The following is a 232,613-nucleotide window of genomic DNA, read 5'->3' on the forward strand; positions in this document are numbered from 1 at the left end:
GAACCCTCTCCCCATCCCCCTCTCTGAAGGAGGGTCTAGACCCGAATCGTCAGCTTTTGTGCTCCTGAGACGCTGCTTGGCCTGCTGTGTTCATCCAGCCTCACACTTAGGATAGATAAGTCCCATGGGATATACCTACGATTTCTACAGGAAGTAAGGGAAGAGATTGCTGAGCCTTTGGCAATGATCTTTGCGTCCACACTGACCACTGGATTAGTACCAGGTGTTTGGAGGGTAGCAAATATCATTCCCTTGTTCAAGAAAGGGAATAGGGATAATCCTGGGAATTACAGACCAGTCAGTCTTACTTCTGCAGTGGGAAAATTGTTGGAGAGGATTCCGAGATATTTTTTGAAAAGCACAGTTTGGTTAGAAATAGTCAGCGTGGCTTTGAGGGGGGCAGGTCATGCCTCACAAGCCTTACTGAATTCTTTGAGGATGTGACAAAACACATTGAAGGTCGAGCATTGGATGTGGTCTATATGGATTTTAGCATGGCTTTTGATAAGATTCCACTTGGTAGACTCATTCAGAAAGTGAGGCGGCCTGGGATTCAGGGAAATTTGGATGTCTGGATACTGAATTGGCTGTCCAATAGAAGACAGAGGGCGTTCATAGATGGAAAATATTCAGATTGGACTCAGTGACCAGTGGTATGTTGCAGGGATCTGTCTGGTACCTCTGCTCTTTGTGATCTTTATAAATGATTTAGATGAGGAAGTGGAGGGTGGGTTAGTAAGTTTGCCAATGACACAAAGGTTGGTGGATTGTTGATAGTGTGGAGGGCTGTTGTAGGGTGCAATGGGGCATTGACAGGATGCAGAGCTAGGCAATGAAGTGGCAGATGGAATTCAACCTGGAAGTGTGAAATGATTCATTTTGTAAAGTCAAATTTGAATGTAGAATACAGGGTTAATGGCAAGACGCTTGGCAGTGTGGCAGAACTGAGGGATCTTGGGGCCACGTCCTTAGATCCTTCAAAGTTGCCACCCAAGTTGAGAAGCTTGTTAAGTCGTATGGTGTGATGACTTTCGTGGGCAGAGGAATTGAGGTTAAGAGTTGTGAGGTTATGCTACAGCTCTATAAAACCCTGGTTCGACCACACTTGGAATATTGTGTTCAGTTCTGGTCACCTCATTATAGGAAGGATGTGGAAGCTTTATGGAGGATGCAGAGAAGATTTACCTGGATGCCGCCTGGACTCAAGGGCAGATGTTATGAGCAAAGGTTGAGGGAGCTAGGGCTTTTCTCATCGGAGTGAAGGAATAGGTGACTTGATAGAGGTGTACAGGATGATGAGAGGCATAGATAGAGTGGATAGTCAGAGGCTTTTCCTAGGGCAGAAACGAGCATTACGAGGGCGCATAATTTTCAGGTGATTGGAGGAAGGTATAGGGGAGATGTCAGAGGTAGGTTCTTTACACAGAGTGGTGGGTGCATGGAATGCACTGCTAGTGGTGGTAGTGGAGTCAGATACATTTGGGACATTTAAACAACTTTTGGATAGGGACATGGATGATAGTAAAATATAGGGTAGTTTGATCTTAGAGTAGGATAATAGGTCAGCACAACATTTGTGAGCCAAAGGGCCTGTACTGTGCTGTACTGTTCTATGTTCTATGTAACATGCTATATTTTTACCTCTTGAAATACAGGCCTAAAACATCCGGTCTCCATGTCATCAGGAACTGATATAAACACCCAAACCCCAGGGGAGGTCTAAATTGCCTAAGCTGCTCTGGTTGCAGACAGGGTACCCAGATTGTTAAGATCCTGGGTGAGGACAGGTGAACAAACTTCCTATCTTTATTCACCTACCTGCTCAGCTGATGGCAGCCGATTTGATTTGAAAATAGATCCCCTCTCTTTTCCCCAGACCCAAATTAATTTATGTTTTAAAAGGACCCAAGGAAATCTTTTGGAATTACAAGGACGAAACCAATCTTTCTAGAACTAACAAAAGAATGAGCTAATTAATCACCAGACATAAGGAGAATTAGTAACATAACACATACAAACACAATTTATAACTAAGAGGAGTCCAAAGGATAAAAGCTACAAAGAACAGGTATGCCATCAGCCTCTGAATTGTTCACAAAGAGTGGATAATTGACGAGCAGACTGTGGTGGAAGTAACTGGCAAAATTGTTCAACAATCAATGTTAATCAGTTTCATAATCCTTAATGTTGCAGATTAGTTGAGATTCTGTAGTTTTGATTCCTTTCAACGGTGATTGAATTCCAGCGTTCAGGATGAGAGCAAGACCTCATGTTATCCTGTTTCGTTTGGTCCAGCTGCAAGCGAGCTGATTTCTAGAGTGAGAGAGACCATTTAACCTGCAACACCTAGGTATAGGGGATAGGTTTTTGCTTCTGACATTCACAGCATGCTAACACTCAAACTCAGGCTGGTACATAAGAACATTCTGTCCAATCAGCACGCTCCCAGCGAGTTGCAACAGGCTTTTAAACCCCTATTCCTGTGTATTCTAAAAACAGATAAATATAAAATATGAATGCAGTTTGGGATGTGATCCAGAGGGGGTAGTTTGCTATTGAATAGGGTGTTTTTCAGCCCCTCTTCATCTGTGTAGTCACAGCAGATCACAGGCCAATCTGTTTTAACTAGCCTTTTCTCCTCTTTGAAGGGTTGTTGCTTGAAGTCCTTTTCACATCCGTTGATGTGACATTCCATAAGTCTCTTTCTCGCTCTCTCCAGACAGCACCTGAAACAAATTCAGAACATCCACAGTACTTCAGCATTCTGAACCCATGATCAGGACACCAGACCTATGACTTGAGATGTACTCCAGGTTCATGTAGAATATCTCACTCTGTCTATGCAGGAATTGCCCAGGAAATTTCCACTTCTGATTGGAAACATTCCTACTTCCAACTGTGCGATAGTGGCATGGAGTAGTTTCAATGCACTTATCAGAATAGCTAGACAGGAAATGTGAGACATTTTAAACCTCCACGGCAATTGATGGAATTGACTCCCTTATCTCTCAGACCAATCTTCTCTATCTACCTCCTCGACAACCGCCTCGTTCAACAACGCATTCATTCACTTAATACTATTCAGATTGAACCTTTATACTTACCATATAGCAGCTGGAGCCGTGTACTCTCTTCCCTAACTCTATCCCATAGCGAAAGGAGTTTTCCAAGGGACATTTCACTCTATTTCAGGGAAAGTTGGACTTAGATGAAGTGAGGAGCAGTTTGCGTACTGTTTAAAAAAAAATCTATTTTTTGATAGCAAGGATCCTATTTTATCTCTATTGCTGTGTGATAATTTTATTTGTAGATCATTACTTTAGATTTGTGCTTGAATTTCTGTGACTGTTACTGAAATGACTATCTCTACTTTCTCGTAGGTCGATTCAGTTGCATTTTTATTTAATGATCTATATTTTAGTTAAGGAATATTTCTATACATTTAGTTGAAGTTGCAACAATAAAATAACATCAATTGCAGTTGCTCTAGTCATGAAATGTCATTTATTGCGTATTTTTAAGATTTTAAAAGTTTATACCATTTCCTATTAATTTGTTTTTGTCCCAGCCTCTCGTGTCCATGCTTGACATTTCACTATTATTCATGGAATCCTCTTATCATCTCTCATACATCCAATTCCATCACCTTTCTGAATGGTTTACTCCTCTTGCTCTTAACCTATATTGAAGTACTCCATGTTCAAATTTACAATATAATCTGAACAATATCCAGGCTTGGGCTGACAAATGTCAAGTAACATTGAAGCCACATAAATGCCAGGCAACAACCATCTCTAAAATGAGACAATCTAACCACTGTCCCTTGGCATTCAATAGTGTTACCATCACTGAATCCGGCACTAACAACATTTGAGGGTTAGAACTGACCAGAAAATTAACTGGATTCACCACACAGACACAGTGGTCTCAAGAGCAGTCAGAGGCTAGCAATATTGTGAGTAACTCACCTCCTGACTCCCCAGAACATATTCACTGTTTACAAGGCTCAAGTCAGGAGTGTGATGGGTCCAGCTCCAACAAAATTCAAGAAGCTTGGCACCTTTTAGGACAAAGTAGCCTTGGTAACACATCCACAAACATCCACTCCCTCCACCACCTACACTCAGTAGCAGCAGTGTGTACTATCTACAAGATGCACTGCAGAAATTCAAAGACCCTCAGATATCTCTTTCCATAACCATGATCCTTTCCATCTGGAAGGACAAGGCCAGGAGATACATAGGAACATCACCATTTGCAAATTCTCCTTGAAGCCACTCACCATCCTGACTTGGAAATACATCACCATTCCTTCATTGTTGCTGGGACAAAATATTGGAAATCCCCCCCCTAAGGGTATCATGGATCAACCTACAGAATATGGACTGCAGCAGTTCAAGAAGACAAGTGATCTTCTCAAGGGCAATAAGTTATGGTTGTATAGGTGTGGCACCAACCAGCTTTCCCCAATTCCCACTGACTTAATTTTTACTACAGTTCCTTAATACCAAATCAGATCAAATTATGCTTCATTTGTTTCAGGAAAGGACATGACGCAGAAAGGCAAGTTGGCTCCACACTTCAGCCAAAGGCACCTGGAGGTGCTAGTGGATGGGTGGGGAAGAAGGGCCATCATCTTCCCTCTGGACCATCAAAGGGAAGCCACAGCACCAGATGCAGCCAGCATGGACTCAGATAGCCACAGGCATTAGTGCTATTTCACACGGCAAAAGAAATAGTCAGCAGTACCAGAAGGTGGTTAGTGATCTTCTTTACCCTACAACGATTGGACCACCAACTTCTCCTTACTTCCTCACATTCATTGTAACTCTGCAACTGCATAGTAACATCACCAAGGCCAATGGTCAGCAACTCTCATCATTACTTGTGATGCCTTCACTCAACAGCTCTCACCCATCTCGTCCTCACAAACTACCAACACTGCCTGCCCATGTACTCACTTGGGTCACCTCACCACCTTTCTTGCTCCTGCTCAACATTAACGGTCCTTCCAGGCACCTTCATTGAGCTCAAACCTTGTTTTCATCTCACAAACAAAAACAAAGTTGCTGGAAAAGCTCAACAGGTCTGGCAGTATCTGTGAAGGAGAAAACAGAGTTAATGTTTTGGGTCTGGTGACCATTCCTCAGTCTGTTTTTGTCTCAATGCTGGAGAAAAAAATTCTTATAAGCAGCAGTGTTCCAAGATGGTGGAGTGGCCAACATTTGGCTCCTCATCCCTCACAAAGGAAGATTCCAGAGATGGATGGGAAAAAGGGAGACAACTCACATGAGGATGCTGAAGCAACTAGTAAGCTTCAATGTGCAGTACCCCTCTGCACTCCCATTACATGTGTCACCATAAGTTGTTCAAGCTTCTATTAATTAAAAGAAATGTTATTTGTGTAAACTTACAAAGGCAACTGTCAGCAACCACACAACCTCTAGCCCTTCAGCTTCTCTTTCATTTCTGAGGAAGAAGCTACAGATCCTCTACCATGCCAGAGACTTTCAACCTCTGTGTGTTTCCTATCTAGACTAAACCTGTAACACAATGTGGTGAGCACATCACTGACGTGTCCACAGCTGCTCGTGGAAGAAATGCCACAGGTTGCTGGGGCATGGAGAGGGCCAGACACCAGGTAGATGATGATCCCACCCTTTTGTCCATTAATGACTTTATCTGAAGGAATAGGCATGTGAAAAGCAGACAGGTTTGTCAGAGACATTCAGTAAATTGGATTGAAAGTTGGTGGAATCCATCAATATTGTCAGTGCTGTGCTGGCTCCAGGAGGCATGCCTCCATAGATAAGTTCATAGCTCTCATATAAATCAAGGTCCAGCCGCAAACTCTCAAGTAGCTACTGAATATGCACACAAACTTGTATTCCATTAATTATCAGTGCTCGTCAATGGAAAAACAGAGGTTAAGGGACTTCAACATTTTTCGAGGAGCCTTTTCTTCTCAAAGGGACAGCGTGATACAAGCAGGCATCCAGACAGAGAAGGAACCCGAGCAATTTCCTCTCAGAGCACCAGCAATGCCATCACACACACCCCTCACTCCTTCAACACCACTACTACTGCAGTGCCTGTGATTCTCAGTTCTGTAAAAGCCACAGCCAAGAAGGGAGGGGCCAAACCTGGCAGGATACCCACAGTACCTACTGGCCAGAAATGTCCCTGGAACCATCGAGGCCAAGATGTTCCCCTACAAAGTAGTTACTCCAGACAAAAGTACATGAACAAGGATGTCTTGATGCAATCATACAGGACATTAGTGAGGCCAAACCTGGAATATTGTGTGCAGCTTTAGACTCCCTAACTAAGAAAAGACGTTCTTGCTATACAGAGGGTGTGGTGAAGGTTTACCAGGTTGATCAAGATGATCAATCAAGATTGAGTCTATTAAGTATTCACTGAGTTTAGAAGAATGAGGGTTGGGGGGCAATGTGGAATCTCATTGAAACCTATACAATTCTAATAGAACTGGACAGGTTAAGGGCAGGAAGGATATTTTAGATGGTTGGGGAGGGAGGTACAGAAGGTTGGTGGTGGGGTGTGGTTTCCATAACCAGGGTTCATAGTTTAAGGATAAGGAGTAAATCTTTTAGGGCTGAGATGAGGAGAAACTTCTTCACCCAGAGCTAGTAGAATTCAGAACCACAGAAATTGGTTGAGGCCAAAACACAGGTCTCTGCATTGTTTGTTTTCAAGGACACGGTTGATATTGCTCGTGGCTAAAGGAATTCAAGGGATTATGGGGAGAGAACAGAATTAGGGTATTGAGCTCAATGATCAGCCAGAGTCATAATAAAGGGGGGGGGAGCAGTTGCAAATGGTCTACTCCTACCTGCCATATTTGTGACTACAACTAGAGAGAGAGAGGACAAAGAACAAAATGCTGAGGACACATGGGTGACATACTTGTAAATACATGTTTACAGATATGAATATTATCCCCTTTCAATTATTTGTCTAGTCAACTGTCATTTTAACTGTAGGACCTGGTTACATGGCTACCATGTAAACTCATCCCTGAAGAGTACCCTGGATAGCAGCAGATTTTAGTGATCCTTCAACTCTTACAGTCAAGAATGTAGCCAAGAGTGTAGCATTTTCCCCTTAGCCACAATGAGCTCATTAATGTGAATGCTTTGCCTCGAAGGCCGTTTCAGACTTACACATGGCAAGTTGATCACAGTGCACTCTTCTCTGGAGGCAAAAGGTTCATTTTGTTAGTGTTTAATGAGCACAAATATATTCAAGAATGATAATCAATGCTTAATTGACATTCAAACCAGATCTCAATGAAACATGTCCATCTTGCCCTGCCACCCTGAAAACAAGAGCCTATCCTGCCTACTGGGAATGGCAGTTTCCCTCCTTGTGTGCAATTAGCTGTCCATAATCTAGGTCCTGCAAGATTCATACTTTGCCTGACAGTCAAGGTTTACTCCCACATCACTAATGCACGTATCCTTTTTGTTACTATCTTGGTCAACCTCAACAGCTTTTGATCTCCCCAGATTTCCAACCTACGCTTTTCATTTAACAGGCAATAATCGACATTCCCCTTTGACTTACCAGATTGTTGAGCTTATTATCCAATCCATTTGACTGCAGGCTGAAGCCAGGGCGAATGAGGAATTTAGACCTACACCCCTCCTCCCAACAGCATAACAGAACCCTGTGTCCACTCATGATTCAGGGAAGAGTTTGCCAATTGGGTACAAAATTGGCTTGACACAGTAGTGGTGGACAGTTGTTTTTCAAACTGGAGGGCTGTGACCAGCAGTGTTTCACAGAGATCAGTGTTGGGTCCACAATTGTTTGTCACTTATATAAATGATTTGGATGAGAATTTAGGAGGCATGGTTAGTAAGTTTGCAAATGACACCAAATTCGTGGCATGGTTAACAGCGAAGAAGGTTATCTCAGATTATAAAGGGACCTTGAACAGTCAGGTCAATGGGTCAAGGAGTGGCAGCTAGAATTTAATTTGGATTAATGCAGGGCATTGTATTTTGATAATACAAACAAGGGCTGGACTTATACGGTTAAAGATAAGGCCCTGGGTAGTGTTGTCAAACAGAGTGACCTATGGGTTCAGATACATGGATCTTTGCAAGTTGCATCGCAGGCAGATGGCGTCACAGTGGTGTTTGGCTCGCTTGCTTTTCATCTCTCAAACCATTGAGTACAGGAATTAGGACATTATGTTCAGGTTGTACAGGACATTGAAGCCACTTTTGGAGTGCTGTGTACAATTCTGGTTACTCTGCTATAGGAAGGGTATTATTAAATTGGACAAGATTCAGAAAATATTACCAGGATGTTGTCAGGCCTGAAGGGTTTGAGTTAGAAAGATAGGCTAGGATTCTTATTGTAGCACAGGTTGAGAGTTATAGAGGTTTATAAAATTGTGAGGGGCATAGGTAAGTATCAAAGGTCTTTCACCTAGAATTGGGGAGGCGGGGTTCAAAAACAGGGCATAGTTTTTAAGATGGGAGGAAAGAAGTTAAAATGTTCCTGAGGGGCAACTTTTTACACACAGAGTGGTCTGTGTTGGGATGAACTGCCACAGTAAGTGGTATGTACAGCTTTTGTGCTCCTGAGATGCTGCTGGGCCTGCTGTGTTCATCCAGCCTCACATTTTATTATCTTGTACAGCTGTAATGTTTGGATCGACGTATGAATACAGAAGATTGAGAAGGATATGGGCCAAACGGAACTAAGTGGGACTAAGTTACTTTGGAAAACTCAGTCAGCATGGACAAATTGGACCAATAGGTCTGTTTCCATGCTGTATGACTATCAGATCCTACTTTTGTATTTGGAGTTGACTCTTTTCACTGTCATTCGGCTCTCTGCATCTCAGTATAATGTCCCTTACCCAGACTTGAGTTTCCCACTACATGTATTTCCCCAGTAAGCCCCCTTGATGTTTACTGCCCAAATCCCTAGACCGGCTGCAGCCCACCACCTGGATTGACTTGTGACAACTCCACACCTGACATAGCTGTAATCCCTGGACTGGTCTGACCTGATCTACAGCAATGGCCACACCCCAATCCCTGAACAGTATGGGCACAGATCTTGAACCCTAGTAACAACAATTATGGCCAACCTGATCAGATGGCCTTGACTAAATGCTGCAACAAACCCTGACTGCTTGTACTCCCTTCTCAGTCCACTAAGACAGGTACCCTTTAACTTTCAGTTGTGGTTATTTGGTTGAACATGCAGTATGTTTGCAACGTAGGCAGCTACCACATTCTATTATCAATGTTTCTTCCAAACTGCACAGTTGCAGAGGTTCCACTGATGCCATTTGGCAAGGGAGCAGGCTATCCATTGGAAATAGGGCGTATGAGGGGACCTAGAAGATGGGTAGTTATAGATTCTTTATTTCACTTTGCAGACACAGCTTTGGAGCCCTGAGGCAGGCCTTTGCATGGCCCACCTTGGCAGCTGGCAGACTCACCAGCTTTTCTCAAGTCATGCCACACTTTCAATCCAGCCCACATTGGACCAACACAGTGGAGGGGGTAATGCTGGTGGCCCTTTTAAAAGACCCAAGAATTCTCCAGCCTCTGTACATCCAAGCTGAGAATGAAAATCAGGGCCATTAAACTCTGTTCATTTCTACAGAAATGCTCCCTGACCTGCTGGGTACTTGCAGCACTTTTTACTTTCATCTGAGATCATGTTCCTTGTTGAACAAAGAACATATTAGGTAATTTTTTTTAAAAATCATTAACAGCAAATAAAATGATGCACAATGTGATACAACTGTATGCTTTTAACATTCACATTCACACACTTTAATATCATGAGAATTTATTCAGACATGGCTTGTATTTAATGTACAACTTTTACAGAATGCTTTCTTACAACATGTCTCCAAACAGTTGAATAGCAAGATACAGTAACAAATTGCCAAAGACATTTTAAATAGAAATCTTTATTTACAACATTAACATCGAGGCAAATAAATCAGTAAAAGCAATATCTGCTAACAACCTTAATCTTTTTTAGTTATTTTGTGTTTTTTTTAAAACAAATTGTCTATCATATCTTGCTTTGCATGAAATGTAACATTGGGATACAAATAGCAATTAGATATCTTTAGATGGAGCTAAATTAAATCTGCACTACTCATCAATACTGTAGGTCTCCTCAAGTTGGCCTTTCAAATATTGCTTTTACAGCATGATAAATTTATCAATTTCATAAGTTTTGTTTTAAACAGGTGTCTACCGCCAACTTGATAAGGAAAATTAAACACAAAAATTAGGTTGAGGTTGAAAGAAAAAAAACAAAAAGTGACTCATCATAATACCTGCATTGAATTTCCTTATTTAAATAATAAATAGTTTTCTCCAATGGGTAAACCTATACATTAACTATATTAAAGGACAATTTGGTGTTGAGAAAGTAAAGCGTTTGAGTATGCATGATCTGATTTCTATAGTAATCTGTAATCTCAACAAAAACAACCAAAAATCAATTTTCTACTCACATTTGAACTAAAATCCCAAACTTCCAAAAGCACCTAGTTCAGATCGCACATATAGTTATTATACAGGAATTCAAAACATTCATTTCCTAGGTTAAAAATATAATTCCAATTCATTCATAGTGCTCTGAATGTTTTGTGTTGTGAAGCATTATTAGGTAAAATGGTCATTTACGGCCAGGAAAATGGGGGCAGAAGCTAATATGTAAATATCTGGAGATTGGAGACAGAAATGCAGCCCAGCCCTTTGAACTTCCAATATCAGTTACAGACCTGAGTAAGGTCAGTGTTCAGAATCAGAGAATTATGTCAATTTGCAGGCAATGATACTCTGTTTCGGAATAAAGTTCGAATTGTATAAAATTTTCATCAAGACAATATAGTGCTAGGCCCATGAGGTACATTTTCTCCCCTTATCTTGAATGTACTGATTTCACAATGGAGCACTGTTCCACAGGCACTGGATGTTTCAGGTACCTGATCCAAACAGCCATTACCCATTCAGAATCCTGGAGCAAATGCATCATGAGGCTATTTTATTACAGTCGGCTTCTAGCCGACCTAGCCCTGTATTCCACATATCACAATTTTTACACAAACTCCAGCAAGTTCAGCTGCAAGATTCCTTGGTGGGTTACTCCTCCCCAACCCATGGTCATAGAGGACAACTGTAGTGTCTATCATTGCTGTCCTATCACTATAAAATACAGATTAAAGCTGGAGACATTCTGGTTTGCATGATTCAGTTTCTCCAGATATCTTGAAATATCAGGATGTGAATCCCCGAGGTATCAGAGGCTCAAAATACTGCTAACTTGTGTAGTGAGGTGAACTGTACATCACACAACCAAGTCAGAACACCCTTTTACTAGACCGAAAACAGGCATTTTCCACTCTTTGAAGCTCTTATAGGAGTTGTTACACTGATGGTTTGTAAATATTATTCACCTTAAGAAAAGGGGGATTGAATTGAGGCATTCAACAGTTAAGTCAAATTTGCATCCTTTATAAGTACCTCTACACAAAAACTATCATAACTTGTTATTACTTTATTTTTAAAAGTTAGCTTGTAGTAAATTCTGTAAAAACTTAAAAAAAATCAAACACCAGTATATCATACTGCTTCTGAAAAAAGCCTGTTTTTTTTCTTTAAAACATGTAAAAACAAACTCATTTTCATAACTTGGGAACTCTAAGCAACGTCCTTCATTTTGGAACGATGCAAGTGATTTATCGCTCACCATGCACCGTGATCCAGCACAATAAAACAAAATCTGGAGTCAACAGGTAGCTTAGCAAGTTACCTTTTGGTTGAAAATTTAATATTCATATCGCTCACAGTACCAAGTCAATTGCTGTAACTGGGCATTTTTTTTTCCAGTGAGGAATGTATGTCCATCAATCTGCAGTTTTAGATCTGAACATTTTTATCCAAGGAATAATTCCTGCTAAATAGTCATAATATTCAGACTTTTGGTATATGTGGTCTGGAGATCAGCCAAATCATCATGCTTAAATTTAACAGGGGAAAGCAAAGCCAAGTATAAAATAATAATGAATAATAAAATATGCATTTTAATAGGCTGTTTTCTTAAGGTCACTGTCAAATACAAGTAAGGTATTTTTAACATCCACTTTCTCCTCAGGATGCAGAAAAGTGCAACTGAATACAAATGAAACATAAAATGAAGACCAACATGGAAAACTAAGCATCAGTTACTGAAATGCAGCCAACATCAGATTACTGGGTTAATGCCATAATCCCTCATGTTACCAAACCAATTTTGTCAATAGTTTCTGTTTTTGATTTGATTTGACCTCAGTCCAGATGTGCAGCAAACCTGAGTGTTTTTAACAGCAAAAGGTTGTCATCATCAATGTAAATGTACCATGATTAATCTCTCAATTCTGAAAACACTCTCTGTGACCTACCCATCTACAAATAAGGCAAGCGTGTACTGTATTCCCACTCCCAAAGCACAACTTTATTACTACAGGCTGAAACTCTATTGCCAAATTGGTAGAAATGGCAGTTACACAGACATTTTTGCTTACGACTTGGCCAGGCAACAGCTGAACTTCAATACCCCCATCACATGGATTGCTCAGCTCTAAGAAGCGTGGTTAGCTTCAGACAGTCAAATTTTATTCTGGGTCATTTTCACACCAGAGAGCACTAGTCAATGGCTGCTAAATGCCTGTCCCACATTCAAAATGTAGCAATAATGGCTCAAAGAAGCCTGAAGCAATACTTCTGGAAAGCATTCAGATTATTTCATAAAAATTCCCTAAATAAATTCAGAGTCGTAAAGGGAATCTTCTAAAATTTAAAAAAAAAAGGTGCTGCTAGTTAAACCTTATCTAATAAAGAAATAATTCTGTTTCTGAACAGTGGACACACAGTAACACATCTTAAGAACACAAATTAAATCAAATATTCGCTTTGTTTCACGCAAGATTGAGAAGATGCCATTAAAAAGGTCAGTATATGTGGAATATATAAGTTGCCGTTGAGAGCAACTATTTTTCTTTTCAACACAGTTAAGTGATCAATATGATCAGGCAGGACTTCAGGACAGTAGTTGCACAAAATGTACCCATTGCTTCAACTAAAATAGATTTCACTTAAGATGATATTCACATAAGTTGCCAAGACAGCACTTTTTCCCCACTCCACTCGTCTAGCACTTGCTTCTTTTTGCCCCCATAGAATCCCTGTAGTGTGGAAACAGGCCCCTCAGCCCAACAAGTCCACAAAGACTCTCAGAGCATCCCCACCTAGAACTATCCCCCAAATCTCTCACATCCGTGAACACAATGGGCAATTTAGTATGGCCAATAACACCTAGTCTGCACATCTTTGGACTGTGGGAGGAAACCAAACCACCTAGAGGGAACCCATGCAAACATGGGGAGAATGAGCAAACTCCACACAGACAATCGCCAATGGGTGGAATCAAACCAGGCCCCTGGCAATGTGTGGTGGCAGTGCTAACACTGAGCTACCGTGTCGCTTCTCTACAAATTCAAACTGCAATAACCAAGTTAACCAAACTTGATGCAATCTTTACCTACCATAGTTCCAGTATAACCATAAATATTGATTTTGTTTAAAAAAAATGAACAAATCAATAATGGCGTGGAAACCTTACAGTCTACTGAATTGTTGCATAGATTTCTGTACCATCTGAACATTTGACTTCAATCATTAGGGGGATAGAAGTCTCCATTTAAAATGCTGCATCCTTTTGTGGAAAAATATGCTTTCAGTGCACTCATTCTGAACTCAAATTTGAGTCACGATTTTGTGTAGTAAGTACATTGAGTAAACTTTTCCTTCAAATACATTAGCAGACAAATCCAAACTTGCAGATAGCTCCAAATCAATAAACATTGGAGTAGGAAGAAATGAAAGAAACAAACAGAAGTGGTAGTATGAAAAGAAAAATAATTTACATTAGCTATGAGAAGCATTTAGGAATACAAACTACAAACTGGCTTAGATGTGCAAAAATTACTCCACTCCCTTGTGGTGAGCATATTACCTTTATGCTGCTTTGTCAACCTAACATCTATAGTTTAATCTGTTTCTTTCAACTACAGTATAACTTCCATATTTCTTACAAACTTCAGAAAAAAAATCACTGCAATCTAGAAAGTTTGTTTTTGTTTAAACAAATCTGAACACACCTTGACATTAGTGGCTCTAACTGGTAACAGAGTTACTTCCAGATTAATTTGAGAAGAATTTTTAAACAGAAAATTGAAAGATATGCCGAAACAAAATGTCTAGAGCAGTCAAAATTTAGTTTCACAGTTAAACAGAAAAATGTCCACAGAATTAATTGTTATCGCTATGACTTGCATTATGCTCAGACCTGTTAAATTATTCACCAAGTCATCATAAAGCTTGCTTATTTAGAATCATACAGAATCATTAGCTTACACTCAAAATAATCAGGCAGAATATTGTTCCTTTGGAGTACAATTATATATAGTAAGCTGACATTTGAGGCAAGACCACTTAAAACCTGTTATAAAAATTGAATCTTACTTCAATGATACAAATTCGATTCCATCCTGTTATATTTGTAGAAGTAATGGAATGCCAAAGTGCCCCTTCACAAGGATCAATAAATCAATCACCATAGCATAGACACTGAATTAATACTTAGCAAATTTACAGGCAACCCCTCTCTTTGTCTGTCACACAGAGGTGAGGGGGTGGCCAAGCAGCATTTGATGGGCAATTCTATTTCAGTACAAACAAAACTAAAATTAGTGGGGGGGAAAAAGTCATTTTACAAACTTTTGATCAGTTACTGTTTGGTCAAGTTAAGCATTGATTTTCATGTAAGAGTTATGCAGTTGCACTTTTCAGAAGCACCTCTTTTTATAGATATATCGATAGGAAAAGGAGGAGAGAAGAAAGAAATACTTTAGAAAGTTAAAAGCTGATTGGCAGCATAAGATAAAATCCAGGTGATCAACATGGAAAAAATCTAAAGTCTTTGCATGTTTTTACCGATTGGCTCAATTGTCAAGGCCTGCTGCAAACAGGACAGACAACTTGAACTGGTGCTAAAAGGCAAGTGTACAGAAATAAGAATCTGTTGAATATTTAGCCTCACCAATGCTGTGCAAAACAAAAAAAATCAGAAAGTGTGACCTATAAAAGTGTATATATAATATAATATTGTATTATTATTTACAAGATATATTCACAGGAGCCAGCTTTTCAGGAGTCTTATGCTGCAGTACCTTGCTTTGAGTCAACAGCACGCACCTTGTATTTACCCCATTTGAAATTTTATCTGCAATATTTTAAAAGTAAAGAAGATTATTGCTTGGCATTGCATATGCAGATTTAAAAAGTTGGACATTGGTTGTACAGTTGTGTTCCACTGCAAAATATCAATGGGATATTTAAAGCAGAGATGATTTGGAAAACAAAAACAAGAATTTACTAAATGTGTAAATATACATTGAGTGATTGGAAACACTGCAGCAATCCTTGGCTACTTCAACCCTCTCTAAAGTGCATCAATGAGCACACTGTCCTATGCTGACACTCAGCAGACACATTTTTCCCTCAAATGTTTGTAAAAATAATGGCCATACTACAAATGACATTTTACAATACTGCCAAAATAAAAATTGAAACAAGTCTAGGTACTGTGTTAAAGTAAATGCAAGATTTGGCAAGCAAAAGGTAGCAAAACCAGATGACACTAAAAGGACAATTAAAAACCAAAGCAAATCCAAAACGATTTGAGTTTTCGACCCAGTGGTGTACTGCTGCCAAGAGTCTTCTTTTTGATAAAACAAACACATCTAATAAAAACAGAGAAACAATTCTCTTTTGTTAAGAAATGTACACCTTAGCAGGCTGGCACAGTGGTTCTAGTTGGGCTGCACCAATCCCCAGCAGCACACAAGGTGGCGCAATTTCCATCTCTGTGCAAGTGTCTTTGCCATATGTTCTCACAGTGCATTGCTCTCAAAAGCTGTGTGGACCCAAAATAACCTTTTTTGGATTGATGATCAGCCATCCTGAGTTGTCAGCAATATTTCTGTTTTAGAGAAGGGGGGGGGGGGGAAAAGAAAAAGGTAATTAAGACACTTGGAGAGTCTGCTTTTTAGAATGGACTAGTTAAAAATAAAAACTACACCACTGAGTCAAATGACTCTCACAATCAATACTGGTGCACAGAATGGAGGTGTGAAGAGCTGGAGACACCATGCACTTTTGTTTTCATGAAAAGAAATTAGACCCTACCAAATCAAAGTTAGATTAAATGCAGACCCCAACTTCCTCCATTTTGCCCCAACGAAATGTCTCTTTCATCCTCTAGCCCAAAACTTCTCCCCATTAGTTATAACACTAAGTTGTCAAATACAAGTGGAATAATTAACCGACAATCTCAGAGATTGTTATGCCTATGTAGTATTTCTATTTTCCATATCAGCTACTCTTACAGCAAACACAGTTAAGTTACGGAAGTTGTAGCTGTTATCCTTGAATCAAATACTGATGGGGGGTGTACACGATGACAGTTTGGATAAGGTGGACAAAAAAAAACTGCTCCCATTGGTTCACAGGACAAGGATTAGGAGTCACAAAGTTGAGTTTTTGGGGAAGAAACGCAAGGTGGGGAGTGTGAGGAAAATTTTTTGATTGCCCATGTGTCAAAGTTGGCTGCTGTACTATCCTACATAGGATAGTCCCAAAACCTGCAGGGAAGCCATGCATACCGTATATTCATCTGTCACACAAGGGATTATTACACAAGATTCGGGCTGACAGAAGTCTGCATTATATATTAATATAGACAGAGGATTGGTCAGCTAGCAGCATACAGACAGTAGAAATAAACAGATCATTTTCAGGATGACATTACAAGGATCAGCATTTGATCCTGAACTCTTTACAATACATATCAATATCTAGGTGTGGAGAATGGGCGCAATACAGCCAAATCTGACTATACTACAATGCTGGATGGGAATGGAAGTTGTATAAAAGACACCGAGGCTGTGTGGGATATAAAATGGTTACAAATTGGCAAGATAACACTGTATAAAGGGGGGAAATCTGAAAATTTTGACTCTGCTATTAAACTGAAGAGATTTTTTAAAGAAAGAAAACCATCAGATACTGGCATTCAGAGTGTTGCGTGTCCATGAGTTAAAGGTTACTGAAGGTAGCTGCTGTGGAGGTAGAGCCACAATCAGAACAGCAACAGTCTTAGTGAACCTGCACACTTGCCGGGCCAAATAACTTATTCCTGGTCATAACTTGTATGTCAGCAAAATGTTAATATTGAAGTACCGCCAGCAAGACAAAGCAAGGTGGCAGTAAGGTGGCTCAGTGGTTAGCAATGCTGCCGCACAGCACCAGGGTCCTGGGTTCGATTCCACCCTCAGGTGACAGTGGGCGTGGAGTTTGCACATTCTCTCCGTGTCTGCATGGGTTTCCTTCAGGTGTTCCAATTTCCTCCGACAGTCCAAACGTGTGCGTGGCCATGCTAAATTGCTCACAGTGTTCACGGATGATTGGATTAGATGTGTTATAGGGGCATGGGTTAGGGTGTGATGCTATGAGGGCCTGAGTGTGGACTTATTGGGCCAAAGGGCCTGTTTCCACACTGCAGGGGTTCTGCAATCTAAATTAGGAAGGCAACGGATATATTAGTGATTTTGAAAGTGGCGTGTAGGAATCAAGAAATTTTACTGGAATTATTGGCATTGGCTTTTGTTGAGTTCACACTTACAACACAATGTGTAGTTTATATTTCCTTACTGAAGAAAGGCTATACTTGCCCTAGAGGCTTACAAAGTTTCATTAGATGGTTTCCTGGAATGAAATATGTGCTCTTCAAGGAGAGGTCGATTGGGAATGTCTATGATCTTTGGCGTTCAGAAGATCAAGAAGTTACTATTTAGAAATGGGATGCAGAGGAACCTTTTCAATCAGAGGGTCGAGAATCTTTCGAAATTTCTATTGCAAAGGATTATGGATGTTCAGATATTACAAATATCTCATGACGACTGAAGACTGAAGACACCATGTGACCTTTGTCGGCTCCTATTGCCTATGTTCTTATGTTTTCACATTACAACAATGACCACACTACTGCATTGCATATGAAGCTCTTGGGACAGAGCAACATTGTGAAATATTTGATTTATATAGTGCAAGTTCATTCTTTCTTGTTTTAATGAGGAGCCCTACCTGTTCTGGACCCAGAGTTGACATCCCTGACACAGACATTGGAGTCATGCCTATTTGCCCTGGCATCTGACCCATAGTGCTACCAGTAGCATTTACTGGCATATTGGCATTCATATTCATCAGACTGTTGTATGTGCTGGCATTTGTCTGTTGCCCAAATTGTTGTGCAGACTGTTGCGGAAATGTACTGCAGAAAGACAAACATGAAGTCAATTAAGTAAACTGACATACACTTCAATAAACTTGAATCCAGACAGGGTAGACTAATTTATGAACTGACCTCAACATAACACAAAGTAGGTTCAGATGAAAAAGTCCCAAAATACCACTCCTCTCTCTTCCCATTACAAGAACTAGGAATTTCTGAGGTAGTTCAATATGTCAGTATTAGCTACTGTTCCAGCTTTTGTGCATCTATGTGAAGAAATAATTACTGATATCTGTCCTTCATAGCTTATTATTTGAGCATTTCTCAAATATATTGATCTAATTTTACTATCTCTACTCTATCACTGTCAGGATGTGTTCAAATTACATGTGGAAACAGTACAACATGGTTTGTGCTTCACAGTGACTCTTAAGTTGCAGAGTACATTTCAAGTCAGGGCTCAACCCAACTCTGCGGGGAAGAAGAGTGAAACAAAAGAAAAACAGCAGTATGAAACTTAAACTAATCGTAATGCATGGTTAAAGAATTCTTTGAGGCATGAGCATTTATTGCTGCCAAAAATTTAAACAAAGTAGAATAAAGACACTGCCACTCTCACATATAAAATACCTGAACATTTAAAATATAGTTGCTGAGAGAAAAGTCTTACAACACATATAAAGAAAACCAAGCACATTCCAGGCAGGCAATGAAGATATAGTGTATTAAATATTATAAATACGCTCCAAGAAAGAATCATATTGGACTTGAAGTGTTAACTCTCTTTTTCATTCTGCAGATGCTGCCAGAGCTGCTGTTTGTTTTTACTATAAACAAGATACTAAATGGTGGAACCAACACAGCAGCTACAAGGTTGTCAATGATACCTCTTTACAAGGCGGTGAAGATTTATGGCTCCTCACAGCTCACATGTATGAATTAATAACAGCTTCATTGTAGCATACCTATTTCCACCCATGCTTCCTGTGGACCATCCCTTCATGTCAGTGGTTGCTTGGTAGACAGAAGCTGCCTGAGGGTGCTGCATCATTGCATTCTGTGAAGGCCCCATTCTTGAAATGAGTGCATTATGGGGGCTAGGAGCCCTGCCAAAAGTTGGGTCAGGTTGCTGATTCATCGCTGAAAAAAAAACAATGAGTTAATTCTCAACTAAAGAAGGATCAGCCACCAAAACCAAATAATGTAAAATTTTCAGTATTTACATAATTTTATCCAACCAATATGTAACAGTACCTCCATGACAAAGATATTCCATTGTAATTATAGAATGAAACTGGCAGTTTTCCCTTTTTTTCCTGAAGCCTTTCCCAATCTTGAAATAAAGATCTCAGGCAATGGTAGCCCTCCTATAACTTGTTCACAGGAAAATTCTTCTTGTGCTTGCCTTGGCAATAAAAGTTAACACACTAATCGAATGTGCCCAGGTTGAGATGGAGATCACCTGAGATGCTTCAGTCTTTCCCATATGTCCACACAAGCACTTTGTGCAGGGAAAGATTAATGGATTTTGATCACTAATGAGGAGCCAGGTGGATACTTACCCCCACCTCACACTGCTCCCGCGCACCCCTCCCCCCCACCACACCCACCGCCTTGAAAATGTCAAAGCTAGCTGCAGTCTCATCTCTTCGTTTGGTCATCTGTATGGCTGAAGGTCATTGCTAGATTTCAGGTCATGTGAAAATAAAAGTTACACTGCCCACAATTTACCAAGTAGCATATTGGCATATTTCAAAAAATCTGACTCCAGGTATGTCTGTAACATTTAATCTCCAACTAAGAGCTTCAGAGTTCTTATTTACTGAAACATGGTCAAAAAGGCCCAGACATAATAATAGCAGCAGAGAATATGTATTGAGAAAGCTGAGAAAAATGATGTTAAACTAATCAAACAATGAAGCAACTGAAGAGAAGGAGAAACAAAACATTGTCCAACTCAACAGATTTTCAGCCAAAGAAGGTAAAACTACTTGAGAAAGTAAAATTATACCCGAAAGTGAAAGACCAGTGGAATACTTAAAAATTAGCAGAGAATGTTTAGATAAGAATTAAGATAATGAATTTTTGGATGCAGATTAAAACATATGCAATGAAATTAAGCAGAGAAGACATGATACCAACAAAACTTAAATTGCTCAAGAATAAGGCATACTTCAACAACCTACACCTTTACTGTGCAAAATATTTAATGTAGCAAAGTATTTCAAGGCACTTCACAGTGCTGTCAGACAAAATTTGGAACTGAGTTACAGAGATGTTAAGACAAATGACCAAAACCCTGGTCAACGAAGCAGGTTTCAAGGAGCAACTTAAAAAGGTATAATGGGACGGTAACGAGGCATTTAATGAATTCTAAAGTTATGATCTTGACAGCAATAAACACAGCCTCTAACAGAGTTAACAGGTATGCCAGGGGATAGGTTTAGAGGAGTATCACAGAAATCACAGAAGATTAAAGTGATGGGAGGAGGTTGCAGAGACAGAGGGCAGGGCTATGAAGGGATGTGAGCATGAGGCTTGGAATTTAAAATTCCTAGTGTTGATGAGCAGGAGCCAACGTAGGTCAACAGAGATGGGATGTCAGGGAAATGATACACATTCTAAGTAATGATGTTGCAGAACTGTAGATGAGTTCACTTGGAGGATTACGCTACAAGCCAAGCCATAGAACATTGGAATTATTGGGTATAGAGGTAACAAAGGCATGGGTTTCAGTGGCAGATAACCTCCAGAAGAATCACTTTCAGAATTTGGTGTAACTCAACCACCAGAGTCTAAATTATTTTGTTTTCCCCAAATTTTCATCATTCTGTAGATACTTTGATACAGGAACATCCAACAGCGAGGTATCAAATCTAGTTGTCAGATACATTTGGAGGGAGGAGGATGACGACAAAGAGGAGGACAGATGACAAACATTTTTGAGATAAAGTACTTTTGAAAGGCAAAATAAAATTAGAAGACTTTGCAATCTTGAATTTTATACCATAATTTGGAGGGTACGTGAATTGTTGTGGTGATGCAGGGGTTATCTGAGGAACTCCCATAGAACCTTCCATGCCTGTGGGAGCCGTTACATTAGGTGGAGGACTGAAGCCCTGTTGTTGTTGCTGTCGCATAAGCATGGCTCGGTGCATTATCTGCTTTTGGCGAAGTTGTTGGCTCCGGTACTCTCGCTGCCGCTGGGCCACCATCTGTGCATTGAGAAAACCCTACAAATGAGTACAGAAGACAAACAGCCCACAATCATCTACAGACAATTAATTAGGATTGGAACATGATCGATTGATTTATGTTTCAACTTAAATTATGCCAAGTATTGAACGATTTCAACAGTAATCACTACTAAAGACAAATTCCAAGAAAAAAAGCATTTTAACACTGATCCTAATAAAGCCAGATTAGATGACTCTGGGACTGTCTGGGTTGGCTTTTGCATGGTACAAAAATAATATTAATATTGTGGGCTAATGAAGCTGCCCAGAGATATTTGCTTAAAACGAAGTAACTGCATTCACTAAAATACACTCCAATAACAAAATAAGTTCTTTCAGCCTTTGATGAAGAGAAATAACTGCTTCATTTTCTGTATACACTTGTGTCATTATACTTTAGTAATTGCTGTAATTTTCACCATATTCCCAAGATTCTCATGCCTCCTGTTCAGCAATGATATTAAGTGACTGGAAATTATACTTTGTGGATCCAAAACTAATCTTGTTCTTCATGAAGACGAAGCGACAGAAATGTGTAATAAGGTTGCAGTAATTACTTAATGTAGGCTAGAAGCAATGTTCTCTTTTGCTTTGAGATTGCTAAGCAACCCAGAAGTCTATATCTAGCATGTGCTTTGATCAGCCCTGTTAAATGACTGCACATATTCAGCAATGTAAAAACATGAAAAGGATTCACATATGTCAACAAGTGCAGACCAAAAAGATAAAGCTTCGGTTAGCAGTCATTAGAAATTTATTCAGCAAATTCATTATATCCCAACCTCAGACAGAATACATATTATGCATTCTCAACTCAAGGAAACTGCATCCATACTTCATGAGGACTTAGGAGTTACACAACACTACAGCTTTAAAAATGGCCTAGAGAGGAAAATCATTTTAATGCATTTAACACAGAAATTGTTTAAGTTAAGTGGTCTCATCTAACTAGTAAAAATGCTGAGGCTTCTGTATTTTAAACATTAATTATTTTGTCATCAACTATAAAATGCAAGGTTCTTGAGATGTATCTCCTTCCATCAAAGACTCATAATGGATGATGTCACTCACATTCTAACCCTTCAAAACCTTCTTATACCAAATAAATATATCAAAAGTACAAGTTAAGCAGTGGTCACTTACCTGGGCTAGCATTTGCTGTGGTATGCCTGGTCGGAGAGCTGGATTGACTGTACTTGGATTTTCTAGTTTGACTCCAAGAGACTGACGGTTTGGATTCATAAGCTTCAAAACACAAATTTAAATGCCTTTTTAATTCTGTTTCAAACACAATGCCGATATATCTGGCATGCAAACATCCAGCCTATTCCTTCCACTTATACATTCATAACTTTATTTTGGAAAAATTCAAATAAAAACTGTATATTTTCATATTAATAAAATAGCTCACCATGCAAGTTACACTTACCTGCTGTTGTCCTTGTAACCTTTGTTGAAGTTGAATTCTAAGTTGCATGGGAGCAGAAGCATTCATCATGCGATGCCGGGCAAAGTTTGCTCTAGCATGAATGCTGGGAAGAGGGAAGCTGCCTTGCTGACCCATTTGATTCATCATGGGGTTAAAGCCTGGTTGCTGGCCCTGCATGGGTGGATAGCATCCCTGCACTGGGCCAGGCTGGGATGGAAATGATTGACCATAAATAGCTTTTTGTTCTAACATCATGGTTGAGTCCTGGCCTGAAAACAGTTCAGAGTGCGTCTCAAGAGGTTGAGCCTAGGCAGCAAAAATAATTAGGGTTAATCCAAATCATTCTATAAAGCTTTAACAAAATATTAAAAATGCTCATCTCTACTTTCTTTAACAAATTCACTTTCTTTATTTCACTATCCCAGGTCTGTAGACCCAGTTCCTCCTAATCTTTGGCAAAAAAAACCTCTCAATTTCACTGGAGTTTATATAGCATTAGACGCATTTACCTTTCCCCTGAACACGAGACACGGTATGACAATTTGGCTATATCTGGCTCCCATTTTCTGAGTATAGGAACTGGTAAAATGGAGTGCGACCTCTTCCCACAATCTCTAACTGAATGCAGTTGCAAATCTACCAATTTCTCCATTGCTAACAATTTTTTGGGCAGCATTTAAATAGAGTAAATGTCATTGACAGAATACTTTTGTGCATTCTGATACAATAAAGAAAGAAGCACAGCACTTTTCACAGACAGGACAAGGTCCGCCACATTATAGCAAGTTTGGTCAGCCAGATTTTCAAAATATACTTCTCCATGACATTGATAACTTCGATAAAACTAGGACATTTTGAAGGAGTAAATACATTCATATTTTGTCCCGCGTCACTTGCCAAAACAGCATCTCTATAGTTAAGAAAGCTTTTTTCTTCATAAAAAATGAAGACAATCTACTCCACTGATCACTTGAGAGAGATTGGGAAGCTCCAACAACTTGCTAATTTATTTTTACAATTTACTGCTTTGCATAACAACACATGCTACCGAAAAGAGAGAAATTCTGGCGAATCTAAGTTTGCAATGTCAGTGAATTGCGCCACTGAGTTGCTTTTCTGGGACTAGGTTATTAAATTGATGGGTGCAATATGCATCTAGTCATGAAGTACCCAATAATAAGACTGTTCAATGGCAGCAGGGTGTAGAAATTAGTATTTACCGTTCCCCAGTTCTCATATCTCTTACCAAAACAGTATCAAGGCAATAAGAGAAAAAAACAAAACAAGAGTTTGATTCTGATACCTGGCTGATAAGATCTGGAATTCCTAATGCCCTGTCAATTTCTTCTAGGCCTATTTCATCTGCATTACTCAGCAGTGTATCTAATTGATCCAGGAGAGCTTTCTCATCATTCTGAGCCTCTGCAGTAGTGGGAGGGCAAAGAAGATCATCCAGGGAGTTGCCAAATGGCTGCCTGTAACAGATCATATTACCAGCCAAATGCATTATTGCATGTACAAACAGAAGAGTTTGATAACAACCATTAAGTTGGAGAAGTAAGGAATAGCATACATGGTTAATTTAATACGAACGAATCCAGAGACTTTGAACAGCATCTTAAATCCCTTTGGCCATTAATGAATCAGAGGTCAGTTTTGCTAGTTTTATCACATCAGCAGCTCAGACACTTAAGAGTAGGGAAACTTTTGCAACAGAACAGACAATAAACATTGGCCAGGCAGAGACTCCCATATGCCATGAGTGATTAAAAATAAAAAGCCACTTTGACCTACGACTTACCAGGGGAAAGCAGTGGGGCACAGGTCTCTGCTGCTCAGAAGGGAAGGGGGAAGAGGAGCAGAGCAGTAGTCATTGGGGACTCCATAGTTAGGGGGACAGATATGAGGTTCTGTGGGGACGAGAGAGACTCACGGTTGGTGTGTTGCCGCCCAGGTGCCAGGGTGCATGATGTCTCTGATTGTGTTTTTGGGATCCTTAAGGGGGAGGGGGAGCAGCCCCAAGTCATGGTCTACATTGGCACCAACGACATAGGTAGGAAGAGAGATGGGGATTTAAGGCAGAAATTCAGGGAGCTAGGATGGAAGCTGACAGCTAGGATGAACAGAGTTGTTGTCTCTGGTTTGTTGCCCATGCCACGTGCTAGTGAGGCGAGGAATAGGGAGAGAGGGGAGTTGAACACGTGGCTAGCGGGATGGTGCAGGAGGGTGGGTTTTGGATTCTTGGATAATTGGGGCTCTTTCTGGGGTAGGTGGGACCTCTACAAGCAAGATGGTCTTCACCTGAACCAGAGGGGTACCGATATCCTGGGGGGGAAATTTGCGAAGGCTATTCAGGTGGGTTTAAACTAATTCAGCAGGGGGATGGGAACCAAAATTGTAGTTCGACTACAGAAAAGGTTGAGAGTAGGGTGGTCCGAAATAAAGTTTCAGGGACGCAAGATGGCACCGGCAAGCAAGAAGTTGGTTTGAAGTGTGTCGACCTCAATGCCAGGAGCGTCTGGAACAAGGTGGGTGAACTTGCAGCATGGGTTAGTACCTGGGACTTCGATGTTGTGACCATTTTGGGGATATGGATAGAGCAGGGACCGGAATGGTTGTTGCAGGTTCCGGGATTTACATGTTTCAGTAAGAACAGAGAAGATGGTAAAAGGGCCGGGGGTGGGGGGGGAGATGGCACTGGCATTGTTGGTCAAGGACAGCATTACAGTTGCAGAAAGGATGGTTGGGGACTTGTCAACTGAGGTAGTATGGGCTGAGGTTAGAAACAGAAAAGGAGAGGTCACCCTATTAGGAGTTTTCTATAGGCTTCCGAATAGTTCCAGAGATGTAGAGGAAAGGACAGCAAAGATAATTCTTGATAGGAGTGAAAGAGACAGGGTAGCTGTCATGGGAGACTTCAACTTTCCAAACATTGACTGGGAACACTATAGTTTGAGTACTATAGATGGGTCAGTTTTTATCCAGTGTGTGGAGGGCTTCCTGACACTGTATGTAGATAGGCCAACAAGGGGCAAAGCCACATTAGATTTGGTACTGGGTAATGAGCCTGGCCAGGTGTTAGATTTGGAAGTAGGTGAGCACTTTGGTGATAGCAATCACAATTCTGTTATGTTTAATTTAGTGATGGAAAGGGCTGGGTGTATACCACTGGGCAAGAGTTACAGCTGGGGGAAAGGCAATTACGATGAGATTAGGCAAGATTTAGGGAGCATAGGATGGGGAAGGAAACTGCAGGAGATGGGCACAATAGAAATGTGGAGCTTATTCAAGGAAAAGCTCCTGTGTGTCCTACATTAGTATGTACCTGTCAGGCAGGGAGGAAGCTGTAGAGCGCGGGAGACGTGGTTTACGAAGGAGGTGGAATCTCTGGTCAAGAGGAAGGCGGCGGCTTATGTTAGGATGAGATGTGAAGGCTCAGTTAGGGCGCATGAGGGCTACGAGGTAGCCAGGAAAGACCTAAAGAGAGAGCTCAGAGGATCCAGGAGGAGACATGAGAAGTTGTTGGCGGATAGGATCAAGGTAAACCCTAAGGCTTTCTATAGGTATTTAAGGAATAAAAGAATGATGAAAGTAAGATTAGGCCCAATCAAGGATAGTAGTGGGAAGTTGTGTGTGGAGTCAGAGGACATAGGGGAAGCACTAAATCAATACTTTTCAACAGTATTCACTCTAGAAAACGACAACATTGTTGAGGAGAATACTGAGATACAGGCTACTAGACTAGGTGGGATTGAGGTTCACAAGGAAGAGGTATTAGAAATCCTACAGAGGGTGAAGATAGATAAGTCCCCTGGACCGGATGGGATTTATCCTAGGATCCTCTGGGAAGCCAGGGAGGAGATTGCCGAGCCTTTGGCATTGATCTTAAACTTGTCACTGTCTACAAGAATAGTGCCAGACGACTGGAGAATAGCAAATGTGGTTCCCCTGTCCCAGCTTCTCAACCTCACGCCTCGTTTAAGTGTGGTGACCCTCAAGGTTAAATTCACCTCCAGGCCTCCCTTTCTCATGAGGCAGCAGCTTGATGGTTCTCGGAGACATTTTACACCTATCGATGACTTTGGGATACAACTTTAGGTAGTAGTATTTTCTTTCATTTCCTCTTTGCTTCTTCAGTATGTTTTTTCACCGTAACTCTGAACTTTCTGTACTCCTCTTGGCTTTTTCTGTATTTTCTATCTAACACCAGCCAAAACCACACTTGTTCTTTACCTTAATATCTACTCAAATTGGGTAAAATTTGGGGTGGTAGGTGTAGTGTGTTGGGATGGACCCAAGTTGTGGCATCACACTTTGTCAACCATGAATTAAATTTGGACAGTTCAAGACAGTACCCCCAAATCCCATATCTGACCCGGGAATGCTTGAAGTGAAGAAGCCATTAAAAAAAGCCAGCTTATTCCAATGTAAATATGAATCAGCATTATAAAAACTTAAATAAGACAATCATTTTTTCACTATAACTGACAAGCTAACCTGCTCTGGTTGCCTGAAGAACCTTGGTCCATCTGAAGAACACTCTCTGACCATGATGTGGCTGGATTGGTTGGACCTTGCTGTTGTGCAAACTGTGGACCTCCAAGACCCATATCCATTTCTGAAGGTCCTAGGTAACAAGAGAACGCTTATGATAAAGCAAAATATGCTGCAAACTTTTAATCAGAATTTTGCCTAAAAATCTCCAGCCAAGACGGTGCATTGTGATCTGCTTTTCTGCCTCTACCAATACGGCTCAAACTCACAGAAGGAGGTTAAAAAACAGTTCAGGTAGTGCTGCAATTTTTCTTCTCTGCTTTTCTTTGTGTCTTGCATTCACACTGTGTCATTTCTAATAGCATGACCCATGTCATCAAGGCAGACGAAGACCATACTAGACCTGGTCCCCATTTTAAAATTCTGTCAATGTTCGCTTTCTTTGATTTATGCTTCAGTCATGCATAAATACCTTTCAGAACCCCAGAAGGAGTCATTCTTTCTGTCTAAGACCACACCGTAAGCATTGGCAGACTAATGGAGTACAGTTGAACCCAAACTATTCCTCAGACCAGTTAATGATAAATTCAAAAAATGGTTTTACAGATTTGCTTTGTATAGAAAAATTACATTGTAACAACACCATCCAATAATTCTTCAGAATGAAAACAGGAGTGAACCAGTTACTCATATCATAGAACTGTTATGAGAGTGCACAGTTATTAAAGTATATAGGAGTGAGTGATGGAGCAATCAAACTGACTTTACAGGTCAGTCTTAAACTCAATAAGCTTTACCCTATTCTTCAATCAAAGCAGAGAATTGTGATATTTTGATTTCTGACAGACTTTAAATTGAAAGGTAGGAAGAAAGGGAGAGTAGAAGAACTTACTCAATCCCATCATCTGTTGCTGAAGCAATGCTCTCGCACCAGTTTGGCCACTGGACCGTAACTGCATTCCAAGTGAGGAGTTACCCACCATAGTTCTTTGGATAGATGAACTATAGTCTGTGCCTGGTCTGATCATAGCATTGGGCCCTGTGTTCCCACTAGAGTTTGGCAATCCCCACTCTCCTGTTCCGATGGCAGTTTGTTGAGCAATGTTCAAACCTCCATGTGAACCTAACAAAAAGCAGTGTACATTAGAACAACGATAAAGCTCAAATCATACCACATTCTGAGCAGAACAGCAAGAGGTTTTAATGGATCAATATTCTTTCCATAACTGCAACTACCAAGTTGAAATATGTCTAGTTTAGAATGTGAACCAGTTCACATTGCTCATCATCTGTATAAATATTTTGCCTATTCTACAGATCACCTGCATATAACTGATATTACATTCTCATCATGTTAGTAAAGTAAAATATTTCCCAAACAAAAGTAAAGGAATGACCAAATTCTCAGTTTCTTAGGGCATCACTTGTAAAGTACATATTGTCCTCACAATGAAAGATGAGCTTGCTTGCTTTCTTATACATTTGTTGCAGATGATGGTTTTGTCAATTCACTCATAATCCAGAAGCCTAGGCTATTGCACTGGGAACAAGGATCAAATACCTGATGAAAAGATCGTGAAATAGGACTTCAATGAATAAATCTGGAATTAAAAGCGCATCTGATGATGTCTTTGTGTCGATTAGTGGACTCAGATAGGTTTTTTATCTGAATGTTCCCTTTAGAGAAGGGGAAAAAAAAAGTGCTATCCTACACATGGGCTACATCTATGGCAGAAGAAAATAACATCAGTCAGGAGACTGTAATTGGAAACACTAACCAAATTGAAGGTTGACAGACCCCCTGGGATAAAAGTGGCAGTTAGATAGACAGTAAATACAATGGCATACAGATTTTGGAAAGCTTCTGGAAACTACCTAAGAATGAAGGCAGCGTGGGGAAGTGCAGATATCCATCGTAGGGAAAAGGTGTAAATCTATTATAAAGGACGTGATAGCTGGACATTCAGAAAAGAATGGTAAAATTGAGCAGATGGATTTATGAAAAGGAAATTCTGTTTGACAAATCTGTTGAAGTGTTTTGAATTTATACAAGTGTTAACAGAGAACCAGTCGACTGATGCATTTGGATTTTCAGAAGGTTTTTGATACAGTCCTACACAGGAGGTTAGTAAAAACAGACCGCATGGAATTGGGAGAAATAAACTAGTGCAGAGTGAGAACTGGTTAAAAGACAGAAAGCAGAGAATGGGAATAAATGAAATCATTCTCAGGATGGGAGGCAGTTACTACTGGGATGCTACAGCGATCAGTTTCAAGTCCACAGTTGTTCACAACTTATACAAAGTGATTTTGACGTCGGTACCAATTGTAGTATTTCCAAAATTGCTGATCACACCAAATTACACTAACCACCATTTAACCCATTCGTTAATCCTGTCCAAATCTCACGAAGTCTCCTTGCTCTGTGATCACAATTTGTGTTTCCCCCCCCCCCCCCTCAAAAAACATGACACCATCCAGGACAAAGCAGCATGTTTGATTGGCACCCCATCTCACACCATCATCATTCAGTCCTTGCCACTGATGCACAGTGGCAGCTGTGCAAATTGTCTCAAAAAATGTGCTACAACAATTCAAGGCTCCTCAGACAGTGCCTTCCAACCCTGTAACCTCCGTCATATAGAAGAACACGGGCAGCAGATACATAGGACAATCACCTGCAAGTCCCCTCCAAGACACAAGCCATCCTAACTTGCTGTGGATCAAATTCCTGGAACTCCCTCCCTATACTAAGGGTGCACTTACACCACATAGGCTTCAGTGATTCAAGACCACTCATCACAATTTTCTCAAGGATAACTGGGATTTAGGCAGCAATTCCCATATCTAACAAATGAATTTAAAAAGGCAAAGGTCAGAGGTCAATGCCAAATTCAAAAGGCAACATTTCTAAATACAGAAAAATCTTATTACAATAGCACGTACACAAAGGGAATTGTGGTTGCATTGGTAGAGGTGGGTGAAGGACAGAGTCAAGGGTAAATGGTTAGTAATTCTTCCCTGTGTTGTTTCAATACAAGTTTTGTGGGGCTGTTCACGTTTCGATGTTTATAAGTAACCTGAACTAAGAAACTGAAGGAATGATATTAAAATTTGTCGCTAATACCACCATAAACTACAACAGTGTTAAAAAGGCCAAAAGGAGGCCATTCTACGGCAGTGGCTTTTTATATATTGAACTTTATGCTCAGCCCAAAGTATTACCTTGTAGAAGAATAAGAGGAGGAAGGACAAATTAAATTGCAGAGTTTTAAGTAGACAAAGTGTCACAGAGTGGTTCTATAATAAGTTACATTTGCATTAAACATGGCAACTCAAGTACATAGAGGCACAAATCAAAGCAAGCCCCAGGCATTATTTCTATACGCTTTATAATAATTTTAGTCAGTGGCGAACAATCACACATTTCCTGTTGTCATGAGAAACTCTCAAGAGCTGTTTAATTATTCAAGAAACACTGGCATAAATTATCAAAATATCTATTATTTTTAAAAAAGACCCAAAAGGATCATGAATTTAGTTAGTTCTTCTTTGATCAGTTTGTGCATCAAAAGTTTCAACAAAACTGTTGCGGAAAGTGTAGTGTAATTTTTTTTTTAAAATTGGCAAGAACAGAAAGTACAGAACGGACAAAGGTCACTCCTTTTATCATATCAAATTCACTACCTCAACAAATCAGTTACAACTTCCTCTAGAATGCATTCTGCATAACATGCTACATTCTTTGAAAATAAAGCTCATATGATTTTCTCCATGCATTCTCAAACAATTCAACTAAGAATTGAGGAATAATGATCTGTCCTTCACATGAAACTCAGAACTGTGTCCCTCTCTAGTCGATATAGAGAATCCAGCAGCAGTTTTGAACATGATCAAATGAATAATCCCCAGTATCCTGGCTAGTATTTTTTTTCACTCAACTAGTATTATTTTTCACTCAATATTATTAAAAACAGACCATCTAGTTGTTGTTACGTTGCTATTTGTGGGAGCTGTGTGACCAAAGTGGCTGCTATTCTTCAACTACAGCAGTGATACACTTCAAAAATATTTCACTGACTCCAAAGCACTTGAGATGCTTCAAAGGAAGACATTGAACGCAAGTTCTTTCTTATTTCCTTTTAGCAGGTGGACAGTGGCAACAAATTGATGAATCAATGACTGAACAATAATTACAGAAATATTTTTCTACTGTGGTCCTCTGAAAACTTTTCATCTCTTTCCTGAAAACCTTCGATCCCATTCATATGCAGACAGCTACTTAGTCATTCACTTGCATTTGTGATAATAAATACAGAAATAACTGCTTTTGAACACAATATGGTCCATATCAACACTGAATAAATAGGGTTTCATTTTTATATCAGTGATAACAAGGTGTAGAGCTGGATGAATACAGCAGACCAATCAGCAGAGGAGCAGGAAAGCTGACGTTTCGGGTCTGGACCCTTCTTCAGGAGGGTCTTTTTTCTGAATAAGGGTCCAGATCCAAAGCCCCAGTTTTCCTGCTCCTCTGATGCTGCTTGGCCTGCTGTGTTCATCCAGCTCTACACCTTGTTATCTCAGATTCTCCAGCATTGGCAATTCCCACCCTCTTTCTTTTTACATTGTCTAGATTGTAAACATCCTTCAACAATTTTATAATTTTGCTACACAAATTTTCATATACTTCAAACACTGGAAACATACCTGCACTCCCCACAAAACTTTCTTGGCTGCCTCCCATCCGGTTTGCCAACATTGCTTGCTTTGCCATCATTGCGTATGGGCTGCTGGTTCTCAGCGGAGGACCAAGTCCTGCACTGGGCTGGCCCTGACTGTTAATATCCAATGACATGGCCCGGTTAAACCGTGGTCTGGAGGGCTGCATTGGTGGTGGGCTGCCTAAAGCTAACATATAGACATAAAAAGTTACTGTTAGTAGGCCTTCAATATATTCCAGTAAAGATATTGAACAAAATGTGAGTACATACTGAATAAATCTCTATAATACACACAGAATATTACAACTAGAGAGACAATTCTGAGCATCAAGTCTGGACAATGCTCTCAAAGATTTACTTAGTTCCATTTAAATAGCCTTCTCTAAACTTCCCCTTAATGTTTGTCCACATCTGTAAACAGCTCTGAAATAAAATTATCCCGATTAAACAGGTTTCCACTTTCTGTATTAGTATTTAAAGCAAGTGAAGGCAGGGAAACTAAAATTTAATTTTTGAAAAGTAAGTGAAAGTTTCTGTTCAGCATGTGGGTTGGAGAGATAGGAAATGGATCTGAGATTTGATACAATATTCTGTCAACTATCACAAAAATAGTAAACACAAAATACTTAAATATTTAAAAAATTTTAGTAAAAAAAGAGTGATATTAAGGCACAAATGATTAGGGGAAGCTTGTGAGTAAATTAATCAGGGAGTTTAACTTTAACCATGCAGCAGTTCAACTTTCTTATATTAGTTTACTCAAATTGTGTTTCAAAACTATTTCCTGAGCAAAGCCATCAACATCCCCTTTTTAAATGCAAGCTGATATTAATGGGAGTAAACTACTGAATCAGAAAAAGATTGTATGATTAAGATTGAAGTTGGACCTCACTTGCGCAATTACAACTTCTGAACTATGAGAAAATATGGTGCGGAAAACATTCTCCCAGACCCCTTGCCCTACTCCAAGTTAGTTGTAAAACTCCTTTAGGTTCATTCAACTTCTTCTCTGTACTTTATGATAAATTTATATCCTTGCCAATTACCAAAACAAAGTAACTAGTTTATCTCTGATGCTTGCACTCAAACTGGCTGCTGCGTTTATCAAAAAAAAGTGACTGCACTTGAAAGTAATGAATTGGATGGGAAATACATTGGGATGTTCTGAAGACATAAAAGACACTGCTGAAAGCAAATGTTCACATTTTGAAACTTTTTTATAAAAATGGATCACTATGTAAAGTTGCTGTTTTAAAAATTCAGAGAATAAGAAATTAATAATTGATAACCTGCTGAATAAGTAATCAATGTTTGATTTCATGAAAGAATATGCAATATCAAATAAATTCAGCAGCACAAAAAAAGGCAAGCTCATTGACTGTTAGTTTCGGAAATAAACTCAACGATGCAGTATAAATTCAAAATTCTATTTCTCAGTATGGGTAATTTGTATTTGAAAATATGCAAGGATAACCCAGTCACTTTCTAAGAAATTTTCTATCCCCTATGAAGTTCAGAGTGTCGGTTTCAAACATATTGAAAAGTAAGATTTTAAACAAAGAGTATTGCTGATACTAGCTGATTTTTACCATCTCCTTCCCATCACTTCTCTAAGTGCTAGGAAGGCAGATATACCCAAAGCATACTTGAACATCCAATAAGATGGCTTGCCTCTCCTCCAGGTTCTAGTAACTATCCTAGATAACAAGGTGTGGAGCTGGATGAACACAGCAGGCCAAGCAGCATCTTAGGAGCAGGAAAGCTGAAGTTTTGGACCTAGACCCAACATCAGCTTTCCTGCTCCTAAGATGCTGCTTGGCCTGCTATGCTCATCCAGCTCCACACTCTGTTATCCAGTAACTATTCTGCCTCTGACATATCCTTGATGCAAGAATGCCCCCTGTCAGTGTCTGGTGCATGAAAAAGAAGTACTTCAGCAACAGATGGGATAGTTGCTAAACACTAACATTTTGGATGGTGTATAAAAACAGCAATTTGAAGATCTGCAGTATCAATTCCTGTCCAGGGTACAGAAAGAAGGGACTCTGCTCAGGTCCTTCAGTGTTTGTTGTTTAACATTCACATATTGTGAGATGGGATACTTTCAGGCCTATGGCCATTTGTCAAAATCTGCTTCTTTCCAGCACCAAAGAAGAAATTGGGTTGAGAGCGCCAAGGAAGTTCTCTGCCATTGAAAAACCATCTTTAACTTGTCCCCTCCATTCAAGGGAAGTCTCAAATACAAGGGCAAATACAAATACAAATACATCAAAATCATACCACGAAGTTCCTCTTAAAACCACTTCAAATCAGAAATATTGTGTCCTGTTTTGGGATCAAGATCTGTACAATAAATAAGAATCTCATAGATACTATATGAAAATAACGAAACACATCATGCTAATTCTCCAGTAAATGATATCACATGGGCTCTATGTGGCAGCACTTTTCCCCACCCAACTGTCTGATATGTAGCCCATTCCACCCAATTTTCCCAGAGCAAAGGCACCTTCAAAAACCCACAACCAAATTTGAGCAACACATGGGTGTCTTCCTGACAAAGCTGTAAAGGCAGAGTCATTGAATTTTTTAAGGCAGAAGTAGATAGATACTTGCTTGATCAAGGAAGTCAGATTAAATTGGTGGTTGCTAGAAATATTGATCTTATTGAGTGACAGAGCAAAATCAAAAGGGAAAAATGCATACGCCTGCTCCTAATTTGCATGCTCATGTCTTGCTCCCTTTTTAACTAAAATATTTCAGTGTAGCATACAATGCCTTTTCTGTAACTAATGAGCCTACTCTTCCCCAGCAAATTATCTATCATTACAACCCTCAGTTTCTCAGGCAGTTTGGGTTTGCGGTCCAATCCTGTTAGGATGCACTTTGTTTAAATGTCAAGTTTAAAGACAAAAGTTTCCTGCATGGCAAAAGCAATATATATTATCAGCCTTAGACAACAGGTGGTGCAACTTGTCTTCCCTTAATACAGAAAATTAATCCACAATCAACTTACTGCCACGGATTTGCTTCGATGTTCCTGGGGAAGGTGAATGACCTCTTTCAAATGTCATGACATCCTGAAACATTGCTTGTTTGCTTATCATAGTACTGCCGTTCCCAGACTCTGGGTAATACTGTGGCAAATCACCCAGAATATCATCTAAAGTATCCAATTCATTGCTCATCTGAAATATAAAATGTAGGAACAACATCAATATTAGGAGCTGAAGGCCCATCTTGACTGTGTGACTGATAGCTCATTATATGGGTGAGACAAAAGGCGGCCAGAGAGAGGGGGGCGCGAGGGCAACAGAATCACACTATTTCATGTCCAAACTTTACATGAGACTAGCTTTATTTAATGGGAAATAGGTCATTGGTCACCAAGTATTGTGGGCATGGTTGGATAGTCAAATCCAATTCTCCAAAGAATATACAACTTTAAAAAAAAACTTACAAATAGAGTATGAGAATAGTGACAAGAGGAAAATGATCCAAAGTGAGAGATTCACAGTACAATTAGACAATGAATATGTCAATTAAGCCCAAGTGCAAAGCAAAGGAACACAATTGAGCAGAATGAAACTTATTATCTACCAGCTGCTCCTGCCTCATCTCATTTGAAATTTCAGGCTCATCAAATATTATTTTGGCATCAGCTTGAACTATATGCTGAAATACAGGTGAGTGTGGTTATGGTCCACCTCAGATACCCAAAAAGTTCTCTTGCACTCTTCAGACTCAGGGCCACTCACTAGTCTGCACAGAATAAAACTAATCTCATCAACGGCAAGTGCTTTGAAACACAAATGACCTCTGTACCCTTGAATCAGAGATAATGGAAACTGCAGATGCTGGAGAATCCGAGACAACAAACTGTGGAGCTGGTTGAACACAGCAGGCCAAGCAGCATCTTAGGAGCACTAAAGCTAACATTTCAGGCCTAGACCCGAAACATCAGCTTTTGTGCTCCTAAGATGCTGCTTGGCCTGCTGTGTTCATCCAGCTCCACAGTTTGTGGTCTCTGTACCCTTGAATAGTAGGTAATCAACTAGGTTTTGCTTCTGCCTGTACCCAGTAATTCTATTGAAAAGAGTCTGTTGGTGTGACGTCACAAGAATGTAATTGATTAGGCACTGTTATTTTCTGAGCATCGAACACCCACTCTGGTCAAAGTTCGGGATGGCAGCAATATCCAAAAACATTCTCCATCACAAAGTCGTGTATGACTATTAGGTGCCTTGATTAGTGAGCAAACATGCTCAATTAATGAAATTACTGTTGCCAATTAACAGGCAACAATCAGAAGCTGGAATATATGCGACAACACGCACCATATTCCCAAGTATGTTCATAATACAAAAATATCAGATTGTGTCATATCACATGGTAAAACATAATCAAGAGCCACTATCAGAGGGTTTAGGATTATCTTCTTTAATCGCCTGAAACCAGCCTAATTTCCTTCTGTAAGGATAGATCTGTTTCACATTACACAATGTTAAATTAAGTTCAGTTTCCAAAGCTGATTGTTGAATGTGTGGGGTAAAAGGAAGTAGTAACATGAGTGTGCAATTAAAAAAAGGGGGAGAAGGGGAGACAGAATTCTACTATTAAATTCTTGCACCATGCTATGACTGGTGTTCTCAGAGTATTGTATATCTAATGGCAAGCCCTACTTATCGCCCAATAAGTAATCTACTTCTATTAATAGAACAGTATAGGCAATAAACACAAAACTCTACATTCCAACAATCAAGCAGTAAAACTTTACTCTTTTTCACCTGGTCAGTTGGTTCAGTCTTGATGCGCACTTCATCCTTCACCTGCATTGGGCCTGAAACTTTTGCTGCATTACAAGGATCCATTTTGTCCATTCTTTCAATTTTAGGCTTAATATCCTTTAAAGTGAGTTCTTTCGGGTCATCTTTATCCAACAGGTATCGTAGTAGTGCATTACTTTCTTTCTTCTTTGGGCTCATCTGTTCCTGCTTGATCGCAGCATCTCCAACTGGTGTCATACTGCCCGAATCCTGACAAGACTCTTTGCCTGTAGCCTCTGCAGTAAGCTTGGCTACTTCTGCAGGTGAGTTTCCATTCTTCAGCAACTTGTGTAAAATTTTGTGTTTCTCTTGTAAAGAAGAACCATGCAATGTGGCTGCAGCAGCAGTGCCACCAGCTGAAGCAGAAGTTGAAGAGACTCCCGTTGGACTTGTAATGCCTGAAGAGGACTCCTTAACATTAGAATCCAAATTAGGGTTTGTTAAAGATGTTAGCCCCATGTCATCCGAGGGAGAGGTCAGTAATTGCAACAGCTTGGTGTGATTTTTGTTCTCGTGGAATTTTCTCTGGCCCTCCATGTTATCGTTATTAGCAAAAAGGTTTAGATTTCCTTCCTTGATACTCTTCTGTTCACTATGAGCATCTCTGCTTTCTGGTCGACCCACTGTGCTCTCAACTTGGTTGTGTTCCCCAAAAAGGCCAGGCGAATCTTTTAGATCTATGCTACTCATCTTTGATTGCTGGAGTAAGTTCACACTTGGGGACGCTTCCAGCTTTTGACCAGGTGATGATAGTGATGACAGGAGTGAAACTCCCAATCCTTCACTTATGGCTTGAAGTGCATTAAGGGAACTACTAGAGAAGGTGCTACTGCCTGTGCTGTTTATATGCCCCACTGGCGACTGCATTCCACCAGCTGAAGAAAACTGGTTGGGTCCCATTCGTGGGCTCACCCGATGCCTTGGTGAAAGCATCAGATTTTGTTGGCTTGTGTTCACCCCAGGGCTACTATGTGGGGGACTATTCATTGTGAGTGCACAGCTGTTTCCCTGTACATTAGGTGTCTGCATACCAGACCCATGGTTCATTGCACCAGCTGTCCCACCTGCTGCACCAAACCGTCCCATTTGCCCCATAGAACTGGGGTCATTCAAGCTATTTGCACCATAGTTCATATTATTTTGCACCGACATTCCCTGTCCTGTTGCCCCTGAAGACATGCTGATATTGCTTGAAGGGTTTGTGCTTGCTGTAGCAAGCGTTTTCATCATTTCTTGCCCCATGTTGGTTTGATTCAGTCTGCAACCATTCTGTTCCCTGCAAGTAAAAACAAATTAGGAATTAGATTTAATATTAGAAATTAGACTTTCACTGCAAAGAACTGAAATGGTATTGATGATAATTATAGTAGCTTATTCAGTTTTAAAAAAATTACATGGCAGCCTTCCATTAAAAATGCAGGTAACCCTATTCTCTGACTCAAGGTGTCCACTTCTCCCTTCAGCTCTATTAACACCTTTTTTAGACACCTCTAAAGCTACAACAGACCAAAAGATATAATGATTCTTACAATTCACAAGTTAGTTATTAGGCTGTAATCTATTACAGCAATTATCAGTTTAGTTAAAGCTTTCACAGTGGGACAGTGATAAACAAAAATCATTAGGTGTTGACCTTCCTCAAAGGAAAATGTCATACAACTAAGAATGTGCAGACTAAAATAAGCCACATTAGTGCAACTTGAATGCGCCGAATACAAAAGCAAAATCAGTTCTTTTGGAACTTTTGCAACCAATGCCAAGTTTCCAGAGGATGCAATTTTTGTTTTAAGATGGAGTCTGATTTACAAATTAGTTTAAAGAAAACTGACCAAAAGCATGAGATGGCATTACAACTAGTTGTCTTGCACTACTTTGATCCCTGACTAACAAAATCTGCATATCCTTTCAGATCTAACTGGTCCATGTAAAATCTGCCTTGACAGCGATGAAACACATTTCATAACAAAATATCACATAAAACAAAGTCTGAATTTTAGTCTTACATAAAATTACTAAATGAAAATTGATTCAGGCATAAACTCAAGTGGCATAGGTACAATACCCATGTTAAAAGGGGGCATCATGTCCTACACTGAAGACTTTGGACATAGGGCAGGCCTTTGTTGGAGGCAAGGAATTCATCTGAGAAGTGAGGCATTGCTAAATACAAGTTAACCTGCTGAAATATGAAGACCATCTACTGATCTAGTAAAAGTTAGAATTCACAGACATGGTGATTCTTGTATCTTTGCAGTAATTCAATGGTGTGCCACAGAAAAACAAAAATTCAAGAGAAATCATTGATTGCACAGTGTGTCTTTATGAAGCTACCTCTTCAAATACAAGGAAGCACTGATGGGCTGTTACAACACAAGTATTATATAAAAGCTACACTTCTAAAATAACTAACAAAAAATATTTATTTTCTATCACACAGCTGCAAATTTCAGTATACTTCTGTACCTTTGCAGCAAGTGTGTAGAGCCAAAGCCAACAGACTCATTAGATGCTGAGCTGCGTATAAGCTTGGTCTTGGTTTGTGCAGTGACTATTGTACCATCCGACAAGGAAAAACGATAAAGGGGACTCTCAGCTTGACCTTGCGTAAAGGCTAAGTAGGAAAGGAAAAAAATTATTATACAAACAAGCATGCACAAAGTTAAGAACATAATCTACTAAATCAACCTGCCAATTACACTTAAGCAATAGCAGAGTCAGTTAAGGAACAATGGGCTTTCCAAAATCATCACGTGTTTCCTACTAGACAGTTTGTCTTGCATCGAGACAACAAAGAAAAACAGGGCTGAAGCAAAAGGACTTGAAACATTAACTCTGCGTTCTCTACACCAAAGTTGTCAGACCTGCTGCGTTTTCACAGCACGTTCTGCTTCTGCTTCACATTTCCAGCATTCACAGTTCTTTGTTTTATACTGGGGGGGGTGTGGTGGGTGCAGCAGCAGCAGCCACCTGCTTGCTCGAATAGTATAAATGCTGTTTATGAGTTTTTTTTCTCTACAAACAAGAGCAAAGCAGAACACTGAAATATCTGGACGTGGTATTCTACAATGTATTTTGAGAACAACTGAAGATGAATGAGTAATTACTCTAAACTAGATCCAAATTTAGCAAACCAGTTCAGAAAAAGGTAGGGCCAGAGCAGAGCAGTCATGTTTAAAGTTTTTGAGAAGATCTGTAGCTCAAGTAGTGGATGAGGTTGTTGACTTGCTAACTGAGCCAGCATGTTTAGTAGCAGATGTTTTGCCACCCTGCTAAGTAACATTGTCAATGCGCCTTTGGCGAAGCGTTGGTGTTCTGTCTTGCTTGTTATTTATGTGCCTCTGTTTGCTGGGATCTTCTGGTTGTTTTTCAGAAGTTTGTATATCAGGTCCAGCTCGATGTGTTTGTTGATGGAGTTCTGATTGAAATGCCAGGACTCCAGGAATTCCCTGGCATGTCCCCATTTGGCTCATGCTTTTATGGATGCGTTGTCCCAGTCTAATTTGGTGTCCTTTGTCAGTTTGTGTTGAGACCAGTGAGAACTCATCAAGTCTCTTGGTGACTAGTTGTCGTTCATGTATCCTTATTGCCAGTTTTCTCCCAGTTTGTCCTATGTAATGTTTTTCACAATCCTTGCATGGTATTTTGTATATTACTTTAGTTTTACTGGCTGCAGGTATGAGATTCTTTTTGTTTGTCTGTCGCTGTGACAGGGTGGCTGTTGGTTTGTGGGCTACCCTGATACCTAGGGGTAGGAGTAATCTTGTGATCATCTCTGATATACAGAAGATGCACTAGAGATGACCACAAGACTGCTCAGGCCCCTAGGTATCAGTTTAGCCCACAAAACACTCTGCAACAGCTACTGACGAATGTAAAGGATCCCTTATCCATAACCAATAAAACTAACATAACAGTCAAAATTTCCTTGTGTCATGTTGGCTCTGGCTGAAGCAGAGGAAGGGAATTGATTCTTATTAATTAGGTACCATATTGTTAGATCGATAAGCCTGATAAGGAGAAAGACTTTGAAACAAAAACAGAAACAGCTGACGAGAAACAACAGGTCTCGCAGCATCTGTGGAGAGAAAGCACAGTTAACACTTCCAGTCAGGTGACTCTTCACCAGAAACTTTGCATGCCTGTGAAAGCAGGAAAGGAGTTATCAAAGAGCATTTTATTCCAATAAATCATTCAGGATTTTGTTTTAATTAAAAGAATGCAAATAGTTTGCAAAAGTAAATTACCTTTAAGCCATAATAATGCATTTAATTTTAATCAAATTGTTTTTGAGGTCTGGTCCTGTCTTTCATCAAACTCTCATCCCACACCAATCTCAGTTCTTCTTAGAAATATCAATTATGAGAGCACCTATTCCTCAATGTCATAACTGTCAATGGCCAATACCATTTTGTAGCACTTCACCTTCATGGTAATGTCTTTTCAGAGACCATGGCTGTCCATCATTATGGTGAGAGAACCTCTGAATGCATCTTCGCACAAGATCTTCCCAGCCTGGTTTTTTGGAGGCACGCAGGGAACTTGGATCTATTGAGGTAATCTTGCCTGAAAACATGGAAGAATGAATGTTAAGTTCCTTTTCTATCAGTTCATTTGTTCAACTAGAAAAAAAATGAAGGAAATGAGGGATCATGACAAAGAACAACATGCATTTGTACAGCACATTTAACCTCAAGATAGCGTTACAGAGTTGGGTAGAGCAATTGTGAAGTGGAAGGCAGGAAGCTAAAATGTGTGGTTCCTCTAAGAGATTTGTGCTTTGTCTGCATGTAGAAATTTAAAAAGAAAATGCATGTCTGTGAGCAGAAGTTGTCAGTACAGAGCCTCAAAAAGTGAAACAAGTTTATCAAAAAAAGGCCTTACAGGTGACAGGCAAAACAGCAGTCTTGTTTTGATGTTGTGACGTGTTTGAATTCAGCCAATTAATTTAAACAAGGAACCTAGATACAGAAAGCCAACTGAATTTAAATATGATGGTGTTGATAACCTGAAACCAATCATATAAGAATCTGATTAATTCATCATGGTATTTAAGATGAAGGCATTTGGAAAATTGGGGACAGCCAACTGCAATCTGAAAGAGAGAGTGATCCGCAACCTGCCAGAGTTAGCACCATTCAGTTCTCAGAGAAATCCCACCTAATTAATCAAAGCTGTATTTTAGCTCAAAGTCCTCAATGAAGAAACTGTAGATATAAAACAATCCTGGTAGCAGAACTAACAGAAGAAAGGTATTTGTAAAGAGGGCGGAGGCAATAGAATATTTCAGAAGACAGTCTGTGCAAACTTGGAGAGATTAAGTTATAAATTATTGCTTATTATTAATTGGGTTTATATTATTGGGACTTGTCTTTATTTAAGCAGCATTCTATAGAATTTAGACCAGTTAGGAAGCAGTTGGTAGTCTGGGGAGAATTATTCAGTTTGTTAGTAATTTTTAAATTTGTTCGTAATTTGTTTAATTTGTTCACTGTTATGGTTAAACAAATAAATTGTTTCTTATTACTTGCAAAGTAGAGATCAGGGATTTTCTTCTTTTAACCATTCTTTCAATAGATTACAAGGAGAAAAGCAAGCTCTCCTAGGTGTTTCAGGTGTAATTATTAGAAGGGAACCTCTAACCCCATTGTAACAGATTGGGCTTGCATTTTGGTAATTATCAGAGCAATTCAGCTATTCCCCCTCTGTAGCAATACGTAAAGTCCAGAGCTAACCATAATCCACTAATGTCCGAGGGTGCAAGAGGCCAAGAAGCTCGGTGAAAGATCGATTGACAGGAGGGAGTGATTAGAATGGGTCAGGATACTGGTGTAACAAGTCTGCACAAGTCAAAGAGCGCAGCAAGTTGCCTACTGCAGTGAGGAGACCACTCAGTTGGCACCAAGCCTAAAAATGCCAAAGCACAGATGAGGATCTCAGCAAAAGTGAGTAAAATTTTAGGATGCAACTTAGAAATACTATGGAAGTGAAAGTAAGCAGCAGTAGGCTTGGAAATTAACAGCAACAGAGGTTCAGACTGACTAGTAAGCTGCAAAAAGGGATGCAATTAATGCCTCAAATGCACAGTCTTAAATCTTGAGCTTCAAACATCAGCAAGCTAACAGCAAGGACTTGTTTTCATCCAACTGTTCAAACCCTCATTGATGTTCCGTTATTTTCTTTATATTCTTTTTTCAATTTTGAATTATGAACTAGAAATAATCAGTGGACTTTGGGATAGTTTGCATTAAAAGGTTAAAAAAAAACAGACCGACACATCTAGTTTGTTTGCAAAGCCAGGCCTGCAGGCTGAACCTTTATTAAAAAGATTCTAACAGACACAGTAACTCCTGAAAGAGCATTGTGTTTAAACAGACAACAGGGATAGACTATTAACAAGGTTAATACATGGGAACTGGTTCTGCTAAGTCTGAAAGAGACCCTATGATTGAGCAAATGGCAGTTCCTGAATGATAACTGATGCCTTAGGAGGAGACTGTTGAAGAGGGCTGAACCAAAATTAAAGTTTTAAACTTTGCTTTCTGACAGATGATTTTGGGATGCTACTGAGACAGTAAGAAGATTCAAAGTTCCCTGCCCAATATGATACATCAGTTTCCAGAAGCCCAAAAAGTACAAAAACCGAGTTCCAAGCATTACTGCCTGGGTGTAATGAAAAGTGATCCTGATCAATGTTTCAAAATAAAACACAGCCACAGAGTCCATATTTATACCTGTGAAACAATGTGTCATGAAAGACATTCAAGTAGTCTAGCAACTGTGTGATTTTTTATTTTATCTATTCCTTAACTATGTTTGTTCGTCAGTCTTTTGTGTGACTGGGGTCTGAAAATAAATGTTTTGGGTTTAAAGCACAGGCATTAATCAGCTTACTGTGTTGTTTAATTTTCTCTTTGCTGAAGTTATCATGTAATTTATAAATTGTTAAGTCTCTTGTTTACAACATAAATCTGGTGTCTTTGATTACTTGCAAAGTAAGTTCTGGTAATTCAGAAGTCTGGTTAGGAACCATTGGAGAGGCTACTTGAGGATCTTCAGTTTAATTTTACAGTCTTGCAAACAGAGTTAGGAAGGCTGATTTGGTTTGGCTATCTGTCTTTGTGTCCTAACATAATCAATAGCCAGCTAGTGTCAGATGGTCTGCTCAGATGGATATGGTGGTATGGTGGCACTGGCGCAGTAATCTAGAGCCCCAGGCTGATGATTGGGGGACATGGGTTCAAATTCCACAAAAGTACCCACAAGAATAAAAGGAAAACCTCAGAATCAAACTGTGGAAATGAGTAAAATGTAAAAGAACAAAGTGCTTAAAACATGCTCACAATTTTGTTCTAAGTATTTTTTGTGCAGGATTACTGGATTGCATAAGATTAAAAGTTAAGGTCTATAAAACTAGCAGGAATAAACAGTAGATCCAAGGACTGGGAACCTTTTCAGAATGCAACAGATCATTGAGCAACTGATCAGGAAAGAAGAATATAAGTTCAATGCAACCTAGCAATAACCATAAACTTGGGCTGTTAAAGCTTCTATAAATAAGTAAAAAGGAAATGTTTGGTTAAACCAAATATGAGTCTAATACAGGTAGAGGAAGGAGAACTTTTAATTTGGGGGGGTGGGGGGAAATATATGAATGCAGAGGAGCTAAATGATTACGTAGTGTCTGTTTTCATTGAGGATAATACAAGAAATGGATGTCCACGTCGCTCAGAAGAATAAGGAGTTGCAGGAAATTAGGATAAGTAGATCATACTAGATAAATTAATTGAGCTGATAATTGATAAATCCCTGGACTCAATAGTTTATATCCCCCTGAGTGTTGAAGAGGTGGCTTTAGAGAGAGTTGATGCACTGGTGGTCATTTTCCAAAATTCTATAGATTATGGAATTATTCCTGCAGGTTGGCAATTAGGAAATTTAAGAGTGGAACTAGGCAGAAAACAGAGGTCTACAGAAAATGCTAGAATCTACCGTAAAACATATCAAGTAGACGCTTGGATAATAATGTTTTCATTGGCCATTGTCAGTGTAAATCTGCAAATGGAAACTCACTTGATGAGTTTCACGCTAACACAATTGAGAAAACCGTGCTGATGGATATGCACACGTAGATTTTCAGAAGGCTAACCCTAAAGTCCCCTACAGGAGGCTTGCTTGAAAAATTAAAGCAGAGTACAAGTGACATATTGGCATGGATTAAAGATCGGCTAACAGACAAAAACAGCAGAAAAGGAGGGGCCATTCTCACATTAGCAGTCTGTCAATTTTCAGGTACCAAGAGGTTCAGTATGTGCGCCCCAGCTGTTCACAATATATACCAACGATTTGGGGGTGGGGGCCAAATGTAACATTTTCACATTTTCTGATAATACAAAAGCTAACTAGGAATGAGAGTTGTATCAGAGATAACGGGAACTGCAGATGCTGGAGAATCCAAGATAATAAAGTGTGAAGCTGGATGAACACAGCAGGCAAAGCAGCATCTCAGGAGCACAAACGCTGATGTTTCAGGCCTAGACCCTTCATGAGGGAGTGGGATGGGGTGAGGGTTCTGGAATAAATACGGAGAGAGGGGGAGGAGGACCGAAGATGGAGAGAAAGGATGATAGGTGGAGAGGAGAGTATGTGTGGGGAGGTAGGGAGGGGATAGGTCAGTCCAGCGAAGATGGACAGGTCCAGGAGGTGGGATGAGGTTAGTAGGTAGGAAATGGAGGTGTGGCTTGGGGTGGGAGGAAGGGATGGGTGAGAGGAGAACAGGTTAGGGAGGCAGAGACAGGCTGGGCTGGTTTTGGGATGCAGTGGGGGGAGAGGATGAGCTGGGCTGGTTGTCTGTCCCACTTCCTACAGACAAAGGCGGTGGCCATGGGCACCTGCATGGGCCCAAGCTATGCCTGCCTCTTTGTAGGTTACGTGGAACAGTCCCTCTTCCGCACCTACATAGGCCCCAAACCCCACCTCTTCCTCCGGTACATGGATGACTGTATCGGCGCCGCCTCTTGCTCCCCAGAGGAGCTCGAACAGTTCATCCACTTTACCAACACCTTCCACCCCAACCTCAAGTTCACGTGGGCCATCTCCAACACATCCCTCACCTTCCTGGACCTCTCAGTCTCCATCTCAGGCAACCAGCTTGTAACTGATGTCCATTTCAAGCCCACCAACTCCCACAGCTACCTAGAATACACCTCCTCCCACCCACCCTCCTGCAAAAATTCCACCCCCTATATCCAATTCCTCCGCCGCATCTGCTCCCAGGATGAGGCATTCCACTCCCGCACATCACAGATGTCCAAGTTCTTCACGGATCGTAACGTCCCCCCCCCCACAGTGGTCAACAACGCCCTTGATCGCATCTCCCGCATTTCCCGCAACACATCCCTCACACCCCGCCCCCCCCACAACCGCCCAAAGAGGTACCCCCTAGTCCTCACACACAACACCAATCTCCGGATACAATGCATCATCCTCCGACACTTCCGCCATCTACAACCCGACCCAACCACCCAAGACATTTTTCCATCTCCACCCTTGTCTGCTTTCCAGAGAGACCACTCTCTCCGTGACTCCCTTGTTCGCTCCACACTGTCCTCCAACACCACCACACCCGGCACCTTCCCCTGCAACCGCACTAAGTGCTACACTTGCCCCCACACCACCTCCCTCACCCCCATCCCAGGCCCCAAGATGACTTTCCATATTAAGCAGAGGTTCACCTGCAAATCTGCCAATGTGGTATACTGTATCCATTGTGGCTTCCTCTACATTGGGGAAAGCAAGCAGAGACTTGGGGGCCGCTTTGCAGAACACCTCCGCTCGGTTTGCAATAAACAACTGTACCTCCCAGTCGCAAACCATTTCAACTGCCCCTCGCATTCTTTAGATGACATGTCCATCATGGGCCTCCTGCAGTGCCACAATGATGCCGCCCGAAGGTTGCTGGAACAGCAACTCATATTCCGCTTGGGAACCCTGCAGCCCAATGGTATCAATGTGGACATCACCAGCTTCAAAATCTCCCCTTCCCCCACCGCATCCCAAAAACAGCCCAGTTCGTCCCCTCCCCCCACTGCATCCCAAAACCAGCCCAGCCTGTCTCTGCCTCCCTAACCTGTTCTTCCTCTCACCCATCCCTTCCTCCCACCCCAAGCCGCACCTCCATTTCCTACCTACTAACCTCATCCCACCTCCTTGACCTGTCCGTCTTCCCTGGACTGACCTATCCCCTCCATACCTCCCCACCTACACTCTCCTCTCCACCTATCTTGTTTTCTCTCCATCTTCGGTCTGCCTCCCCCTCTCTCCCTATTTATTCCAGAACCCTCACCCCATCCCCCTCTTGAAGGGTGGGGTCTAGGTCTGAAACGTCAGCTTTTGTGCTCCTGACATGCTGCTTGGCCTGCTGTGTTCATCCAGCTTCACACTTTATTAGCTAGGAATGAGAGTTGTCAGGAAGGTGTAAAATGGCTTCAGAAACATTTAGACAGACTTAGTTAATAGGTAGCTACATGGCAGATAAAATATATTGTCACAAATGAGGGGTTATCTACTTTGGCAGGAAGAACAGATGTGCAGGTAAGAGGTCAAAAAGTACAGACGTACGCAAGTCCCTAGATGTCCTTATCAACAACTGAATACTGCAGGCAAACATGCAGCTTAGGCATACTAATAGTAAAGCTAATGGAATGTTAACCTTTGAAGTCGCGCGTGCAGTTCTGGTCATCCTGCTGGAGAAAGGATGTTATTAAATTGGAGAGGGTGCAGAGAAGATTTACAAGAAGTTACCAGGACTAGAGGAGAGGTCAGGTAAGATGTGACTTATTTTCAGTGGGAGCATAGGAGGATGAAGGGCGACCTAATAGAGGTTTATACAATCATGGGGATCATACATAAGGTGAATAGCAAAGGTCTTTTCCCTCGGGTTGGGGAGTTCAAAACTACAGGGCATAATTTTAAGATGAGGGGAGAAAGATTTAAAAGGGACCTGAGGGGTAACTTTTTCCACACAGAGGGTGGTTCATAGATGAAATAAACTGCCAGAGGAAATCGTAGATGCAGGTGCAGTTACAATATTTAAAAAGACATTTGGACAAGTACATGAATAGGAAAGATTTTGGAGGGTCTAGGCCAAATGCATGCAACTGGGGCTAGTTTAGTTTAAAAAACTTGGCCAACATGGATCCGGCAGATCAAAGGGTCTGTTTCTGTGCTATGTGACTCTAATGACTCCATTGAGCAGAATTAGAATTAGAATTAGGTTTAGGTTTAATTATCACATGTACTCAAGTACAAAGATGTGAAAAGTTTACAATGTCACCACTAGGTACAAGGTACTCAGGTAAAATCATCCTCGGTATGGAGTAGAAAAATAAAGTTAAAAGTTAAACATTACAATTCTTGTCAGTATAAAGTTGTAATTAAGAAATAAAGTTAAATATTCCAAATTACAGTCCTTCCTTCGCAATAGGCCTGCAGTCATTCCATACTGGGCTTTCCCCAAAACAGCTCAATTGCTCTTCCAAACTGGGCTTGATCTCTTGATTCCTATGCCTCCATGCTGCCATCTTCTCTTCCCCCGAGCTGGGTTTGATCTCTGGATCCCTGCACTGCCATCAACTGCCAACATCTCTTTCCCATGCTGGGTTCGATCCCTGTGCCAATTGCCATCCCCCCTCTCACCCATGCCTCCATCTCGCTGACCACCACAGTCTTGCTCTGGCGCCACTCCATATCCCCAGCCAAGTCCACAAATCTACCAACCACTAGAGTTTTGCCTGGGCACACCAACCTCCTCGCAGATGCCCTGCTCTGGGCCCTCAGCCGATGATGCCTCCATGACTGAGCTCCCTCCAGGAAGGTGAGTAGAGGGGAGGAAAAGCTTAAAAAAAATTTTAAGAAAGAAAGAAAACGGTAAGAAAAGAAAGAAAAGTAGTCGGAGCTGATCAGTTCTGTCTTAGGAGCTCTATGCTGCTGCCACCTTAGATTTGTGTGCAGGAGTAGTGAAGTCTTGCTTTAATTTTACAGGAGTCCTTTGTGCAGTTTTGGTGTCCTTACCTCAGCAAAAATATTATTGTCATAGAGACAGTGCAACAAAGCTTCAGCAGACTTGTTCATGGGATGGCACGACTGTCCCCAGTGGAAAGAGATTGGCAAACGGAGATTGTATTCATTAGCAATTCAAAGGATAAGAGCTGACCCCACAGAAATGCACAAAAGGATAGAATGGCTAGATGCAGGTAAGATGCTCTCCCTGGTTGGGAAGTCTAGAATGGTGGACACAATTTAACAGCAAATAAATTTTTTTCTGCACTGCCTCCACCCCTGCTCCCCATCCCAAGGGTTGTGAGCCTTTGCAATTCCAACACAGAGTTGTCGAAGCTCAGTCTTGAGTACATTCAAGGTATAAATGGTTAGATTTCTGATTACCAATGGCATACGGATCTATTGCATTAGGGTAGGTAAAAATGGACTGAAGTGTTCAAACTGCCATGACTAGTAAATGGTAGGGCAGGCTCAACAGGCTGAATGGTCCACTTCTGGTCCTCTGTTTCTAATGGTGGTTGCAAAATTATGATCAACAAGCAGAGAATAATTTTAGTAACAAATTAGGCTTTGCTACATGGTGATGTTTCTAAATGGCTATTACGGTGAATATAGAGTTCCCACTCAGGGTCCAGCTGTTGAAGCTTCAAAAGAATAACAAAGATAAATAAGACTTTCTAATCTAACTAATTTGAAATGATACATTCATTAACCTAGAAGCTCAACAGTTTGAAAGGATCTTTTCATTAATTAGTGGGGTTTTTTTTTGAGTCCTCACCTGTCATATCATGCTTTGTAACAAAACTTTCAGGACTGGAGGGAAATGGCGATCTCTCCACTGGTGTAATTCGTCTTGCTACACAAATCATGCAGGACTGTAGATCTAAAACAATGAACAAGATTTTTTATACCCAATTTCCAGGTTGGAATGGTTAACTCATTTTATAGAAACAACTCAATACTACTTTTTGTCACAGACAATACTTCATATTATTTATTTGCCTGACCCAACAGCTACTGCTGCATAAATCAAGCATCCATCGTAGTTCTGGGTTTCACGAATCTAAGTTATGAGGAAAAGGAAGGAAGGTTAGGCGTTTCCTTTGGAAAAGAAAAAAATGACATCTTATCCTGAAAACATCAACTTCATAAATTTAAAGTAGTTCCATTTTAACTGTTCAATGGGTGGTTCAGAAGATACTCCATTTTCTGACCACAGGAAATATTGACTGATTTTAAAAAGCTTGCTCAAAGAGCTATGCAATAACTTAATCTCTATTCCCTTCGTGCTGCAACACCAGTGTTTAATTCTAACCACCACTCCAAAGAAACCTAGGCAGACTGTACCCACATGCAGAAATCCCTGGATAACTTTCAGGTTTGGCCTGGTAAAGTATATGTGGTGCATATGTTAGAAGTGCCATGCAATCACTAAGTCCAACATGTGAGTCTAATGAATTTCCCTTTGACATTCAACAGCATTACTTATGTCAATCCATCTTTATTGGCATCCTTGAGGTTCACTACTGACTAGAAAGAAAACTGGATCAGCCACATTAATACAAGAGAAGGTTACAGGTTGGGGATTCCTCTCAAACAGGCACACTTCTTAATGGCTCAAAGTTCCTCTAACACAAAGTCAAGTCAGAAGTATGACGAAATACTCTCTGCTTAAGTAGGGAAGCACAGCCTCAACATTTAAGACACTCAACATCCAAATCAAAGCAGTCTGTTTGATCAATGAAAAAGAAACAAAGTTGCATAGTCTCAGACGATCATAGGACTGCTTTCTCATTGGAGAGAGGTGACTGGTGGTGAATTTACCTTCGGGGTCACCATACTGCAGGCAGAAGAGGTTGAGAATATGGGACCTTCATAATGACCTCAGCTAGTGTAGGGGTTGAAACAGCGCTGTTGTCATCACTCCGCATTGCAAACCATCTGTCCAGCCAAGTGAATTAACTGGCTACCAAATTTGATCAGCACCCTATCCCCCACCACTGCCCTAAGGATACAAGATGCAATGCAAAAATATGCCATGGTTTCTTCAACAACACCTTCCAACCCACAACTTCCAATACTAAAAAGACAAGAGAAGCAGCAGCACGGGAGTAAAAATAAAAATCAGGAATTTTCCTCCCTATTTTGTAAATACTGTTCTTTCATCTTTTGGATCTCTTTAACTAATAGCACCACAGATGTACTTTCAACACTGGCACTGTAGCAGTTTAGTTAGATGCTCAATGTAACATTGGTAAAAGCAGTTTGGCAGAGTATTAATTTTGGCCTAGTCAATGACACCTACATCCCATGGACAAATAGAACAACCTCACAAAACTTGACAGAATTCAGGTAATTCATCTCATGACCATCTTTAGTAAAAGTAAATTGTCACCGTTTTTAAATACAAGTCAAATTGGTTTAATATATTAGAAACATACCTTCACCTTCTTCAGTCATAGCCTTTGGCTGAGAAAGTGCAAAGCACTGCATAGTTTCATACTTCTGACGAGCTTCATGGTTTCCATTTGATTCCTCTAAAGAATCATATGGCATCTTAACTAACATACGACAGTTGAACGTATGGCTCTTCTGCCTCTGTGTTTCATTTGTCCAAGAAACCCCATTCACTGAAAAAGAGACACAGGTCATAAGAAATATTACACCAATCTTAATGGTTTACAAATCAGGCATGCAGTTTTTAAATTCTGCATATATTGGCAATACTCAGATGTGCAAATCTATTAGTCGGCCAATGCTTAATGGAGGTTATTGTTTCATTGACAAGTCTTTAAACTGTTCAAGCAAATCCCAATTCCAATAGGTAGCTGTGGCAAGTCATCCCAGTAAGTTTACACAGCAGTCACTTCATACACTAGAAGTTATTTCTGAATTTCTTCGCAGGTTTGTCTGAAATGTTCAAAACTGAGTTTACAAGAGAAGGAGAGAAGCAAGCAAATCTTAGAACATTTTGCTTCAAAATTGCTTTGGCAACTAAATCTTCCAAGTGTTGTAAAAAAACTGAAAAAGGCAAAAGAACACAAAACTTTTTGTTGTGCTGTGTTTTTAACATTATTTTGCTGTCTTTTCTCTAAAGTATCTCTATTGCGCCAACAATTATTTTAAAAAAACCCTTTCATCCAGTCTAATTTCTTCAAATGCCTTTCACATGAAGCACTAGCATTGTCAACCCCCTAGTATTCTACTACACAGCCGAGAGAATGTAGAGGCAAATAATACACAACTTCAGAAGATGACAAATTTAAAATTAGAATGACCTGATAGAGCAGCTTTTTGATAATTCATAATTTAGTGCCTTTCTTCCAACCCTCATCTCACCCAGTCCACAAACTTTGGCATTCGAATATCTCTCCCAGTCCATGAACTTTTGCTTTCAAAATATGTTTCCTTATTTCAAAATATTATAGACTAATAACTCCCAGGTTTGATGTTCAATGTTATGCATTGTTTTTGGAATGGAGGAAAGATTTACCCAAGTAGCTTTTGTGCTCTCCTCTGCCCACTGCAGCCACTCATCACCACTAGTCGTTGACCACTCTCCACCCACTAAGTTCCAATAACAACATCGTATTGGGTTCTGTCAGCTCCTTGTTAAACCAAACCCAGTTGCCAAGCTCTATAATGCTGGAAAGGAGTAGTTCTTTTAAACATGAAGCCATGAGAAAAGGTGGGAAAAAATGGAAGAGCTACAGTTTTTTCAGTTGAAAATTTAAATTCAAGGTGGGTATTAACAGACATATAAAATGCATTTTTGAGTCTTTTACAAATCTGGATACTGCGAGCTGTTCAGCAGAACAACTTTGCGCCAAGGGAAGACACAAAGTCTCAGTGAGAGGGTAAGCTTGAAAGCCTCAGCAAGCAGCAACTGCATATTAAAACAGCTGAAATACCATGGGCCAATGGACTATAGTCATGCTATTCAGCACATGACCTTTTACTGACAGCTACTTTTTATAAATCAGTCAATTGAAAGTGTCATGATGCTAGCAAGGTATCTAACACTGAAGCTTGGGTTAACTTTCACCTAGTTGTCAAACAGGATCTCAAAATTAGGATCGGCAATGACCTAGTGGTATTCATGCTAGACTATTAATCAAGAAACTTGGCTACTGTTCTGGGGACCTGGGTTCAAATGCCGTCACAGCAGATGGTGGAATTACAATTCAATAAAAATCTGGAATTAATAGTCTAATGATGACCATAAACCCATTGTTAATTTTCAGAAAACCCATCTAGTTCACCAATCGGTCTACATGTCACTCCAGACCTGCAGCAATGTGATTGACTCTTAAGTGCCTTCTGGGAATAGGCAAGAAACGCTCGCCGACACACAGATGCCCACATCCCATGAGTGAATTTAAAAAACCCACTGTATTGTCCTCCCTCAAATCTTGTTCATAAGGAATACAAAGGGAGTCAAATTATGCTAATTGTTTAAAATTCCAAGAGTCAACATCTCATTATTTGCAGTAATGCTTGCTATTGCAGTCTGCTTCTACCTGGATCTTGTAGAAAGTGCAGAGAATTGAAAATAGATTGAGTACGAACCACCTACTGCCCTTCTCTAACCATCAAAACTCAATTAAATTCCAGCCACCTTTTGTTCTGAAATGCTGTAGTTTCCAGCTCTAGTCAAAGATCTGAGATGATTCATGCAGCTTGCCTGTATACCTTTCCATGGTAGTATTGATTATCCTGACTCCCAACTGGCTTGGTCTGGCCCATCTTCCTAAAGAACGAATGAAGTACTCACAAGGCTGATTTACTGATCTGTCACATGGCTTACTTGGTGCAATAACGTTTCTAACTGTGTGCCATGAAGTTGAGAGACCCACCTGCTGGCAAATACTTTAATTACTAAAACAAGATGCAAGTAGACCAGGAGTAGGGGGATGGCAGCCTGATCTGCCCATTATTATAAAGACACTGGATGGTGCATTTTAAAAAAAATGGAGGCGAACAAAGGAAGGTCTCTCAAAAATCGTAGGCAGTGTCACTGTAATAGTCCCAAAGTTTGCACCATGCGACCATCATCTACAGATGCACAATTAACATAATTGGAATTCCACCTTCTCCAGAAATGTGAATGTTCAGCTAGTTGTTGGATTAGACAGAATATTGAGATTCATCTGGAACCAAGCATCTATTTCAAATACTCCATGGTGGGGGGGGGGGGGGGGGGGGGGGGGGCGGCGGCGCAACTATGAAGTATTTATTTATTCACCTTAATGCACAAATGCACCAGAACATAGAAGAATTAAAATATTTGTCCTACCTGTAGATTTTGGCAAATTTCTAAGAAATTCATCACGGTCCTCTTGGTGAAGGATGTTATACACACTTGTGTTCATAAGCTCCTCCTGCTTGTACTGAAGGTACTGGGTAACATTTTCAGACACGAAAACAATGTTTCCATCTCGATTGACCACAAACAGAAAGCCATCCAAGGCCTATAAACCACAAAGAAAGCCTTGCAATGTAACTATGAAATATTAATCCAAATTTATTTCAGAGCAGTAAAGAAAAGATTCATATTAAATAATTATGTGCAGTTGCATTCAGAGGAAAGTCTACTTAGATGATTGAACCACCCACTGGAAGTTCCTTTCATTCAAAATTGAAATCTGTATCGAAGTAAACATGAAAATAAAATCTATTGTGGATTTGAAGCTTACTTTCAGCAAGAGAGGTCCCAATGAATCTTTGTCAATGACTCCTTGTCCAGTTGAAGATACGTCTGCTTTCTGCACATCATCTTCATTTGAAGACGCTTTTCCTATGAAGAAAAACAAACCATCTCTACCTGTACAGAAATTTTAAAAAGCACAAATAGAAAGGTTGCATTCTCTGCCATGTGTCCATTGTTTGTTAGAAATACCATGGGGTATATATTTAAAATTGTAAATAGAGCTGCTATATCTAGATTTGAAAAGCATTTAAAGCACAAGTTAATTTCTTGCAATTTACAATTGCAATTCCATTACACTAGTACCAGAGCTTAATAATCTTAAAATTTACCTAGAGCAATGGCAACTTTTGAGGGCTAGGTAATAGTCCGTGCAAATAATACATTTGGGGAAATCAGAGGTTGACTGAATAAACATGGCTTGAATTTATTATTCAAAAACCTGCACCATCTTGAGTTTCAGCTTTTTTTGGTAGAAGTTCTGAGCATGCTCGATAGAATACGTATTGAGATGACATTTGCTCTCATGGAGAAATCTAGAACTTGAGTCACCGACAAAAATTAGGTGCCTCCTATTTAAGACAGAGGGGAGGAGAAATTTCTTCCCTGAGTGCTTGGCATCATTTTCCCCAAAAAACAGTAAAATATTATCTTTGATATATTATGCCTTCAAAAGTTAAACGTTAACATTGAATTCCAGAAAAAAAATTGGTGTCTTCTGATACTAACATATCTGGAAAATATTTTACTGTTCCTAGCAATGTTCTTTCCTTAGCTTAAGATCTCTTGCTGTTACACTAGTCTTTATGGTCTGTCTCTAAGTATCATTGGTGATCTCTTAGCTGTAATTGCTTGGAAGGTCCATTATTGCAGCAGCTGAGGTACCTGCTTTTACAGTGTTGATACAACTATTACAGTGACACTTCCTATGGTTTTTGAGAGCTTCCTTTGTTCCCCTCTACATTTTTTTTTAAAGAAAGTGCACATGCAGTGCCTTTATAATACTGGGCGGATCAGGCTGCAATCCCCCACCCCTAGTCTACTTGCATCTTGTTTGAGTAATCAAATCTTTGCCCACAGGTGGGTCGCACGACTTCATGGCACACAGTTAGAAACAACGGAAGCTGTACCACTGAATATATTCAGGGTGGAGTTAGAGTTTTGATTGATGGTCAGCTGAAAATCGCTTGCAGGATCCATCTTTGCAGCACCTGAGATACCTTGTTTTTATAGTTTTGATAGAAGTACCCACTGCCTGCAACGACTTCCACTCACTCAATGTTAGGCTGATTACGACTAGACAGGAATGACCACTTTTGTTGAGAGAAAAATAACATAACAGCTCATATAGTGGGAAGAGAACTTCTGAACCTAATAAAAGAAAACAGAGGGTCGAGGAAGTTGAATAAAGGCAACAATCAGATCAGCCATGGTCTTATGGAATTATGAATCAGACTCTAAAGCTTGCTGTTTCTTAGGGTTCTAAGTTAGTTTTGTACACCGCTCAACATCCCAGAGGGGTGCAGTTACATAATGGCCAAGCTACATTACTTTTGATCTTGCTGCTGATTTTTAAAGCAAAACCTTGTGCATTCCTGCAATTGGCTAAAAAGAATTAATCTCAATCTTGCACAATTAGCTGTAAATGCTTGAAAGGTCCATTACTGCAGAGCTGAGGCACCTGTTTTTACAGTGTTGATACAACTAATGACTACACTTACTCAAGGTCAAGGTGACTGTTATTAGGCAGAGATCACCAATAATATTTAGTGACATACCATAAAGACTAGCGTAATGGTGAGAGATCATCTGAAGCTAAGAAAGAAGCTAAGTAGGAACAGTAAAACATTTTACAGATACATTAGCATCAGAAGACACCAATTTTTTTTTCCTGGAATTCAATACTAACTCTTAACTTTGAAACCATAATATATCAAAAGTAATTCAAGTAACATTTATAATTGTGCTTCCCAAAGTGGAGGCTTGTGGGACAGCAAGCTCCATAGCAGCAATGGCTGCTGTAAAGGTCCCGAATCCCTTGCTGTCGTAAGTGATCTCTCCCACCTCAGAGGTTCACAGCTTTCATCAAAAAATCTCAACAATGTTCAAGTCTCACAATAGGGGCAAGAGTTTTGGGAAACTTTGGCTTATTACCACAATGTTCACATTTGTAAGGTATCTTGAATGTAGTAAACCCAAGGTATACCTCAAATAAAATATGAAAGTGGCTCAGTTCACTGAATATTTCTCTCAGTAGCACCCTATAGAAGGTTACAACGTACTAAATTACCTTGCTCCTTTATCTGACGAATCTGCCTCACAGTTTCTTTCAAAATTGCACATTTATCGGGTTTGACATTGAAGTTGTCAATGTCACTTAGGTTGGCAGAGATTAGTTCCGCCAGCTCCTCGATGTATTTGCTCTCTTGCTCACGACGACGCTTTTCAATGCTGCAGTTCACACTGTTAAACACAAGTTATACAGGGTATTGAATATTCTAAATGATGATTACCAACATACAACTTCACAAGAGTCTAGTTTTGATCAGAATAAAGGACTATCAGTTTGCTTTCATCACAATCTGTATAATCTGTCATTCATTTTTGCCACAAAAATCAATGACTTCTGCATGATAGAACTGTATGGTTATTATCATAGCAAAGTTCCGTAAGTGTTGTACTCTGAATTAGTCTTCACCAAGAAAAGATAACTTGGTATGCCAAAATATCTTCTAGAATGTGACTTTTAAATAAAGTGGTTCATGGAACGGGTTTGTCAGCATGAGATTCCACAGTACACTCATGTAAATTTAATACTGTAATACTAATTTGTTCTTGAATCAACAGCAGAACAGAATTGGCAACTGGTAAAGTAAGCTTATTGCAAAATCAGGTTCTGTCAATGAAGAATTGACAGGAATGAAGAATTGGTACATTTATCTCTATCTTTCATGGAGAGGAGAACAATTAAGTATTTTCAATCTACTAAGTAAACAACAATACCTAAATTACTATGATATGGTGATGAAAGTTTAAAAGAAAGTGTTCCTATTTTGGGAACTCGGATCCTGAAAAAGGGGCAAATCAGATTTTGAGTTTCAGTGCTCTGAAGGTCTAATTTTTTTAAAAAGAAATGTCATAAAGTAGTTTGGAACAGTGAGCTAAAGCTTTTGAAGTAAGTAATTAACTTCTGAAAGTAAGTGACTGAAATAAAATGATTAGCAAGTTACCCGGGAAGATAATGACAAGGGTGTTTACCAAGTGGAATTATTACAACCCACCGAACAGATAGATGAGTCAGAGCAACAAAGAGGTTGAGGGAAAAAAAAGATCTATTCCAGAAGATGGGCAGTTGCAGGAATCTTTAGGCCATCAGGACTGGAATGATGTCATAAACTATTTCAAGAGCTTCAAAGCAGTCAAATTCACATAAAAGTCTCTGGAATGGCTTGAGATACTCAGGGAAAATCATATGCGGTGAATATGCATGATGTTGCCATTCAGCAAGAAATTTTATATTTCACTGGCATTGTGCATCTGTAGAGCATAATGCCGGGGCAATAAAAGATGAGGTGAACCTTTCTTTTTACTATTTTTGATAAGATCTGTCTAAATTGTTTTATATAGATGGCTTTTTTTCTCATTATATAATGAACATTTGCTTTTTTGTTAGAAGCATATTAACAGCCTCACGTGAACATATTCAGTGACTGACCACTGCAGCAACCAAATACAAAAACAAAACTGATGATCTATCAAGCCAGCTTTCACTCAGCAATACTGGAAAAATCATATTCTTATTTGCTGGAATCATAACCGTATGACTTTGGTATTGTAGTTTAACATCCCCTTACCTCACTTATTTATCACAGTGAGTAAACAGGAACTCCAATGGTGAAGCATGTTGGCGCAGGAACATTCTGGATTGACATTTGTTTGATAAGCCCAAGTGAATAGTTGGAGGAGATGGTGCCAAACATAAAAGATATAGAAACAAGGCAAACCAAAATGTACATGACAGATGGTTCTCAGATGCCTCAACAGTTTACAACCAAATTAGCAAGAGAATAGTATAGGCTTGTCTCAGATATCTTTGATCCAATATGTCCTTCAATTAAGGCTAAAAATGCTTGGTAATCTGTCAGATCATACAAATGGTATTGAAAGAATGGAGATGATGCAAACTAATTAGAGGCATTAACTTCCGAGGCTATTCCGGGTGAAGCTGCTGCTATGCAGAGTGACACAGATAAGTGATTGCTCTAGAGAATGACAGACAGGTTCCGTGCTGATCCAATGAAGAATAAGCAGAAACTATCAGCTGGGATCACAAGCTCGAGAAGCGAGAGAGTTTCAAGCTTTTAGATTTAGAAGCCAAATCTAACAGATTTAGATTTTAGATCATCAAAAGCCCACTAACAAATTTTAGCATTCTATTTTAGATTTAAATGTCTCAACGTGTTGTTGATACAGTGAAGCTTTGTTTAATCTGAGACTTTACAAGTAGCTTACAATTATTGCCAACTTCTAATTAAGTGGTACATGTTAAACTTGAATTTTATGATGTTACCAAAAACCGAATGTCATATTTGAGTGGGTCCACAATTCAAGCCATTTTCTCCAAGTCATCAAGTCCAGTATAGCAAAAAGACTTGAAGTTTAAAATTCAGAGCAGGCCTATATTGATCTGCTTAATCCAATTGTGGATGAACAAAGTAATTTGCATGCTATTTTGGAGATTCTGATTTCACTTTATGCTCAATGTGGTGCATTCAAATGTCTTTCCCAGAAAACTTCACTGTACGTTCGCAATGGAAAGATTGACATGTGAAATTGTTGCCATTTACAGTGTACGTCAACAATCAAATTTTCCAGGAAATCCTGACCAATGTTTTTAATTTAGAGATATGGTATATAGCATAGGGAAATAATTCTGCACTACTGCGAAATTTCCCATAGGTGGCACCAAGTCAGTATTTTACATTCAGAAGCCTCCATTGAATTGAAGTAAATAGTAATCAGTTCCAGAGGACCCAGGCTGCTACCTCATAGGAGAAAAATGACTGGGTCTTGAGTTTAACCGGAGGGCCCCACACCTCAGGAAAGGAGGAAGGCTGAGCAAGTTGGACCTCCATGGTAACCTCAGCTGGTGCGACAAGTGAATTTGCAATGTTGTCATCACTGCATTGTGAACAAGCCATTTAGCCATCTGAGTCAAAGTACATTTACAAGAAGAAAATTTACACTGATAGCTGATGTGTAAAACTGTATTTTGGCAGAGATGAAATTGTGTTTTAAGTTAGAAGATCTCTCACTCCTCACGAACATTTCATGTACCTCAAAATAATACATGGTTCGCACATAGACTTAATGTTGAACAAATTAGCAAAGTTTATGGCAGATTCCACTTTATACTATTAGACAAGTTCAAAAGATATGATTAAGATGGTGTTTTTTGCAATGCATTTGTGAAAATTTACATGGCAGTTGAGTCAAGCAATATTTTGGGCAGTGTGGAAATTCAGATCAAGAGTCCACAAGTATTTTTACTGCTCCCAAAATGGCGATGGAACTTAGTCCAAAGATACATTGTTTGTGTGACTGACAAATCCAGGAGGAAGCCATTTGGGTGACTGTGTCTACACCAGCTCTCCAAATGATTATTTTACTTCATACCATTCTTCTCCCCAGAACTCAATAAATACATAGTTCCTTTTCAAATAACCAATCCTTTTGAATGCCAAAATTGAACCTGCCTCCATGACACTTTCAGGCAGTGTGCTTCAAGTGCTAACCATTCGCTGTGTGAAAAATAATTTCTCATGCCATGTTCAATTCTTTTCCTATGTACTTGAAATCAATGCTTTCTTGTTCACATTCCTTTCAACTAATGGGAATAGTTTCTCCCTATCTGCTCAAGATAGCAGCATATACTATCAGACATCCTCTCTTTTAAAACAAAATCTCCACAACTGAAGTTCCTCATCCCTTGAATAACTTCAATTTTTTCCTGTACTTGCTCTAATGCCTCACATCCCAGCTGAGGCCAAACTAGCATCTCATACAGATACGACATATCATTCTTGTACTCCATGTCTTTGTTAATAAAACATATGATACTGTAAGCTTTCGTAGTAAGCCTGTCAAATTGTTTTGTGGTGAATTATGTACACATTCTAAATAGTTTTGACATTTATTTGCCACGACAAACAGGGTTTGTAATAAGAATCTGAAGAGAATACTAATCACTGTACATTAATAGAACCAGTAAATTATTTTGTGCACTTTAAAAATATTTTTCTAATACTTAAAATTAGGATGCTCAGAGGTAGTGGCATTCTGTAGCCAATTAAAAATCTTCGTTGCTTATCATAAGCCTGGAGTAACCTGACAGCAATTTCTGCAAGGGAAAATATTTAAAAAAAGAGAAAAATTAAATTCCTTCTCCCAATCTATCCATTCACAATACGATTACAACTGGACCTCAAACTTGGACACCTGATGCAAATAAGCACTACCTTTCTTTTGAGCCTCACTGCAAATGGCCACAAATAGAGAAACTATTATTTTCAAACAGTAGGTTGCCATGTGGCTGGGGCGACAGAAGCAGAGAAACAAGAAAGTAAAATTGACATCTTACTCTCGTAATTATGATGCCGTCACAGACAGTTAAATCAGATCTGCTTCAAATGGAATCTTAATTCTGGCTATTTACCTACCTTGATCCCTGAGCATCAAAGGATGAAAGTTTTCGTTTCCTTGAATCAGAATTTACCAGATCCAATGAGTTTTCTCTGGGTCCACTCATCTTATTCACATATCAGCAACTGTGAAACAAAATCAAAGAAATAAAGGCTCAACTCAAATACAAGTTCTCTCTAGAAGAGGTCGCTACTTAGAAGGATCTTTCTTATCCAGTGGAAAAATTAACAAGTTTCTTTTAAAAATTCAAAAATACACAAATAGCTTTATGTCAGATTATGCAAGTCCAAAGAAAATGGGAAATTCAACTGTACCAATACAACCAATTATAACCTAAAACTAAGCATGCCAACCTTAATCATAGGCATAAAGTAACTAGGGCTTGTGCTTTCATTTTGTGCCACCTCTGTAGAGGCATTAAAGTACGTCATTTTCCATTTGTCCCGCACGTGACCCTAATTTCCTTTCAGTTTTGAGAGAGATACTTAGTTGACATTAAAAAAATGACACAGTTACTTCATTACGGTTCTTAATCAATTTGCATAAACAAGGCTGACAGATGAGATAAGTTGTGTATTTCAGGCAATCTGATTTAACACTGGAACTAATCACACCTCACTGTCTGAATACGGATGCAAAACATGCAAAAATGCTTACAGATTTCAGTCTATATGGTTACATTGAGATTCTGGCTATTTATATGCCCCGAATTCATGGTCAGAGTCCAAACTAACACCAAGGGCTACAATGAAACTCTCTTGGGATTAGCGAAAAGACCTCATCAGGTTCTTTCAGGAATCAACTTTGACTGACAGCCAATTTAAACTATATAAGCTCACCACTGAAAGTTTTTGGGATTACACCAAATAACACTAAAAACTTACAATTCTGACAAATCCTTAGGAAATACTCAGTAAGCAGCCAGTGAATATAACCAATTCAAAACAGAATCAGAACAGATTGTGTTGTAATGATTTTCATTCTTCAAGGCTACCAGAACTCAAAATTCACAGAATGTTTTAACACTTACACTTCAAATGGGAAAGGTAAACATAATTTTCCATGTTTAAGTTGCTTGCACAAATCATAAAATTTACAAATCAAACTTTGAAAAATGCACAATGAACTTGAAATTTAAAAAAGTTGATGAGCCATAGGGCAAGGGCTTGATGTGGTACTCAAGTTGCTCTTGCTGAGAGCCAGCATGGACAGAAGGATCCAATTAGCTCCCTTCTGTGCTGTAACCATTCCATGATTCCACAAAAACAAATTCCTAAAGGATTAGGTGTGAATCACAAGGAACGCAACAACTGCAATGAGCCAGAGCCATGCCGACCAATGAATCAGATGTAGGCAGACTCTAATCTTAAGGTAATAACCTGCCCAAAAATAAACAAGTATCTTGACAGACCTTGAAGATTCTGGCTGGAGTTACACAGGCAAACTTGGACTTATGGCCCTGCAAGAACACAAGCGTTTCCTCCCTATATTTCACATCTGCTCTCAAAGTGTGTAAAACTTTATAAAGACTTATCCTTTTTTAGCCATTTTTCTCCAAATTGAACATACTGCCACCTCGTTCTTACACGCAGATGATCACAGAAATAAGTATCTATATAATGGTCCTGCAACAGGACTCGTGAAGCAGCATTTCGCTTTAAGAAATCTATGCTTGTACGAAGTCTACCTTACTTTCCAGAAACCAAGATCAATAAATCAATGTTAGCTCATTTGATACAGTCTCCAGCCGCAATAAAAAATACATCTGAAAAGTCTTTAAACATGTCTATTAAAATACATTTCAAAAAAGTTTGAAAAGCACCTGCACTTCCTACAAACAGTAAGTACAGGATCAAGCAATTTTTTTAAAAATCATATCTAACTACTGTTGACTAGTTAAGAGTAATTATTCCAAGTTGCTGGAAACAGTTGTTTTTTCCTCCCATTTTGCTGCTTGGTTGTTCGTTTAAGCACAACTTCCGCTCCTTGTTAACAGGAAGTAGAAGTTTCTTTTTCCCCTGTAAAACTGGTAAATCGACTCAAAACAAAAAATAAACTTGAAACCACACATTTAGACAGTTTAAATGTCCACTTTGTTTTTAGTGCTATACCCAAATTTGATTTTCTAGTTCATGCTTAACGTATGAATATAAATTTTTAAAATGGTGTTTCTACTAAGGAAAATATTTAGTGCCGTAATTAGCTTGATGACAAACTGGATTCATCTTATGCATATGTGACAATTAGATATTCACTATTATATCATTTCAATGTGGCCCAACTATGTATATAACAACTGGTTAAAATAATGGCAAGTGTATGATGGTGTACATTGGAGATCTATTGGTGGTGCAATGGTTTAATAAGTAACCAGTGTACTTGCATAATAACTAACAGCATGAAGTTAGGACAAGTTCTCGTTCATCTTAATTTCTTTGAAAATATTACAGGTAGTACATACTGGAACAGGCTATGAGATAGTTATAGACGGGTTTCCCAGAAGCTGAAGTAAAGTATATCAAAGGCTACATGGTCATTTCAACGTGACCTAGTAGGAACTCTGGTTAAATAAAAAGCAAACAGTGAAAGGCATACAGTCAGGCCAGGTGAATTGTAATAATGTGGAGTATTACAGAGGTCAGAGCTTGGACCTTTGATTTGTCTTATTTACATAAATTTCCAGGATGAAGCAACTGACTTTAAAGCAGTTACTTTCGTAAACATTAGTAAAAATAATTGTTCCATTGGACAAAAGTTGCAACTTTTTTTTACATTAAATCAGAGGGAGTAACATCATTGACCAGATGCAGAGTATAGTCACACTTCAGTCAGACAACACTTGTTGTGTACTTTTGGCCAAATTGTAACTTTTCATGTACTGTTTCTAAATCAACTGCCAAAGATTCTTGTACTCAGTTAGTTAGGGCATAGGAAAGTACAGCCCAGCTAAAAAATGTCTAATTATCCACACCTGTTAACAGTTGTACAGTCCCAGGTTTTGTCACAAATATTCCTCCAATTTCTTACTCTTCCTCCATGGCCACCTGGAAAAAGATGGCAAGTTTGTTCCATTTTTTCCGCCCCACATTTTTTGAAGAGAGATGCAAATTGAGAGAAGCAAATGGTGCACTCCTTTCCCAACTTCCTGCACTTCAATAATTTTGCAATTTTTTTTATTCCATGTGCAGTACAGCAATCTAATGCAGTGCTAAGAAACTGACGCAAAGAAAATTCTCTTTAATGGGGGATTATGGTAGTTAAATTTTCATTGGTTTAGCCAATATAAAACTCAAGTCGATCACACTCTACATTGGAAAGCCACAGTAAAGCCCTGTAGAAAAATGGTTTTTGCTGTTCCTTTATTCGGAGGATTACGGTAGTTGAATTTTAAATTAGCCTAATCAACCCAGGAGGTCATGACAATCATGTTGGCGTATCACACTCCACATCAGAAACATTCCACAAAAACATCTCTCTCTCTCTCGCGCTCACACACACACACACACACACACACACACACACACACCCCACTATGCCTAGTACCCAGGGAGTGCAACCAGAATAGTGAATTTAAGCTTTTGTAGCAGGATTTTTAATTTTGTGTTTTATGGCTACACCAAGGAAGAGGAAATTAAATATTTGTTAGGTATGAAATGTTACAGGTTGGAAAGTAACAGTTGGCTACAGCAACACACAAGAAAGTGAGACTTTGGAACAGACCTAGACATAAGAACAGATTTTACACATGCAATGTTAAGAAATGAAGTTCAACCAGCAGAGTGGCAGCACAGTGATATTACAGTCGAGGGAATTACCATGGGAGCCCTAAACATGGACTTGGATCCCAAGGAATCAGGTCGAACACTGACAAGGAAATTTTATGCTGATTAACATCCACTGCTCTCCCTCGGCTAATGAATCAGTACTCCTACATGTCAAACGTCATTTGGGTGGCAGGAGAATAAAACATATTCTGATAGGGGATTCCCTGCTCATCACCAAAAATGGCTTAGTAGCACCAGTACTGATAAAAATGGTGGGTTTCTAAAGACATCAGCTGCTAAACTGGATCTCTGGTAGGAAGTCAGGCAACTACTTGACTATGTCCTCACCAACCTACCTATCACAGACAACAATATTAGTATCAAGAAATGGCCTAGAACTGAAGCCTGCGAAGATTATGGGCCCTGATAACATATTGGCAATAGCACTCAAGGCTTCTGTGCCAGAGTTGTGCCCTAGTCAAGTTGTTCCAATACAGCTACAATACTGGCATCTACTGGGCAATGTGCAAAATTTACCAGGTATGTGCCACCCCAGAAATCCAACCCAGCAAACTACTGACCCCATCAGTCTTCGCTCAACCAAAGTGAGGGAAAGGTCATCAACCATCCTATCAAGTAGCACTGCTCAACAACAGTGGCACTCAGTTGGGGTTCTGCCAAAGCAACTCGACTCTTGATCTCAAACCTGCTCGTTCTCTCCACTGATTCTGCCTAGCCAGCTTAGTGTATCCTCTCTTTTGTAGCCAACCTTCAACTTTCCAGTACCTGCATTATTTTGCATTTACTTTATGAAAATTGTGATTTTAGTGTCCTTTTCATGTGACCTGTTGTACATCCCATCTATCACAAATGTAACATTTTGTTCTTTGGTGCCCTCCAACACAGAAACTGAAATACACATTCTTTCAGCTCTATCCCAACTACAGTCAACCTCAAAACGCTTACGTACACATCCTATTTTGTCCCAAATCTCATTTACCTAACATCTCTCCGCTCACTGACCTATGATTACACACAGTTTTCAATTTTACTTTTAAAATAGTCTCTTTATTCAAAAAAGACTATTTGTCTAGCCCTACCTTTTTTTAATTTTGACAATCTGAGTACACACTATTCCAGACAGGCTGTTTGGCCTGCATTATAAAATATGAACCTTTGCAAACCATAGATCTGCAGGATACCTGCTCACAAAATCAAAATTGAAAGAATATATGAACAACTAATGTACTGTGAAATCAAAAATCAAATGATCCCTTTCATAAAACCTTGCACAAAATAGTTATGTTCATTGCATATAATGATATTTGTTCTGAGGGAAATAGTTTAAAAACTGTCGTAACAACGCAATAATAAAATGATGCAAACTACATACAATTACTACTTATTCAATAGCTAAGAGTTAACATGGTTTAAATCACAGGCTCTCTTCTAAACATGCCTCCCTCCCTCCTCCTGGTTTAGTAAGCATTCTAGGAAACGTAGCTGTTATGCAGACTCCGTCTATTTTTGCTCTTCAGTTGATCATGCTGCCTACTCCACTGATGCTGTCATGAGATCAACTCCCTTGTGAATCTAACACTAATTTTTTAAAATGTTCCAAGGCAGCTTGTTGGTGCTTAAAATCACTATGCAATGTAATGCTAGGATACTGGTTCCCCATAAATGCCCATGTGGCAAGCTCCAACCTCCCAAGTACCAAAGATTTTACTGAGAGAAGGCCAAATAGGTTGCTCTAACAGGAAATAATTTAACAGGATACCATGTTTCTGTCTTGTTCAATTTCCTGTTGCTAGCTCAAAACAGACGTGATCAGAGGTTTGTATCCATGATGGCTGAAAATCAGAAGACAAACTAAAAATTATTTACACTTGATTGTGGAAACAAAAACATCGAGTGAAAGTAATTTTGGCAATAAGCTGATATCATCTTCTCAAAACATGCAGTTTCACAAATGCCATGCATAGATTTTGAGTTAATTAGTCCCATTATGGTTAATTCCACATTAGACTCTCTCATGTTTCGTGCAGCATTACTAATATACCAAGTTCAGAAAACACTAGTGTAAACTAATGTCTTGATGATAAGACATCCTTTCCCATGAGGTCATATGAGGCATGCAACGGCTAGGATAAGGTGGACAAGGGTACTTAGGGATTTGATGGTGGATAGACAATGGCAGACATTTAAAGAATACATATATGAAGTTCAATAATTGCATGCCCCTATTTGGAGTAGCAGTAAAACAGAAGTGGTTCATCCCTGGCTAACAAGGGAAATCAGGGATCGTGCTAAAGCAAAAGAGGAGGCATATAAATTGGCCAACAAAAGTAGCAAACCTGAGAACTGGGAGAAATTTAAAATTCAGCACAGGAGGACAAAAGGGTTCAATTCAGAGAGCAAAAATAGAACGTGAAAGTAAGCTTGCAGAAAACATAAAAATGTGAAAGAAAGACTGGTGAAGACAAACGTAGGTCCCTTGAAGTTAGAATCGGGTTGATTCATAGTGGACAAAAAGAAGGCAGCCCAGTTAAACAAATACTTTGGATATGTCTTCACTAAGCTGGACACAAACAACCTTCAGAAAATGCTAGGTGACAGAAGCTCAAGCATGAAGGACGAACTGAAGGAACTCGTTATTAGTCAAGTAGTAGTATTGGGGAAATTGATGGGATTAAAACCCAATAAGTCCTCAGGGACTGATGCTCTGCATCCCAGATTACCTAACTAAGTGGCCCCAGAAATAGTGAATTCATTGGAGATCATTTTCCAGCATTCTGTAGACTCTAGAAGAGTTCCAATGGACTAGATGGTAGCTAATGTAACCCCAGTCTTCAAAAAAAATGAGGGAGAGAGAAAATGGGCTACTACAGGCTGGGTAGAGTGACATTAGTAGTGTGGGAAATGCTGGAGTCAATTCAAAATGTAATAAGTGAACATTTGCAAAGTGGCAACAGAATCAGTCGTAGTCAGCGTGGATTTACTCAAGAGAAATCATGCTTGACAAATTTTCTGGAATTTTTCAAGGATGTGACCAATAGAGTGGACAAGGTTAATACAGCAGATGTTGTGTATCAGGACTTTCAATAGGCTTTTGACAAGGTTTCACATGAGAGATAAGCAAGGAAAATTAAAACCCATGGTATCGGAGGTACCATACTGACACAGATAGAGAACTGATTGGCTGACAGGAAGCAGAGTGAGAGAATAGATCCTTTTCAGAGTTACAGAGACGAATGCAGTGCCGCAGGGTTCGGTGTTGGAGCCCCAGCTGTTCACAATAGACATTAATGATCTAGATGAAGGAACCGAGTGCCATACCTCCAATTTGCAGACGACACAAAGCTCAGTGTGGCAGTGTGCAATCTAAGAAGGATGCTGAGAAGCAGGGTGACTTGGACAGACTGGCTCAGTAAGGTTGAGGTTGGAGACATGCTCACTGAGCTGGTGGATTTGGTTGCAAACGTTTCATCACCCAGCTAGGTAGCATTGTCAGTGTGCCTCTGGTGAAGCACTGGTGTTCTGTCATGCTTGTTATTTGTATGCCTCAGTTTACTGGGGCGACAGGAATTATTTCTGGTTTTGTTTCTCAATGGTTTGTGCACAGGGTCTAATTCAATGTGTTTGTTGATGGAGCTCCCATTGAAATACCAGGCCTCCAGGAATTCCCTGGCATGTTTCTGCTTGGCTTGTGTGATTATAGATTCATTGTCCCAGTTGAATTCGTGTCCCTTGTTGTCCATGTATAGTGAGAACTGGTCGTGTCTCTTGGTGGCTAGTTGGCGTTTATGCATCTGTATAGTCAATTTTCTTCCAGTTTCGTCTCTGTATAGTGTTTCTCACAGTCTTTCCACGGCTGACTGGGCAAACACTTGGCAAATGCAATATAAAGTGGATAAACATGAGGATATCCACTTTGGTCGCAAAACCAGGAAGGCAGATTATTATCTGAACGGTTACTGCTTAGGAAAAGATGAAATGCAATGAGACCTGGGTGTCATGTTGGAATAATCGCTGAAGGTTGACATGCAGGTGCAGAAGGCAGTGAGAAAAGCTAATGGCATGCTGGCCTTCATAACAAGAGAATTTGAATATCAGAGTAAGGATGTCTTGATGCAGTCATACAGGGCCTTGGTGAAGCTACGCCATGAGTATCGTGAAATAACAAAGTGTGGAGCTGGATGAACACAGCAGGCCAAGCAGCATCTTAGGAGCACAAAGGCTTTTCTGATGAAGGGTCGAGGCCCGAAACGTCAGCTTTTGTGCTCCTAAGATGCTGTTTGGCCTGCTGTGTTCATCCAGCTCCACACTTTGTTATCTCAGATTCTCCAGAATCTGCAGTTCCCATTATCTCTGATACAATTCTATCCCATGAGTATTGAGTGCAGTTTTGGTCTCCTAATCTGTGGAAGGACATTCTTGCTCTTGGCAGAGTCCAGTGAAGGTTCAACAGACTAATTCCCAGGATGGTGGGTCTGACCAATGACAAAAGATTGGATCAACTGGGCTTGTATTCGCTAGAACTAAAGAAGAATGAGGGGGAGAATCTCATAGAAACATTTAAAATCCTGACAGGGCTAGCCAGGCTAGATGCACGAAGAATGTTCCCGATGTTGGGAAGTCCAGAACGAGGGGTCACGATCTAAGAATAAGGGGCAAGCCCTTCAGAACTGAGATGAGGAAGAATTTCTTCACTCCAAGTAGTGAACCTGTGGAATTCACTCACATAGAAAGCTATTGGGATCAGTTCATTAGTTATATTCAAGAGGAAGCTGGAGGAGGCCCTTGTGGTTGTGGGGAGAGGGCAGGAATAGGATACTGAGATTGCATGATCAGCTGTCATTGTATTGAATGGTGGTGCAGGCTCAAAAGACCAAATGGCTTACTCCTACATTTTCTACATTTCTAACTCCCAAACATAATAGTCAACTGATGGCAAGATGTGAAGACCAGTCTTCCAATGTTTGGTATTGACCCTGCATCAAATAGCTACAAAATGCAATTTAAAAAAAACTTTCAATGAATCAATCTCCCTCTTCATAAATTGAGTCTTTATAGGTGAAACAAGACTTCAGACAGGTATTCAATCCCAGGAGAATTTCAACTTATAATATCTTAGACAAAAACCATAATGTTTTAATTTGACCATTAGGATATTATTTTGTGCTTATTAGACAGTTAATTAACTGAAAACTAATAACTGTAATTCAGATTTAATGTTTTAATTCCAAAAACATTTGTCAAAAATAAGAACATGGATCGTCAATTATTCATCCTTACATTAGAAACCCCAACAACAAATATGGCAGATTTAAGTTAGCTGCATGGCTACGCCCAGGTTCCTCATTCAATCCACTAATAATACTGCATTAACAAACTGTATCAAAATCAATTACTGTGGCACTAATTTTTCACAACCCAGCTAAAAATTCTTTAAATACTAATATGTTGTAAACGGGGGTTACTTGGAGCTTGTATTAAACCATATTAGAAGGAATGTCAATAACTTAATTCCAAACTTAAAATTATTCACTTAATTGTGGGTAAAATAATACACATTGACAAAGATGATACCTGTCTAAACAATAACAACACAGATATGTATAGCATCTTTAAAAGACTGAACATCTCAAAGTGTTTTACAGTAGCATTATCAAGCAGAAATTGACAGCAAAAGTGACCAAAAGTTAACTGAAGAGACACATCTTGAAATGTAAAGAGGAGTGATGAGGTAAAAAGAGATTAGGGAGGAAATGTTAAAAATTAAGATTCAAAGTAATAAAGGCATGGCTACCAAAGGACAACCTAAATAAGCAGGACACACAAGAGATCAGAGTTAGAGAAATTCAGTTCTTGAGAAGTTTGCAGTAGCAATGGGAGGGTATTACAGAGGTACAGCAGATTAACAGGGTGAAAGGTTTTGAACACAAAGATGACAATGTTAAAATCTAGGCACTGATGGACTCAAAGCCAATGAAGATTAGTAAAGACAGAAGTTATGGGTGAATTAAATCTAGTATCAGGACACATGCAGTGTAGTGTTGGATGAGTTTAACTATCAAAATGGCAGGCCAATCAGCAAAGGAATAGTCGAGTGTGCGGGTAATAACTACACAGTTAAAACAAATTTAATTGATTTTGTAATTAAAAAGGAAGAGCAGCTCATCTTCAAATAGAAGACACAGTCTGGCTCAGTACATCAAAGTGACCAGAGAATCAGTAGCTAAGCCACAGGGATCATGGCAGTGGCCTTAGCACCAAAATTTTTGACTTTGGCACACTTTAGTGACAATGTTTTTTTTAAGCCATAGTTTTTACCTTCCTGGCTTGCTGTGCCCCAAAGCCACGTGCTACTCATCTGTAAAGTGCACGCATGAGCAACCAGCTCCTGTACCTCTTCACTGCTGCTCTCAATTCATACAATGAGAACGGGTACAAGATAGTCATTTGAAAATTTTAGTGACTCCCTGGCTGCAATATACAAACTGCAGTGTACAGTATATATGGGCTGTCCTCTTCACATCATTTATCAAGGGTTCCCCAAGTAATTATAGCTATGAATTGTAACTAATATTAAATGAGAAATTAGTTTTATATGTCAGGCAACAAGTATCAGGCATTTTAAAATCAGTTTGCACAGACTACTAAGTGTAACACCCAGAAACTGACAGACATATGCCATTTTTGTATGTATCTTTGGCAGATTGGAAATGGTGTGTTGTCTCACCCTAAACCAGGAGTCAGTGTCAATGTACAGTATAGTGGCAAAATGAAAAACAAACAGTGCAGTACCACACATAACTTTATGTAACAGCTGAAACATCTCTAATATATCACACACATTAATCGTAGAATATCATCAGTAACTACAGAATGAAAGATCAAAGATGATAGCAATGATAAACACATAACTGAGCACAATATATTAATCTTAAATTGAAATCTAAAATCATTTCATTTCAAGAAACAATCACAAATGATTAAAGGAATTAAATTCATCACATACTGATAATGGTACAAAGCAAGAAATCAATAATACTTGTGTTCTTTATTATTCACTTGTGTGATATGGGTGTTGCTGACCGGCCAGCATTTCATTATCCATCCATAGCCACCTTTGATGTGAGCAGCTTGCCAGGCCATTTCAGAAAGTACTTCAGAGTCAATCACACTGCTGTGGGTTTAGATTCACATGTAAGCCAGAGCAGGTAAGGATGGGAGATTTCCTTCCCTAAATGACATTAGTGAGCCAGATGGTATTTTTTTCTGACAACATCAGCAATGGATTCATGGTCATCATTTGACTCAACTCCAGATTTTTATCGACTGTGTTTAATCATATGCAAGTAGAAGGCATTAATTCGGGTTTTACTTGAGAAAACAAGAAGGAGATACTACCAGGGTGCCAGCTATGGACCAGAAGATCTAGCTTCAAATCCTATCTACAATGCAAGTGTCATAACATGTTCAGAAAGCTTGATTAAAACTAACTTGAGTATCTTGTGACACAAGAGCAAGTTCACTACACCTCTAGCCAGAAAGTCTGGACCAAACATCCACCTGCCCCAAAAGGTGAGCCACAGCATGTCTGAACAGGTTGATTAAAAATAATTTTTGATTCTTGTGCAGTGAGCGACCTGAGCTCTCCACCAGAAAGTCTGCTTTTGAGTATCACTTTCCACACTGGTGTATCATGAAATACCCAAATCGGTTAATTAAATATTTTTTTTAATCAACAGATACTTACAGATACTTCTTGCAACAGTGATACTTGTTGCATCAGTGATGCAGTTGAGTTGGGAGCCGTATGTTAAGTTTCACTTTGTAAATAAATACAAGACTGAGTAAAAATCGGCTCCAGAGCTACCTTTCACCAACCGGCTATCCAGAATAAAACAATCAAGCAAAGCCGCCAATAATGTATTGAATGCCACCAGTTAAAATCCATCAAATGTCCAGTTAGGCTTAAAAGCTAATGGAACCTGATAACTACTCTAACTAAAGATGCGTAAATAAATTGTAATGTCAAAGGCATGTAAATAGTTGAATGGAACATGATAATATGCTAATGAGAGGCAGAGCCACTCTAATTACACACTTTGACACAGGTTCGGTGATATAAAAAGTACAGCCCCATAAATTCAATTACCACCAATCACAACATATAATAAATGCCCCATTACACTCCAGAAAATGGAGAGACAGAATGTTACAAATTCTTGAAAAAAGAATCGCTAAAAGATACAGTCCAAACAGTCTGAAGACACAATAGAAGTTAGTGAACCTGAATAAAATGATTGGTGGCATAACATATCTATTGGTGGGAGTTAAGTTTTTTTCCCCAACTGATTAGACAAATGGAATCCTTCCAATCATAACCAGCATCAAGTTGTTAATGATTCATTCCATCAATACACAAATATTTATTTATTCACAATTCAGCTGTCTTTTTACTTCCAGCCCCATCTCCTTCCAACTACTTGCACTTCCTGTTCTAATCTACAGTTTTGTCAGCGATGCTCTTCTCCACTAACTCCATTCTGACTCAATACCCTCCCATATGATAGTTTACAGTCTACATTCTGAAGTGAGTTTACAAAGTCCAACACAACAGCTTAAAGTATAAGACAATTATCTAGATAGCTTCTCCATCCCTCTGACTAGCAAATGTACATACACAACAATTAGAAATAGATTATCTAAATGTCTTCATCAAATATTCAAAGGGAAACCTAAATAGTAACTCTACACATTGGTTTGACAGAAATAAATGAATGATGTTTTTTTGAGAAAAGACATGATGTCATGCAAACAGGTATAATCTATAAGATATTAGTGCATCTTCCCACCAATACCCACCCAACATCCATGAATAAATTTTAAAAAAGACGCACGTGAGATCAACTATGGAGAGATAATCTCAATTCCAATCCTTCCTTGCACAGAGCTCACTTCAAGAAGGGCCACCAAATCTAACATCAACATTCCATTTCATGTCGTAAACAGATATCAACAAATCCACAATTCCATTTCAGCTCACAGTAAGAAATACACTGACTCTGTCCTCCAATGCCGTGGCAATATCACAAACACATCCCAACATCAACAACTCTACCCCAAACTGATGACAGGCAATGCAATCAGAGATAATGGGAACTGCAGATGCTGGAGAATGCAAGGTAACAAAATGTGGAGCTGGATAAACACAGCAGGCCAAGCAGCATCTCAGGAGCACAAAAGCTGACGTTTCGGGCCTAGACCCTTCTTCGGACATCCCTGAAGGGTCTAGCCTGAAACGTCAGCTTTTGTGCTCCTGAGATGCTGCTCGGCCTGGTGTGTTTATCCAGCTCCACACTTGGTTAACAGGCAATGCAATGTCTATTTCACCTCCCACGAATAAACCGCCACCATGATCTTTCACAAATACAAAGATGATGCTCTGAAGAGGAAGATTAGAATTTTACATCTGAATTTGGTCCTGTGGCTTTCAAAGGTTTAAAAAATCAACAGCAGTAGACAAGCAAAGGCAGGGCACATTTATACATGGGAAATAATTGCAAATTTGATGCAATTGGGTCATTGAGGCCATTTTTTTCCTTTTTGAGTGGCAGTGAAATAATTAGAAGATTATGCAGTTTGGATTTGTGTTGCAATTTTTTTTTCCCCAAAGGAAATACACATAGCCGAATTTAGGGGTTTGGTAACCAAGGTGACTATATCGAAATGAGGTGGAAGGGTGATGATGCAGAGATCCCAGTAAACAGTCTTTGCAATTGAGATAGAATATAGAGTTGAAAATTGAATAGGATACCAAAAAGGTGCGAGCAGTCCAAGTCAGCCAAAGATAGCAGCTTTGAAGAGGTTGGAGTCAATACTAAATTAACAGATTTTGTGGCAGAAAGTGCAAATGAAAACCAATTTTCTGCTCAATGCTAAGCCAGAAAAAAATTACAGCTTATTTCAGATGAGATGTCAAATAATAGTCTAACAGAGAGAAAATATTGAGGTTGAAAGAGGCGATAAAAAGATGTCACAGTATGATAATTGACACCTGGAATCAGGCTCAATAACTGACTAAAAGGCAGGAGCCAAATATGAGATTACAGTGTGAAACTGGCCAAGCAGCATCAGAGGAGCAGGAAGGCTGACGTTTCGGGCCTAGACCCTTCTTCAGAAATGGGGGATGGGAAGGGGGTTCTGAAATAAATAGGGAGAGAGGCAGAGGCAGATAGAAGATGGGTGGAGGAGGAGATAGGGTAAGAGGAGACAGACAGGTCAAAGAGGCGGGGTTAGAGCCAGTGAAGGCGAATGTAGGTGGGGAGTTAGGGAGGGGATAGGTCAGTCTTGGGAGGACAGACAGGTCAAGGAGGCAGGATGAGGTTAGTGGGTAGGAAATGGGGGTGGGGCTTGAGGTGGGAGGAATGGTTAGGGAGGTAGGGATGAGCTGGGCTGGTTTTGGAATGTGGTCAGGGGAGGGGAGATTTTGAAGCTTGTGAAGTCCACATTGATACCCTTGGCTGCAGGGCTCCCAAGCAAAATATGAGGCGCTGTTCCTGCATCTTTCAGGTGGCGTCATCATGGCAATGCAGGAGGCAAAGGATGGACATGTCAGCTGAGGAGTGGTGGCAGTGGTGGTTGGGGGGGGGGGTGCAGGGGAAGAAGAGTTAAAATGGTTTGTGACTGGGATGCGTAGTTGTTTGTTGCGAACAGAGCTTAGGTGTTCTGCAAAGCGGTCCCCTAGCCTTCAGTTGGATTCCCCAATGTAGAGGAGACCATAATGGAAACAGGAGATACAGTATATCACATTAACAGAAATGCAGGTGAACATCTGTGTGATGTGGAAAGTCTTCTTGGGGCCTGGGGTGGGAGTGAGGGGGGAGGTATAGGGGAGGTGTAGCACTTCCTGTGGTTGCAGGGGAAAGTGCCGGGGGTGGTGGGACTGGGGGGAATTGTGTAGAGCAGACAAGGAAGTCATGGAGAGAGTGGTCCCTCCGGAAAGCACGTAAGGGTGGGGAGGGAAAAATGTCTTTGGTAATGGGGTCAGATTGCAGATGGCAGAAATGTCAGAGGATGATGCATTGGATTTAGAGGATGGTGGGGTGGTACGTAAGGATGAGGGGGATTCTGTTTTGGTTATTATTGCGGATAGGGGGTGTGAGGGATGAGTGCCGGAAATGCAGGAGACACGGTCGAGGGCATTTTCAATCACTGTGGAGGGCAAGTTGTGGTTCTTGAAAAAAGAGAGGACATCTGGGATGTTCGGGAGTGGAATGTCTCATCTTGGGAGCTGACGCGGCAGAGGCGCAGGTATTGGGATTAGGGGTCGGCCTTTTTACAGGAAGGTGGTTAACAGGAAGAATATTCTAGGTAGTTGTAGGAGTCAGTAGGCTTAAAATAGAGCCAAATATGGTTTGTTGGGGAACAAGAAAGTGGTACTGTAGTGATAGTAGTAAAACCATTGGTCCAATAATGCTCTATTTGTTTCAAAACATTGAGAAAGGTGGAGGAGAGATTACGTGCACAAGTCACTGGGAATATTTTCATTTAGTTGCATTAAGGGAGTTTCCAGAATCCGATTAGATATTCACACTGGGAGCTATAGGAACAAGAACTTGAAGTCACAGAACTTTCAAAGAAACAGGACGGCAATAAACGAGGATACAAGTGAATATTTTTAAAGGGGATGATGATGTTTCGAGAGGTAGAAGAGAAGTGCCCACGAAGAGAGAACCACTCAAGCCAAAATATGGACAAGCTAAGAAGGTAGACAAACATTTCTGTGAGTAGAGTTGAAGGAAGAATGTATAGTTTTTCCAGAATGAGATTGGCTTCAGTAAGGTGAGGAGAAGGAATAGAAAAGGGTGACAGGTAAAGCAGGAAAACTGTGAAGAAGCTAGCTTGGTGAGCAGTGCAAAACTTAGGAGAGGTAGCTGAATCTATGGTCTCTATTTTGCTATAAGAAATTCTGGGCTCCTTCCAATTGCAAAATGAAGGAAACAAGGGAAAAGTATCAGATCAGACAAATGGTAGTACGGAAAATCAAAAGTGCAGGCTTTGGTTTTCTAAGGAGTTGTAGCAGAAAAAGTGTGAGAGTTAAAAAAGTAAAAACTAACTAAATTAATTGCAAGCTGTTTATTCTCGATCTGTTTATCCTTAGGCTTGAGTAGTTAAATGAGAGGATCATAACAGAATAACAGTGAACGAACGAAGTCTGATTAGAGACAAGCTCATTTAAATGAAAGATGAGGGAATGCTTGTATAAATCAACACCTGTAGGGAACATCACAGTGGATAGTAAGTGAGGAATATCAAGAGTCCATCAGTAAACTACTGGTGTTTTTCTAAATTAATTGTGAAAAGAGGTGGATAGAAAGATGGCATCTACGTGCTAGTAAGTAAAATAAGTAAGTGGCCAGATAGTTCAGTCAGTATTGAGAAACACAGGACTAAGTAGGCCTCAGGCAACGGCAAAATTGAGAAATGGCCTAGACAGAACAGACTTTTAGAAAATGCAAGAAAGTATTGTACTCCAAGGAGAAACTGAAATCAGTAGTTCCTCAATACAGAAAGAAGACGGGAAAAAAAAGATCGGACAAAGAGAAATTTATAGTGGGTTTTCAGAAAATAGGGGAATGAGAACAAGATGACCTACTGTCTCATAAGGTCTTATCGACAGTGTTGCATTTTGGGTGGAGTGAAATATAGCTAGGCATGGGGACTTTCGTCAGAGGGCATAGGAGACAAAGTTGACATGACTATCATTAACAACCCTCCTCAATACCGTTTTCTTAATCATTATTATTGGTCACATACTTATTTTCAATCTAATTTTAAAAAATGCAGAAGAGAAATTCACGAGTTAAAAAATTAAATCGATCACACTCAGTTTCAGCTTGCATACAAAAGCACATGGCATTCTAGTACTCAATACATTCCAATTTAACAAATTTCCCACAATATCAAGCAACACATAGATAAATTTAATTTATCCTTTACTATTAAACAGTCTGTCTCACGCATGAGACGCCATCTCCAAAAGAGCAGAAAAGTGGGAAAGGACCAGAATTTTCAATCTTCTGCTGTATGGATGAGTGGTCTCTGTATAAGATTTCAACCGCAGAAGTGAATACTCAGTGAATAGTTATATAATATTCCATTCAAGAAACTTCAGGGCTTCTGTATAATACTGCTTCATTTTCTTCAGGAAATAGAATGAATGAATTGCTTGCTTCAGCACATACAACCCTTAAACATTTATACAAGCACTCTTCAGATTACGAGAAAAACCACCATTTCTCCAAGGAGGTGAATTTACTCTCAAATAGAGCTTCTACTACGACCTTTGCTTTTTTTTTTAAAAAAAGCATTGCAAATGGAAACAAGCTGCGAACTGCACATACAGCCTGCAATTCAGCTTTTCAAGCCATTGGAAACTCACTTTCCTGTAGTTTTTGGAAGCATGACAGGTTCTCGGCATACTTTCTTTTAATACTGGAAATCTAGAATGTTTACAGGCTTTGGATACCATTGAATGTTTTATCTATATTCTGCACAGTAAATTAAAGACTATTACCCTGTTCAGTACATAAATGAAAACAGCCAAGGGACGTTGGGAATTATCTGCATAATAAAGCTGCTGAATAGCAATTTGGTCAGCAAATATGCATATCTACAAAGATTTGACACTAAGTATAAAACTGTATTATTTTAGGCACATACCAAGTCAGATTATGCAATTAAAATGAATGTTTTGCCAATGTGTAGCTCTGTGTTTCAATTTTGCTATTAAAAACATACATATACTGAAAGAAATATTCAAATTGGATGACAATAGTTTTGTATTTTTAGTACTCCATTGGCATTGTTGCTAGACTATACACTGCCCATACAGACTACCATACATAATCAAAACATTTTCTTTGCAAGTCACATTTATATTATCCCTTTAACTCAGAAAACTGTATCGTGGCACTTTAAAGAAGCATAAAATCAGACAAGAATTTACTTTGAGCAGAATAATGAAATTAATACAGAGGGTAACTAAAAGCTCGATTTGTGAGATATATTTTAAACAGTCTTTAAGCATAAAAGAGAGGTAAAGAAATTTATTCCATATGGTTACTCCACAGCACAAAGGATGAAACAGTGAATGGGATGGTGCACAAGAAACTGGAATGCCCAAGATGACCGAGCCAGTTTCTGTAGGACTTGTGGAAATACATCAAGGGAAAACAAAAGAATTGGTAGTCAAGCACACAATAAAAGTTATATGCAGAGGGTTTAACAGGATTTGACATACAGCAGATTAGCAAACTTTTGAACAAAGTTTAATTTAATCAACTTTGAAGGTCCCTTACAAAGTTTGGACTGCAGGTCACAACAGCGTGAATGAAGAACTTCAGCAGCTGAAAAATCAACAATTAGTGTATTTTTTAAGGGAGAAAATCTGACATCCTTTTCCAGTTTAGTCTACATATGACTCCAGACGCTAAGCAACTTGTATGACTCTGAACTCCCATGAAGTAGCCTAGCAATTTTGCCAAATCCCTCAAATGCAGATGATTATGCTGGACACGTCATGCAATGTCAACTTTGGATTTGAAAAAAAACACATTGGTCACTTGACCTTGTGAAATCTTCCTTGTGAATACTAGAAGATGTGCAAACACTGGAAGAAAACAGACTGCCCAAGCATGATCATTGTAATCACCAAATTCTAGGTCTGTCAACATTTCAAAACTCATCCATCACCATCTATTGATATATCATGATTAGTAGGGAGGCGTCATATACCAGAGGTGGTGGCACAGTGACAGAGTCAGAAGAGTGTGTTCCTGGGAACACCCCCATGAAGCATCATGATATCAAATCCAAAAAAGAACAAGGAAATCTTTGTGCTTCTAACTACCTAGCAAATTAGCCCTTCCTCAACTTTGAAGAAGCATTGACAGTAAAGGCACAGAATATAGGGTGGATGGAGAATTTCAGTACCTACCACCAAAAACTGATCAACAGTAGCAATATCAATTGTGCCAGTCAAGTCCTGATGGAGACATCTGCTACATTTGGACTGCAGTAGGTGGGGAGGTAACCAAAAAGATGGGAAAAACCTGCTTGATCTCATCCTCACTGATTAGCCTACTGCAGAAGCAACTTTCCACAACAGAACTGATAGGAGCGGCCATTGCACAGCCCTTGTGGAGACAAGGTTCCACTTTCTCAATGAGGATACAGCCTGTTTTGTTGACTACAAATACAACTATTGTAAATAGAATAGATTCAAACAAATAAAGCAGTTCAAAACCAGCCGTAAATGAGGTGCTGCAGGCTGTCAGCAGCAGTATGGCATTCAACTACATTAAAAAAAACCTTGCGATTTAGCATTACTGCCATTCTATCATTACCACCAACATTCAATAGGTGCAGAACAGCATCAGGCAGACCTAAAAATGAGCCATCAACATGTAAACTATTTTACAAGACTACACGCATTGAAAACAACAGGAGCTGCATGATATGGGCAGATACAAAACAAGCATCAAATGGATCAAATTTAAGCTCTGTACTCCTGCCACGTGCAGTCATGAATGGTGGTGGACAATTAAACAACTAACTGGAGGGAGGATTCCACAAATATTCCCATCCTAAGTAATGCAGGGAGTCCAGCACATCATTACAAAAGCAAAGGCTAAAGCATCTGCACCATTTTTATCCAGATGTATGGAATAGATGATGCATTTCGGTCTCCTCCTGACATCCTCAATATCACAGATGAGTTCTCAGACAATTCGAACCACTCCATGTCATTTTAAGCCGCATCTGAAGGCACAAATACAACAAAAGCTACGGACCTTTAGAATATACCAGTGGTAGTACTGAAAAATGGGCACTAGAACTTTAAGCATCCCTAGCCAAGTTGTTCCAGTACAACTATAACACTGACATCTGATCGGTAATGCAGAAATTTGTGCAGATATGTCTAGAACCTTAAAAAAAAAAGGACAAACTGAATGTGCCAGAGATGATAAAAACGGCAGATGCTCGAGAATCCGAGATAACAAGGTGTGGAGCTGGATGAACACAGTAGGCCAAGCAGCACTTAAGATGCTGCTTGGCCTAGTGTGTTCATCCAGCTCCACATCTTGTTACCTCTTAAACTGAATGTGCCATTTTATTACTCATCACCAATCCTTGATCATCAGCAGAGTAATGAAAGTTGACAACAACTGTGCTATCAAACAATAGCTACAAAGCAATAACTTGCTCACCAAGAATCAGTTGGAGTTCGGCAAAACCACTCACATCCAGACTTCATTGCATTCTAGGTCAAAATAAAAAAAATAAATAATTCCAGAGGTGAGGTGAGAGTGACTGAACTGGCACCAATGCAGCAGTTGACCAAGTACAGCATTAAGAAGCCTAAAGAAAACTGAAGGGAAATGCTCCACTGGTTGGTGACACACCTAGTACAAGAGCAAGTTGATCGTGACTGCTGGATGTCATTAATGTCAGGTGAGGTAATCGCTGCATTTGTTTTTTGGGGTCATGTCCTAAGGTCGAGCTAATGTCAGCCAGTTGATCAATGACTTGCCCTCAGCATAACGGCAGAAGCGGGAACATTTATGGATGACTGCAATCCTCAGCATCTTCCGAAACTCATCAGATACAGAAGCAGTCTGGTTCAATCCTGGGCTGAAAAACGGCAAATAACAGTCATGCCTCACATATGGTATGCAATGATCACGACCAGGAAGAGAATCTAACCAATGCTTGATAGGGTACTTCCATCATCAAATTCTCCAACTTGAGCATTTGAGGTACCACTGACCAGAAACTTGACTGAACTGCATCCTACAATTTTTAAAAGGAAGTAGCGACTATAAGGAAGTGGATGTGCTAGCAACAATCTTCCAAGAATGCTTAGGTTCTGGAAAAGCCTCAAAGGACTGGAAAATTTCTAATGTAACATCCTTAGCCAAAAGGGGAGAGACATCAAAAAAATTGGGAACTACAGGCCAATTATCTCAATATTTGTTATTGAGAAAATGTTAAAATCTATTCTAAAGGATCGAATACCAATTTATTTTGAATTATAGAACCTAATCAAGCAAAGTCAACATGGCTTGAAGAGAAGTAAATCACGCCTGAAAAACTTCCCAGAATTATTTGAGGTGATAACAGGCAGGATAGATGAAGGGGAACAAATAAAAGTAATTGATTCAGATTACGAAAAGGCTTTTGAAAAGGCCCCACCACTCATGAGTACCTAATAAGAGGAGCCCTTGGTGTTGGGGTAGTAAATTAACATGGATAGAGGATGAGCTAACTATGAGATGATAGAGTCATGATGAAAGAGGACATTTGCCCTGTGCAGAACTTTAGTTAGGCCGTATTTGGAATATCGCATACAGTTGTGGTTGCCACACAACCAGAAGGACATGGAAGCTTTGGAGACACTACAGAAAAGGTCTGTCAGGATGGTTGCCTGATGTGGAGAGGATTGGCTTTGAGGAGATTAGACAAATTTGGTCTGTGTTCAGTTGAACATTGGGAAATTGAACAGTGGCCTGACAGAAATTTACAAAATTATGAGAGGCATGGACAGAGCAAATAGTCAGAATCTTCTTTCCAGGGTAGAAATGTCAATTACAAGTAGACATTGGTTTAAGGTAAAAGGGGGTAAGTTTAAAGGAGACCAGGGAGGCATAATGGCTCAGTGATTAGCACTGATGTCTTACAGTGCCGAGGACCCAGGATTGATTCTAGCCTTGGCTGACTGTCTGTGTGGAGTTTGCACATTCTTCCTGTATCAGCATGGGTTTCCATGGGTTGCTCCGGTTTCCTCCCACAGTCTAAGATTTGGTAGCATGGCCATGTTAAATTGCCCATAGCATCCAGGGATGTGGAATAGCCATGGGAAATGTAGGGTGGGGCGGGGGGGATCTGGGTGGGATGCTGTTTGGATGGTTTGTGTGGACTCAATGGACCAAATGGCCTGCTTCCACACTGTAGGGATTCCATTATTATACACTGTGATGTGACAGCACTTTTTTTTATACACGGGGGTGGTCAGTGCCTGAAAAATAAGCTGTCAGAGGATGTAGTAGAAGCAGATATGGAAGCAACATCTGCGAGGTTTCTTAATGGATACATGAATAGGCAGGGAAGAAAGGGATATGGACCACGTAGAGGCAAAAAGGTTTTTGGTTTATCAAGGTGTCATATGTTGGCACAGGCTTGGTGAGACAAAGGGCCTGTTCCTGTGCTGTACTAACTAATAGAATGCAAAAACAGCCCTCTGCACGGGCCACAATTAGTTGCAATAATGGCTTAGATGGGAGAGGTGAATGGACTATCACCAAGTTTGCAGTGACACAAAAATAAGTGGGAAGGCAAATGGTGAGAATGAAACAAAGAATCTACAGAAGGATACAGACATATTAAGTGAATAGGCACAAACGTAGCAGTTAGAATATAAAGTGAGAAAATAAGAGGAAATGCATTGTGGCAAGAATAGGAGGGCCTAAATATTACTTAAATGGAGCAAAACTTCAGAAAGCTGCAGCACAGATGGATTTGCAAGTCATCCTGAATGAATGTCAAAAAGCTAGCATCTAAGGTATGCATGGTAAAGAGAAGGCAAGTGTAACACTGCTACGCCAAGGATTTTATATGAACTGTTTTTGTCCCTTAATCTAACAGGCTATATTCTGACACTAGAGGCAGTTAAGAAAGGGTTCACTAAGTCAATTCAAGGTATGGAGGGACTGTTTTATGAGGAGAGGTTGAATAGCTAGGTCCTTTACTCAATGCAGTCTAAAACAAAATGAGAAGACGGTACTGAAGCATACAAGATTCTTATAGGGTCTGACAGGGTATATGCGTAATGTTTGTTCCCTCTTGTGGCAGGATCTAGGACCGAAAGGTATAATCTAAGAGTACTAGAATTAGAATCCCTACAACGTGGAAACAGGCCTTTCAGCCCAACAAGTCCACACCAAACCTCAGTGCATCACACCCAGACCCATTCCCCCTATAACCGACTTAAGCTCCACATCCTGAACACTACGGGCAATTGAGCATGGCCAATCTGCCTAGCCTGCACATCTTTGGGCTATGGGAGGAAACCGGAGTACCCAGACGAAACCCATGCAGACATGGGGAGAATGTGCAAACTCCGCACAGACTGACACCCAAAGCCAGAATTGAACCTGAGATAATAAAGTGTGAAGCTGGATGAACACAGCAGGCCAAGCAGCATCTCAGGAGCACAAAAGCTGACGTTTCGGGCCTAGACCCTTCAGAGAGCGGGATGGGGTGAGGGTTCTGGAATAAATAGGCAGAGAGGGGGACGCGGTCCGAAGATGGAGAGAAAAGAAGATAGCTGGAGAGGAGAGTATAGGTGGGGAGGGAGGGAGGGGATAGGTCAGTCCAGGGAGGACAGGCAGCTCAAGGAGGTGGGATGAGGTTAGTAGGTAGATGGGGGTGCGGCTTGGGGTGGGAGGAAGGGATGGGTGAGAGGAGGAACAACAACTCATATTCCACTTGGGAACCCTGCAGCCCAATGTTATCAAAGTGGAATATGAGTTGTTGTTCTTCCTCTCACCCATCCCTTCCTCCCACCCCAAGCCGCACCCCCATCTACCTACTAACCTCATCCCACCTCCTTGACCTGTCCGTCTTCCCTGGACTGACCTATCCCCTCCCTACCTCCCCACCTATACTCTCTCCACCTATCTTCTTTTCTCTCCATCTTCAGTCCGCCTCCCCCTCTCTCCCTATTTATTCCAGAACCCTCACCCCATCCCCCTCTCTGATGAAGGGTCCAGGCCCGAAACGTCAGCTTTTGTGCTCCTGAGATGCTGCTTAGCCTGCTGTGTTCATCCAGCTCCACACTTCGTTATCTTGGATTCTCCAGCATCTGCAGTTCCCACTATCCCTCCCAGAATTGAACCTGGGTCGCTGGTGCTGTGAGGCAGCAGTGCTAACCACTGTGCCGCCAAATATTACACTTATTACAGATGAGGAGAATTTCTTCAGTCGGTTGTGAGTTTGTGGAATTCTTTACTGCAGAGTGTTATTGATCCAACATTTGATATGTATATACAAGGGTGAGATAATCAAGAAGGGAACTAAGGGTTGGGAGGTGAGCATTATCAGATCAACCATGGTCTCACTGCATGGTGATGTCACTGAACGGTCTGGCTATAATCGTCAGTCTATGCCTCTATTGTCTTCTCACGCCCGGCTCAGGTGCTCAGTTCAGAGTCAAAGTGAATGCTAAATTTGCGAACAGTTTGTTTCAGCCTTGGCCAGTCAACAAAGAGGGAAGTAGCTAGCAAACAGAGTTGTAATGGAAACCAAAGAAAGATAGGTGAATTACATATTGCAAAGGCCAAAATTATCTTAGACCAACAAAACTCCTAATTTGAGCCATTTTCCCAGGCAAAACTGTACATCAGTTCCAACCAAAATTACAAAAATAGCATGAGTGAATGATGCAAACAAACCGAATTATTATTTGAAAAAATATTTAGGCTAAATGTGATAAACTTCACAAGTGCAATAGTACGAACTGAATTCTAGTTATATGGATAAATTGCTCTAAGGAAACCCAATAAAAATTGAAATTGCTGGCCAAATTCAGCAAGTCAGTTCCAAAGAAGGGTCACTGGACTTGAAACATTAACTCTGCTTTATCCCCGCCGATGCTGAGTTTGACTAGCAGTTTGTTTCAGATCTGTCGTCTACAATTCTCCATTTTGTTCTCAGGAAACACCAACTATCTCTCTAAAATGTTTGAAGGAGAGCCTCTAATTGTTCAGAAAACCCTCATTTTTAGTTGCTCACCAGTAAGGAGTATGGCCCCAAATTGTCAGAAGTATTAATCACAAATTACCTCAGCTTCAATCTGTAAACTCCTGGATGATGCTGCAATTTCTTCTAATAGTGCAGTCAATCATCATGTGTCATATCTGTAAAGCAAGAAGAGACATTGAACATTTTGTTGCAAAATTGAGCAAAAATGGCCAACAAGCTTGTTATCCGTACATGTGATGCAACATTTGTGTTTTTCGAAAGACTGAAGGAAACATCATTTCAACGGAAGTATCTGAATGAAAAACTGAAAGAGTTCAACCCACCATCTTTATGCCTACTCTTCTTAACAATTTGTGAATCATAACTTCATACCATGGCTGTCCATGCTTGCTCCTTCTCACTGAACAATCTACGTTTAGCATAAAAAGGTGGTGTACTTCTAATTACATTGCTGCTGAGGAATTATTTTATGCTGTTGGATATTATCCCCATAAATCACCGTCAAATCTTGCAAATATTGAAAAGAGAACAAAATGAAGATAAAGATGTTCATTCCAGTTTTAATTCAGGAATGGAAGACTGCACTTGAAATTCAACATACTTAATCCCTTATAAATTGAGCTATTGAAACTAGTTTCTTATTTAACTTTGCTCCAATTTACACAGAGTAAATAGAGTAACAAGAGTGCTACATGTGACAGCTTCGCGATTTCAATGGGATCACTAAGACATGCTTTCAAAGTTAGGAGAAAATTTGAAGATTTTACTAATGCACGTTTTCATAAAAGACCTTCAATCTTAACTTTTGCAACAATTATTTCTCCATCAGTGCAAGAGACCAGTTAAAAGCATGAAATATTCCTGCTGTAAATTTTCAGCCAAGTAAACATAAAGCATTGTGAACTAATACACCATTTTGTTTGGCAGATCTACAGGAAATGAGTAAACAGCTTCAATTTGATGGGAGGAGCCACAGTTTCAAGCAAATCAATACAATACACCATAGACAAAAGGTGAAGGAGTAGGCCATTCGGCCCTTCGAGCCAACACCACCATTCATTATGATCATGGCTGATCATCCACAATCAGTATCCTGTTCCTGCCTTATCCCCATAACCCTTGATTCCACTATCTTTAGGAGCTCTATTCACCTCTTTCTTGAAAGTATCCAGAGAGTTGGCCTCCACTGCCTTCCGGGGCAGCGCATTCCATATATCCACCACTCTCTGTGAAGAAGTTTTCCTTCAACTGTTCTAAATGGCCTACCTCTTATTTTTAAACTGTGTCCTGTGGTTCTGGACTCACCCAAGATTGGAAATATGCTTCCTGCCTCCAGTGTCCAATCTGTTAATAATCTTATACATCTCAATCAGATCCCCTCTCATCCTTCTAAATTCAAGTGTATACAAGTCCAGTCCCTCCAATCTTTCAACATATGATAGTCCTGGCATTCCAGGAATTGACCTCGTGAACCTACGCTGCACTCCCTCAATAGCAAGAATGTCCTTCCTCAAATTTGGAGACCAAAACTGCACACAATACTCCAGGTGCAGTCTCACCAGGGCCCTGTACAGCTGCAGAAGGACCTCTTAGCTCCTATACTCAATCCCTCTTGTTATGAAGGCCAGCAAACCATTAGCTTTCTTCACTGCCTGCTGTACCTGCATGCTTGCTTTCATTGACTGATATACAAGAACACCTGGATCTCGTTGTACTTCCCCTTTACCTAACTTGACTCCATTTAGATAGTACACTCAAAGGAACACCTATTAATGTTTTTAAACAGTAATTTAGTTGGAATGAATGACAGATAGTTGAACAATAAATGCATATCATAGGTTTTGTAACAAACACCATCTTAATTTGTTGGCTGTAAACTAAACACAAATGGGAAAAGATACTGCTTTAAACTAAGGAAACCGTGGATTAGCTTGTCAGTTTTAAAATTGAACTACCACTTCTCAGTGTCAGTTTTATTTGCAATGCTGCCTTATTCAAGCAGAAGGGGAGAATGTTGGGTACTGCAATTTTGTGTGCACAAAAATTACAGTCTTTTGGTTTTTCTACTGACCATTGTTCTTTGCTCAGAAGTTCTGACCACTGTACTCAACACCAGGCTGGCTCCTGGGAAAATGGCTACAGCCCTGCAATGTGCATGACAGAGAAGAAACAGCTAGCCTGCAAAGATAAGGCACCCGAATCCTTCTCTTGCCCTCCCGTGTGGAGTAGTAACAAAATCTTCCAATAGCTGTTCTCATTCACCATTTCTTGGTTTTTAAACAAACTGCGAAGTTTCTTGGTGAAAAGGGGAGAAAAAGACACATTGAGAGACAAAAAGGCAAATCTTCAACCTCTGAACGCAATATAAGAATCGGTATATCCATAATTTCATGTCCTCTTGAAAAAGTAAAAAAAAACCAAGAAAAACAACTCTGACACCTGGAATTTGAACTAGTGGCTGTGCTGTGTTTCAATGACAATGTTTCCTTGTTATCGCATCTCAGTGCGCAAGTCTTCGAGGTTGTGAATAGGAATTTTAAAAGGGGTAGTGATTAAGTTACAGAATTACAATTTAGCAATTCATGTTTCTTTCTTGCCGTGTGAGAAAAACTGCTTGCCTTGTCAATAGCAAAAAATAGTGTGCACATTCTTTTAACCGGAGTCTTTCAGGTTAAAACTAGGCAATTCGGCGGTTTAATCAATTTGCAGATTGGTGATGATTCTGGGAAGAGGGGGCTTAATTTGTAGCACATTAGCCAATGAGTAATGAGACTTGCTTCAAAACACAAGACGATGAGCAAGTAGGAATACTGAATTTGTTACAAGCAACAGGCCTCGAGGTGACACCCAGCAAGGGACTCCTCCCACGCCCCCTCCCAACCACCCAGGCTCAAGGAGACACCCAGCCAGGGTACCACCCCATGCCCCGGCCTCAAGACAACACCCAGTGAGGGTTCCCCGCCACCTGCCTTGAGGCGTCACCCACCATGGACTCACCTGCTCCATCTGTTTCTTTCTCCCCCAATCTCAATCTGCTTTAGAAGAAGTGTAACGTCAAAGTTTTAACGTTATTTCTTCATTTTTCTAATTTATGTCAAAGGTTTTGTACCTAGGCACCTTTCTACTTAGGATGTCACCAGAAATGGCAACTTTCTACAGTTTTTAACTGTCCTCATGCCTCCCTTTACTTCAGTATACGTGACAGCAAAACCTAATTCTAACTTTAAAGAAAATTCTAGTTAAAATCTCTGTAGCGTTTTCACTGTTCAGAAATAACACTGTTGCCTTAAATTTTCCAAAAACATCTAACACAGAAATATGATAACAAAAGGAGTATATCATTCAGCCCTTTGAGCCCACTCCACTAATAAGTACAATTATGCTGATCATCTAACTTAGTACCCTGTTCCCACTTCCTCCCCATACCAAATGATCATTTTAGCACCAAGGACTTTACCTAACTCCTTGAAAATAGTCAACATTTTGGCCTCATTTGTTTTCTAGGGCAGAAAATTCCACAGGATCACCACTCAGTGAAAAACTTACTCATGTCAGTTCAAAGCGTCCTACCTACACCTTTAGACTGTGACTTCTGGCTATGGATTTCCAAGTCATCGGGAACATCTTTCCAGTATTTACCCCTGTCTTGTCCTGTTACAATTCCATTCCAAACAGGATTTATCTGTTTTGCTTTCCATTCACCAACAGCCCAAATATTCACAGGGCACGGTGGCAAATTAGGATTAATTTGCTGAGTTGGCATTTCTGGATGGGGTAATGTCAACTGAATGAAATAGACAATGCCTTTGTAACAGCACAGAACATCTTCAATACCTGTTAAATTCACAGCAAAACATGACGGAACATGTTAAGACAATGTGTTGCAGCAATCAGCAAAATTCGACTCCTTCACGCAAGAACTACCTCATTCGGCACACTCCCATCCTCCATTCAAAGGTAGGACAAATCAGAATAAATTCATAATGGCAAGAGTCTATGAGGTATGAAGCGATTAAATATTTACACAAAAAAAAAATCAGTAAAAAAGCTAGTGCACAGGTACAGAAAGTAATCAGAAAGGTGAGTGGAATGTTGGCCTTTATCCTAAGACAATAAGAATTCACAAGTGAGGAAGTGATACTTCATACAGTCTTGGCCAAAACAAGTGTGAAAAATGAAAACCACAAAACAAAATGTTATTGGAAGGCACAGAATGCAGATTCAGTCTGACATCGAGTCTTAAATGGCAGATTGCGTACATAAAGCTTCCATATTTGAGTGTTCAGAAACTTCAGGGATAATCTAATTGAGGCATTTCAGGCTGCTAGATTTGATAAGATAAATAGAAAGTATTTCCTCTGATAGGCGAGGAAGAGTCCTGTAAAAGAGGACATGTTGTTATTATAGAGATATTAGGAACTGCAAATGCTGGAGTCAGAGATAACAGTGTGGAGGTGGAGGAACACAACAGGCCAGGCAACAGAGGAGCTAGGAAGTTAACGTTTTGGTCAAGACCTTCTTTAGAAATGGGTATAGGGGAAGGGAGCTCAGAAATAAACAGAGACGAGGAGGGGTGGGGCTGGGGAAGGTTAGAGGAATGGTGATAGGTGAGTGTATGTAGGCAGTGAAGTGGGAATAGCGAATAGGTGGGAGATGATGATGGGCAGGAGGAGGAGGAGGATTGGAGTTCAATCTGGGCAAATGCGAGGTGATGCATTTTGAAAGATCAAATTCAAGGGCGACCTACACAGTAAATGGAAAAGTCCTAGGGAAAATTGATGAACAGAGAGATCTGGGTGTTCAGCTCCACTGTTCCCTGAAGGTGACAACGCAGGTCAATAGGGTGGTCAAGAAGGCATGTGGCATGCTTTCCTTCATTGGGCAGGGTATTGAGTACAAGAGTTGGCAGGTCATGTTGCAGTTGTATAGGGCTTTGGCTCAGCCACATTTGGAGTACTGTGTACAGTTCTAGTCGCCACATGACCAAAAGGATGTGGATGCGTTGGAGAAGGTGCAGAGGAGGTTCACCAGGATGTTGCCTGGTATGGAGGGTGCTAGCTATGAAGAGAGGTTGAGTAGATTAGGATTATTTTCATTAGGAAGACAGATTGAGGGGGGACCTGATTGAGGTCTACAAAATCATGAGGGGTATAGACAGGGTGGATAGCAAAAAGCTTTTTCCCCCAGATTGAGGGACTCAATTACTAGGGGTCATGAGTTCAAAGTGAGAGGAGGAGAGTTTAAGGGAGATACGCGTGGAAAGTTCTTTACACAGAGGGTGGGGGGTGCCTGGAACGCGTTGCCAGCGGAGGTGATAGACGCAGGCACATTAGCGTCTTTTAAGATATATTTGGACAGGTACATGGATGGGCAGGGAGCAAATGGACACAGACCATTAGAAAATAGATGACAGGTTAGACAGAGGATCTTGATCGGCGCAGGGTTGGAGGGCCGAAGGGCCTGTTCCTGCGCTGTAATTTTCTTTGTTCTTTGATTGGTCATGGGATGAGGCCAGGGGGTGGGGAGATTTAAAAACTGGTGAAATCCATGTTTAGGCCATTGGGCTGTTGCAGGTGGCCTAAACATGGATTTCACTAGTTTTAAAATCTCCCCACCCCTGGCCTCATACCATGTCCAACCCTCCCTCTCATCCCTACCTTGGTGACCTGTAACAACCTGTCCATCTTCTCTCCCACATATCCGCCCCACCGAACACACTGCCCAATCCCCACCACTCTATACCTGCACTCATCTATTACCATCCCACCTACCTGCCCCAGCCCCACCCATCTCTATTTAGATCTGAGCTCCCTTCCCCATTCCCATTTTTGAAGAAAGGTCCTAACCCGAAACGTTAATTTTCCTACTCCTCTGATGCTGCTTGGCCCGCTGTGTTCCTTCAACTCCACACTGTGTTATCTCATTATCTTATTACAGCTGAGCCATTTAGGAGTTAAACTAAATGCAGGAAGCAGGTCTTCAAAAGGGTAGAGAAAATACTTGAATGCTTCCATTAATGGTTATAGATGTATGTCAAACATTTTAACAACTGAAATGGATAGATACTTCTTTGGTAAGGATGCAGAAAATTAGTCAACAGCAGGTTAACTGACTTTGAGCAAATAAATAGCAAAACAAGCATAGGGGCTTATGTTTGTTTTGATTATTTAATTCAAACATGTAATGCTGCACTCAAATTACACTGTACAATGAAATTGGCAATGATTGGAGTCCACCTTTTTCCTTATTCTTGCTATCTTCTCAAACTCACTTGTCCAAGTACCAGGTGTGAAAATCTAGTAGTGCGTTCAATCGTTTTGTCAAACACAAACAAAACATTGACATTTACCCACATTACTGCTTAATGGCTTGATGTTCTCACAGTGATTCTTTTAATTCATTAAAAGAACTTGAATCATTACTACCTCATGCTGCAGGTCCAGGAAAATGATGGCCATCGTGTGTTGAGTATTATTGTGAATTTACAGTCAGAATGCAAAGAAGAAATGAGAATTCAGCAAAAAAAACATAACAAGCATGTCCCAATTCTTTACCCTCAAGGGGAGATAATGATCCAGATAATATTCTGGGGACCTGGGTTTGAATCCTGCCATGGCAAATAGTAGAATCGGAAATCAATAAATATCTGGAATTAAGAATCCAGTGATGACCATGAATCCCTTGTTGATTGTTGAGAAAAACCATCAGGCTCACTAATGTCCTTTAGGGAAGGCAATTGCCATCCTTACCTGGTCTGGCCTACATGCAACTCCAGGCCCACAGCAATGTGGTTGACTGAACTGCTCTCTGGGCAATTAGGGATGAGCAGTAAACGCTGGCCTAGCCAGCACCACCCTCAACCTGTGAGTGAATAAAGACAAAAGAAAGTACCACAAAAACGTATCAAATAATTTCTTCACATTTTTAGCCAAATCTCCATTCTTCACTCAAGACTGTAGAACATTGTTATTAATAATTATAATGTGTACAGATTCACCAATTCTTGACTACTTAATACTTTGTATCAGTTTTCTCTTCCATTGATCAATCAAGCTCCCAAAGCTTGGGCATTTACTTCGAGAAGTTGTTTTTAAAAATTTGGACATGTTCTAGGATTTTCTGCTAGTAATATACCACAGATATTTTTCAGCCAGCACATATATTCATGGCATCCTTACAATCCGATATATCGCGGATGAACTTGACTCAAAATAACAAAAAGAAGCATGCTGCCATAGCCAAAGACGGCTATGGATGTAGGTTACATGGCTGCTTAAGAGACAGAACAACACAATGTCACACCGGTCTTCCCTCCTTTATTTATCTATCCCGCTCTGGTGTTTTATAAATTATTCTTCCCGTTATGGATACCTTTTCCCATACCCAAGTAACTTTGTGTTTCAAATGATGTCAGGAACTTCAAACAACCGCCCTCCAAATGAGAAGATGCAAATCGAAACACAGGACTATCATTTTAGGACTATAAAAACAACATCGTGCTGATGACCCTCTGCTCAACAACAAACCACCCCTGCGGGCTCTGTCCCATACCACAGCCACATTGTGTGTTAATTGCTTTGAAGAATATACAAGGACAGCAGTTTCAAATCCTCTGGAGCACATGCGTGGGCATGAATGGTTTCATGTGTACTAGCCTGGGTTCAAGTGTTAGAGTATTATGAAGATCAGTTGAAGATCTGTCCTCTTCATAACCACTGTGTTGCAGGTAAAGACACTCATTTACTCAAGTATAAGAACCTATCCAGCTCTCAGCCAAAAGAAAACAGACAAACAAAATGTACTTGGTCATCCTGAATGCTGAAATTCAAATCATGGCCGAAAAAGAATGTCAACTACAGAATCTGCATAAACAAGGATTATGAAAGCTCTTGCTCAACTAGCAATGCCAAAGCTACAGAAAACCTCGATTGGTGAGCTGCAATTATCTGATTTTCATGAACAATTTAGAGACTGATCCATATATCTGTTTCTAATTTTCTTTAAATGCTTTTGTACTCACCTCTTTTCTTCTAATCTGGCTCTAATGTTAATTATTCTCGCAAGTAGTATTTTATAGACTCATTTCCCCACCCTACCCCCCAAAAAATAAGCCCACTTAAAATTACTTCATTTGAAACACCAGTTTAGTTAGATCTGGGAAAAGGTGTTCACAACAAAAGGGATCCTTTATAAAACATCAGAGCAGTGTGGGCGAATAAAGAAGGAGACACCAACCTGATGGCTTACTTAGCCTTCAAACTGTCAAAAAGCAGACAGACACATTCTTTAATCTATTCAACCATTTGACTTTCCTTAATAAACTTGCTAGAAAAGCTACTACTGCACTGAAACTCAGAATGACCTTCCAATAAAATCCACTCAAGCCAACAGATTGCAAAATTCAATGTTTTTGTCTTAGGCATGGTAAGTTCCACGATAGCCTTGATTTTTCCTTTTCTAGATCAAAGTAATGAGGCATAAGTCACTTTTACTTTGGCAAGATAATAAAGTGTGAAGCTGGATGAACACAGCAGGCCAAGCAGCATCTCAGGAGCACAAAAGTGCTCCTGAGATGCTTCTTGGCCTGCTGTGTTCATCCAGCTTCACACTTTATTATCTTGGATTCTCCAGCATCTGCAGTTCCCATTACCTCTGATACAATTTTACTTTGGCAAATTCACTTTTAAGTATAACTGTAACCAAGCATTTTCCTCCAATCCCTGCTGATTCTAGTTTTAGATCTTTACAATGTTTAATATTGTGAATGCTACCTGAAGATGTAAATTGTTTTACACCCACGGCATTTATGTCTTTTAACATTTGTGACATAAAAACTTAACCTCCATCTGATCGTATTGCTTTAGGTCATCTGTAACTTGTAAACAATTGAACTAGCTTCTCAAATATCATTTTTGCTATATTTTCCCCCAAAAGCACATCGTTGGGCAACCTCGACAAAGCATTCACTATTGTTAGCAAAGAAATGAAGCAATTCTCACTCGGGTTTCACATAGAGGGTCCAAGAAAATTTATTATGACCTTGCTAATCTGTTCTTCAAAATATGACATCAGAATCAAAGGTGAAATTTTAATGAAGGATTGTGGATTGCAAAGAACTTGTTGGGTACAGCACAAAATTTCCCAACTTTCTGTAATCTTGGCCAGAAAATATTTTTTCTTATATTAACTAGTGGATTCCTTATATTCAATTGACCTGCCATTGAAACATTATGAGCCACTTGAAATGGATTACTGCCTATCTCCCACTAACTGCATCTGAGGTGGCCTCCATTTCCACATTCATGTGTTGCGCCTTTCAAATATTAATATTGAGGTATTGGCTCAGATTCAATTTCTGAGTAACTTGTTTAATATTGCTCTCTCAATTCAGGATCCCTCTGCTGCATTTCCATCTAAAAAAAGGTCTAAACATGGAGATACTAAGAACTGTCGATGCTAGAGATTTTTCTGAAGAAAGGTCCTGACCCAAAACGTCAGCTTTCCTGCTCCTCTGATGCTGCCTGGCCTGCTGTGTTCGTCTAGCTCTACACTGTATGGTCTAAACATGTCAACCTCAGTCTCTCTAATTTTGTCCTTTCTACTTTGTTTTCGAAAACCACACAGTGTCAAGTTAATGAATTTCCATGCTATCGCCCTTATTCATTGAATTAGACAAGAGGGGTCACCAACATTCACAACAGTATCAGGAAACAATTAAGGATGTTACTCTTACAGCTTGTCATTTTCTTTTAATGACCCTCCAAAAGCCACAGTGAGACAAATATTTTTGAACCAGTCTGGTCATTCCCCAGTGTGGCATCCATTCCACCTACAAGGATTTTGCTTTAATACTGCAAATGCAACTTCTCCACTTGCTAAGTGACTCTTTAATCCTACTTGACATAATGGTACCTGTTGTAACCTGGGTATACCTCCAATTAATATTTATTCCATTTACTAATTCAGCTGGAAGACAAATTACATCAGCAGCCAGCACGTGCAGCTAACTTGTTCCAGCTTCTTTCAGTACCTTTATTGGTTTGCCTCCTTGATGAGAAGTCAAACGAAACTATTCCCTTTCAAGTAAAATATTCTGATTATCCAGTGGTTCTGATTCTCCTCGTCAATAATTGAGGAAGGGCTTTCTTTTCCCCAATGGCTCAGCAATTTCCGTTTCTATTAGGTTCTGAGGCAACATATTCTATTTGTCCTATGGCCATTCCCTTTCCTAATACAATGTTTTCGGAGGATTCTTTAGCATTTTTGTCGTTAGGATAATTCCCCCAAAGCCGCCGAGAAAAATTGCAGCACAGAAAGAGGCAATTCAGCTCTTCATCCTTGCAGCCGATGAATTAAAGGAGCTGCCTACAACGTAATTACACTTTACACCATCTAGTCCACAGTCCTGCAGGTCACAACACTTCACAGGCAGATCCATATTCCTTTTCAATGAGTTAACGGTTTCTGCCTCAGCCAAATAGGGCAGTGAATTCCAGACACCTACCACCCCTTGGTTTGGTGCCCCTTCTAATTCTTTTACTGATCACCTTATGTTTGTGCTCCCTGGTAACTGGTCTCCACCAGGAGAAATGTCCAAGTCCAATCTATCCAAACTCCTCATCATTTTATAGTCACCTGTCAGCCTCCTCTATTCTAAGCAAAACAATTTCAGTCAATGGTATCTTCATGACATCATTTTTAGGTTTGAGCATTTCTCTTCATTATGTGGGCATCCTTTCATTTATTTCCTATAACAAAGAGCATTTCCAATCCCAGATATTCTATTCCTTCAATTTCTGTGTGATTATCACATAACCATTTCTCGAAGTTACTATTTTGAGAAATCATAGCGAAATACAATGTTGAAATTCTTCCATAATCACGAATGTTCTTGCACTGTCAATTTCTTTTGTATGTTCAGGAATTGTAAACCCTGAAACTGCAGCGTTTCTTCTTTTCTTTCAACTTGTACAAACGTCTGATCAGGGTTCTTTCTTATGGTTCTATATTTTAAGTGGTAAGCCTCAGAAACACTGAGTATTGCTCTTTTAATAGCTTAATTATCTGCAGAATGTTCTTCTGATTAAATGGTCAGCACCACATAACAAAGATCAAATCATATTTTGGCCAAATTTACAGCTATTCTTTCAAATGAAGATAGATATCTTTCAACTCCACTGTCTGTAAATTAAGGTGCTGAACAAAGCTTTCCTGTCAAGAAAGAATTAAACGGTGGGCCATTTAGGACTGAGTTGAAACAAAATTTCTTCACCTGTAAAAGGTAATGAACCTATGGAATTCACAAAGTGGTTCAGGTCAAAACACAATGTTTTCAAGAAAGAGTTAGATATAGTTATCAGGGATCAAGGGGAGAAATTGGGAACAGGGTACTGACTTGGATGATCAGCCATAATGATACTGAATGCCAGAGAAGATTCAAAGGGCCAATTGGCCTACTCCTGCTTCTACTTTCCAGGCTTCCAAACCAAATCCTTCATCACATTCAGAATTATTTGCTACACTACTTTCTCCGCTTTTTCCTTTATTCTTAGATTTCTCTCAAGCCAAGTCATTTGTTTGTTTGACTTTCTTCCATCTTTGAGTTCGGCCTTCTAAATTCCATTACCTTTTTCTTCTATCTTCTTTTGACATTTTAAGCTTTTTAAATTCCATCTCAATTTCCATTTAGTTCTCATCTCTTCCCATTGCTCTTTAATTCTCCATCCTTTCTATTATGCTTTACTGTTTTAGTTTCTCAAGTTTTTCTTCCATTTTTAACTACATCTTATTGAATTTCTGACTTTTGAAAAATTAAGGAGTTAGCATGCATTTGTTTCAAAAAGTGTCTGACTAACTTACTGTCGACTTTTTAAGAAGCAACCAAGAGATTTGATGACAGCAAGTCTGTTGTATAGTGTATGTGGACTTGTAAAGGGATTTGACACAGTACTACACACGGACTTGCAGGTCATGGAATAAAAAGGGACAGTAACAACTTGAATTCAAAAATCAGCTGAGGGATAGAAAATAGTCATAATTAATGGGTATTTGCCGACAGTCACATGGTTTCTGGAGGAGTTCCCCGGGGGTCAGAATTGAGATACATTCTTCCTGATTTCAAAAAATGATTTTGATCTCTATGCACCAAGATCTATTTCAAAGATTATGAATGACACAAAACTTGAGATCATGGTAAAGCGTGGAAAGGACACAGCAGAACTTCAAAGATGCATGTAGAGATAGCAAGAACTGCAGATGCTAGAGTCAGAGACAACACACTAGACAGTATTAGTGGATCAGAAAAGTTGGTGTTCCGGGTTGGGGACCCTTCGTCAGAAATAGTGAGGCGGAAGGGAGCTCAGAAATAAATAGACAGAAGGGGTGGGGCTGGGCAAAGTAGGTGGGATGGTGATAGGTGAGTGCAGGTAGGGAGTGGAGGGGATTGGTTAGTGGGATGGGTGGGGCAGAAAGGCAGGAGAGAACATGGGCAGGTCATGTCAGATCAAGGTGAAGATGAGAAGGGGGGTTGGACATGGGATGAGGAGATTTTAAAACTGGTGAATTCCAGTTTAGGCCATCAAGCTGTAGGCTCCCAAGGCAGAACGAGGTGCTGCTCTTCTTGTTTGCTGGTGGTGTCATTTGACACTGGAGGAAATACAGTGACAAGTTCTTGGATGGGCAAATTTATGGCAGATAAGTTCAACATAGAGAAGTATGTGGCGATCCATTTTGTTACAAAGAACATGGGGAGCCAGTGCAAAATAAGAAAAGGTACTGTTCTGAAGTGTGCATTAATAGTTGTATATGTGCTTAACTAATTAAAGCTTGCAGGACAATTGGACAGAACTGTTTAAAAAGCATACAGAATTCTAGGTTTAGGAGGAAAAGCACAGGCCCAGGAAGATTAGGGTACCTTGCACAGGACGCTCATTAGCCCTAAGCTGCAACACAGTGCACATAATTCTAGATGTTACACTTTAAGAAGGGTATGAATATACTAAGGAGAGTGCAGTAGAAGTTTTCAAGGTATCCATCAATTGACCCCTTATGCCTGCATCATCTTTAAAAGGCCTCTGTATACCTCTACAACTGCTGGCATTCAGTCATTACACTTCACTGGCAACATCACAGCACAGCAGCCAGAAGGACACACCACAAAGCTGGTGTGGCAAATACTGCCTCACACTTACCACATTTACTTCTTACAACCCCATTCTCTTAGCGGACTCTCGGCTTGGCTACCACACCATACACTTGATCTATTTGTCACTACATTCCACATGAACATCCCCTCTAAGTGAGTGTTATCTTGTCCTCAACACTCTCTGGCCATGGGTACCCACATGGGCCAAAAGGTATGTCTGCCTCATCATCGGAGATGTGGAATACTCTCCTTAATTTATCCGCTGTTACACTGGCACTATCCCGCACTTCTTCCTCCACATCAAGACTGTTTCGGCACTGCCTCGCATTCAACTTTACTGACACCTTTCACCCCAACCTCAAATTCACCTGGACCGTCTGATACCTCCCTCTCCTTCCCGGACCTCTCCATCTCCAGCGACCATCTCAAAACCAATGTCTATTTCAAGCCTACCGAATCCCTCAGCTACCTGGGCTACACCTCCTCTCACCCACCCTCCTGCAAAAACGTAACGCCATACTCCCAATTCCTCTGCCTCTGCTCCCAAGATGGGGTGTTTTACTCCCAATAATCCCAAATGTCCTCCAGTTTCAATGACTGTAACATTCCCTCACTCCAGGTGATGGAAAATGCCCTCAACCACATCTCTTGCATTTCCCGCACTTCTGCTTTCACACCGTCTTACCCAACAAAAATAAAGACAGAATCCCCCAGTGTCCTCACATATCATCCCACCAACTTCCACATTCAACTTATCATTCTCCATCATTTTCGCCACCTACAATCCGACCTCACAACCAAAGAGATATTTCCCTCCCCACTCCTATTTGACTTTTGTAGGGGCCACTCTTTCCGTGACTCCCTTATCCACTCCACATTTCCCGCTAATCCCACCACACCCAGCACCTTTCCCTGCAACTGCAGGAAGAGCTACACCTGCCCCTCTCACCTGCATTCAAGGCACAAAACATACCTTTCATATCAGACAAGGGTTCACTTGCACATGTGTCAATTTGATCTACTGTTTTTGAATCGCAGTTAATCTTTTACTATACCCAGCTCTCAATCATCTAAAGTAGATGTCAATGAGTGTAGGTCTAGCTTGTAGCGCCTGATGCAGTTCGGCTCCATCATGTACAACAACAGCTTCCTCCCCCTCTGGTGTTCTGGTCTTCCTCCTCAAAAGAGCACAAGTACTGGTTCACAGGAATGACTGCTGAAAAGTCCCCAGACTGTACCGGGTCAGACTTGAGCAGCTCAAATGGACGACTGATCGTGGGGAAGTCCCTAGGCTATGTGGGAGCTGGAGCCGCCCAAGTGACAGCGACTGTCCACTTCACTGGGCTGAGGACGAGCCCCTGCATGTTTCTGAAATGGAAAACTGATTGACAAGAGGTGTTTGCTGCGCAGGTAGCTGGCACATGCTCTAAGTAGTACTGATATAGCTGCTCTGTGGGCTGTTCATCCAAAATTCTGGCTCCACTTCCCCAGGCAGCTCTATATTGAGAACCTGTCTGGTGTGTGCAAATGATCACTTCAAGATGGCAGTTATATCATTTGGCTCTGACTGAGGCAGCAATAAACGAACAGGCATGGCATGGCATGGTAAGGCAAGGTACAGTTGCTGCCAGCATACAAATAAGTGTGAAGTAAGTGAGCACTAAGACATTAAGCAAGTTGAGATGCAGCAGGCACAATCCTTGAGCTGGGGTTTTGCTCCCGCTTGCAAAGTGTCCCTGATGTAGCCTTCCAATGCCAATTGATATGCCAATTGGCATGCACATGCCATTCCCAGCAGTGACTTTGGGTTTCAGAGGTTGTTGCCACAGAGACCGTGGGGGTCCAAACAGAAGACCAATTAATTCAAGGGAAGATTATCTGCAGCATGTTTGTTTAAGCTGACTGTCAGTCAGTCAGAGAGATGCTAAGGTGCTTGTGATGTGTTGACAGATGCCAATGTCTATGGACAAAGGCTGCATGCAGCTGGAGCCCCTGGATCATGCTTCGAGCTGTTAGATTGAATGTGATTTGGACATCATTTGGAGTAAGCAAAAGTATCACAATTTCCATGTCACATTTCCCCTACCCTTAAGATAACCAGTTTGGCAAGATAGAAGGCTGATTATTAGTGAGGTGAGAGAACAGTGTGGAGTTGGAGGAACACAACAGGCCAGTTGATATTTCAGGTCAGAACACTTCTTCAGATTCTTCTGAAGGGTCCCGACCCGAAATATCAACTTTCCTGCTCCTCTGATGCTGCCTGGCCTGCTGTGTTCCTCCTGCTCCACACTTATCTGACTCCAGTATCTGCAGTTCTTACGATCGATTAACAAAGTGAGTTGGGCCATCAACAAGGTGTTTAACAAACACTAACCCTCCCAACTGCCAATCTGTCACTGCCTAGCAAGAAACACTCCGCATCTTTTATGCTTTTCATAAATAATGGTTCAAGATGTCACTGCACTGCAACCAGCCTCACCAGACCTCTTAGCCAATTGTGCCACAAATCCTACCATTGCCCCGGTTGTACAGACCCGTAAGATTCAGCCCATTGTCTCCATTTGTCTATTTCATAGGGTACTCTATTGTTTTGCAATAGCATAATTTTTCTAAAGCAATGAGTTATTCATGTCAAAATATTTTAAAGCTTAAGTGCACAAACATTTTTCTAGGCACACAGATACCAATGTCATAACTCAAAACTGAAACCAATCCTTTCCCTTCTTGACCCACACAATAAAGAAAAATAAAATCAAAATTAAAGTTATAATGTTAAAAATGTTGCCAAATAATAACATAACATGAACCATGACCACATCTTCGTAAACCTTTCTGCCTCTCCATCTTTTTTTAAAAAACGCAAACACATTGTTGCAACCAGGCATTTACTCATCTGTGATAACAAAGTGTGGAGCTGGATGAACACAGCAGGCCGAGCAGCATCTTAGGAGCACAAAAGCTGACGTTTTGGGACTAGGCCCTTCATCAGAAAAGGGGGAGGGAGAACAGGATTCTGAAATAAGTCGGGAGAGGAGGAGGAGGCAAATCGAAGATGGATAGAGGAGAAGATAGGTGGAGGGGAGACAAACTTGTCTGTCTCTCCCTCTTCCACCCACCCCCACGCTTTCTGAAGAAGGGTCTAGGCCCGAACCGTCAGCTTTTGTGCTCCTAAGATGCTGCTTGGCCTGCTGTGTTCATCCAGCTTCACACTTTGTTATCTCAGATTCTCGAGCATCTGCAGTTCCCATTACCTGATACAATTTACTCACTTGTCCCAATTTCTCACACCCCAGCTACAAGTTTCATTGTTTCAATGCTTGGGGAACATCTTTATCTTTACTTGAATTAAAGTTGTGTGATAATTTAAATAAGCAACAAGGTGGGAATCAGTAAGTTCTCTCAAGTAAAGGCTGTAAATCCAGTCAGAAAACAAGCAAACAAGTCATCTTATAATGTAATAAACTGTAAAAGGTTCTAAACAGAACAGAATAGTTGCATGCTGCCTGCACAGTACCAAGAAAATAGGATTATTAAAATGACTTTAGACAAGTGTAACTTTCAACTTCTATCTATTGTGTGATTTGTTTATAATTGGTACTATATAACACGTGTTAAAACCATCCAATCTTTCATAAAACCAGCATATTAGAAAACCCAGAGGGGAAAAAATAGAGTGGCGAAGTGTTTTTCTACTTGAACACAAACCCTAGAGCACTTAAAATGTCCTCTTTTTTGGGAAATAATTTTCATGGAAATCATGTGAAACGATGTGGTGATAAACAATCAGGAGGCCTGAAACAAGTCACAATAAAAGGCATGCCCTTTGATCAAAAATTACTACTAACACAAAAGGAAGAGTTTTATACTCCCAAATCTACAACATCAATGAAGATGAAAATCACTAATTTTAAGACGATAGGAGGACAATGTACAACTCCTCTACATTATACAATGACACTACATCTTTGCCACAGAAATCATTCATTCCTATGTCTGGAAGACAAAACAACTCAAAGATCTAAAATGATCAATAATCAGTAAGCCAGACAAAACCTTTAAAACAAATGATCATATACTTAAACATCCAAGTGAGACTTAAAAGTTCAGTTACCATTTTCATGTGATTGGTGTAGTGAAACATCCAACATATTAGACAATAAAAATCCAGATTAATCCTGTAACATTGAAAACAAAATTCAAGTCACATGCAAGTTAATGACAATGTACCAACTACAGGTTTACCAATGATACACCAGACATTAACCTAATATAACTGTAATAATGAAGGTGGAATTGTAATTCTGAATAACTATAACCATGTTATGCAGCTTCAATACAGCTTAGTAGTCGTTTTCTTATGGATAGGTGCCAATCAACCTATCAAGCACAGTCTGGAGTATTCTTAGCTTCATTAACTAGCAGAAACTGGAAAAACCATCAGTAACGGCTCCACAGAAATAGGCTGCCAGAAAATTTCACCATCCACACAGTTATCTTCTATTATTTTTACAGAAACAGATAGAAAATTTGGACTTCAGAGCTAACTAAATCTCCAAAACAATTAGCAGAACTAAATACACACGGACCAGTGGGGTATGAATGACAGTATTATCTGAGCAGCTTGGCTGCTTCACTGAACTTCCAACACAATCAGTGGCACGCTCCAATTTCAGCAGTGCTTCTTCTGGACACCTACCACCTGTCACTAGGAAAGAGCACCATCTTTTCACCACTGACTTCCTCCATAACTACGACATTGCATCATTCAAACATGCAGGGAGTCCTGACTGCAGTTCCTTTCTTTTCTCAGCATAAGAAACAAATCCAAAATTTGTTTGCAAAAAAAAGTGCTGCAATACTGCTATTAATTTGATTAACTGCATACTGTGCCAACAGCTTTCCATGAATGCAGAGGTATTTAATTAAGATCCAACACCAAATAGTTCAGGCCTCCCAAGTCAGTATAGCAAATTACTTGCCCAAAACAGCTCCAGATACCCTAGATATGTAAAATAGACACTGTACATTCGTAAAACTTCAAATGAGAGGACTCAAATCAAAGCTAAAAATATTGGTTCAAAATGGCTTTTACCGATATGCCTGACAGACATTATATTAAGCAGATATTTAGTGAAATCATACAAATTAAGTTTCATGTATACACTACAAGTCCTTGCCAGACTCTTGAAACTATCCCTACACCTGCTACCACAGTACTTTAGCCCTTCCAACAAACTGTGTGCACTATGCTCTAACTACTTTGCCCAGAAGGTTATCTTGTTGAAATTCCATTGCTGGACCCTGGTGGTTATTAGCTGTTTGTGAAAGATTCCTGGGATTTCATCAGCTTGGTCCTATGTTAGCCTCAACATCAGAAATTAAAGAGGACTAACCCCACTGCAAATTAGTTTGGAGATTAAAACGAGATTTTAAATGTGTGATATCTCAGGTATTACACGGTTTGATATCCACTATGGCACTCGCAAGGAATCTAGTAACAATTTATTTGCAATGGTACAATTTGCATTCAAAGATATCTATGATTCACTTAGATTTTAAATGCCCTTATACAACAAATGCACCTGCATATGCAGGCTGCATGCTTTCTCCACCAACCTGAGGAAGCATCTGCTCTAACTGATAAAGAAATGACCAGTGAATGGTAAAACTAACAGGGCTGTAAGAAGTGATGTTGCAGTGTAGTTGCTTTTCTTCCTCATTACAGCAACGTGTTCTGACACAAGTGGAAAGGGCAATGAAGTAACTTCAGACACTTCTGAACATGTGATACAATAGTCTAACATCAGATTTCTTCTTAAAATTCTCAAAATCTTGTCTTTTGAACTGATCTACTGCAAAAGCCAAGAATGTCCAGCCCAGGGAAGATCATAAACTGCAATAGAGTATACAAATCATGGAAGACCAATATGATTGCATTACATTCCATCCGGCCAAAGATAAGCTACATAGCTCATTGTACATTTGTTCAATCCAGTAGTTTTTGTTATCATATGAAGACTATAGTTATTTTAAAAAAGTTTAAAATAGCTCACAATTTTAAAACTTTAGAAATTGAGGCAATATGCATAACAGAAGGAGGTGGATTTTTCTCAATTCTTCACTCAATATGAGTAATTTTAATCCTTGGTAGTGGTATGAAGCAGGTAGTTTGAACTTGTCAAGTCAAAACGTATTCCTATGTCTTAAAACTACCCTCATTGTCCTCACTTTTTGTTGCTACACAAAGTTGTTGGCCGGAAGTCAAGGAAGAACATTAACTAAGTGTTGTGTATCATTCGTAGGTCCAGTGCAGAGTGACCTGCAGAGGATTGTCACTGAAGTTCAGCAGATTTTCACTTTATGCTCATAAACATTAGCAATACTACAAAGCTGCTCCATGTGTTAACCTTCCAAAAGTAGTGGCAGCTTGCTAGTTAAATGGAGCAGGAAGTATAATAGATTTTATTCAGAATACATCCAGATAGAATCAGGTCATGAGCAGGAAGGGCAAGAGAGGGCAAATATTTTCATTGCTGTGATACCACAATAATCCATAGTTACTGCCTCCTTACAACGTAGATAATCACGAGCAAACTGCAATTTATACCAGCTCCAATTCGGGTGATTTGAAAAATGGAGTAGCAATTTATGAAAAGCAAAGTTGTTTCTTGAAGATCACTGCAATTCTTTGTCATTTTATCCAAGTTTTTTCCTTTATAAAATAAAGTGCTTTTCTGTCCTTATACTGAGGTTAGACTTGCAGCTATACACTCTTCTTTAAGAGGTGGCAGTTGACTGTGGGGAAACCTCCCATCTCCATTTAGTACCATCTCCCATATACTGAGTTCTGTTGAAAACCAGACTTGAATTTACTAAGATACTGTCAAATCACAAATATATTGTAGTCAAAATCCAAACATTATGTTGATAAGGAGATTGGGATGAGAAAGCATCTTTCAGACACCACATTATTCAGGGTTATACAAGCATCTGTTCAGTCTCATGCATCTACTTTCCATATTTCAGAAGTTTTGACACTATTTTCTAGCCTGTTCAAACTTCGCTCATCAATTAAATAAATACATTGATTTAACAGATACCATTATCAACAGATGCAAGAATATGCTGGACATGACATTAACAAGTAAAATTAACTTAAGACAACTGTATATGCAATAAAATGTCAACAGATGGATCTGTGTCACCAGTCACATGGAGAAATAGTTCTCGAATATGCATTACAGTACCACTGCTGAAACTTATAGGTTTTTCTCTTTATGATCAGATGTACCCTTGTAACAAACGCACACATTTATTTCAGAATGAGTACAGATACTAACGCTGCTTCAAGCAAAAAAAAACTTTTAATCTTGAGAATGTCTAAAAATAATCTCTGGCAAGCAAAACTGAAATAATTGCACCCACACACCCGAGAAGCATAGTCACTAACACAGCACTTCCAGTAATATGCTTTTTATGTAGAGGAAGTCAGCATAAACAGCGAACAAATATTACACAAAAAAAACTGATGCTTACCTTCAACCAATGAGAACGCTGAAAGTGGGCAAATTGCCAAGACGTTGCTGGCATTCTGATAAAAAAACCTAACTACAACCTAGTTAGATAAAAGTAATATTCCTTCTTTTAAAAAAATCTTCTTTCTACCTTGATCTTCTTGAAGCTTAGACAAAGTACTACGTACTAAAGCTGAGCCAAACAGCTTTCAAAATTTAGAGTACTCAGCTTGCTACTGGGGAAAAACAGAAAACAGGAAATATATCAACAAAACTCATCAGCTTGTTTCACTTAGTTCACGTGATCTTTGCCCAGTCAGCAGCCAATGCATTTGCCTTCCTGTATTGCCAGAATTATTGCACTGATCGTAATGACTGCTGAAAAATTCCCAACACCCTCCTTGAAAAGAATGTATCAAGCAGATCTCTAGCATGCACAGTGCTCCCAAAAAATGCTCTGATTGTATCATTTTTAATGCTCCTATTTAGTTAGAACCTGAACGATCTAAGCATAATTCTGTTTCTAAAAAAAAAACTAAATTTAAAATATGCACACTAAAAAGATAATTAAACACAAGTCTGGAAATCTGGTCTTTTAAAGAATCTGGAGTAACTGCAGACTGCACCATCTCCTACTATTTATAAAAATCACTGCTTGCAAATAGAATTGATCAGAAGTCACACCCGGTATTCTCCCTCCCCATCCCACCTTTTAAGGAAAAAATCTAGACGAATTTCCACTTCTACTATTCTGCATCTATTATATTTACTGGACTAGGTAACTATTCTTTTTCTGTGGGAGACAGTAATGTGATAGTTCAGAGCTTTTGGTTTAAAGTACATGTAAATTAAACAGATGCTACATTTCTAAAAGACAAGACTTCTGAATCTAAATAAAAAGCTGAATGTGTCATTCTTTCTTTTGCATTTCTTACCAGTAAATAGCAAATCTCTTTAGATGCAAATGACAGTTGCAGTACAACATATTCAAAAGGCTCCTCAAGGGTTGTTATGAATAACAATGCACTCATGTCCTTCCCCTTCCTCCCACCATTACAACCACCTCCTTCTCCCCTCCTCCACCCCACCATAACCTATAATTAATATTAGTTACAGCTTGGGTTTTTTTTTGTAAAATGCACATTAATAGACTGGACTTTTGAAAGATCTACACAATGCTGCAGTCTGGTTTTCAATCTTTACAATATTACTGGTTCACCGTCACTGCAAATATTTGACTTAAGAATCATAGAATCCCTACAATTCAGAGAGAGACTACTCAACCCATCAAGTCTGCAACGACCCTCCAAAAGGCATCCCACCCAGATGAAAGCCCCACAGTCTCTGTCATCACACATTTTCAATGGCTAAGCTGCCCTTCCTGCACACCACTGGACACGACAGGGCAACTTAACATGAACATGGGCCCCTGGTGCTGTGTGGCAGCAGTGCTAACCACTTAGCCACTGTACTGTGATTTTACAAAAAGTCAAACTTAGCAGTGGGTGAATTTAGTATTCTGTTCCCTTTTAGAACCATTGACGTAGGCTCTTGTCAATCATAACATGACCAATATTTGCACTCATCGGATGTGGGCATTGCTGGTAATGCCTGCATTTACGGTGCATATCCAATTGCATGAGAAGGTAGTGAGCCATCTTCTGGAAAATGACTGACTTACTGGGCCAGCTTATAAGTCAGCTGAGAATACATATTGCTTTGGTTTGGAATCATAAGTGGAGTCATTGGGTGGTGATAGCAGATTTCTTACCTTAAAAGATGCCAAAGAACAGGGTGGAATTTTATGACAATCCCACAGCTTAATAGTCACCATTAATATTTATCTATTCCAGATTAATTTAATTGAATTTAAAATTCCATAAGTGCTAAAATCAAGAACACAAGCCTCTCGATTACTAGCCCAGGAACAGAACACTGAGTCAGAAACATAGAAGCTGTTTCTCACCCTGTTTCCCAGTGTCTCTTTTTGCCCCCTCTCCCAACTCAGCTGGTACAGGAATTGAACCCACTGTTCCTGTCAGTCTGCACCATAAATCAGCCTTCCTGCCATGTTAGCTAATTCCCATATGTATGAACGATGTCACAAAATGTAACAGAGTGTATTGTGAGTAAAAGCTGTATTTTAAAAGAGTTCCAACTTCAGCAGTGAGTGTTAGGGCCAAACTGATGGACTAGACAATAATGCCGAGCAGAAACAGACATCTTATCTCAAGGCAAATCTTCTGGGATCATCCTGTTTATGACTGTATTAATCTAATCTGCTTCCCACCCCATTCCCAACATATTTTCCATTAAATAAAGGTGCACAGAAAGTGAACAATGTGTGAACATGCTGTTTGATCTTTATCCAACTATTAATTTTTTTCCTCCACATCCTGAGATTGTCTCACAATTCCTTATCAATTTATGTTCGGGTGTCAACAATATGGCAAAGCTACCTTATATGCTATATAAAATAACAAGGTGTAGAGCTGGATGAACATAGCAGGCCAAGCAGCATCGGAGGAGCAGGAAGGCTGACGTTTCGGGCCTAGACCCGTCTTCAGAAAAATTGCTATTGTGCACAATATTGTTACAACCCTAGTTTCTTTAACTATTACAGTCCTGGAGGTCATATTGTTGTTACTGAACCAGCGATGAGGAATGAGCAACTTGGAGGGTACACTGAAGGTAATGTGGCCCAATGACATTTTATTAAGTGACAAAAAAGTTGCTAAAAGACCACTGAGGAAGGAGATATTGTTAGAAGTAACCTTGATCAGTATTTGTAGTGCATCTTACAGCCTATGCACGCTGCAACTACAATGTCCTAAGGAATGAGATTAACAGAGTTGTGTAAACCTGGCAATCATCCCGGTGATCAGTCCCAGATGATGTCTAGCTTGGAGTATGGTTATGACTGTACTCATACATGCAACTCCTAGGTGTTTAATCATATTGTCCACTTGACTCTCAGTAGACATATTCATAATATTGAAGAGCCTCCGATCAGACAATGCATTGAGTGATAATGGGAACTGCAGATGCTGGAGAATCCAAGATAATAAAGTGTGAGGCTGGATGAACACAGCAGGCCAAGCAGCATCTCAGGAGCACAAAAGCTGATGTTTCGGGCCTAGACCCTTCATCAGAGAGGGGGATGGGGTGAGGGTTCTGGAATAAATAGGGAGAGAGGGGGAGGTGGACCGAAGATGGAGAGAAAAGAAGATAGGTGGAGAAGAGAGTATAGGTGGGGAGGTAGGGAGGGGATAGGTCAGTCCAGGGAAGACGGACAGGTCAAGGAGATGGGATGAGGTTAGTAGGTAGGAGATGGAGGTGCGGCTTGGGGTGGGAGGAAGGGATGGGTGAGAGTAAGAACAGGTTAGGGAGGCAGAGACAGGCTGGGCTGGTTTTGGGATGCAGTGGGGGGAGGGGATGAACTGGGCTGGTTTTGGGATGCGGTGTGGGAAGGGGAGATTTTGAAGCTGGTGAAGTCCACATTGATACCATTGGGCTGTAGGGTTCCCAAGCGGAATAGGAGTTGCTGTTCCTGCAACCTTCGGATGGCATCATTGTGGCACTGCAAGAGGCCCATGATGGACATGTCATTTAAAGAATGGGAGGGGGAGTGGAAATGGTTTGCGACTGGGAGGTGCAGTTGTTTATTGCGAACCCTGGTATTGCAAATCAGATAGTCGACGATGGCAAGTCCAATCACATTTCTGTTAAGTGGCAAACTCAAGAATATTAATACAGGAGGTCAGGTCAGATGACTGGGCCTTCTCTGGTTGGACAGATATTTCCTTGCACTAAGTCTAAGGTTCTTAATCAGCCAATTTCTCCATGAAGTTAGAAGACAAGGCATAGAACATAGAACAACACAGTGCAGAACAGGCCCTTCGGCCCCCGATGTTGCGCCAGCCTGTGAACTAACCTAAGCCCATACCCCTACACTATCCCATAATCATCTATATGCTTATCCAAGGACTGTTTAAATGCCCCTAATGTGGCTGAGTTCACTACACTGGCAGGCACGGTGTTCCACGCTCTTACCACTCTCTGAGTAAAGACCCTGCACATGATTAATAAACAACTCTACTCAAATGTGTCAGGTAGAGGTCAATGGATAAAGCAAGTGAAGTTATTCTTGCTCAGCAAAGCATCAAGTCTACAATAGTTAACTTGCTTAATGTCAATTTTAACTCCATGCAACAAATTTTCACCACTCTCCTTGAAATGCCTATGGCCATTTACACAAGCACATTCCTCTTTAAACTCTGATTTGCTAACAAAAGGTCTTCAGACCAGATGAGAGCTGCTTTGATGTCAAAGTCAGCTACTGTAAACTCCCTCTACTGAACACCACTTTTTTCCACATCTACATCAAGGCTATCATGAGATCTGGCACTGAAACTGTTCTGGTTGAAATTAAATTGAAAAATTAATCAACAAAAGGAATACAAAACACTGGAATTTCTCGACGGATCAAACTACATTTACGACAAGGGAATGGTTCTGAATGGAACTTAACAGGTGCCAGCCTCATATACATTCTCTCTAACCTCTGGAAGCAGCTCACAGCTTCTCATCAGATGGCATGATGAAATTACCAGGTAATCAGATACTTGTCTCGACAATGTCTAGCGTCTTATTCAATTAGAACAGCAGCATAGTACAAATCCATCCATAAGAGCACCATCAAGAGCACTGGCCATTACTCGTCTTACAAATCAGGTATGTAGGGATAATTGGCTATACACCCTTAAACTGGAGGGAGTCTGGGCAGGAAGGGTGTAATAGGGATGGTTTTGCCAATAGGTGGGCAATGGGGCAAGATGATCAGAACAAGGGTAGAGGCACAACTTTTGATAAGCTGCGCTCCCCAACTCTGGGTGCATTCACTTGAAGGCCCTCAGTTGTCCTCTGGGATGGAAACCTGCCATCCACCCTTTCCATCCTGAATTTAAAATGGTTTATGGGGAGGGGAAGGGAAGGAAAGGAATAGTTGATAAGACAACAGTTATCTACAATGTGCGCCCTTCTGCCAGCAAGTTTTCTTTGGGAGCAGAGAAAGCATTAAACTTGCTCATTGAAAGGTCAATCCGAAACATCAAAAAAGTGAAGGGTTTTACTGATTTGAAACATTAACTCGGTTTCTGTCCTCATACATGCTATCTGACCTGCTCAGTATTTCCAATCTCCAGCATTTAGAACATTTTGCCTTTATTATACAGATATTTGCTAGTTGCTGTTACTCCATGGTATTGGCAATCATTTCATCTGTTAATTTGTCAATGATTTGAGGGAAACTGATGATATATTTGCTTTGCAGTAGCTCAACTAATAACTGCACTAATTCAGGTGCACAGGTCTTCAGCACTGCAGCTTAAAAATATTGCTATGTTGCAGAAATGAGACAAATGGGTTTGACTTTTTTTTAAATCTGTTGAGGAGCTAAAATGTTATTGACCATTTGTGAAGTTACAAACATTTCAATATAATGGCATCACCATCATCATGCAGAGAGCAACGAAAGATCAAATTATAATCCAAATATTTGAGTAAATTCAGAGAAAAAAAACTTGAATTAGCAAACTTTGTGAACAAATAAGAGCCCAACAAGGCACAAAAAGCAAGATGACAACACTACACTCAGACAAAATTTATGTCCTACATCTCTGGCAATTTCAGAAGTATTGCAAGTTTCCAGGATCACAAAATACTAACAAACTATTATTCAGTAATTATTTATTTAACTACAGGCAACAAATGTTAATTGTTAAAATAAATAAAAGTGACACTTCAAGATGCACATCACCACTGTAGAACAAGTGTTTTTCCAAGTCAGACAGAAACGTGCAATAGTTGATGCTCAAATGCAATGTTGCATTAAAGTAGATTAACTGTACAGATTGTCTGCAATATTATCATATTAAGAACATCTGAATTTAACAAGGTTACTCAACCTTAGTCCTGACATCAATGAAACTGTGTGCATGAATGTATGCTTTCAATATTCAGTGTGTCTGGAGTTTCTTCGCCTCAGTTTCAAAATGAAATCCGCTTTCATCCTTTCAACAACCAACAAAAACAAATCACAGCTTTATCATGTTACTTTTGGAAAAACAGGTTTTAAAACAAAATCTCGAGCTCCAATTACTGCAATGGCATGATTTTAGCACATTTCCTATCTTCAGTGAGAAATGGTGCCAAGTTTGAGATAAAACTATAATGACAATCATGGAAAATATGAAGAAATTACCAAATAAATGTGGGATCTTTTCAAATTGGTCCTGATATTGTTGAGATAGTCACGACTCACCTAAAATATGTCCCATCATTCAAAAATCACAAGAAATAAAGCACCTCAAGTTTGATCAAAATTTATGTTTTGTATTTCTTCGAATTTACTCTTCAGAATTATCTACTCTTCTGCATTATTAGTAGGGAGATCAGAATTTCAATTGCATGTCTTTGTATTTCCCTCAAAGGTTAAACATTATTGCTGTGAAAGAATTATCAAGTGTTCTAATCAGTTCAGGCAAAAATACTAAGTGAGAAGAAGCATCAATAGGAAGCAAAAATACAGAAAATGACAGACTCACAACTCTTATTAGAACCACAACTTCCTTTGGACATCTGGGAAGTTGCCTTCATTACTGATATGCAGTTCCACTACACTGCTATATGGCTTACATGTGATCTAATTTATTTCTTAATGCATTTCTCATTATTCCCAAAGTTCTCCCATTACATACTAATGCATTCTTACATTTTAACAAGTGAGTGAATAGCAATGTACTTATGAATTAAAATAATTTGCACAGGAATTGATTTCAAATGCGGCCACCTAAAAACGTAGTAGTCCCATTCTAAGATATTTGTGCACACTCAGTAATAAGTTATGTTATAAGAATGCCACGTTCATGCCTGTCCAAGTCATCACTGGAATAAAGTGGACTACATGCAATTGAACTGTCCCAGAGATGACAGACAGATAAAGACTGGAACAGAATTGAAAAATTACTGCAGTTTTGGTAATACGATGGTTGATCCAGGCTGTTGTACACTTCTCTGTAGGCTTTTGATGATCTTTAAGTGCTACAATCCCCATAAAGGTTACTAATGTTTACAAGAGAAATCAAACCATCCAGTGATCGCCTGAAAGAAAAAGTGCCACAAGATTTCACGTTTTCAAACCAGAAATGAACTTTCTATTGAAATAGACAAACCAAGCACTATAAAAATGTACAACAGTGCAGATAACTACTTTTATCTTAACATCAAAAAGCATAATAACACAGTCACAAATCCTTTAGACTTGAACTCTTAATGAGCCTTCCACATTCTGTTATGTCTTGTCCCCTGGAATTCTTTGTTTCTTTAACAGGTTCTTGAAAGTTGGCTTCTTCCTTGCAGCCAATTCTAAAAACTTTGCCTTGAAAGGTCTGGGACATTTTAGCTCAAGGCAATTTGGTGGCGAAAGAGAAAATTACAAACATCCCTGGTCTGTTAGGGCTTTATATTCCTGGTCAACAGCTATCTCATTAGTCAAAATTTTCATATTTTTTTTCTACATAATCTTAGGAAGAAGCAAAAATCCCCAATATCTAAATCCTTTAAAACTTTTTTGAATAGAAGGGGCCACTGGATTGAGTTCTGTGGGAATGCATAACACAATCAGCAAGCCTGAGAATAGAGACTGCTATCTGGAACTATTGTTCAATCTGGAATCCCAATTTATACCTCCTCTCCAAAAGAATAAATAACCAAACCTAACAGACCCTGGCCTGCGACAGTTTTTATACCTTCGGCTACATGATGCAGACAGCATGGGACCTACAGAGATAACGGGGACCCTCGACCTCAATCAACCTCGGAACAAATGACATCCGAGAGGAGAAAGCCAATAAGTGCTATTCAATCAAGAGCTCCAAGGCACAGCCTGTTCTGAACCAGAGAACTGATGGCAAGAACCTCTGCAACTGACCACAACCATCAAAACTAAAAACCAACAACTCAAACAACTGACTCGACCAACACCACAAGTCCTCAGATACATCCAGAGGTGAAAACCAGGCCCGCAAAACCAACAGAAAGTAAGGAAAACCAAGTACTTAGCAGGCAGATCCAATATCACACGTCAGCAGACTCAACCCAAAATGAAAAACCTATGCAATCCAGAGCCTTCATCCAGGCTCTGTGTATGACATCCAGGAATTGCCAGGCACACTTCAAAACTGCTCTTCTCAGTGGTAAGCTTAAACTCCTGAGGCCCTAAAGTTCTGACCTAGCTAGCAGGGAGGGGAAGGCAGGTGGTGACAGTGCATTGGAAGTCCAAGGGTAAGAATTCTGATTAAAGAGTCTAAAATTAAATGCTGTTTCCCCACCGCACCCCCCCCCCCATCGTGTGCCAGTAGGATATTGCTCTAATATTGTTAATCTAGTTAATAGCGCATTTAAAGTTCTGCTGTTCTGTATAATTTGTTGTATAATTTTCCTTGATTTATTGTATTACTTATTTTCTTGCATTGTAATTACCTTTTGTATTTCAAATAATGCAGACATTCTTTTGTCCTGAAACATTTGTCTACTGCCTCTTTAGTTGACATTCCCGAAATAAGTCCAGGGTCTAGAATCAGTGGTCGGGGAGTGATTTAGGCCAATGAATGATCAGAAGATAACTGATTGCAAACCAGAACACAACAGATCCAAACTAACTACTTGCTTTTCTCTCAAGATGACTGTAGATTCCTTCCTCTACCTTCAAATTTGTTTTCCTCATGAATTCTGTTCCTCAGTGCTGACTACTTGTTTCAGTGAGAAGAGACAGATGCAAACAAATAAACGAAAACATCCTCCCTAATTCCACACCCATCTCCATAGCCATGTGGGATACTTGAGATGTTCTAATTCAAAACAACACTTTTGTTAGTATGACCCATATTATATCTCTAAACAAATTAACCGTCCTTCGCCCAAATTCCCTGATTCCACCAATGAACTCCCATATTTATAAGATGTTCTTCTTTGATCTCGGAATTATATGACTAATCTAAATCCCTTGCTGAAATAAACGCAGTCCTCCTACCTCTACCTAAAGCACAATAATGGGTCTTGCATTCTTTAGTCTTTCTCCCTTTGAATGCAGACCTTATTTAACAAGCACAACTTAAATACCCCACGAATACTTGAATTGCATTTATTTCAGTATCGGTCATCAGTTTCTCAATCAAATGCTTGCATTTATTTTACATTCAATAATTTAATTCCCAACAAAGAAGTTACACACTTCAAATTAAAGATCATGTCTCTACAATATTAACATAAACCATGAAACTAAATGATTACGACCCAGCCCTCCATACATAGAATTCCTTAAGTCTTTACTTCAGACATCAGGAAGTGAGGTGCATCCCTGCAGGGAAGCAGGGGGCACTCCATATTTGGTTACAAGACTCACAAGAATAGCAGTACAGTACATAATTTAATCTCTTGAATTTCTTCATTCAATTTGATCAGGGCTGAGCTGCCTTCCCTGTGAACCTCCTGGCAGATTCATTTTGAAAAACTTTCAAGCAACGCAAGACATTTCCAAACATGCTAGACATGAGATTTCCCAGACTAAAAAAAGTTAAATTGCTTGAGTCTATTTCACCAGTAATCGCAGATTTGACATAGAACATTCAGGCATACCACATTCTGGAAACCTAGCCACCTTGTCATATCGATTTTCATATTTCCTCTTACTCCAGCATAACACTCAACAGCTTTTTTTAAATAGAATTATACTTTTAACAGAAATTCAAACTTAAAAATAGATTTAAAGTATTGGAAAGCGTTTTTAAATAATTAGTATTCCAATCTTGTACAGCAATAGGTAAAGTTACATGACTGAAATGGAATACTCTAAAATTAAGTTCCAAGGAAGATGGATTTCTTGAAGCCCATTTTCAATTTTAAAGCCTGTTGGAACTGTGGATACTGTAAATCAGAAAATAGAAGTTACTGGAAAAGCTCATGTCTGGCAGCAGCCGTGAAGAGAAATCAGAGTATAAGTTTCGGGTCCAGTGGCACTTCCTCCTCCCAAACCTAACGAGTTATTTTTGATTTCTCTTTGCAGATGCTGCCAGGCCTGCAGAGCTTTTCCAGCAACTTCTGTTTTTGTTTCCATTTCCAATTTTGTTTGCTACACTGCACTACATAGAAATAAGCTTGCCAGCAACATTACGAGTAACTTACTTTTCAACTGATCAAAGTACATGAAGGGAGATGAGATTTGAAGGAAAACAGAATATGGATGCCAAAAACAAAAAGGAAGTATTACTAGTAAGTTTGCAGATGACATCAAAATTAACAGCAAAATAGATGGTTAGGAAGGTTATCTAAGATTATAAAGGGATCTTGATCAATTGGGCCAATGGGCTGAGGAGTGGCAGATGGAGCTTAATTTAGAGAAGTACCAGACGTTGCATTATGATAAGACAAACAAGGGCAGGATTTACACAATTAATGATAGGGCCCTGAGGAATGTTGTAGAACAAAGATGCCCAAGTGTTCAGATACATAGTTCATTGAAAGCTGTCTAAGAGGTAGATAGTGTGGTAAAGATAACATTTGGCACACGTGCCTTAATTGCTCAGGGCATTGAGTTCAGGAGTCCGGAAGTCAAGCTGCAGTTGTATGGGACGTTGGTGAGGCCACTTGAAGTGCTGAGTATACTTCTGGTCATCCTTCTGTAAGAAGGAGAATATTACATTGAAGAGAGTGCAGAGAAAATTTACAAGGATATTGCCAGGACTGGAGGGTTTGAGTTCTAACAAGAGACTGGATAAGCTGGAACTTTTTCAGTGGAGCTTAGGGAGTTGAGGAATGAACTCAGGTTTATAAAACCTTGAGGGGCATAGATAAGGTGAACAGCAAAGGTCTTTGACCTACGGTTGAGGGGTTCAAAACTAGCGGGCATAATTTTAGGATGAGGGGAGAAACATTTAAAAAGGGCCCGAGGGGCAAACTTTTCCATACAGAGAGTGGTTCGTATATGGAATGAACTGCCAGAGGAAGTAGTAGATGCAGGTACAGTTACCACCTTTAAAAGACATTTACATGACAGGTAAATCAATAGGAAAAGTTTTGGTGGGTACGGGCCAAATGCATGCAACTACGACTAGTTTAGTTTGGGAAACTTGGCTGCCATGGATGAGTTAGACCAAAGGGTCTGTTTCCATGCTGGATGACACTATGAGTACAGGCCTTTTGTCTTTAGCTTTAAGTAACGTAATTAAGAGTCAAGAATGATGCTGTATCCACCACACCAAGCATTTTCATGTGTTACTGCCAACTTGCAGCAAAACACAAAGTGACACATTAGAAATATTTGGAATTGTTTGAGGTAATACTTACTCAAAAAACAACTAAAGTACCAACAGAACCAAATGCATATGGAATTGGTGCAAGCTTGAAGTAGCGGGAGATTTCACTTTGAAGGCATGGACTTGAATTTCATTTAACCTACAAAATTTAGTCCTCTCACTACTGTAAAGCATCAAGCTGAAAGTGTCTGCAGTTGCAACCTATAACTTATTAGCGGACACAGAATCACAACATAAGTATTCAAAGTACTGTCGGATGTCGAGTGTAGAAAATAGTAACGTGATACTGTTACTATTTTTTTCTTTCAGTGATTCTTCTTCCTTTGTGACAAACACACAGAACATGAGTATTAAGACCAAGATGGGAAGTATATAATGCAAAAGGCACAAAGGATCTTAAAACAGGATATCGATTTACTTGCCATCACTGCAAGTTTAATCTGAGAAGGAAAGAACCAGAGATAACAAGGTTTAGATAACAAAGTGTGTAGCTGGATGAACACAGCAGGGCAAGCAACATCTCAGGAGCACAAAAGCTGACGTTTCGGGCCTGGACTCAGAGACGGAGATGGGGAGAGGGTTCTGAAATAAATAGGGAGAGAGGGGGAGGTGGACCGAAGATGGATAGAGAAGATAGGAGAACAGGAGAGTATACGTGGGGAGGGGATAGGTCAGTCCAGGGAGGACGGACAGGTCAAGGAGGCGGGATGAGGTTGGTAGGTGGGAAATGGAGGTGTGGCTTGAGGTGGGAGGAAGAGATGGGTGAGAGGAAGAACAGGTTAGGGAAGCAGAGACAGGCTGGGTAGGTTTTGTGATGCAGTGGGTGGAGGGGGATGAGCTGGGCTGGTTTTGGGATGCAGTGGGGGAGGGGGAGATTTTGAAGCTTGTGAAGTCCACATTGATACCACTGGGCTGCAGGATTCCCAAACCGAATAGGAGTTGCTGTTCCTGCAACCTTCGGGTGGCATCATTGTGGCACTGCAGGAGGCCCATGATGGACATGTCGTCTGAGGAATGGGAGGGGGAGTTAAAATGGTTCGTGACTGGGAGGTACAGTTGTTTATTGTGAACCGAGCGGAGATGTTCTGCAAAGCGGTCCTCAAGCCTCCGCTTGGTTTCCCCAATGTAGAGGAAGCCACATCAGGTGCAGTGGATACAGTATACCACATTAGCAGATGTGCAGGTGAACCTCTGCTTAATATGGAATAATATAGACAAACTAATTACAAACTACCTGGCTTAAGCAAGTGAACTGCTGATCTTCCAGCTGATGAGATAGAACACATATCCATAACAAGTAAAATAGTCTGAAAAATTGAAGAGTTCTTTAAAAGTTAGTCGTAAAAGTATACTGTTATTTGTACAAAATAAAGAGCAAGTTATTTACACACTTCCTAAATGTGATTGATAGAAAAGAAACAAGTGGTTAATGAATGGTTTTCAGAGAAGAATTTAAGTAGGATTGTCTTCCAGGAGTAGGTGCTGACTTCACTTCTTGTCTTGATACACAATAAATGAATAATCTGGCCTACAGTACAGGGTGCATTATGTAAAATGTGCAGATGATGCAAAAACGAGGAGACTATTTAACTATAAAAGGTGACAAAGCAATTTTAGGAAGTCAAGGACTAGTTAATAGACTGGACAAATAAACGCAAGATATAATTTTATTGTGTTTGAGCAGCAACAACAAAGGCAGCACAGTTTAAAGAAAGAGCAAACATCAGAAAAAGAACAAAATGGCTTGGATTTTTTTAAAGACAGGCTTTTTAATAAAATTGTCAGAAGGAAAATTCAAACAGCTATTTAAAAAAGGAAATGTATTTGGGATTCCTGATTCTAGGAACAAGAAAATTGGAGAAAGAAAACAAAAAGAACAGATTAAATATATACATATCTATTGGAAAGAGAGAGTACTATGTGCTGTTCAGGCACCTGGTTTTTGGAAGAATGTCAAAATATTGGACAAGGTTTGAAAAAGCAATTTATTGGATTATCCCAGAGATTAAAGTTTTAATTCTGACTACATTAGATTCAAATGAGGGTCAAAACATCTGAAAATTATGATACAATAAATAATGAAGTTATGTTGTGGAGCTTGATATCTAGATGAGGCGCAACTACTGGACCAGTCACTGGATTGGAGTAGTGGCTCAACAGACTGAGCTACTTGAAACTTTCTTTCCATCAGGAGCCAATTTTGATTTCTGGCCAGAGGCAACAACAAGCAATTCAATTAACATTAAGTGAAACTCAACCTTGAGCCTGAACTATGATTAGTCTTAGCACGTGCCATGAGCACAAAGGCAACTGTTAAGGTTCATGGACACAAGATTGCTTAGGAACATTTTCCCTGAAGTTTGATTGTCTGCCATAAAATGCAACGTTTTACAGCTGTACCTGAACTGAAAAAAAAACCAAGTATGATTTGGAATGTTGGATTACCTCAAAACACCCATATGTCCTGAAATGAGACTGCAATAAGTACAACAGCACAATAACTATTACTTGGTTCAGTTGGTAAACTTGTTAACTACTTGTCCAACGTTTGTGATTTCCAGCCACACATCATACTTCAGCACATATTCTTGGTTGACACTTGGATGCAATATTAGAGAAATGCTGCTTCTGAGCATTGCCAACGACGAAATTAAGACATTAAAGTGATAACCCTACTTCAACCATGACAACGAAAACTTATTCCCTAAACAATACCACCTTAATATGGATTGATCATTCATTTCAGTTGTTTATAAAGATATTGCAAGTCTGTGTTGTCTGTCAAATTGGATTATGACATAATTAAATAATTTTTAGTGTAATAATGAAATTATAAAGGTGAATTGTTTTCATATGTATTGATGTACATTTACCAAGGTATGATGCGATTTTAAAGTACTAGTGCAAAAATTATACTGTTAATGGTTATCTTCATGGGATACCATTAGGTCAATTCAAAGAAAAAAAAAATCTGAGATTCAAGTGAAGACCATGCTTTAGGCAATATACATTCCTAATGAGGTGGCCTGGCCAGGCAGAGGGAGAGAACCTAGAGACGACAATCCTGAAAATGTTTCTGCTGAATTTTACAGAATTTAAAGTGCCATGACGCATATGTTTGAGCAAAAGGAAGGAGGAGAAAAACTATACAGCAAGTAAAACAATGCAAATACAACAAGGTGAATCAAATTAATTTGTGGACAGTGACAAAAATAGTGCAATACCAATGCCCATTTTCTGCCTGGCAAAGTGGACAATCTTCTACAAAGAGGTGTATGAGAGTTGCCCGAAGCACCATCTAAAAGATTACATTGTATGACTTCCAACTTGCTAAGTTGCAGCAGCTACAGGAGCTGGTCGACTGGCAGTCAACCAAAGTAAGCCTACATAATATTTCCAAGTGTCAGTCTGGAAATGCAAGAGTTGTTTCCCAATCTATTCCACACTCACTCACTGACTTCGATCAAGCTTATCCCCGTTTTATAGTAACAATAGCCAAGTTTCTCCTCCGCATAACATACATTCATGACTTAGCCTTCAACTAAATGTTTGGCTACATTTTTCGGGATTTCATACGTAATTTCACTATATAGTAACTGCTTGAAGCTATCTCTTATTGACATTCAGGACAATCTACAAGGTGAGTCACTGGATACATTCTCTTTCAATTTGGGGTTGTTTATTTTCTTGTTCAACAGACCTGAACAAAACAGTTTAGTACCTAAAAGCTCAAGTTCCTTTACCGATGACATACCAGCACAACAAAGCAGCAGTGAAAGGGGAAAAAGCAAGTCTCACATGAGTGAGTTCAGGACCAGTGTCCATTTAGTCTCAATGCTTGTTCCCTTTCCCTGAACCACACAAAACTTACACATTCTGTCAGAAATAATATATTACATACTTAAAAGGCTCACAGCAAGCATTCTCTGGGCTCCATTCCTCTTCTGTCACTGTAGGCTAGAAAGAGCAATCTGCCAACAGTAGCACAAACATAAGCAGGGATGTTTAAGAGGCAGCACAAAGTGAGGCAGATGTATAAGAAATTGATGGTTACCATCAATGGTCACACTGTAGTTTCTGGAAGACTATGTAGCTCTTGCACAGCTAAGAAAATCAAAAGAGTAGGTGATGCTGACTTACTTGTCAGTCATCTACTTGAAACTGATGCAGACACACTTCACCTGAAGCAACAGTACCTGCCCATGGTGAGCTACAGGCACAAAGCTGATGTTGCCTGCAAGTGACAACGTTGTGCTGACATTTCACATCATTTCATCAAAAGTCCTTCCACCACAGGCTGCAGAAAGAGCTGAGAGACATTGGCAGGTAGATGTGCCAATGCGTGTTGAAATTGTCATGGTATAAAATTGGTCCCAGGGGCCACTGCTCACAATTTTATTCAGCTATTTCTTTTAATCTTATCCAATTTTAAACTATGAAATATGATATCTGGATATATCCAAATCAACGCCCCCACCCCCATTTCAATCATTTACTTGATCTCAATTTCCCAACCATAATGGGACCCTGTGGCTTGAAGTCAAATACCTTGTGGCTTTAGTCCCCAAACAATTCCTTTTCATAAACTAATTCATCATCTGTGCCTTTTCGACTGAAATGCAGACAATGTTTTCCTCAATCATTTTCTCAGTGACCTTAAACAATAACACACTTTTCTCATATGAATAAGCACACATGATTTATTCCCAAAATTATTTCAAGAGTAATTAAAGAAAATAAAGTTAGAAGCTATTTTAAGAGGCTTTAAAATGGCAATAATAAAATAAAGTCCGCTCATGTTGCAGAAATCCAGCACACACTTAAGGTCCCTTAAACCATATGTCCATAGAAAAATATTGATCCAAACATAGAAAATGCTATAAATAACAAGGTGTACAGCTGGATGAATACAGCAGGCTAAGCAGCATCAGAGGAGCGGGAAGGCTGATGTTTCGGGCCTAGAAGGGTCGAGGCCTGAAACGTCAGCTTTCGTGTTCCTCTGATGCTGATTGACCTGTTGTGTTCATCCAGCTCTACACCTTGTTATCTCGGATTCTCCAGCATCTGCAGTTCCTATTATCTTAGAAATTGCTGGATCATTGCAGTTGCTGATTCCATCAAATTTTATCTCCAATATTATTGTTCAGTTTGATGCTGAAACTAAAATGACAGTCAAAAGAGTTTGAAAACTATTCAGCAATTTGCTCGTTTCACTTGTTAAAAAATGTTCCAGCTGTTGACATTTGCCCAGTTTTTGAACTAATTATTTAACTACTTACTGATCTCAAGGAGTTTTTAGATAAGCACACGAATAAGTAAGGAATGGAGGGATATGAATCATGGGCAGGCAGAAGGAATTAGTTTAACTTAGTGTCATGTTTGGCTCAAAATCGTGGGCCAAAGGGCCTGTTTCTGTGCAGTACTGTTCAATGTTCAGTACATTCATATCAGTTTTCGACGAGTTACAGCTTTCAGTACGTGAAAGCTAGTCACCAAGTCAAAGTGCGACTCAAACCTGCAAATGTTGCAGAATAAACAGTGCACAAGACTCTGGCATAGATTGAATGGGCAGAGCCAAGAAACTAGTCTCTACCAATTTTAAACCAAAATGAGTCAAGGGAAGGACTCAGAGGCATGACCGTGCAGCAGAAAACAATTTCTTCTTTTGAAAAGACAATCACACCTTTTGCTTCCTGCTACTGTTTCAATCAAATGATTGAATGCAACATTCCAAACAGCACAAACAGAAAATCAGACAAGCCCGAGAAAAATTGTAAGATTAATGAAGAATTCCCAAACATGTTATCATGTATTGCCTGCCTAAAAATGTCTCATAATAAAAAAAGTTTTAACTTAGTTCAGAGAACTTGGTACAACTAAAACACTGGATAGATATGGGATATGGGATCAATTCATTACAACAGTGACGAAACTTCAGAAGTACATCAATAAGGCACGGAATGTTGTGAGGTGCTATTTAAGTGCAACTCACATTATTTAAGTTAAGCATTTATTCCTCATTTTGGAAATTGATATATAGGGCCTTATGATTAGATTAGATTCCCTACAGTGTGGGAACAGGCCCTTCGGCCCAACAAGTCCACTCCACCCCTTGGTGCATTCCACCCAGGCCCATCCCTCTTTAACCCACACACCTCTGAACACTTTGGACAATTTAGCATGGTCAATCCACCTAGCCTGCACACCTTTGGACTGTGGGAGGAAACCGAAGCACCCGAAGGAAACCCATGCAGACACAGGGAGAATGTGCAAACAACGCACAGACAGTCGCCTGAGGGTGGAATCGAACCCCGGTCCCTGGCGCTGAGGGGCTGCAGTGCTAACTGCTCAGCCACCATGCCGCCTAATAATCCCTTGAGGAGTAGGAGGGTGTAGGAATTCCCTTAAGAGGGAAATCAGGAGGGCTAAAAGGGGACATGAGAAAGCTCTAGCAGTTAACATTAAAGGTAATCTAAAGAGCTTCTACAAATGTATGAAGGGCAAGAGTAAGGGAGAAAATAAGATCAACGAGGCCATCAGTGCGTTGCCCTCTTAAGTGTTAAGGGGATGCTGCTGGGGCTGGTTGAGCTATAGCAAGGCTGAATAGGCTGGGGCTACTTTTCCTGGAGTATCAGAGACCAAGGGGCAAGCCTGTAGGGCTTTATAAAATCATGAGGACATGACTAGAGTGAATAGTCAAGGTCTTTTCCCCAGGGTAGGGGCATCCAAAACTAGATGGCATTGGTTTAAAGTGAAAGGGGCAAGATTTAAAACAGACCTAAGGGGTAACTTTTTCCACGCAGAGGGAGGTGCATGCATGGAACAAGCTGCCAGATGAAGTGGAGGAGACTGGTACAATTACAACATTTAAGACACCTGGATGGGTACACGAATAGGAAGGGTTTAAGGGATATGGGCAAAATGCTGGCAAATAGGTCTAGATAAATTTAGGATATCTGGTTGGCAAGGACAAGTTGGACTGAAGGGCCTGTTTCCATGCTGTATGGCTCCACGTGGTCATATCAAAACTTCTGACTGTTTGATTGATATAAAGCTCTGTGTTACCATGAATGGATGGATATATTTGAACTGTCAAGTCATAAACAGGGATGGAATCCAATCTGGGAAGCAGCATCTTCTCAAGGGTGGGAGTGAAGAAGTGTTTCAGATTTTAGGAATGGGGCTGAAGGTGTAAAGAGACATGACTCAGAGATACTACAAATATGTAGTTAGACATGAGAAACCGAGGTTGGCGGGGGGGGGAAGTAAAGGAAATCAAGAGAATAAAAAGAGAAAAAGAGCTGTCCCTATAACCTTGCCTAAATGTAAGTTTTTTCCTATTGAGAAAGCAAGCTATATTTATAATATGTAGGTCCTATGGCACAGTGGGTAGTGCTTCTGCCTCTAAACCAGAAGTTGCAGGTTCCAGCCCCATCAGGACTTGATGGCTAACTAAGGTGCACTCAATATAACCAAATGCAAATTCTTCCAACACAAGCGGTAATAGGACAGAGTTGGATTGCATGCTTCTCTCAAACATTCTCTCCGCATTTGTCTCAAAGACAACGAACAGGCGCCACTGTTTAGAAGTTAATGTGGAATTCAAAAGAGGGTCACAGTTTGTGACTTGTGAATGAAGCATTAGTAGCAAATGAGCAATATTACATGTAATCCTCCAACTCAAGATTTACACCGGTGCTGTAAATTCTACCAATCCATTATGTCTGTGTCAATTTTGTCAACTGGAATTGTCTGCTTTAATCCCATTGTGGAAGAAATCTGCATTCACTATCGGATCATGATTTTGTCCTCATCACAGGCTATACGGTGAAATATTTAAAACTGTTATTGTAGTTTTACTTCTAAAAAGGGAAAATAAACCACAATAGTACTTCAAGGATAGAGCACTTAACACTTTCATAGGAATATAAACTTTACCTGCTCCTTGATTTAGGAGTACAGTAATGTGCAGTTGAGACTTGTTCGTGCAGTGGCTGACAAATTAGGTTTCAATCAGAGAGAAAAAAATAGTCAAAGCAGTTATTTAATTATACAAATAAACTGCAGAGCAAGTTTAAACAATGAATGTGGTCGCTTGAAAAACGGGCCATAATTTTCACAGAAATCAACTGAGAAGATTATTACCATCACCTTCAGACACCTACAATCTTGCTCCATCCCAAGTTGGTGAACTACCTTGGCATCGCGGTGCTATCCCAACTGGATTTCTCAAACTAGTCCATTCCTGGTTTCTTGTCCTTTCCATTCAAACTCGTTCAGCTACCACACCTCTAACATTCACAAATTTCTACCAAACATTACACACTGGTCCATTCCAATACTGCTTTCAAAAGACAATTAGAAACCTCCTCTTCTCTTCTTTCAACCCTGCTTCTGAAACCTATTCTAACCATTCTTTTGTCCCATGTTGTCAACTTATTCTCTTTTAAAATGGAGGACTTTCTGGAACTCTATAAATGCAAGCTGTTTTCACCATCTTCTTTTGACTATATGCCTAAGAATGAAAGTCTTCAATGACAATGTTATGTTTGTGTATAAGGCTGCCCACATGGCTATGAAACCTGGAATACATTTGGGAGCCACCTCAAGGACCTTGAGAAGTAGCAGCAATGCTGTTCGAGATGGATTCTTTGCATCAGCTAAGAGAACAGGCATACTAACATCATTCAGCTGACTGAGAGAAAACTCCTGTATGAAGGACACGATTGTTTCAGGGCCTCTGTTGGCAAAAGGAACTATAAAGTAGGAATGGGAGAAAAAAAGTGCCAGCAATTTCAAAGCCATGGGCCAACTCCACATTGCAGAACGTCCTGCCAACGTGTGGTCAAGGTTCTGCTCATTAGCCACACAAGGATCTACAGAACACATGACCAGTGGCATGGAATTGCCTAGGTGGACAACCATATCCATTAGCAAGCGACTGCTGATGATTATGCTCCATCATTCAGCTCTTCATTAAACAAAATAACAGTAAAAATTGTCCCTTTCAGTGTTTTAAAAAACATCTCTAATTCAGCTAGAATTTCACATACAAGTTGGATCCATTCGGAGTGACTGTAATGTTAGCGAGTTTTGTGAAGATTTGGACAAACAGGCAGAAAACTAGCCAACAGGATACATGAACATCAACTAGCCACAAAATGACATGACCCACTATCACTCGTATCCTTACATACAGATGAGGAAGGACACCACTTTGATTGGGACAACACATCCATCCTAGGACAAGCCAGAGACACGCACGAGAATTCCTAGAAGCATGGCATTCCAACCAGAACTCCCAACAACAAACACATTGGCTCCAAATCAATCTACCATCCTCTGAGAGGGGGGGGGGGGGGGACAGGAAATGACATCACCAATGCAGGAAATGACATCACCAACCCAAGGAAACCTAAACATATAAACAGAAAGCGGGACATAACACCAGCACTTCACCGGAGGCTCACAGATGATGTTACCTAAAAAAGTGACGAAACGTCTGAAAATGAACCTTCCAGCTCAGCGAGCAAACTTACATCCAGTGACTGTAATGTGGCCAGCCAGGTGGACCTCAGAATGAGAGATAATGGGAACTGCAGATGCTGTAGAATCCGAGATAACGAAGTGTGAAGCTGAATAAACACAGCAGGACATGCAGCATCTTAGAAGCACAAAAGCTGACGTTTCAGGTCTACGTCAACTTTTGTGCTCCTATGATGCTGCTTGGCCTGCTGTGTTCATCCAGCTCCACACTTTGTTATCTCGGACCTCAGAATGAGTTCCCTGATTGGGCCTGTTAATCTGGTGCAATCAGGGAGCCCTGGCTGACAGATATAAACAGGTGTGTGAGAGGGCCTGTTTACTCTGGGAGATGGCCCTGAGGAAGCTGGACCAGTGTCAAGGACTCTCCACCTGTAAATAAAGGGTGATTTGGTGATGGGATACTGGCTTTTGTGGAGTTACTTCACCCATGTTAAAATTTGGGCAAGGTTGGAAGTAATTGAGATCAGAGGTTAATTTTTATTGAGTCCATTGCCTGTCATGAAACTGGCTAAAAATTCCAGGTAACAATTACTGAGTATTTAGACAAATATGAACTAACCATAAAGAGTTTAAATGGATATCTCACGTCTACATCACATCTCAACGATCATGTATCTTTGTTGCATTAGTTGATGTTATATCATATGGTTCTCAAAAATAATCAATCATACTTTTAAATTCAAATGTTTGGACTTCATCGGACACATTTCCCAGGTCACATCACATACTGCAAACTGATATAGTAATGTGATTGAGTACAGGGTGATGTGGAACTCTTGATACTTGTGAAGAGGTGGCTCCCAAATCATACTGGAATAGGATAACAATAAAAGTGAATATCCAGAAGGCACATGAAAGAGGAGAGATTACTACTGCTCAATACATCTTGATTTCCTAAAAATATGTCAACCTCAGTCTTGAACACAGAATGGCTGCTAGGGCGGATTGCTACCAAGCATGTCCCAGATTTCTTCTGTCATAATTAATACATGCAAGCGTTCCCCAATTTCACATCTGCAATGTTTCAGCAACAGAATTGGTCCAATGTAATGCATCCTGAAGGTAATTCTTGGCAATGTTTTAAAGATTTAGCTCAATACATTCCATCAACATCCCCATAAAATAAGGAATAAGGATCAACACTATTGCAAAAACTTATTTCACAACAAATTGATTTTTTTTTGAACCACAATATAGTGAAAACGGTTATTCCAAAACTTCACATTGACAAGTTTTGAATGGAATCAGTCCTTCGTACCAAAGCAAGAGTGACACAGAATAAATATGACCAGGGTGTTTATGGGTTTTTTTTGGGTGAAAATGTTTAGATTTATATTAATTATTATGTGCATTACAAAACAATTCTATTTGTAGTAATTACAGAAAGAAAAACAAATATATCCTGTTTATGTCCAAGGTAACTGATGTTTGCTGCAATTTGCTATAGTGACTGGAACCTTTCCTGACAGCAAAAGAAGATTATTCTTGCCAATGTTGGCAATACTCTTAGCCAATTCCAAAACTGTGATCATAAATGTTCTCTTACTGGCAATGGTACCCAGAGATCTAAATACCAACTGTGTCCACTGTGAAAGTCTCCATTGCTGTAATCAATCCTGTAGTGTCAACTGGACAGAGATCATGGAGACAACCCTGCTAGAGACTTCAAAACATAATCTGGATTTTTTTTTAGCTCAGAACTGAGGAGATACTGCACTGTTAGAATTGCTGTGATTTGAATGAGGTGTAAATCAAACCTTCACCCCCATCTCCCCTCAGTCATCTCAAAAGGGGATAAAATATCTCATGGTAACTATTTAATGGAGAAGGCTGCTGTCCTAGTCAAATGGCCATTAAAAATGTCAAAGTCTTATATCTTATGTGTGGGACTTGATTGGCAAAAATTGACTGCCATATTTTTCTACATTTTAACAGTGACTACCTTTCCAAAGTACTTAGTTGGCTGGAAAGTATTTTGGGTCATCTCAAAAGTCTAGAAATAAGAGGTAGTATGAGATCAATTTTAGTCTCAGAAGGTTCAGGCAGGCCATCAACAAGTATGTTGATCATTAAAATGAGAGAATATGCATGGTTAAGCCACATACTACAGCAGTAGACAATAATTTCAAATCAACTCAAGTGGCCTGTAGTTGCTTTCTCCAATATCAGTCATCACTCAATATTACTATCCATATCTGAGTCTTAAGGTCCACCTCCTGCGTACAACTTCAGGTGCATAACATCAGCTGATGCTTCAACTCAGTACTACATTCACAGAGATGCTATGTTTTTGGTGAAACAAATCAAACGCCAGCTACTTGCTCAGATCGACATAAAACATTCCAAGTATCTTTCAGGAAGAGCAAGGAATCCTTTTGGAGGAGTCCTAGCCAATATTTATCCTGCAAGCAACATTGATTCCACTCATCAGGCCTCATCTATCTCCATGATCTACTGCTACACACAACCCATTGCTAGCCACAAATAGTCCCCATTAACAGCTATCTATTTTCCTACACTGACTGTTATCTACTCTCTTGTCCAACTGTTCATCTCCCTTTGGGCTGTATCCCCAACGATCATTTGTTCCTTAGCCCCCTCTCCACACTGTATCTTCTGCATTAAAAAATAGCTTTTGCCCTAGCTACATCAGTTCTGAAGAGGAGTCACTGGACCCAAAGCGTTAACTCTGATTTCTGTCCACAGGTGCTGCCAGACCTGCTGAGCTTTTCCAGAAATTTCTGTTTTTATTTCCAATTTCCAGCACGTGCAGTTCTTTCAGTTTTTAGCTTAATCCAAAGAGAGACTGCTGCTATTTATGGAACTTTACTCTGCTCAAATTGGCAACCAGTTTTATCAACATTATTAACGTGATTGTACCTCAAAAGTACTTTATTGACTGCAAAGTACTTTGGGACTTCCTGAAGTTGTTAAAAGATGCCACATAAATGGATATTTGAGTTCTTTTTCATTATTCATGGCTAACCTTGTCCAGAGTAATTATATTTTTTAAATACTTCATTATACAACCAGCACTGAAGTAGCAGGAAAACAACATTCTACTTAAATCATTTTTAAAAAAGTTTCTGCATTTCCCTTGCCTTACTGGATCACTTTGCTAGGCCAGTCAAAGGGAATTTAGTTGCAGCAAATCATCTGAAATTCATGTCACTACTGGTGGTTTGAGGGCAAGGAACAAAACGTAAAACATTTCCTGTTTTTCATGATGATTGCACATTTGCATTTTACCACCCACTCTTAAAAAGCACAAAAGCTAAAACAGAACTTAGCTTTGTACATTATTGTTCCGAGTTACTTAATACCAGAGGCGACACCTTTATGTGAAATCAGAGTACTGCTCATTAAAATCCACAGTATCAAGGGGGGAAAACAATACTGCCACAATATTACAACACTAGTAAAATCTAGTGCCGTAAACTGAAAGGGTCCAAATACTCAAAATACCAGCAGTACAAGTGTAGTTTTTGCTGTTTCTAAATGTATTGAACAATATTGTTTGATAAAGATACAATCTCAAACGTTTTATTTTTGCTTTAATTCCAGCATTTGACAAGAGTATGGATCTTGTAGAATTGGCCAAAATTTAAATCTAACATACTTAATCTGCAATTCCAGACCATCATATTAAAAAAAAGTAAACAACAAGAACTCATTAGGTCTGACATTTTCAAGATATTAAAATTAGAAAATGCTTTTCTACAAGGGCTTGACGCAAGATGAAATATTTCTTGATGCAAAAACATCGATAGAATTTTCGCTGTTGTGCCTTATCTCTCTTCATCCTTCTTGGATTCTGAGCAGTTTTGCATATGATTTAATCATATAATTGTCTAGATAAAAAAAAAATCACACTGAACAATAGGTGAGACTGACAGCACCCTGTTCAGCACACCGACAGCACATCTGTTCAATTATAGCAAAAGCTATATCAATGGTCACTCTTCTGAAATTTGGGATTGAGACTTGGCTCCTAACCTTACTCAACAATTTATTCTTTGGCAGATACCAGATCAACTTTTCCACAAATGCTAATACCACCAAGAGACAGATTGTTCATAATACACTAAAATCAGAATATGAGCCAAGCTTCTGGTCCTATATCCTCTCCACCTCAATGGTTACCGAAACATAACATCGGCAATGTCTGGCACGTCCGAGAAAATTGGCCACACTGGCCGTCATTGCGGTGACGACCTCCAAACCATGCATTTCATTGTTCAACTGCCAGCTTTCCATTTTTAAGTTGCATTTCATCCACACACAATTGCAATCTAGCTTGTCCTGACTGACCTAAACTAACTCCAAGTTCCTCTATTCTTCAAATTCTCATGTTTGTTTAACTCAGCTATGCAATTATCCCTCCCTTCCTTGAGACACCAACACTGCAACTTCTACCCTATAATTTTGTGCATATTACCCCTTCTCACCTTCAGCAGTCATACCATCAGCTGTTCATATTTGACGTGATCAAAATGTTTCCCCCACCTCGAGCCCCTCCGAATCTCCGCTTTCCTTTACTCCTTGAACTTAAGCCTTTTGTTCAGGGTACTGGCCACCCTTCTTCATAGTTCCTTCTTTGGCTCAATGTCCTTTAGTTTATTTCAACAAAAAAAAAACCAACTCAAGATACGGGTGTCACTAGCTGAGTCAGCATTTATTGCCCACTGCTAGTTGGTCTTGAGCTGCATCCTTAACAAGGTGCAGTCCACTTGATGTAGGTAGATCCACAATAGTATTTGGGCACAAGTTCAAAGTACTGACCAAACTACACTGAAGGAACGGTCATATATTTCCAAAACAAGATGGTGAGACACTTGGGGGAGGGTCTTTCACATTCCCACGTGTCTACTACCCTGTTTAGAATGGCAGTAGTCATGGAGTTGGAATGCAGTTAAAGAAAAATTTCTGCAGTGGACACTTTACATCAGAAGATGGTCACACTCCCTTAGACTAGATAATGCAAAATTAATCTGTCATCAGGGATAGGAGGGTGGACTGCATGTGAAGCAGGTCTGAGGATTGAGGGAAATAAAATTGAGGAGCCACAGCTCTTAAAATTATCAGCTACAAAGTTCTTGTAAGCTGTGAGGACAAGATGGGACCTACAGAGAGAACGAACAAACTGACCGAGGCACCTTGGTACAAGGAGTCCTTCAAGCAATGAGTCACTGCGGTAGGGGAAAGTATAATTATGAAGAAAGATGCTGTTCTTTGCAGCCATGAGCAGCAAACCTGAAGGCTATGTTGCCCATCCAGTGCCAAGGTTCAAATATTTAATAAAAAGCAAAAAGCCCAAGTGAACACAGGATCAAGGCTGGAGAAATAATTACAGAGAACCAAGAAACAGCAGAGGTGTTCAATGAATACTTGGCATCAGTCTTCACAGGAGAAGACATTGATAGCATTTCAAAATTACTAAATAATCAAGTGAGAGGAGAAGAAATACAATAACTATCAATCGAGAAAATAAGTGTGAGCTAAGTCATTGAAGATGCTGCATGTTTGACTCCTTTTTACTATTACACAGGGAAATGAACTACTTTGATCTACAAGACTTAATGCAACATTCAATAAGGACTTCAAAATCTTTTTAATAGCTTGGGACAGCAAACTGAAGGGATTGGTTTCCTTTGAAGAACAACCTGTCTACAAGGTGTTGATAATTATCAGACATCAAAGCAATATCTGAATCAATATCCACATTACTGGTGAATCTGGAAGTAACATTTCAGGGTTAAGTTTGATTTCAGTAAATAATGAAATTCTGCACTGACACAGATGAGAATTGTTGTGGTACATTGGCCATTTAATGTCTCAAGCAAGGAATTCAAATTAAAATGCACAATATTTACCAATAATAAGAAAAAGAGGGGGGCAGGTTTTCTTTTAAACCCGAACTTGCAGTGCAGGTTCACAATTTCTTGAAAGTGGAGTCGCAGGCAGATAGGATAGTAAAAGTGGCATTTAGTGTTCTTGCCTTTATTGGTCATTTACTGAGTAAAGGAGTTGGCAGGTCATGCTGCAGCTGTACAGGACATTGGTTACGCCACTTTTGAATACTACATGCAATTCTGGTCTCCCTGCTGTAGGAGGGATGTTGTGAAACTTGAAAGGGTACAAAAAGGATTCAGAAGGATGTTGCCAGGGTTCGAGAATTTGAGCTGTAGGGAGAAGCTGAATAGACTGGGGCTATTATCCCTAGAGTGTCAGAGGCTGAGGGGTGACCTTACCAAGGTTTATAAAATCATGAGCGGCATGGATAGGATAAATAACAGAGTTTTCCCTGGGGTGCGAGTCCAAGACTACAGGGCATAGGTTTAAGGTGAGAGGGTAAGAGATTTGAAAGGGACCCAGGAGGGCAACCTTTTCACACAGAGGGTGGTACATGAACGAAATGAGCTTCCAAAAGACGTGATAGAGGCTGGTACAATTACAATATTTGTAATGCATCTGGATGGGTATGTCAACAGGAAGGGTTTAGAGGGATATGGGCCAGATGCTGGCAAATGGGACTAGATTTATTCAGGAGATCTGGTCGGCATGGATGAGTCAAACTAAAGGGTCTGTTTCTGTGCTGTACATCTCTGTACTTTATGACACAGAGGCTGGTAGGTGCCTGGAATGTGTTGCTAGAGGTGGTGGTGGAAGCGCACAGAACAGCAACATGTTAAGATGCACCAGGCATATGAATAGGCAGGAAAGAAGGGGATATGAATAGCGTAGAAGCAGAAAGTTAGCAAAGCATCATATGTTGGTGCTGTCTTTGTGGGCTGAGGGGCCTGTTCTGGTCATGTACTGTTCTTTGTTTTATTTAGCCCCATTTTTTTCAAAGAATAAAGACAGAGATTGTCTGGACTGGATGGTATACATCTTGGGATTTTAAAAGTAGTAACTACAGAAACAGTGGAAGTTCCAGTAGTAATCTTCCAGGAACCCTTCGATCCTGGCAAAGTCCAGAAGATTGGAAATATGCCAATGTAACAATTTGACTTAAAAAGGGAAAGAGGCTAAAGCAGGTCAGTTAGGCTAGTTAGTTTAACATCTGTTATCTATGGAACCATACAATCCCTACAGTGTGAAAAGCAGGCTATTCAGCCCATCAAGTCCACACCAACTTTGAAGTGTAACCTAGCCAGACCCAACCCTCTACCATATCCTTGTAGTCCTGCATTTATCACAGCTAATTTACCGAGCCTGTAAATCACTGGACACTATGGGCAACTTAGAATGGCTAATCGAATCTAACCTGCACATCTTTACACTGTGACAGGAAACCAAAGCACCCGTAGGGAACCCATGCACACATGGGGACAAAGTGTAAACTCCACCCAGTTACCAAAGACTGGAACCGAACTTGAGTCCCTGGCGGCTTGAGGCAACACAGCTAACCACTGAGCTACCATGCCACAATTAGCAACGTATAATGACGAGATGTAATAACAGACCGTTAAGAAATACATAAATAGATTAAGCAAATCCAGACACAACAAAGTGTGGAGGAGGTGGTGGTGGCAGCAGAGGAGCAGGAAAATTTGACATTTCAGGTCAGGAACCTTCTTCAGAAATGGGAAAGGGGAGGGGAGCTCAGAAATAAGAGAGGGCGGCTGAGGCTAGGGAAGGTTGGTGGGATGGAGATAGGGGAGTGCATGTAGGCAGTAGTGGGGATTCGTCAGTGAGCTGGGAGTGGCAGATAGGTGAGAGAGAAGATGGATGAGTTGAGTCAGGTCAAGGAAGTGTGGATGAGAAGGAGGGTTAGCCATGGGATGACACCAGGGTGGGGAGATTTGAAAACCGGCGAATTCCGTGTTTAGGCCATCAGGCTGTAGACTCCTGAGGTGGTATATGAGGTGCTCTCCTCCAGTTTGCGGGTGGCGTCATTGTGACACTGGATGAGACTCAGGATGGACGTCACCCAGGGAGTGGAAGGGGGAGTTAAAATGTTTCACAACCAGATGGTGGTGTTGTTAGTCACGTAGAGCACAGATATTCTACAAAACTGTCGCCCAGTCTCCGTTGGGTCTCACCAATGTAGAGGAGGCTGCTGCACTTAATGTGCAACAATGACGCCTCAGGAGCCCATAGCCCTAAACATGGATTTCACCAGTTTCAAAAATCTCCCCACCCAACACCACCCTCCCACAACGCAACCTGTCTGTCTTCTGTCCCACCTCACTGCTGACATGTATTCATCTATCATGGTTCCACCTACCTTCCCCAGCCCCACCCCTCCTCCCTTATTGATTTCTGAGATCCTCTCCCCTTCCCATTTCTAAAGGCTGCTCCGGACCCAAAACATCAGCTTTCCTGGTCTTCTAATGCTGCCTAGTCTGTGTTCCTCCAGCTCCACACTTATCTCTGACTCCAGCATCTGCAGTTCTTGCTATCTCAGGCAAATCCAGCATGGCTTCATGAAGAGAAAATTATGCCTGGCAAATTTATTAAAATTATTTGAGACAGTAACAAGCAGGATAGAAAAATGGCAAGATGTGGATCTAATACATTTGAATTTTCTGAAGGCATCTTATATTGATCTCAGCGCCACTGACAGAATGCTGTTCGAGTCCCAAGCCATGGCAGTGCCCAGTTCCTGCAGCCATTTCCTGAATTGGCTGAAAATGCAATCTGAGTGCAAACTGTTGTTATTTATTTGCACTTACCAAAGCCTCATTATCTTATAATGCACCACACGTTAGGTTACTTAAGATAAAAGTAGTATATTAGCACAGACAGAGGATTGGCTAACGAACATAACAGAACAGCTTGGCTAGGGTGATCATTTTGAGACAGCAACTTCTAACAAGTGGAGCGCCAAGCGGATCAGCATTAGGGGCACAAATTTTCTTTTGCAATATGTAATAACTTGGGTGAGGAAAGCAAATATACTATAACCATGTTTGCAGATAATACATTAAAAGTTGGGGAGTGGTGCGGATGAGAAAAAGAGTTTGCAAAGGGTTATAGACAAGTTAAGTATGTAAGCACAAACTTGGCAGAATGTAATGCGAAAATATAAGAGATTACGCACTTTGATGGGAAGAATACAGGAGCTGAATCTTATGTAAATACAGAAAGACTGCATGAGGCTGACACCATAGAGTCATATAGCACGGAAGAGACCCTTTGGCCCAACTGATCCATGTTGGCCAGGTTTCCAAAAGTAAACTAGTCCTATTTTCCTGCATTTGGTCCATATCCTTCCAAACCTTTTCTATATCCTTTAGGGTCTTATTGATTGGCTAGGTCAGATTTGTCATGCTTTCCACCCCCCCACAATGTACAGAACATACCTGCACTATTTTCCACGTTGTTGCTAGACGCCAATCTTACAACTCTACTGGAATAGCTTGGCTAGAGGTGCAGCAAGTTCTGAGAACAGATCTCAGCGCTACTGACAAAATGCTGTTCGAGTCCCAAGCCATGGCAGTGCCCAGTTCCTGCAGCCATTTCCTCAATTGGCTGAAAATGCAATCTGAGTGCAAACTGTTGTTATTTATTTGCACTTACCAAAGCCTCATTAGCGTTATCTCAAATCAACTAATCGGTATGACAGGTCGGCACAACACCGAGGGCCGAAGGGCCTGTACTGTGCTGTAATGATCTATGTTCCAACTCCTCCTGACTGCCTAATCTGCAAATATTTTGCCCCTGAAGATTGCAACCATTGTCACTGATGCGACAACGAAAACAAGTAGTGTCAAGTTCCTCAGAGGGGGCATTGTGTACTCTTCGGGGCCGAGCGGCCTGCTTCCAAACTGTAGGAATTCTATCAGGTTTAAATCCTGGAATTCCCATCCCAGTATTGGTCGGACTGCAGTGCATCAGGACAATTATTAAAAGGGGAAGAAATGTTAGCATTGCCAGAGATGCCACATCTCAGAGGACTGAAAAATGAAGCTTGAATATTGCTGGAAAGAAAGAAACAGATTACTAAAGCTTTTCATCTTGCACTCTTCAGAACAAATGCAGGAATGCTACGTGTTGAGCATCACAAGTTCCAGTACAGAAATGACGAATGCTGATTGATTTGCAAGGTGAAACATTAGCACGTGTTCACTTTGTTACACACAGTACCCACTTATGAATCTATATGCTACTACTGAGTCTAAATGAGCCAAGTTACAAGATGAAATGATTGTTGTAAATATTTACTGGTTAACAGCATACTAAAGATTGTTCAAGAGCTGTCCAATCACAGTCCCACATCTGATAGTGGACTCATGTTTCAGGGTTTGCAGACACAGTCTAGGTGAGGGTGACCTGTCCGCTATCGATAAGTGACAACCAAAGGAATAAGCTGCTTGAATCTATCAGCTGATTCCTGGAACATACACAGACTACATACCTGACATCTATATGTGACCTTGCTAACTTGTGTCATAGACGGAATGTTAGTGGAAAGTGCCACTCCTGTAGTCATTGCATATTAACAGCATGCACCAGCTTGCCTAACCAATCGAAATGTTTTTTTTTCATAGTTCATCTTTCCACAGTAATTTATGGTACTTTTCAGGTCTATAAGTGATGAAATTTGGCCTATTTGTGATTGAGGGTTGCATGGTGAACAGTGATCTGAGCAGGACAGCCATTTTCTTACAGGATAGCTTTGGTGTATCCAATTCCTGCATCTAGCTTGCAAGTTAAGAAAATGGCTTGGGCTCTTTAAACAGGATCTCCCAGCCTGATGAAAGGAGACAGAGGGTAGTGGTGGAGGTGGATTGTTTTTCAGACTGGATGTCTGTGACCAGCGGAGTTCCACAGGAATTAGTGCTAAGTCCACTTCTGTCATTTATATAAACTAATTGGATGGGAATTTGGGAGACATGGTCAGGAAGTTTGTGGATAACACCAAAATTGTAGGTACAGTGGAGAATGAAGGTGGTTACCTAAGGTTACGAAGAGATTGAGATCAATTGGGCCAAAGGGCTGAGGACTGGCAGATGGCATTTAATTTGAACAAATGTGAAGTATTGCATTTTGGTAAAACAAACAAGGGCAGGACTTATACAGTTAATGGCACGGCCCTAGATCATGTTGCAAAACAGGCAGACCTCGGGGTTCAGGTACATATTTCTTTCAAGTTTGCATCACATGTAGACAGAGTGTTTAAGAAGGCATTTAGCACGCTTGCTTTCATTGCTTTGCCCATTGTATAGGAGTTGACATGTCATATTGAGATTGTATAGGACACTGGTGAGGTCTCTTCTGGAGTACCATGTACAGTTCTCATCGCCATGCTAGAGAAAGGATATTATTATACTTGAGAGGGGTCAGAAATGATTTACCAGAGCATTGCCCAATTGAAAGATATGCTAGAGCATGAGGTTGAGGGGGTGATCTTAGAGGTTTATAAAATCATGGGGGAATAATAAATAAGGTGATGAGCAAGGGTCTTTTTCCCAGGGTGGGTGAGTTCAAAAGCAGGGCACATATTTTAAAGGTGAGAGGAGAAAGGTTTAAAAATGGCATAGGAGACAACTTTAGATTTTTACACAGAGTGGTTTCCATGAGGAATGGCCTGACAGCGGAAGTAGTGGATGGAGGTACAGTTAGAACATTTAAGAGACATTTGGATAAGTACAAGAAGAGGTAAGGTTCGAAGGGATATGGGCCAAACACAGAAAAGTGGGATAAGTTAGGTTTGAGAACATGGTTGGCATGGACTAATTGAACCAAAGGATCTGTTTCCAAGCTGTATGACTGACTCAAACGTACTTCAGATGATTTTTCAAAAATAACAAAATCTCTGCAATTGTGTGTTAAAAACAAGAGGATACAGATACATCATAAAATGCATTCGTATAGTTTCAGACTGACCCTTGGTCACCCTGCATGAGTTTTCTTTCCAAGAAAAGATTTCAGAGAGAATGTCTTACGTGCGCAGTATACATGTTATCAATCCCTGCTGCATTAGAGTTTGCAAATATTTTACTGTTTTGGCCAAGATCTGCATACACAAGGCAGAACTTCATGTGGCCTCCTATCCAGCAAAGTATATATTTGCATTAAAAGGCAGACCAGTATTTTTCCCTTTACTCTGAGTTATATAGTTAGCCAACAAAATAAATGCTGATATGCAAAGCAATGTATGTCACTTGTGGAATAATGCATTTTTAAGGAACTTGACATGATTAAGTTATGATTTTATATTTTTAATATTCAAAAGTTGACAGAAACCAAATTTATTCTCAGGAATTCACTTTCTAGCTAAGGAAAACTAGGATGAAATTTACTTACAAATGTGTTTTCATTTTTGCAGTTCTTCCTGTTAGAATCTACACAAGGTAAAATGGGCAGACATAATCAGTGGAAGAATCTCCTCCAGAAGGCCGTAGAATCTCTCCAAATGACTTAGGAAGGTCTGAAATTTGAATATTGCTCTGAGCCAAATACATTTATTTAGTAGTCTTGAAGAAAGTTGAAATTCAGGCCAACATCATGATCTGGACACAATATTTCTTCTGAAATGTGAAGTGATAAGCTATTGGCCCTCCCCAAACTTCAGGAGTCTAACACAATAGCTTTTTCCAGGTCACTAAAGTCATTCAGGATCTACATTTTCTTCAGGAAAACTTAAAAATGACAACCTAGTGACTATTGGTCAAGGTATGATAAAGCTCCAAACTTCTGGGAGATCAGATGTCCTGATGTAACTGGTGTTGTCATGGTTAATTGCTCAATTTGAAAAATGACATCGAAACAGGGTTGTAAGTTTCTGCTGTGGGTCATTTTGTGGCTGAACAGATCAATTCTCAATCCACAGATCTTGGAGCCTGTGGAGGCAGGATGCTTCATGGATAACAGGATTTGTTTTGTTTTCCGACCTCATTATTAAGACATCGCAATTCAAAGCATAGCACAGCTTGATGGGCAAGTTGCCACCATTTTGAATAAGTGGGTAAATTTTTTTCCTTTATTTGTTCACGGACTGACGGCATCGCTGGCTAGACAGCATTTATTGCCCATCCCTAACTACCTTGAAGGTAGTCAAGAACGAACCACATTGCTATTGGTCTGGAGTCACATGTAGGCCAGGCCAAGTAAGGATGGCAGTTCCCTTCACTAAAGGAGATTAGTAAACTAGATGGGTTTTTCCAACAATCAGCAATAGATTTTTATGGTCATCATTAGACTCTTAATTCCAGACATTTATTGAATTCAAATTCCACCATCTGCCATTGCAGGATTTGAACCTGGGTCCCAGAGCATTATCTGGGTCTCTGGATTAACAGCCCAGCGATAACACCACTAGGCCATCGCCTCACCTGTAACTAACTTCTCTGTCATTCAGATTAAAACTTGCACACTTTAAGGAGAGTTTCAGTGTCTTTGAAGCATGTCCTTTACCCTCAACCAGAATGGGGCCATTTGAGGTTTGAGTGAAGACGACATGATTGGGGGGTCATGGCAGTGGTGATGATTATTCTTTTCAGCTATCCAGATGCAGTAGCCCACATGTAATTGATTTTGGGGGGAGTTTTGCCTGAATGCTTATGAAGCTGACTGGATGGTGGTACAAGATCACAGACATTTAAGTCAGATTATAGCTGGATAATACAGCACATCATTCATGAGCATCCTCTTAACTGCATATTACTGCAGTGACCAACCCACATAGCTTTATTACTGAATGCGGTAGTAAACGTATAGCACATCTGAACCATACAACCAACAGGACAAAATAAATATACTCTTCAGCAATAAGACTGTCATGTGAAATGTGAGCTTAAATGTTGAGTGATTCTTTTAAGCAGGTGAAACAAACATTAGAAGCATCGGTAGGCTGTAGGTGGAGGTAAAAGCAAAGTGCAGGAGAAACTCAGTTGTCTGGCAACATCTGTGAAGATAGAAACATGGACTCTCATTATTAATGATAATGGAAACTGCAGATGCTGGAGAATCCAAGATAACAAAGTGTGAAGCTGGATGAAAACAGCAGGCCAAGCAGCATCTCAGGAGCTCCTGAGATGCTGCTTGGCCTGCTGTGTTCATCCAGTTTCTCACACACATTATTAATCCTACTTCTCTCTCTCAACAGATGCCGTCAAAATCTGCTGAGTTTCTCCAGCATTTTGATTTTTATTTCAGATCACCAACATCGACAGTATTTTGCTTTTACTTCATTGAGCTATTGCATGTAACTTTCTCACTCCTGCTGTTAGTGTTCCCACTTAGTATTTACAATATTTTGAATTAGTTTCAGATTTCAGGCATGTGCAGTTTTTACTTTTATTTACCTTGTTAAAAGGTGCATTTTTTTTTGAGACACCAGTTTTGCGAATTAGATAGTATAAATGCTACGTGCTGCACAGCGCAGTTGTTCACAAATTGACTTCAATTGATCACTGTCATTTAGTTAAGAACCACGACTCATCTGCATTAATTTTGTATGTATATGTAGAACTCTGGACTAAAATGCTGTGCTAACACTAGCCATTAAACGTGCATGCAGTCAATTGCTGGAACTTCAATTTTACTTTCCTAACTTTGTGGAAAAGAAAATGTAGATCTTGCCTTTTTTTTGAGCTCTGAAGGTTCCTTCAATTGAAGAAGTTTCACTGTTTGGCTTATGTATTTTTGGGAAAATATTCCTTAGGTAAAACTTCGTTAGCAAGAAATGCAAGCTGATCTGCTGTGTTCGCACTATCAGAACAAGAGACACTAGTCAATGAACAAGTCCTAATTGCTAGAGAAAAGTTGTTTTCAACTCTATTCATCCGCATTTTATGAACGGCAGTTATCCTTTTGATGCTCTAATATTAAAGATAATGGGAACTGCAGATGCTGGAGAATTCCAAGATAATAAAATGTGAGGCTGGGGACTGACCTATCCCCTCCCTACCTCCCCACCTATACTCTCTCCACCTATCTTCTTTACTCTCCATCTTCGGTCCGCCTCCCCCTCTCTCCCTATTTATTCCAGCTCCCTCTCCCCATCCCCCTCTCTGAAGAAGGGTCTAGGCCCGAAACGTCAGCTTTTGTGCTCCTGAGATGCTGCTTGGGCTGCTGTGTTCATCCAGCCTCACATTTTATCATCTTGGGATGCTCTAATATTAGTTAATTTGTGCATTAAATAATATTTTACCTAGTTATGTACATAAACTGTGCTATGACTACAATGGAAGGAATGCACTTCATGAACTGGACAGTTGGGAAATTGCAGGCCAGTGAGCTTTATTTCAGGGAAATTATTGAGATTGTTAGGAACAGGATGTACACTGATGTAGAAAAAACACTGACTTATCAGGATTAGGCAGCATGGCTTTGTGTGTGCCAGGTTGTGTGTCTCAAACTTGATTTGAGTTTTTCAAGGAAATGACAAAGATGATTGAAGGCAGGGCAGTGGATGTTGTCTTCATAGACTTTAGCAAGGCCTTCAACAAAATCCCTCACAGTAGACTGACCCAGAAGGTGAAGTCATAGGAGATCTGCAATGAGCGGGTTAGATAGATATAGAACTGGCATGGTCATAGTAGAAAGAGTAGCAGCAGAAGGGTGATCTTCTGATTGGAGATCTGTGACCAGTTGTGTTCCAAAGGGATAAGAGCTAGGACCCCTAGTGTTTTTACTATTTATAAATGATTTGGAGAATAATGTAAATGGTCTGATTAGTAAATATTTGCATTGTTTGCAGACTGAGTAGCTGCAGTCATGAGAAGGATTGCCAGAGAATGCAGCAGGATACAGACAGGCTTAAGACTTGGACAGAGAAACGGCAGATGGAATTTAATCCAGACACATGCGAGGTAATGCATTTAGGAAAGCCAGAGGAAGGATATATACAGTAAATGACAGAACCCCTGAAAGCATCAACATAGAGTAGTCTAGGCATATAGGTCCACAGTTCCCTAAAGTGACAACACAAGTGGACAAAGTAGTCAAGAGGGCATATGGCATGCATGCCTTCATCAGTTGGGTTTGAGTATAAAAATTAGCAAGTCATGTTTCAGTTGTATAGCGCTTTAGTTATGCCACATTTGGAATACTGTGTGTATCCAAGATGACTTCAGCTGGAACTTGTCCACTCTGTCAATTTATTTCTCATTTCCTTCTCTTGACTTTTCTCAATGTTTCTTCCCAGCTTCAGAGCAGACCTGGCAAGGTGACTATGGCAGGTCATGTCTGGGTCTCTTAGCAGCACATGGTGGTGTCTCAACATGCAAAGGGGTTCTTCCCAGGGACATTCCACAGCGACTTCAGAGGCAGCAGCAGGTGAGGGAGGTCCCCCAGCGTCTGCGGTGGCAGGACTGAGAACAGGCAGCTGAGATCTGCCAGCAAGTGAGTTAACCAAGGAGACTGGGGCCCAAGCAAGCACTCAAAGACTGCTGAACTTGAACTTGATTTTTCTAGTTTGTACAGAAGGACTTCACTCTCCACTATCACTTTATCTTTTTTATTTTTCTAGTAATTTTATGACAGTCTGTAACAATTTTTTAATTTTGTTTTCTCTTGCTACTTTGAGGCAAATTTTTTTTGTACTTATTTGTGCCTAAAATGGCACTGTGTGCGATGGCATTAGACACTTGTCCCTGTATTCTTGTACTTCAGTACATGTGACAATAAAATCTAAATCTAAAACCAGTTCTGGTCACCATATTACCAGATCGACGTGGAGGCTTTGGAGACAGTACAGAAAAGATTTACTAAAGATGTTGCCTGGTTTGGAGGGTATTAGCTGGGAGGAGAGATTGGACAATCTTCATTAGTGTTCATTTGAACATAGAAAGCTGATGGATGATGACAGAAATTCACAAAATTATAGAAGGCATGGATATAATGGATAGGCAAAGTTTTTCTCCCATTGCCACCCACACACCCCCCTCCCCCCGCCCGTGTAGAAATGTCAGTTACTAGGGACATGGGTTTAAAGTTAAATGGGAAAGCGATACATGGGGCAAGCTTTTTCTCCACCCCGCACACAGTGGTAATTTCTTAGAATGCACGGCCCGAGGTGATGGTAGGAGCAAATATAATAGCAATGCTTAAGAGGTATCTTGATAGATACATGAACAGGTAGGAAAGAGAGATATGGACTGCATATAGACAGAAGGATTTTAGTTTAGAAAAGCATCAGGAATTGGTACAGGCTTGGAGGATCAAATGGCCTGTTCCTGTGTTGTGCCTTTCTTTGTTCTTTGAACCAGTCATACCATTAAGGGAAAACTGTTCATTCCATTACCAAAAATGGCCAACCTCATTTCTTTCTACTGCCATCCCGAATAAAATAAACATTGATCAGGCTCTTATAGCTCAAAAATAACATGCTTATGCAAGTGACAGAGAACTAAGCAACCCCACAAATCAACCAATCATATTCAACCTCTGCACTCCTTCACATCCACTTATGAATGGCGGGTGCCAATTAAACAAGTAACTACAGGAGGAGGTGGCTCTACAAATATCCCATTTTCATTAACAGAAGAATAATAAGAAATAATAATAACAAAAAAAAGGGTGAAGAATTCGTATCAATCTTCAGCTGGAACTGCTGAGTAGATGAGCCATCTTGCCCTCTTCTCACGGTTCCCAGCATCACAAATGTCAATCCAGTTCAATCCACTCGACGTGATATCAAGAAATGGTTGGAGGCACTGGATTGTGCAAGGACTGATGTCCCTGACAGTAATTGTACTTCAAGACTTATGCTCCAGAACTTGCTGCTCCCCTAACCAAACTATTCCAGCCCAGTAATAATGTTGGCACCAACCCAACAATGTGCAAAGTTGCCCGGGTGTCCTGTACACAAAAACCAGGACAAATCTAAGCGGTCAATTACTGCCCTATCAGCCTATTCTCAATCATCAATGAAACGATGGGAGATGTCATCAGTATTGCTATCAAGCAGTACCTACTCAGTGCTAACTTGCTCAATGGTGCCCATTTTAGGTCGCGCCAGAGCCACTCAGCTCCTAACTACAATACACGTCAAAAAGGGACAAACAAACTAAATTCCAAAGGTGAGGTGCGAGTGACAGCTGTTGACATCATGGCCACATTCAACCGAGTGTCTTATCAAGGAGTCCTAGTAAAATTGGAATTGATGGGTATGGGGAGCAAATGCTCTGCTGGTTGGAGTCATTCATGGAACATAGGAACATGGCCATGGTTGATGGAGATCAGTCATCTCAGCTCCAGGACATCACTGCAGGAGTTCCTCAGAGTCGTGTCCTAGGCCCAATCATTTCAACTGTTCCAATGACCTTCCCCACCCAATGTCAGAAGTTGAGATGTTGCTGATGATAACACCATGTTCAGCACCATTTGTGACTCCTCAGATACTGAAGCAGTCCACGTTCAAATGCAATAATACCTGGACAACATCCAGACTTGGGCTGACAAGTGGCAAGTAACATTTGCATCACACAAATGCCTGGCAAAGATCTCCCAATGAGAGACAATGTAACCACTGCCCCTTGGCATTCACTGGTGTTATCAGCACTGAACCTCCAACTAACATCATCCTGGTGGTTAGCATTGACTGGAAACTCAACCAGACTCAACAAACAACAGTGGCTGCAAAGAGCGGGTCAGAGGCTAGGAATACTGCAGAAAGTAACTCACTTCCTGACTCCTTTTCTCCAAGGAACAGAATGGAATATTCCCCACTTGCCCAAATGGGTGCAGCTCTAACTATACTTAAGAAACTTTACGCATCCAGGTCAAAGCAGCTGTTTAACTGCCAAATCCACAAGCACCCACACCGTCCACCAATGCTCAGTAGCAGCATGTGCACTATGTCAAGATGCACTGCAGAAATTCATCAAGATCTTTAGACAGTGTCTTCTAAATCCATAAACACTTTTATCTCGAAGAGGCAGTAGACACATAGGAACACCACCACCTGCAAATTTTCCTCCAAGGCACTGACCATCCTGACTTCGAAATATATCACGGTTCCAACGCAGCTGCTGGGTCAAAAACCTGGAATTCCCTCCCTAAGGATGTTGTGGGTCAGCTGACACTATATAAACTGCAGTGGTTCAGGAAGGGATCTCACCATCACCTTGTCAAGGGTAACAAGATATGGGCAATAAATGATGGTCAGCCAGCAATGTCCAGAAATTTTAAAAAAAGGAGCAAAAAGGGTAAACTTACAGGCCCAGAATTGAAGAGGGCTGGAAAATAATGGTATTTATGTTGTTTGTAAGGAAGTGCTAATGGCAGTAAAGTGATCTTGATTCAAAATATGAATGATAGCGGCAGTTACTCTAAAATAGTTGGCTACAGTGTAAACAAACACAAACAAGACAGCAAAATCCAGATGTAGGTAGTTCATCCATGACCCCTCCGCTGCTTTCTTTACTTTGTGTTTTCATTTATGGGGATAGGCTGTCTACCGATATCTGGTACATCTCACCAGATTGTACAGTTCCCTTGACTATGTTAGGATGAGATGTGAAGGCTCAGTTAGGGCGCTTGAGGACTACGAGGTAGCCAGGAAAGACCTAAAAGAGAGAGCTCAGAAGAGCCAGGAGGAGACATGAGAAGTTGTTGGCGGACAAGATCGGGTAAACCCTAAGGCTTTCTATAGGTATTTAAGGAATAAAAGAATGACGAAAGAAAGATTAGGGCCAATCAAAGATAGTAGTGGGAAGTTGTGTGTGGAGTCAGAGGAAATAGGGGAAGCACTAAATGAATATTTTTCAACAGTATTCACTCTAGAAAACGACAATGTTGTCGAGGAGAATACTGAGATGCATGCTACTAGACTAGGTGGGATTGAGGTTCACAAGGAAGAGGTATTAGAAATCCTACAGAGTGTGACGATAGATACGTCTCCTGGGCTGGATGGGATTTATCCTAGAATCCTCTGGGAAGCCAGGGAGGAGATTGCCGAGCCTTTGGCATTGATCTTTAACTCGTCATTGTCTACAGGAATAGTGCCAGATGACTGGAGGATAGCAAATGTGGATCCCCTGTTCAAGAAGGGGAGTAGAGACAACCCTGGTAACTATAGACCAGTGAGCCTTACCTCAGTTGTTGGAAAAGGTTATAAGAGATAGTATTTATACTCATCTAGAAAAGAATAAATTGATTAGGGACAGTCAGCACGGTTGTGTGAAGGGTAGGTCGTGCCTCACAAACCTTATTGAGTTCTTCGAGAAGGTGACCAGACAGGTAGATGAGAGTAAACCGGTTGATGTGGTGTATACAGATTTCAGCAAGGCGTTCGATAAGGTTCCCCACAGTAGGCGATTGTACAAAATGCAGAGGAATGGGATTGTGGGAGATACAGCAGTTTGGATCGGAAATTGGCTTGCTGAAAGAAGACAGTGGGTGGTAGTTGATGGGAAATGTTCATCCTGGAGACCAGTTACTAGTGGTATACGGCAAGGGTCGGTGTCGGGTCCACTGCTGTTTGTCATTTTTATAAATGACCTGGATGAGGGCGTAGAAGGAGGAGTTAGTAAATTTGCAGACAACACTAAGGTCGGTGGAGTTGTGGATAGTGACAAAGGATGCTGTAGGTTGCAGAGAGACATAGATACGCTGCAGAGCTGGGCTGAGAGGTGGCAAATAGAGTTTAATGTGGACAAATGTGAGGTGATGCACTTTGGTAGGAGTAACTGGAAGGCAAAGTACAGGGCTAATGGTAAGATTCTTGGTCGTGTAGAGGAGCAGAGAGATCGCGGTGTCCATGTACACAGATCCTTGAAAGTTGCCACCCAGGTTGACAGGGCTGTTAAGAAGGCATACAGTGTTTTAGCTTTTATGAATGGAGGGATTGAGTTTCGGAACCAAGAGGTTATGATGCAGTTGTACAAAACTCTGGTGCGGCCGCACTTGGAGTATTGCGTACAGTTCTGGTCACCGCATTATAAAAAGGATGTGGAAGCTTTGGAAAGGCTGAGGGACTTGAGGCTGTTTTCATTTGAGAGATGAAGGTTGAGAGGTGACTTAATTGAAACATATAAAATAATCAGAGGGTTAGACAGGGTGGATTGGGAGAGCCTTTTTCCTAGGATGGTGACAGCCAGCGTGAGGGGGCATAGCTTTAAATTGAGGGGTGAAAGATATAGGACAGATGTCAGAGGTAGTTTCTTTACTCAGAGAGTAGTAAGGGAATGGAACGCTTTGCCTGCAACGCTTGTAGATTCACCAACTTTAGGTACATTTAAGTCATCATTGGACATGCATATGGACGTAGATGGAATAGTGTAGGTTAGATGGGCTTCTGATCGGTATGACAGGTCGGCACAACATTGAGGGCCGAAGAGCCCGTACTGTGCTGTAATGTTCTATGTTCTACACTTCTTTACATCCTGCTCCCTGTAAGATATCCATTCTATTGTTCCAGTTTTTACATATTTGCTGCACCTATTCCAATGATGCCACCTGCCACAGGTCTTAGTTCCACCCCCACCTCCCCAACCAACCCTCATAGATGACAGGACTCACACCTGGATCTGACATATTTCCTGCACCTCTAACTTCACGCCTTCCCCTCCCTCTCAGAGAAGAAACTGTTCCCCTTGTCCTCACTTTTTAAGCTGCCAGTTTCCAAATTCTAAAGGTGATACACTGCCATTTCCATAATCTCCATCAGGAGATCACCAAACACATCTGCCTCCCCCACCTCTTCTATCCCTTGTCAACATTCCCCAGGGATCTCTGCAACCACCTCTGTCATTCCAATGGTACATTCCCATGAAATTGTCTAAGTCAGAACACTTGCCCTTTTACTTCTTCCCTCCTCGCTGTCTACGACTTCAAACCCATCTGTAAGGTGAAGGAGAAACTTACCTACATTTCTTGTAATCCAGTCAATGCATTTGCTGTTCATAATGTGATCTCCTTTACACCAGCAAGGCCAAATGCAGACCAGGTTAACACTTTGCAGAGCACCTCTGCTCTCTAAGTTTCAGCTTAACGTTCAAATTGCTTCTCTTTTCCATATGGCCTCTTGTTTCCATCCAACACCTGCTGCATTGTTTTTTCGAAGCCCAAAAGCCCCAAGCTATGTGGAGTGATAGTACTTCATTTTGCACCTCAGCAGTTCACAGCCTTCAGGGCTTGCACACAGTTCAACAACTTCGGAGCATGAACGTAGTCTGCATGTTGATTTGCTACCCCAACCTCCAACAAAACCCAACTCAACCTATCAAATGTTTGCATTTGTTCCAGGCCAAGCCAATCTATTTGTAACTTCTACTGCTATCATTAGTGCATCTAGATTTCTCCGTTACTGCCATTAGCACTTTGTCTTTTGTCTTGGTACTCTCACCATCTGTTCCATGTGTTGCACAAAATATTAACTTTTTCTCTCTACAGATGTTGTCAGATCTGCTGATTTTCTGTAACATTCTGTTTCTTCTAAAGTCAAACAAACAGGATTTTTTATTATCAGAGATAATGGGAACTGCAGATGCTGGACAATCCAAGATAATAAAGTGTGAAGCTGGATGAACACATCAGGCCAAGCAGCATCTCGGGAGCACAAAAGCTGACGTTTCGGGCCTAGAGTTTTAAAACTCCGCCTCCCATTCCTTAGATGACATGTCCATCCTGGGCCTCCTGCAGTGCCACAATGACGCCACCAGGAGCAGCAACTCATATTCCGCTTGGGAATGCTGCAACCCAATGGTATCAATGTGGACTTCACAAGCTTCAAAATCTCCCCTCCCCCCAATGCATCCCAAAACTAGCCCAGCTCGTCCCCGCCTCCATAACCTGTTCTTCCTCTCACCTATCCGCTCCTCCCACCTCAAGCCGCACCTCCATTTCCTACCTACTAACCTCATCCCACCTCCTTGACCTGTCTGTCCTCCCCACCTATACTCTCCTCTCAACCTATCTTCTCCTCTATCCATCTTTGGTCCGCCTCTCCCTATTCATTTCAGAACCCTCTCCGATGAAGGGTCTAGGCCCGAAACGTCAGCTTTTGTGCTCCTAAGATGCTGCTTGGCCTGCTGTGTTCATTCAGTATCACACTTTGTTATTTAAGGTTTTTTATTATTTCTGCTGACCAAACAAAATTGCTATCGTCTATTTGTAATATTCACTTATTACATTTGAAGATTTTAATCCTGTTATAAAGATGGCTTCCTCTGCCTGGTTCTCGACTGCAACGTGAAACACATCAGCCTTGAGCTAAAATGGAATTGCTACCCTTGGCCTAAAATCCCTTCCAAACTACAATAGCAACAAGACTGTTTACTAACCAACCAATATCTACAAGTACCTTTCAGAGTCTTGATTAGATTCAGGTTCTACTCGTGGTAGCTTTCAATATTGCTGCCACTGTCTTCAGGCATAAATTCTTTGCAGCCCCCTCCAAGTAAAACAAACCATGCTTCCCAGATATCTAACAATAAAACAAACAATTATTAGAATCTTGTTTCAGAGATAGTAGGAACTGCAGATGCTGCAGCATCGGAGATAACCAGGTGTACAGCTGGATGAACACTACAGGCAAAGCAGCAGAATCTGGCAGATTGCTGAACAAGTTGTATGACTCCCTTAGTTTATGCTACTTTGAAAGGTGCAGCCCTAAACTATAACAATCTTATAAGCATCATAATTCAAACACATTTCACTGATGCTGTCAGACCAATTGAGTATTTTGAACAATATCTGATTTTAGTTCAGATTTCCAAGGTAGCTCACTACCACCTTTGAAAGCAATTAGGATAGGCAATAAATGCAGGTTCAGCTAAGACCTCCCAAAATCCATGAATGAATTTAAAAACTAAATTGAAACACACTTATTCCCCAACAGAATAATAAAACAAGAGGCAATCAGCTCCCTGTTATGCTATTTTGACCAGTAACGTCCTGGGTTCAATCCCGTACGTTCCATTTGTTAATCTCAAGTAGGTAACAACAGGGATGTGATAACTTACCGGTCTCTCAGGCAAAAGAAAATAAGGTAATTCTACTGTTCCTAGTCCCAATTTTCTTCCAGCCACATGTTCTGAAAATACTCCAAAGAGGAAAACAGTGTTGATACCAGCTGTGATGACTTTATTCTTAAATATCCTGACATTCACAATTCAGGTCTACCAAAAATAACAACCAACACATAAGGTATGTCATTCATGGTCATGACACAAGGATTTATTGTCCTTAGGAAAACACTAGTCTCAGGGATGTTAGGTAGAGGCTTGCAGAATTTCGATCCAGCAACAGATGTTTCCCAGAACCTTTGGGAAGTTAGGGAAGTGCGCACCTAACTGAGGTTGAGGTTCCGAAAGACTGGAGGTTGACTAATCTGGTGTCATTATTTAAGAAAGGCCCTAAGGAAAAGCCAGGATGCCACAGATTGGCAAGCTGTAAGTCACTGGTGGCTAAGTTGCTAAGGAGATTCTGGGGATTGAATTTACATGCTTTTGGAAAGGCAAGGACTGATTAGGGATAGTTAACATAGCTTTGTGCATGGGAAATAATATCTCATTAACTTGACTGAGATTTTTGAAGTGACAAAGAATATCGATGAAGGCACAGCAGTGGATGTTGTCTACACAAAGCATTTGATAAGGTTTTGTACGGTAGACTGGTTAGTAAAGTTAGATTACATGGGATCCAGTGGGAGCTAGCCAATTGGATACAAAATTGAAGGCAAAAGATAAAGGGGTTGTGGTAGAGGGTGGCTTTTTGGATTGAGGCCTGTTACCAAGGGTGTGCCACAAGAATTGGTGCTGGGTTCACTGCTTTTCATCATTTATATAAATGATCTGGATGTGAACTAGGAGGTATGGTTGGTAAATTTGCAGATTACACCAAAATAGATGATATAATATACAGTGAAGAAGATTATCTCTCAGTACAACTGACCCTTGTTCAGATGGGCCAATAAACAGAGTGGCAGCAGATGGAGTTTAATTTGGATAAATATAAGGTTTGCATTTTAAGGAAAACAAGGGCAGGTCTTACATGGTTAATGGTAGGGCCCTGGGGAGTGCTGCCTTACAAAAAGAACTGGTGGTGCAGGCACTTAATTCCTTGAAGTAGAGTTGCAAATAGACAGGGTAGTGAAGGCAACGTTTGGCACACTTGCCTTCATCGGTCATTGCACTGAGTGCATGTTCTGGCTGACAGCGCTATCCTGAGAAACTCCTGCAACAATGCCCAGGTCCAAGATAATTAGTCTCCAAAAATCACAACTACCTAGTTAAGATTCGAAACACAGAAGTACTTCCCACATCTTAATTCCTATTTTACTTGCATTGCTGACAGATGCCATGCTCAATCAAATGTCATTTTAATGACTCTGATCTCTATCTTAAGTTCCATTCTTGCATCCATGTTTGGACCAAGGTTGTAAAGGAGGTCTAGAGTTAGCTGATGCTGTTGGAAGCTACATTAAAGCAATGGCAAGCAGGTTATCAGAAGGTGACAAAACTGTAATCTTGAACAGAAAAACAAAGTGACAACTCTCTCATTTTCAGCCGTTCTACAGTAGTGAACAAATATGGGGACATACGGAGAATAATAACAAGAACAGTAAGGGGAGGTGATCAACGGCCATTTTTGCACAGTTAAGTGGGAGCAGCTAATCACTTTTCTTAAATTGTGTCAAGTCCCAGTATGATGCAATTTTCAAATCTAAACAAAATTCAAGGTGCAAAGGTAGGGGCTCAAAAATTCAGGTTTCTGTCCTAATTTACATACATTTAAGTAGAAAGCCCTTCATACTAGATGCTTCTGCAGAACATTTCAGACAGCAGCTATACAAGACAATACATCAGATGATCCCCTGGAATGAAATTCTGAATAATATCCAAATATAGTACATGCCTGGTTATGTGAAGCTGTGGTAATTTAGACTAATTATGTTAAGAGTACTACACTGATGAGAAACAATGCACTGGAGGATCTAATGCTTTTGCCCAGAGGCAGATGGTGAGCTCCAAATACATACATAAAGTTGTTTAAAACAAAAAGGCATTGAGCAAGCCTCACATTTTCTATTTTACCTCTGCTCCTTGATAAATGAGTGGTTATACAGTAAAGTTGTTTCCAGAACTCCACATAACCCCATCACAGGAAAAGAGCATTTTCAGCTCTTGCCAACTACTCTGCATTCTACATGTCTCTATTTGACAAAGGTCAAAAGTTTAGTGTTTCAGAAAATAAAGTAGCCAATCAAGAAAATAGCACAAAACTGCATACAGTTTGACCCTATTCAAAGTTTTTTTTTGTTATTTTGTGTGGGGCTGTGGGCATGATCTACAATTGATTCAACATGCTGCTTGTATACCTTATGTATATAACTTCAAGGCAATGGTGTTGTAACTAAAGTGCATAAATAATTCATGTTTCTCAATTTAGGATAGATAACATGATTTAGTTAAAACACATACAGAATAGATAAGACTGAAAAAACCTGACAACATAAGAACTGGGTTTTTACACACAAAACATATGATGATTTAATTGCAGACAGACAGTCTAGCTTGCATCCCTAGAGTTGTTGCTTGGTTTTTCAGTAGCATGTTCCATAAGTTATAGTTACACAAAGAATGGCAAGTAATCAACAAAGACTACTTTTCCTGTACAGCAGAATGTTTTCTGGCAAATCTATATCATTGCCAAAATAATTTACATTATGTAGGCCTAAATTTAGATCTGATCCAGATACTGGAAACACCAAAATGAGGACTTTCAATAATTCCACCCCAATGCTCCAAGTCCTTTAACTGTTCACTCTACCTCAGGAAATGCCTGATTCACTTGAGCTTCTTAAGTGATTTGTACCAAAAGGTTAAGATAATGCAATCAAATCATTAATTCACTGGAAGCTATAACCAGGCTTTTAAAAATTAGGAAGGAGTTAGATTGCTTTGTAGGGTAAGACTGACCACCTAGTTCACACAAACACAAGGGCATCCGCTTTGATCGCTCTCACTTTATCTTCCAACAGGTGTAACCAGTCCTGTTGTCTCTGCAGCCCAGTTAGATCACTTGAGGTCTTGGAACACACATTCTTCACTTATAAAAGGTAAACCCACACCTTGAAGAAATGTTTAAGCACTAAGTTCTATAAATACTCTTTACAGGTCTTCTCCATTATTAGCACATGATGTAGATCAATGGCAATTTGGAGCAGGCCTTGTAAAATGTGTGTTTCCACCTCTGCTGGAAAATGACACAGACTTATGATACCCCAAAGGCAGTCTCGTACAAACTGTTATGGGTATTAACTGTAGCATACCTCTGGGAATCCTCACGCAATTGCAACTCTAAGTACAAAACGCTCATGTCCAGCTTTGTGGAGGACAGCTCTCCACCAGTTTTGCATACAAGTCCTCTATTGCAAGGGATTGACTATTCATCCAGCTGTGAAAACAGCTCACCATTTGTTTCAAATCCCACAAAGGTAAATCACCCCTTTGGGCTTCACAATCAGTATGACCAGTGCTGCCCATCTCTCAAACTGTAGTGGTTAGTTAATTCCTTCACTTTCCAGCCTCCCGATTCCTGCCTCCACTTTTGCACACCCTTGCAGAATCATGAAATTGCTTCTTGGTCAACATATAAAGTGGCTTTGGCCACTTTGATAGCCCTTGTCCTCCCTGAAAAGCTATGTATTTAGCTAGGACTTCACTCGGGTAGCTGTTTTCTCATTAAAAAATGCTGAGGCAATCAAGTTGAATCTTTCTCAACGAATTTCACCCCATCAGTCCTGGGTCCAAGCCTTTTATTTCAATCAACAGTAACTGAAACTGCAGTTTCTCAATAGGGACTAGAATTCAAGTTGTTCCCTTTATCTGTAATGGCTCCCTGGTACAGGTTCTAAGCCTTGGCAAAGGTCTTACACTAACCTAAAAGTTGTGGAGTTCAGACTGAATTTTGGGAAAGACTGGTTCTGCAATCACAAACAGCTGTACTGAGATTAACCTCCATTAGAAATGGCTGACAATCTAATCAGACATTTATCTTGATTGGTTCTGATTTGGATGTTGCAAAGCAATTTAAGTGCTCCAAACTAGCTGTAGGCAGTTTTTCCAGGTGTGCACTCTCCTGGATACCAGCCAATGCGTTCTCTTACTCAATTCAGCCCTAGTGGATCTCTTGCTGACTCGAATCCACGTACTAACAGCAACTACATGGTCTGTTAGCTTGGATCCTCAGGAAAATTTTAATGGTTTGGCTGAGGCTTGGTTTCATTTTGGTGTTTTGCTGTTGGGTGACGTATGTCCCTCTGATCAGGATACATCCTGAGTGAAGCTATGCAATTGCCTTCACTGAGGTGGTGTTCCCCAAGCTCAGTTGACCTGGCAAGTGTCCACTTTCATTAGCAAAGCCGTGTAACTCGTAAGCTCTACTTGCCAAATTTTCCAACGACAATGGCAATTGTAGTGTCTGTCTGAAGTCCAGTTAGGCTTCAGCTAGTAGACATTTCCGCATGGTCATATCTTTAATCCCACTCTCATTGTCATTGAATTATTTCCATGAAGGGCAGTATCCCATCACCAAGTCACAATTTACATGTGCACAGTACATGACACTGACCCAACCATCACAGAGCTGGCACCTAATATGAGCAGAACACTCCCATTTATATCTGTCAGCCAGGGGTTCCCTGATTGGGGATGTCAAATTGGGCCACATCAGGGGACTTATTCTATGAGATCCACCTGGCTAACATTATTTCAATCACAACACCTTCCTTCAGTGTGTGCCAGAATCAAACACAATAAACCCAACAACCTTTAAAAATATTTACACTAACTTGATTGCTTTTGTACTTAATTATTAAAACGAAATTCCATGTGCTTTTCAGTATGTGCATGTTTGTGTGGGAACGAACATTGAGTGGGGGGGGGGGGGGTGGGGAAGAGAGAGAAAACATGAGAGCAAATGTGATAGAGAGATCACGTGAAGGGGATGTAGAGAGATAGAAAGTGTGGGAGCAAGTGCGATAGAGAAAGAAAGAGGGAGCAAGAATAAAAAGGCTGTTTGACGTTAGAGACAAGTCACCCTCATTTTCCTAACTGAAGAATCTTTAGTTACCAATACTTTCCAATCGGTATTGATCTGCGCATTTCCACCTTTTTTGCACTTTTGCAGATGTACAACAGTTCGTTGATTTTCATATCTGCACTATTACATTCACACAAAACATAGGTTTAGTGCAATCACATTATAAACTACAGCACTTGTGTAGCAAACCGAAAAAGTAGAAGCAATTATAAATGCCACATCTTTAAATTACTCATCCAAGCATGAACTTCAGTTTTTTAAAACTAGGACAACTATCTGGCAGTGAGTGGAAGGCTGATATTTAAACAAATAGCTTTAAGAACATCAAAAAAAATGGAATTTCACTTAATGCACTGCCAAACATCATTTAAGCCATAACACCAATCTTCAACTGGACCCCATTTATGGTTTGCTTAAAGGCCTCTACTGGTCATTTTTGAATTTTAAAATAAAAAGACCGATTATCATAACAGACATGATATTAAAACAAAACTAAGTAGGATATATTATTTAGTTGATTGTGCCAGAATTCCGTTTGGCTTTAGTAGTGCACGGTAGACTTTTTAAAAAGAAGATGGAGGGGAGGATTAGTGATTCAAGAACAAAACAATGACTACACAAAATAGCAATGAGCATGGCATAAACTAACATTGGATTGTTTGTTGGATGGATGGCAATGAAAATGGTTATTGAAATAGATATTGTTCATGAGCTGGTTACCCTTCTATACTAAAAACACCTATTCGAATCAAGAATCAAAACTATGAAATTTGGCAAGGCGGCTGTAATAAGGGTGATTGTTGGTGCTTCAGGCCTAGATAAAAATAATGAAACACAGTGGTCTGAACACAGATTAAACTTCAGTTTTGTATTTGCAACATATCAGAATAGTTGCATTTTAATGATAGTTTTCAACTATTCTTATTGCAGGTTGAAATTACTTTGAAGACAGTTCCCTTCCGATGTAATTAGTTCAGATTGTATTTGTGAAGCACAAGGTGATGTAATTGGAATTGTCTAAAGCACAAATATAAAAGGATTAAGATCAGCGTATGTTTATCTTTCATTTCAAGCAGTGAGCAAGGTGAAGATGTAAATGGCAAGATGGCAAGTTAAAGATTGTTTATAATCATCTGACATTTTGTTGTGAAGTTTTAAAAATTAAAATGTAGGTGAACTTGCCTATGGAAGATTTCAAATGTATTCAAAAACATATGGAAGAGTAAGAATCTTTTGTCTTTAATAAAGTTGGTGCAATAATAAAAATTAACAAAATACAATACTTACTGTATCATCCGAAGAATAAGGATAGTTTTATGGTTGATGAGGATCTACCTTCTGTAAAACTCAGGTTACGGGATATACACAAACACACGTGCTGCACAGTCCTGACGGCTACGGCATTCTGGAAATACAAAATCCATGACAATCATAAACTTTCATTCCAGTAGCTTTTTATCAATTCACTGAATTAGAGTCATAGAGCTATGCAGCACAGAAGCAGGCCCTTTGGTCCAACTCGTCCTTACCAACCAGATATCCTAAACTGATCAAGTCCCATTTGCGATCATTTGGCCCATATCCATTTTAAACCCTTCCAATTTGTACACCCATCCAGATGCCTTTTAAATGACATAATTGTACCAGTCTCCACTACTTCTTCCAGCAGTTCACTCCATACATGCACCACGCTCTGCATGAAAACGTCGTCCCTTAGGTCGCTTTTATTCAGTTGAAAGAAAAAGCAGATTAAGGAGGCAAAAGTCAGTTATTTCCCCAAATAAAAAGGATAAATTCAGAATCCAATAAAAGGAAAGTGAAAACGATAAAGATAAAGAACAAACTTCATGAGTAAACCAGAAAGGAATATTAAAGCTGGAAAATAACTGCTTCATTTAGTAAATAAAAAGGAAGAGAAATGTCAGAGTGAATAATGGCCTCCTAGAAAGTGAAACTCAGGAGATAATTACGGAGAACAATAAAATGGCAAAAAAAAGTTAAACTGATATTTTCCATCAGGCTTTACAGTGGAAGCGACATTGAACATCCCATTAGTACTTAATCACACCAGGGAGGAATTAAGTATTATCTACCATCACTGCAGTAGTATATTAGACAAACTAAAATGGGCTAGAAGCTGATAAGTTCCCCTGGTCCTGATGGCTTGCATCATAGGATTTGAGATGAGAGATATCTACAGAGATAGTGGACACATTAGTTATAATTTCCTAAAACCACTGGATTCTGGAGAAGTGCCAGAGAGTTTAAAAACAAAACCACCAATGTGACACCCCTATTCAAAAAGGGAGGCAAAGAATGGATAACATTAGGTTGATGAGCCTAACTTCTATTGCTAGAAAAGTATCGGAATCAATTATTAAAAGGAAGTAATAGCAGAACATTCTGAAAATCAAAATCTAATAAAGCAGAGTCAGCATGACTTCATGAATGGGAAATCATGTCTGACAAAACTTTTGTTTTTTTTTTGAGGAAGTCTCAACCAGAGTAGATAAGTGGAACTAGATGTGTTGTAATTAGACTTCCAGAAGACATACAACTTATCTTTCAAGAAGGTACCTCACAAAAAGTTAAGAGCCCATGATATTGGAGGTAGTACATTGGAATGGACATAGAACTGGTTAATAGGCAGGAAACAAAGTGGGAATAAGGGGTTCTTTTTCAGGTTAGTGACCTGTAACTAGTGGGGTCCCTCAAGGATCCATGTTGTTCAGAATATATATTAGTGACTTGGAGAAAGGAAATGAATGCACTGTAGCCAAATCTGCAGAGTACAAAAATAGATGGGAAGGTAGGTTGCAAGAGGGATACAGTTTACAGAGAGATAACATAGATTAAATAAGTTGAAAAGTTGGCAAAGGATACAATGTAGGTAAATGCAAAGTTGTTCACTTTGGAAGGGAGAGCACAAAAAGAGAATATTGTTTAAAATGGAGGAAGATTGCAATATTTAAGGAACTGGGGGGGGGGGGGTGGAATGCTTGTGCACAAGTCAGATTTGGTTCCATTATTTAAGCAAAGATATAATTTCATTGGAGACAGTTCAGAGAAGGTTCACCGCTCGTGGGACAATTCCTACTAAATGATAAACAAATCAAGACTCTATAATTGGCCTTTAGAAAAATAAGTGGCAACTCATGGAAACATGTAGATTCTTAAAATGGGCTTGACAGGTTAAACATTAACAGGATACTTCTCTTCATGGGAGTGTCCAAGGCCAGAAGGCATAATAAAGGGGAGACAATTTAAGATTGTGAGGAGGAATTTCTTCTGAGGATTGAGTCTCTTTGGCACAGCCACTACAAATTCTCTATGCCAAGGAGTGTTATTGGGTAAATTGAAAAATAAATAAATTCTTGATGAGTTGGAGAAATCAATGGCTTGGAGCTGCAAGGTGCAGGCAAGCAGATAACAAGAATGCTGGAAACAAGAACAGAAATTGCTGACAAAGCTCAGCAGGTCTTGCAGCGTCTGTGAATAGAAATAAGAGTTAACATTTCAGGTCCAGTCACCCTTCTTCAGAACTGACCCAAAACGTTAACTCTGATTTCTGTCCACAGATGCTGCAAGACCTACTGAGCTTTGTCAGCAATTTCTGTTCTTGATTCTGATTTCCAGCATCCACACTTCCCATTTTTATGAAGAATGTTAGATCAGCCATGATCCTATGGCATGGTGGAGCAGACCTGAGGGGCCAAACGGCCTACTCCTGTTTCTATGTATTGTTGTCAGGGTAATATGAAAGGTAATTGATTGGCTGCAAACCTTCACTTATGTATTTTTAATTACAACACAAATGAAGAAAAGCTTTTTGTTTCAAAAGTTTCTTCTTACATTTCACATGGATTGACACATTATGGTTTCTCTCTCAATCACTATCATGCTCAATCAATATAGCACCAATTTTAAAAAGTCAAAAATTTGCAATTTAAGAACTGATTTTGCACCTGTCAACCAGGCACAGGACAGACATTACAAAGGAGCTGAGTGTTTGTTATCTGCTTCAACATAAAAAAATCATTGACATGGAATTAGTTGATGACCCCAAAGTGTCTTTCCTTAAATAAGGGAACTATGTTCAATGTATAATGGCATCTGACAGCAGAATAAAATTAGTCATAATGCTAATATTTTGACTTTAAAAATGGTAATTACTGATGTTAAGTATTGCCACACTTAACAGGATACAGAAATAATTTTCCAGTGTGCATCTGGAATCCAAGACTTTAAAACATTTCAGTTTAAATAGTTAGGTTCCTCTTTTAACCTGTGAATGTATACAGTACTTTAAGTGCATTTTATTGTGAAAGATAACCAAATGTTCAAAGCAATAGCTACAGGCACTTACCTAATTTTATTAATTGTTATCTACCAAATTTACTTCAAGGATATTATCAATGCTCTTAAACCATGAAACACAAATTGTATGCAAAGATAAATGTCATCTAAAATCCAATTAAGCCGAGAACAACTTATAAATATGTTACAAATATATATTAATGAAAGAGGTACATGTTGCATGGATTTTGCTAATAATATGGTTTTAAACACAACAGCTTCTAAGCTTTGTTACCTATTCTGTGCATAACCATTAATCTGCTCCCACCTTTAATAAAACACATGTTGTTAATTTTAGGTGCTGGGGCCAAACCCTTCTGTGCAGTAAGTGCATTTTTAAGGGCAAAGTTAAAAGACAGTGGATGAAAAGCATAGAGAACATCATTCAGCAACCATCTGTGCAACAACACTTGTAAGCCAAAGACTCTGATGAATAGTTAAAACAGCTAAGAATTATCATCTATGCCAGTGAACAGCAAACAAGAATTTACTTCCAAAAAGTTAGTTACTTGGAATTTTAATTGTAGGAAGAAACTTTCAAAGCATCAGGATGTTCTGAAGTGCTTTATATCCAATTAAGTACCCACAGGCTATGATCCCTTCTGTAATTCAGTAAACGTGGCAACCACTTTGCCCAGAGCAAGCTAATACAAATGGCAATATGATGGCCAGGTAATTTGCTTTTGGTGTTTGGTGGATAGGTATTGGCCATGGCACTGTGTACAACTGTCCTGGTCTTCTTCACCAAGGAATTTTATATATCCACTTGGGTTTAATGTCTCGTCACAAAAGATAAGACAGCACTGCTTCTCTCAGTCCTGCTTGGGAATGAGCACCAGCCTAGGTTATGGTTTTGAGCCTACAGACAGATTACTAGATTGTAAACAAAAAGCCCAAGAGCTGCAGATGCTGGAAATCAAACAAACAGAGAAGTTGCAGGAAAAGTGCAGCAAATCTGGCAGTATCGAAGGAGAGAAAGCAGAGCTAATGTTTCTGGTCCAGATCAGTTCTGAAGAAGGGTCACTAGACACAAAACATTAATTCTGCTTTCTCCCCTGAGGCAAAACTATCAATTTTGCTATTTATAGCTAACACAATCATCTGTTATTAAAAAACAAATTCCTGGAAATACACAGATCTGGCAGCAACGGGTGGGGGAGAAAGCAGAATTACCGTTTTGTGTCTAGTGACCCTTCTTCAGAACTGATCTGGACCAGAAACATTAGCTCTGCTTTCTCTCCATGGATACTGCCAGATTCGTTGCTCTTTTCCTACAACTTCTGTTTGTTTGATTTCCAGCATCTGCAGTTCTTGGGCTTTTTGTTTACCATCTAGTAATCTGTCTGGAATCTGAAAGACTGAATAACCTGACTACAATTAAAATTAATAGTGCAAAACCAAATAACTGAACTTAAAGATCATAAAATGTGAGGGTGGATGAACACAGCAGGCCCAGCAGCATCTCAGGAGCACAAAAGCTGACGTTTCGGGCCTAGACCCTTCATCAGAGAGGGGGATGGGGAGAGGGTTCTGGAATAAATAGGGAGAGAGGGGGAGGCGGACCGAAGATGGAGAGAAAAGAAGATAGGTGGAGAGGAGAATATAGGTGGGGAGGGGATAGGTCAGTCCAGGGAAGACAGACAGGTCAAGGAGGTGGGATGAGGTTAGTAGGTAGGAGATGGAGGTGCGGCTTGGGGTGGGAAGGGATGGGTGAGAGGAAGAACAGGTTAGGGAGGCAGAGACAGGCTGGGCTGGTTTTGGGATGCAGTGGGTGGAGGGGAAGAGCTGGGCTGGTTGAGTAGTGCAGTGGGGGGAGGGGGACGAATTGGGCTGGTTTTGGGATGCGGTGGGGGAAGGGGAGATTTTGAAGCTGGTGAAGTCCACATTGATACCATTGGGCTGCAGGGCTCCCAAGCGGAATATGAGTTGCTGTTCCTGCAACCTTCGGGTGGCATCATTGTGGCACTGCAGGAGGCCCATGATGGACATGTCATCTAAAGAATGGGAGGGGGGAGTGGAAATGGTTCACGACCGGGAGGTGCAGTTGTTTATTGCGAACCGAGCGGAGGTGTTCCGCAAAGCGGTCCCCAAGCCTCCGCTTGCTTTCCCCAATGTAGAGGGAGCCACACCGGGTACAACAGATACAGTATACCACATTGGCAGATGTGCAGGTGAACCTCTGCTTAATGTGGAAAGTCATTTTGGGGCCTGGGATAGGGGTGAGGGAGGAGGTGTGGGGGCAAGTGTAGCATTTCCTGCGGTTGCAGGGGAAGGTGCCGGGTGTGGTGGGGTTGGAGGGCAGTGTAGAGCGAACAAGGGAGTCACGGAGAGAGTGGTCTCTCCGGAAAGCAGACAAGGGTGGGGATGGAAAAATGTCTTGGGTGGTGGGGTCGGATTGCAGATGGTGGAAGTGTCGGAGGATGATGCGTTGTATCCGGAGGTTGGTGGGGTGGTGAGAGAGAACGAGGGGGATCCTCTTTGGGCAGTTGTGGCGGGGGCAGGGTGTGAGGGATGTGTTGCGGGAAACGCGGTCAAAGGCGTTCTCGATCACTGTGGGGGAAGTTGCGGTCCTTGAAGAACTTGGACATCTGGGATGTGCGGGAGTGGAATGCCTCATCTTCTGCTCCCACAATGAGCCTCAACTGCCCTCTCTGGTAAATAATACTAGAGATTTACCATCCTCAGGAAAACATTTCTCCACTTCTCGATCATAAATTGGCAGGAACCCTTTTTTCGAGATTATGCCCTCTGGTATTAGGTCCTCCCACAAGGGGAAACCACCGCTCCAAATTTACCCTGTCAAGCCGCCTAAAAGATTCACTTATGTTTCAGGAAGGTCACCTCTCATTCTTCTCAAGTTCATTGAACACAGTCTCAACTTGCTCCACCTCTAAGACAACCCTCCATATCTGGGATCAGATGAGTGAAACTTCTTTGGACGACCTTCACTGCCAGCATATTTTGCCTTAGATTGGAGGGAAGGTCTTACAAGTAAAAGGTTGCAAGAGCTAGGGCTTTTCTCTTTAGAATGACAAAGGATGAGAGATGACTTGATAGAGGCGTACAGAATGATCAAAGGTATCGACAGAGTGGGCAGCCAGAGACTTTTTCCCAGGGTGGAGATAACTGTTATGAGGCAGCATAGTTTTAAAGTGAGTGGAGGTAGATAAAGGGGAGACGTCAGAGGTAGGTTCTTTACTCAAGAGAGTGGTAGGGGCATAGAATGCATTACCAGAGAGGGTAGCGTATCGGCTTCATTTGGGGCATTTCAGCAGCTGTTAGATAGGCATATGGATGATAGTATAAAGGTAGGGTGGAGGTTAGGTAAACCTTGGGATTAGGGTAAAAGTTCGGCACAACATTGTGGGCTGAAGGGCCTGTACTGTTCTATGTTCTACGTTCTAAAACCTGTTCACAGTATTCCAAGCGAGCTCCAACTGGTGCCTTATCCAGTTTTATCAAGACTTTGCTTTTAATACACCATTTCCTTTGAAATAAAGATGAATATTTCATTTGCCTTTCCTACTACCAAACTAGTATACTAGTTGTGTGTGATTTATGCACATGGACATACAAATTAGTCTGTGCTTCAGCTTTCTGCAGTCTTTCGTTCAAATAATATTCTACTTGCTAAAGACTATAACCACACATTTTCCCCCCAACATATTCCGCCTGGCAAACATTTTCCCACCCAATGTGTCCATATTCTTCTCTGTAGACTGTATCAACCTCATCACTTACCCTCACAGATATTTATGTGTCATCTACAAATTTGACAGTAGTACTTTCACATGTCATCCAAGTCTTGAATAAGGTATCGCAGATGACCGTAGCCCCTATCAAACCCTATGGCACTCCACTAGTTATGGGTTGCCATTCTGAAAATGCCTCCTTATCCAACTCTGTCTTCTATTAGTTCTCCAATCCTCTATCCATGCTAATAATTTACAGAATTCCCAGCTCCATAGGCTATCTTAAATGCTTAATGTATGGCACCTTATCAAATGCCTTCTGGAATTCCAAAATTTTCATTCACTGCCTCCCCTTTTTCTATCCTGCTCATTATCTCCTCAAAAATATTAATAAGTTCACCAGGCATGGTCATGAAGCCATGGCTCTGCTTGATCAGATTATGAATTTCTAAACGCTCAGCGATAACATCCTTTATATTAGACTCTAGCATTTCCAACAGATGTTCAGCTAATGGTCCTATACTTTTTTTTGTCTCCTTCTACTTTTCAATGAAACAACAGGGCTACTAAACTAGCAGTTTTCCCGTTCTGAGACTTTTCCAGGAATTGAAGTAATCTTCCAAGAATCACATCAGGCATCCACTACGTCTGTAGGAATTTGCAATATCATCCTAGGATGCAACCAGTAGGCACAGTGTGCTTATCAGCTTCTAGCCCCATTAGTTTCCCAATTCCCTTTTTTCAGTGATAGTTTATGTAATTATTTTAGCTTCTCGTTTTGCTCTTTGAAATGTTTCGTGTCTTCCCCTGAAGATTGATGCAAATTTTTCATTCAACTGCTCTGTCATTTCCTGGTTTCCCCATTCTTATTTTCCCAGCCTCATTCTCCAAAGACCTTATGTTCACTTTAGCCACATTCCTTTTTACATATTTATAGAAGTTCTTGCTGCCATTTTGATATTACAGGAAACTGTTTTAACAAGCACTCTATCAACTGACACTCTTGATAAATCGGCAAAAACTATTTACGTTAAACATTATGATGTCTGTGTATTTACGATATACATTTCCATTATTTACTGCATTTTTACATAAAGGGAAGTTGATGTTTCAAAGCTTTGCTTGGTCAGGGTTTACTGTGGTTATGCATACCTCTTGATTATCTGGAATATTTGATCAGCCGCTTTAAGAGGTGTTGAGCTAAAAATATCTTTGATTGTATTTTCACAGGGAGTAAGAATAAATGTGGGTTTTGCTGTTAGCCAGCTAGCATGGCCAAATTACATCTTACACTAACCTTGAAATACAAGTTATGGTCTAGGCAATCTCCTTGATATTTGAAGGGGTTTGGGCTGGTTCATTACAGACTGCAGATATTCTTTAAAAACTGAACAAAAAACAAACTTTACCATGCTAAAGAAAACTAATCAAGCAAAATGAAATATATTTAGACTTTTTAAATGTCACATATCAGGGTGAAACTTTGTTTTAGTACTATTTCGTTACACTCAAACAGATACTCAATTCTAGAAAAGTATTACTCCTATCTCAACATTAAATCTTTACTTAGCTTATTATTCCCAGTCTCTCCGCCTTGGACTCCAAAGGCATTTATACACTTTCTTTCCTAGGCTGAACCTTTGTCAATTCTGAAGACCTAAACTTCCTCAGTTCAAAAAGACTTCTGTATAAGCTTTGACAGCATGGAAATGTCCCATTTTAACACCTCAACTAGGGAGATTTGTTCTCCTGAACTACAAGTTCATCCGACAATATCAGAAAACTGCTCACCCTTCTGAATTTAAGTCAAAATCAAAACTAAGGGTTTCTAAGCTATTTATAAACTTGGCAACATAAACATTCCACCCACTAGAATCACGTGTGTCGTCCTGCCAGGCATTTGACTGAAGTCACAAGCCTTTTTCAAAATTATGCATTTCGGTCACTGCAAGGGGATTGGGCAGAGTGATGCCAACAGCACGGGTTCAATTCCCACTCCAGCATAAAGATCCAATCTTCTCAACATGCCCAAGGTATGACAACAGTCAGGGTAAAGTGATCATCAGTTGATGATGAGAACACAGCCCTATGGTTCTCTAGAACATTGGTGACTTCATCTTAATCAAAAAAATTCTACCCATCCCAAAAAAAAGATTATTTTGATCAAAGTTCATCTGCTTATATTTTCAAGAGAAATTGCGTGGATAAGATCATCTTTAAGACCTCTTTCCTGCCTTTATTTCCATGACCTTCATATTCAATACCTATTAAAAATCTCCCTCAGTTTTGAATACATCCAATGACTCAGGCTTGACGGCCCTTTATGGTTCAAATAAAAAACACTTGATATATTTCAAACCCTCAAAAGAAATTTCTTCTCATTTCGACTTTAAATGTATAACCCCTTGTTTGGAGATTATTCCCTCTAGTCCTAGAGTCTCCCACAAAAGGGAAACAACCTTTCTACCTCTACCCTGTCAAGTCCCCCAAGAAAATTTTTTTATTACACAATGCCACCACTCATTTTTCTAAATTCCAAACATAGGCCCAACTTGTCCAATCCTTCCTCATAAGACAGTTCCTCTATACCTCGTATCAGCCACACAGACGTTTTCTTTTCTGCCTCCTATGCCAGAATACCTTTCATTATGTAAGGGGCTCAAAACTGTTCAGGGAATTCCAGCTGTGATTTGTCTTGGACCTTGGATAGTTTTGATAAAACCTCCCTATTTTTATATTCTATTCCGAATATTCCATTTTCATTCCTTATTATTGAGTGAAGTTTGAGGTTTTCTTTTTGTGATTCATGGGCAAGGAACCAACCACAGTTCCATAACTGTACAATATTAAAAAGAGAGGCACACGAACACACACATAAACACACGCCTTATATCACAATACAGGATGGTACCTGCATACTTCAACAAACTATTATGCAGAGTGGATGTGAACTTTGATCCTACTTCAGGAGCTCTCCAGCTTAAAAATATACTCTGCTCATTAAAGATGCAAATTATTATTCAAATCAAAATTACTTGGCTGTAAAACAAAAGAGCTGCAGTATGAGCCAACCCATTCTGTATCCCAAGAACTTGTTTCAAGAACAAAAATAGCTGTTAAATACAAGACATTAGTAATTTGTGCAAAATTAAAAGTTAATTATAGTCAAAGACACTAGTTTAAAACAAATTCTCAAAAATCTTAATTTTTTTTCTGCTATGGAGTTCAGTTACCCATTCTACTTTTTAAAATCAGATTTTACACTTAAAGTGAGAATGATTTATCTATTGGACAAAGATCACAAAGTAGGAAAACAATTCAATTCACCATCTGTACTGAATTGGGCTAGCAAATGACAGTGTTAGATGTAAAGTGAAGCATCCAAAACAGTAGCCTTATCCCTGCCAGGGCAGTATACAAGTGGGTCAATACATTTGCAAAAAGTCTAAGTGATGCAATGTATATTGGCAAACCAATGGGTTCTCACACAGCAGAAAAACTGGTTTCAGACAGCACAGGTTCATTTCACATAGGACCTTGTCATTCATCTGAAAGGGTTAAAGTGTTCAATTCAAATCCAGGAGATCCAAGTGTTGATCCAAGCAGACACAAATTCCCTTCACTACTGAAAGTTGACATGTACATATATCTATGTACATGTACTTGTATAATTGTACTCAATCTCAAATTAAAAAATGAGATAGTACACTCAGTTACTCAGCAAACATTGGTTGAAAAAGTTCCTCTTCACTGATATCAGTTGAGCAATTGCTGATCACACTCATGAAGGTACATGAAAGTGTAAATTTTATACAGGATATCCTCTGCAGATATCTCCTTTACAACAAGATATTCTATGTTTTAAAAATGCATACATCAGTTCCAGAGGTCTAAAGACAGGAACACAGTTCTTCACAAAACATTTTACGTTCTCAGCATTTAGGCTCTTGATTTTGGTGATCACCTAGGAAATTCTCTTTATTCCCAAAACAAACCACTTTTCTTCAGCAACACTGTCCCAGAAATTATAAACTCATTGTTTTGATTCAGTCTAAATGTAAACCATCTGTGCAACACTGCTAATAAAAAGTGACTAGCAAATAGTCCAAACAAAAAGGGAAAGCAAAAAAGTTTTCTACCAAGTATGTGATTGTACTGGTATAAGTTGTTAGCTGTCAAAAAGACATTTGGTAATATACATGCCTTGTACAAGTGAGTCACATTGCTGCCTATTTCCAAACATGGAGAAAGGTCAATCTCAGCCATTTGACAATTCATTCAAAGCAAAAGAGACTAGAGTCACTAAGACAGACAAGTAGGCCTTAATGAGCAATCCGCTCTCTGGGAAATGGAAAATTTGCTCTGGTGGATGAAAAACGTTGATTTTCTTGAAGTTTCGGCTGGTGTTAATACTGACCAAACACAGGAAGTAAATAAGAAAAATCATAGTAGGCTTACTATATTGGTAATTTTAGCTTTTGAAGCTTAGGACCTTGAACTTAGAACCTTAGATCACCTTAAAAGGAGAATATACTTTGCCCTCGCCAAAGTCACACTATTACAAATTCTGTAAGTCATAGAAAAAAAGGCCCTCAACCATAACAACCCTGTTTAACAATCAATCAATAACTCCATTGCTTAAAATGCACTACTGTGCCAACTTTTAAAAATGTTGCAGACATTCATAAAACAGTTGTATTCATATGCATGCACAGACATGTTCTTCTCTCGTAGCTCCCGGCATGATCTTACTTTAAGACCAACAGAATGAGGGAGTTTTAACAACACGAAATCACAGGCTTCTATTTCAAGAAAAATTATAGGTTCTGCTGACCCAATTTACTATAACAATCTGCTTTTTTTTAAAAAACCAAATCACTTCTGAACGCCAGAAAGAATTATGTCTCCAGGCAGGACTGGATAAGCTGCTACTAAATGAACGACCTCAAAACACATAACAGAGCTAGCAGTGTTGCAAATTCCAACTTGAGTTTATGTGGGACCATACAGCTGACAGGTTGGACCTACTGAGCCAGATCAGAATGAGCAAAACATACAACATTCAAGTTATCCCAAAGACCATAAAACTCCAAAAGACTAACATTACAACATCTAATTTTTGTGGAAAAAATTTATTTGACAATTTTTCTTTAAACTTTAAATGAAATCTGTTTATTTCATTTTTTTTTCTGAGTCGCTGTTCTTCCCCTGCTCCCAAACGGCAGCCTCCTCCAGTCACACACCCAGGTCAAGCAGTTAAAATTAATGACACCACCAAGATAAGCTTGTGATGCTAAAAATGATGATTCTAATGAAACACAAAGTAAGAGTTAGATATCTTCACGAAACAAAGAAACAATCAAGGTAACTTTTGGAAAGATACCAAGCACAGAACTAAACAGGCAACACTCAATAAAACAGATGAAGCAACGAGAGTTATGCTGGTTAAAGACAACAATGTAAACGTTAATTTCATATTTAACCTGATGCTGTGAAGAGATGCAAATGTTACACAAAACAGTCTTTGTAATTGTGAAATTCCTTAAAACCTTATCACAATTCCTAATGGTAATAGTCAGCAAGATTTTACATTTTATTGCAACATTTAATCGGAGTGATTTTTATAAAGATGCACTGGAAACAGTTTAGTAAGGTTCACTGTTAAGATGAAGGGGTTATTTATGAAGGTAGTAGGTACAACAGGTTGGAACTTTAATTGGAGTTGAAAAAAATTACAAGTGATCTTGTTGAAATACATAGGCCCAGAGTTCTTTTCTTCTTGTCCAGTCATTCTCAACAATGGTCCAGTTGGATCCAATGCTGGAGAGGTTCATTGCTGCAAAACATCACTCCAGTGAAGCCACTTGTCCTGTTTCATCATGAACTGAAGACACATCCCTTAAAAGGTCTGTCTTCAATTAGTTGACTTGCAAAGTTTTTAAATGTCCCCATGTTGTTAGATGCCTCCCCTGACCCACCTTGGATTCTCCCCACTACCCCATGCTTCCTCACCTCCCCACACCCCAACTAACCCCACCACCCACACCCCACAGCACTCAGCAAACATACATTGCTCCATCATCTGACCAGAGCCCCCTCTCTCACATGTTAGCCCTTTGTCCAGACATTGGCTGCAATAGGGAGACATGAATTCCAGAAGGCAGGTTCTAAGGACGTGCGCGTTTGAGGGGTGCAGCTAAGTCTTTTTTGGTGGGGGGGGGGGTGGTGGTGGTGGTGGTGGTGGAGGCAACAGGGAAAGAATGAGAGAAAGATGATATCAGAAGTTCCTAGTTCCAGCATGAGTTAGCACTCTAGAAATTAATACGGCATTGTTATCCTCAACAGAACAAATATTTATGAATTAGATGTTACTAGGACAAAGGCCTGGGTTGTTAGACTGAGAGATCTTGACACCGGAGATGTTGAGAAGATGCTTCTTCTCATGGAGGAGATCGAGAAGAAACATTTCAGAAGTAAAAAAAGGAGTGTCCCATTTCAGATGGAAAGAAGAACACATTTCTTCTGTTGGCGGTCATTTATCTTTAGAATTCACCACCTCAAGTGAGCAGGGGGGTCTGGGTCATTGCTTACATTGAAGCCCATGTTACATAGATTTTTGAAGTACAAGTCTGTTAAGGCTTGTTGGATAAGGTAAAGTGGAATTAATGCCACAAGCAGATCAGTCATGATCTTATTGAAAGTTGGAGCAGATCTGGAGGAGCCAAATGGCCTATCCTGCTCCAAATTCTTAATGTTCTTATGTTAAGCAACCTGATCAAAGATGCAAATGCAAGATCAGAAATGAATACTTGATTTGTCTTAGCATTAACTACTGCAAAAAGTACCTGACTGAATTGTGGAAAAAACAAAATATTGCAAATACTCAGTGGGACAGGCAACTTTTAAGGAGGGAGATGGTAAAAAAAAAAAATCAACAGTTGGCTCCATTTTGTTTCTCATCTAAAGAACAACAATTGAAAAAGAATAAACGTTTTATTTGATAGTAGTATCACTTCCGACAAAAATCGATTGTCATGAAATCTTAGCCGATCTCCAAACTATCACACAACAGAAACAGAACGTGACTGAGTTGATAATTGTAAAATCAGTTCGATTAAAGCTGAACAAGAAAGTTGTAAAGTTCGATCCTGGAAAACTGAAGAAATCTCAGAGCTTCTGTAATTTAAAGAGAATTTAACTTCTTCAGTTGCATAAAACACCAGTTCTATCTGAAAGGCAAATAGTAATCGAGTTCACGTCTATGGGAATTAACTGTAGATAACAATGGATTACATTTATTAATTGTCAATATATACAAATTGCTCACCTATTGGCAGTATAGGTGTTGCAAATTCTCTCACATGGGAAAAGTGAACACCTTAACCAACTTCTCCATGCTTAAGCATATCAAAGGGCTTGTCATATGTTTGGAATTCCAAATTAGCCTAGATAAAAGTGCCACTTAATAGATTCATGACTAAGGTCAGAACATACGGAGTCAGAGGAAAAGATAACAGAATCAACAGCAAGCTTGCAACAAGCACAAGATCGTAGGATTTAAAGAAAGTTGATCCGATTTACAAATTGTGCAAAAATGATGTTCTACAAAAGACTGCTGCTGGGACCACTTTTATCCATTTTTCACAAATAATTTGAGCTCAGGAAATATATCTACTTCAGGCCAAAATACACAAAAGCAAACAAAATTGCAGAGTAGGTGCATAATAGGCAAATGAACTTCAAATATAGATTAGTATGAGGTAGCTTTTGACTGGAAAATATGAGGCTGCCTACTTTTTGGTAAGAGTCTAAAACAGGGCTGAGAGAGAAGGGGATACTGAAGATGAAGTCAGTAAAAGTAGCAACCAAGATTAGTAAAATCACATTTTTACTTATTAAAAAAAACTGACATATAGAACTAAAAAACAGAAGTTTTGACAAACTGGTACATTTGCACTATTATGTCAACTGATCTAGTAATCTAGTAGTAACGAAGAACGGTCACCAGGCCCAAACATTAATTGTTTTTGCCTTCACAGATGCTGCCAGACCTGCTGAGCCTTTGCAGCAACTTTGTTTTTGTTCCTGATTCATAGCATCCGCAGTTCTTTCGGTTTTTACGTGGTAGTAATCCAGAACCTCGGACTAATGTTCCGGGGAAACAGGTTTGAATCCCAGCAGAGAAGATGGTAAAAATCAGAATTCAATAAAATTTTGGAAGTAAAAGCTTGCTTTATGAAGACAACGTAACCACTGTTGTTTGCAAAACAAAACACCTGACTGCACTTATGTAGTTTAGGGAAGAAAAATCAGCTGTGGGTCTGGAGTGACGTGTAGGTCAGGCTAGGGAAGGATGACAACGTGCTCAACTCTCAACGGTCCCTTCAGAAATTCGCATGGGCAATAAATGCAGACATACCAATGAAGCTCACATCCTATGAAAAGACGGTCCAAATAAAAGTTCTGGTTTCCATGTTATAAAGACGACAGAGGCGTTACAGAGAGTGCAAAAAACTTTATTTAAGATGAAAGCAAAATGGAGCATCATACCTAGAATAATTTTTCTTAGGAAAGTGGGCATTGATAAGTGACCTGACAAGAGATCTTGAGGATTACAAATTGACAAGATAGACATAAAGAAGGCATTTCCACTTCTAAACACCAGAAATTAGGGACATAAACATGACAGTCACTAATAAATTAAATAGGGAATCTAGCAAAAGACTGTACACAGAAACAGGTCAAAGTTTGGAACTCAGAATCACACAATGGTTGAAGCAAATACCACAGATACATTTAAAAGGACAGTCACACACTGTAGAAGAGAAGTAGAACTATAAATTGCTGAGATTAAATGCTATGTGACAAAATACAGGCACAGTAATGAACATCCAGATCCACAGGCTGAATGGTATAATGAACATTTTGCAACTTTGAAATACTTTGACAAATGTAACGAGGCCTAATCATTTGAGTCACCATTACAGGGTGTAACTATGTCAACTTAGTAGATCTCAACTGAGCAGACACATGGCTTGGAGGGTGATCCACATGCCCAAGTTCATCCTTTTATTATTTTTGAAAAAAAAAATTATTGTTAATAAATCAATCTTTCAAATACTTAGGACGTAACAGCACAAAAGGCAGCTCTGACTAATCCAGGGATAGAGCTTCTTCAAGGACTCCAAGAGCAGAATAGTTTCATAATACTTCAATGCAAGCAATTTTTTCAAACTATTGCACATGATTAAGGATTCAACAGTTGTTGTTGCTGTAACAGGGTTGCTGCAGTATTTACTATGTGCTAGCCTGTATTATAATACCAAATTATTATTCAGGAAGCAGCTGGGGTGGACGGGGGAAGGACAACAACAGGACATCAAGCTGAGAGCTCCTTAAATTGTTTGGCCTTTTATCAGCACAGATCTGAACTTATTTGTAGAAGTGTGAAGGCTTGCTACCATAATTGCAAAAGGAAGATTGCTATATAATGTAAAACATTCTGAAGGAGGGCCACTGGGCCCAAAACGTTAACTGTTTTCTCTCCGTAGATGCTGCCAGAGCTGCCATGTTTTACCAGCAATTTCAGTTTTTGCTACGTAAGCTTTTAAAGTTGGAACAACTAGATGACACATTTTGAAAGAAGCCTCTGCAACTCATTTCAAACCATGGAAAGTGTTGGAAACTTACAATTTCCCCCATCCCAAGTGAATGAACATCACTGCACTCTTGCCAAGAGTGGAACGATGCCATAATTCACCACCCTAAATACACATACAATTGATACAAATGTGAAGCACTCAAATGGAGGACTCTTGCGGCACATGATAAGTTTCCCTACCTCTGAGCCAGGAGGCTCTAGGTCAAGTCCTATCTATTCCAGTTTCATGTAATAACATCTTTGAACAGATTAATTAGAAAATACTTATAACTGACAAATCGGCATAGGAAAAAAAAAGCCAGCTCATCATGCCTGCCCAGATGGATGCAAACATGCATGCACAAACACCTGCAGGACATTAGAAACTTCTACTACTCTACACCACATGACATATTCCATTGATGGTCTGGATTCTGTCTTTCTAATTTTGTCTCTTTGAACATCATGATAAGCTTCCTGATGCACATCTTAGTCCAAGTTTCAAATTGTGAAATACTGTCTCATCTAATTTATTAGCAAAGAAGTCCATTATATGGGTTTCCATCAATACCTGGGATGAGGAGATGACCATCTTGAATCACTTCATTTTGAAATTAATGAATGAGGCAAATAAAAACTATAACATTTAGCTACTTCCACGTTTAGTGCTGCACAAGATTTTACACATGCTGTCAAGCTAAATATTTGCAACAAAATGACAAAAACTTAAAAAGTATTCAAACTGCAGTAAGTATTTCTGGTTTCTATGACCACTGGCACCTTCAAACCTTACACTTCCCTACAAAATTTTGAAATCCATATTTGTTTATTAACTGGAGCGGAAACAAACCGGTTCTTCTGGAGTTCTAGAGTTCTCAATGTTCAAGTTTAATCCTTTTGAGTAAATGCGTAATTAAAGATAGGGAGTGGAAAGCTGGCAGACTGAAAGAAATAGGGTCAGAAACAGCTTGAAACTTGGAAAATAATCAGAGGCTCATTAAAATAACAGCATGCTTTTAAGATCGAAAGCTTTGTTCTAGCCTCACTCAAATACACAAAACCAGAATTGTTGAACGAATAATTCTTTGATGTGTCAAAATCTGTACTGAAGTCCTTTTGACTTCCTGAAACTCCAATCAAACTGGTTGTTTCTTCTTTAAATTAGAAATCAAAGCATGTTAGATGATACTGTTATTGCTTGAAACCAAATCACTGAACTTGTTGACAATATTATTAATGCATACACATATTTGTGGGCTTGAAATTAGAGCAGATGTAGAAAAAGGTAACCTATCATATGTGTACACTTTTTAGTATAATTTTGGTTGTGTTCAAAATGAGTTTATAAACAAACTAAAACAGGACAAAAACTCACAATTTAAACCAGTTCAATACTAACCACTATGTACTACCTACCCCAACCATAACAATGTCTAAACAACTGAATTTTTCTAACTGAAGCGCCGAACTGAAAACAGGCCAAGAAAGATGCGTTAAACTAATATACCTTGGTGCAGTCAATGTGTTACTCTTAATGCAGCCAAACTATGACAAAAGAAGAAAACGTGAAGTCCTAACCTTGTTCAAAAGGTCAGAAAGAGAGAAAAATTGGGAAATCCACTTGCTACAATTTCTGGTGACAGAAGTCACTACAATGAAGGTTAGGCCCTGCAGCCCATGAGCAAGTCAGACAAAACATTTATGCAACTGCGCTGAATAAAGGTCTACTTTTTAGAGCAAGGTAGTCTGATTTAATGCAATGCTGACTAAACCTTGAATCGTGAACAATGACTCTCCAGTTTCAGCTTTGTGGAGAAGAAAACTATCAGCAAAAATTCGAAGCCGGCCGAATTGACCATTGGAATACATCATATCTGTGCACCTCCCACGGCCAGACTAGCAGTAGCAATTAACATCAGCGTTTATATCTAACCAAGAAGGCTAACCCAGTCAAAGTTCTACACCGATCTCCATCAGCTTTAAGATTCCCTTTTAGAAGGGGCAAAGTAAAGTAGTCATCTTTGCCAATTAGAATCTCAGAGTCTACCATAACAGCCTGACAAGGAAGGGAGTGCTCAGAAACCATGGAGTTGAAAACCATTAATCAAACAGACTTAGAACTTGATGCAAATAAGCAGCTGTCTTTTATTCATTAAAAAGATCACTACACAATTACACAAGTGCATAAGACCATAAGGCCATAAAGTAGTGAGTGGAAGTAAGGCCATTTGGCCCATCAAGTCCACTCTGCCATTTAACCATGGCTGATGGACATTTCAACTCCACTTCCCTGCATTCTCCCCGTAGCCCTTAATTCCTTGTGAGATCAAGAATTCATCAATCTCTGCCTTGAAGATATTTAACGTCCCGGCCTCCACTGCGCTCCGTGGCAATGAATTCCACAGGCCCAGGACTCTCTGGCTGAAGAAATGTCTCCTCATTTGCATTTTAACTTTAACACCTCTAACTCTAAGGCTGTGCCCACAGGTCCTAGTCTCCCCGCCTAACGGAAACAACTTCCCAGCATCCACCCTTTCTAAGCCATACATTATCTTGTAAGTTTCTATTAGATCTCCCCTCGACCTTCTAAACTCTAATGAATACAATCCCAGGATCCTCAGCCATTCATTATACGTTAAATCTAGCAATCAGGGATCATCCATCTGAAGCATCATCACTATGTCATGATGAACCAGCATGACCCAGAGGATGACAAACAGGAGACCTGAAAAAAACACAGCAAGCCAGGCAGCATCTGGAGGAAAGGAGAAGGCAACCTTTCAGGAATTACCCTTCTTCAGAACCAAATGTTGGGGTAGGGGTAGCAGAATGGTGATGATAGATTTGACCTGGTTGGTAGATGGGAGGGATGAATCCGGTTGGAGGCTGAAGGGGAGGGTCGGCAGGTGGAACAGGAGGGAGGGGGGTAGTGGGGCAGAAAAGGGAGGCAGGGGATGGGTGGGAAGGTTATTTGGAATTGAAATTGGAGAACTTAACATGTTGAGGAGTCCTCCAGGCAGTGAGATGCCCAGACAGAGATTTGTGTACTTTAGATTCCAGCGTCTGCAGTTTGTTTTTGTCTCTGACCTATGCCATGTTGCCAGAAAAACAGATAAACTAAACAAATTCAGTCCAAAGCTTGTCAACCACATCTTGCAGAGGTAAACATCAAGCAATCTTATGAACTAAATTGAAACATGCTGATCCCAGTGCTGAATCCACTCCAGAAGAATCACTGGAACACAAAAGCTCATCACTGGATACTTCCAATGAGGTCAGTAACCACATACAACAGGGATTGGCTCATGAAATCCACGATCCACTAGCAATAAAAAGAAGTCCATCATCAAGCTCACCCAAGTAGCCAAGAAAAAAGGACAGCTTACTATCAAGCACTGAACACCTGTCAATGTAAACAGAGGACCAACCAAATTGACTGGGGGATTACACTTGCAAACTAAAAAGTCAACAATAATACACTGACGGTGGCAAAATAAGAGGCTTGCATAAAATCTACTAAAATCTATGGACTAGCATATTCAATATTCATTCACTGGATGAGGCAGTCACTGGCTAGGTAGCATTTACTGCTCAACCCTACTTAGCCAGAGGGTAGTTTAGAGTCAACCACATTGCTATGGGTATGGAGTCACATGTTGGCCTGACCAGGTAAGGATGGCAGTTGCCTTCCCTAGAGGACATTAGTCCTGACAAATCAACAATGGATCATGATCATCATTAGAATCTTAACTCTAGAATTTTTTTTTTTTAAACTGAATTCAAACTCCATCATCTGCTGTGGTGGGATTCAAACTCTGGTTCCCAGAACGTTATCTGGGTCTCTGGAATGACAGTCCAATGACAATTCCACAAGGTCATCACCTCCTCAGAGTCAAAACAAAAGCTTCCTGAGGGGCACTGACAGCAAAGCACTACACACAAACACAAAGTCAGTTCTGGATCACGGTCAGAGGAGTTTTAAACACTCCTTAATGCAAAGGTCACAGTACACGATACTGCCATCAACAGCATCAAACCAGAGCCCAAAAGTGAGCTGAGTAAAAGTCCAACTCTGGGAGGAAACTGTGACTGCCATTAACCAAATGATGAGCACTTAATACCAAACTGCAAGTGTTTGGTCGAGGACGGGATTTCACTGGATTTTCAGGATGCCATTATCTTTGTACAAAAACAAGTGAGAAAAGTCAGACTGTTCCAATTACAGTGGGATCACCCTTTTTTCTACTGGCTAAAATACATCCAAACAAGACTTTGCTGACCATAAAGAAATCCTTCCAGACAGCCACTGCAGTTTCACAGCAGAGGCACCACAGATGTGGTTTTGCACTCTGATAAATGCAAGTGTTGCATGCAAAACAAAGGGCTCCATCTGACCTTCATCGACTTACCAAGGCATTTGACATTTGAAACGGACTATGGAAAAATTCTCAAAAATCCTGGATCCCCATCCAGGGTACTGGCAATGAGTAAGCAGTTTCATCAAAATCAGTATGGACAAGGCTACCACAACAAATTTGAATTCCTTCCACACATCCACTGATTATGAAGCAGAGATCTGTGCTGGTCCTGACTTTAATCATCATTTTCTTCAGCATGATGCTGTATCAGGCAATGAGGGTGTTTATGCATGCTTCTAGATTGATGGAGGCAACTAGCGCATTATCAGGCTTACAGTGAAACAAGAAAAACCACCTGAGCGTTTTTTTTCTTTACTGGATGACTATTATGTCCTAGCCCACAGTCAGGCTTATAACAATGATATTTCCCACACCACCGCCCCCAACCCCAACCCCCCAGAGTGGTACAACTTTTTGAAGTCAAAATCAGTTTGAAAAAAGATTGAAGTTAATATCAGGCTGCACCATAGAAAAGAAGACGTGGACAAAATCGGTTTTCAGAAGTTGAACATTTGATAGAAATTTACAAGGATGCTGCCAGGGTTAAAGTTTGAGCTTTAGGGAGAGGCTGAATAGGCTGAGGCTATTTTCTCTGGAGCGTATGAGGCTGAGGGGTGACCTTACATAAGCTTACAAATTCCTGAGGGGCACAGACAGGGTGAATAGCCAAGGTCTTTTCCCCAGGGTAGGGGACTCAAAAACAAGATGGTAGAGCTTTAAATGCAAGAGGGCAAAGACTTAAAAGGGACCTAAGGGACAACTTTTTCATGCAGAGGGTGGTCTATGCATGCAATGAACTGCCAAAGGAAGCGGTGGAGGCAGGTACAATTACAACATTTAAAAAAGGTACCTGAATGGGTACATGAATAGGAAGGGTTGAGAGAGACAATGAGCCAAATGCTGGCAAGTGGGGCTAGATTAATTTAGGATATCTGGTTGGCATGGACGAGTTGGATGCTGTACATCTCCAGGAGCCTAAACACAACTTAGAGCGAAGACTAAACATAGCATACAAAGTTGCAGTTCTCACCAGCCTGTGTATTGCACCAAGTCATGGATCCTGTCAGACCATTATGTAAGCTACTAGAGAGTACTTGCATCAGCACTGTTTCCCAAATCTAGGCCTTCACTGCTCAGACCATTAGGTGCAAGAGTTGGGGCGTCATGTCGAGGTTGTACAGGATGTTGGTGAGGCCACTTTTAGCATACTGTGTGCAGTTCTGGTTGCCCTGCTATACGAAGGGTATCACTGAATTGGATAGGATTCTGAAAGGATGTTGCCACTTATAATGACAAGGTGGATAGGCAGAGGCTTTTTTCACTGGAACTTCTGGTTGTGGAGTGACCTTACAGAAAGTTTAAATATTGAGAGCATAGATTAAAAAGATGAATAGCAAAGGTCTCATCCCTAGGATGGGAGAGTTCTAAGTGGCAGGCGATGAGAGAATAAAGATTTAAAAAGGTACCCAAGGGGCAACTTTTCTTTTTACAGAGGGTGGTTTGTATTTGGAATGAGGAAGTGGTAGATGCAGGTACTGTTACAACATTTACGAATGTTTTTGATATGTTTAGATGGATATAGTTGGTCAGCACAGACAAGTTGGACTAAAGGCTCAACAGTCATCAGGTCTTACAGCGTGGAATCAAAAATAAGCTGGCAGACTGCATCACAAACACAAATCCTGAAAACAGCCATCCTCCTGAAAAGCCAACAGTGTCACAGCTCATGTTGCCCAGATAGATTAATCACCTGCCCAAGATTGTGTCAAATGGAGAGCTGACAGTCATCAGAACAGTGGCCCCATGCAAAATTTTCAAGGACTCCCTAAAGTAGTATCATTGCCAGTGAGAAAGGCATCCATAAATCATGATGCCTTAAGAAGCTACACCAGGAGGGTTACAGACACCTTTGAGACTAAGGGGAAAACCAGCACAAAAAGGAGAACGACAAAGGTAGATCCAATTGTCCAGCAGTGACAGACCTTGTTAGTACCCACTGTGGACATGTCAGTTATAGATCAACCTACTTAACATTTTTGTGTGCCTGTAACTAATGTTTATAAAGCTCCCAAAAGTGTGCCCACGAATAAATGCTATTAGAAAGACTGCAACTGAAAAGATCCAGATTTCCTATGTGGACTCTGATTCACTACACGCAAGGTGGCAGCTTAGCCTATCATATTTGTGCCAGTCAAAAAAGACTTGACTGCTCAAATCCAATTTTCCATCTCTTGAGCTGTAGCCCTGGAAGCAATGGCCACACAAGTGAACATTGCTTCAACATTACCAGAATTTCTGGCTCAACCACTCTTTGAAGCAGTGAGCTGCAAATCGCTGTCACCCGTTGGGTAAAAGAAATCTCAACTCTCTTGTTAGCCTTCATCTCTTATCTTAAGTCTATTACCCCTTCCCCACGAATAGAAAAATAAATGCCTTCCAACATATCCTCTCTATTCCCCTGATAATCAGAACACTTGTCAACTCCAGCATTCCCAAACTTTACTCACAGCTTAGACTTTCCCACCATGGCAAAATCCTGTTAAACCTCCTCTGCATCTTCACCAAGATCAGTCACATTCTTGTTATAAAATAGTGACCAAAACTGCCCACAATACTCCAGTGGAGGCTTAACCAGCATTTTAAACAGTATATGCATAATCTCTTGTAATCCTCAACTAATAAAAGCAAGCATCTCCTAGGACTTCTTGATTACCTTATCTACCAATTCTATTTTCAGGCATCAAATGTGCAATAGTCACTTCTGTTAACTTTAAAATGTGTTGTGAATTTTCCAAGATTCTGATGTTTGTCTTTTAAAGATTTGATCTGAAAATTCAATAAGATTTTTTTTAAAACCCTCTCAAGTCTGTGAATGACCCAACTCAACTTTGATGTCTTGTCAAAGCAAGTTCCATGCTGTTTGCCAATCCCAAAAAAAAACGTTAATGCAATTGCGACAGGGAAAATAGAAGAGGGGTATGCTTTGTTTGTTGCTTACAAGCACTTGACATCTGCAAACTGTGAAGCTTTAAAGTTAAGAATTAAATTTTAATCTTAGACTTTCAGTTGTAATCATAGTGCTAAATAATACTCAGAACTGTTTCTTTCCCTGCACTCAAAATTCAAAGAAGGGATTCATAAATGCAACATTTTACGTTACACCATCTCCCAGTTAACTTACAGTAAAAGCATTCTCCAGTTCACCAGCGGTGGGCGTTGTACAGAACAAGTATCACTGAAGGGTCAAAAGTTTACGGTGCTTTTATTTTCACCTTCTAACATCCAATCAGAAAGAGCAGTTAGACCAGCTGAACTTCTACTTAAACCAAGTAATTAACTCCTTGTGTGCTGAATGGGCAGAGGATATAGGAACCAGAATTTATAGGAAACCTAATTGCAGGAAATTTATGGCAACAACCTTAATTCAGTAAATGAATTTTAGGCATAATTGAACAGAAGACTTGAAGGTGCTCTGGTTTTCATAGTTTTTTTTGCTTGCCAAGCTCTCCCATGAAAATATTAGATTAAGTTACCACTTCAATCTTTCTTCTGAAGAAGAGTTAACTGCATTATCACACCAGAAGCATTATCCCAGGTTGAAGTCAGATCTTATAGCAGACTAGGCAGGGAAATATGCTAACACCACCAATTCAGGAATTACCAAATCTGGAGTGTTGTATGACTACTTATCAGTGACTGACCTCCACTTTCTAAAAACCTTTCATGGATGTGCGTGTCACTGTCCAGGTCAACATTTATTTGCCCATTCCGAACTAGTGGAGAAATTCAGCAAGCAACACCTGTGGGGAGAAAGCCAAGTTAGCATATAGTCCAGTGACTCTTCATTAGAGCTGCAGCCAGGTTCACCAATCTCCTTCAGGAAAGAAAACTGCCATCCTTACCTGGTCTGACCTACATGTGACTCCGGACCCACAGATGTGGTTGACTCTGAACTGCTCTCTGGGCAATTAGGGATGGGCAAAAAAAATGCTGGCCAAGCCAGTGACACCCACATCCTGTGAAAGAATAACTTAGAAAAAAAAGGTATGCAGAAGAAACAATGGACTCAAAACGTTAACTGAATTTTGTCTCCACAGATGCTGCCAAACATGAGTTCCTTCAGTACTTTGTTTTTGTCTCAGAATAGACTGTGCAGAGACAGAGACAATGCCACCACGCTACAAAGCTCCATCAAACCAGGTTTCATTCTGAGATCGGATTTGTCCAGTAGTATCACCATCTGAAATAGTGACTGGACTAATTCAGGAAACCAGTTAATATACAAAAACATATTTGAGAATCTGTCTCACGATGATTTCATGTTACACAAAATGCAATATAATCCCACCTTTAATGACAGCAAAAGTCCCAATGGAGTGACCAAATCAGAAGTGAACTCCTATGAATTCCTCAAGCCCTTAAAACTTACTCTGGACAACATGTAATCTTACAGCAACAAAAGAAGAAACCTAAATTCAAGTAATGCTGATAAATCTCCTGTCCATTTGAATAAATTTGAACCATCCCCAGGCCATTATAGAAAGAATTTTTTTTCAGAAAACTGAAAATTATTTGTAAAAAGAATCTTTATTTAAAGCAAAATCACTAGAGCTGAACATAAACGGAAAATTCTGCTTGCTACATACTGGTAATTTTCCAAATTAAAATCTGGAAAAAAAAATTGCTCCTTCCAGTACTTCCAAACAAACTGCTTCTTCCATTTGCAGTGTTTCAACGAAAGCAGACACAAGGAAACGAGTACAATGAGCAATAAGTTATTCTTGACCCTCTGACTGTCATTGCAATTTTGCTCTTGTAACTGCACCACTAAGTGTGAGCTGTATGATGATCATCCTTCTCCACCACCCCCCACCACACACACACACACACACACGATCCACTTTTAAATTAAGTAATTACAACCCTGGTCCTACACCAAGATTCCAAGTTGACCTAAACTTACTAAGGATTCAAATCCAAAATCCAACTGGAAGTTTAAAAAAAATCACTAAACTCAGATGAAGCTTCACCCTCTCAACTCATGATAAAAATAACGACCTTCTCCAACCACTTTTTTACCCAACTGTCACCAGCTGAACACTTTACAACTTTTTTTTAGAAAAATATTGGCTTCTGCGTGGGAAAACAGACACAGAAACATACATACAAACACCCTCTAAATAAACTGCACACAAACTTTGGATCTGAAATAACTCCACATAGGCCGGTATCTTTTCACCAAGTCACCCTTTAGAGAGGTCCAGCTGGCTGAACTCTTCGCAATCACTACAGGATAGGGAAGTGATTTCCACCAAATCCAACATTAAATAGATGTATTTTTTTTAAAAATGGGATACAAGTATAGCTCACTGAGCCAGAGCCTAGTGACCATTACCTCTGATTCAACTTAAAATAAAAGGTATAAATTTTCATTACAATAATGCTGTTTAGATCTTTAAAAATATTCCAACTAACTGTCAACTGGCAAGAATTTCCTGTCCTGTTGCTCAATGATAATGATCTTAATTTTTAAACTTACTCATGGAATGTGGGCATTGTTGGCAGGGTCCGTACTCATTGCCAGTCCCTAGTTGCCCTTAACAGCATAATGGTGAGCTGACTTCTAGAAGTACAGCAGTCCACAGGTATACACACACTACATCACTAAAGTTGAAGTTTTGGGATTCTGACCCAGCAACATTGAAAGAATAGTGACAGATTTGCAAGTCTGGATCTAGCTCGGTTGTGCATCTTGCAATTACCCATGTATCTGCTGTCCTTGTCCTAGACAGTAGTGGGATGCAATGTATTACAAATACTGTACAGATAGTTAAAATATACATCTTCAACACAAGCAAGGTCACTTGCTGCTGCAATCTCAAATATTCCTTCAAAAGGAATATACATTATTAACTTAAAATTCAGAAAAATAACTCCTAATAAATCAATCATTAACCTTAATGGAGTTAAACAGCAATGATTTTGATAGTACCAAATGTGGCACTTGAAAACTATTTGTAAAACTCATTTCTAATAATACTATTCAACTAACAATTTTCTCATTGTTCAGTTTCTTGAGTGAACTGTTTAAGGATATTATCTACATTTTTTCTTTTATTTAAAGAGAAAGGACGAAAGCAAAGCCCAATTACCGTTTGTTGATCTAAAACTACAACTTACTTGGATCTCTCTCACTTTCTCCAGCATGGAGATCATAGCTCTGATGCCCATAATTAAAATTACTTTGAATGGTATCACTGCATCCAGACATTTTAATATTAATAGCTCTTACATGCAACATTACTGAAAATTCAGAAATAAAAATTCTCGCAGGCATAGTATGAAGTCTACTGAATCTAGAGCATCACTTACAATATCAGCATCCCACTGCATTACTTGTGGCTCCCACAGGCTCATCTTCGTCTCCACCCTATTCCAGCAACACCCTGACCCCACCTGTTCCATTCTCCTGCTCATCACCATCACACAAAAAAAACAGCTGCAGTTTCCAAAAGGACACTAGTGATATGCAACTTTACCATACCTCCACCAGTCTCTAAATAATCACAGTTTCTCCAACATCGAGTTCCATAGGAGGAAAAACGTCCTCAATTTAGACGTTATAAATGGAGCCAATGTTTCCCACGCCTGCAACAAATGCTGCTCCTTAACCAATGAATTCATCTCATCTTAGAAAATTCAGAAGCTCAACAAGATTGCTTGCAATCACAGTGTCATTTGACCAAGAGATGAACTGCATGCCCCAAAAAAAAAGGACCTCGAAATTGTATTTCTAAATCTTCTAGTCAAATGATGCAAGCTGTAGTGTCACTGGCTGGCCATACCCATATCTGTAGTACAGCCAGTTTCTGCCTACCCCAACTCATCTGATGAAACCTTCCTCCACAAGTCTGAAAACCTGACTTTTATACTCCAATGCATTCCGAGCTGGCCTTCCAGTTCCTATCCACCACAAGCTTTTTTTTGACCCTCTAATTTGGGCCTGGGTCTGTTCATCCATAACCCTCTGCTTATTAGTGGTCTCCAGTAAAGTATCGCCTCAATTCTAAAATTTGTTGTTTTCAACTCCCTTCATGGTTGTGTGTCTCCCTATTCCATAGCGGAGTTCCACAATCCTCAAGACATCTGCAGTCCTATTTCTACCTCAAGATCCACAATTTGAGATGGTTCAGCCACTGGCGACTCTGCCTTCATCTATCAAGGCCTTAAGTTTGGAATTTTCTAAACCTTTCTTTCCTTCTTTCCAATACTCAAACTTCTCTTTAACCAAGACCCTGGTAATTTTCTCTAATTTTTTTATTATGATTCAATTTAATCCTTCCAAAAAATTAGAACTTAGTACTGAATATAACTGATATTTTATTATTATTTACTATGTTAGGACAAGGACCACAGTTCACAAGTTCTAACTGAACATAAAACCCTTTAGCACGTACAGAGGCTTAAAAAGCCAAGTCATCATTATCTTTTGGCTTTCATGTCCTACGTGTTGATATTTGAGAGAGTTACCAACTAGGAAGAACAATAAATGCTGGCCAGCCTGTGTCACAACAGCTTGTATTAATTGACAAAAAAATTTAACAAATATAATTTGGACGTCAAATTGTGGTGCAAAGGTCATATCCCTACCCCAGAACTCCAGTGGTGTGAACAGCTTGATTAGAAGAACAGGTAAAAGAAATATAAACTGATGTACTATTATGCACAACAACCATCTTAAGGTCATCAGCCAAGCTCATAACATTGCACATTTACACTTGCTAAAAGCAATATATCGTCATGCATGGGGATAGCTCTCTGCAAACAAAAAGATGTGCTCAAGCCTTGCAGCTTTTTTCAATTACCCTGGAGCTTCAGAGTCTCCAGGTTGTTGTTGCTTTCTCCATGGCAATGCCTTGGTCAATTGGAGTTGATTCCCCAACAAATCAGCATCCTTTTCTCCTGTAGCATAAATTGTTGTGATCATTTGAAATATGGCATACTTGCAGTTATTCTGATGAGTGCAGGAAGAGGAGCTTCAGAAGCATATTTATTCAGCAATATTGAAATATGTCACCCTTTTACAAAATCGTGCACTAAGCTGCATCCATAAAAAATTAATCTCTCAACTTTTAGTTTGTGTTATTCTAATGAGATTTTCCATCTAAGCCTGTTGAAAGCTATCATTTTTAAACCCGACATTGTAAAGTACTTTAAGTTTCCATTTTCATTAGGTTTTTAAAATAGAACTATTACATAAACATAGACATTTATTTAATTAAACATAAATTTGCATTTTTTCCAACCATCGCACAAAATGAATCTGGTTTTGATTTTAAAGCTGTAGTGAATTATCTTCATCATGAATTCTGGTGATTTAATACAGCTGTGAGGTAGGCCAGAGAGAGTTTATATGGCATGAATCACCACAATCCTGCCAACAATTTGCTTGCACTCAGAAACAGGGGTCCAAAATGCACTTACATCTTCAAATTTTTCTTATACCCTCCAGCCGAAAGGCTTTTATCCTTCAAAGTGATGGCAAAAACCTGCAAAAATTATAATTAAACAATTTACAAATATGAAACCAGGAACATTTTGTTCTCAACGCTATTCCCCTGGTAACTCTGATACAGTGAAGACTGTAACACTGGCACGTACTCTTAGTTCAATACAAACTGCAGCTACAGCTTGCAAAACCTTAACTCTTTTTTTGACAGAACACATTTTGCTGACAAAACACTAATACAGGTTTTAGTCAGCTTGTGCCCAGGGAGCATCAAATGATATTTAGGTCAGCATAGATCCTCCCCCTTTTTGCGTAATTAATGTCTCATCCACACTGAATTCCGGGAACGAAAAACATATGAAACAGACACTTCAAAAGGATTTTTAACTAAAATAGAATACAGTTCCACTGCAAGTAAAACCAGGACTTCAAAAATCAGCCTGTTAGGCACTCGTGACTCACTGCCATATGGAGGGGGTTATAATTAATGCAGTAAACTAATGAATGGGTAAAATGCTTCCAAATGAAGGAGTGTGTGGGGCAAGTTATCAATTATGGTTTCCTCTTGCCTTATGATCCTGTGCGTTCCTATACTGTACTTGACGGTCTCTCTGCTCTCAGTCCCCATTGGCACAGCCCTACACACTGCAAAAACACAAGGGAGAAATGGGAAAGAGGGGGAAGCAGATAGAAAATGGATAGAGAAGATAGGTGGAGAGGAAGCAGACAGGTCAAAGAGGCAGGGATGGATCCAGTAAAGGTGAGTGTAGGTGGGGAGTTAGGGAGGGGATAGGTCAGTCCAGGGAGGACGGACAGGTCAAGGGGACAGGATGAGGCCAGTAGGTAGGGAATGGGGGTGGGGCTTGAGGTGGGAGGAAGGGTAGGTTAGGGAGGCAGGGACAAGCTGGGCTGGTTTTAGGATGCAGTAGGGGGAGGGGAGATTTTGAAGCTCGTGAAATCCACATTGATACCATTGGGCTGCAGGGTTCCCGAGCGGAATATGAGGTGCTGTTCGTGCAACCTTCAGCTGGCATCGGTGTGGCACTGCTGGAGACTCAGGATGAACGTGGCGTCTGAGATGACACGACACCGGGTTATAGTGCAACAGGTTTATTTCGAATCACAAGTTTTCATTGCACTGCCCCTTCATCAGATGCAGTGCAGCTGACTACACCTCTTTAAGGGGCTGTGCTCCGAAGGCTTCTATGATTTCAAATAAACCTGTTTCACTATGACCTGGTGTTGAGACACTTCGGAGAATAAGAATGCAAACATGTGAACAAGACTTTAGTTGAATATTTAATATGAAAATACAGCAGTTGATCTTGTGTGACACTGCACATGCTAAACTAAAAACTACAGCCAAATCTCTTGCCTGTCTTTCAAGTCAGCTCCATCCTGATTTTCAATTACTCATGTTTCCTCCAGCCTCCCATCACACATACTATCGCTCCAAAATTACCATTTTCTCCATTTTCTTACAATCCTTTTACTAGGATGACCAGACATACATCTAAACCTCTTTTCACCTAAATGCTCACCATCATCTATATTCCCCCACTTGAATAGTGTTGTATCAATGGAACAAAAACAGAAGTTGCTGGAAAAGCTCAACAGGTCTGGCAATTTCTGTGAAGAAAAATCAGAGGTAATGCTTCAGGTCCATTGACCCTTCCTCTGAACTGATGACAGCTAGGAAAATGTCAGCTTTTATACAGAAGATAGGGTGGAGTTAGGGGTAAGGAGTAAATGATAGATCTGGATAGAGAAGAGAGAGAGAGAGAGCGCGAGAGAGAGAAGGAGAACAGTTGGATAGACAAAGAAGTTGATAACTATCTGGCTAGGAGGGTGAATAGCCATTTACCACTAACAAAAGGGAATATGGCATAGCAGACTCAAATTCCCACTTGTATAAATGCAAAACAAAGCACCTGCTAGAGTGAACATGCCGAAAAATCTGAGCATTTCAATTAGGGAGATGGGGTAAGGGTCCACACTTGCATGCGATGGCAATAGAGACAAGAGGAGCAATGCAAGGAGGAAATTCCTGAATGCACATAACTTACTAGTTTAGAAACTGTACAATTTCAGGGTCAATTATTTTCTACACTTTCACAACTGTGGTAAAATGTGGACGAAGTTTCAACTTCCCAAAGATTATTAAAATCAGATGATGGGAGGGCGAGAGAGAGAAAGACAGGGAGGGAAGAGAGACTTGGTGGGGAGGGGTAGGAGGAAGAGAAAGCTGGAGCATTAAGGAGGAGGAGGAAGAAAGAGCAGCAAAGAGGGGGAGGGAGGGAGGGAGGGAGGCAGACACAGACACAGTGAATGAGAGGGACAAAAAAAAAAGTGCTATCAGTAACAGCAATGGCTCCAGCATCATGTCAAAAGTTAGCAACAATGATCAAATGAACAGCAAAAACATCCACTGACCAAGAAGTGAAGGGTCCCATTTCTGCTGACCTGAAATGTCAACTAGCCTGCTCCTCTAATGCTGCCTAGCCTGCTGCGTTCCTCTAGCTCCACATTTACCTCATTCACCAAGAACCCAAGGAGCAAAATTTTTGTGACTGCTGAGGATACAGTCCTCAACTAGCCATGGCTCTCAAATTTAACTGTTAGCACTCAACAACTGGAATTTTTAGACTATATACTCTTTACCTTCTTATTGTACTAGACACTCAGTCCGGTGGTTATACCTGTGACTGCATGCAGTTTGACATTGGGTTTTAATCATTTCTCAACATTTAAAATAACACTAGACTTTCATTTAAGAATGCTTTGTAACTGGCTCTTCAATTTTTGACAAGGACTATATTTAAACTGTAGGATGACACAGCTGTGTACTTGGAGAAAAAAAAAACTTGTTTTAACCAAGCATGGGGGTTCAAAAGGGAGCAAATTTACCTCTCCTCACTGGTCTTAACACCACCCTTATATAATAGAAAAGCAAACAAACTGTCAAAATGATTTAAAAAATAGAAGTTCACAAAATTATGTGAATAGTTTTCCTTTAAAACTCGATTATTCAGAGAAAAGCAGCGCAGTTCCACAAAAAGTGGGTTATGACATTATTAAAGTTGGGAAGGCAAGACCCACAGCAAGCTAGATCATCTTCCTCTCCCACTCTTGGTATCATAACACTCAATCCAAAGAGAACCCAGCATGCTTTGCTCACCAATCAGATTGCAATACACACTACTAAATAAATTACCATGAATTTAGTCCAATTGCAGTTTCACTGGTTATACACTATCCCAACAACGGTAAGATATGTTGTGATTAAACTTGAGAACATAATATGATCACACATCAACACTGGTCAAAAAAAATCACACGGTGAGATCCTATGCCATCTCCAATGTGACAGAAGAACAAATAGGCATTGACAATCCAGTTTATTAAGTACCTGTACCCATTATCACTCAGTGCCAATAGCACAGCCTGGCACATAGCCAGAAGCTCCATGCCAGATGCTAGCTCCTGTTTAGCAGAGGCTAACCACAACTCCCATGGCGCTTCATCTAGACATCTGTAGTCCACTGTTTAGCCACAATCTGTGTAAAAAAGTTGTTTCTCACGTTCCCGTGCATTCTTTCCCCCTCTTACCCTTCAGTCCTCAATTCCCCAACCCTAGGAAAAAGGCTGAATGCATTTACTATATCCATACCTGCCATGATCTCATTCACTTCCATAAGATTCCCTCCACCTCCAATCACTCTCCGACGCTCCAAAGAAAAAAGTCCTAGCTTGTCCAACCTCTCCCTATAACTTGATCCCTTGAGTTCTGGCAACATCCTTGTAAATTTCTTCTGCATTCCTTCCAGGTTGATAATTTTCTTCCTCTAGCAAGGTGACCAAAACTGACCACAATACTCCAATGCAGCCTCACCAAGATCTTGTCCAACTGCAACATAGCTTCACAACTTTTATTCTCAATAACCTGACCAATAAAGGTCAGTGTGCCAAAAGCCTTCTTCACCACCCTGTCTACCTGTGACTCCACTTCCAAAGAACCACACATCTGAACTCCAAGGTCTCTCTGTTCCACTACACTCCAAAAGCCCTACCATTTACCACAAAACTCCTACCTTGATTTGACTTTCCAAATGCAACACCTCATACTTATCTATAATCAACTCCATTTGCCATTTTTTAAACCCACTTCCCCAGCTTATCAAGACTTTTCTGCAATTTCTGATAACGTTCCTCACTCTTCACCATATCACCTATTTTAGTGTCATCTGCAAACTTACTAATCATGCCTTGTACGTTCTCATCTAAATCATCCACCAGTCACAGACCTCCAATCCGCCAAGCAGCCTTCTTACTATCAAGCCAATTGTATATCCAATTTGCCGGTTCTCCCTGGATTCCATGTGAATTAATCTTCCAGAGCTGCCTACCATGTGGAGCCTTATCAAAGGCTTTACTGAAATCCATGCAGACTACGTCTACTGTCCTGCCCTCAACCACCATCCTGGCCACTTTATCAAACAACTCTAACAAAGTCGTGAGACATGAACTCCCACGCACAAAGCTATGCTGACTACTCATAATCTAACCCAGTCTTTCCAAATGCATGTATATGTTTTACTTGAGAAGATTCTCAAGGATCTTACCTGCCACAAATGTTAAGCAGACTGGACTATAATTCCCAGGTTTTTCTTTGCAACTCTTCTTCAATAATGGCACAGCATTTGCTACTCTCCGGTTTTCAAGGACCACAGCCGTGGATAACACTGATGCAAATATATCAGCCAGGGCCCCCACAGCTTCTTCCCTAACCTTTCATAGGGTTCTTGGATGCATCTGGGCAGATCAAGGAGATTTATCCAAGTTCATACACTCTAATACTTCCAACCTTCCACAGTGATATGGACTGTCCAAAATATTGCCACTAACTTCCCCAAGCTCCTCCACAGTAAAAACAGGAGAAATATTTGCTGAGGACCTCGCCCATCTCCTGCAGTTCCATACACATATGTCCACTTGGGTCCTTGAGGCGTCCTATTCTCACTAATTATTCTTTTTGGATTCACCTTAATTTTCTCAGCAAAAGCTATCTTGTACCCCCTTTCCACCTTCTTGATTTCCTTCCTTCATATTTAGTTCTTCAGAATTACAACATACTGACTCTCTCATCTTTCTTTTCTATCAATCAATCATAGAATCCCTACAGTGTGGAAACAAGCCCTTCAGCCCATCATGTCCAAACCGACCCTTGGAGCATCCCACACAGAACTATCCTCTAATCTACACATCCCTGAACACAATGGGCAATTTAGCTTGACCAATCCACCTAGCCTGCACATCTTTGGACTGTGGGAGGCAACCCGAGTACCCGGAGGAAACCCATGCAGACACAGGGAGAATGCGCAAACTCCACATAGACACAGTCAGCAGAGGATGGAATCGAACTTGGGTCCCTGGCGCTGTGAGGCCGTTTCTAATTGACGTGTTCTCGTCAGAATTCTCCCACTCCACCTCTCTATCAATATAAAGTCTCCTTTAACAGAATGATCAAATCCCCCAAGATACCGGTCCCTTTCCAGTTTAGGTTAGGCCCATCCTTTCTAAACAGGTTTTTTCTATCGCAAAAGCCATTCCAATTGTCCAAACGCCTAAATCCCTGAATACACCAATTTTTCAGCCATTGATTTATCTCCTTTTGTTCCCTCCCTTGTTTGAGTTCGATATTGGGAGTAAGCCAGACATCCTTACTTTCAAGGCTCTCAGATGCTACCTGGATTTACACTTTTGGGAACGCCTCCACCCTGTCCGTAAGATTACACCTGACCTTCATGTTGTTAGCCATTTCAAGACACCATCTTACTTCCATCCGTGAGTTTGTAGCAGTGTTCCAGCCAAGCTCATCACAAGCTGGAGCAAAAGCATGTCCACTTCTACTACGCATGTTATCACCTTCAGGGCTCAAAATAGAGTTCAGCATTTCGGAGCATAATCATCCTCCATTTAATTATTCCATTCTACCCAACCCCCACGTATTGTGGGTGTCTTTTGTTGGCTTTGCTCACAGCAAAGCTATTTATAATTATCATCTCAAATCTCACTTTTGTCATTATTTGCCCTCCCTTTGTCTTTAATTCTGGGCATCCTCAGCATCTGTTCCACTCGCTCCTCTGCTGTTGCACCTCCACGCCCCTTCCTTTGTCAACAGCATAAAAACACATTTCCACCCCATCAGGTGTGAAGAAGAAACTCCATCAACTCCGTTGCTCACTCCACAGATGCTGCCAGACCTGCTGACTTTCCCCTGCACTTCGTTTTCATTCATTTTTGTTACTTTGAACTAGTTTTCTTTTTCAAACCCAATGGTAACCATTCCACGAGCTGTAAACAACTCAAAATAAATTCAGCAATAATAACTTTTCTTCCAAACAGAAGAGGTAAATTAACTGTCTTGCTTTTCCCACTCACGTCACAGAAGACAGTGCAACACTTTCATGTTGCACCTTTATGGTTGGCGTGTCAATGAAAATACCCTCTCAAAACATCACCTAATACTAAATATTCAACAGCCCACAGTTCAGACATTCACAAATTTATACCCTCCAGCTTCTGTGAGGTTCACAATCTGCCTAATAATCCATCCCAGCTTTGAGGAACATTGTAGGATTCTCCACGTCTGTCCATGCATTTGAAGTGGTTGGTAATAACCTGAAAAGTCCTTTGAAATTCACATGGTTCACCACATCACAGAACTGCTATGTCACAGGATGTTGTTCAGCCTATCATACCTGCATCGTTTCTATTATTTAGTGCCTATTTCCTGCCACTTCCCCCAAATCTCTGCACATCATTTCTATCCAAGTAATCATGCACTGCCCACTTGAATGCCACCACATTTCAAGCAGTATATTCCATACACGACTACTCACTGTGACCAAGCTGTTTTCTTCACATGACCACTTGTTTCATTTGCACATGGGCACTGCATCTCTACTCTGCCGGATTCAGAGGTTCCCTAATCTAAATAAGTGGCAATGACATCAAGGGGCATGGCTATTCATTCAAGATTCCTGACCTCACTCATGCTGTCTGCACAACGCTGGCAGATCCCTCTGTGCTGAGCATTCACATGCAAACTGTACTGCCAGGTATCACAGACAATTAATGAATGGAAATCCTTTTATTTATGGAGTTAAGTGGCTTCTCTTGGGACACTGGAGCACCACAGAATGTACAGCATTCAACAGATTTTGATAAACCCATGCATGACTGCAGACTTTGTCACGTAGGCAATTGATGTTTGGAAGAGGTAGATGAGTTGTTGGAAATTTGTGTCACCTCTCAAGTGTCACTTCATTTCTGCCTATTCCCAAGAAAGGATTTTGTCACGTTTGTTACCTTCCCAAATGGACTCGCTCCAATACACAACAAAAACAAAAGTTGCCGGAAATGCTTGGCAGGTCTGGAAGCATCTGTGAAGTAACGCAGTTAATGTTTTGGGTCTGGTGACCCTTCCTCAGAACAGGAGGAAATGGACTCTCCATTATGATAAGACAAAGACCAGAGATCCCCATGATTCCACCTAAGTCCACATGAATGTTTGACTTCTTCAGAAACATTTTGAGGATGTCCCTCAGCATGTTAACTGTCCTCTCAAGTGCCTTGTGGCACTATCAAATTCCAAGCACAGGAGTTTCTTCAGGGGTCTGATGCCACACCTAAGAGCAGCATGTCCTGATCAATGGAGATGATTGATTCATTGGTGCCTTGTAGCTGGGTAATTAGATTTGGGAGAGGAGGCTCTTTTGCCACAGGATTAGAGGATCTTGTAAAGGCACTGCTGGTGATACTTTTCCATGGATGGAGATGCTTGTTGTAGATTTACCAAGTCTTCAAAGCACGTAGGAACTCAGGATCACTGCTGGCCATAACATAAGCCTTGGAATTCAGATCTTAGTTCTCAAATTCTCTCTACAACCCCGTCAGGTCAGCAAAAACGCAAAGCTGGCATTTCACAGATGATGCTGAAGTAAAATTAACTCATAAATTGAGGGGTTTAAAAAAAAACAAACTGCCATTTTTTGAGCAAGCCCAAATTTTCTTCCTGGCTAGAAATGATAAAGTACCACCTCAGGGACAAGAGTTTAAATTGAAAACTCAGATAGTAAGAACTGCTAACACAGTGTGGAGCTGGAGGAACACAGCAGGCCAGGCAGCGTGCAGAGGAGCAGGAAAGCTCATGTTTTGGGTCAGACCCATCTTCAGAAATTTTCTGAAGGATCAGACCAAAAACATCAGCTTTCCTGCTCCTCTGATGCTACCTGACCTGTTGTGATCCCCCAGCTCCACAGTGTGTTAAAGTGAAACTGGTATATTGTTGTACCATTTTACTTGGAGACTTTATTCATCAGAATTTTTGTGAGGTAATCAGAAATTTACCATTTCTGCTCTCTCAGAACAACTGGAATTAGAAGACTCAATTCATCTTCTATTTCCCATTTCAGTACAATTGACAATAATCACAGGCTGGGGGTGTGCAAATTCTCAACATGTGAACCAGAAAATTCCCCCTTTTACACAGTGAAAGTAATGGAGCTACTGAATAATTCAAAATTTGACTGACCATGCAAATTACATTCAAAGTCCAACTTCAAGCCATCACATACCCCTGTGCTAAACTGCCACCAAGCCTCAGACATCTCTTCTGCTTTTCATTCCTTCTAAGGCAAGTATCCAGTTTGTCCAGCACAAGGCAGAGTACTACGTCCTAGTGTTTGGAATTTTTAAAGTAGACAAAAAGGAAAAGTAAATGTACCATCGCAACATAATCTTCATAGATCTCAAAGCTTTGAACACTGCCAATATTGAACATGTAAGCAAATGAGCCATAAAGTAATGATAATCGGGGAAGAACAATGCAGGCCAGAGACTTCAAAAGCTTTCACAACAAATCAATCATTCAGGCTAAAACTGAAAATTCATTAAAAGGCCAAAAGAAATCTTCAACTTGGAATTCAGTGAACTGTCCAAAAGCTACCATCTAAATTCACTCAGGACATCTTCCTCACCACCCGCACCCCATCCCAAAACCACCGAAGTTACTTTGGAACAGATAACAGACAAAAAATCCATCTAAAAAGATGCTCAGTCACCTCAAATCCAGGTTCATTTGTTTTAAATGGTATTAAGAAATCAAACTTAAAAATAAACTATGCCCTTTTTCCAGTGCAGAGCCACCTCAATTTTAGCAAATCTTGAAAATGCCCAAAAAATCTGCAAGATTTTGTTTAATATTTTAATTAACAACCTGAATTTGAGTATTAATGCACAAGGAGGTTTTGGCATAGAATAATTACAATACTCTTCAATGTGAAGTATTGTATTCTCTGCATTTGAAACAGACTGATCACTGTCATAACTGACCGACCTTGAGGCTGCACTTAGCAGTCTGTTACTATGGCAACACCACATTTCATTGGTTACAGCCTGACTGTCGAGGACCCATGCAGCAGGTAACCAGGGAGAACAATACAATCGCAACAAATTTAGCAATTGTTTAAAGATGTGAAAAAAAGTACAGTCAACAAGTGATCATTTTAAATGAGATATCAAGAGTCAGAGGTTATAGGTTAATTGCACAAACCAGTAACAATCATGGCAGATAGGAGTCACACAGAATCCATTCTCCTCCTTTCCCTCAACTTCACTTCCAATTGTTTTTATTAATCTTGTGATGACACTGACACATGCTAGGAGGTGGTGTAAGTAGTGGTCTATAATGCAAGTGACCACTTGTTTAGTGTGAGTAGAAAGTCAAACTGTTTGAGACTAACTTGAAATTGAAGGAATGCTTTGAAGGGAAGAACATCACTTTTACATCTGACAGCTGAATATTTGCTTTGTTTTTACAAAAGATCTTTTCATGTACCTGTACTAACTAGTCCAGCATAAATGAAACAACACTGCACATTTCAAGCAATAAACTAGTGCTGATATAATTGGTTTCTAATAATTTGGCAGTGTGGTTTAAAAAACTCATCTCAAATGTAGCTAAATGAGGGAAGAACCTCAAAGACAACAGCAAATCACCATAATTCTCTTAACTCAAGCCTCTCTTCAAAAATAATTTATCCAACGCAACGTACTAACTCAAATACCAGAATATTCATTGCACTTCTTGGGTTAGTAACCTAATTTATAAATTAGATTCATAAATTAATTCAGCTTCTCATTATAAAGCATTAATGCATGTATGAAAAATGCAATTGTTGTCAAATCAACAAAAATTCATCTGAAAACAGGACCGGGATTTGTTGACACCAGATCCAAAGCACCACACAGAACATAAGCCATTTTATAAAGATGACAATAGAATTTATACAAATAGATCTCAGGAAAGAAGCTACTGTTTCACCTGGCATTGGAACAGATTTTCAGGAACAAAGCCCGTTGTGTAAAAGTAGATGTATAAATCATTTTTAAAAAATGAAAAATCCATAATTAATCCTTTCAAACTGTATTTTAAGAAAAAAAACAATTTATATTGTGTCTTCAAGGAACCTACCTCCTCCTCTCTGCTCGACTGCTCAATGCTGAGCAAAGCAATTAGAACATGACAGAAATACATCCTGCATTCTAACAGTGTAAAAGAACACTGTACTCAACACGGTCATTGGCCAGCCCTTCTTTGGGTGCAGGCATTCACAAATCTGCAGTTGATATGCTATTTAGATTCCCTGAAAAATCCTAACAAAAGCTTCAAATTCCTAAAATGCTACTTTTTTTTACTCCATGGACTAGCAGTTTAAATTTTCAAGTACACCTCGTTGTAATGAATAAGGTTAACAATTTGTAATGAAGAGTACCGAGAAATAAAGAATGCGAAAGACAGTGCACGGCTCAAAAGAAAATAGCTCAGACATAAATGGTACACATTTTGAATTCATTAGTTAAATTCTAGTCCAGTCCTGACAGACGGCCAAATCGTCAGGTCTTTTCATCGAGACAATCTCTAGGACTCCTGCTAAAGTTTTTTGCTCCATCTGTTAATGGGACAACACAATGATCATTGAGAATTCCTGCTGGCAACAGATTAGTAAGAGCTTTTCCATTTCCATTACAGGGTGATTAACCTTTTTATATTAACATTATTTTGTACTGCCTGTGATTCATATGTGCAGTAGCAACTTATTACTAAACCATTTCTATATGTGTTCCAGTAATTCCAAAGCATCAAAAGCTTTATTTGATCAAACATAAATTAGCATTTCAACATAGTCTTGAGGGCATTTCTGAAACTATGGTTTTATGCAAAAATTTGAAGAGCATGGGCCTAATACAATTAATATATGTTGTTAATGAAGAACTTTAGGAATATTGCTTCCTTTAAAACAGACAAATAAAACTTGTATTTACAGGGAACTTTTAATTAAATAATACAGATGGCAAATCAGGAAAAAGAACAAATTAAAGGGATCATACACTGACTCTAAATCTTTAAAATTAAATCTCAGGACATTTCAAAGCAGTTTGCAGGCACTGAGGTGCTTTTTTTTTCTATGCAGTCACTGCTGTGGGCTATACAGCAGTTTATTTGCACAGTCATTTCCAAAAAACAGAGTAAATAATTTTTTTTTAATGATGTTGATTTAATGTAAGTATTGATCAGATTGAAAGAAGAGCAAAAAAAACAACTTAGGACAGATCTCCAGAGGGGGTGCATCAAGGTGGCTTAAGACTCTCCTGATATTAATTAAACAAAACAAAATCAGGGCAAGGAAAGGGACAGAGAGATTGCTAGTGTCAAAATTATGAGCACTAAGAAGAGCTTTAGCATTGGAGCAGATTACAAGGTTGATGCAAGGCTGTGGAGAACTTTATCAATAAAGATTAGGAATTTCATTTTCTGTTCCCACACTTCCCCACCCCGCAACCCGGCTCGTGTTGTTTCATACAATGTGGGTATTACTAGTAAGGCTAGCATTTCCTGTCTATCCTTAATTATCCTCAAGGTTGTGGTGAGGTGTCTTCTTGACCCACTGCACTTCAACTGAACTAGCTGCATTTATAATCCTGTTAGCAAGTTTCTTCGACTTCAGCAGCATACTTATGTCACCTCTGTAAGACTGTCAGACTGGTAGCCCATCATTTCAGGATGCTCCTGCTTCATTCTACAGATTTATTCCCAGCCCAAATCTAACATTTCTCCCTTTGTCCAGTTTCTTACCACCTTTATTAATGCCCCCCGTCACTCTAACATTATCTTTACAGGATTGTGAACCTGTCTGTAACACGGATATCCAATCACTCATCATGTTGACTCTAATCGTGGGGCTCACTATTTCCTCCTTGACTGGAGTCGTGCCAGTCATCATTTGCTGTTCTCAGATTGAACAGCTTCTTTAATTAACTCCATTGTTTCTCCAAAAACAAAACTGATTCTGTGGGTTTCAATATGGACCTGAGCTACATATGCCTTTTACGGACAATGTCAAACATTCCTCATTTCAGTCTTACCGTTCATGCTGAAATTTTCTGACAAAGGACCATTACCCCAAAACAATAAATGTTTTTCCCACAGGTGCTGCCTGATCTGCCAAAAACTTTTAACAGTGATCTTTACAAATCCAAAATGCATGAGTTACTAATCCAGAAATTAAATGCTCAAATTCCAACAAAACAATTTTTTTAATGAAAGAATTAGAAACCAAAACAAAAAAAAAATCAAGAAATAGAAAACCTCGTTCGTAAAGAGTCAGAGTCTTACAGCACAGAAACAGGCCCCTTGGTCCAAGAACTAGTCCCACCTGCCCGCGCTTGGCTCATATCCCTCCAAACATATCTTGCTTGTGTATCTAAATGTCTCAAACATTGTGTTTGTACCCACATCCAAAACTTCCTCTGGAAGTTCATTCCACAGAAAAACCATTCTGTGTAAAAAAGCTCATGTGTTTTTAAAATCTTTTTCCTCTCACCTTAAAAATATGCCCCCTTGTCTTGAAATCCCCAATCCTAGGAAAATAAAATACACCTGACATTCACTTTATCTATACCCCTCATGATTTTATAAGGCTCTATAAAGTCACCCCTCAACCTCCCATACTCCAGTGAAGAAAGTCTCAGTCCATCAAGCCTCTCGTTGTAAATCAAACCTTCAATTCCTGGCAACATTCTAGTACATCTCTTCTAAACGCTCTCCAGCTTAATATCCTTCCTATAACAGGGGGACCAGAACTAGACACAGTACTCACCAACATTCAGCACAGCCAAAAGGAATATGATCGTACAAGTTATTGGTTTATCATAAGAAAGAATCAGTAAGAATTTCAGTGAATCAAAGGAAATAAATCTGATGTCCTTACCCAAGGTAGCCTGTGATTTCAGTGCCACACAATTAGCCTTCAAAGTCATCTCATGGTCAGTTGTATCAATCACAGATCAACTAGAAGAGGCTGTGGTGTAGTGCTAAAGTCACTTGACTAGTAATTAGCAGTTCCCAATATTTTGGAGCCATGCATTTGCATCCGACATGTCAGATGATGGGATTTGAATTGAACTGTTTAAAATCCTGGAACAAAAACAGCTAATCCAGTGCTGACTATATAACCATTGGTCGATGGTGATAAACAAAGCATCTGGTTCACAAATGTCCTTTAGAGAAACAAATCTGCCATTCTTACCTAATTGGGCCTACATGAGACTGTTGATCGAAAGCAAAGTGGTTGATTTTAAACTGATCTCTGATATGGTCTAGGATATGCAAAACCCATGAACAAATTAAAAGTAAACAACTATGCAATACAAATCTGCTTTACATGTAAAATCCACATTTCAAAAATTCAATTTTAATTAAAGAGAAAGTCTGTCTACCCATAGAAGTTAAGGTCCACTGTATTATTCCCAGCCGACACACTACTCTCAACAATAGCATAACAAAACAAATCAGTCACTCATTACTTTCACAAGAGTCTGCTCCATTTTGCTGACACAAAGGTTTGCCAAGTTTACTTACGTAAGTCACAGCAAAGTGATCCAATGTATGAAGTGCTGAGACACATCTATATGGAAAGGTGCTATAAAACTGGAATTCCAAGTTGTTTTAAATACACAGACATTCCAATTCTTCAGGAGGACTGCCTCCAACCTACACAGACACAAAGTTATCAGATTCTAGAGAGTTAGAGCTAGTATGAAAAACATCATTCCTTACTAACTTTCAAACTTTGTACATGAAAAGATTCAAATGATATACTTTTGAAAGCTAAATGAATTAGCCATTTAAAAATAAATCAATTTCTAATTGCATTCCCCTCCACGAGCTCTCTTGAAAGACAGTGAGTGGGTGAGTCTGTCAAATACTGAACTTTTTAAAACCAAAAAAAACACCAAATCATGATTCAAAATGGTGTTGCTGGAAAGGCTACTCCCAAGACAGTCGATCTTCTGGAACGGATTGACGGTATATTGTTGATTGTGACTAAAGGGATCTTAAAGTTTGTATCTGGGTCACTCTGGCGCAAGATTTATAGTTTTCAGACAAAAAAGTAAAAAAAAAAGGGTTTTCTGAGGCTTGGACAAGGCATTTAACCAGGTGGATGCTTTCTGGAGGGCATGCTATGAAAAGTCAGAAAGTTAGAAGTTCACTTTGTACTGCTCGGAGATTTTTCTGTGGGCCTTGCAGCCTTTATATAATTGCAGAGGTTGCTGTCTATCCTGAACTGAATGTGTATTCTTATGTGGACATTGTTTTGGCTATACTTAGCGTGCAAACCAAAGACAGACAAACCAAACTGGAGCCATTATGTAGCGTTACTTGTTGACATTGGTCACAGCCAAATCATTTGATGAGGTACCATTTTGCATCATACTACCTATGATGACATTATTAAATGTGCAGATGACTTATCCTTGCAGGGTAGCCATATTCATATAGCACATTCCGCAAGCCGCCTTTGTCTAGGCCAATAAATATTTGCACCGCTCACAAAGTTTACAGTAAATTTGTAAATTTACACTATTGCCTAGATAATGTCAACTATTTGCTTATCTAGCATGAAAGCCACAAAATGACTCTGCATACACAACGTGTAAAGTAGAACAATAATTCTAGTCCTAAGTAACCACTGCAAGAATTGTTCCAATGGTGGAAAGAACTGAAATACAATGATGATTATCACAGATTAGCCCTTCCATTTGTACAAGTGAAGTATGGAAGCATTTTCAATCTTGCAGCATTATACCACGGTTCCAGGTCAACATAGACAGGCAAGGTTAATGAGTCAACAGTGAACGCTCCTCTGGACTTGAGCATTTCAAGTGGAATGCCACCAGCTCGTGGAGACTTGGGCACAGACTTGCTTTATGATTTTGATGACTTTGGCTTAAGATGGGCTCAGGGGAATCTCAGGTGAAACATAATTTCAGTGATTTGGTTGCCATGTCAGACACTGCATATTTTTGATTCAGGATATTTGGCTTGATTTATTGTCAAATGTTTTCAAGTAGTGAAAAGTTTTGTTTTGCAAGGCGTACAGAGAGATTATAGCAAACAAGGGCATACGGATCATAGCGTGCTTAGACCAAGGCATAAAATGTTACGGCTGCAAGGAGGTGCACAAAGCAAGATCAACATTTTGATGTCCGTTCAGAGAAATAATAATAGCAGGCAATAAGCCGTTCTTGAATGTGTTGGTGTGAGTTCAAGCTTCTGTATCTTCTGCCTGATGGAAAAAGGTTGGCATGATGCATTACCAGGGTGGGAGGGGTCTTTGATGATGTTGGCAGCCTTTCCCCAGCAACAAAAAGTGTAAATGGAGTCCATGGATGGGAGGTTGGCTTCAGGTGATGATCTAGGCTATATATACACATAAGTCTGTAGTTTCTTACAGTCTTGGACAAAGCAGTTGCTGTACCAGGCCATTACGCACCCAGATAGAATACTTTCTTTGGGTAACTGTAAAAGTTGGTGAGGATCCTTATGGGCATGCCAAATTTCTTCACCCATGTGAGCAAGAGGCTTCGTTGTGCCTTCTAGACCATCACATCTACATCAATGGTCCAGGACAGACTGGTGGTCATCACTCAGAGGAACTTGATGTCTCAATCCTGTCCACATCCACTCCAGTGATATAGCTAAGGATGTATTCTCCTTTCTTTGTCCCGCAGGAAATGTCAGTTCTTTTGTTTGGCTAAAGTTGAGAGGGAGACAGTTATCGTTGCATCATGCCACCATGCCCTCCATCTCAGTGAGTACCTCCACCAGCTGGTCAGCACAAGAACCACAGGGTGGCACTGTGGCTCAGTGGTTAGCACTGCAGCCTCACAGCGCCAGGGACCCGGGTTCATTCCAGCCTCGGATAACTATCTGTGTGGAGTTTGCACGTTCTACCCACGTCTGCGTGGGTTTTCTCCAAGTGATCCAGTTTCCTCCCACAGTCCAAAGATGTGCAGGCTAGGTAGATTGGCTATGTTAAATGTCCCATAGTGTTCAGGGTTGTTAGGGTTATAGGGGGATGGGTGTGGGTGGGATGCTCCAAGAGGCGGTGTGGACTTGTTGGGCTGAAGGGCCTGTTTCCACACTGTAGGGAATTTGCTTGTATTCTGACTGTTGCTTGATCTCTGGCCTACTACAGTGGTGTTGCCAGCAAACTTGTATATGGCACTTGTATGGAATTTGGCTACACAGTTGTGTGCACAGGGAGTATAGTAGGGGCTAAGAACCCATCCTTGTGGCGCGCCAGTGTTCAGGGTTATCGTGCAGGAGGTGCTGTGGTCTATCTTCACTGATGGCGGTACGTGGTTCAGGAAGCTAAGGATCCAGTTGGAAATGGCAGAGCCGAGACCTAATTCTTGCAGTTTTGAGATTAGTTTGGTCAGGATTAGGTTATTGAAGGCATAGCTGTAGTCTACGATTAGCAGCCCAACGCAAATGCCTTTGTTACCCTGATATTCCAGGGATGAGTGTTGGGCTAGGGAAACTACATGCGAATCCAGACACGCAGCAATGTGGTTGACTCTGAACTGCCCTCTGCGGCAATTAATGGACCTATTTTTGCCAGTAGGCAAATTGCAGGGAATCAAGGCAAGCTGGGAGGCTAGGAATGAACAACCTCTTGAAGCATTTCATAGTTTTGGACATCAGAGCCACTGGACGATAGTTGTTGAGCCATGTTGCATGCATTTTCTTTGGTACTGGGACGGTGGTGGACTTCATGAACTAGGCAGAGACTTGACTGCAGCAAGACGAGGGTGAAGACCTCTGAGTACCTCCACCAGCTGGTCAGCACAAGAACCAAGGGCACGGGCAGGGACTTGGTCCTGACTAGTCGTCTTCCTCGGGTGTACTATCATGAAGACAAATTTGACACCTGCAGCGGTGACAGAGGGAAGAGATGCGCCCGTTCTCACGGGGGCAGGTGACACCATGCTTTTGGCTTTCTGCTCAAACCGAACAAAAAAAAACATAGAAAAAGGTCATGTCATTCTTCACCAACCTGAGAGAAAACAAGTGTTGTACCATTGACAACAAAACAGAGAAGTTGCTGGAAAACGTCAGCAGGTCTGGCAGCATTTGTCGCGAGAGACCAGAGTTAACATTTTGGGTCCACTGACCCTTCTTCAGAACTGATGTTGTATTATTGGTTTTGCGTCAAAGACAATTCGAAGACTGTCATGGAGTTTTCAGGTGACATTTATCGGAAGTATCCTGAAATTCAACAGCCTTATTCTCTCAATATGGGTTCTTCATCTCAGTTTGGTTTGCAGTGTTGTTCCACAATGACATGTGTATTCTCCTCCATCAGAAATGTGGGATCTTGTGCACACCAAATGGCAGTTTGACTATGGGCAGTCCCAAGGTAACAAATCGGTTTCATTCTTAAACAAGTTCGTAAGTCAACTGGTGCACATGTTGGAACATATGTACGGCACATAAAATAGTTATCTGTAAATATCACCATATGTTCACAACTTGGACCTTAAAAATAAATATTAATACACATTTATATAGGATCTTGTTCATAACTATGTGCATTCATATGCATATATCAGAGAGTGCTTATATCTTGGTATTTCTTGCCAAAGAAATCATGGTACTTCCACTGGATTCCTCTAAAAGGACTTGAAATACTGTGCTAAGTGACGTTGCTTAACTTCTTCCAGAAATTATCCGTGTCTTGTGTTATCTTCTGGGATACAAGGAAGGCCTGTAGCAAAGTTTTGTTCCAGTTACTGTCTCTTGGACGCATTTTTAAGTATTTTTCTTAATTCATTCACTGGATGAGGGCATTTTTGGCTGGACCAGCACTTACTGTCCATCACTAATTGCCGCAGAGGGCAGTTCAGAGTCAACCATATTGCTGCGTGTCTGGAGTCGCATGTAAGCTAGGCCAGGTAAGAGTAGTAGTTTCCTTCCCTAAAAAGGACATTAGTGAAGCAGACGGGTTTTTCCCAATAAAATCAACAATGGATTCATGGTCATCATTAGACTCTTAATTCCAGTTTTTTTAAAATTGAATTCAAATTCCATTATTTGCTGTGCTGAGATTCTAACCCAGATGCACAGAACATTACCTGTGGTCTCTGGATTAAAAAAAACAAGAGCTGTGGATGCTGCAAATCAGGAACAAAAACAAAGTAGCTGGAAAAGCTCAGCAGGTCTGGCAGCGTCTTTGAAGGCAAAAACAGAGTTAACTTTTCAGGTGAGACGGTTAATCACAGTCCAGTGCCCCAACTGAGTTAGTTACGTCAGGCTTCCTTTTAAGCTTTGATTATCATGTTGCCTGGCAGTTTAGGCATCACCTTGAAAGGCATGATGCCTCTGGCTAGCAATGAGCACTTTTTAAAGCAGAGGGTAAGGTACACCTATGAGGTCTCTCTGGCATACAATAAAATAGTCAAACATAGGCCAATTGTTTAGACCTGCAGTACATTCATGTTGCTTCTAGTTCAGAGATTACATTTTTATGATAGTAAGGTCAAACACTGTTCTCAAAAAAGAAAAGCTAGTGATTAGAGAGTTTGCTCTTCCAATGTTGCGGTGGCCCAGTGTTACCCATCATGTAGACGGGCATCAAATTTACTAAAGATAATAGACTGATCCTGAAGTATAAATAATATATCAATCATATGCACGTGGACTTGACGATTTGCTGTTGCCCAACTTAGTAATTCCCACTCCACGTGTTAATAGCTACAAAATAAGGAAAACAAATTCCATTTCTAATGAAATCTCTGTGGTAACTTAGCAGAAATAAAAATCTGAAGGTCCAAAATACTGCAAATCATTACAGCACATTTCACAAGAACAGGTCATTCAAAATCACTTTTATATTTAATTAAAAACTAAAAACAGCAACTGCGACAATGTAGGAAACATAGCCAATTTATGCACAGCAAGCTCCCAAATGTAGCAACACGACAGTGACCAGACATTGTTGTGTCATATTGATGGAGAAATAAATATTGACCAGGCCAGTAGGGAGGACAGATGAGGCCTCACTTTGGCCTGCATTTCAAAGGCAACACAGCCTTCTCTCCATCCTATTTGGAGTATCAGCCTTGAGTAGTGTGATCAATTTATGAAATGAGATTTAAACCCTCAACCTTGTAAATCAAGTGGAAAAAAAGAGTCTCCAGTTTAACGCTGGTGACATGACAAATCCTGTCACACAGCCCCTGCAATTTCACTCAATGTTTAAATTAAGCATCCAATATTTTTGGAATTGAGTTAATTTTATCAAGTTGGCACTTGTGGCCTTCCAGTCGGCACCCAGTAGCCTCACCCATTTTCATACATCGTTATGAAGTCTACTTTCAGTCATAGCCAAACTGCACAGAAGTGACGCTTTGGCCCATCAAGTCTGCACCAACGTATCTATGCTAATTTCACTTCCCAGCCTTTGGCTAAGAACCTTCAAGTGCTCACCCAGTACTTTGTAAACACCGAGGTTTCCCACATCTACTGCACTCACAGGCAGTGCATTCAAGATTTCTACCATCCTCTGGGAGGAAAAGACTCCTCAAACCCCTTCTAAACCTGCTGCCCGTCACGTTATGTCCCTGTAGTGACCTAGGAAACTTGGCAGCCAATTTATGCACAACAATCTGCCAAATATGGCAACATACCAGTGACCGGATGTTACTGACCCTTCAAATGTGGGGAACAGCTACTTCCAATCCATTCTGTCCACATCTCTCAATCTTACAGACTTCTTTCAGGTCCAAACCCTCAACCTTCCCTGTTCTAAAGGCACCCCAAGCCAACCCAACCTTTCTTCATATCTAAAATGCTCCAACCTGGGCAACATCCTGGTGAAGTTCCTCTGCATCCCTCCAGTGCAATCCAATTCTTCCCATAGTGTGGCAACCAGTACTGCATGCAGTACTCCCGATGTGTCCAAATCATTGTATTGCTCCCAGGCTATTTCCTTGTTCTTGTAATCAGTACCATGACTGCTAAAAAGTTGAGTTCATATGCCTTAACTACCCTAATCATTTGTAGCAACATGGTCTGTAATTCCATGGTTTACCTCCACCATCCCTCGAGAATCAAAATCTAATCCCTACACAGGGTGGAAACAAGCCATTTGGACTGACAAGTCCACACCAATTCTCTGCAGAGTGTCCTACCCAGATTCACCCCTTACCCTACCCCTGTAACCCCATATTTTCCATGGCTAATCCATTTAACCTAGACATCCCTGGACAGTATGGGACAATTTAGCATGGTCAATCCACCTAACCTGCACATCTTTGGACAGAGGGAGAAAACCCAGATGAAACTCATGCAGGCATCCATGGGGAGGATGTGCAAACTCCAAAGTTGAACCACATTAGCTGTCCTCCCGCACCAGCACTATGGTGAAGAGAAATTAAAAATTTAAGAGAGATTCCCTTTAATTTCCTCCCTTGCCTGCCACAGTAGCCTCGGATACGACCCCTCCAGACCTGGGTATCTGTCCACTTTTAAACCTGCCAAAACCTAAAATACCTCATCTTCTATGTCAAGCTGCTCAAGAATTTCTGCACCCCCTTCCCTAATTCTGTATCGACATCCTCTGAAGCGAAAAGAGTTAAGTACTCATTTGACACTGAACCAATTATCCTCTTACTCCAACGCATATTGCCCCCTAGTCTTTGCTAATTGTCCCCTTCCCCTTAATATATTGTTATAGAATGTTATAGATTCTCTCTATTTTGGATTTGTATTTTCCCCATTGCTACCCAATTGCGCGCACATGCACACCCACAGCAAAAGTAAGTTTTCCCCCAAAAGACCAATGATTATCAGGCTGAAGCACATTCTTAACAGGGAATTTCAAAAACATTTGTACTGATTCAATTTTTGTCTTTCAACTATCAAGCACTTATATGTACTGTTAGTGAAAGTAAATTCAACAGTCTTATAAAATTAACAAGCAACTTGAGCAAAAGCTTCTAACTGCTGGCAGTCAGAAATGTTGTAACTGACAGAAATCCTCAAATTGCCATTTGTTAGCCCTGTTCTCCACAAATTTTGCTATACCTTGAAACATTAAAGTCAAAATGTGCATATTCACTGAAGGACATGAAGTCATTGTACTTATCCCAAGTCACCCCAAAAACATGAAAGTCAAAAATTCAGTGTTTGTCCATTCAGATGCCAGTCAGTTTTGAACACAGTTATTCCTTTTACATTACCGTAACCTCTCTAGAACTGAAACCTTATTTTCTCAAAAGGTGGAGTGGCATTCCTTCAGATTTAAATTATGATTTATTCAACATTAAATCAAATAATTTACCTTCCTCCCCCCCACCAACCCCCACCATCCCTCCTTTCTTATACGTCATTTCATTTTCAGGACCCGATTTTACCGTGACTGAAATGTTTAATTTAGGTCAAGGTACGAATCCTTCAATCTGATTTACTGACGAGACACTCATTTGCCATATTCACATATCTCAGATTTTTAGAAGAGGACATTGGAATTCCTTTCCAATGCAATCACTTCAGTTATCATTTTAAACCTACAAAAATCTGTAGCAGTTTTCATACTGAACTGCAAGTTGCATTCCTTCACAAGCTGAGCTGAACATGGAGTATGAAATTTATCTATTATTGAAATAGATCATACAGTCTCATAGGCATTCCATGAGGTCTCTGATATCAAACCATACTTCAAGCATCACTGCTAGTTCTACCATGTAATTCACCTTTTATAACATGCATAAATGATACAGATTTCAGTCCAGCTTATTAAAGGCAACTTTTGTGCTGTGAATCCAAGTTGCAAAAGTACAAAAAACCTGACTGCAGGAATCTCCAAACATCAACACTAAAAATGAATAATTTTAAATTCTCTCTGTATATGATCATTGGCTCCATACAGGTTGTAAAGGATGGAACTTGCAGTTCAGTGTGAAAATGCTACAGATTTTTGTAGGTTTAGAATAGTAACTGGAGTGATTGGAATTCCTCCTCAGTGTGATGCCCTCCTCTAGAGATCTGTGGTACGTGAATAAGGCAAAGTCATTTTACACTATCACTTGTGGCTTAAGGTAAATAATTGGTTTCCAAATTTTAAGGCAACGAATATGCAATGGAGGAAAAAAAAAATCAATTCGTACAGACCAGTAACAAACAAGCCTTGTCGATGAAAAACAAACTTGAAGAAAAAGTCAGTTATCATCTTCGCGAACTTCACAGCAAAGGGTCTTGCAGTGCAAAACGCCACATTACATTTTGCCTATCCGTTAAGAGGAAGGGAGTCGTCAAAATAATTTTTACAGCAAGCAAGAGTATCAAACTTAAACTTTCAGATCCATTTAATGTCTTCTATGTAAAAAGCTTATTTTAAATAAACAATTCTGAACTGTTCACTCCCCTCACAATGTTCATTACCAGAATAAAAGATTCTTATATGTCAAATAGATTCTGCAGTTAAAAAGTCTAGATGAGAATAGTCTGACTAGAATAAATTACACTGTTACTGTACTTTACCTGCTCGTCATAGTGGTTTCATTATATTAAGTTGTAAACCATTGCAGAATCTAGCAGCTTCCACAAGTTTTTTTTTATTCCCCCACCTCCTCTTCCACATCCCCTGACAATACCAGATATTGTGGCTGAAGCACAACAGAAGGACCGTGGGAAACACTGAATGGAAATATGAGGCAAGCTACTTGAACATTACACAAGATTCAGTTCAGAAAATCAAAGTTAGATTATTGTTTCAGATTTTTCATTTTGTTTTGTACTCAGATTTTAGTGCTTGCCAACTAAATATTTTCCTTTCAAATACCCAAACAAGCATCAGGTACAATACTGCCAAGCCAAGTACAGCATCATTAGACCTCATCGGTGTTCCTGCTCCAATGAAGCAATACAATCTACACTCAACAGCACACTAGTGTATTAGCATATCTTAATTCTACCTCCTGATCCCTAAAAAAATGTCTCCAGCATCTAAATTCACTTGAAGGATTATAATGCCATACTAGCCATTCACATAATGGAGTACAGTTGCAACATGACTCAAAAGGCTCAACAGACAAAGTAGTTGGTTTGATTGGTTTCAATATTCACTGCCTCCATTGCAAAACACTTTTTTTGCAAACAGTGGACACAAATCAACACAATGTATTGCAACAACTGAGTTGCTTCCACAGCACGCTTTTTCCCTTGCAATCTCAGGCAAATTAAGCCAATAGTTTCAGAGAAAAATAAAACACCTCTAAGCTTTCCCTCAAGTCGCATGATAATCCCAGTTCAGACATATAAAATCATTCTTTCACGGGTGCTGCTTAAAGTGTCCTGAAGTTTGACACTTAGTAACATTGTTGAAGAACCATTACTCTGAGGATTGCAATACTTTAAGGTGGCAAACCATGTCCTCAGGATAGCGAGATAGGAGTGATTAAATGCAGCCTTGCCAGCATTACCTGTGGTGAAAGTTATGATACTGCAGATGGATCTACCTTCAGGCAGAAAACCTAAGTAAAACTATATCCTCAACATTCTTGACTCGTGTAAATTTATCACAGAACAGGGAGAAAATAAAAGAGTTTCCAAGCACAAGTCAGGAAGTTTATTCAAAAACAACTGAAGTATTACAATGATTCAATACCTTTTTTTGTTGGACGGTGGAATAGGAAAGCACAAGTTTCCATAAGGCTTTGAAGACGGATTGTTGGGTCTTTTATAAAGCAATGAATTAATCTCTAATATATTGAGCTGAAGAATTTCAGATGCGTGTAATAGAAAATATTCATTACCAACCAATTATCTCGCCAACAAATTTTCTTTATAAACTGAAATTGACTTTTGCCAGCTACCCTAAATAATAAATTGACAGTTACCCAAAACGGACACCTAACCCAAGATTAAACATCTTTGAGATATTAGGAACTGCAGATGCTGGAGAATCTGAGATAACAAGGTGTAGAGCTGGATGAACACAGCAGGCCAAGCAGCAGAGGAGCAGGAAGAACTTTTCTGATGAAGGCCCAAAACGTCAGCTTTCCTGCTCCTCTGCTGCGTTCATCCAGCTCTACACCTTGTTATTTCTTAAACATCTTACTGTTTTAATTCAATTGGATAAATCCCAATATACAGATATGACTTCAGATTCAGATAAATAAAAAGGCGAAAAAAAATTTGCAAACCTCACTTGGGTGGAGGTGACAGTGGTGCTGGGATGAATAAAAGGTGGAAGAAGAAAGGGTAATAATAAGAGAAGTTAAATAAATTGCATTTAGCCATTTGGATAATGGTAGCTTACATCATTTAGTAGATTTTGCAGATGTGGACAAGTCTTTCAATTTTTTAAAAAAATGTATATCAATCCTATCACAATCCTACCCCAATTTTGCTGAAGCAGCATCTTTCCAGGCAGTTTTCTTTACACTGTCAGCTATTTACACAGCTAAGCAGATTAAATATTTGTTCAACAAGACCTACAACGGTCTATACAAAGTTCAAATACTGACAAAATAACTAAGTGTATCCAACATCAGTGTGCATCTCATTACCTCATCTAAGACATAGCAATAATTCTATGATTTATTTTCAAGATCTTTGACAAAGTGAAATTCAGTTCCCATTGTATAGTATAGCAATTTACAAAATTTCTGACCAACCATAATATCAAACTTGACTTATTTTTTCTGTATTGCTGTCAAATATGCTGCATTGTGAAAAAAAAAATCAGAACTTTATTCCATAAGCAGTGTGGATGCTTCAAATTGATCTCTCATTATAATAACTTGAATTTTAAAGGTGAAGATATAATATGCACAAAACTAATACATTACTAAACATCTGTGTATTTTGAGGTGGGGGGGGGGAGAACATAAGAACAAAAAATGTAATCCAAGCTCCAACTACTAATCAGGCTGGAAGCAACATTGACTGCAGTCTTTGGGCATCTCCCTGCATCTTCAGCCAAGAAACTTTGAAGTTTAGGGGTGGGGGTTGGAGAAGAAGGATGCAAACCATATATGACAACAGGATGCAAGGGCTATACCTAGGTACCTGTAGCTTTCATCCAAAGTAAATTAAAACTAATTGGATTCACAAAAAAGCCACTTGTTAAGCTACATTAAACTTAATCTCTGATTCAAGAAAAAACTGCCTTTACATTTAAGAACTACGCCTCTGATTTGAAAAGTTTGGTGAGGAAGAATAACCAAGATAAAGCAAGCTACTTGTAAATTTTATGTACCTCAATGTTAATACCTTATAGAATCAAAGTACATTCAACAGTAGCTTTCGAAAGGAAACTGGATATGTAAAGAAATGAAACATTGGGAGGCTGTGCAAAAAGGAGGAGATAATAACCTGATAATGCACAAAGGGTATTTCTTTTAAAATACTACTGTTCTTATGTTGCAAAACGTTCAATAACGTGTCAACACATCGTCCATGTGCAGTGACCATATCTACTTTTCTCCTTCTCTTCAAGGAATTTTGCATTAACATAGCAATACAAGCAAGCATTTCAGTGAAATAACTCTGTTACTGTGCCTCTGTAGTCCACTCCAGAAATCTAGCAAAACGGTTACTGACGACATATTAGGTCAACCACCTAACAGCCTTACATTTTATGTGCCAGGTACAGTACACAAAAAATGTTAGGCAACCCAAGGTAGGAAGCAGGAGAAAGGAACTTTACAAAATGGAGGCCAGAATGAGAAAGACACAAATAATAAAATCAACAGTTGCTCACATAATGTAAAAAGCCACATTGTAAATATGAAATATTTACATTGATATCACCATGTACTAAATACAGATTTCACAACATTCTACCAAACTAGGATCTGGCTCCTGACTTGGAGACAGATGCCACTATAAAATGCATATGGAAAATAAAAGCAATATTCAGTAAGTCAGACGATATGTCTTAATATCTCACTGACGTAGGTACCATGAAGAAAACTTTAAAAATAGATATAATGAAGTTATGAAAATATTCTTAAAATGCCGGTTATTGCGGCAGTTATTTTAAAAAATCTTGTTTTGCAAACTGCGCTCTGAAACCAAGCCACAAGACGCCGCCAATACTCATCGATGTGATCATCCCATCTTATAAATAGAACGCACTTGTACAAATTTGCAAAAAAAGACACAGCCCAGCAGAAAAAAAATTTCCAGCACCCACGTGGCTATAGACAGTACAGTAACCCAGCTAGCTCTGCCTAACTGCTTCTGATAGTAACTGCAGTCAAACTAAACACTCCACGAGGTCATCTAGTGGTGTTGCTATAACGACATCCTTGGCTGTTTCAGACTGACGTAACAACTGTAAGTAACTTGCAGTCGTTGGTGGTTTGATCCAGAGTCTTCAAAGCAATCTGAAGGGATAGGAAAATCGATCACCATCTCGTAAACCAAACACATACAGGTAAAGCTATACAGAAGCAAAACTGCGAGCTACGATGGCTGAAATGCGGAATACTGTCTGCAAAGTGTTTTAACAGCCACCATTAAAGAGAAACACACCCAGACAATTTACAACACCAGCCTAGGAAGTATCAAAATTGTAATAAAACTGTTTTATAGTTTGGATTAGACATTTAATAGGTGTACTACTGACACTTGAAACTTGAAAACGATTGTTCCCACCGCCCCCCGCCGCTAGTGTTAAAAATGTAACAATTCATTTTTTAAAAATGTCAGCTTTGAAGAAGTCAGCAAGTGCCCTGCCGAAAAGGAAAACGATGATTCTTAATCAAGGGAAGGTTTAAATGTTGTGTTCGAATTTTTGGCACACAGCAAATATACTTCTCGCATCTGTATTCACTTTATCGAATGTAATCGGTATTCGTCCAATATCTCAACGGAGCATTGTCCTGCCCATCACATTTTGTCCTCTCAGTTCCCAGCGTTAAGAATATAGCAAGAAAAAAGGCACTGGTTCATTTGAACAATATTACGAACCACATCATCATCTAAAAGGGCTTTCGACCTAAGTGTGAAATAGTTCAGTACCTTTTCAAAAAAATGACCAAACCAGAGAGAAGATTTTAAACAGGCGTTGTTCACAGAAATACTGAACACATCATTTAGTTTCGTATTCTCTGGAAAGTCGCTTCAGGCTCTTCTAACAGGCCTGCCAATAATGGCATCCAAACAAGATGTACATGTCAAACCCACCAGAACGTTAGCAGCTGTCTATCAACAGGGTCTCAACAGACAAACCAATGATAGCGGTTTACGAGAGCTATCAGCAAACAAGCCAATAGCAGAAGCCCCTTTGCACGCTGTCACCAGACCCGACGACCACTCAGGAACCTATCCAACTGCTGCTTGCACAGCTACAATTAGAAGCAAGCTATCAAGGAACTGTCACGTTGAATTACCCTGCTCAACAAACAACGTTGCGCTCTTTTAATGCACAAGCTGCAGGTATAATCACTGATTTAAAACATACTTAAACACTATGGTATTTATAAATCGACAGCCGCTAGAAATTATAAGCGAAGCCAACAAATAAACACCACAATTAATTCATAGTTGAAACAAATTGCGACCTTCTGAGCAATTCTTCTAAAAATAGCCATCAAGTTATATTACATGTTTTAAGCATACGTGCATCTTGTGTATTTTTTCTGTCGGCAAATACACTTGGACTGCAGCGGCAGAGAAATTAATGTACTCATTTCACACTAGTTTTACTGTTGGTAAAAATTAATGTAAAATTTATATAATTTAATTATAAAACGATATGTTGGATACACTTGGGTTAGGTACAAAATATTTCACCCTTAAACCTGATCTTCAAACTTTTCTGGGTGGAAGATCACTAACAAATATTGACACACTTAAGGCCATGGTTGTTACCCGAAAGAAAACATGAAATAATTTTAGGTGTTTTAATAGACATTTTAATTTTAATGGAAATGTCATGTTAACAAGTCAACTGAGAGCGAAAATCGGAAGTTGGATGACCTTGGAGATTTCCTAGGATCCCCTCAGATACTGGAGGCTAATTTGAAAGCCCATGCCTCAGAACGATGTGCTCCATTGACGGAAATATATTTAAAGTGCGTCTTTTCTATTTTCCTTTTTCAGCAATGGATAAGACAGCTATACTGTATTGATGACGACCTCCTACTGTTCAATTCCTTATCGGTTCAGGGGTTGAACAATCTCAGGCAGGACAAGTGATAACAGATGGTTAACTTTTACAGCATCATGATCAAGACTGACCAAATAGAAACAGGATGCTCCGAATCACTATAGAACAACCCTATTAATAAAAACTCAGGGGAAAATGTAGACAGTTTTACCTTCAAAGAGCAATACCACACCTTCCTTCTCTACGGTCGTTCTCCTAGCTCTCCGGAAGGATAATTATTTCAGCATAAAGACGGTAAGACACTAGAATCGCACCCAACGAGTCATATTTATGACAACGAGCATAAAAGGAATAATGCAGACGAAAGCCTTAAAACATGCATTAATAGATTACGCTAACATACAATGCGCATTGGATAGCCATAAAAACTAGCAGTGAACATGCTACTGAAATGAAGACAGAAAAATACAGCTGTCCCAGTTATAGCCGCTCGCAGAGAACCATGAGCGTGACAAATTTGAACAAGTGTATTTATAGAAAAAACCCTAAACAAAAAGACCGCAGGCATCCTAATGTATTCAGAATTAGGTTTCAATTCATGGTGAAGCATTTAATGGAGAAGTACTTCCAGCACTCCACTCCACCCCACCCCCATTTATTTCAGCATATACTACAGGCATGCAGAAAGGGGCTGACATAGTGAACGAATTGCCTTGTATGGGGAACAAAAAACATTTTGAAAGAAAACTGACCCCACCGTTGAATTTTTTTTGCTCCTCTTAGACTCCCCCTCACCCAAACTAACGTTGACAAGGGACAAGATGCTATGGCGACAGGTCGATTGACAGGAGTCTCGGCCCATGGGAGGGCACACCGGGGAGGCGGGGGGGGACCAATGGCTGCTAGACGGGGGCGGACCCGAAGCTCCGAAGTTCAGCCTCAGTCATTAAGTTGTCCCGAAACAAGATTCCCCCCCCCCCCCCCACACCCACTTCTCTGTGCGTGTGTGTGTGTGTGTGTGCTGGATGATGATAATAATGGTGGTGGTGGTGGGTAAGAACGCGAAAGAAGAAAAAGCGTCGAGGCGACATGGCCTCATCGAGCGGGCGGAGGCAACGTGCGCTGCAATCTTCCTCTAACTGACAGGTTAGTTGGGGGCTCTCAGGTGAACTTCAGTCCGGGACAGAGCTAAAGGCGGGCCTGGGCGGAGAGAAAGAGGTTTCTCCACAAAGAGGATGAAGAGAGGGGGATGTGGAGGAAATTATTTATTTTTTTAAACACAGTAGATCTGTAATAAAAAAAATCCACAAAACAAACAATCGTTTGCCCCTCTCCTAAACACTCCCGCTCTACCACCCAGCTTACCGAGCTGCCTGCTACTCGGAGGAACATTCCAGTATCCTGACCTTCGTTTCTCTAAATAAGCCGAGGAAAAGCGCCGCCATGTTGCTCCTTGTTTATTTAAATCTTGAACACTCCCAGGGAGGGAGGGATCCCTCGCTGCGCATGCTCGGCGGCGTCTGCCGCGGGGGCCTCTGGAAGTTGTAGTCTGCATACCCGCGATGCATCAGGTGAGCCGGTAGCCTCCAGCCCTTGCTGGTATCCAGGGAAGAAAGTAGATTGGACGTTGGGTGACCAACAGGTAAATAATATCGGCCGGTTGCAAAATCTGCTGCAACTCCGTGCAAGAGAAAGTTAAAACTCAACACCTGCAATAATTTTTTTAAAATGATCAACAGCCAGCATCATACAAACAGTAGGCCAGATGTGGATATTTTAAAAAATGTGTACACCTTCTATCACAACTTCCATGTATTCTAATTATTCTACACTGCACAACTATAAAAAAGTGTACAGTGCATTCCGTTTAAAAAGTGTGTATTAAGTAAGATTGAATCCACCACAACTCTAGGTTCATTTTGAAATTGCACACAACTTTCTCCCTATCTGCCCCCAGTCTTAAATCCTTTCACCCTCCTTTGTGCAATGGATTTATTTAAATGAATTGTGTATTTTCACAGCAAATTACTGAATTGATAATATATTTTGTTCATGGATTCAGGACAACAACATTGGGTGTATAAGACATTCAATATAGTGACAGTGACAGATGGCATACCAACTATTGCTACTCAGTACTACATTCAGCATTCAACATTAGGTGTTTTGTATAAAGAGAATATTTGGTACATACAAGAAGATACATAGAACATTCAATGTAAAATATCCAATAAATAATAGTTTAGAGAATCATGATAATTCTGCAAATAACAAATGAGATTATGTAAAGGGAATAAATACAGAACCTTTGTGCATATGGCTGTGGCATCAATTCTACAACTCACAAATTCAGGGATACTGCTGATAACTCAGGTCACCTTGTATACAAAATATTCACCTTGGCAGTAGTTTAGTCATGGATACGGGCCATTCTTTGAGAGGCTAGACAATTTCAGTAAGTAATTATCAGAACTTTCATGCTGATTTTCTAACATTGATTTGTAATGGATGTTGTCTAGCATAAAGAAAACTAAATTCTAAGGCTAAAAACATGAGTTAGAAATTAGATTCAAATAAAGATTATTACACATTAGTGAAATGGTTCAATGTCATCATAATTCAGCACTGGATGATATTTCTACAAAGAATTAATTTTATAATTATTGATATTACTACACTCTATGGTTGTGAATGATGGCTATGAATTATTATTGGTTCTGCTAATGTTTGGATTGTATTTTTGAAAATAAGTGTTTTATTTAAATTCAGCAAGTACTATCTACAACATAATATGCTGATATTACTCATCTTTTCTTGAATGGATCATGGATTAAATAATATCCTTTGTAATAATTTTCATATTTACAGTATAATTAATGTTTGCTAATAATGTGATACACACCTAGGAATTAATTGGGGAATAATGCATAAACCCATTAAATCTCCACTTCATTACTCATTGCTGAAGCATCCTACAAATATAAATTGGAACTTCTACTAATGTCATGCCTCAGTTACAAAGGATATATCAGTCAGTAGGATCTCTGAACTTCTCGAAACTAACTGGAGTATTGCCAGAGAAGTTTAAAATTTACCAACCTAACATACGAAGCTCAAACTTAAATTTGTGTGTAATTTCAAATCAAAGAGCCCCTCTCTATTTGAGACAGAGATTACTTTGTTGATGAGAGCACCAGCTGTTCCTTTGATGTCACCATGGTAACAGAAATGCAATTATTAAATGTGCAGCATACATTTGTGTTGGTGATCTGATAATACAAATGTCAGATCGTTCACTTCTAATGTGGCAAGAAGGTTGTGAACTGTGAAGTATAATGAGCAGCAATCCTATGGAATTACAGAGCAAACAAGATACAGCAGGAAAGATGAAGGCCATCACTGCCAAATTATGTGAGATGAAACAATCAGACAGTCTCAACAAGTTTAAATCATTTATTTAATGTGTATATCTAACGTCCATGAAAATGTGCTGTTTAACATTCACTCAGAACCTCAGTTGCTTTGGCAGCATGCACTTTTACGTTCATATTGCAATCTGGAACTACTGCTAATGATGGTCGAGGTTTCACTGTTCTTTACATCACTTGGCTAACCAGGAATCTTTTATGTTCTTACCGCCTGCCATGATTGTGCAATGGACTAATTTGCGAGTCGCTTTTCAACTAGTTTGCCCACATTATGAACATATGATCCTTAGTCACAAGTCCTGGTTGGTGCACAAACCTGAAGCTTTTTCCTTAGAGGCAGGGATAATCCCCAGTGAGCCACAAGACCTGCACTACCTAAGTATAATTTGATGGAAACTAGCTTCATTAAGTTGAGGCACTAATTTAAAACACATATAGACCATCTCCATTTTCCTAAGAGATCTATTGTATTTTTTTTCCTCTTTGTTCCCTGTTCCCTCATTCTGAACCACCGCTGCATCCTTGGTTATTTCACCTCAGCTTCCACTTCCTTTCTTGCAGTGCTTCAGGAATGTGAGCAGACATAGTTTCAGCTTTAACCTCCTTTTCATAGAAGTGTTCCCATTTGCTTTGTGCTTAGCCAGCTGCTAAACAGTCCCGACTATTTTAATTCCAAGCTGTCAGAGTAATTCAGAACTGAGTGACATTACATTCTTATCACAGTTTAGTAGAGTTGTAGAGTCAAAAAGCACGGAAATAGACCCTTCAGTCCCACACATCGGCACTAACTAGACATTCCAATCCATGCCTCATGATTTTATGAACCATTATAAAGATCATCCTTGGTCTCAGAAAAAGCCCCAGCCCATATAGCCTCTCTCTCTATGAGCTCAAACCCTCCAGTCATGGCAACATCCTTTAAATCTTTTCCGCACCCTCTTATGTTTAACATCCTTCCTACAGAAGGGCAACCAGAATTGTACAGAGTATTGGAAAAGTGGCTTTACTAATGTCCTGTACAACCAAAAAGCGTGAGTCTAAATTTCAAGAACAGAAGTGGAATTTGCTGGAGAAACTCTGTCTGTGCAGAGAAAGCAGAGTTAAAATTTCTGGTCCAGTGACCCTTGTTCATGGCCCTTCTGTTTTTGATTCCCAGCATTCGTAGTTCTTTGTTCTATCTAAATTTCAAGAGGTTGTTTTGTCATTGCATTATTAAATTGGATTTTAAATCATAAAATATGTTCCACATCCTGAGTCTTTTCCTGTCACTGATCAGCAGCAGCATTCGTTAACGTGTTACAGCATTTGTGATGCCTATTTTAGATGCAAGGATGCCAGAAGTTCATCTACCATGGGAACCTTAACTCTTCGTGGGTTTTGTTTTTAAGATGGCCTTGAGACGAACAATGATGTTAAAGCTACACCCAATCTATTATTTGCAGTTACCAGTTGAAGTACAGTTGTTAAGAGCTATTTGCACTAATTATTTTCTTTTGTTTATTTCCTATTGTGCATCTCAAACCTTGTATTTGGAAGAATGTTTATGTGCATGTGCAGTGTTTTAAAAAAATGCGCATTGGCCTCTGAAAGAATCTGGGCGGCGGTGTCTGGACCATCTGGGAGGGGCGTGGGCCGGTCCACGCCCAGAGTATTTACTTACGTGACAGTGGTACGTATACAAATGTGTGCAAACCGCACGGACCAGTGTTTCATTCCAGCGACAGAAATTGACTGGCGGACGAATAGGCAAGTCATTGACCAGGACTTAAACTGCGCACACGGACGCCCTCTGCTGCATTTAAAAGGGTTTTGTTTTTAAAATACCCAATGCATTTATTTGAGCATCTTTCATTCCAGGACTTCTTCATCCATTCTGCATTTTTGTTAGACCTGTGGAATCTAAGACTTGGGTTGCTATCCGTCCGCTCCAGCGTCGAAAAAAAAAACTAATAACTCATATCTAAACGAACATACTGATGAATCTAGACGGGACAAACCCGCAGCCGACAATTTATGGATTCCTATGTACCATCAGCGAGAAATTACTTTATTTCTTAGAACAGTGCATGGGGGGAAGATAACATAAATATGTTATGTATATTCACACTAAAAAGTAGTAGTAGTAGAAAGATGAAAGGCTTCGGAGAAAATTATGAACACAAAATCATTTTAGACTGCAGGAGGCTATATTGCAAATAAAAAGTGTGCAGTTATCTCTCATGCAAGTGAAACGCAGACTTTGCTTCCTGTTTATTTTACTTAGATGATGCATTGTACCGGGGATTGGGAAAACCCTTTTTTAAAACGGAGTCTTAGTTTAACCGTCCCGTTGAGAAAGTGGAAAGTTTTTGTGGGAAAAAAAGTAACGCATGATCATGGAGCAGTTTCCCGGTCGCTGAGCAGTATGGGGTACCTACGCATCCATGAATAATTTCCTTTCCAACGCGAAGTTTTACAATACTCAGACAGAGATTTGATTTTGGAATATAAAACTGAATTTTCCTCGTCTACTATAAGAGTTAATATCGATGATGGTTTTATGCTTTTATCCAGCGTGCAAATAATGTTCCTTTGCCTTTCTTTCCCAATGGGGCTGAATGTTTCAATTCATTTTTTTATAAAGTTTTCTTTAAGTGTTAATCTGAATGAAGCTCACGCTTTGAACTTACTTCAAAGTCTCTCTCATGCACCTTTCACTTCATAACTCTAACTTACAGTTATAACGTACATAAAACAACCGTATATGCTATATAAATACACAAGCTCTCTGTCTTCTATTTCATATTTTCTGATGCAGCAAAGTTGTTTTGGGTTGGGCATTAACAGAAGCAGAAGTCATATATCATTTAATTAACAAGCCAAGTTTAAGAAGAAAACCTTGCACTATTTGTCACGTTGCAACTCCAGCCTAGACCAAAGGCGTGTTACACAATTATTTTAAACTGTTCTCACATTAGAATAGATTTGAAGCTCTTGTTCACTCACTTCTCAAAACATCAGCAGTATAATTTAAACAAATAAGAAACGGACGTTAAACTTATTGTAACCTATGCTGGTCAAAGGGATTTCTTCCAGGTCGAGAAAGATGGAGGATGGATTGAGAGCTTAAGGATTAAGAATCACCAACTTATTAATGTGCAGGAGGCCATTCAGTCCATTGTGCCTGCACTGGCTCTTCAAATGAGCATCATCAGCAAGTGACATTCTCCTGCTTTTACCACATTGCACATTGTCTATCAAAAAAAAATTCAATGCCGTCTTGAATACCTCAATTTGACCTGTCTACACCACACTTTCAGGCAGTATATTCCGTACTTGACACTACTCAGTGGAAAAAGTTGGTTTTCTCCCTTCACACCACCCTTGCTTCTGTTACACATCACTTTAATTCTATGTCCTCTCATTCTGGTTCCTTTTACAAGCAGAAACAGCTTCTGCATATCTACTCTCTCCAGCCTGCTCTTGATCTTGAAAAACTCAATCAAATTTTCTCTCACATTCCTTTTCTCCAAGGAGAACATCTCATTACTGAAGGCTCTAATTCCTGGAACCATTCTTGTAACCTGCTTCTACACTCTCTCCAATGCATTTATATCTTTCTCCTAATATGGTACCTGCAACTGTACAGGTCTAGTATACAGCTTATGCAAGTTGAATATCATCTTCTGGCTCTTGTACTTTGTGGACCTATGAATAATGCTAAGAAGAATGTAAGCTTTATAAGTGATAATGGGAACTGCAGATGCTGGAGAATCCAAGATAATAAAATGAGCAGGCCCAGCAGCATCTCAGGAGCACAAAAGCTGACGTTTCAGGCCTAGACCCTTCATCAGAGCTTTATGAACTGGTTTCTCCTCTTGTCCTGCCACCTTTGGTAATCTCTGCACATATACAGCGAGGTCTAGCTGCCTCTGCATTCTTCTTGGAATTGTACCCGCTATTTTTATGTTGGCTTTCAATACTTTTCCTATCAAAGTGCATTAGCTCATACTTGCCTGCACTGAACCTCATTTATCATCTATCCACCCACTCTACCAATTTGTCAATGCCCTTTTGAAGTACCAAACTGTCCTTACAGCTTTTAATTTAAACATGTTTTATGTTATCTGAAAACTTTGAAATTGTCCCTTGCATGTCAAGATCTGGATCAGTAGTATACATTGGGAAAAGCAAGGGTCACATAACTGACCCAAGGGAACTCTACCACAAACCTTCCTTCAGCCTGAAAAATATCCTTTCACCATTTACTGTTTCCTAGGACTCAGCCTATTTTGTATCCACATTACTAGTATAGCTTTTATACCATGACTAGTAACTTTCCTTAAGCCTGCTATGCAGCACTGTATCAAGTTCCTCCTGGAGATCCATGTATATCATATTAACTATGAGCCTGTTACCTTTTCAAAATAGTCCAAGTTAATTACAAATGATTTCCCCGATTGAAATTCATGCTGACTCTTCCTAATGAACACAAATTTTTCCATGTGACTTATCCTTACAACCTTTCTTGAACAAGGCCATAATGTTTGCAATTCATCAGTCTCCTGGCAATTAGCAAGTCTAAAAATAGTCTGAAATGGGATGGCCAGTGCTGCTGCAATTTCTACCAATTATTTCTTTCTAAATTGTTTGATGGATCATATCCAGTCCCACTGCTTTGGGAACTTTAAGGAGCAACAGTCTACCCAACACCTATTAATTTTGAATCCTTCTCGTGGGAGTATCCTTCTTTAACACCATGGCTTGGGAAGCATTCGCTCTTTTGTAAAGACTGATATAAATTATTCACTTGACACATCTGCTATGCCTCCTTTCTCCATTTGTGTAACTCCTGTCTGGTCTCTAATTGGCCCTACTCCTCCTTTAATCACTGTCGTATTATTTATGTCTATGGATGACTTTGAGATTCCTTTTCATCTTCGCTGCTGGTCTTTTCTCAATTCCTTTTTGCTCCTCTTATATGGTTTTTCCACCCCGTTTCTCCCTACCCAACCTTCAGTGTTCCTCAATTCTTAATTCTAATTTTCAGCTTCACATTCTTCATAAGGACACTTGCTTCCTCACATTAATTTCCACCTCCTTTGTCATCTAGGCAAATATGGATTTGTATGTCCCACCTTGCCCCTTTGAAAGAATAAATTGACTGTACCCAAAACTGCATCTCTTTGAATGTAGCCCATTGATCAGTTTTTGTTTCTCCCACTAACTTATTGTTCCAGTCAATCCTGCCCAGATCTGCTCTTACCTTGTTAAAGTTTTCTCTCCACCAATCGATTTTTCTCACTCTGCTTTGGTGCATGTCACTCTTCATCACCATCCTGAACCTAATGATACAATGATCACTATCTCCTAGATGTTCCCCCACTGACTCAACCCACTTGCTACACCTCATTTCCAAGGACCAGCCCTAATAGTGTACTCTTTTTTTTGCTGAACTGATCTAAATTCTCCTGTAGGTGACCCTCCTGAACTATTCCAGGAAAACCTGCCTTTCATTGCCCTAACATTACCAGTATCCAAATCTATATTTGTAATTGAAATCCCCACTATAACGACTCTGTCATGTTAACTTCTTGCAATTTCCCTGCAGATTTGCACCTTTATATCCTTGCCACTAGGTGGTGGTCACTAGACTACAGAACAAGGAAATCGTACCCATTTCATTACTTTAGCTCTAACTAAATTGACTCGTCTTTGAACCCTCAGATATTATTTTTCTCCAGCACTGCAATGCCTTCCTTAACTAATATTGCTATCCCTATTTTTTTCATCTTTTCTGAACAACTTATACCTAGCAATGTTTTACAACTAATTTTTGCACTTGGTTGAGCCAGGTCTCATCGTTTAACATCATATTTCTCCAGGGCAATCTGCAACTCTAACTTCTTATTTACTATACTCTGTGCATTTACGTACATGCACATTAACTTGCTATTCTCAATGGTATTGCCAGCTGCCTTTCCAAATATTTTCGCAAATCCTGGTATTCACAACAATTCCCTCTTGGCTCCCATGCCCTGCCCAAGTTAGTTTAAAGCCTTCCCAACAGCAATAATAGCAGGCTCTGCATGGTGGTCAGTCCCAGTTCTGTTGAGGTACAACCCATCCAGCTTATAAAAGTTCCATCTTTCCCATACCCAATCTCCACCCTAGTAATCTAAAGCCATCCCTCCTCCATGATCTTCCCAGCTCTGTGGACGGAGGTAATGGTTTCACGATATTATCGTTGGACTGTAAATCCAGAGACCAGATAACATTCTGGGGACCAAGGTGTGATTCCTGCCATGGGAGATGGTGGAATATGAATTCAATAAAATTTCGGGAATTAAGAATCTAGTGGTGGCTATGATTCCATTGTTTTTTCAGCAATCTGGTTCACTGGTGTTCTTTGAGGAAGGAAACTGCCATCCTTAGCTAGTGTGACCTACATGTGACTCCAGACCCACAACAATGTGGTTGACTCTAGGCAATAAATACTACCTAACACCCTCATCCCATTAATGAATAAGGGGATAGAGGAAACCAATAATTGAAAGAATAGAAAGTTCAGAGCATTGACAGGGGTTGAGGGGTTAAGAATTTTAAAATCCATGTGTTGGTAAAGCAGAGCCATTATAGACCAGTGATGATAGTTGAATGGGACGGCATAATTTTGCATACCTGAGCAAAATCGCATATGCATTTAAATGTTTAGCAGATGTAAGAGGGGGAACCAACACAGAGAGCACAGAGATAATCAAGTTAGGAGCTAAGAGAGTGATAATCCTTTCAGTAATAGTGGGTGGAGAGTCAGGTGGAACGAATGGGAGTAGAGACAGAAATGAATAATATTGAGGACTTTACTCTGCACTGAGCAAGATGATGATTTGATCCTGTCATCATTCCAAGCTGCATTCAAACTTAGGTATTGGACAGAAGAATAAAATTTGAACTTTCTGTACCAATAACACTTATATTTTTACTTTTATTCAGAGTTTTTTTCAGTCATGTAAATAAAAGAGGACTTATTATATCTCGTGTGAGAGTCCAGCCCAGAATGCCATTTTCAGCAGAGAGAAAATGATCGCATTAAAGAAGCCCTAGCGCTGGAAGGTTTTCAGGATAAAAGAATTGGTATGAATGTGCGCTAATTTCTTCTAAAGTTCTCTCAGTTGGGGAATCATTCCTTAGTGGAAAATTACATAGCACTCTGCTGTTGAAGGCAAGCAAGAAATCCAGGAAATTATGAAACAGTTAACCAAATATCTGTCAGAAATTTGCTAGAATACATAATTAAGAATAGAGTAACTGAATACTTCAAAATTTCTGCTGTTTTTGGGGGTGGTGGCAGTCTGGTGGGGTAGGACATGAGAAGACACAACATGCATTTGTAAAAACAGTAGGTAATTCCTGACAAATGTTTTGTGGTAGTGGTGGATAGAGAAAAAAAAATCTGGATTATTTTATTCTAGAAAGCATTTCATAAAAGTCTTATGTCAGATAGTTCAAGCTACTTGTGAAGTTTGTGGACTTGAGACAACTATTGGCCGGGTTAAGAGATTGTGCCCTGCACCCAGCCAAAGTGGAGGCAAGAACAATGGGCAAGCACTTAACAGGCAGAATTGTGGTGTGAAGAACGTCTCTCAATTGTTTACCGTACTTGCAAATAAATTATAGGTAGAAAACTAAATATTGTAGTTGTTAAGATAATGTAAAGCTAACCATTGTAAAAGTGTAGATGGAAACATAAAATTATGAGACATTTTAAAATAGAGTGACACAACTGTGGCCAACAACCTTAATAGAATAAAAAATGAGGACATCCACTTCGGACACGAATACTTTCTAAATGGTGGAAAGGTAAAAGCAATGGAACTCAGCAGAAATTTAGGATCCATCCAGAGATTAAAATATGATTGATATTATGATTTTTCAAAGCTTTGGAACTCTGAAGGGGAAAAGCTCAGGTAAAAAAATAGTTATACTGGCTGGGGAATGTGTGACATGCTGGCTCCTAAAATTAGAGCCAAGCTTGAAGAGTGAAGTTGGGAAATATTTTCACAGTTAGTGTGTTAAACATTCAGAATGCTCTTTTGCAAATAGCTGTTGATGTTGAGTCCTTTCTTACATTGATACATTTCTGCTAAATAATTAAGTATTTTGCTGAGGGGAGGAGCAGAGGCAGATATACTGCAGTAAGTTGTGGATCAGCCATAATTCCATTGAATAGCAGAATAGCTCTAGAAATTACATGACCTGTGTTCCAATCATGCTGGTTGCAAAGGAGACAACTTATCACACATTAAAAGTTAATTTTTAATTTTCCTTTGTCTCTTCTGTAAATCTTTCATTTCTCATCTAGACCAATTCATTCTCCTATTACTTTCTCAATTAAGTATAGTTGGTTAAAATGATTAATTGTTGGCATCACCCTATTGCTGTCACCATGCTCACATCAGTTTTCACTTTCAACATGTTATACAGCAAAATTTGGCATTAAACGGTGTAAGGGGGAAAAAAAAGCCCTAAGAGATGTATGCTGCAAGAGGCCCTACTCCGTTAAGATCACGCTTAAGGCTATCAATGTCAGCTATATTGTCGCATCCCTCCTGACTAAATGTTTCTACATAATTCCAAGTTTGTGACATTGTATTGGAGTTAATCTGCACTTAGTATATCGTTATGCTTTCAGACTACACAGCAGAGACAGTGGCAGAGTCATCTTTAATTTTCATGGTCAATCAAAACAGTGAAAAATGCACTGCAAATTGCCTCAAAAGAACCTAAGCTAAGAGGGGGGAGCTGATCAGTCACAATACTATTTGTCACAAGCTAACCTGAAAGTTTGAGACATAATGTGACACCACCCAGCACTGTGGAGATCCAAAGACGATTATTGTAGTTTATTATTGTAGATCTCTGCCGAGAATTTGTTTCCTTTTTACATTTTCTACCAATCTCCCCATCATAGAACCTGAAGAAAACTCCTACAGAAAGTCAGGAACTCCTAATTTCCAGTAACATTCTCAAGGAAATACGAATTTTTGGCTCGGTATTGAGTGTTTGGACTTTTTCTTACTCAAGTGTTCCCATTTATTTTGATTCTAGTTGTATTTTCACTTTACATTTCCCTTTCTTAAAATAAATACAATTTTTGCGAAGTTGCGTCGAACTGTTCGCTTCCGCACCGAACCACGAGTGTGAATAATGCTGCAGATAAGTCATTGCGAAGTTGTATCGTATTTAACATTAACCACTGAATGGCCTGTTTGAAGTTCTTGACGACTCCTTCAACTGGATACAGCTCCAAGGGCCAATTTTAACAGTTCAATAGTCTTTCCGTATTCGCGGAGCTTCGTACGTTTTGGTTGCATATGCAATCTCCAACTGCAATTCCCTCCCACACCGTCGTGTCTGACGTAGGGAGAATGTACATTCTCTCAAGATTGCTCCCAGTTCAAAGCAGCAACGCGATCCAATTTGCTCAAATTGTGACATTGTTGCATAGCGCAGTAAGAACTACCACAAGAAAATGTCAGCTATCTACTAACAAGTCTGTCCCCGACGTAAAAAGAACGATTTAACTACCACCGTAAAGCACCAAAACAAAATCATATTTGAGGCATTTGAAGTGTGGCAATATTGCAACTTGGAAAGCGCGAAGATCAATAGATACAAATTCTCAGACAAGTCACCTAATGACAATAAACCTGCGCTTATGCCAAAAACAAAAAAAGTTTTATCCGAAATAACTGCGGCTACTATAAATCTGAAACGAAAACAAATAGTTGGAAAAGCTCAGCAGGTCTGACAACATTTGTGGACAGAAATCAGAGTTAACATTTCAGGTCGAGTGACCCCTACTCAGAACAGTTCTTCGGCAGGGTCACTCAACTCAAAAACTGATCTCTCTCCACAGATATTGCTAAACCTGCTGAGCTTTTCCGGCCATTTGTTTTTGCTTCTGAATATTTGTTTATTGTTGCAACATTGCCTACACTTCAAGGAAAATCATACTTGAGACATTTGATGCCTTACTGTGGTGGCTCGATCGTTCTTTTTACGTCAGAACTTTTGCAGCAAGGTGTGTTTTTGTTTATAGTTTTATCCATTATGTACCCACCTTCAAGAATTTTGGCCAAGTACTCCATACCAAATAATTCTTCCTTCACCTTTAGACTCTGCCAATTTCTTTATAAAAACGTAGCAGCGCCGCTGATGCCTTCACTTGTCTCGCACATGTTCCCTGTACCTGTCCCCCACCTCCACCTCTTCTGTGAACATTTGAAGTTTTCCATCAGGTTGACAGTCTTCATTTTCTGTTTCCCTCACCCATTCTAATCAATCTCCCTCTCAACTGACTGCAGGGCATGCTCTCAGATCCAACTCTGAGCTGGCAATCAGACCTGCTGACAAGGATGATGCTGCTGTCTTGTATACCAATCTCGACCTAGCAGAGGCTGAGCATTATCCCACGATTGAATGTAAAAGTAATGTTTCTGCAGCTGTGCAACCTTGCCTCGTGTAGGGAATTTCCCCCATCTAAAACCTCCCATTTCAGACCACAGTACAGTACCCATTCAATCTTGTCAAAATTCACCACAGGATTGCCCAGGCAGACCCTTACTTCTGCCTCGACTCTTTTTCGCCCCATCCAGTTTCTTTCCTCTTTACATCTCAGATTCTTCTGACATTTATCGTCAGTTTCAAAATTTCTGGTGTGCATCCAACAGGAGGCTATTAGGGTTCCCACTTCCTTGGAAGAATCCTGAACTATCTCCATCTCCGTCACACACCCCCGCTGGCCAATTCTGTCCTGACTTTGAATTAGTTCTCCTTTAACTCCTCTCATTTCAGATCAAAGATGTAGCTATGGGTACACACAAATGTTGGTCTCTTTTGAGGTATGTGGAACATGACTTGTTTCAGTCCTGCTCTGGTCTCTCCTCCCAACTTTCTCCAGTACCTCAATGAGATCGTTGATGCTGATTCTGACGCTCTGAAAATGGAAAATTTTACAAATTTTACTTCCAATTTCCATCCTTCCCTTACCTTTATTTGGTCCATCACTTACTGATCCTTTTATTGACATCTATTTCCACATCTGGGAACAGGCCAGCCACCAATATCCAATACAAACTCACTGACTCTCACAGTTACCTTGACTATATATTCATCACACCCTACCTCCTGTAAGGTCTTCATTCTATTTTCCATTTCTGTTACGTTTCTCCTGATGATGCCACTTTCCGTAGGGTTCCTCAGACATGTCCACCTTGATTATCAACTGTGGGTTGACATGGTCAACAGGCCCCTCAGCCATGTCTACTCATTGCCTGCACATTCACCCCTCACACCATTGTAATGATTGGGTCAGTGTTTAGCTTTCAAGTATGGGCAAGGGACAGGCTGAACAGCAATTTAAAATAGCAGAGAAAGCAAAAATATTGAAGGTCTTGTGCAGTGAAGGCTACTATCAAAAAAATTTCAATAAAATGGCAAATTTGAACTGAATGGCAAAGATTAACCATTTACAATGCAATGCTTTGTTGAGGGACTTAAAAACAAAACCTACAGCTGAAGTCTATTTGTGCAGTAACTTCTGGCAGGTAATCATCTGATTTTGCAACCTCAATGGTATGGCTTTCATAGTTCTGAATGAATGCAATGTCAAAAGTCAATTACTGATTAAATGGACATTCCATAAAGAGCCCATAGGTCATACAAAATACTTCAGTACCACTGTGGAAAGGTTTCAAAACTGGAAAAGTAAAAATACACATCTAAATTATAACCAGTGAGCTTATCACTCCAAATACTGTATTAATGTGCATGGACAGTTTATTTTAGAAGAACCACATTTAAATTATAACCAATTCCTCCCACCGGAAAAACCCTGCGGCCAAAATCTCAACATCTGTCCTGGCTGTGCATATGACATGGTGTCAAATTTTCTATAATAGTCTTGTTAAGCAAACTTCTTTTTACTAATTTAAAAAGGTGTTATATAAAACACAACTTGCTGTTGACCCAATGCTGACTTGATGAATTTGGTCATTCTTTGAGGTCACCTTGCAGTGAGAATTGCCAAATTGTCTCTTTTCAATGATTATTGTAACCTTCAGGCAAAAGCTTCAAGGTATGTTCAGAAGAAAACATAGCAAACTGTGCATCCCATCACAGAAACACAGAATATAGGAACAGTTGGCCATTCAACCCGAGCCTGAATCACAATTCAATATGATCACGACTGATCATTTAGCTCAATACCCTAATTCTACCCCACCCCAAACACCCTTGATCCCACCAGCCACAAAAGTTATATCTACCTCCTTCTTGAGGACACAGAATCCTTTCACCTTAACCACTTTGTTGTAACGAATTCCACAGGCTCACCACTCTCTGGGGAAGCAATTTCTCCTCATTCCAGTACTAAAAGGTTCATCCCTTCTCAAACTCTGACCCCTAGTTCTGGACTCCCCTGTCATCAGGAACAAACTTCCAGCATATAACCTGCTCAGTCCTGTTAGACTTTTATAGGTTCCCATGAGATTCCGCATCTGGTCACAGAAATTTGAGGGTGCATACATGAGGATCAATGGTCGGCACAACATCGTGGGCTGAAGGGCCTGTTCTGTGCTGTACTGTTCTATGTTCTATCTACAGTGCTAACAGCCTCCATCTCGCTTAGACATCACTCCTGCCCAGGAATCAATTTGATAAACATTTACTATACTCCCTTCTACAGCAAGATGGGCATCATTTATCAAAAAGGGGCACCAAAATTGCATACGTACTCAAGCTGTGGCCTCACCAACACCCTGTTAATTGCAGTAAGATATCCTTGTTCCTGTTCTCAAATCTTCATGCCATAAATGCCAAATTTCAGTTTGCCTTCTTTACTGACTGCAACACATGCTTACTTTCAGCAATTGATGCATGATGATACCTAGTTCTCATTGACCACTGACTCTCTCAAATTACAGCTAAGTAATAATCTACCTATTTTTGCTACCAAAGTGGATAACCTCATTATACTGCATCTGCCCTGTATTTCTCTACTAACTTAGCCTATCCAAATCATACTGCAATATCCCTGCATCTTCCTCACAGCTCACTCTTCCACCCAGCTTTGCATCATCTGCATATTACATTTAGTTCTGTCATCTAATTTATGAACATTTTTGTGGAAAGCTGTGGTCATAACACCAGTTTCTACAATCACAGCCTGCTGTTTGGGAAAAGACCCATTATTACTGTTCTGTTTCCTGCCTGTTAGCCAATCTTCTAGCCATCTAAATTAACTACCCAAATCCCAGGTGCTTCATTTTTAGACATTAACCTCTTACGTGGTTCT

The 232,613-nt window shown here is 40.0% G+C and overlaps 1 protein-coding gene and 1 long non-coding RNA gene across 10 annotated transcripts; one reads left to right on the forward strand and one right to left on the reverse strand.

Moving 5' to 3' along the window:
- Positions 1–12,077: 12,077 nt before the first annotated feature.
- LOC125461252 (nuclear receptor coactivator 3-like) lies at positions 12,078–217,340 on the reverse strand. 9 transcript variants are annotated; one of them, XM_048549783.1, is made up of 24 exons: positions 217,215–217,340; positions 157,990–158,107; positions 86,262–86,337; positions 81,631–81,683; positions 61,598–61,705; positions 57,169–57,341; positions 54,868–54,968; positions 54,468–54,642; positions 51,613–51,801; positions 49,950–50,054; positions 41,537–41,677; positions 39,578–39,725; positions 37,076–38,390; positions 35,305–35,476; positions 32,275–32,475; positions 28,457–28,687; positions 27,568–27,697; positions 24,374–24,545; positions 23,071–23,376; positions 22,785–22,886; positions 21,413–21,638; positions 19,371–19,545; positions 18,258–18,444; positions 12,078–16,095 (listed from the first exon to the last, which is right to left on the reverse strand). In XM_048549783.1, exons 5-24 carry the CDS (start codon positions 61,684–61,686, stop codon positions 16,084–16,086), a joined length of 4,350 nt encoding a protein of 1,449 aa, XP_048405740.1. In that variant the 5' UTR covers positions 61,687–61,705; positions 81,631–81,683; positions 86,262–86,337; positions 157,990–158,107; positions 217,215–217,340; the 3' UTR covers positions 12,078–16,083. The 9 variants fall into 9 exon arrangements, with proteins under 9 accessions (XP_048405740.1, XP_059508729.1, XP_048405741.1 ...); XM_059652746.1 differs by lacking the exon at positions 81,631–81,683 and adding an exon at positions 92,932–93,043; XM_048549784.2 differs by lacking the exon at positions 81,631–81,683 and adding an exon at positions 201,302–201,433 and having other exon boundaries at positions 217,215–217,313.
- Positions 216,819–221,508, forward strand: LOC125461254 (uncharacterized). Its single transcript, XR_007249445.2, has 2 exons — positions 216,819–216,995; positions 221,135–221,508. It is a non-coding gene; the product is annotated as an uncharacterized LOC125461254 (long non-coding RNA).
- Positions 221,509–232,613: the final 11,105 nt, after the last annotated feature.

This window comes from Stegostoma tigrinum, chromosome 19, assembly GCF_030684315.1.
Source record: "Stegostoma tigrinum isolate sSteTig4 chromosome 19, sSteTig4.hap1, whole genome shotgun sequence".
NCBI lineage: Eukaryota > Metazoa > Chordata > Chondrichthyes > Orectolobiformes > Stegostomatidae > Stegostoma > Stegostoma tigrinum.

Coding starts and splice junctions, on each gene's coding strand:
- LOC125461252 (XM_048549782.1), bottom strand. CDS start 61,686: ATGAGTGGACCCAGAGAAAACTCATTGGATCTGGTAAATTCTGATTCA. Junction 51,802..54,467: donor AAATTTGCCAAAATCTACAG/GTAGGACAAATA, acceptor TCTCTTTTTCAG/TGAATGGGGTTTCTTGGACA. Junction 41,678..49,949: donor TACAAAGCATGATATGACAG/GTGAGGACTCAA, acceptor CCATGTTTTCAG/GCAAGATTACCTCAATAGAT.